A 259,489-nucleotide genomic window follows, 5' to 3' on the forward strand; every position below is an offset into this window, starting at 1 on the left:
GGAGAAATCAAAGCCATATATAGTTATATGAAAAAAGTGCTCCAAGTCACTAGTGATTAGAGAAATGCCAACTTCTGAGATATTATTTCATATCCATCAGATTGGCTAAACTGACCAAAGGGCAATTATTGGAGTGGATGTGGAAAAAAAAGAACACAAATACACTGTTGGTGGAGCTGTAAATCAGCCAATTCATCCATTGTGAAGTTATTTCTGACCAACAGATACAGAGTTATAAAATTGTATAGACTCAGGAATCCCATAATTGTGTCTGTTTTCCAAGAAGATCAGAGGAAAGGGAAAAGAATTCATATATTCTAAGAGATTTATAGTAGTTCACTTTGTGGTGTCAAAGAATTGGCAACTGAAGCGATGCCCATTAATTGGGAATTGGCTATACCAATTGTGGTAAATGAGTATGATTGAACACTTCTATGCTGTAAGTAGTGATGAACTGGCAAATTTCTAAGGAACTGGGAAAGAACTACACAGTGAAATGATTAGAACCAAGAGAACACTATACACAATGACAGAATTAATACTAGAGGAATAAATTGTGAATGTTACCTCCAGTGTGTAAACTGAAATGTGAAAACATTAAAGAATTTCTTTGTATGAACATACTGATTTCCCATATAATACTTTCTGTGATACAGATAGGGTAGGGAAGAGCAGGGATACTTGTGTTCAGAATTTATTAGTTTGATGTGAAGAAAAGTAAGTTAAACATAGCAGAGATTTGTAACTTCATTTACGTGCAATCTTGTTCTTTGTGTATAGATATGTTTGTTTCATTGAGTTTTTTAAACTATTGAAATAAAATTTAAAAAAGAAAAGCAATGGGCAAAATATTGCTTCTCCTACATCTTCCAAAGGAAGAGTCCAAATTCACAATCTCAAAGGAATAGAAATTGGAAAAGACATGTGATACCCAATGTGATACCCACAACGCGTGTGGGCTATGGGAGAGGTGGTGGGAGGGTGGGGAAGAAAAGAAAATGATCTTTGTTTCCAATGAATAGTGTTTGGAAATGACCGAATAAAAATTAAAAAAGAAAAAAAGAAATTAAAAAAAAAGAAATTGGAAAAGGTTTCAAATAGAGAAATCGAGGAAGATAGAATTAAATATTGCAAGAAATAAAATTTCCTAGGGCCCAAGAATTATCCATGAAATCGAGACCTTCCAAAGGAGGAAAGAGAAACCAAGCATTCGTGAAGATTTGTCCAGTACAAGGGGGACAGAAGAGACTTTTCCTAACTCAAAACCCTGACAGTAGTGGTAGGCACTAGGGCTGATTGGCTGTTAACTTGGTATCTTCAAGTAAGGTTAAGCCTGTAATGGGGGTGCCAGCACCCAAATGCTAATTGATGCTCACAAAAAGTGAATTGCTCATTCCTTCCATCAGTATATATTTTCTGAGTATTTACTGTATGCCAGGCAGGGAGTCCTCTCAGATATGAAGCAGCATAAAAAGACCTATGATCTCCCCAGGTTCATGCATAATCTCTGTGTCTTTGGTTATTTCATCCCTTCCTTAAAGAACCTCCAGAATTACACTCATTACACAGCCCAATTCTACATCACACCAAAGTATTTGACCAGAATGTAAAATTGCAATTTCTGCCCAAAGGCGAGGGTCATTTTAACCCCAAAGACCACAAGGCTACCCTCATGACCAGTGTGGGGAACTAGAGTGCTCAACAGAGGTCAGGGATCTTGAGTGGATGAAAATAGAGGGCCTGAGGGGGAACTATCCAGGAAGGACATGGTTTCCTGTTAAAGACACAGGGATTTTTCAAACCTCAAGACACAAATGAATCAACCTCCCACACCTCAAATCTGACCCTCCAGAAAGGAGGGGGGAGGTCACAAATACTCATGAATAAGACTGAAATGAAAGCATCAAGGCACAAAGCAGAGATGAGGGAGGGATGCCTGCTTCTGAATGTGGACCCTGAGGGGGAAGAGGCAGATGTCCACTGGGTCTCCTTGTCCATTGAGGATGATGTAAATGACTAATTTCCTTTGTTCTCCTATCTCCCTTTTTCTGCTTTCTTTCCTTTGTTCTGCTCTGAGCCAGTGTGGGTAAAAAATGTTGTTGGGCCCCAGAGAATGGGGTCATCCCAGGAGAAGAGGTGCTACTCTAGGATGTGGTGTAGTTGAACATAGGAGAAGAGTCTAAGGTGAGGTTGGACAGCAAATGCAGCTTGCCAGAGGTACCTGCCTCTAGGGAATGAACAAAGAAAAGGCTAGCTGCCTCAGTCAAGGTGGTGACCAGGATGAGAATGCTGTTGTCTGATGTCATTAGATACCTGAGCATAAATCTAGATAAACTTGTTCATGAGTCAGTATGTGTGCGGAAGAAAACTTGAGTCTCTTGTCAGGGGAGAACTGAAGGGCAGGCCAGTCCCTGATGGTTGTCCCCTAGCCTTGGGGCCTCTTCCCCAGTAGCTGAGCCAATGAAGTTTGGCAGACTGGTGGGCAGAGGGGCAGTTGACCTGGAATCAATTTCCCATTTGCTCTTCCCTGGGAAGGTGAACACAACACTGACCTGGTGGCGGGCCTAGATATTGAGACATCTGTCCTGAGATTCATGGGGCATAGAGATGTGGTGAGAAGATTCACTTTGTTTCTCAGATGTAAACATGGGGAAAATGAAAGAAGAGCTGACCCCCATGCCTGGGGAAAGAGTAGAATCTGACCTGGAATCTCCTATTCTGAGTGTAGGAATTAAATTTTAATGCTTTGACTAAAACATATGAAAATTATAAATAATTTGGTGGTCACCAATTTAAAGTAGTATTGCTCAAAGTTGAAATGACTTTTAATAGCTTTTATTTACAAAAGAGGTTGAGTGAAAGTAAAGAAATACAGAAAGGTAGAGAAGACATTTAGCCTATCTATCTGAATATTACTCCAGGGTTTGACTCAGCCAGGACTTGTTGATCTTTGGTTGGGATAAAACCCTCTCCAGAAGGCAGGAAAGATCAACCAGCCATTCACTCACCCAAATTCCCTCCAAGAAGAGGGTCAATACTAAGAACTGAACAAAATCTCCACTATTGTCCTAATCGTGTTTACTGCTGGTTCTAAGAAGACAGGAGACAGGGAGATCTTATTCTTCCTTCAGAGGATAGATGGTCACATTTTTCCAAAAGTAATGTCACTTCTGAGAGAGCCAAGACAATCCCAAGGCTCCATTAAGGGAGCTCTTATGCTACAAGGGCAGAACTCAAAAGGGAGAAAAGCTTTGGGGAGGCAGCAGAGGGATTCCTGCTCTTGGAGGAAGGTCAGGCTAGGCAGCATATGGACCTCCTTCTAATTCTTCCCATTCAGTTCCCATCTCAGAATGAGAGCCCAGATCTATATCCACAAGCAGAGAAGGTACTTAGTTTAGGTCAAGTTAGGTAGTGAGAGGTTCCATTCTTTCCTTTGCTCTAGTGGGAAATGAACTCTTTGGGTTTAGAGCTGGAAGGGGTGTTGTGGTTCATCTAGTTAAACTCTCTCATTTGATAGAATAAGAAACTAAGTATCTGAGTAAATAACATTCCCAAGTTCACTTAGGTAGTAACAGAGTCAAGATATGAGTCCATTTCCTCTGATTCTAAATCCAACATTCCTTACACACCCCTTGTAATTCCAGTTTCGCAACTCTCCTGTCACAGTGTTCAGAAGCAGTTTCATGAGGTCTTCCTTGAGTCCATCCCATAACAAGAGTCCTGTGCCCATCTTGGTTCGCTTATCACCATGCCCAGCTTCCTATGAGAGGGACTTTGTTGGAGATAATAACTAACTGGTTACTTTTCTCCTATTTCTGCTTTGTGCAAATTTGTAACTAAATAGAGTTCTTTAGTTCTACAAATATGGCTCTCTGTCTCATTCCATCTGTTAGACTATGGTCCAGCAGAACTGAAATTATATCTAAAATAAGGGTTTTTAACACAGTCCATTGGATTTAAGGGGTCTATCGACCCTTATATAGATTTTAGGGAGGCGAGATCATCAACTTGAATGGGAAAAAATAAAAAACATTTTTTTATTACTATGTAACCTCTTGGTTTTTGAGAATCCTTTTGGTAATGGTATATTTTTTTTCTTTTATGCACTTAAAAACATTATTCTGTTTCACCAGACTGCTAAAAGGGTCTATAACACAAAAAAGGTGAAGAGTAGAAATAGCCGCTCATATCCAGTATTGTGAATACAAGTATTTAACAAATGATTGTTGAGCAAATAAGTAGGTTAAATGAAGCTTCCTCCCCTCTCCAGCAACTAGGAAGTATTCTCCATTACTTAAAAGTTGGACTAGATGCCTTCTGAGTTCCCTTTCATTTTTATTATTCTTTGTGAACTGGGACTTGGAGTTAGAGACCCCATAATCTATTTCTGGCATTTGCTAGCTGAGTGATCTTGAAAGTAAGTCCTTCCCCTACTTGAATCTCAATTTGTTCTCTGAGAAATTTAATAGGTCCCTTCTGAAGGTCCCTACCAATTCAAATAACTATAGACTGCCACTTGGCCAGGAATTTCCAAAAGAGAGAACTTTCACTAAAGTTCCTAACAGTAGATCCTTTGCAGTCAGCTGATGCAGAGGATAAGACTACTAGACTGGTAGTCAGGGAAACCTGTGTTCAAATCCTCTTTCCCTGGGATAAATACTTAAATTTTCTCACTTTCCTCATCTGTAAAATATAGATAACAGCCCCTGCAGTGAACATGGTTATGGGAATTGAACAAACTAAATTAGAGATTTTTGATGAGTTGGAAAGTGGTCAAGAATGGATTCTGGGATACAGGGCTTATGCCTATGGGCATTCTGTCTTTAAAGAAGACAAGAGGTCAAGATGGCAGCCTAGAAGGAGCAGAAGTTCAGACCTCTGAATACCCTTCATGACCGATCACAAACTGAATGCTCCCAGAGGACTGAAAAACAAACCTAACAACAAGACAGAGCCACGGAACCCTCCTGCTGGACTTAATTCAAAGGGTATGCCCCCAAAAAAACCAGAATCTGAGAATACTCAGGTTTAAGGGGAAGACAAAAGGACCATTCCAGGACCCATCCACTCTCCCACCCAAAGCGCTGAGACTCCAGCATCAGGGGGAACTTCTGGGTGGGCAAAGGTGTTGGTCTGGAGGGCTTACCTTGCGAGCAGGGATGTACCAAGTTCAGAGCATCCAATACAGAAAAAGGAGAAGGAGCTAGAGAGGGAGCACAGACCTGGCAGCCTGGCCCGAGCTGTGGAGATCCTCCATATTTGCTCCAGCCTTCCAGGAAATTTTGGACTCAGAGCACACCCAGCCCAACTAAGCTGAACTTAATCCCATCAAAAGTCTCCAGAACTCAGGGAAGCCCAGGATCCACACCCATCCTCACTGACTGCTGTACTTTAATCTAATCAAAAGCCTCCAGAGGACAGGGAAGCTCAAATCCCAACAAATTTCCACCAGAGACTACACCGAGAGATCTCCAGTTAAAGCTCCAAGAGAGGAGACAGACAGAAGCCCCCAAAACCAAAAACAAACAAATAGGGGGGGCAAAGAAGGGATGAATTTTAGCAAAAAACAGAAAAGGAAGAAAGAAACTATGATAGACAGCTTCTACTCAGCAAACGGAACAGAGGAGGAGAAATCAGCAAACCATAAATCAGAAATCCCAGCAAATTGGATACAGGCTATGAAGAACTCAAAACACAATTAAGAGAGCCTGAATACAATTGGGAAAAGAACTTAAAAATTAAGATGTGTAATTGGGAAACAGAGGCACTTGAACTAAAACAAGAAAATAGTGTCTTGAAAGCCAAAATCAACAAGCTGGAAAATGAGGCAAAGGAGATGAAAGATGAGGTAAAGAGGATGAGAGACAACCTTCAAAGAAAATCAGACCAGAAGGAAAAGGATGACAAAAAAAAAACAGGGATGGCATCCAGTCTTTAAGAACCAGAATACAAAAACTGGAATTATGTGACCTCACAAGGCAGCAGGGCACTATAAAACAAAACGAAAAGAATTAAAAAATTGAGGAAAACATGAAGCATCTCATTCACAAAACAGATGATTTAGAAAATCATTCGAGAAGAGACAATTTAAGAATCATTGGTCTACCAGAAGACCATGACAAAAGAAAAAGCCTGGACATAATACTACAGGAAATTATTCAGGAAAACAGCCCCGATATCCTAGAACAAGAGGGGAAAGTGGAGATTGAAAGGATGCACAGATCACCTCCTGTATTTAATCCCCAACTGACAACACCCAGGAATATTATAGCCAAATTCAAAAACTATCAGACCAAAGAAAAAATATTACAAGCTGCCAAGGAGAATCCATTCAGATACCATGGAAACACAGTGAGGATAACACAGGATATGGCTGCATACACACAGAAGGACCGAAAGGCAAGAAATAGGATATTCTGGAAAGAAAGGGAACTAGGTCTACAACCAAGAATCAAATACCCATCAAAACTGACTATATTCTTATGGGGGAAAGTTCAACACAATAGAAGAATTCCAAGCATTTGTAAAGAAAAGACCAGACCTGAACAGAAAATTTGATGTCCAAGCACAGAACTCAAGAGAATCATCTTGAGTTAGGTAATTAAAAAAGGTAATAAAAAAGGGGAAAAAAAAACAAAACAACAACAAAAAATTTTAAGAGACTCAATGAGTAAAAATGACATGTATCCCTATAAGAAAAAATGTCATTGGTAACTCTTAAAAACTGTTGCTATCACCTGGGCAGCTAGAAGAATGACACTTAGAGGGAACAGTGACAAACTGTATAGGATGAAAGGACAAGACATAAATAGGTATAGAGATATATGCATGCATAAATACATATACATGTGTCTGTGAATATATATATATATATACTACCAGAGCTGAAAAAAAGAGGTTAATACTAACAGAAATGGGAAAAGAAATAATTGGAGGAAAATTTATATGTCACAAAGAAGCTCATGGCGGGAGGGGGAGAACATCTATACACTGGAAGGGTAAAGAGGTTGGAGATAGGAAATACTCAACTCTTACGTGCTTTGAAACTGACCCAAAGAGCAAAGAACAATCCAATCCATTGGGGCAGAGAATAGATTTGCACCCTATAGAGGAGTAGAAGGGTAAAAAATGGACTTATGGGGAGGGAAGCAGTACAAACGAGAGAGAAGTTTGGGGGGGGGATTGCCCCCTAACTGGATTTTTGTCAATTATTGGTTTGGGTGTTTTTTCCCCTTCATCCTCAAATTGTTCTAATCTTTAAATTGACTATGTTTTTATGATCCTTTGGGGAAGTCCTTCTTCCAAAGAGGATCAAAAGAGGGTATGTAAAAATAGACTTGAATCCAGGACTTCAATCCCCAGAAGTCCTTGATCCACTTCCCCAGAATGCTTTGTAATCTCACTGAATTCTCACCTGGGCAGACAGCAAAATCATTATTTAAAGGGTCTCTTCTCTTCCTGGCACCCACTGTCAAAGAGACACGTCTCATGACGTGAGTGAAATTTGGATGGGCCTCATGGCAAACCTAGCATGTGCTTCTCTTGCTTGTATTTTCTTTAACCCTTGACCTTTAATAAACCTCATAAAAATAATACTCCTTGCAGAGAGAAACTAATTTCTACCCTGCCTCAGATTCCCCAAATTTTTAATCTTTACATATATCAAATTAAAAAGGTTTTCTACAAACAAAACCAATGTAACTAAAATTAGAAGGGAAGCAACAAATTGGGATACAATCTTCATAACAGAAACCTCTAACAAAGGTCTAATTACTCAAATTTATAAAGACCTAAACCATTTGTACAAAAAATCAAGCCATTCCCCAATTGAAAAATAGGCAAGGGACATGAATAGGCAGTTTTCAGATAAAGAAATCAAAACTATTAATAAGCACATGAAAAAGTGCTCTACATCTCTTATAATCAGAGAGATGCAAATCAAAACAACTCTGAGGTATGACCTCACCCTAGCAGATTGGCCAACATGACAGCAAAGGAAAGTAATGAATGCTGGAGGGGATGTGGCAAAGTGGAGACACTAATTCATTGCTGGTGGAGTTGTGAATTGATCCAACCATTCTGGAGGGCAATCTGGAACTATACTCAAATGGCAATAAAAGACTGTCTGCCCTTTGATCCAGCCATAGCACTGCTGGATTTGTACCCCAAAGAGATAATAAGGAAAAAGACTTGAACAAGAATATTCATAACTGCGCTCTTTGTGGTGGTCAAAAATTGGAAAATGAAGGGATTCCCTTCAATTGGGGAATGGCTGAACAAATTATGGTAAATATTGGTGATGGAATACTATTGTGCTGAATGGAATAATAAAGTGGAGGAATTCCATGGAGACTAGAACAACCTCCAGGAAGTGATGCAGAATGAAAGGAGCAGACCAGGAGAACATTGTACACAGAGACTGAGGCACTGTGATACAATCGAACGTAATGGACTTCTCCATTAATGGCAAAGCAATGTCCCTGAATAATCTGCAGGGATCTATGAGAAAAAAAACACTATTCTCAAGCAGAGGACAAACTGTGGGAGTAAAAACACAGAGGAAAAGCAACTACTTGACTACAGGAGTGGAGGGAATATGATTGAGGAGAGACTCTAAATGAACACCCTAATGCAAATACCAACAACATGGAAATGGGTTCAGAGCAAGGACACATGATACCCAGTGGAATCGCGTTTCGGCTAGGGGAGAGGTGGTGGGGTTGGGGGACGAAAAGACAATTATTTCTGTTTCCTATGAATAATGTATGAAAATCACCAAATAAAATAATGTTTAACAGTTAACAAAATAAAAAAAATCTCTCCCAGGTTCGTGCTGGGTGAGTCTCTTAACCTAACTTAACTTCCTAGTGCAATAAGATTTTCGATGTGCCCTATATAAGCTAGACATCTCCAAACCACCTAGGAGAATGATCATAAAGAAGGCTCCTGCTTCTCCATAGTGCTTACTTGTAGATACCCAGAAGCTTCTAATGCCACCTGGTCTAGATTGTGGGTGATAGTCACCACACTAGCATCAATGCCTAAAAAGAAGGTTAAAAGATAGACCTGTGTCTCAGTCATATCAGAAGCAGAAAGAGGGCAACAAGTCAGAGGTACACCATACTCAATCTTTTGATTCAGAACAGTGACAGGGTATTGCCTTGGGAATCAGTATCAGTGGATTTCTGTCATATTTCTTTCCTCCTGAACCTCTATCCCTCCACAGAGTCATCTGTTCTCCCTCCTTGCCAGAGCTAGAAATGGTCAACAACCCTGACCACTCTCCAGAAGGATTGCTTCTACCTCATCCCTCTCCCATATCTCCTCATGGGTGGGCTTTGGGTGTCACTTGGGTAGAACATGTCCAAATTGCTTGTCCTTCATGATTAAACAGAAGGAATTACTTCCAAAGATACTGATATAAAAGAGGCTGCCAACTATCTTAGGAGGGGTCCTGGGATGCTCCCAAAGTCCAGTGCCCATACCTAATCAATAGACAAAGCACATCTTCACAGAGGGAAAAAAAATAGGCTATTGGTTAACATTTATTAAGTACTATGTAGCAGTACTATGTAGTGGGGTGTATGGGGTGCACAGGGAGGGGTAATATCTCTGGTATGGAGGGCTTGTTGTGTCCTCCTAGGGCAGTTCTCCAGCCTCTGACCCTCACCTGACAGCCAGCTCTCACTTGTGGCTCCTAGTAGGTGCTAGCATGTGGCAGAGGCCACACCCCGGACAATGGCTTCCACAGGCCAGCTAAAACTTGTGAGGGTAGCCATCGGGTCGTTGACCCCTGGTGAACTAAGGCTTTGCTCACCCAGCAAGTAAAGACTGCTTCAGCTGAACAGACGGAAGAAACCAATAAGAAGGTTCAACAGCTGAGATGGCAACGCAGCAAAGCACTGTAGAGTGTTTAGGGCTTGTTGGAGCACAAAGGACAACACGGCCATCCAATGCAGCTGAGGAAGTCTTCAGGTGTAATGATTTTTCATGCCAATGGACCCAGGCTTCTAATGCCGAGAGAGTGGGACTGTCTCTGTGCATCGACTTTTCCACTTAAATCTCCTTCACACACAAGTGTCTTTGTGCACACTCATCTATACACCATAGATGAAAACGCACAAAGACAATCGTCATCCTCGGTTACCGAGAGACTAATCCCATGTAGTAGTCACTATACCAGGCACTGGAGATATAAAGCCAAAAAGACAGTGCCTAACATCAAGGAGGCTACATTTAAGCAGGATAGAACACAAGTGAATAGAAACTATGGGCAAGAAGTAAAAAAGAACAGTCCAAGAAGTGAGAATTTAGGTGTTAGAAATTATGGTGTAAGAAATGTGTAACTGAAGAGACAATCTTCCAGAATTTTGAAAAATGGCTTTTGCCCTAGAAAAGAGGAAGAAAAGTTTCAGGCAGGCCGAATACCCATTCAGCTGAGAAAGGGGGAAAGGGAGTTTCTGCTTACCTCCATTACTGATGGTGGCCATCAACTCTCTGTGGGTGTTGGGGTTCCTACAGGTGATGCAGAAGCAAGAATATTTTAGGTGGGTACCAGAATGAAGGAGAGGGAGGGGTGTTGGGATCATTCTTGTCAGATGGCTAAAGGCAATGATGAAGAACCCACTGTAGTCAAAGGTTCCAACTGGGCAGCTAGCACTTTTGTCACTCAAAGTTCCCTGTCACAAACTATGAGCCAGAGTTCACCTCTGATGCTGAAAGACAGTGCTGTGAGAGAGGGGTTAGCCTGGGAGTCTATCAAGAGACTCCTACTGAGCCCTCCTCAATATGCTCTCAGTCACTTTTCAACCCTACAGACCATTTCCTCCCATTCGCTTCCTCTGGAGGACCCCCTGGTGGACCTGGAGATATCATCTGCTCAGAAGTGTGGATGGGCTTATAACAGACCCCCACACAACCAGTATACAAGTCCTGGTGGGCCTTACCCCATCCAAAAGAAATGAGCTTGTTTTTGATCATCTAGAAACTGAGGGAAAGACTTGCAAAGAGAAATCAATGAAGGCAAAGTGAAAATGTTGCCCACATGGGAAGCCCTGTGGGAAGTGTCCCAGACGCAAGGATCACACTGCAAATACCTAGGAGACGGAGAGCTCCGGAAAGTAGCACACAGAACCTGAGGAGGCATGAAGGTTGGTCCTGCAGAACAAGCTAAGATGACTCTTCCTGGCCTGAAGCATGTACATCTCAAGCACTGGCCTCTGTCAGCTCCAGCAGCAGCTTGGGGCCTCCAGCATCAGTGTCCTGCAGGAGCCTGGCGGGAAGGTAGCACGAGCGCCTGCTGCCCCGCTCACTCCAGCCATCTTGGCTGCTGGTGATTCGGGCTCGCGCTCTACAATTCGCTGCCGGTAAGAAGGCTTCCAGTGGGCTGAGCCGTTGAATCGGTTCAAAAGCATGCTGGGTATCCGGTCCCCTGCCGTCCCCTCTGCCTCGTCATTGTCGTCATTATCATCGCCATTGCTGTCCAGCTCTGGCCAGAGCATGAACAGCCCGGAAGGCTGGGACTCTTCAGCGCCTCAGATGTACAGGTGGTTCCCCAGCATGGCTGCAGCTGACCGCTGTTCTCTCCAATCCCTTCACTTCCCCTTTTTTTCTTTAATACTTAGAAATTTGCGTTCACTCAGCTCGCAGGGATACAGCAGATGCCTTCAGGATCTTTCAGCGGTGGGTAGACAAATGGCTTCTGCTGAGACTGTCCGAACTCTGCGGGACATGGTGACGCTGTCTTACTTGTTGCTTTCCTGGGATACAGCTTCTCCCCAGAGTGTCTGAGTCAAGCTGGCCAGAGTACCCCCACGATGCACCTCCTCTAGCATCACCTGGCCCCTCCTTTAGGCAAATGTTTCATTAAGAATCTTGTCATGTGGTGAAGAAAAAGCCCCAAGTCCTCATCCACAGGATGGAAGAGGGTTTCCTGGACAGCCTCTTCATTGGCACAGCTGTGGATAATCATGTCCCAGCAAGGCTGGCACCCTCCATTCTGGGACATGGTAGCCAGTAGTGCTCAAGAGGTAACTCTACCTGCAGGACTTCCCAGTACAGGAGCTCCACCTGAAAGAGCAGGGAGGAGTCTCTCAGGTACTTGTCCAAAACTAATCTCAGGTACTTTCAGCCTCCTGGGAAAACCCCAAATAGGACACAACTTTGCAAAGTTTCCTGTGCCCATGTCCTGGCTTAGCAATAGGGAATGGGTACTTTTCTCGACTAAATATGACCATCTTCTTGATGGAACCGTGACAGTCACACCTGAGGTGGTAGACAGAGTCATCCAGCCTGGGCTGAAGCAATAACATCATACTATTGGTCAGGGTGACTATTTCTGAACTTCTGCTTTTCCCCAGGTAGTGACCACATGGCTCTAGTTTTGTTGACAGCTGATAACTCACAGCCCTGGTCTGGCAACTAGAATCTGGAGGACTCCATGGGGGGGTGGAACAAGTCACCTGAAGTACTCACTTATGCCTGACTCTGTCAAGGTCCCAACCTGCTCTGTTGGCTACACTAAGGGTGGCTTTGGGGGGAAAGAAGGACACAAAACCCAAGAATAATACCACAAATATTCATGAGATGAAGAACTCCTAGAAAAAGTAAACAGGGAATGGGTGCACATGTAGGTTTGTCCAGGAGAGGAAGCAGAGGGGAGATTCTTACAGACCAGAAGCACTAACACTGGTAGAGGGCAGGAGGGGCTCCCTCCTGGAGATATAGTTCCATCATGCCAGGATAGGTGTACAGTGGTGGTGCTGAGACTCAGGTTCCTGCTGATGACTCTCAAAAAGGAAAGTCAGTCGATCTCTTATTTAGCATACATTTATTGAGTATTTATTGCACATCAGGCAGAGAGTCTTTTCACATAAAAAGCAACATGTAAAGGTGTAAGGTCTCCCAGAAGTTAATCTTTGGTATCCCCTTCCCTTTTTCAACTGCCTCAAAGGTTTCCACTTGCCACAGTCCAATTTTACTACATACCTAAAGCATCTGACCATGATAAGGAAACGAAGGGTCATTTCAGTCCCAAGGATGACAAGGCTACTCTCAAGAAGATTGTGGGAAACTAAAGTGACTATGAAAATCAGTCTCCCCAGAAGACAGAAACAGAGACCATGATGGGCAATTGCTAGAGAATGGAATGTCTTCATGTTAAATACATATAATTCCTTCCCATCTTAAAGCAGAAATGAATCAACCTCCCTGACTCAAACATGACTCTGATCTTCCAGAGAAGAAAAAGAGTTCATGAAGGACCATGGACTGAACTAAAAACAGTACCTGGTTTTTTTTTCCTTTTTTAGGAAGATGGGTATACTTTGCATCCATGTTGGGGGAACAAAGGAGAAGAAGAGGGCTATGGGAAAATGGGACCTTATTTCAAGATAGCCCAGCTGAGATAGGTTCATTCCTTTTATATGGGCTTTCATTGTATTGGCAGGATCCACTGTGTGTGTTGTCATGGAAATGGAATCTTTGCTAGTAGAGATGGAGTCAGATGAAGACAGCAAATGGTGAGCTGATGACTTCCTCTGAAGGAAATAACCCTAGTATGAAAAGACTTACTTGGACTTGTTTCAGAATGTCTAGTAGTGTTAGATTCCCACCTGGTTGTTGTGCCTTCTCTAATGGCTGCCATGTGGGAAAAGGGAAAAAGGTCCCTTTGGGGCTAGTGTCTAAGGAAGGATTAGAGTCTAGCATGCCCTTGGACTCAACTGTTGTGGATCCATGTGGGAGAGAGCTAGTGCCCATAGATACTCTTGAAGAAACGTTGGTTGGAGTAGGAGGGAGGGTTGTTCCAGAAAAGAAATAGTTGTCCGAGTTGTCTCTGGACATTGTTTCCCTGCAGCAGAATTCACAGGTAGGACTGATCAGAGCCTAGGCCATAAGAGGTCCCTCCTAGTGTCTTTAAACTGGGAGGTACCAAATCTGAGTATCCAACCTCAAAAAGACTGGTTGGCCATGTCCTCTGAGTTATCCAGGGATAGACCCCTGGGAACTGCTATCTTTGTGTACTTGCTGGACAATCCTGTGCCTAAAAGAGATGATTTGAGGTAGAGCTAAGATGGAATAGAAGCAGGGAAAGCTCCAATTGCTCTGAAAATCCTCTCCAACCACTCTAAAATAACATTTCAAAATGAATTTTGGAGTAATTGAACCAACACGGGCACAGAGTGCAGTAACTTTCCTGCAGAAAATAACTTGGAAGGTAGACAGGGGATCTCTTTCACGGTGGTGAGAGGAGAATGCAGCTGGCAGCAAAGCTGTACCAAAGAGTAAAGGCACAAGGCAATAGCAACCCTTGCCAACTGCCCACCTACTGCTTTAGGTCTAGTCATAGTCAATTTTGGTACCCTGAGTCCCTACCTAAGCCGATTAACAGTACACCCCTTGCCTAAACCACGAAATCCCAAGCCCTAGCTCAAGCCTGTAATGAGGCCCCATACCCTAATGCAAAGCAATCCATGGAGTTGCTGGCCAGTGCAACTCTAAGAGGAGGCTAGAACTCTTGGCAAAGACTGCAGTGAGGCACCAAACCCCAGTGTAAGGTAGACCACAAAGGACATGCCTTATATAGACCCAGAGTGTAATGAGGCCCCAAGCCCCAGTGCAAAAGAGTTCACAGTGCAACTAGCTCAGGTTAGCCCTTGAAACTTCTTCCTGTTTTAATAAATATTATAAAAATGACAATTGTATCTAAATTAATGTACTTATTCAGTGACACACAATTCAAACTATCAAAGATATATTTTCTAGAAGTAGAAAAAATATCAAAATTCTCCCGGAAGAACAATAGAGTAAGAATTTAATGAAGGGAATAAATGGCAAAATGAAGGAATATGGCCTAGCAGTACCAAATCTCAAACTGACCTATAAAGCTGAATCATCAAAACAATATAGTCCTGGCTAAAAAGTGACAAGATTCAAGCTTTGGGGATAAGAACTCAATGTTGAATAAAAACTGCTGTGTAAACTGTGTAAACTGTTAAAACAGTGTGGCACAAATGAGGTAGAGACCAATACCTCATACCTTATGCCAAGATAAAGTCAAAATGGGTATATGGTTTAGAACTAAAGAGTGATGCTATAATAAACAAGGGAGGGTGGAATGGTTTCTTGATGGGTCTGTGCAAAAGGAAATAATTTATGACCAAACAAGAGATAGAAAACATTACAAAATAGAAAATGAATAATTTTGATTTCATTAATTTTTGTGTATATGAATCCCATATAACCAAGACTAGAAGGGAAACAATAAAAAGGCGGGAGGGTATAAAATTTCTCTAATAAAGATCTTTTTCTCAAACTTGTAGATAACTAAGTCAACTTTGTAAGACTACAAGCCATTCGCCAATTGACAAATGGTCAAAGGATGTAAACTAGCAGTTTTCAGATGAAGGAATTAAAGGTATAAATAATTTTATTTAAAAATCTAAATTAATCTTCATTAGACTTATACAGATTTGGGGAAAGTGGGGTCAAAGAAAGGAAAAGGGAGGGGGGAACCATCGATAACACTAAGATTTACTTAAAGAAATGGGGGGGGGACTTAATAGAATAATCTTTCCCATATAAAGATACACATGGGAAGGGGAGCGCAAGAATTCTCATATGAGAAGGAGAGGAAGTGAGCGTGAAGTGGAATTACTTAAACCTTACTCTCAATGAAATCAAATCAGAGAGGGAAGAACATCTAGATGCAGTGGGATCCTGAATTCTATCTTATCCAACAGGGCAAGAAAGAAAGGAAAATTAAGGAGGGGAAGGGGGAAGGGAGTATAAAAAGGGAGGGAAGGAGAGGGGGGAGGGGAAGGGAGCATGAAAAGGGAGGGGCTAGAAAGGGAAGCATCTCAAGGGAGGGGACTAGGTGGACTGACCTAAAGTAAATCACTGGTTCAAAAGTATATAGCTAAAGAAGAAAGGTCAGAACTAGGGGAAGATATCAAAATGCCAGTGAATCCACAAATGACAATCATAACTTTGAACGTGAATGGGATGAACTCACTCATAAAATGTAGACAAATAGCAGATTGGATTAGAACCCAAAACCCTACCATTTGTTGTCTTCAAGAAACATATATGAGGCGGGTTGACACTCACAAGGTAAGAATTAAAGGTTGGAGTAAGACCTTTTGGGCCTCAACTGACAGAAAGAAGGCAGGAGTTGCAATCATGATATCTGAAAAAGCCAAAGCAAAAATAGACCTGATCAAAAGGGATAGGTAAGGAAAATATATTCTGATAAAAGGGAGCATAGACAATGAGGAAATATCACTAATCAACATGTAGGCACCAAATGGTATAGCATCTAAATTTTTAATAGAAAAACTAGGAGAATTGAAGGAGGAAATAGACAGTAAAACCATATTAGTGGGAGACTTGAACCAACCACTATCAAATTTAGATAAATCAAACCAAAAAATAAACAAGAAAGAGGTAAAAGATGTGAATTAAATCTTAGAAAAAATAGAGTTAATAGACATATGGAGAAAAATGAATAGGGACAAAAAGGAATACACCTTTTCAGCACCACATGGCACATTCACAAAAATAGATCATCACTAGGTCACAGAAACATGGCACTCAAATGCAGAAAAGGAAAAACAATAAATGCAGGCTTTTCAGATCACAAGGCAATAAAAATATTAATCAGTAAGGGTACATAGAGAGCCAAATCAAAAATTATTTGGAAATTAAATAATATGATACTCCAAAATCTGTTAATTAGAGAAGAAATCATAGAAAGAATTAATAATTTCATTGGGGAAAATAACAACGGTGAGACATCCTTTCAAACCTTATGGGATACAGCCAAGACAGTACTTAGAGGAAAATTCATATCACTAACTGCATATATTAACAAATTATGGAGGACAGAGATCAAGGAATTGGAAATGCAAATCAAAAAACTTGAGAATGAACAAATTAAAAACCTCCAGCAGAAAACCAAACTAGAGATCATAAAAATTAAGGGAGAAATTAATAAAATAGAAAGTGGCAAAACTATTGAGCTAATAAACAAGACTAGAAGCTGGTACTTTGAAAAAACAGACAAAATAGACAAAGTACTGGTCAATCTAATTTTAAAAAGGAAAGAATGGCAAATTAACAGCATCAAGGATGAAAAGGGTGATCTCACCTCCAATGAAGAGGAAATTAAGGCAATCATTAAAAACTACTTTGCCCAACTATATGGCAATAAATATACCAACCTAGGTGATATGGATGAATATTTACAAAAATATAAATTGCCTAGACTAACAGAAGAAGAAATAGATTTCTTAAATAATCCCATATCAGAAAAAGAAATCCAACAGGTGATCAAAGAACTTCCTAAGAAAAAATCCCCAGGGCCTGGCGGATTCACCAGTGAATTCTATCAAACATTCAAAGAACAGCTAACTCCAATACTATAGAAACTATTTGATATAATAAGCAAAGAGGGAGTTCTACCAAACTCCTTTCATGACACTAACATAGTACTAATTCCAAAGCCAGGCAGGCCAAAAACAGAGAAATAAAATTATAGACCAATCTCCCTAATAAATACAGATGCAAAAATCTTAAAAAGGATACTAGCAAAAAGTGTCCAGCAAGTGATCAGAAGGGTCATCCACCATGATCAAGTAGGATTTATACCAGGGATGCAGGGCTGGTTCAATATTAGGAAAACTATCCACATAATTGACCACATCAACAAGCAAATCAACAAGAACCACATGATTATCTCAATAGATGCAGAAAAAGCCTTTGATAAAATACAACATCTATTCCTACTAAAAACATTAGAAAGTATAGGAATAGAAGGGTCATTTCTAAAAATAATAAACAGTATATATCTAAAACCATCAACAAATATCATCTGCAATGGGGATAAACTAGATTCATTCCCATTAAGATCAGGAGTGAAACAAGGATAGCCATTATCACCTCTATTATTTGACATTGTATTAGAAACACTAGCAGTAGCAATTAGAGAAGAAAAAGAAATTGAAGGCATCAAAATAGGCAAGGAGGAGACCAAATTATCACTCTTTGCAGATGACATGATGGTCTAGTTAAAGAATCCTAGAGATTCAATCAAAAAGCTAATTGAAATAATCAACAACTTTAGCAAAGTTGCAGGATACAAAATAAACCCACATAAGTCATCAGCATTTCTATATAATTCCAACATAGCTCAGCAGCAAGAACTAAAAAGAGAAATCCCATTCAAAATTACCTTAGACAAAATAAAATACTTAGGAATGTATCTCCCAAGACAAACACAGGAACTTTATGAACACAACTACAAAACACTTTCCACACAACTAAAACTAGACTTGAACAATTGGAAGAACATTAACTGCTCATGGGTAGGATGAGCCAATATAATAAAAATGACCATCCTACCCAAACTCATCTATCTATTTAATGCCATACCCATAGAACTTAGAAAAAAAATTTTTAATGGTTTAGAAAAAGCCATAACAAAGTTCATTTGGAAGAACAAAAGATCAAGGATATCCAGGGAAATCATGAAAAAAATACAAAGGAAGGGGGCCTTGCAGTCCCAAATCTCACACTATATTATAAAGCAGGGGTCACCAAAACAATCTGGTACTGGCTAAGAGACAGAAAGGAGGATCAGTGGAATAGACCGGGGGCAAGCGACCTCAGCAAGACAGTATATGACAAACCCAAAGATCCCAGCTTTTGGGACAAAAATCCATTATGTCATAAAAACTGCTGGGGAAATTAGAGGACAGTGTGGGAAAGATTAGGTTTGGATCAACACCTCACACCCTACACCAAGATAAATTCAAAATGGGTGTATGACTTGAACATAAAGAAGGAAACTATAAGAAAATTAGGCGAAAACAGAATAGCATACATGTCAGACCTTTGGGAAGGGAAAGACTTCAAAACCAAGCAAGACTTAGAAAGAGTTACAAAATGCAAAATAAATAATCTGGAATACATCAAGTTAAAAAGTTTTTGTACAAACAAAACCAAAGTAACCAAAATCAGAAGCGTAACAACAAATTGGGAAACAATCTTCATAAAATCCTCTGACAAAGGTTTAATTACTCAAATTTACAAAGACCTAAACCAATTGTACAAAAACTCAAGCCATTCTCCACTTGATAAATGGGCAAGGGACATGAACAGGAAGTTGTCAGCCAAGAAAATCAAAACTATTAATAAGCACATGAAAAAGTGCTCTACATCTCTTATAATCGGAGAGATGCAAATCAAAACAACTCTGAGGTATCACCTCACACCTAGCAGATTGCCTACCATGACAGCTATGAAAAGTAATGAATACTGGAGGGGATGTGGCAAAGTGGGGACACTAATTCATTGCTGGTGGAGTTGTGAATTGATCCAGCCATTCTGGAGGGCAATTTGGAACTATACTCAAATTGCAGTAAAAGACTGTCTGCCCTTTGATCCAGCCATAGCACCCCAAAGAGATAATAAGGAAAAAGACTTGTACAAGAATATTCATAGATGCACTCTTTGTGGTGGCTAAATTGGAAAATGAGGGGATGCCCATCAATTGGGGAATGGCTGAACAAATTATGGTATATGTTGGTGATGGAATACTATTGTGCTAAAAGGAATAATAAAGTAGAGGAATTCCATGGAGACTGGAACAATCTCCAGGACGTGATGCAGAGCAAAAGGAGCAGAATCAGGAAAACATTGTACACAGAGACTGATACACTTTGGTACAATCGAAGGTGATGGACTTCTCCATTAGGGTCAATGCAATGTCCCTGAACAATCTGCAGGGATCTAAAAAATACTACCCACAAGCAGAGGATAAACTGTGGGAGTAAAAACACCAATGAACAGCAACTGCTTGACTACTGGGGTTGAGGGGATATGACAGAGGAGAGACTCTAAATGAACACTCTAATGCAAATACCAACAACAGGGAAATGGGTTCGAGTCAAGAACACATATGATAACCAGTGGAATCGTTTGCCGGCTATGGGAGAGTGAATGGTGGTGGGAGCGGGGGCGGGGAGGAAAAGAAAACGATCTTTGTTTCCAGTGAATAATGTTTGGAAATGACCAAATAAAATAATGTTTAAAATTTTTAAAAATCGTGGAAAAAGAGACACACAGAAACAGTCCCTTGGAGTTGGAGTGAAGGCAGACACTTGAGGAGAGACTGGAAGATAGGCAGTCAGACTTGGAGTGAAGGCACTTGGCTGTGGAACTGGACCCGTGGAGGAGCTTGTGCAGGAGGCTTCAGACTACTTTCCTTTTAGACAGTCACTGTGGTGAATGTCTAGGCTGACATCCTTCCTTGTCCTTCCTGGAGGTATGAACCTCCATGAAAGGCCCATTGTCTTAAGACTCCTTGCCCCTGACTGGTGCCTTAGAATTTCTAACTGGTTCAGAGGAAACTGGAGCTCTAGCTCTCTCTCTCTCCTTTGGTCTCTGTCTCTGTCTCTCACTCTCTTCTCTCTCTCTCTCTCTCTCTCTCTCTCTCTCTCTCTCTCTCTCTCTCTCTCTCTCTCTCTCTCTCTCTCTCTCTCTCTCCCTCTGTCTCTCTGTCTCTCTCTTTCTCTCTCCCCTTTTCTCTCCTCCTTAATATCTTACTTCTATTGTAAAACTATACTACCATAAATTACATTTTACTTTACTAATTCATTTTGGGATTTTGAAATTAAATCCCTGGTGACCACCAATTTAATATTCAGTTTAAATATAACACCCCTTTCTGTTCTTTTTCCTTTCCCTCTCACTTCACCGGAGTCTTGCTTTTTATCTCCCCCTTACTTTCCCCTCTCTCCTATTATCATCCCTCTTCCCTTATCAGAGTCCCCCCCCCCATACTTTTCTATACAGTAACATATGATTCTGTACCCTGACGAGTATGGTAGTTATTCCCTCTCTGAGCCAGTTATGATGAGAGGAAAGTTTAAGCATTGCAAATCATCACCCTTATCCTCCCTTCTAATGTACATTGGTTGGAAAGGATTCTCATGGTAGCTTTGAGCTTTCTTGCTTCTACTCTGCCATCTTGGCTCTGGACCCAGAAATTGCAAATTATTTTTAACAACATTGAATAGAGGCAGCTAAATGAATCAGTGGATAGAGAGCCAGGTCTTGAGATGGAAAAGTCTTGGGCTCAGGTCTGTCCTCAGAAACATCCTTGCTGTGACTCCCCATAAATCATATAATCCCAAATGATTAGCCTCTTCCTCCCCCCTTACAGCTCTTTTTCCTTGGAGGTGATACTTAGATTCAAGTTTAAGACAAAAGATAAGGGACTTTAAAAAATAAAAGCAAAAGCATTGAATAGAATAGGAAACTGAGATGTCTCTGTTTTTGCACCTAAAATACAATAACCCAGAAAATCCCAAATGAAAGAAAATACAGGAAAGTAGATAGGGGCAGGGTTTATTTTCTGTGTTTGGTGTAATAAAAGGGTATTGAGAAATAATGATTCTTTGAGAGAACATTAAGGTCAGAATCAGAATGGAAATTTAGCAGGAGGAGGGGAAAGTAGCATGGGGATAGAGGAAAAGGCTGGGGATTCTGTTGTACTCCTCATCATTGAGTAGACTGGCTCTTTCAAGGGAGGAGGAAAAGCCCAGCTTAGTGAAATGCTCTTTTGGCATCCCAGTAAACCTTCTCTTGGTCTCTGAATGAGCTTCTGAGGTTTCTCTTGTGTGTGTACAGGCAACTCACTCCAGTTTGTGAGCCATTCTTCATATAACATATAACAATCATAAATTTATGAGCAAGCATTTTCACATATGTGCCATTTTTAATACCCTACCCATTCTTTGGCTCTTGTTTGCCACATATATCCTTATACAGATCAAAAATGTAATTAAAATATCAACCAACAATCCCAGAACTCATATGAGGTAACTTTATCAATTAAATATTACACTACTCATTTAATCATTCTGGACCTGGAATGTTTGTAGTAAGATTCCACAGCTGCAAACAACCTTTTTTTGGTCAGACAGGGCTGGCAATATTTGCTTGCTTGAGCACCTTAAATCCTCCGTTCCTAGAATTAAGATATACTCATCTTTAAGTTCTATCACACAGCGGTTGTTAACTCTTTGAAGCCCCTATGTCAGTTCATAATTTTATAAGCACTTCTTTCTCCTTCCTGGGTGCAAGGAAGGGGTTAATAGCTTCTGAGCAATTTTATCGCAAGGCTGCTGGCCTTGACTTAGATTTTATTACTTAGCAACCCTGGCCCATCCGTCTTTAACCAGTGACTAGCTTACTGCAATTTAAAATTTTGAATTTATCAAACCTCTTTCATAATAATTTACTCTTAGCAAATTTTAGTTTGAACTCCACAACTTCCAAATAACTTTAAGTTCTTTAGCAATCTTTCAATGTGTAACCAAACTGAAGTACAAAGCATTTAGATCCTCCATTTTAGTTGTCTTTTAGCTCAAAATATTGCTACATACTTGATTAAATTCCAATTTATAATTTGTTGTATCATAATATCAACTAGTATCTCTATTCATTACTCTCATTGAAATGGAGCACTTCATAAAATGAATCCAGACACCCCAAAATCCAATTATTAACTTATATAGTTAGGTTATAAGAAATGAAGTTATTTCCTCTCACATGTACTTAATCACTTTTCCCTAGTTAGCGACGTTACCTGGCATTCCAGCCTGACCTCTCTGATATATCTGGAACTAGACTGTATTTAATCCTCATGACAAGCCCTCTCGATTACAGGGCTGGTTGAATTTGTCTTGTTAAAGGCATACAGGATGTATGTCATATACCCTTAACCTATTTAGGTGGAAAACTTAATCCTCTTCATATTATAATGCATACATATTTAGCATTCATTCAGCATTACTAATTTCCAGCATTTGGCATCTGAATGCATACATGAATTTCTAGATGACAAATTCCTTCCTATGCATTTTGCACGTTTAAAAACAATTCATACGACATTGATCATTTAAAAATTTCCCCTTTTGTAAGATATCAATTTTTAGCACTTATCTCATTAATCCCATGCAGATTAACTATTAAAAAAACAAAAAAACTCTTGTGTGTAATATAATTTCTTGATGCTATTTCTGACAACACATACATTAAAATAAATGTGATTTGAAGGATTCCCAAGTTCAAATTCTAGAATAAGTTCTTTTCAACAACATAAGTTTTTCTGAAAGACTTTTACATCTATAAAGTATTCAGTACAATTTCTGTCCATACAGAATAAACTTTCCTCTCTGCATCAGACTTGCTATCAATCACATTTACACAATTCTCAAATTCACTGAAATCATTATGCATTGCAAGGTTTAACAAAGAAAACATTAATCAGGAGTTTTGTTGTAATACATTACATTTGTACTATATCAAAATCATTAGCTATCCACTGAAGTTGAGAATTAATTTTAAGTGAAAAGTTCTAACTGTGGAGTAAGAATCTCCCTTTTCTGTTCAGAATTTTCTCTCTTCCTCTCCTTTGGGGGCCCATCCAAAGGAAGAAGGAGGGAAAAATCATTGAACAGGTAATTGTACTCTCTCTCCCACCCTGAAGCCTGCTGCAGGAACAAGCACAGTGTTACTTCATCATAGCCTGCCTGGTTGGAACGCAGGTAGAGGGAGCAGGGGTGCAAAATCTATTCTCCTTTGTGACCCTGCATCCAAAAATCCCCCCTGTTTTTTTTCCTGTTAATCCAGACACAACAAAGACTCACCGAATCCTATAGGACACCCTCTCCCATACATCCACATATCTGCATCCAAATACAGAAAGACACACGAGACAAACAGCAAAAGCCAGAAGACAAACAACAGAGACACGGACACATAAACTACCCCGATCCTAGGAACTTATCTTAAGATCTAATTTCTTGGCATGTACTTGTAAGGACCGTAAAACCTTAAGCAAGCAGCAACTGCCTTCGGCTTCCTTCGGCTGCATGTCAGGCCAGCCCCAGTAAAGAAGAAACCTGATACCAGCAATTACTCATCAGTGGCCAGGTCCCTTCAGCTGTCTCCCAACTGTCTCCGGTTACCTGTCAGGGGCCGGCAGCAAGTGGCTGGCCACCCGATCCCTCCACATGGCAAAAAAACCTCCGTGTGTCTAAAAATCACCTAGAGATCATGGGGCGTCCCCCAGTCTCTCTTAGGGGTGCAATATCTTCCCAAAAAGGTGCCTCAACAACAACCCCTTTCCCAAACTAGACAGAAACTTGAACTCTGTTCTGGGGGAACTGGAATTCCGAAAAGTGCCAGGGTACCTGACAGAGACGTGAAATCTCATGCTCAGGGCCCTGACAGCCAGATGGAGATTTGAACTCCATACTCAGGGGCCTCAAGCACCCTGAAAGTTCCGATTTAGGGACGTGCCCAGGACCGTATTCCCTGAACAGAGATGCTTTCTCCATTTTCTGACTGGCTTTCTCGAGAAAGACACAGAACTACAGAAATCGGGAGTCCACACTCAGAAACAGGTGAGAGGGTCGGACCAACGTGGCGAGGCTAAGCCTCTTGCCTTAGAAAAAGGCAGGCCCTGGGGCTTGGCATAGGAACCCTTGTACAAACCGCAAGGACGAATGTTCCACTAAGCCTTATGCCCATCAGGGGTCCTCATCTCCCCCATACACATTCGGTCACCATTCACACACACAGCCACAACACACTCAGCTCACCTGAAGATCTGGTCCAAGGCAGTGCCTTAGGCCCTCCTGTCTGGGGGGTTCCAAGGTGGAGGGGTACGGGCAAGCTCCCAAATGTTATGATGAGCTCCTAATGGGGTGTATGGGGTGCTCAGAGAGGGGTAGTATCTCTGGTATGGAGGGCTTGTTGTGCCCTTCTAGGGCAGCTCTCCAGCCTCTGACCCCCACCTGACACCCAGCTCTCACTTGTGGCTCCTAGTAGCTGCAAACATGCAGCAGTGGCCACACCCCAGGCAACAGCTTCAACAGGCCGGCTAAACCTTGTTGGTGTAGCCATCGGGTCATAGACCCCTGGTGAACCAGGGCCTTGCTCACCCAGCATGTGAAGAATGCTTCGGCTGAACAGACAGAAGAAACCAATAAGAAGTTTCAATGGCTGAGAGGGCGACGCAGCAAAGCACTGTGGAGTGCTTAGGGTGTGTTGGAGCACAAAGGACAACACGGCCATCCAATGCAGCTGAGGAAGTCTCTAGGTGTAACAACTTTTCGTGCCACTAGACCCAGGCTTCCAATGCCAAGAGAGTGGGACTGTCTCTGTGCATGGACTTTTCACACACAAGTGTCTTTGTGCACACTCATCTATCATAGATGAAAACACACAAAGACAATTGTCATCCTCGGTTACTGAGAGACCACTACTACCATAGCTCCTAATGATAGCTTTAATTTCCTCTTCATTGGTTATGATTTTACCCTTTTCAATTTTGATACTGATTATTTGATATTTTTCTTTCCTTTTTTTAAATCAAATTAACCAACACTGTTTTTTTTTCATAAAACCACCTACTTTTATTTATTGGTTCAATATTTCTCTTACTTTTGCTTTTATTCATTTCTCCTTTTTTTTAGAATTTACAATTTAGTCTTTAAATAAGGACTTTTAAATTTGTTCTCTTTCTAGTGTGTAGGATGAAATAAAATGACCAAAAACAAATTTTAATTACAAATCTGGAGTCAAAGAGTACATAGTAGAATTTGCAGTCTTTATTCTTTCCCATTGAGGAAGGGGACATCTCCCTAATGGCAATGTCCACTGCATGAGTACAGATAAAAGTATTTTATGGATTCCTAATGCAAAGACCCTCACCCAGCTCTGACCAAGACCTCATGCTCTGGGGCCTGAATTTACAATCTGGGCATGAAAGTCTACTTGCTGGGAGCCATCAGGCCCTAGGACCCCTTGACAGAGTCAGGAGTGGTAGCTAAGGAGGCCTCAGAGTAGCCCTTGGCAAGATGTGATTGCCCACTCTTTGCATAACCTCTCATCAATATCCCTTACCTATGGAATTCCCTGGTCTCGGAAGGAATAATGCAAGAGTAAAACACCTGTACCTTAATTCTCTAAAACATCACCAAAAGATCAGACCCTCAAATCCAACGCCAAAAGACTATCATGGGTTAGCTTTTATTTAGGTACATAATTCCAGGTAAAACTGCAGCTACAAATGAAGTCAAGAACTTTCCCACTCACAGAAACTTATTCTCATGAAGCCAACACACAAATCAATCATAAAGGCCCATACAAAACTTACCAATCAGTATATATATATATATATATATACACATATATATTTAGTATTGATATTACTTGATTGTTTATAGTACCTTTTAACAAGATGTAATCTCCTTCCTTGTCTCTTTTTATAAGATCTATGTTACTTTAGTTTTTGTCTAAAAAACCATGATTGCTACTTTTTTTTTTACTTTAGATATACAATAAATTCTGCTCCAGGCCCTTCCTTTAATCTATATGGGTTATCCTGTCTCTAATGCATTTCTTGTAAACAACATATAGTAGGATTCTGGTTTTTAATCCACTCTAAAATCCATTTCTGTTTTATGGGTAAAATCAAGGCAATTCACATTCACAGTTATGATTACCAACTGTATATTCCCTTCCATCTTGATTTCCCTTGTGAAGATTGGATTTGGCTCTCCCCAAATTGCAACAATGGAGGTACTTAGCTGTTCCTTGATAGTGAAGATTACATTGTAATCACCTGTTTATTTTTAGATTTTAATCCCCAAAGTGTAAACTAAGTTCTTAAATTAGATCTACCCATTTTTCATTTTAACCAAAAAAGGTGTGAACTAACCACGAAAGCTGTGAACACCCATTTCATACATTGAGTGGGAGGTCTGTGACCCACATGTGAAAGAGTGGGCAGTTCTGGTGTGGAGCATTGGCTGTGATTGGTAGACATAAAAATTAGGGGAAGCTACACAACAGAAAAATGTCTTTAAAATAGTGGAAAAAGAGACACACAGAGACAGTCCCTTGAAGTTGGAGTGAAGACAGTCACGTGGAGCTGGAGGGAAGACAGACACTTGAGGAGAGACTGGAAGATAGACAGTCAGACTTGGAGTGAAGACTTGGCTGTGGAACTGGACCCGTGGAGGAGCTTGTGCAGGAGGCTTCAGACTACTTTCCTTTTAGACAGTCACAGTGGTGAGTGTCTAGGCTGACATCTTCCTTGTCCTTCCTGGAGGTATGAACCTCCATGAAAGGCCTATTGTCTTGAGACACCTTTCCCCTGACTGTTGCCTTAGAATTTCTAACTGGTTCAGAGGAAACTGGAGCTCTAGCTCTCTCTCTCTCCCTCTGTCTCTGTCTCTGTCTATCACTCTCTCTCTCTCTCACTCTCTTTCTTTCTTTGTCTCTCCCCTTTTCTCTCTTCCTTAATATCTTCCCTCTATTGTAAAAATAAACTACCATAAATTATACTTTACTTTACTAATTCATTTTGAGATTTTGGAATTAAATCCCTGGTGACCACCTATTTAATATTATAACACCCCTTTCTGTTCTTTTTCCTTTCCCTCTCACTTCACCAGAGTCTTGCTTTTTATCTCCCCCTTATTTTCCCCTCTCTCCTATTACCATCCCTCTTCCCTTATCAGAGTCCCCCCCTCCTACTTTTCTGTACAGTAACATATGATTCTGTACCCTGATGAGTATGGTAATTATTCCCTCTCTGAGCCAGTTATTATGAGAGGATAGTTTAAGCATTGCAAATCATCACCCTTATCCTCCCTTCTAATGTACATTGGTTGGAGAGGATTCTCATGGTAGCTTTGAGCTTTCCTGCTTCTACTCTGCCATCTTGGCTCTGGACCCAGAAATTGCAAATTATTTTTAACAACATTGAATAGAGGCAGCTAAATGAATCAGTGGATAGAGAGCCAGGTCTTGAGATGGAAAAGTCTTGGGCTCAGGTCTGGCTTCAGACACATCCTTGCTGTGACTCCCCATAAATCATATAATCCCAAATGATTAGCCTCTTCCTCCCCCCCTTACAGCTCTTTTTCCTTGGAGGTGATACTTAGATTCAAGTTTAAGACAAAAGATAAGGGACTTTAAAAAATAAAAGCAAAAGCATTGAATAGAATAGGAAACTGATGTACAAAAAATCAAGCCATTCTCCAATTGATAAATGGGCAAGGGACATGGATAGGCAGTTCTCAGATAAAGAAATCAAAACTATTAATAAGCACATGAAGAAGTGTTCTAAATCTCTTATAATCAGAGAGATGCAAATCAAAACAACCCTGAGGTATCACCTCACACCTAGCAGATTGGCTAACATAACAGCAAAGGAAAGTAATGAATGCTAGAGGGGATGTGACAAAGTAGGGACATTAATCCATTGCTGGTGGAGTTGTGAACAAATCCAACCATTCTGGAGGGCAATTTGGAACTATGCCCAAAGGGCGACAAAAGAATATCTACCCTTTGATCCAGCCATAGCACTGCTGGGTCTGTACCCCAAAGAGATAATGGACAAAAACACTTGTACAAAAATATTCATAGCTGCACTCTTTGTGGTGGCCAAAAACGGGAAAACGAGGAGATGCCCATCAATTGGGGAATGGCTGAGCAAATTGTGGTATATGTTGGTAATGAAATACTATTGTGCTTAAAGGAATAATAAAGTGGAGGAGTTCCATGGAGACTGGAACAACTTCCAGGAAGTGATGCAGAGCAAGAGGAGCAAAACCAGGAGAACATTGTACACAGAGACTAATACACTGTGGTATAATCCAAAGTAATGGACTTCTCCATTAGTGGCGGTGTAATGTCCCTGAACAATTTGCATGGATCTAGGAGAAAAAAAAACACCATAAGCAGAGGATAAATTGTGGGAGTAGAAACACAGAGGAAAAGCAACTGCCTGAATACAGCAGTTGAGGGGACATGACAGAGGAGAGACTCTAAATGAACACTCTAATGCAAATATTATCAACATAGCAATGGGTTCAAATCAAGAAAACATGTAATGCCCAGTGGATTTACCCGTCGGCTATGGGGGTTGGGGGAGGAAAAGAAAATGATCTATGTCTTTAATCAATAATGCTTGGAAATGATCAAATAAAATATTTAAAAAAAAGAATAGGAAACTGAGATGTCTCTGTTTTTTCACCTAAAATACAATAACCCAGAAAATCCCAAATGAAAGAAAATACAGGAAAGTAGATAGGGGCCGGGTTTATTTTCTGTGTTTGGTGTAATAAAAGGGTATTGAGAAATAATGATTGAGAGAACATTAAGGTCAGAATCAGAATGGAAATTTAGCAGGAGGAGGGGAAAGTAGCATGGGGATAGAGGAAAAGGCTGGGGATTCTGTTGTGCTCCTCATCATTGAGTAGACTGGCTCTTTCAAGGGAGGAGGAAAAGCCCAGCTTAGTGAAATGCTCTTTTTGCATCCCAATAAACCTTCTCTTGGTCTCTGAATGAGCTTCTGTGGTTTCTTTTGTGTGTGCACAGGCAACTCACTCCACTTGCTGAGCCATTCTTCAAAGGTCTGGAAAAAAAAAACATGTTGATGGTGACACAGAAACATAGCAAGAATAATGACAGGAACCCCAGACAAGACATACAAACCCCAGACAAGACAAACCTCATACAAAGACAAAGAAACTGAATAGCCTTCAGGCTGTGGGAAAGGCCTTTGGTTTGCCTGAAGTATGCCTGAATTGCTTCCATTATGTCTATAAATGAGAGCTTAGTTTAAACCAAGATCCCCACTGGATTGAATATTTATCTTAGAAAATTTGTTCTAAACCATACCCCCAAAACAGGAATGAATTTCCTGAGAATACAAGGGTAAGGGGAGATTCACAACAAAGCAGACTTTTTGGGGTATGAGGAAGGGATTGGGCAGACTCACTGCTGCAGGGTTCTTTTGGTGAAGTTGAACTTGTCAGATCCAGAAAGATGCATATCTTCTGTGTACAGCACCTCGGGAATGGTGGTGAAAGACTGGAAGCTTAAACTAGCAGCTGTGGCCAAAAAGGGAGAGGAATACCAATACTTCAATCCTGGATATCCAGTCAGCACACCCACTAACACCCTGTGTTTGATTGTTCTTTCAGCATTCCATTCCCTCTCCACCTACCCCAGCCCTAGAATGAAAACCTCACATCCTAGACCTGCTGATGCATCCCATAAAGCAGCCTTGCCCAGTCTTCCAATTTCCCCCTTGCTCTATGTCTCTTGAGCTCTAATCCCAGAGTAAAGCATGGCACAATTTCCAGGATATAACCCAGAGATCCAGTGTCTTTGAACCTGTTGTGCTTGAGAAAGCTGTTGGTGCTGGGGATGGAGCTGGAGGGGATGTGACTAAAGGGGACGTGGTTAGCACAGAAGCTATTGGAAAAACAGTTGTAATGAAAGATAGTTAATAGCATCAGCTCTGAATGTTATAAGATGGAAAACTAGCTATGAGACAGGGAGACAAGATATCTCTTGGCTTGGATGTTATTAAAGTGGAAGGAATGTCAGAGGCCATCTTGTCTGTTCTCTATCTGAGGAACAAACCCCTCCACAATGATCTCAACAAATGAACATTCACCAATGCTTTATGGTCCTCAGTGAAGGAGCAGCCACTACTCCTCGAGGCAGCCTATTCCACTTTGGGACAGCACTTACTGTTAGGATGTTTTTCCTAATCTCAAGCCATAATGTACATATTTACAATTTAGATTTCTTGTCTGGGACATAATGAGAAGCCTAATCTCTGTTCCATGTGACACTCCTACAAAAGCTTGGAAGCAGTTATCATATCTTCCTTTTGTCTTTTCTATAAGTTAGACAACACTAGCTCCTTCACATCATATGACCATGAGGTTCCTCACCAGACTCCTTTGCCTTGGTGCTGAACATGATTTGGAAATCCTAAGTCAAAGGGGGCAGGATCAGTCCTGTGCTCCCCCACCCCTGACACTACAGGGACCTGGGGGTGAAGGATCCTTGTGGCAAAAACCCATCAGGGCAGGGAATTCCTACCTATATCAGCTATAGTTTCCTTATTGTTCAAATAGGAACAGAGGGATTTATTCCAAATTCCCACAGAGAACATCCTTCAATGGTAGAAACTAATTTTTCAAAACTTAAATCTCTGGTCTTTATGACTTAGGGCTTCTAGATGATATGCAACCTCAGCTCTGCCCTTTCCTTGTTTGGAAAGTGCCTATTTCTTAGAAAGACATCACCTCTGAAAGGCCTGGGGCCCATTCTTCTTTTAAACAGCATATATTTTGCCCACTTTCCATTTGGGACTAGGCCCCCAGAGGTGCCACATTCATAGCCTACATTGAGGCCCACAAAGCCCTCTGTGTGGCAGAATAAGAATAAAATACAATTGGGAAATATTTAACAAGATAAAGGGATTACAGTAGCTAACATAGGTAATGCTAATTTGTAGTTTTTTAGCCAATATGAAATGCACAGGAATCTGTATCTAGTTTGACACCACTGCCAGAACACAGAATCAACCTCTCTTCCTTACCTTGGGAGCCTCCAGGCTCTGTGGCCCACAGGGGACAACCAGGTGCTACTGCTGGGTCTGGTGCTAAAACCGGAAAAAAAGGAAAATGTTTCAAGATGGGCAGAAATTTCTTGTACCTAAAAGCAGAGAACTCAGAGCAGTTGTGGATGCTCTGTACAACCTCAGGGCCCTATAGGAGAGGAATTCAATATGCACTAGTTCACCAAATGATTTAATCCATGGGATCCAGTGCCTTTGCTGGATGCCCAAGCTCCTGTGAGGAAGGTTGGCATAAGAAAAGGAGCTGAGGTGCCTGGTCTATGACTGACAGAAATACTTCCAACCTGTGCATCCTCCTCCTTATCCTCCTCCTCCTCCTCTGTTCCATAGCGCTGAGGTGAGCTTGTGACTTGCCAGTATCCTTGCTCTCTATCATGCTCCCTTAAGTAAAGATCTAGCCATGTCATGCACTTATTCAGTTAGCTCCAGTGGTTCTCTATCACCTCTAGAATCAAATAGAAGACATTTGGAGCAAGATGGGCTCTCAAAGTCTATCAAGTCCAAAACCCTCATGTTATAGAAGAGGAAATGGAGACCTAGAGAGTTCCCATGACTAAGGCCACAGTGGTCATAAATGTCAGAGGCAGGATTTGATCCCAGATTTGCTGACTCCAGAATCATTTTTGCACCCTTAGCAACTTGGCCCTAAACGACCACCTTTTGCCTTGTGATGCCCTATTCTCCTTCCCACACCCTATGGTCTGGCCAAACAAGACTCTCTCTGTTCCTCACATAGGGTACTATATTTCTCATCTCCATTCTTTTTCATTGACCCAACTCATGCCTAGAATGCACTGCTCCTCACCTCTTCAATAGAATCACTCTTTCTTCCTTCAAGACCACCTTGCAAGGGATTCCTTTCTGATTATTACCAACTGCTAACACTCTTCCATCAAACTTGAATTGACTTTTGAATTTGGGCTACATAAGTGTGTGTATCATACACACCCATCAATGCTCATATGGATGTCATCCCTCACAATAAAATGTGAATGCTTTTAGAGAAAGGATTGCTTCCTTTCATTTTGACTCTACACCCCCATCACCTGACAGAGTAGCTGATACATAGTTGGAGCTTAACACATGTTTGTTGAGTAATTTACTGACTTTGAAGACAGTTTATCTTGTCATCTCCATCCAATTTATAGTAAAAGAAGAGGAAATATTAGAGCAAAAGGCCATGGCTCTGAGGCAAGAGGGTCTAGAAAGATCTGGAGTCCCCTTTCCTTAACTGGAGTCTTTTCTTCACAGAATCACCAAATTGTACAATTTCAAAGCTGTTAGGCTGCTCAAAACAAATGTGGCTGAAGAACATCCTAGAAAAGTGGTCATTTAACATCCATTAAAAGGCTTCCTGCTGTGTCCGAAGTCTTTCTCACTACTTCCCCAAAGCTGCGAAGGCCACTTCTTGGATTCCTTCCTCATCACTTCTGAAGGATGTCATTCAGGATCAGGGGCTTGGATAATAAGGTCTTTGACTAGCTCACACAGTCACATTGGGGCCTAACTCCAGTTGTCAAATAGTGGAATGAACCCAGGATTCAAATGAGTATGAACATACTTATTAACACTGCGTAGGACTGGACTTCATTCATTATAACCCGGAATCCAAAAAGTGGACAACATGGGAGAGTGAGCCCAACATGGCAAAAGAGAAAAATAAAGTTCGGGGTGAATGACCCAATGAAACAGAATCCCATTTGTTGGACCTGGTCACTTGGGAGACAGATCTGTTCCGTGAAGGAGAGACCTCTCTGAAATGCTATGAGAGAATAGGAAGCTTTCAGCATGGGAAAAAGAGAATGAGACAAAGAGACACTAAGTGTATGAAACAATCCACTCTTTTTCTGCTCTGATCTTTAGGAAACTGCATGCTCTCCTTATTCTCCTGGCTTTATAGGAAGGTTAGGGTCATAAATATAGAGCTGAAATAGACCTCAGTGGCTGTTTAATACAATTCCTTCCTTCTCCAGATGAGGAAAACTGGGGCTCAAAGAGAATGAGAGGCTTGAAATTAAGGAGAGCAGAGTAAATTGGGTGCTGGATTTGGGAGTTTGGAAGACCTGAGTTTGAACTTTGCCTCCTGTACTTGCTAGCTGAAATTAATGTCTCTCGGTCTCAGTTTCCTCATATGGAAAATTCAGAAATCAATAACACCCACCTCCCAGGGTTTTATTGAGGATCAAATGAAATAATATATTCGATAATATATGAATGGTATTATTGTCATTATCACCAGGAAATCCAATCAGTCTTGAAGATGAAGGGTAAAATGAAGGAACTATTCCCTTTCCAATAGAGACACTCACGCATTTTGGTGGGGGCCACGGCCAAATGATTGTAACCTACAGAGAAAGAGAAAGAGATGCACCATGTGAGGAAAGACAAAAATCTGAGGAGAGAAATCTGGGGCCATTAGGATTAGGCAATCAGGTAGTAAAACTATCAGGGCTGGTGCTAGAAGGAAGAAGAAAGGGTCCAGATCAGGAGTCTGTTGCACTTCAAGCAGAACATAAATTTCCACTCCAACAAAGGTCTCCTTGATTGCTTCATTTCCAGATATGGGATGACTCATTATATCTCAGGGAAAAGATAACTTCTTCCCAGGAAGAAGCATGGAAAATTTTGGGTCATAACATCATTGAAAACTAGGTAAGCAAAAGCAAAGAAATATGGGTCTAAGAACAGAGAGGGGATAGGGGAAAGATGGCTGAGCCAAATGAAATTAGGAAATAAAACAAAGAAGTTAATTTGTAGGCGTGGTCTACTTACCAGTGAAGGAACATTTATGGAACTATTACTATATGCAAAGGTGTTGGGCTAGGCCACTAAGTACTCCAATGGAAATTTATGCTTAAAATACTGAACTATGGGGTGGACAACAGGCCATCCCTTAGGTCAGTCTGTCCCTTCCCTTTTTCAGAGAATGATATGAATCATATTGGGAGAAATATAAACTATTTCCTCTGCCAGGGCAGAGGAAGATAGAGAAGTCAAGTTGCCGAGAGAGAGACAGAGAGAGACAGAGAGAGAGAGAGAGAGAGAGAGAGAGAGAGAGAGAGAGAGAGAGAGAGAGACAGAGAGAGAGAGAGAGAGAGAGAGAGAGAGAGAGAGAGAGAGAGAGAGAGAGAGAAGGAGGGAGAGAGGGAGGGAAGGAGGGAGGGAGGGGGAGGGAGAGAATACACTTGCTGAGTCAGGGTTGTTCATCTTATTTCATTAGGTACCCTGCTTCTGTAGTGGGTTTATATTATAGTGGGGAGAGGAAGAGACAGAGAAAATTTTGGGCAGGATGGCTATTTCCTGAAAATGAAGGAGATATCTCAAGGAGCATTTCCTGAATGGGGATACTCACCATTGAGGTAGAGGCTATGCTTGTCTAATGTGTACGGGCCCAGCCTGGTGATGCTCCAGGTCAGATAGCTCAACTCGCAGTAAATTTTTTCTCTATCTAGGACAGGGCTGGCAGGATCTCTCCGATGGATGCAAGTGAAATGAACTAGGGTTGCTCTTCCCTCCTTCATAGGCCTGGGAAAGGAGAAAAAGGGTCACTGGAAGCCTTTTGAAAGAGGGTCTGAGAAGCTTGGTAACAACTTCTGAAATATGGACAGCCACCCCATGAAGTCTGAAGCAAACACTGAAATGGTGATGATGGTGAAATGGGGCAACAGCCATAGGTCTCACTGGATCTACTTTAGAGAATTTGGGGGGAACTGCCAAAATTTCAAGTCTGAATTCACTATATCAATAAGGGGATGTGGATAAATTCATTTAAGGCCTGGAAAGTCTGCCTGTCCACTAAAGGCTGAGGTCATCTTTCTAGAGGCCACCAATGTATACATGCTTGAGGGCAAGGCCAGTGACTCCCAGAGCTCTCACCTCAGTAAGGTCAATTTGCTTGCAAAATCCTGAGAGCCAAGGCTGCTCTTTTCAAACAAGGAACTGAGCTAGAAAGGAGAGAAGGAAATGGGACTTGTAGATCAACTCCCAATACCCAGGCTAAAGAAGGCAGCTGAGTAAAAGGATGGGAGAGGATCATGTCTTACCAGGCGCTGCAGCACTCTCTCAGTGGAGATGAATATGCTGGAGTCCCTTTCCCCCATGTCTGCTGTGTACCTCATGTTGGTGATGGTGAACTTCAGTGTGAAAGGCTCAAAGTTGGGACCTCCAGCTGCAAAAAAAGAGGAGAGAGCTCTGTCTGAGACGTTGCCTGTGCATCATTCAACACATTCAGCAACCACCATTAGGTGTTGTCCTTCGGGAGAAAATGAAGTTTTCTGGCCCTCTTAACACATCCATGAGGGAACCACAAATCTCTAAGACTTTGCACACCCTTTCTAGTCTCCCAGCATCATGACCAAACACAGACTACTGTATAGGAAGGACAGATATCTCCCATGCCTGAGCTTCAGATGTGTAATCCAAAAGGATAATATCTGTAAAGTACTTTGAGAACCTTAAAATCCTAGATAAAAGATAGACAATGATGATGATCATCATCATCACCATCATTAAGGACACTTAGTTGAAACTCCAATTTCTTCTTCAAAGGAAAACTGAGCAGAATCTGTTCACTAATGAATCCTTCATGAAATCTCTAGCCATAAATCAGAGGAATATCTCTTGCAATGCAATGCAGAAGAAAGAATATTGGATTTGGAGAAAGGAGATCTGGGTTCCAAACCCAGCCATCCTGCTTCCTACCTATATGACCTTGAGCCTCTGTTCCTTTCTGGACATTAGTGTCCTCAACTGTCAAATGAGACCAGGAATTGGACTAGATGATCTGAAAGTCTCCTACCAGCTCTAAATCTGTGATCTGAACATCTCTTATCTCTGTCTCACAGTTAAGGGCAGCAAGTTTCCAAAGAATGAATGAAAACAGAGGCAGACCATACCTGTGGAAATTGGCAGTGGAGGGGGGCAGCTGGGTGGCTCAGTAAATTGAGAGCCCCGTCTAAAGACAAGAGGTCCTAGGTTCAAATCTGGTCTCAGACACTTCCTAGCATTGTGACCTTGGGCTAATCACTTAACCTCCATTGCCTAGCCTTTACTACTTAGTGGTAATACATAGTATTGGTTCTAAAACAGAAGCTAAAAGATAAAAAAAAAGGAAAAAGAAATTGACAGTGGAGTTGGAGTCAGAGTCGTTAGTGCCACAGCTCAAGAGAAATCGGATATTTAACAATTGTGGACCAAATACCCATGTGACATGGAAGGTTTGAGTGTATAAGACACAGGTAAAACTGACACCCCATTGGGGCTTGGCCACTGAGTCAACTGGGAAAGACTGAAGTATAGGAGTCAGAAGACATGATGTCTTCCTCTCTCTTTTACACTGCTGGTTCATCCTCTTCTTCCTAGAATGCTATCAGAACAGGGTCAGGACAGACAAGTGGTGTTCTTTGTTTGTTCCCAGAATGAAAATACTCACCACTTGTGGAGGAGGAAAGATTCATCTGATAGCTGTATCCTGCAGAGAGAGAGAGAGAGGGAAGGAGGGAGAGAACAGCCTTGAATGCAAGGAACTGAGATTTCAAGAAAGGATTAAAGAGAAAAAAAGAGAGAGCATCTGAAGCCCAATAATTTGGAAAAATATGGGACACTGGCTAAGAGAGATGATTCACAAAGTACCGATATTCCTTATTTTTCCAATTGTGGTTCTAATATATTATAGGATTGGCATAAGAAATTAAGAGGGGATTTGGGGGAGTATTGTGGAAGCTGCAGATAGCACAAGAAGGTAAGCAGATGACACAGAAAAAGTCAAGAAACTCATAAACACATAAAATATATTATATATGGTATAATATCAATATTTTATCTTTTAATGCTTTCAATATACACAATTTATATTTTAATGTTAAAATACATCAAAAGTTAAAATTTGTGAAAAGTATGAGGAAGGCAGTAGATGAAACACAAAGGCTGAAAATGTAGAGATATATTTTCACTACTTTTCATTTTCATTAATTAATTTTCCATGAATACAGAAAAGGCCACGTAAACACCATATAAAAGAAAAAGGGGAAATTGGTCATCTTCTCTGGTACAAACGGAGGACCAAAAAATTTTGCACAGATTTTTCAGATCGCAGCGTGTTGTGCCTCTAACCACTGCAATGTGAAAGGGATTCCCGGAGTTTCTAGGTCAGGAGGCTATCCACCCACCGAGGGTCCTATTTCTGGGATCTGATACCGGCTCCCCCTCACACTCTAAAAAACTCATAGGAAAACACCTTCTATCAGACCAGGTAAAACCATAGAGGCAAAGCTGCACCCTCAAAGGCATAGAAAGTTTTTTCAATAGGTGAGGGCTTAACAGGAATGGAAGGAAGCAAGCGAGGGAGGTCAAGGAGCTGCCTATGTCCTGGCTAGAGCTGGCTACTCACCATCGAGATAGAGGCTCTTATTGTCCAGGGTATAGGCACCCAGCCTGGTGATACCTTGGGTCTGATTGCTCAGCTCCCAGTAAATCTTCTTCCTGTCCAGGCTAGGGGTGGCGGGAGATTTCCAGTGGCCACATAGGAATTCGGTTGCTGTCCCATTCTGTATGGGCCTGGGAAAGGACACATTGGAGGTAACTGTGAAGGATCTAGCAAACGTAGGCATGCCAAAGACAGCTGCAGTGAGAAGGCACCATGAATGCTCTGCAATGTCATCCATTTCTTTGTAGAGTTCTAGCTTATTGTCAAAAAAGTGGGAGGCCAGACCTGCCATTTTCATGATTTCAGCAGCTGGAGCAGAGGAGGGGGCAGATTTGTCTTGACTAATACAGAGCAGCATCTTCTCTGAAACGTATAGCCTCACACTACCATTACTGGGGACTATGAAATGATTTGCCCAGGATCATATAACCAGTAGGTCACCCAGGTGGGAATCAAACCCTGCTCTTCATGTCTCTTTTTTCAAAAGCCCTTTTCTTCTCTCTTAGAATTGCTACTTAGAATTAGAAGTAGTACTTAAATAAAGTGCCACTTCCAAGGCAGAATAGAGACAAGGGCTAAGAAACTGGGGTGAAGTGACTTGCCCAGGGTCATACAGCTGGGAAGTTGAGGGCCAGATTTGAACCTCCCATCTCTGGACCTGGCTTTCCAAAGCCACCCATGGTCTCTTGACCCTTGAGGCCTGTTCTCTAACCCACTATACCATGCTGCCTCTGAAAGCTTAACAGTGAATGAGATCTACACTGCAACTATTTACCTTTAAATTATCTTTTCAACACATAATACAACTTTTCAATCACTTCTTCTAAAGAGTCCTACACCAGGATTCTGTGTCAGCTATGTGACCCTGGGCAAGTCACTTAACTCCAGTTGCAGAGTCCTTACCAAAATCTTCTGATTTGCAACCAATATTTAGTAGTCATTCCAAGACAGAAAGGAAAGGGGATTTTTGGTTGTTAGTAGCTTTCTCTCCTCTCTGGTAATAAATGAAAATTCCTTAGCCTGACCTTTAAAATCCATGACGAGCTGGCTTCCCTTGCCAAACTGGTGTTCATATTATACACTTGACATTCTAATCAAATTAGGCAATTAAATGTTCTTGCATCTCAGAATTCATTCCCCTTTCTTCAGGATTTTGCTTACAATGACCATTCCTCATGGGATATTTTTGCTGTTGTTCAGTTGTTTCAGTCATGTCTGACTCTTCATGATGCCATCTGAGGCCTTCTTGTAAAAGATGCTGGAATGGTTTGCCATTTCCTTTTCCAGCTCATTTTATATATTTAGATATGGGGAGATTGAGACACAGGAGTTAAGTGACTTGTCCAAGGTCACATACCTTGAAAGGTCTGAGGACATATTTGAACTTGTCATCTACCTGATGCCTGGTCTGGCATTCCATCCACCACTGTACCAACTAGCTGCCTCTTGAAATACTTTGTTTCCTTCAAGTAAGTGAGTTCAAATGCCACCAAGGGAAAACCTTTACCAGATCTCCCAGTCATCAGTGTTCTCTCCCTCCTCAGACTCCCATGTGTACACATTGTACCTCCTTTATCCCAACAGAACATAAACTCCTCGATGTCAGAGAGTGTTTTGTTTTTCTATTTCCAGTAGCTAGCAGTCTACTTAGCACCTGATGTGTAGCTGCTAAATGCTTCTTGAACTAAAGAGAGGTCAGATCGCCTCTGTAGCCTTCTTGGCTTTGTGGGGAAGAAGTGGCCCTGGGGCCAGTGCAGGGGAAAGGACTGCTCCACACATCTTCTGAGTCCCTGACCACCTGGCCCCATCTCACCTCAGCATGGTCAGCCTGCATCCAGAATAGTCAGAGCCAAGGCTACTGTTTTCAAGCAAGGGGCTGAGCTATAAAGGAAAAGAGAGAATGAGTGAGCACCTGGACAGACAGGGGTTTCAGTCCCAGGGAGTAGCAAGGTAGGAGAGGAAATGGGAAATCTCACCAGGTGCTCTAGGACTCTTTCAGTGGCGTTGAACTTTTGGGAACCTGGCTGTCCCATGTCTGCTGTGCAGAGCAAGTTGGTGATTGTGAAGTTCAGGGTAAAAGACTCCAGGCTAAACCTGCCAGATGCTGTATGGGAAGGAGAGAAACCTTCATGGTTGAGAGTTGGGTATAGAGGATCATGGGATTGTCAGTTTAGATCTGGAATGGCACATCTAACCCCTTGATCTTACAGGTGAGGAAACTGAAGTCCAGGGAGGATTCAGGGATGTGCCCAAGGTCCCATAGCTAGTGTCAAAGGAGAAATTTCAAACTAGATCTTACAGATGGTTATTTTTTCTTTTTGACTTTTAGATGGATGCCCTATTCACTGAAACATTCTGACATCCATCAGCTTACCCAGGGACACCCAATGAAGGTTGGCTTATTCTTTACTGGAAGGAAAACACCAAACTGACTCCCAATGATGCATCTATAAGAAGAGCTCTTTCACTTCCCCACTCCCACCTCCACCACAATTTTGCTCTACAACTCCCACCTCCTCATCTTAGAGTCAGCTTCCCAAGGGACCAATTAAATTAAGACTACCCAAGAAACAGGTCAGAAATATGTGATGGTACCTGAGGAATTGGTCAGTAGTGAAGGAGCTGAGGAAATTCTTGAAGGGATTGTGGTCTGGATAGGAGCTGAAGGGTAGAGAATCAAGAATGAAAACCTTGGAAAAGCTATTTGAATGTCACAGAAAAATTATGTTTGAATATGGAATATGGGGGAAAGGATTCTTGCTGGGCTTGGTAAATAAGTAGTCCATGGAATGTGAGGATTAAAATTCTGAGGGACCACAGGCCATCCCTTGGGTCCTTCTATCCCTTCCCTTTCAAAAAAAAACAGAGTAAATAGGATTGGTAGGAGTATCAATTGTTTCTTCTTCCAGGTCACAGGAAGATAGATAGAGACATGAAGTTGATGAATACTTACTAGAGGTGGAAGATTGTAAGTGATGGTTATAACCTAGAGAAAGCAAGAAATGAGAAGACAAACAGACAGTCAGAGACAGAGAGGGTTCTGATTTAATTGATTCACCTGGTTTCTTTGGGTCCCCTGCTTCTCTGCTGTGCTTACCTTACAGTGGGCAGAGGAAAATGGAGCAAGAATTTGGGCAGAATGTCTATTTTCCAAACAGGGACAAAATCAAGGAGAAGATTCAAGAGTCATGTCCTGAGTGGGCTTACTCACCATTGAGGTAGAGACTGTCCCTGTCGAGTGTATAGGGCCCCAGTCTAGTGATGCCCCCAGTCTGATTGCTGAATTCCCAGTAAACCCTCTCTCTATCCAGGAAGGGACCAGTGGAATCACTCTGATAGAGGCAGATGACACCTACTTCAGTCACTGTCAGATTCTTCAGAGGTCTGGAAAAAGATGCATTGATAGGATCCTTAAAATGATGGAGAATGATTCCATAGGAGACCACTGATGGCCCAGTGCATAAAGCTTTGGGATTAGAATCACAAAAACCTGAGTTCAAATTCAGCACACAGCACTTACTAATCAGGCAGATCTAGTGAGTCACTTAACATTTGATTAACTCAGTTTTCCCATCTGCAAAATGGGGATACTATTAGTACCTTTCTTACAGGGTGGTTGAAATTTGTTCAAATTTGATCAAATGAAAAACTCTTGATGAAAGTGTATAGCATTGTATGTGAATGTAGATGCTTATTCCCTCCCTCCTTTAGGCAATTCATATTTTTAGTTATTCATTGAGTGGGTGACTGGTGCTCTGTAAACTCAAGCTTGCAAATATGTGTTTCTGCTCATTTTGTACTAGCTGACATGTTCTAATTTTGGTTTTGGCTCACTAACCCTTTTTGTTAACCCTGCCCTATTTCTTTGGAATGAGGTCATCTAGCTGGATCTGCCTATCTACACTCAGAACTTCTGGTTCCCCTTAACCCATTCATTCATCAGTCCCTTGTAGTCATACTTCTGAAATGATCTGACATGGAAACACTGAAAACTGCTGTTTCCAAGACTAAAATCAATGGCATTTTCTTAGTCCTCTTCTCTCTGTCTCTGTCTCTGTCTCTCTGTCTTTCTCTCTGAATCTTAAAACTGCTCAGAGTCTACATTAGAACATTTGGTTAAGGCTATTCCCTTATTGAAACAAATGGAGGTACTTGATCAGGAATGTATTGGGAATTTTAACATTACTCCACCCATACTTAGGCATACTTTAGGGGAAAATAAAGTTGTAAAATTCCTTACTGAACAATGAAAAGTCCTCAACTCATACTTAGAGTGAAGCTAAAACCTTAAGCTAGGTCTATTTTTAGATCTAATACAAAAGGGTGCTAAGTACCTCTAAAGGTTAAATTAATCACTAAAAGGTCAAGCAACTCAAGAAAGGCAAGCTTAACAAAAGAGGTATGAAGTTTTAGTCTACCCAGAGAAGGTGATAATAAAAGAAGATATGAATTAAGTATGGTCAATCCTGGGGAAAATGTCTACTGTGATTGGTAGATGTGAAAATTTAGGGGAGGTGACACAAGAGAAAACGTTCTTTAAAAGGAAGAAGCTCAAGGTGGAGTCTTTTTAGTTGGAGTTCACAGTAGTTGGAGTTTGGAGTTAGTTGGAGGAGCTGGGTCTCTGGACTGTAGTTTTGCCTGGGACAAATCTTGTGGTGAGTGATTAAAGACTGACTCATCTCTGTTAAGGCTCAGACCTAGGCCCTTTGGCCTAGGCCCTTCCTACTATTTCCTCTTACTCTGTCTCTCTCCCTTCCCTTAACTCCATAAAACCCAGCTGACTTGGGTATTTTCAAATTTGGGAATTTTTCCCATGGTGACCACTTATTTTTGATTATAATCAAGACACCAAAATTATCTTTACTGATTTGGCAATTCACAGTCTTGAAACCCAACTTTTTCACGGTCGCATCTCTCTGTCTCTCTCTGTGTCTCTCTCTCAGATGAAATCCAATTTTTTTTCATGTTTTGCCTCCCCTATACTTCTAGAGCTTTGAGCATGCTCTGTTTGGCACATAGTAAGTACTTGGAAGCTTTTTTAAAAAAAAATTGTTCATTAATTCTTAACTTTGTGCCATCAAGATCCATGTTTTTTTAAAAAACTCTGATTTCCCCCTTCCCTTAGTCATCTCAACACCCTATGGTGACTTCAACATTTACAATCACTTTACCTATTTTCTCTGCAGGTAGCTCTTTGTTAGTTCAAACAATGAATCCCACAACAAACATTTGTATGATGTAAATTTTCATTTCATGTTTCTGCTGGGCTGACACCAATTACCCTATTTTATAAATAGCTAGCTATATATGAAATAGGATAATTGGTACACTAGCATATTCTTGAATGATACAACTGCTTCATAGCATCCATTATTCACTTTTTGGAACCTAGATGTATAAAGTTAATTCCTATAAAGATAAATCCAAACCTAGTGCCTTTCTAGAGCTTTGGTCTCTCATTGACACTTGCTTGCCTTTCCTCATTTCCTCACTCAGTTGTTACCTATGTTCTGACATCAGATTGTTTTTATTTATTTATCATAGAGCTAGAGCTGGAAGGAACTTTCAAGCTAACCTAATCCAATACATTGACTTTACAGAGGAGGAATCCCAAGCCCAGCAGAGATGAAGTGACTTGCCCATAGTCACGCAGGCATCAGATGACAAGGGTTGGAATTTGAACCCAGATCCACTGATCCTAAATGCAGCAATTTACCTAGTATAAATGTAGTATTCCTACCATAGAATATAAGCTTCTTGGGAGGGAAAGGGACTCTTTTTCATTTTACATAGTCAGAACCTACTAAAGCACTAAAAGAATGCCTCTTTTAGCACCAACATCCAAGAACTGTTCTGAGAAACCAAATGAGATATTAATTATAAAGAAACTAAGCATAGCCCTTAGCAAATAGCAAACTCGATGTAAATGTTAGATAATATAATTTTTTATTATCACTTCCACCTACTGATCTATGACTGAAATGAACACATGAAAGTGTCTCCTTTTGGTCTGTTAAAATTAAATTTGATATAAAAATTTAAAACTACAAATAAATAAATGACTGTTGGCTGAGTGAATTGAACAAGAAGATGAAAGAACAAGAATCAGATGTATGGCCTAAAATCTTACATGAGATTAAAAATCTGCCACGGAATCCCTTTGTGACCTTGATATAGTCCCAGCCTTTCTGGACCCAATTTTCTCATGTTGTGAGACAAGATTTTTTACTCAAGCTCACTCTGACTCTTAAATCCAATGGTCTGAGAATAGAAAATGAGATGAGTGTGACTGAATGGGTCAGCTATGAGTGGAACAGTGGATATCCTGACTTGGAAGAAGAATAAGAAGAGGCAGAAAGGGGTGGCTTTATTTAAGTAAGTCTACATAATTGGAGTCCATTAAGGATGCTGGGCCTCACCTTAGGAAAGTCAGTTTGCACCTGGAATAACTGGAACCAAGGCTGCTGTTCTCAAACAAAGGGCCAAGCTAGATAAGAGAAGAAAAGGGAAGTGAGCTAAGTATTGTCTAGAGGTAAAGGCATGAGGAGCAATGGAAGCTTCTTGAATAGAATAAACACTTTGCAAATCAAAGCAGTGGCAACCCTTACCATATTCTGAAGAATCTTTTCAGTGGACTTGAATTTGATGGAATCCTTCTGCCCCAAGTCTTCTGTGTACAGCAGGTTGGTGATGGTGAAGTTCAGGGTGAAAGCCTCTAGACTGGGTCTCCAGGCTGGAGGGAGGCAGGAGGGTTGAAGGTGGGGGTGGAACACAAAGCACAAAAACTCAAAAGCCTGGGTCATGTATCCATAGTTCAACAGAGGCTAGATAGAATGTATGCCTTCCTCATTTCTGCTTCCTAGAACTTTTGGCTTCCTTCATTTCAAATGCCAGGCCACTTCCCTTACTTTTTAGTGTCCTTACCCAATTGCTTTGAATGTATTTTCTATATATTAGCAAATGGATACTTTGTTCCTTTCCCTCAAGAGAATAGAAAAATTCAAGGGCAGAATCTAGGTGATTTTTGACTCTAGAGTTCCAGCACCGTGGACAGCTCCTGGCACAAACCTGGAGACAGATTCTGGCTGATTGATTTAATGCATACAAAGAACTTCAGAGGTTTGGGAAATACTTTCCTGGAAATGATCTGTGGAAGTAGGGGCAAACTGAGGCTCTGGGTGTTTGTGTGACACCTATGATCTAGGCCACACAGGAGGGAAATATCAGAACTAACAAAGGAACATTGGTTATCTAATGCTGATCTGACTCTGAGTCTCTCCTATATCTCAAACAATTACTAGCTGTTTGACCCTGGGGCAAGGCACTTCACCTCTGCCTCCATTTGCTCAATTGTAAAATGAGCATAATAATAGCACCTTCCTACCAGGGGGGAAAGCTCTTATTCTCCACTTCCAACCCCTTATTCCCCCAGTACCAACATTGCTTCTCAAGGTCAAGAAGAATAGATTACTCTAGACTTGGAAACTAGAAAAGTGGTCCCAAGATAGATACCAGATCAAATCAGAAGTTGAATGATAAGCACTTTTTTCATATCAATGAAGGTATCTAGCACTTTCATATTTACAAAGTACTTCACAAATTTTATCTCATTTTTAAATCAATCAACAAACATTTATTAAACGCCTACACTAAGCCAGGCATTGCTCTAGGTATTGAAGACAGGGAGACAAAAATAAAACATTCCTTGACCTCAAAGAGTTTACATTCTATCAGAAGACTTTATACATTGAGTCCTCATGGACTTAGAAATTTGCCTTAGAAAAGGAAAGAACATACTTCACATGTTTAAATTTTAAAACCTTCTCTTTAGTTTGTTTGATTTTTCTGAACCCCCTACCTTCTGACTTAGAATCAGTAGAAAATATTGGTCGCAGAAGAGTGGCAAAGGCTAGCCAACTGGGGTTAAGTAATTTGCCCAGTGAAGCCCAGAGTCACACAACTAGAAAGTATCTGCAGTCAAATTTGAACACAGGATCACCTATCTCCAATCTGGCCCTCTATTCATGGAGTCACATAGCTGTCCCCCTTCTCTAGCTTTTAAAGCCCTCCACAAGTACTATCCCACTCCAGAGAGAGGCCTGTTGAATTCTGAGTGCAGACTGAAGCAGATATTTTATGTTTCTTTTTTATGCTTGAATGCTGAATATAATAATATAATGTTGAAATATATTTTGCATGACTTCATATGGATAATGGGTATCACATTTTTTATCTTTTCAATGGGCAAATAGAGAATTTAGAATAGAATATAATTTTTTAAAAGAAACCTCTGCCTACTTTCCGTTCTTCAATTTCTTTTCTTCTCTTAATAAAAAGCTAACATTTCTAGTACTACGTTGAATAGTAATGATGATAATGGGCATCCTTGCTTCAGTCTTAATCTTCTTGGAAAGCCTTCTAACTTATCTCCATCATAGATGATCCTTGCTGATGGCTTTAGGTAAATATTACTTTTAATTTTGGGGAAATGCCCATTAATTCCTATCCTTTCCAGTGTTTTTTAATAGGATCGAGTTTTGCATTTTGTCTCATTATCTATTGAGATAATCCTGTGACTTTTGTTACTTTTGTTATTGATATAGTCAATTATACTGATAGTTTTCCTAATTTTTAAGCAACCTTGCATTCCTGGCATAAATTCTATCTGGCCATAGTGAATGATCCTTGTGTTACATTGGTGTAGTCTCTTTGCTAGTATATATTTGATTTAAAATTTTACCTCAATATTCATATTAAGGAAATTAATTTGTACTTTACATTCTCTATATTGCATCTTCCGGACTTCGGGATGAGCACCATATTTTTGTCATAAAAAGTATTCATTAAGATTCCTTCTTTGCCTAACTTGCCAAATACTTTACACAATATTGGGATTTATTACTCTTTAAATGTTTTAAGAGAATTCCCTTGTCAATTCATCTAACCCTGGGTTTTTTTTTTCCCTAAAAGACTTCTTTGATGGTTTGTTCAATTTTTTTTTTCCAAGATGGTGTCACTTAAATATTCTATTTCATTCATTTGTTAATCTCAGCAATTTACATTTTTGTAAATATTCATTAATCCAACTAGATTGTAACTTTTCTCATATAATTGGGTAAAACAACTCCTATAATTGCCTTAATTCCCTCTGTATTGGTGGTAGATTCACTCATTTTAGATTTGATACTGATCATTTAATTTAGTACTTTCGCTTTTTAAATAAAATTAGCCAATGCTCTATTTTATTCAGTTTCTCATAAAACCAGTATATCTATACTTGGAAAGCCCTCATTTCTCCCTTTCACTTCAGAGGACCCCCATTCTTCTCTCAAGATGCAGCTCCACCTACTACCCCCTACATTAAACCATTCCTGACTGCCCTCTCAGTATATAAACTCTTTGTCACTAACTACATGGTAGTTATATTTATTCTTTGTTTTTATTCTACCTAGATTTATCTCTGGAATAGCTGTCACTCCTGTTGGAATACAGGGTCCATGTGAGAAGAGATCATTACATTCATTGTTAGACCTAACACCTAGGAGTACATCTTTCCTGACCTCTCCCCATTTCCTGCTTTATCTTCTTGGGTCCTTTAGTCTTAATTAAACCTTGCCAGGAGAGGAAGTAAACCATCACTCATTTCCTACCTATAATGCCAGAGGATAATGATGCCCAAGCAAGAGATAGGTTTGGATAGAGTGCAATTATTGAAGGAGGGAAAAAGAAAAAATTTTTAATGAAAACCATTCACCAACATTGCTGAATGAAGGCTATAGAGGAGTGGGCACAAGTCTCCCTGTAATGTTGAGAGATCACTTCTGTGTACCAGGGTTACAAAGACCACAAGGTTTGACTCTAAATACAGATCAAGAAGGTGATATGGGTTTTCCAAGTCCCATTGGGTATTTTCCCCTTTTTGATCAATTTAGATACGCTTTTAATTAAAAAGAAAAAAACATAGGCAAATAAGTAAAGAAAATCTATACATTGACCATATCTTACAGAATACCTCATTCTGAACCCCCAACCCACTTTTTCTCCTCTGCCCTACCATACCCCCCCTTCTCCAAAAAGTAAAGAAAATTTTCATTGCAATCTCCCATAAAATAAAGCAATTAAGAAATTAAAAACTTACTGTTTGTGGTGGTGGTTGGTATCTGATGGGTATACCCTGTAGTTGGGAAAGGGAGAAGAAAAATAAGAGAAGGAAAAAAAGAAATTTAGAGGGAAGGAGAGAAGGAGAGATGAATGGGGAGGGAAGCAAAGAACTCAGGGAAACAGATGAAATGAGGTGAAAGGAGAATAGAGCATAATGGAAGAGAATAGGACAGAAGAAAAGTGATTATAAGAGAAGAGGGTAGATAGAGAAAAGAGAAGAGTGAGCAGAATGAGACAAAAGAGGAAGGAGAAATAAAAGTGATTGGTGTGGGGAGAGAGAGAAAGTGGGGTGAGGGAGAGACATAAATATTTGATATGGTAGCTCTATCTGGGAAAAAGCTGAAAGAAGGAATGGAGAGATGTTCTGGGACCCATAGGGTTGGTAAAATGAAATATGTTTCATCATTCAAGGCACTTCCTTATTCAATAGGAAGGGATACATGGAGTAAATTTAGTTTAAGGAGACTAAGAAAAACCAAGCCACTTCTAATCTTTAGAAGTAACCACCCCCCGCCACGTCTTTATAGTTTGCCATAACTTTGAGAGCCAGTGCTCCCAGGAGGGGTAGAAAAAAAAACCCATGGAGACAAAGGTGGTCTAAAAGGAAAGGAGAATTTGGGGCAGGCTGGTCAATTTCTAAAAATAGAACCACTCAGAGAAACAAAGGTGCATGTTCCAATTCACTCACCATCCACATAAAGGCTTTCCTTATGTAGAATGTAGGGTCCCAGCCTTGTTTTTCCATGGGTCTGTTCACTCAGCTCCCAGTAAATCTTCTCTCGGTCCAGGACAGGGGTGGAGGAATCTTCCTGATAAACACATTCGACATCCACTCCTGTTGCTATCCTATTCTTCATAGATCTGGAAATTGAGGATTTAGACAAGAAGTATTAAACATGGCCCTCCCTGATAGTCACTTGAACCAGACTAAAATGTAGTTCATAGTTCCTCTCTAATCTTAAACTGTTGATGATGAAATATATAAATTTGCATAGTTTTCTGAGTCAATATATGGGGCACAAGGACTTTGATGTACAATTTAGTGACCTCTGTTTCCTTTTGAGTTTGACACCAATAGTTTAGTTAGTGAAATTTAGTTATTCAGAGAATATTTCACGAGAGAAGTGGCCTACTTTGAAAAAAAAGGTTTGGAAAGAATTATAGATTTAGAGTTGAAAAGGACATGGAAGAGATCACAATTAACCTTCCCATTTTAAAGATGAAGAAATTGAGGCTAAAGGAAGTTATGTGACTTGCTGAGAATCATACCACTGGTAATTGTCTGAGAGAGAATTCTTAAATTAATTTTTATTTTAAAATATTTTTCACTGTTTCCATGCTTCATTTTCTTTCCCTCCCTTCTTCAATCTCCCCTCCCAGAGCCAACAAGCCATTCCACTGGTTTGTACAAATTGTTGTCACTTGATGTACAAATTGTTATCACTTGATACCGATTTCCATGTTTTTCTTTGGCATTTCTACTTCCATAGTTCTTTTTCTCAATGTGGTTAGCATTCTTTCCCATAAGTCCTTCAAGAGTTTCCTGGATTCTTGAATTGCTACTAGTAGCAAAATCTATTACACTGAATTGTTCCACAATGGTTTACTTTCTGTATACAATGTTCTCTTGGCTCTGCTCATTTCACTCCGCATCAGTTCATTGAGTTTGAGAGAGAATTTGCACTCAGGTCTTCCTATTTGCAAGCCTAGCACTCTCATCGGACACAGTGGAATTGGCAGGGATGTGTGAATTCACTCATATCTATGTTTACAAGTGTGTATGGGGTCTGATTATTTTCAGTAATTTCTTTAGAGTAGTGGAAAGATCATTGGATTTAAAGTTAAAGGGCCTGTGTTAAAATTCTGGATTTGACAGTATCTTTGACTCTAGAAAAGTCTCCTTGGGTCTTCACTTTTCATCTGTAAATGAAGAAAGTAATCCAGATGAACTTGAAAGTCCCTTCTAGCTTATAATCTACAATTCTCTAATTCTAGAGAAAGGTAATGTTTGTAATTTCTAAGCAGTCCTTTACTAAGCACCACTTGGTACTTCCTAAGTTATTCCTTGTATGTGGAACTATAAAGAAAAAGTAAAAACAGTTGCAACATTGTCTTTAGAAAAGTTGTGGGGAAAGGAGCTTTTCTCCACATGAAAAAGGCTAGAAGGAGCCCAGAATTTTTCTAATGCCTTGTTGGTTGGGATATTTTACCCACCTCAGCTTGGGAAAGAAGGAATTACAACAGGGAAGTGGAGGAAGAACCAATCTGGACACCATCTAAGTCAGATGGGAATGTGCTAGTTCCTACTATTTGAACCATCAGCTCCCATGACTCTCACCTTAACAAAGTCAGCCTGCATCCAAAATAGTGAGAGCCAAAGCTGCTTTTTCTAAACAAGTTGTTGATCTAGAAACAAAAGGAAAGGAAGGAACTGCTGAGTGCCTGGCTAAATCAATAGCAGGCCTGGATACCCAGGGCTGAGGAAGAAAGCTTGGGAGAGAGGAGGTAGAGGAGTGGAGGTAGAGTCTCACCAGAGGTTGCAGGACATCCTCAATGGAGTTGAATTTGCTGGAGCCCCTTTGACCCATGTCTGTTGTGTAGAACAGGTTGAGGATGGTGAATTTGAGGTTGAAAACCTTCAAGTAGGAGCTCTCTGATGCTGTACAGGAGAGAAAGAGAGTCCCATGTCTGAGCCTCAGAAATGTTAAATGAATGAGATAAAATGCTTTGTTAACCTTTAAATTTGATTCAAATGTTGATTGTTACAATCATTATCATTACTCTGGCACTATAAAGAACTTGTGAATTTGAAGTCAGAAAACCTGGCTTCAAATCCTTACCCTCCCATGTCCTACCTTTGGGCCTTAGTTTCCTCACATGTAAAATGAAGAGGTTTGTCCACCTTCAAGGGTAAGAACTCATTATTTAAAAAAAAATTTCAAAGAAATCTGAAAATTAATCTGACAAAAACTAGGGATGAACCAACATCTTGCCTGACTTAGAGAAATGAACTTCAAATTAGTAAGATATAAAGGGTGAAATGCTAAAAAAATGAGAGTTATGAGGAAAATTTTAACTTTCAAATTTATCAACAGGTGGACAGTTTATGATCACTTGAGGGATATAGTATAGATAGCAAGATAAAATGAACTATGTTTTTAAGATGAAATTTAAAAGTCCCCCCTCTCCCAAACAAAATAGCTTAGGTAAAAGAATTACAAGGAATGAGGTAATAGGGTGGACTTTTGCTTCCAATTCTTCTGAAAAGAGTCTCCTTTCCAGTTTCCACTAATTCAAATTTGTAAGAGTAAAAGCTGAGGGTGGAGACCTCCACCAAGGTGGTGGAGAAGGTACAAATCCTCATGTGATGTCTATCAAATTACCCTTCACAAAACTGATATAATACAAGTCATTTCCCAATTGATGAATGGTCAAAGGATATGTAAAGGGAATTATCAGGCAAAGTAATTGAAGCTCTCTTTAGACATGCAACTCTAGACATGCAAAAATACTCTAAATCATTATTATTTAGAGAAATGCAAAGTACAACAAATCTGAAGTACCACCTGACAACCTATGAGATTAGCTCTTATGATAGAAAAGTAAAATTACAAAACATGGAGGGGATATGGAAAAGTTGAGACATTGATGCCTCATTGAGGGAGCTGTGAACTGATTCGACCATTCCAGAGAGTAGCTTGGTCTATGTCCAAAGGCCTATAACAGTACATACTCTTTGAGCCAGTAATGTAATTATTTGGTTTCTATCTCAAGGAGATAAAAAATAAAAAGGGGAAGGATTTGCATATACAAAAATATTGAAAACAGATCTTTTGTGGGGGAAGGAAAAGAATTAGGAAGTGAGGGGATGGGGAAGAATAAAGATGGTGGCTTAGAAGCATCAAAAGTCAAATCCTCTATGAAAACCCATCCATAGCAATGAAAAAAAAGCTCTTTGAGGAGGTCAGAAAACTAAATACAACAACAGGACAGAGTTGGGGTACCCTCCTACTTGATTCAACATAAAAGGTACTCAGAGAAGGTTGAATACTCAGTTTAAGGAATAGAAAAAGGAAATTTCCAGGTCCCTTACCCCACCTATTCTGCTGAGAAGTAGGTGGTTGCTGGGATCTCAGAGCAAGGGCTCCAGCTACCACTGCTACCCAAGGTTCAGGGTTATTACCACAGCTGGTGGAGAGGCAGCACTAGAGGAGAAGGGCAGAGAGGAGGGAAGCCTGGTCATAGCCTTCAGTTTCCACTCCTCCATCTGGGGTCCCTGCTTGACCTCAGAGCTCATTGAGCTCTGTAGATCATCTAAACTGGATCAATCCAATCTATAGATAGTGAAGAAAAACTCCAGGGAGACAGAAAAGCTCAACCTCCAACACCACTCCTCCACCACTCAGCACCTATTATGTTAGACCAGCAGTAAGAATCCTGCTGCTGGGGATCCCAAGGAGAAGGCTGCAACTATGACAGAGTAACTTGGTACCACTACAGGAAGCTCAGGATTCTGACCAGGCAGCTGGCAGAAAGGAAGTGAGAAGGACAAGGATAACTATCTTCAGCCTCCACAGCTTCACTTTCACCTTCAGATTATGCTAGCAGCTGGGGAAGATCTGCTCTCTGGGAACATTAATACAACAGGTTAATTCCATCAGCCTCATCCAGTTAATCAGAAGATCAGAGAAGCCCAAATCACAGACCCAGGAAATGAACAGAGCAGCAAGAATATAGCCAATGAGGAGTCAGAAAGAAGGAAAAAATAGAAGTGAAAAAGAAAAAAGAAATTACAAACAACAGTTTCTATTCAGGTAAAGAAGAAAGAACAAACGGAACAGAGGAGGACAAAAGAACATCAAGCAAAACCTCAGGAACTCCAGCAAATTGGACTCACACTTTCAAAGAACTCAAAAAGTAATTAAGAGAGGCTGAAGAAAATTTGGGGAAAATTTTAAAAAGCAAAATAGATCATCTGGAAACAGGTACATGAACTGAAACAAGAAAATAATAATCTTAAAAGCCAGAATTAGTCAGCTTGAAAACAAGGCAAAGAAAGTGAAAGATGACCTATAAAGAAAAATAGATGAAAATGAAAAGTATGATAAAAAAAAAACTAGGGATTAAATTTAGTCTTTAAAAATAAGCATTGAAAAACTAGAAAAAAATACTTCACAAGGCAGCAAGAGTCTATAAAACAAAATCAAAAGAATGGAAAAAATTGAGGAAAATATGATACCATACCTCATTGATAAAACAACAGACAAGGAAACAGATCCAGGAGACCCAATTTAAGAAAAATCAAGACAAAAGGAAAATGATCCAAGAAACCTTCCCTGATATTCTTAAGCAAGAGGGTAAATTAGAGATTGAAAAAATCCACAGATCTTCGCCTGCATTAAATCCCCAAATGACAATACCCAGGAATGGTATAGTCAGGTTCAAGAACTTTCAGACCAGAAAATATACTGCCAACAAAAATATACTACCAACTACTAAAAATAAACAATCAGATTTCATGGATCTGCAGTCAGGAATACACAGGAGGTAGCAAAACTTTAGACCTCTGAAAACCCTTCCTCACAGAATAAAAACTAAATGCGCCTAGGGGACTGAAAACCAAACCTAACAAAAGGACAGGGCCAAGGAACCCTTCTGCTGGACTCAACTTAAAAGGTACACCCCCCAAAAGCCTGAATTCAAGAACACTTGTGTATAAGGGGAAGGAAAAAGGAAGATCCCAGGACCCCAGGAGAACACTGAGCCTCCAGCAGTTGCTGGAAGCTCTGGGTGGGCAAGGGTGCTAGTCTGGAGGGAATACCTTGCAGGCAAAGCTGTGCTAGGCTCAGAGAGTTGAACACAGGTGGTGGGGAAGCAGTTGGAAAAGAAGCGCAGAGCAGGTAACCAAGAAATTAGGGGGACTGATTAAAAACAAAATATTGGTATTAAAGGTAATAAAAGGCAGGACTAGGAGTGGAAATCAAAATGCTTTTAAATACACAGCTGGTAATCATAACTCTGAATGTGAATGGAATGAAATCACCCATGAAATGCAAGTGAATAGCACAGTGAATTAGAATCCCAAACCCTACCATATGCTGTCTACAAGAAACACAGATGACGAAGGTAGACACACATAGGATAAAAGTAAGAGGATGGAGCCAAATCTATTGGCCATCAACTGTTAAAAAGAAGGCAGGAATTACAAACATAATCTCTGACAAAGCCAAATAAAAAATATATCTAGTTAAAAGAGATAAGGAAGTTAATTACACCCTGATAAAAGGCAGTATAGATAATGAGGAAATATCAGTACTCAAAATGTATGTACCAAATGGCAGAGCATTCAAATTTCTAAAGGAAAAACTAGTGGAGCTCAAAGATAAAAAATAGAAAAACTATATTAGTGGGAGACCTGAAACTTCCTCTATCAGAACTAGATAAATCAAACCAAAAAATAATTAAGAAGAGGTAAGAGAACTGAATGAAATCTTAGAAAAATTAGAGTTAGTAGACATGTGGAGAAAAATAAATAGGGACAAAAAGGAATACACCTTCTTTTCAGCAGCACGTGGTACATTCCTAAAGATTGACCATGTACTAGGGCATAAAAATATTGCAAAGAAGTGTAAAAGAGCAGAAATAATGAATGCAACTTTCTCAGGCCACAATTCAATAAAAATAATAATTAGTAAAAGGTACATGGAGAGGCAAATCAAAAATTAAATGGAAATTAAACAATATAATTCTCAAAAAACTGTTAGTTAAAGAACAAATCATAGAAACAATTAATAAATTCACTGAAGAAAATGACAATGAAGACACGTCCTTTCAATATCTACGGGATGCTGCCGAAGAATTACTCAGGGGGAAATATATATCCTTGAGTTCATATATTAACAAATTCAGGAGGACAGAGGTCAATGAATTGGGCATACAAATTAAAAAACTAGAAAGGGAACAAATTAAAAATCCTCAGATGAAGACTAACTTAGAGAGCCTAAAAATCAAAGGAGAAATTAATAAAATTGAAAGTAAAAGAACTATTGATTTAATAAATAAAACTAGAAGCTGGTACTTTGAAAAAAGAAATAAAATAAACAAAGTACTGGTCAATCTAATTTTAAAAACGAAAGACTAAAACAAAATTGACAAGAGGAAAAGGGAGACATCACCTCTAATAAAAAGGATATTAAGGCAATCATTAAAATTTATTATGCCCAATTATATGGCAATCTAGGTGACATGGATTAATATTTACAAAAATATAAATTGCCTAGACTAACAGATGAATAGACTACCTAAAAAAAAACCCATATCAAAAAAAGCAATTGAACAAGCTATCAAAGAATTCCCTAAGAAAAAATCCCCAGGAGCAGATGGATTCCCAAACGAATTCTATCAAACATTCAAAGAACAACTAATCCCAATATTAGACAAACTATTTCACAGAATAAACAAAGAAGGAATTCTACCAAATTCTTTTTATGACAGAAATATGGTACTGATTCCAAAGCCAGGCAGATCAAAAACAGAGAAGGAAAACTACAGACTAAAATCTCCTTAATGAATATAGATGCAAAAATCTTAAATAGGATACAAGCAAAAAGACTCCAGCAATTGATCACGAGTTATTCACTATAACCAGTTAAGATTTATACCTGGAATGCAAGGATGGTTCAATATTAGGAAAACCATCCACATAATTGACCATATTAACAAGAAAACCAACAAAAATCACATGATTATTTCAATGGATGGAGAAAAAGGCTTTGTCAAAATACAACACTCATTCCTATTGAAAATACTAGAAAACATAGGAATAGAAGGGCCTTTCCTAAAATAATAAACAGTATATATCTTAAACCATCAACAAATAAACATAATCTGTAATGGGGATAAACCAAAAGCCTTCCCCAATAAGACCAGGAGTTAAACAAGGATGCCCTTTATCACCTCAATTATTTAACATTGTACTAGAAAAAATAACAGTAGCAATTAAAGTAAAAGAAACTGAAGGTATTAAAATAGGCAACGAGGAGACCAAGCTGTCACTATTTGCCGTTGATATGATGGTCTATTTAAAAAATCCTAAAGAATCAAATAAAAAGCTAGTTGAAATAATCAACAACTTTAGCAAAGTTACAGGACACAAAATAAACCCACATAAGTCATCAGCATTTCTATATATTTCCAACATGTCTCCACAGCAAGAATTAGAAAGAGAAATTCCATTTAAAATCATCCTAGTCAATATAAAATATTTAGGAATCTATCTTCCTAGACAAAAACAGGAACTATATGAACACAATTACAAAACACTCTCCACATAATTAAAACTAGATCTAAATGATTAAAAAACACGGATTGCTCATGGGTAGGATGAGCTAACATAATGAAAATGACCATCCTAACCAAATTAATTTACTTATTTAGTGCCATACCCATTGAACTAACAAAAAAAAACTTTTTTTTTACTTAATTATAAAAAACCATAACAAAGTTCATTTGGAAGAACAAAAGATTAAGGATATCCAGAAAAATCATGGGGTAAGTAACCTCAGAAAAAGAGTCTATGATAAACCCAAAGATCCCAGCTTTGGGGACTAAAACCCACTACTTGATAAAAACTACAGGAAAATTGGAAGACAGTATGGGAGAGATTATGTTTGGATCAACATCTCACACCCTCCACCAAGATAAACTCAGAATCGGTGAATAACTTGAATTTAAAGAAGGCAACTATAAGTAATTTAGGTGAATACAGAATAGCATACATTTCAGATCTATTGGAAAGGAAAGATATTAAAACCAAGCAAGAGTTAGAAAAAAATCACAAAATGTAAAATAAATAATTTTTATTACATCAAATTAAAAAGGTTTTGAACAAACAAAACCAATGCAACCAAAATTAGAAGAGAAGCAACAAATTGGGAAACAATCTTCCTAACAAAAACCTTTGGCAAAGGTCTAATTACTCAAATTTATAAAGAGTTAGCTAAATCAATTTTACAAAAAATCAATCCATTCTCCAATTGATAAATGGGCAAGGGACATGAATAGGTAATTTCCAGTTAAAGGAATCAAAACTATTAATAAACACATGAAAAAGTGCTCTAAATCTCTTATAATCATATTGATGCAAATCAAAACATCTCTGAGGTATCACCTCACAACTAGCATATTGGCTAACATGACAGCAATGGAAAGTAATGAATGCTTGAGAGGATATGACAAAGTCAGAACATAAATGAACTGCTGGTAGAGTTGCGAATTGATCCAACCATTTTGGAGGGCAATTTGGAACTATGCTCAAAGGGTGCTAAAAGACTGTCTGCCCTTTGAGCCAGCCATTGCACTGCTAGGTTGGTACTCCAAAGAGATGGTAAGGAAAAAGACCTCTACAGGAATATTCCTAGCTACATTCTTTGTGGTGGCAAATAATTGGAAAATGAGGTGTTTCCCTTCAGTTGGGGAATGGCTGAACAAATTCTGGTATATGTTGGTGATGGAGTAGCATAGTGCTCAAAGGTATAATAAACTGGAGGAATTCCAAGGGAACTGGAATGATCTCCAGGAATTGATGCAAAGTGAAAGTAGCAGAACCAGGAGAACATTGTACACAGAGACTGATACACTGTGGTATAATACAATCGAATGTAATGGACTTCTCCCTTAGTGGCAATGCAGTGATCCTAAACATCTTGGAGGGATTTACAAGAATGAACACTATCCACATTCAAAGGAATAACTGTGGGAGTAGAAATGCAGAAGTAAAACAACTGCTTGATTACATGGGTTGAGGGGATATGATTTGGGATATAGACTCTAAATGAAAATCCTAATGCAAACATCAACAACATGGAAATAAGTTTTGATCAAGGACAAATGTACTACCCATTGGAACTGTGTGTCAGTTACGGTAAGGGTGAGGGGAGGGAAGGGAAAGAAAGAATATGATTTTTGTAACCAAGGAATAATGTTCTAAATTGACTAAATAAATAAATACATAAATGGGAAAAAAGAAGTATACTTAGAAGGTACAGTGTATAGGATTATATATCAAAACATATTAAAAAACTAGTAAAAAAGAGGTTAATACTAAGAGTAATGGGAATGGAGAAAAAAATTGGTAAACACAAAGTTCATGAAGAAGCACACGGGGGAGGAGGGGAGAAGATCAATATAATGGAAGGGCTGAAGAGTTTGGTGACAGCTAATAGTTAAATTTACCCTCATTGGAATTGACTCAGAGAGGGAAGAACAATCAGATCCACTGGGGAAGAGAATGGTTTCCTTCCCTATAGAGAAGTAGAAGGGTAATAAATGCACTGGTGGGGAGGGGAGCAATACAAGAGAGAGAGAGGTTCTGGGGTCATTTAAAAGGCACTATAGAAAGAGGAGAATAACAAGAGGGAAGTGGGTGGGAAGGGAAGTAATAATAGGGAGGTTCCAATGGGGGGAAACTGACTAAAAGAGATATGTTGGAGGGGAGGGAAAGAAGGATAAGAGAAAAGGCACAATCGATGGAGGAAATGAAAATGGAGGGGAATATATAGACAGACAGTAATCATAACCATGAATGTGAATGGGATGAACTCACCAATAAAATGGAAGTAGAAAACACGATGGATTAAAAACCATAATCCTACCTTATGTTCTCTATAAGAAACACACTTGAAGCAGGTAGACATATACAGGTTAAAGGTAAGAGGGTACAGTAGAATTTACTTGGCTACAACTGAGACAAATAAGGCAAGAGTAACAATTATGATTTCAGACAAAGCTAAATCAAAAATAGATTGCATTAAAAGAGGAAAGGAAGGTAATTACATTCTGATGAAATGCAGAAGAAATAAAGAAATATCAGTTCTCAACATATATGCACCAAATGGTATAGCATTCAGATTTCTAAAGGAGATAAAGGAGGAAATAGAAGCAAAAACCATACAAGTGGGGGAATTTGACCTTCTCTTTTCAGAACTAGATAAATCAAACCAAAAAATAAATAAGAAGGAAGTAAGGAAAATCAATGAAATGCTTGAAAATTAGAGCTTATAGATATCTGGAGAAAATTAAATAGGGAAAAAGGAATATAGCAACATTTCAATAGCACATAGCACATATACAATCACTGACCATGTACACTAAGGCATAAAAACATTGCAAACAAATGTAGAAAACCAGAAGGAATGCAATTTTCAGACCCTATTTCAATAAAAAATAATAAGGGCTTATTGAAAGGCAGATTTAAAAATAATTGGAAACTAAATAATCTAATTCTTCAAAAGTGGTGGGTCAAAGAACAAATCAAAGAAACAAGTCCAGACTTCATTGAAGAGAATGACAATGGAGTAACAACATATCAAAATCAGTGGAATGCAACCAAAGGAGTGCTCAGAGGAACATTTATATCCCTGAGTGCATATAACAATATATCAGAGAGGGTAGAGCTCAAAAAAAAAAAAAAAAAAACTAGAAATAGAATGAATTAAAATCCCCAGATAAAACTAAATTGGAAATTCTAAAAATCAAAAAAGAAATTAATAATATTGAAAGTAAAAGAAGTATTGAACTAATAAAAAGACTAGGAGCTTTTACTTTGAAAAAACACATTAAATAGATAAAGTAATGAAAGTAATGATTAATCTAATAAAAAAGAAAGAAGAAAATCAAATTAATAATATCAAAGGTGAAAAGGGAGACCTCATCTCCAATGAAGAGGAAATTTAGGCAATTACTAAGAACAATTTTTCCCAATATATGACAATAAACATGACAATCTAGGTGAAAAGGGTGAATATCTACAAAAATATAAATTGCCTAGATGAACAAGAGGATATAGAATACTTAAACAATCCCATCTCAGAAAACAAAATTGAACAAGTCAGCAGGGAACTCCCTTAGTAAAAATCTCCAGGGCCAGATGGATTCACAAATGAATTCTATCAAACATTGAAAGAACAAGTAATCCCAATGCTATACAAAATAGTTGACAAAATAAGCAAAGAAGGAGTTTTACCAAAGTCCTTTAATGACACAAATATTGTACTGATTTTCCAAACCAGGAAGACTAAAACTGGAAATAGAAAACTACAGACCAATCTCCTTAATGAATATAGATTCAAAAATCTTCAATAAAATACTAGCAAAAAAAAAGTCAAACAAGTTATCACAAGGATTATTCACTATGATCAGTTAGGATTTATACCAGGACTACAAGGATGGTTTTTTTTAAAATTTCATAGTATTTTATTTGATCATTTCCATACATTATTCATTAAAGACAAAGATCATTTTCTTTTCCTCCCCCCCACCTCCCATAGCCGACACATGATTCCAATGGGTATCACATGTGTTCTTGATTCGAACCCATTGCCATGTTGTTAATATTTGCATTAGAGTGTTCCTTTAGAGTCTCTCCTCTGTCATGTCCCCTCAACCGCTGTAGTAAGGCAGTTGCTTTTCCTCGGTGTTTCTACTCCCACAGTTTGTCCTCTGCTTATGGATAGTGTTTTTTCTCCTAGATCCCTGCAGAGATTGTTCAGGGACATTACACCGCCACTAATGGAGAAGTCCATTACGTTCGATTATACCACAGTGTGTTTGTCTCTGTGTACAATGTTCTCCTGGTTCTGCTCCTCTTGCTCTGCATCACTTCCTTGAGGTTGTTCCAGTCTCCATGGAATTCCTCCACTTTATTATTCCTTTTTGCACAATAGTATTCCATCACCAACATATACCATAATTTGTTCAGCCATTCCCCAATTGATGGGCATCCCCTCGTTTTCCAATTTTTGGCCACCACAAAGAGCGCAGCTATGAATATTTTTGTACAAGTCTTTTTGTCCATTATCTCTTTGGGGGTACAGACAAACATTCATAAAATTGATCATATCAACAACCAAACCAACAGAAATCACACAATTATCTCAATAGATGCAGAAAAAGCCTTTGACAAAATGCAACATCCATTCCTATTAGAAACAACAGAGAGGACTTCCGGTTAAGATGGCGGCTTAGAGAAAGCTCAAGTTCAGATCTCCGGAAAAACCTTCCCGACCGATCTCAAACTATAAGCTCCTAAGGCGCCGAAATTCAAAACGATCAACAGCACAGACCCTGGGAACCCTCCTCCTGGACCTGGACCCGGTTCAAAAGGTACGGCTCCCCTCAAAAGCCAGAACCCGAGATCCCTCGGACCTCAGGGGTAGGAGCGCAGAGTCCAAGGCTCCCGGAAGCCGCAGCCCGGCTGGGCTCAGAGAGCAGAACCCTCAGGGCCTTCTACAGTCCCGGTGAAAGTTACTGCCTGGGGCTTCCGCTGCAGAGAGCTGGTCAAAACAACAGCAACCCTCAGGGCGGGCAAGACAGCCTCACGGGCTGGATCCTGCTATCCAAGTCTCAGTGAAAGTCCTTGCTCTCGGAGCTTGGGTTAGCTGCAGCCCATCCCCCTGCAGGCCGACGAAACAGCCTCACGGCCAGCGATTCTGAAGGCAACTTCCGGAAAGCAACGTGGTCCGACCCTTCCATTCCAGTTCCAGTGAGGCATATTCAGTTTAACCCAGGGAAAGTCATAGAACCATCTGCCCAGGACTAAAGCCTTTGAACACCAGAGACAGACAAGAAAAGCCAATCCTCCACATTCAGAGATGGAAAACTCCACAGAAGCACAGAAGCCCCAAAATACCAAGAAAAATAAGAAGAAAGGGGCGACTTTGGACACATTCTATGGAGCCAAAATACAAAATACAGAGCAGATAGAAGATAATATAAAAGAAAATGCTCCAAAACCTTCCAAAGGAAATGGAAACTCTCCACAAACCTATGAAGAATTTGAATCAGAAATGACCAAAAAGATGGAAGCCTTCTGGGAGGAAAAGTTGGAAATAATGCAAAAGAAATTCACGCATCTACAAAACCAGTTTGACCAAACTGTAAAAGAAAACCAGGCTTTAAAGGCCAGAATCAGGCAGCTGGAAGACAACGATCGAGTAAAAGAGCAAGAATCAATAAAGCAAAGCCAAAATACCAAGAAATTAGAAGAGAACATAAAATATCTCACCGACAAGGTGATAGATCTGGAAAATAGGGGGAGAAGGGACAATTTAAGAATAATTGGACTCCCAGAAAAGCCAGAAATAAACACCAAACTGGACATGGTGATACAAGATATAATCAAAGAAAATTGCCCAGAGATTCTAGAACAAGGGGGCAATACAGCCACTGACAGAGCTCACAGAACACCTTCTACACTAAACCCCCAAAAGACAACTCCCAGGAATGTAATTGCCAAATTCCAAAGCTATCAAACAAAAGAAAAAATCCTACAGGAAGCCAGAAAAAGACAATTTAGATATAAAGGAATGCCAATCAGGGTCACCCAAGACCTTGCAAGTTCTACTCTGAATGATCGTAAGGCATGGAACATGATCTTCAGAAAGGCAAGAGAGCTGGGTCTCCAACCAAGAATCAGCTACCCAGCAAAACTGACTATATACTTCCAAGGGAAAGTATGGGCATTCAACAAAATAGAAGACTTCCAACTTTTTGCAAAGAAAAGACCAGAGCTCTGTGGAAAATTTGATACCGAAAATCAAAGAGCAAGGAATACCTGAAAAGGTAAATATTAAGGAAAGGGGAAAATGTTATCTTCTTCTTTTACTCAAACTCTCTTCTATAAGGACTACATTTATATCAACCTATGCATACTAATATGTGGGGAAAATGTAATGTATAAATAGGGGGTAAAGAAAGACCAAATAGAATAATCATTCTCACACAAAGATTCATATGGGAAGGGGAGGGGAAGAAAACTCCTATAAGAAGGAGAGGAAGAGAGAGGGGGGGATTTACTTAAACCTCAATCTCAGGGAAATCAACTCTGAGAGGGAAAAACATCCAGATCCATTGGGATCTTGAATTCTATCTTACCCAACAAGGGTAAGGAGAAGGGAAAACCAAGGGGGGGAGGGGGAGAGGGAGAACAAAAAGGGAGGGAAAGAGAGGGGGGAAGGGGAGGGAACAAAAAGGGAGGGACTAAAAAGGGAAACATCAAGGGAGGGGACAAGGGGGACTGTTTCAAAGTAAATCACTGGACTAAAAGGTAGAGCCGAAGAAGAATAGGTTAGAATTAGGGAAGGCAATCAAAATGCCAGGGAGTCCACAAATGACAATCATAACTTTGAACGTGAATGGGATGAACTCACCCATAAAACGTAGACGAATAGCAGAATGGATTAGAATCCAAAACCCTACCATATGTTGTCTTCAAGAAACACACATGAGGCGGGTTGACACCCACAAGGTCAGAATTAAAGGATGGAGTAAGACCTTCTGGGCTTCAACTGATAGAAAGAAGGCAGGAGTGGTAATCATGATATCCGATAAAGCCAATGCAAAAATAGACCTGATCAAAAGGGATAGGGAAGGTAATTATATTTTGTTAAAAGGGACTATAGACAATGAGGAAATATCATTAATCAATATGTATGCACCAAATAATATAGCACCCAAATTTCTAATGGAGAAACTAGGAGAATTGAAGGAAGAAATAGACAATAAAACCATACTAGTGGGAGACTTAAACCAACCATTATCAAATTTAGATAAATCAAATCAAAAAATAAATAAGAAAGAGGTAAGAGAGGTGAATGAAATCTTAGAAAAATTAGAATTGATAGACATGTGGAGAAAAATAAATAGGGATAAAGAGGAATACACCTTCTTCTCAGCACCACATGGCACATTCACAAAAATTGACCATACATTAGGTCACAGAAACATAGCACACAAATGCAGAAAAGCAGAAATAATGAATGCAGCCTTCTCAGATCACAAGGCAATAAAAATAATGATTAGTAATGGTACATGGAAAACCAAATCTAAAACCAATTGGAAATTAAACAATATGATACTCCAAAACCGTTTAGTTAAAGAAGAAATCATAGAAACAATTAATAATTTCATCGAGGAAAATGACAATGGCGAAACATCCTTTCAAACCTTTTGGGATGCAGCCAAAGCAGTAATCAGAGGTAAATTCATATCCCTGAATGCTTATATTAACAAACAAGGGAGAGCAGAGATCAATCAATTGGAAATGCAAATGAAAAAACTGGAAAGCGATCAAATTAAAAACCCCCAGCAGAAAACCAAATTAGAAATCCTAAAAATTAAGGGAGAAATTAATAAAATCGAAAGTGATAGAACTATTGATTTAATAAATGAGACAAGAAGCTGGTACTTTGAAAAAACAAACAAAATAGACAAGGTACTGGTCAATCTAATTAAAAAAAGGAAGGAAGAAAATCAAATTCACAGCATTAAAGATGAAAAGGGGGACAGCACCTCTGATGAAGAGGAAATTAAGGCAATCATTAGAAATTACTTTGCCCAATTATATGGCAATAAATACACCAATTTAGGAGAAATGGATGAATATATACAAAAATACAAACTGCCTAGACTAACAGAAGAGGAAATAGAATTCCTAAATAATCCCATATCAGAAATTGAAATCCAACAAGCCATCAAAGAACTTCCTAAGAAAAAATCCCCAGGGCCTGATGGATTCACCTGTGAATTCTATCAAACATTCAGAGAACAGTTAATCCCAATACTACACAAACTATTTGACATAATAAGCAAAGAGGGAGTTCTACCAAACTCCTTTTACGACACAAACATGGTACTGATTCCAAAACCAGGCAGGTCAAAAACAGAGAAAGAAAACTATAGGCCAATCTCCCTAATGAATATAGATGCAAAAATCTTAAATAGGATACTAGCAAAAAGACTCCAGCAAGTGATCAGAAGGATCATTCACCATGATCAAGTAGGATTCATACCAGGGATGCAGGGCTGGTTCAACATTAGGAAAACCATCCACATAATTGACCACATCAACAAGCAAACTAGCAAGAACCACATGATTATCTCAATAGATGCAGAAAAAGCCTTTGATAAAATACAACACCCATTCCTATTAAAAACACTAGAAAGCATAGGAATAGAAGGGTCATTCCTAAAAATAATAAACAGTATATATCTAAAACCAACAGCTAATATCATCTGCAATGGGGATAAACTAGATGCATTCCCAATAAGATCAGGAGTGAAACAAGGATGCCCATTATCACCTCTACTATTTGACATTGTACTAGAAACACTAGCAGTAGCAATTAGAGAAGATAAAGGAATTGAAGGCATCAAAATAGGCAAGGAGGAGACCAAGTTATCACTCTTTGCGGATGACATGATGGTCTACTTAAAGAATCCTAGAGATTCAACCAAAAAGCTAATTGAAATAATCAACAACTTTAGCAAAGTTGCAGGATACAAAATAAACCCACATAAATCATCAGCTTTTCTATATATCTCCAACACAGCTCAGCAGCAAGAACTAGAAAGAGAAATCCCATTCAAAATCACCTTGGACAAAATAAAATACCTAGGAATCTATCTCCCAAGACAAACACAGGAACTATATGAACACAACTACAAAACACTCGCCACACAACTAAAACTAGACTTGAACAAATGGAAAAACATTAACTGCTCATGGATAGGACGAGCCAATATAATAAAAATGACCATCCTACCCAAACTTATTTATCTATTTAGTGCCATACCCATTGAACTACCAAAATACTTCTTCACTGATTTAGAAAAAACTATAACAAAGTTCATTTGGAAGAACAAAAGATCAAGGATATCCAGGGAAATAATGAAAAAAAACACACATGATGGGGGCCTTGCAGTCCCTGACCTAAAACTATATTACAAAGCAGCAGTCATCAAAACAATTTGGTACTGACTAAGAAACAGAAAGGAAGATCAGTGGAATAGACTGGGGGAAAGCGACCTCAGCAAGACAGTATACGATAAACCCAAAGATCCCAGCTTTTGGGACAAAAATCCACTACTCGATAAAAACTGCTGGGAAAATTGGAAGACAGTGTGGGAGAGACTAGGAATAGATCAACACCTCACACCCTACACCAAGATAAATTCAAAATGGGTGAGTGACTTTAACATAAAGAAGGAAACCATAAGTAAATTGGGTAAACATAGAATAGTATACATGTCAGACCTTTGGGAGGGGAAAGGCTTTAAAACCAAGCAAGATATAGAAAGAATCACAAAATGTAAAATAAATAATTTTGACTACATCAAACTAAAAAGCTTTTGTACAAACAAAACCAATATAACTAAAATCAGAAGGGAAACAACAAATTGGGAAAAAATCTTCATAGAAACCTCTGACAAAGGTTTAATTACTCATATTTATAATGAGCTAAATCAATTGTACAAAAAATCAAGCCATTCTCCAATTGATAAATGGGCAAGGGAAATGGATAGGCAGTTCTCAGATAAAGAAATCAAAACTATTAACAAGCACATGAAGAAGTGTTCTACATCTCTTATAATCAGAGAGATGCAAATCAAAACAACTCTGAGGTATCACCTCACACCTAGCAGATTGGCTAACATAACAGCAAAGGAAAGTAATGAATGCTGGAGGGGATGTGGCAAAATAGGGACATTAATTCATTGCTGGTGGAGCTGTGAAATGATCCAACCATTCTGGAGGGCAATTTGGAACTATGCCCAAAGAGCAACAAAAGAATATCTACCCTTTGACCCAGCCATAGCACTGCTGGGTCTGTACCCCAAAGAGATAATGGACACAAAGACTTGTACAAAAATATTCATAGCTGCGCTCTTTGTGGTGGCCCAAAACTGGAAAACGAGGGGATGCCCATCAATTGGGGAATGGCTGAACAAACTGTGGTATATGTTGGTGATGGAATACTACTGTGCTAAAAGGAATAATAAAGTGGAGAAGTTCCATGGAGACTGGAACAACCTCCAGGAAGTGATGCAGAGCGAGAGGAGCAGAACCAGGAGAACATTGTACACAGAGACTAATACACTGTGGTATAATCGAACGTAATGGACTTCTCCATTAGTGGCGGTGTAATGTCCCTGAACAACTTGCAGGGATCCAGGAGAAAAAAACACCATTCATAAGGAAAGGATAAACTATGGGAGTGGAAACGCCGAGAAAAAGCAACTGCCTGAATACAGAGGTTGAGGGGACATGACTGAGGATGGACTCTAAATGAACACTCGAATGCAAATACTATCAACAAAGCAATGGGTTCAAATCAAGAAAACATCTAATGCCCAGTGGACTTACGCGTTGGCTATGGGGGGTGGGGGGGGGAGGAAAAGAAAATTATCTATGTCTTTAACGAATAATGCTTGGAAATGATCAAATAAAATATATTAAAAAAAAAAAAAAGAAACAACAGAAAGTATAGGAATACAGGCGACTTTCCTCAATATAATAAAAAGTATGTATTTAAAAATATCAGCAAGCATCATCTGCAATGGGGATAAATCAGAAGTCTTCCCAATAAGATCAGGAAGGTAGCAAGTTTGCCCATTGTCACCTCCATTATTTAACATTGGAATTGGAGCTCCTGGACAGAACAATCAAGGGTGTGCCTGATTAAATCAAGAACACCTTGAGACCAAAACCCTGAGCCTAAGCCTGGCATTAGATCTGCACCTGACCTGATCAAGTTCAGACTGAGATCAAAAGCATGCTCATCTGATGTGGCCTGGCCTCTTAGCAGTGCTGAATGACATACTGATTTTCTCTAATAACACAGGAAGTTTTCTATTGTGAATAGATACCTGAATTCTCCTTGTTCAGACTGGCTTACTACCAGGCTCAATAAGTAAATGAAGAGAGGAAATTCAGTCAGAGCTGAATAAACAGACCTTTGGGAGATTTTATGTTACATGAGTCACTTCCCTTCCCTGAAGTTTTTTGTCCAGAAAATGGCTTGATGGTTTGATTCCATTCCTTCCCTAAGACCATGGAGAGGCATTTGTCCCCTCATCCTCATCACCAGCACACCAGAGCTCCAAATCTGATCTTATCTGCCAGGCCAATTGGCTGCCAGGAGACAAGTATGGACAATGATATCAGAGAGGGCCAGTTTTCTAATTCTGGCCTCTGACCAGTTCCAGGTTCTCTTGGCTATGGGAGTTTTTTGGAACCTCGAGGCCAGAGCATTGTAGGACCAGGTCACAGGAGTCACAGAACTACAATGTAGGAACCAGTGCATAAACTAGGGATGAACAGGCCTCCCTGGAAGGAGAACAGTACCTCAGAAAGGGCCAGACTTGGAGGTAAACCCCTGGATTTGGTACTCAGAGGGTAGGCCAAATGCAAGAAATCATCAAAGGTCCAAGTGAATTATTGTGCCAAGGAGAATACATAGGTCATGGAAACCTACCTTGAATGGAAAGTCCTACAACTATTATTATCCCCTTTTACAGATGAGAAAGTTGAGTCTCACAGAGACAAAGTGACTTACCCACATCTATGTCATTCACCTTACCTAAAGTTCTTTGTTCAAGAGTGGAGGCTTTGGGTCTATCTCCATTCCTTACCCTTGTCTCCCCTGACATGTGGTCCTCTAACCTTGGTGGCTCTAACCATAGAAGTAACTAAGTGGGAGAGTGGTCAGAGTGATGTGCCTGGAGACAGGAAGACTTGAGTTCAAATCAAACCTTATTAGCTGTGTGATCCTGGGTAAGTCACTTAGCTTTGCTTGCCTCTGTTTCCCCTTCTGCAAAATGGGGCTAAATATAGCACCAAACTCCTAGGGTTATTATGAGGAACAAATGAGATAATATTTCTAAGAAATGCTTTGTTATAGTGCCTGGCATATAGTGGGTGCTATATACATGCTTATTCCCGTCCCCTTCCCTTTTCCATAGGCAAGCAGTTGGTAGGTATAAGAGGTATTTGAGGACAAATTTTCCTAATAAACTGAACTCTATCAATGTACCCATTAGATCAAAGCAATCAATCAATCAATCACCATTAAATAAATGTTTTTATTATGTGCCCAGCCTTACCCTAAATAATGAGAATGTAAATAAAAATTTAAAAACATATTTCCTGCCCTTGGAGAAGTTTCCCAAAAGGAAAGTTTCTCGAAGTGGAAAGAGCCATAGCCATTTAATGTGAGGTGCTAAGTCTGAACTCTCTATTGGCCATTGAACATACAGCATAATAGAGTGGAAAGAACAATGACTCTAGAATCAGAGGTCCTGGGTTCAAATTCCACATCTGATGCTTTCTAATTTTGTGCATTGGGCATATGCCACTTAACTTCTCTGGGCCTCAGTTTTCCCATATGTAAAATGATGGGGTTCAGTTAGGTGACCATTGAGGGTCCCTTCCAGTCATATCCAATTACCCTGAGCTAATTACTTTACTTCTCTAAACCTCAGTATCCACATCTGTAATAAGAAAGGCTATCCATAATACCTGACACTTCAAAGTTTCCTTCCAACTTTGTGCCTATTATTGATTGTATAAAAGACCTTAGCAGTGGGAACCTCACTCCTACCTCTAAAACTCCTCATCTCCAGGCTGTACATAGAAAGCAATCAGAGGTTCAGAAGAGTTCTTGAGGATTGATCTCTAAAATAATTTCATGTTTCCTCTGTAAGACGGGGAAACAAGGCCCTAAAAAGGGTAAACCTCCAACACAGAGACAGAGAGGAGGTACCTAGTTACCTGCGGGCATAATAGTAGACACAGGGGTCAGGGGGCTCCTCATCAGTGCTCCTGTGCTTCCTGGCTCCATGGCCTTGGGCATGTGTGACTGGCACCACACCAGCATCACCACCCACAGGAAGACAGGAGGGGAGAACCCAGAGCTCAGTCAAGTCATTATTAGAGGACTCCCAAAGGAAAGTACATTGTTGCTACTATCTGCTGAGACCAAAAATACATGGCTTCTCTGACTTTTCTCCACAGGATAAATAACCAACTTTTCCCCTTCAAAGCATGGACTCACTGATGGACAACCTCCATATATGTTTGATTTAGTGGAATCAGAATCCCATCAATAAGAAGAGGAGAATCACTTTAGCACAGGGACTGTGAAACTATCCTTTGCATAGAGATGAGGAAGCCTGGAGAGATGACACTAATTCAACAGATATGGAGCCAAGAAAAAGTCCCTACAGTGGCCCATTGGAAGGCTATAGACAGGAAGGACCTGGGAGGAAGACCCTTCTCCTTAGAAAGACACAAACTGACCCTCCCTGGACAGACACTCCCCATTTCTTCCAAGGCCACACCCCAATTCCATCCCTGGGAAGCTTATTTAAAATATGCTTACTTGGGAAGAGGCTGGAAGAGGAAGGCACTTGATCAGAAACAGAGGCTGTCCCTGCCTTGACACTCCTGCCCTCTGTGGTTGTGTCAGGAGGACTGGGAGATGCTGTTGTGCAAACTTCTAGTGTGCTGGCTGGAGGCAGGGTGATAGCTGGAGTTGGTGTTGCCTGTGGGTTTCTCTCTGACTCTAGAGTCAGGCCGGCTGGCCCTGGGTCCTCTAATGAGGTAGCAGTTTCAAGGGAAGCTGTGCTTGTCCAGGCCTTGGGGGTACTTAAGGCAGGAAAGGAGCCTGGCCCTGGGCTCAGAGATTCATGGATGGGATTGTGAGGTTCTGTTCCCAGGGAGGGTCCATCTCCTGTGGTGACAACCAGATTGGGAGAACTGGCTTCTACTTGTGATGAGGATCTGGCTGTCCAGGGTGCTAATCTTGACACAGTTTCCACATCAACATCCATGCTGCTAGAAGCAGTGACGCTTGGTAGTGGAGAGTTAAAGGTCACAGCAAGGCCAGTGCCTACTGCTAGGGCATCATTGGCCTCCAGGGTAGACATGCTGTGACTTTCAAAGCCTTGGGCATTTGTCCTTGGTGCCAAAGCAGTGACTTAAGAAGGCATTTTGGAAACAAAAGTAAGTGTGCTGGTGACCATTTCAAGTAATTTCTCTGTTGGCACAGTGGACAGTGCTTGTTCAGAGCTCAATGCATACTCAGGTCTGGTGGCATGTGTCCTGGTGCTTTCTAAAGGAGAGAACAAGGTCGGAGAGTCTCTGATGGCCTCTGTTCCTGAAATGCTGCCTATGGAAGACTGGCTCTCCCCCAATCCTGAGATGAGAGTGGAAGATGTTATGGTCCTTGCTCTAGTTGCCTCAGTTGTAGTAAAAGTTAATGGGAATCCTGCATCACTCTCCTGTGGGATTTCAATGATGATTAGTGGACCTTGAATTTCAGACAGCTCAGCCTGGAAAACAGCATCCAGACCTATACCCAATCCAATATGAAAAGGACTCACTGTAGTCACTGTTAGCCACAAGTAAGAAGGACTTGTGTCTCTGGGAGTCACAACCTCAGAACTTTTTGGAATCTCTCCTAGATTTGTAGTAAAAGGAATAGATGATCTTCCTTCAACTCCTGTGTTAATCCTTGGAGGAGCTAAAGTGCTACCTTCTATCACTTTTGCTGTAACAGTATGTTCTCTGATCTTTGTGGTAAAAGTGTTCACAGAAAGTGTTGAGCCTTTTTCTAAGATTTCATGTGGCTCACCATGAGCTGTCGTCCCCAGGACAGCTGAGTCAGCAGAGGTGACCAATGAGCCTCCAGGATGAGTGTCTGAGACCACTGGGGATTTAGGAGTGGTCAGTGGGGCATCTGTGTTATTCTCTACCACTGAACTTGGAAACTTATGGCTAAGAGTGACCACAGGGGAAAAGGGAACAATGTCCGTGATTTTTGTGCTGGAAATTAGATGCTTGGAGTGAGTCCTGGGGGAAGCTGATCTCATGTTCTTGGTCATGGGGGTATCCTTAGATGATGTTATAGTAGTTGAAGAAGAGTGTGTGCTTTGCCATATAGGAGTGCTATCTGTCCCAGTGATAGTGAGAGCCCCAGCTTCAGCTATGGTTGACAAAATAGGAACTGTGCTTTGTCCAGGGAGAGCCACAGGGCTGCTGGTGGTGGTAAGAAGCAATGCTGAGCCCACTTGAGCATCTGGGCTCATGGAAGCCATGGAGGTATTTCCCATCATCTTGGCTGGGACAGTCTTAGTTGTATTTTCCATGGCCAGTGGGAAGTTTGAGGTCTTCTCTAAGTCTCTAGTTAAGATTTCATAAGCTAAAGTCACCTGTGGAGTTGAGCCAGTATTGGTACCTGACATGTTTGATACACTTCCCATATTAGCAGCTGAAGACCCAGGAGGTCCAGGCAAAGAAGGGGTCAGCAAAGCACCTGTGCTCTCTTCCATTGTGCCCAGTAGAGTTTGGTTAGGAGTGATCTCAGGATGGAGAGAGACCCTGTCTGTGACCTTGCTGCTGAAGATGATACTTATGCTGTCAGTCCCAGGAACATTGGAGCTCTTGTCTTCAGCCTTGTAAGTAACCCCTGAAAATGTTACAGGAGATGAAGTGGAGAATTTGGATGGCAACATGGATATAGGATCAAGGCGATTCATGGTAAGATCTGTAGCTTCAGCTGAATTCGAAGACCATGGAACCACTGTTCTTGTACCAAGGAGAGCCCCAGAGATGCTGCTGATAGAGACAGCAGGTGCTGGTGTAGTCAACACCAAGGATGAGTCTGTCTCTTCTCCAATCCTGGTCCCTGTAGTACCTGAGGTGTGGGGTAGAGAGGTATAGACAGATGCCTTTGGGCTGGAGCCCTCCACTGGGCTTGATATGAGGTTAGCAGTGCCCTCAGAAGGATGAAAATTGCCAGGGATGAGTGTACTGATATCTGATTCTGTAGTGCTGCCTGTGGCCAAACTATTCTGTAAATGTCCACTTTCCCTGCTGCTAAATTCAGTCACTGGTGAACCCTCAGGAGGGGTGGGCTTCTTGGGCTCCAGAGTGAGAGGTTCAGCTGGGCTTATCCAGATTCCAAACATGGCAGTGCTTTTCCTACTCTCTAAAGGGGATGAGGGTACAATTCTGGAGTAACTGATCCCTTCACTTAAATTGGCCAGAGAAGTAGAGGCCATGTCAGGTTGAAAAGTTATTCTAGGACCTGTGAAGTAGTGCTCCCTGTGAGTGATACCAGGAGTGTCTAAATTCTCTGGGAAGGTTCTGGACACTGTTTTATCTTCTGTTGGTCCTTCTATAGACAACAATGGGGTGTTTGCATCTTCTCCAGATAATGTTGGAATGGTGCTGGTAGCAGTGGAAGTTAGGGCAGCTGAGCCTGGCTCTAGTGTGGTATGTCTCATTGATGAATCATGATTTGGTATGGTTTCTGTGGCACCTGTGGCTCTTGGAAGTGAAGATAGAGGCACAATGGAGGTGATTTCAGTTCCTGGGGCTGAGTTAGCAGTATTGAAAGAATCAACTGGAGTGGGCCATGGAGAAAGGGGGGTACTGGAACTCTCTCAAGGAGCTATTTCTGCCATAGGTGTGTCTGCAAGGGGTGTACAAAAAATTATTCCAGATAGGGTGATGTTTAAGGGACCACTGGAGCCATGTGGGTTCTACTGGAGTCATGGAGAGTGAGGGCTTTGCAATTGCCATGGTGACTCTAAAGGATATCTCACTTGGAGCTGAGGGTGAGATGGGAGAGGACACAGTTCTCCTGTGACCTGTTCCAGTGGGTGCAGTGAGAAGTGGGTCTTGAGTGGCTGTGGCTCTTGGAGTTGTCTCCATGACATGTATGTCTGTTTCAGTGTCTGAAATAGAATCTCTCCCAGTAGAGCCAGTCACAGGGATACTGGTGGAATCTGTTGGTTCTCTTCCCTAGTCAGATCCACTCACTTTCTTCAGTGTCCCTGAAGTCTCAGTAGAGAATTCTATGACCAAAGTAGTTAGTTAAAGTGTGCCTAAGGGTTGATGGAAGAAGTTTGGGGTTATTTGGACAGATATCCCCAGAGCCTGTGAGGAGTTTGTCCTTCCTGAGAAGAGCACCTTCTCCCTAACAAGCACTTTCAAAATAAAAAGGTCTGTGACAGAGATTATGATCTACTTCTGCTCTAGGGTGCATGGCCACCATGAGAAAGTATTAAATAAGAAGAGACTGAAATCTACATATCATCATCTACATGGATCTCTCCGGTCATCTTGCCCTCAGATGAGATAGGGATCCTGGCTCAGACAAAATGCCTGTTAGATACCTGCTCAGGTTAAATGGAAAATGAAGCAGTAATCATTTGTTACTAATCAGGTACCCCATTCAGGGTTTTAGGTGCTGGGCATAGGAAAGCCTGTCCTTCAGTAGTGGACTTTTAGCATAGTAAATTATATGTATACACACTAACTAACACAAGAAATGGACAAAATCCTCCATGAGCTCTTCATCCAAAGGCTGGTATCATGGTATACATCTGGGCAGACAGTAATGGGACAGAGGAAGTTGCCAGGTCTTACAACCTAATCAACTCCCCCATCAGTGAGTATCCTGTACTCAGAATATGAAGATGAATCCATATCATATCTCCAAGCTGTAAAACAAGGGCCCAGAGCAAGGATGAATACCAGTATAATAGAAAGAAAATTAATAATTTCTTACCAATGGCACCTACTGTGGATTCATAGGTCAGGAGGCCACTAGTCACTGATGTCATATCTCCTGGTGCTCCATAGTCTGGGATAAGGGTGACGGGTCCTACAGCAATCTCACTCTCTAGAGGAATAAATGAGGGCATATATCTCAGCCCCAGGAGTAGGGGGTACAAAGGACAATATGTTGTCCCTTTATATTCTGAAGGAAACTCCAAAATATGTACCTTCTTTATTTCATCCTTCATCTAGCAGAGAATCTCTCTAGTATTCCCTTTCTCTCATTTTTTTTCAAACTCTCCAAATCTAATGACAGTTTTCCTACTTCCCCATCTGGGAAGGGGCCACTCTCAAGTAAAGCCCTACTCTATAAACATAACTACTGCAATTTTTATGAATATATCCAAATGTCATGTTGTAATTTTTGATCTTTGGAAGAAAAATCTGGTATTCTTTCCTCATTTCCATGACTTTCATAAAGTCCCTGCTAAGAGCTCCTCTGATTCTTACGTGATCCTTCTAAATTTTAGTGCCCTGATTCTCTTAATTATCTCCAACTAATCTTATTTTAGATTGTGTATACATTGTTGTTGGCTTATTGTCTCCCCAATTAGACTGTAAGCTTCTTAAGATTAAGGGTGCCTTTCTTCTTATCCCCTGTGCTCTTCAGAGTGTGGGGAATCAGAGCAGACACAATGAATGGTTATAAACTCACTGACTGACTGATATTGCCTAAGGAAATGTTCCCTATCTTGCTATAATTCTACAGGCTCCATATATGTTAGACTCAATACTAATCACCACAGAAGGGTCCTTGTAGCTCAGGGACCAGCAGAGTGTGCTACTATAGAGAGATGAAGGATCCTGAAAGGCATTCACTCACCCAACAGACCCAACAAGATCTTAAGTGTACCAAAAAAAGAAGCCCTAAGAGGGAAATGGGAGGGAAAGTGATTTCCCCTGAGATATTAAGGTATCCTCCATGGACACATCTGGCCCCCATCCTCCAGGGCTAAAGAGGAAGCCTGCTTCAAACATTCTTCCTTAGGAACAGGATAGAGCTAACAGGTACATGAGCAAAAAGAGAAGTTGTCTCTGCCCTAGCGCTGCTGCCTTCTGTACTGTGGGAGCTGGGCTCAGAGAAACTGATTTCCAACTTTCCTTTGTGCTAGCTGGAGTCAGGATGATAGCGAGAGTTGATGTTTCTCCTGAACTCCTCTGAGACTCTACAGTCAGACTGGCTAACCTGGAGTTCTCCAATGAGGAGGTAGCCCCAGGTGAGCCTGTGCTTGTGGAGGCTGCACAAAAGGTAAAGGGAGGAATGAGGCTTGGCCACATTGAGTTCATTTTACCAAGGAGTGTTTCACCAATAAGGTGGCTTGTTTCCCCCTGTGATGAGGGCCTGGCAGTCCAGGAAAGTGAGCTTGATTCAGTCTCCATATCCACGCTATAGAGATAATGATGTTTGACAGCAGAAGGATCCTGGTCACCACAGGACTGATCCTCACTATTGGAGCAATGCTGGCTGCCAGGGTAGCTGTGTTCTGATTTTCAGACTCCTGGCCATCTGTCCCTGGTGCTCAAATAGTGACTTCAGAAAACATTTTGGAAACAATGGTACCTGAGCTGGTCTGTACTCCCATTGAGTTCTCAAGTCACTTAAATTATGCCTCCATTTTCTCAATTATAAAATGAGGATAATAATAGCATCTCCCTCCAGAGCCTGGTACATAGTTGATGCTTAATTTATCATTTCTTCTCTACTCCTAACTCTTGTGAATCTTAAAGACTACTCATACTGTACCTTAGAAGATTTTATTGAAACTGTTGCCTTATTGTAACAATGGAGATATTTGGTCTAACAAGAATCAGGAATGTATTGGGTACTTTTAAATTTACTCCACCCTACTCAGACAGTGCCTTAGGGGAAGATAATGTAAACTCCTGATTGAACAATGAAATTCCTTAACTCATACCTTATAGTGAAGCTAAAACTTAAGCTAAGATTATTTTTAGATCTAATACAAAAAGGTTTTAAGTACCTATAACAGTTAAATTGGTACCTAAAAAGGTCAAGTACCTTACAAAGGACAATCTAAACAAAGATGTGTGAAGGACTCAGAAAATTTAATCTAACCAGAGAAGGTGAAAAACAAAGAAGGGGAAAACTAAGAATGGGCAATCCTGGGAAAAGACGTCTACTGTGATTCATAGACATGAAAATTTAGGGGAGGTGACAAAAGAGAAAATTTCTTTAAAAGGAAGGGATAAAAAGACAATTGAATTCAGTTAAAATTGAATTCAGTTTGGAGAATAATTTCTTTTTGGAGTGGAAGAACCCAGCCTGGAGATGGTCTTGTGGTGAGTAATAAAACTGACTTGCTCTCCCTTAGGCTCAGCCCTAGGCCTTTTTCTACTACTTGGCTCAGCCTAAGCCAATGCAGTATTCATTCTCTCTCTCTCCCTCCCTCTCTCTCCTGAGAGAGAGAGAGAGAGAGAGAGAGAGAGAGAGAGAGAGAGAGAGAGAGAGAGAGAGAGAGAGAGAGAGAGAGAGAGAGAGAGAGAGAGAGAGAGAGAGAGAGAGAGAGAGAGAGAGAGAGGGAGAGAGAGAGAGAGAGAGATCTCTATCTCTCGCTTTCTCCCCTTAATTCCTTCTCCCTTTATCAATTAAAAACTCAATAAATCCCAGCTGACTTGGGGGTTTTCACATTTGGGATTTTCCCATGGCGACCACTTATTTTAGATTTTAAGTCAAAACACTAAAAATTATCTTTATAACCTTCTCCCCCTACCCTTACCAGCAATACTTCTCAAATCTGAAAATTCAGTAACCAGAAAAGGAGACTCAGGATAGATAACACATTAAGTCATAAGTTGAAAGGTAAATATATTTTTCATATAATGATGATAAAATGGAACACTTTCAAATGTGCAAAGTACTTTACAAATTTTTTCTCTTGTAAAAAATCAATCAACAGACACTTATTAAGAAGCTATGCTAAGCTAGGCATGGTTCTTGGTATTGAAAACTTGGAGACAAAAATAAAACATACCCTGCCTTCAAGAAGCTTACAATCTACCAAGAGAGTTTATACAATGAGTCCTCATGGACTTAGAAATTTGTCTTAGGAAAGGACAAGAGCACAGACTTCACCTGTTTACATTATAAAATCGTCTCTTTAGATTATTATATCAAATCCCTTACCTTCAGCCTAAGCCTGGATACTAAATATAAGTTCTTAAGCAGAAGACTGGAAAGTGCTAGGCAATTGGTATTAAATGATTTGTCCAGTGTCACACAGCTTGCAAATGTCTGAGCTCAGATTTCAATCTAAGATCATCGATTCTCCAGGTCTGGATCTCTTCCACTGAACCAGGCAGCTGACCCAGTCTCTTTAGCTTTTAAGCTCTCCACTAATGCTATCTCCCTCGAGACAGAGAACTGATGAATTCTGAGTACAGACTAAAGCAGATATTTTAATTTTCTTTATTTTGGTTGTTTTTTCTCCCCACAACATGGTTAATGTTGAAATGTTTTCCATGACTTCATATGGATAATGGCTATTATATCCTTTGACTTCTCAATGGGGGAGGGAGGTAAAGGTTTTTTTTTAATGTTTGCCTAGGTTAATTCCTTCAATTTATTTTTCTTACCTTTATTTTTAAAGCTGTAATTTCTAATATAATATTTAAAAATAGTGATAAAGGGAGTCCTTGCTTCACCCCGAATTTTATTGGGAAGGCTTCTAAGTTATCCCCATTGCAGTTGACACTTGGCTAATGTTTTAAGATACTACTTGGCATTTTAAGGAATTATCATTCATTCCTATTGTTTCTCTTTTTTATTTAACAAGAATATGTGTTGAATCTTTTCAAGGTTTCTTTTTCATCATCTAATGAGATAATCATATATTTTATATTGATTTCATTATTGATCTAGTCAATTATGCTGATGGTTTTCCTTATATTAAACCAGGCTTGCATTCCTAGTATTAATCCCCCCTGGTCATGGTGAATGATCTTAGTGATATGTTACTGGAGTCTCTTTGTTAGTATTTTATTTAAGATTTTATATCAATATTCATTAAGGAAATGGATCTATAATTTTCTTTGATTTTCCCTTCCTGCATTGGGTATCAGGCACTAAATTTGTGTCATAAGAAGCATTTGGTAACACTCCTTCTTGGACAATTTTGCCAAAAACTTTATATACCATTGGGACTAATTGCCCTTCAAAGATCTGAGAGAATTCCCTTGTGAACCCATATGGCCTTGAGCAGTTCTCTTGGGGAATTCTTTGACAACATGGTCAATTTATTTTTTCTGAAATAGGATCACATAAATATACTATTTCTTCCTTTGTTAATCTGGGAAATTTATATTTTTGTAAATATTTAGACATTTCCACTAGATTATCAGTTTTTTTCTTATATAATTGAGTAAATCATCTGCTAATGATGCTTTAATTTCGACTTCATTGAGGATGGAAGTCATCCTTTATACTTTTGATACTGGTAATCTGATTTTCTTCTTACTTTTTCAATCAAACTAACCAATGCTCGATGATATATAGAACAGATAGATTTTTTTTTCATGAAAACAACTCTTTGTTCATTAGTTTAGTAGCACTCACACTTTCAATTTTGTCTCTTTTAGTTAGGATTTCCTATTTTGACTTTAGTTAGAGATTTCTGATTAGTTGTTCTTCTATTTTTTTTTGGTTCAATGCACAATTTTAGATCTGCCTTTTCTCTATCTTGTTAATGTAAGGCATTCACATTTAACACTCAACCCCGTTCTCCAGGGTCATTGGATGTTATTCTTCCTCCTACAGTATATAATTCTGCTAATATGGCCCTCTCCCTTTCCCTGGTATGGGAAACTTCCTCTCCCATGGCTATGTCTTTGCACTCTTTGCACTAGCTATCTTCTCTACCAGGAATGCCCTCCTTCCTCTCCTCCAACTCAGAGGACCTAGCCCCCACCCCAACCCCCTCTTTTGTCAACATTCAGCACTAGCACCTCCTTTCATGATTCCCTATACTCTTCCTCCCTAACTACCTTGTTAATTCTAATTTATTCTTAGTTTTTATTCAACATGTATTCATCTCTGTAGTTATTGACACCATTGATAAAATACCAGGACATTGTGAAGAGAAATCATTTCATTCTTTGTCATATATGACACCTGGGACTGGGTCTCTCCTGCCCTCTCCATTTCCTACTTCATGTCCTTGGATGAGAAATTAGGTGAAAAAACAGAAGAGAAGTTAGGCATTAGGCATTTCCTAACTGTACTGCCAGAGGTAAATGATGACTGAGTAAGAGACATGATTGGAAAGAGTGTAGTTAATGAAGGAGCAGAGGATAAAAACATTATTAATGAAAACCAGTGGCCAACATTCATGAATGAAGGATATGGGTGAGAAGCCCAAGACACTGGAATGCTGGGAGATACCCTCTATATACCAGGCTATAAAGGAGATAGACAGCCTGATTTTTAAATTCCATGGGCTGAATTTTTTTTTTCCACTGAAGAATTTAGATATGTTTTAATTGCAAATAAAAACATAGGCCAATGAGGAAATAATGTCTCAACATTAGCCATATTTAATAAGATATCAAATTCTGAAATCCTAAAACTAATTTTTATTCCTGTGCCCTGCACTGCTCCCATCGAAAAGGGTGAAAAATATCTTTCCTGATATTGTCCCCCAAAAAAACCCAGAAAATAAAGAAATTGAAAACTCACTCTTTGTGGATATGATGCCTGGTTGCTTATGGTGATACCCTGTAGTGGGGAATGGTAATAAAAAAAGAACAAAGAAATTCAGAGGGAACAAGTGTTGGAGAGAAGGTAAGGGCAGGGAAGAAAAATGCAAGGAACAGTAGTTGAAAGAAGGGAAGAAGAAAGAAGAACAGGATAGAAAAAAGATAATACGTCAGAAAAGTTATAAAGATAAGAGTGTGGGAAAGACAGAGAATAGAGAAAACAAAAAAGAAAGAGAATATAGAGGGAAAGAACAAAGAAGAAATATAGAAAGTGATAGGTGAGGAGAGACACAGAGTGGGACAGGGGAGAGAGAGAGAGAGACAGAGACAGAGACAGAGACAGAGACAGAGAGACACAGAGAGAAACAGAGACAGAAACAGAGACAGAGAGAGAACACATAAACCTTTGAGTACGGTATCTCTCTGTGGGAAAAAGGTTAATGGTGGAATGGAGAGGAGATGTTTGGGGGACCATAGGGATGGGGAAATGGTGCTTCAACATTCAAGAGGAAGGGATTTATGGCATACTTCTTGGTTCAAGGAGCATAAGAACAAACCAGCCTCTTCTGATCTTTAGAAGTGAGCTCCCTAGGTCTTCCTAGTTTGGCACCACTTTGTGGGCCAGTGCCCAGGAGTGACATAGTGAAACCAAGTAAAATAGGAGGCTCAAAAGGAGAGAAGAATTTGGGGCAGATGGGTTGTATTCTGGAACAGGCACCACCCAGAGAAAGAGAAGTACATTTCCCAAAACAAGATATTTACCATCCACAAAGAGGCTGTCCCTCTCTATAAGCACATGTTTTAGCCTTCTTCTTTGAATCTGTTCAGTTAGCTCCCAGTAAACCTTCTCTTTGTTCAGGACAGGGTTGGAGGAATCTCCCTGAAAAGTACACAGGACACCCACTCCTGTTGCTGTCCCATTCTTCAGAGACCTGGAAATTGATGTTTCAGACAGGAGGTGTCAAACATACAAGAGGTGTCAAACATAGCCCTTCCTGAGGGTCATATGAACCAGATTAAAGTGTCAGTCCTGATTAAAGTGTAATTCCAATCTGATTTTAATGTGTTAGTTTACTAATATAAAAGGTAATATATAAATATGTATGGTTTTCAGAGTCAAAATGCAGGCCTTAGGGACCCTGATGTATAATTTAATGGCCTCCTTTTGAGGTTGACACCATTGGTTTCGTTTCTGAAATTTAGTTATTCAGAGGACACTCTTGAGAGAAGTCAACAACTTTGAACAAATGTTTAAAGAGGATTGTAAATTTATAGTTGACAAGGACATTAGAAACCCCAAATTCAGCCCCTTTCTTTTATAGAGGAATGAAATTGAGGCTAAGGCAGGTTATGTGATTTGCACAAGGTCACAAAGTGGTATGTGTCTAAGAGAGAATTTGAACGGTGTTCTTCCTGAATCCATGCTTAGCACTTTATTCACCAAACTGGAGTTGGCAGTGCTCTGTATATTTACTTATTTTTATGTTTACAAGTATGTATGGGGTCTGATTATCTTCAGTAGTTTCCTTAGAGTAGTAGAAAGAACTTGGACTTAAAGTCAAAGGGCCTGTGTTCAAATTTGGAATTGGACAATTATCTTTGACATTATAAAAGTTATTGAACTATCCTTGGTTCTTCATTTTTCATCTGTAAATGAAGGGAATGGTCTAGATGACCTCTACTGCCCCTTCCAACTTTTAAAATATAATCCTCCGATTCTAGAGAAAAGCAATGCTGATATGTGTTTGAATCAATCAATTTCTACCCACTCACTTGGTGCCTGCCATGTTATTCCTTCTCACATGGAGTTTTAAATTTGGAAGACTTATGTGGAAAGAAGTTTTTCTTCACCACATAAAGGATAGGAGGATGCCTGGAATGTTTCTAATGGCTTGCTGGTTGGGGAATTTTATCCATTACATCGTGGGAAAGAAGGAATTGCTATTGGGAAGGAGAAGCAGCAGCAGCCTGGACAAAATCTAAGTCAAATGGGAAAGCGTGGTCTTTGCTATTTGAGTGGACATCTTGCAGGATTCTCACCTCAGCAAGTTCACACTGCATGCAGAATAGTGAGAGCCAAGGTTGCTCATTCCAAATAAGAACTTCAGCTGAAAACAAAAGGGGAGAAAGGAACTTCTGAGAACCTGACTAGACCAAGCCTGGATAATCAGGGCTAAGGAAGGCAGCATGGGGGAGAGAAGGTAGGGGAAGGGGAATGGAGTCTCACCAGAACTTGCAGGACATTCTCAGCAGCCTTAAATGTGTTGGAGCCCCTTTCACCCATGTCTGGTGTATAAAACATGTTGGTGATGGTAAAGTTGAGGGTGAATGTCTTGGAGTAGGAGCTCCCTGCTGCTGTACAGAAGGAAAGATATCACATTGTCTGAGCCTTACAAATGTTATTCAAATGAGAGGAAATGCTTTGTAAACCTTCAAGTTCTATCTAAATGTCAGTTATGATGACCATTATCATCATCATGACTCCAGGGGGCACTCTTCTAGTCCTTCCTCAGTTGGAAACTCAGCAGAATGAACCCACTAATGAAAACCTGAACACATCTCTAGCCATACACACCATTTCTGGAAGTATTAAAATTGTGCCTTTGTAGTCAGAATACCTGGGTTGAAATCATGGCCCTGCCACATCCTATGTTTTTGCCTTAGTTTTCTCACAAGTAAAATTAGGAGGTTGAATCCAGTTTCAAAGTTAAGAACTGATTACATGACAAAAATTGCTGGGAATAATGCAAATTAGTCTGGCAGAAATTAGGGATGGCCCAATGTCTTGTATGACATGACAAAGTAAACTCCAAATGAGTACATGAGTTAGATACAAAAGGTGATATAAAACAAACGAGAGTGATGAGGAAAATTGTATCTTTCATGGTAATGGACAAGGGGACAGTTTATGATCACATGAGGGAAAGATAGGAGAGCAAGATAAAAATGGACACTGTTGTTAACTTATGACAAAATAGTTTTTCCCCAAAAACAAAACCAATGTAGGCAAAATGAGGAGGGATTCGGGTAATTGGAGGGAAAAATCTTTGCTTCAAATTCTTTTGATGAGAGACTCATTTCCAATATCCAATGAATCAGATTTATGAGAGTAACGGTAAAGGACATAGCCAAAGTTGGTGGAGAAGATAGAGATTCCTCATCTAATCTCTACCAAATTCCTCTCCAAAACCCAACATAATGCCTTCAAAATGAATTCTGGAGAAGTATAACACAGAGAAAAGACAAAGAAGTCATTTTCTAGCAGAAACCCACTTTGAAGATCAGCAGGACAGATGATGTGTACAGGGGTCGAGGTGGAAGTAGACAACAATGCACCAGGGCATGTCCCATTAAGCTAGCAGCCTTCTCCATCATTAAGTGTTCATTTTCTGCCCAGTGTAATCCTAAATACTGAGGATACGGATAAAATTTTAAAAAACATTCACTGCCCTTGGAGAGGTCACAGAAGGCACCCGCTGAAGTGGAAAGAGCCTTAGCCATTTAATGTGAAGCATTGGGGCTGAACTCTCTTTTTGCCCTTGAAGTACAGCATAACAGATTAGAAAAGACAATGACTCTGGAATCAGAGGTCCTGGGTTCAAATATCACTTCTGATGCTTTCTACATTTGTGGCCTGGGACATCTTATTTAACTTCTCTGGTCAGGTACCCCATTCAGGGTTTTAGGTTCTGGGCATAGAAAAGCCTGTCCTTCAGTAGCTGACTTTTAGCATAGTAAATTATATGTATACACACAAACTAACGCAAGAAATGGACAAAATCCTCCATGAGCTCTTCATCCAAAGGCTGGTATCATGGCATACATCTGGGCAGACAGTAATGGAATAGAGGAAGTTGCCAGGTCTTACAACCTAATCACAAACTCCCCCATCAGTGAGTGTCCTGTACTCAGAATATGAAGATGAGTCCATATCATATCTCCAAGCTGTAAAACAAGGGCCCAGAGCAAGGATGAATACCAGTATAATAGAAAGAAAAAATAATTTCTTACCAATGGCACCTACTGTGGATTCATAGAGGCTGCTAGTCACTGATGTCATGTCTCCTGGTGCTCCATGGTCTGGGATATGGGTGACAGGTCCTACAGCAATCTCACTCTCTAGAGGAATAAATGAGAACATATATCTCATCTCAGCCTCAGCAGTAGGGGTAGAAAAAACAATATTGTTGTCCCCTTATATTCTGAAGGAAACTCCAAAATATGTACCTTCTTTACTTCATCCTTCATCTAAAGAGAATCTCTCTAGTATTCCCATTCTCTCATTTTTTTTCGAACTCCAAATCTAATGACAGCTTTTTTACTTCCCCATCTGGAAAAAACCTTTCTTTTATCCACCTGTCCCTGAGAGGTATAATCTCCTGTCTCTCTTCCCTTTTATGACTGAAATCCATGAGGAAGCTCTATATAAAAAGTGCTTCCACTTCCCTTCTTCCTATTCTCTTCTTAACTACAGTCTGGTTTTCAACCTCATCACTCAAGTGAAATTGCTCTCTCCAATGTTGTTAACAATCTCTTAATTGCAAAAATCTCTTAATGGCCCTTTCTTCATCCTCATTCTTCGTAATCTCTCTGCAGCTTTTGATACCATTATTTTATTCTCTTTCACTTTTATAACAAAAAACTCTCCTGGTTCTCTAACTTGTATGACCACTGTCTTTGGTCTCATTTGCTGGATTCTTATCTAGGTCATAAATGCTTAATGTAGGTGCCCAACAAGGCTTTGAGCTGGGCCCCTCTCTTCTTTTTCTATAAGATTTCCCTCAGCATTCTCAACCTCACAAGATTTAACCATCATCTCTATATCGATGATTCTCAAATCTGGTCATCCATCCCTTAACCTCTGCCGTGTCCTCCAGTCTTACAACTGCCAATGAACAACTGCGTGTTGGAAATTTTGAACTGGGTGTCTTGTAGATATCTGAGCCTCAACATGTCCAAAAATTAATTCATTGCCTTCCCCTCAAAACCTTCAACTCTTTCTAAGTTCCCTTTGGCTAACCAGGGTATCACTGTCCTCCCAAGTCACCCAGGCTCACAAGTCACGTCATCATTCTTTAAAAAAAAAAAAGCCTCATTTCATTCTCTAGTAGAAACTCTAAGACAGAAAGGCAAAGGTTAGGCAACCAGGTCATTCTTGACTGCTCACCCATCATATACAATGTGTTCACAAGATCTATAAATTTTGCTTTCATCACATCTCTCCCATATTCTCTGTCTCTCATATAACCCTGTAACTACTCTGGTATAGCCCTTCCTCACCTCATATCTTAACTATTGCAGTAGTTTTCTATTTGGTCTCCCTGTCCTAAGTCCCATCCAACCCCAGTCCATCTTCCATTCAACTGCAAAATTGCTTTTCCTAAAACCTAGGTCTGACCATGTCATTGTCCTAGTCAATAAAATTCAGTAACTACTTATTGCTTTAAGGATAAAATACAAAACCCCATTTAGCAATCAAAGCCTTCCATGATCTTCTCCTCCTTTTTTCCTATTCTTCTTATACATTATTCCTTCTCCCCCTGAGACATTTGCCTTCTTGCTCTTCCTTGCACTCACTTTGCTATCTCAATTCAACTTTGGCTATACCAAATAGAAAATATTCCTACTAGGTTGCACCCAGTTACATTATATTGATGCTGCAACTTCAAGTGGGAGTGGGATTTGGGGAAGGCTCAAGAATGTCTTTTCAAGACATTAGCTCTCTATGGGGAGCAGCCACTCTCAAGTAAAGCTCTGCTCTATAAACACAACTGCTGCAATTTTTATAAATACATCCAAATGTCTTGTTGTAATATTTGATCTTTGGAAGAAAAATCTGGAATACTTTCCTCATTTCCCTAACTTTCTTAAAGTTCCTGATAAGAGCTCCTCTGCTTCTTAGGTGATCCTTCTAAATTCTAATGCCAGCTTCTCTTGATTAGTTCGGATTTATTTTGTTTTTAGATTGTGTGTAAATTGTTGTTCCTGGCATATTGTCTCCCCAATTAGACTATAAGCTTCTTAAGATTAATGGTGTAAACCTTAAAATTTCTTGGACTTATAAATGTTGGAAATTTCACCATTGGGAAATTTCATACTTGGAAAATTTCTTAGTGATAGTCTATTGGAATGTGAACCCCATTGGCATGGGAGGTTCCTCCTCCTCCCTTCTTAAGATTACTTTAGGACAGAAACCTTTTGCTGAACAATGGAAAGGGCTTTGACCTATGCTTAAGCATAGAACAGGAATTTCTTTGAGTCATGATTGATTTTAGAATTGATACAATGGAGATACTTGGAATCAATCTCCACCCTACTCAGTCCTAACAGGATTTAGGAAGGGCTGCAGCAAAAGATCAAGATTTAATTATTTGAAAATATGACCTCCAACAGACATGTGCAAAGCCACAGACCTCTGGGCAGTCCTGGGTTAAGCTAGAGCCACCATTGGCACAGGGAAATTGATGGACAGTGATTGGTAGATGTGAGAACTGAGGGGAGGGAACTTGGATGGTTTCCTTAAAGATAGAGGGGTCTGAGGACTGGAGGGTGGTTGGAGAGTTTTGGCTCTGAGTGGTTGGAGAGGTGCTCTGAGAAGCTTGCTCTGAAGGAAGCTGCAGGTGGAGGCCCCGGAGCCTGTTTCTCCATTTTGGTCATGTGAGTAATAGGGACTGATCTCCTTTCTTTGCCCCAGCTATCTAAGGGCTTGGGCCTTTGGGCCCAGCCTAAACAGAAGGGGTATTTAAGCCCTCTTCCCTTCTCTACCCTTTCTTTCTCTCTCTCTCTCTCTCTCTCTCTCTCTCTCTCTCTCTCTCTCTCTCTCTCTCTCTCATACTTTTCTTCCTCCTGTTTGTAATTAAAAACTCCATAAAAGGCTGATGGCTGACTTGAGTTTTCATTTAGGAATTACATAGCTGAATTCCTTGGAGACCTTAAATTAATATATATCAGTCTTTTAAAGTGATTTCCTTGTCACAACGGTGCCTTCCTTCCTATACCCTGTGCTCTGCGGAGTGTGTGGAATCAGAGCAGACACAATGAATGGTTATCAACTCACTGACTGACTGATATTGCCTAAGGAAATGTTCCCTATCTACAAGCTCCATATATGTTAGACTCAATACTAATCACCACAGAAGGGTCCTTGTAGCTCAGGGACCAGCTGAGTGTGCTACTATAGAGAGATGAAGGATCCTGAAAGGCATTCACTCACCCAACAGACCCAACACGGTCTTAAGTGTACCAAAAAAAGAAGTTCTAATAGGGAAATGGGAGGAAAAGTGATTTCCCTTGAGATGTTAAGTTCTCCTCCGTGGACACATCTGACCTCCATTCTGATTCAAACATGCTTCCTTAGTAACAGGATAGAGCTAACAGGTACATGAGCAAAAAGTGAAGTTGTCCCCACCCTAGCACTGATGCCTTCTGTAGCTGTGGGAGCTGGGCTCAGAGAAACTGATGTCCAACTTTCCTTTGTGCTAGCTGAAGTCAGAATGATAGTGAGACTTGATGTTTTCCTGAATTCCTCTCAGACAACAGTCAGACTGGCTAACCTGGAGTTCTCCAATGAGGACGTAGCCCCAGGTGAGCCTGTGCTTGTGGAGGCTGCACAGAAGGTAAAGGCAGAAATGAGGCTTGGCCACATCGAGTTCCTTTTACCAAGGAGTCTTTCACCAATAGCAGTGGCTTGTTTCTGAGAGTCTGGCAGTCCAGGAAGGTGAACATGATTCAATATCCATATCCATGCTATAGAGGCAGTGATGTTTGACAGCAGAATGATCCTGGTCACCACAGGACTGATCCTCACTATTGGAGCAATGCTGGCTGCCAGGGTAGCTGTGTTCTGATTTTCAGACTCCTGGCCATCTGTCCCTGGTGCTCAAATAGTGACTTCAGAAAACATTTTGGAAACAATGGTACCTGAGCTGGTCTGTACTCCCATTGAGTTCTCAAGTCACTTAAATTATGCCTCCATTTTCTCCATTATAAAATGAGGATAATAATAGCACCTCCCTCCAGAGCCTGGTACCTAGTAGATGCTTAAATTTACCCTTTCTTCTCCTCTCCTCCTAACTCTTGTGAATCTTAAAGACTACTCATACTGTACCTTAGAAGATTTTATTGAAACTGTTGCCTTATTGTAACAATGGAGATATTTGGTCTAACAAGAATCAGGAATGTATTGGGAACTTTTAAAATTACTCCACCCTACTCAGACAGTGCCTTAGAGGAAGATAAAGCTGTAAACTCCTGATTGAACAATGAAAGTCCCTAACTCATTCCTTACAGAGAAGCTAAAACTTAAGCTAAGTTTACTTTTAGAAATAATACAAAAAGGTGTTAAGTACCTGTAACGGTTAAATTTGTACCTAAAAAGATCAAGTAACCTACAAAAGGCAAGCTAAACAAAGAGGTGTGAAGGACTCAGAACATTTAATCTAACCAGAGAAGGTGAAAACCAAAGAAGGTGAAAACTAAGAATGGGCAATCCTGGGAAAAAGTGTCTACTGTGATTAAAAATTTAGGGGAGGTGACATAAGAGAAAATTTCTTTAAAAGGAAGGGATAAAAAAACAATTTAATTCAGTTTCGAGAGTAATTTCAGTTTGGAGTGGAAGAACCCAGCTTGGAGATGGTCTTGTTGTGAGTGATAAAGACTGACTCGCTCTCCCTTAGGCTCAGGCCTAGGCCTTTGTCTACTACTTGGATCAGCCTGAGCTAGGACGGTATTAAATAATTCTCTCTCTCTCCCTCTCTCCCCTTAATTCCTTCTTTCTTCATTAATTAAAATCTTCATGAATCCCAGCTGACTTGAGTATTTTCATATTTGAGAATTTCCCATGGCGACCACTTATTTTGGATTTTAAGTCAAAACACTAAAAATTATCCTTACACCCTTCTTACTCCCCCTTGTACCACCATTGTGCTTCTCAAATCCCAAAATTCAGTAACCAGAAAAGGGGACACAGGATAGATACCACAACAAGTCATAAGTTGAAAGGTAAGCATATTTTTCATATAATGATGATAAAATGTAACACTTTCAGATTTGTGAAGTACCTTACAAATTTTATCTCTTGTAAAAAATCCATCAAAAAACACTTATTATCACCTATGCTAAGCCAGTCATGGTTCTTGGTATTGAAAACTTGGAGACAATAATAAAACATACCCTGCCGTCAAGAAGCTTACAATCTACCAGGTGACTTTATGCATTGAGTCCTCATTGACTTAGAAATCTGTCCTAGGTAACCTCCAGGAAGTGATGCAGATGGAGAGGAGCAGAACCAGGAAAACATTGTAAACAGAGACTGATACACTGTGGTACAATTGAACGTAATGGACTTCTCCATTAGTGGCAATACAATGTCCCTGAACAGTCTGCAGGGTTCTAGGAGAAAAACACTATCCACAAGCAGAGGACAAATTGTGGGAGTAAAAACATGGAGGAAAAGCAACTGCTTGACCACAGGGGTTGAGGGGACATGTCTGAGGAGAGACTCTAAATGAACACTCTAATGCAATTACCAACAACATGGAAATGGGTTCAAATCAAGAACACATGTGATACCCAGTGGAATCGCCCATCAGATATGGGAGAGGTGGGGAGGGTGGAGAAAAGAAAATGATCTTTGTCTCCAATGAATAATGTTTGGAAATGATCAAATAAAATATAGTTTAAAAAAAATTTGTCCTAGGAAAGGAAAAGAACACAGACTTCACCTGTTTACATTATAAAATCCTCTCTATAGATTTTTTACGTCAAATCCCTTACCTTCAGCCTGAATATGGATACTAAATAGTAGTTCTTAAGCAGAAGACTGGAAAGTGCTAGGCAATTGGGATTAAATGATTTTCCCAGTGTCACACAGCTTGCAAATGTCTGAGCTCAGATTTCACTCTAAGATCATCGATTCTCCAGGTCTGGATCTCTTCCACTGAACCAGCCAGCTGCCCCAGTCTCTTTAGCTTTTGAGCTCTCCACTAATGCTATCTCCCTCAAGACAGAGAACTGATGAATTCTGAGTACAGACTAAAGCAGATATTTTAATTTTCTTTATTTTGGTTGTTTTTTCTCCCCACAACATGGTTAATGTTGAAATGTTTTGCATGACTTCATATGGATAATGGCTATTATATCTTTTGACTTCTCAATGGGGGAGGGAGGTAAAGGTTTTTTTGTTTAATGTTTGCCTAGGTTAATTCCTTCAATTTATTTCTTACCTTTATTTTTAAAGCTGTAATTTCTAATATGATATTAAACAATAGTGATAAAGGGCGTCCTTCATTCACCCCTAATTTTATTGTAGAAGGCTTCTAAGTTATCCCCATGGCAGTTGACATTTGGCTAATGTTTTAAGATACAACTTGGCATTTTAAGGAATTATCCATTCATTCTTATTGTTTCTCTTTTTTATTTAACAAGAATATGTGTTGAATCTTTTCAAGGTTTCTTTTTCATCATCTAATGAGATAATCATATATTTTGTATTGATTTCATTATTGATCTAGTCAATTATGCTGATGGTTTTCCTTATATTAAACCAGGCTTGCATTCCTAGTATTAATCCCACCTGGTCATGGTGAATGATCTTAGTGATATGTTACTGGAGTCTCTTTGTTAGTATTTTATTTAAGATTTTTATATCAATATTCATTAAGGAAATGGATCTATAATTTTCTTTGATTTTCTCTTCCTGGATTAGGTATCAGGCACTAAATTTGTGTCATAAGAAGCATTTGGTAACACTCCTTCTTGGACAATTTTGCCAAAAACTTTATATACCATTGGGACTAATTGCCCTTCAAAGTTCTGAAAGAATTCCCTTGTGAACCCATATGACCTTGAATGGTTCTCTTGGGGAATTCTTTGACAACATGGTCAATTTATTTTTTCTGAAATGGGATCACATAAATATACTATTTCCTCCTTTGTTAATCTGGGAAAATTATATTTTTGTAAATATTTAGCCATTTCCACTAGATTATTACTTTTATTCTTATATAATTGGATAAATGATCTGCTAAAGATGCTTTAATTTCATCTTCATTGAGGATAGAAGTCATCCTTTATACTTTTGATACTGGTCATCTGATTTTCTTCTTACTTTTTCAATCAAATTAATCAAGGCTCTATGCTATATGGAACAGGTGGATTTTTTTTTCATGAAACCAACTTTTTGTTCATTAGTTTAGCAGCAATCTCACTTTCAATTTTATCTCTTTTGACTTTTAGTTAGGATTTCCTATTTTGACTTTAGTTAGAGATTTCTGATTAGTTCTTTTTCTAGTTTTTTTAGTTCAATGCATAAATTTAGATCTGCCTTTTCTCTATCTTATTAATGTAAAGCATTTACATTTAACACTGCAGCCTCAAACCCCTTCTCCAGGGTCATTGGATGTTATTCTTCCTCCTACAGTATATAATTCTGCTAATATGGCCCTCTCCCTTTCCCTGGTATGGGAAACTTCCTCTCCCATAGCTATGTCTTTGCACTAGCTGTCTTCTCAACCAGAAATGCCATCCTTCCTCACCTCCAACTCAGAGGACCTAACCCCCACCCCAACCCCCTCTTTTGTCAACATTCAGCACTAGCACCTCCTTTCATGATTCCCTATACTCTTCCTCCCTAACTACCTTGTTAATTCTAATTTCTTCTTAGTTTTTATTCAACATATATTCATCTCTGTAGTTATTGACACCATTGATAAAATACCAGGACATTGTGAGGAGAAATCATTTCATTCTTTGTCATATATGACACCTGGGACTGGGTCTCTCCTGCCCTCTCCATTTCCTACTTCATGTCCTTGGATGAGAAATTAGGTGAAAAAACAGAAGAGAAGTTAGGCATTAGGCATTTCCTAACTGTACTGCCAGAGGTAAATGATGACTGAGTAAGAGACATGATTGGAAAGAGTGTAGTTATTGAAGGAGCAGAGAATAAAAACATTATTAATGAAAACCAGTGGCCAACATTCATGAATGAAGGATATGGGTGAGAAGCCCAAGACACTGGAATGCTGGGAGATACCTTCTATATACCAGGCTACAAAGACAAGAAGGAGATAGACAGCCTGATTTCTAAATTCCATGGGCTGATTTTTTTTCCACTGAAGAATTTAGATATGTTTTAATTGCAATTAAAAACATAGGCCAATGAGGAAATAATGTCTCAACATCGGCCATATTTAATAAGATATCAAATTCGGAAATCCTAAATCTATTTTTTTATTCCTGTGCCCTACACTGCTCCCATCGAAAAGGGTGAAAAATATCTTTCCTGATATTGTCCCCAAAAAAACAGAAAATAAAGAAATTGAAAACTCACTCTTTGTGGATATGATGCCTGGTTGCTTATGATGATACCCTGTGGCGGCAAGGGGAAAAAAGAAGAATAAAGAAATTCAGAGGGAACAAGAGTTGGAGAGAAGGTAAGGGCAGGAAAGAAAAAGACAAGGAAAAGTAGGTGAAAGGAGGGAAGAGGAAAGGAGAAGAAGATAGAAAAAAAAGAGAATAGGTCAGAAAAGTTATAAAGATAAGAGTTTGGGAAAAATACAGAATAGAGAAAACAAAAAAAGAAAGAGAAAATAGAGGGAGAGAACAAAGAAGAAATATAGAAAGTGATAGGTGAGGAGAGAAACAGTGTAGGACGGGGAGAGAGAGAAAAAGATAGACACAGAGAGAGAGAGAGACAGAGACAGAGAGACAGAGACAGAGAGAGAACACATAAATCTTTGAGTACGGTATCTCTCTGTGGGAAACAGGTTAATGATGGAATGGAGAGGAGATGTTTGGGGGACCATAGGGATGGGGAAATGGTGCTTCAACTTTCAAGAAGAAGGGATTTATGGCATACTTCTTGGTTCAAGGAGCATAAGAACAAACCAGCCTCTTCTGATCTTTAGAAGTGAGCTCCCTAGGTCTTCCTAGTTTGGCACCACTTTGTGGGCCAGTGCCCAGGAGTGACATAGTGAAACCAAGTAAACAAAGGAGGCTCAAAAGGAGAGAATTTGGGGCAGATTAGCTTGTTTTCTGGAACAGGCACCACCCAGAGAAAGAGAAGTACATTTCCCAAATCAAGATATTTACCATCCACAAAGAGGCTGTCCCTCTCTATAAGCACATGTTTTAGCCTTCTTCTTTGAATCTGTTCAGTTAGCTCCCAGTAAACCTTCTCTTTGTTCAGGACAGGGTTGGAGGAATCTTCCTGAAAAGTACACAGGACATCCACTCCTGTTGCTGTCCCATTCTTCAGAGACCTGGAAATTGATGTTTCAGACAGGAGGTGTCAAACATACAAGAGGTGTCAAACATAGCCCTTCCTGAGGGTCATATGAACCAGATTAAAGTGTCAGTCCTGATTAAAGTGTAATTCCAATCTGATTTTAATGTGTTAGTTTACTAATATAAAAGGTAATATATAAATATGTATGGTTTTCAGAGTCAAAATGCAGGCCTTAGGGACCCTGATGTATAATTTAATGGCCTCCTTTTGAGGTTGACACCATTGGTTTCGTTTCTGAAATTTAGTTATTCAGAGGACACTCTTGAGAGAAGTCAACAACTTTGAACAAATGTTTAAAGAGGATTGTAAATTTATAGTTGACAAGGACATTAGAAACCCCAAATTCAGCCCCTTTCTTTTATAGAGGAATGAAATTGAGGCTAAGGCAGGTTATGTGATTTGCACAAGGTCACAAAGTGGTATGTGTCTAAGAGAGAATTTGAACGGTGTTCTTCCTGAATCCATGCTTAGCACTTTATTCACCAAACTGGAGTTGGCAGTGCTCTGTATATTTACTTATTTTTATGTTTACAAGTATGTATGGGGTCTGATTATCTTCAGTAGTTTCCTTAGAGTAGTAGAAAGAACTTGGACTTAAAGTCAAAGGGCCTGTGTTCAAATTTGGAATTGGACAATTATCTTTGACATTATAAAAGTTATTGAACTATCCTTGGTTCTTCATTTTTCATCTGTAAATGAAGGGAATGGTCTAGATGACCTCTACTGCCCCTTCCAACTTTTAAAATATAATCCTCCGATTCTAGAGAAAAGCAATGCTGATATGTGTTTGAATCAATCAATTTCTACCCACTCACTTGGTGCCTGCCATGTTATTCCTTCTCACATGGAGTTTTAAATTTGGAAGACTTATGTGGAAAGAAGTTTTTCTTCACCACATAAAGGATAGGAGGATGCCTGGAATGTTTCTAATGGCTTGCTGGTTGGGGAATTTTATCCATTACATCGTGGGAAAGAAGGAATTGCTATTGGGAAGGAGAAGCAGCAGCAGCCTGGACAAAATCTAAGTCAAATGGGAAAGCGTGGTCTTTGCTATTTGAGTGGACATCTTGCAGGATTCTCACCTCAGCAAGTTCACACTGCATGCAGAATAGTGAGAGCCAAGGTTGCTCATTCCAAATAAGAACTTCAGCTGAAAACAAAAGGGGAGAAAGGAACTTCTGAGAACCTGACTAGACCAAGCCTGGATAATCAGGGCTAAGGAAGGCAGCATGGGGGAGAGAAGGTAGGGGAAGGGGAATGGAGTCTCACCAGAACTTGCAGGACATTCTCAGCAGCCTTAAATGTGTTGGAGCCCCTTTCACCCATGTCTGGTGTATAAAACATGTTGGTGATGGTAAAGTTGAGGGTGAATGTCTTGGAGTAGGAGCTCCCTGCTGCTGTACAGAAGGAAAGATATCACATTGTCTGAGCCTTACAAATGTTATTCAAATGAGAGGAAATGCTTTGTAAACCTTCAAGTTCTATCTAAATGTCAGTTATGATGACCATTATCATCATCATGACTCCAGGGGGCACTCTTCTAGTCCTTCCTCAGTTGGAAACTCAGCAGAATGAACCCACTAATGAAAACCTGAACACATCTCTAGCCATACACACCATTTCTGGAAGTATTAAAATTGTGCCTTTGTAGTCAGAATACCTGGGTTGAAATCATGGCCCTGCCACATCCTATGTTTTTGCCTTAGTTTTCTCACAAGTAAAATTAGGAGGTTGAATCCAGTTTCAAAGTTAAGAACTGATTACATGACAAAAATTGCTGGGAATAATGCAAATTAGTCTGGCAGAAATTAGGGATGGCCCAATGTCTTGTATGACATGACAAAGTAAACTCCAAATGAGTACATGAGTTAGATACAAAAGGTGATATAAAACAAACGAGAGTGATGAGGAAAATTGTATCTTTCATGGTAATGGACAAGGGGACAGTTTATGATCACATGAGGGAAAGATAGGAGAGCAAGATAAAAATGGACACTGTTGTTAACTTATGACAAAATAGTTTTTCCCCAAAAACAAAACCAATGTAGGCAAAATGAGAAGGGATTCGGGTAATTGGAGGGAAAAATCTTTGCTTCAAATTCTTTTGATGAGAGACTCATTTCCAATATCCAATGAATCAGATTTATGAGAGTAACGGTAAAGGACATAGCCAAAGTTGGTGGAGAAGATAGAGATTCCTCATCTAATCTCTACCAAATTCCTCTCCAAAACCCAACATAATGCCTTCAAAATGAATTCTGGAGAAGTATAACACAGACAAAAGACAAAGAAGTCATTTTCTAGCAGAAACCCACTTTGAAGATCAGCAGGACAGATGATGTGTACAGGGGTCGAGGTGGAAGTAGACAACAATGCACCAGGGCATGTCCCATTAAGCTAGCAGCCTTCTCCATCATTAAGTGTTCATTTTCTGCCCAGTGTAATCCTAAATACTGAGGATATGGATAAAAGTTTTAAAAAACATTCACTGCCCTTGGAGAGGTCACAGAAGGCACCCGCTGAAGTGGAAAGAGCCTTAGCCATTTAATGTGAAGCACTAGGGCTGAACTGTCTTTTAGCCCCTGAAGTAGAGCATAACAGATTAGAAAAGACAATGACTCTGGAATCAGAGGTCCTGGGTTCAAATATCACTTCTGATGCTTTCTACATTTGTGGCCTGGGACATCTTATATAACTTCTCTGGGCCTCAGTTTTCCCAAATGCAAAATGAAGGGGTTCAGCTAAGTGGCCTTTTAGGGCCCCTTCCAGTCCTATCCAATCATGCTGACACAAACATTTTAAGTTTTCTGGGCCTCAGTTCCCACCTCTGTAAAACAAGAGGCTATACGTAATCCCAGACACTTCTAAGGTTCCTTCCAACTAATTATATGAAAGGTCATAGCATTGGGAAACTCACTCCGCATTCTGCAATTCCTATTCTCAAGGCTGGGCATAGAAAGGCATCAGAGGCACAGAGGAGTTCCTACCTGTAGTGCTAGAGGAAGGTGATGGAGTCAGAGATGGTGCTAAAAAAATGGGGGAACAGACAGAAAAACCACAGCAAACTATGAATGAAAACTCTTGACCACATGCATACAGGAATACTACAGGGAAGGGTACAGTCTATGGGATATAGAGGTGATGTGGTTGTCACATGATCTCTTCAGATCAGCCACTGAATCATCTGGTCAGAGGGGGAGGGAAATCCATCCTGACCTCTGGGGGGAGCTGTTCATTTTTGCATCGTCAGCCCCTCAGTCTTGCACTAGGCAGACTTATCATGAAAGCTTGGGTCGTCTAGCCATCTACTACTTTGCAACTCTGGGCCCATTATTGAGTCCACCATTCCACTGGCATAGAACTTCCTCTTCCCACACCATGTCTGCTTAAAGAGTATTCACTGTAGTCCAGTAGAAAGAATTTTAGACAAAAGTCAAAAGACCTACAACTTGAATCCTGGCTTGAACACCTTCTGAGTCTTTTTGGTAGGACCTCCAAATGGGTCTCTCTTAGTACTACCCTACTAATCTTGTAGGACTTATATGTGTTAGCTGTATACTAGGCATGCTAAATGTTAGCTATTATTCATCTGCCCAGGGCAGGTATGAATGAGTTGATAACTCTAGCCCTGGGCATGTTCTCAATCCTATCTACAAAGTACCAGGAGGTGTTTTGTCCACAACTGCCAAATGGGTGTGTAGTCACAATTCCAAACAAAGGCTTATCTTCTCCATCCTGCAAAAGCTCCATCCTTATTATCTGTCTTTCCTGATCAATCTTCCCCATATGGGTAGAAAATATCAGATCTAAGATTTGAACCCAGGTCCTCTGACATGAATGCCTGCTCTTACTACTGCATCACACACCCTTCATGAGTCATTAAGGGAAAAAGGACAAGGTTGACCTCCTCCTTGGACATGTCAGACTCAGAAACCATAACTGTGGTGACTGTTTTACTCTCTATTTTTCACTAAAATATAACCCCATGTTCCAGCAGGGAAGATAATGAAGGAACTATTCTTACCAGTGTGTGCAATAGTGGTCATGGTGGTCTGGGTGGATACTTTATCTGTGGGAATGAGTGGGACAGCTGAGCTGGTGGGCAAATCACTTGTGGACAGAACCACAGCCTCAGCTCCTCTGCTGATGTCCATTGTGGTTGGAGTCTTGGTCAGGGCCAGCCATACCCTTGCAGTAGCCATGGCTGTGGTCTCTGAAGCAGATGTGTCCAGAGAGGTCTTTGGCTTTCGTTCTTCTCTACTGACACGGCAAAGAGTTGTGGCTGATTGTAGGCTGATTGTAGAGCACATTGTAGACTGTGCTGGGGGCACATTGGTGCAGGGAAAGACTGTGGTTGATGTTGTCGTGTCAAGACTAGTGAGGTGTGAAGGGACACCTATGGGGCTCCCTCCTCCTGTCCCAGCCCCAAGTGGGGTACAGATTTCGGCAATGAGCGTAGTTTCAGATGGGCTGGTCGCCACTCCAGACCAGGCAAATGGTGCTACCATGAGCTCTGGCAAGGCAGAGGAAGCAGGCACAGTGATTTTTTCCAAGTCAATAGCACAGGCAGTGGTCGGGGCTGCTGTTGTTGCCAGAACAGAGTGTGTTCTTACTGCAGGGCTGGAAATTGTAATGATTATGGTCTGTGATTCTCCAGCTGTGGTCATCATTCTGCCCTCGCTTGCTCTACTGGGCCCTGTGATCAGAAGGGTGGATAAGTGAGTTACAGCATGTTTTGGACTATGGCCCATTTTCCATTAGCCTCGCAATGAAAGGTTTCATCCTTGCCTTCTGTACTTCAGGAATGAGGGCGGAATCAGTCCAATTTACTCTTAATTGATATATCCTTCTAAGGAAGAAGTCTTATTTTGCTTGTGACTTTCCTCCCCAACTAGACCCTCCCTTCTATCATTTTGAAGTCTCTCCATCTCTTTTGTCTATCTCCCCCCATTTCCCTGCTTTGTTGAATGCAAGTGCAAAATTCTGTGCAGGAGGAGCAAAAGAAGTTATATATGTGACTATGTATTTAACTGTCCTTTGTCCATTCATATAAGAATGACTTTCATGTGAGGTCTGCTCCTCCAGCTCCTTCCTCCATATTTGTATATTCTTCTTCAAGAGTACTCCAACTATTAGTTTTTTAAACCCTTACATTCCATCTAGGAGTCAATACTGCTTATTGCCTCCAAAGCAGAAGAGTGGTAAGGGCTAGGCAATGGGGGTTAAGTGACTTGCCCAGGGTCACACAGCTGGGAAGTGACTGAGGCCAGATTGGAAACTAGTACCTCCCTTCTCTAGGCCTGACTCTCTGAGCCACCCAGCTGCCCCCAAGAGTACTCCAATTATGAGAAATTCTAAGTTCTACCTACTTATTCCCTATTTAATCACCAACATATTCCTTTTCCCCCCTCCCTTTTCTCAAGCAACAGGAAAGTGGAAGGGTTTAAACAGTTATAAAGTTGTTAAATTTTCATGGGGGAGAAAAGAATCCTTCAAAACCCTAATTCTTTGAAGGCTCAATGAAGTTTAATGCATATTGTATGCAAAAGGAATACAAAGAAACTGGATTTAGCATTCAAGGCCCAATGTAATTCAATTTAGTTCAATACACATTAATTAAGACATTGTGCTAAACTTCAGAAAGTCTGAATCTAATCTACCTTATCTCATATAACTCTCTTCCATATACTTTCTGATAACTGGATTCCTATTCACACTTCATAACTATCCAGATTTTTCTTGTCTCTGTGTCTTTTCTCACACTATTTTCTATTCATGGAATGACTCATTTCCACCCTCCACTATGAAATGATTATGTTCAACCCATTTTTTAAAATCTCTGTTTTAATGCCATCTCCTCTGTGAAGTCATTCTTGCTGTTTTCTCAACAATTTGGAATTGATTCCAGAGATTAATTTAAATGCAAATTCTATCAGATACTCAAAGAAAAAACAATGCCAATATTACATGAGCAATATCAAAAATAAGTAATCCTATTAAAATTATTGCTATTACATAGTCTTCATACCTACACCAGGGAAAGACAAAGGAATGAAAAGAAAATTTAAGACTACCCTATCCCTAATGAATACAAATGCAACATTATTGAGTGAAACATTACCAAAAGAAAACAACATACATTCAAATGTTTCAAAGAGTTTCCAGGGGGCAGCTGGGTGGCTCAGTGAATTCAGAGACAGACCTAGAGATAGGAGGTCCTACATTCAAATCTGGCCTCAGACACTTCCCAGCTGTGTGACCCTAGGCAAGTCACTTGACCCCCATTGCCTAGCCCTTACCACTCTTCTGCCTTGGAGTCAACACAGTATTGACTCCAAGGCAGAAGGTGAGGGTTTTAAAAAAATAAAAAATTTAAAAAAAGAGTTTCCACTGATACTGGAATATATTAAGTCTAGGAATGGGAGGTTGGTTCAAGAAAACTATAAAACTATAAAAATAATACCACAGATTAACAACAAAAATAAAAATCTTATAACAATATATGCACTAAACACTTTCACAGAAAATGGCATATATTTAACAAACATGTAATATCCTAAGGAGGAATAGATGTTTCCTTGATATGGTAAAGAGTATTTAGCTAAGACCAAGAACCAACAATATAGAGAGAGAGGAGAAACTTTAAAGGTCTGTCCAATGAAATTAGGGGTAAAATAAGGACATCTATTACCACCATTAATGTTAGAAATAATTCCAGAAATGCTTGCAAGACACAGTTCACACCATGTCTGGCATATAGTAGGTACTTAATTAATGTTTGTTGATTTATTTTTTGATTGATGAAACCAAGGTCAGAGTGAAGAACCAGCTCCTATTCCCTTCCCTGACACCCTGGCCCCTAGACTCCCTTCAGGCAAGTCACCAAAACCTGTATTCCCCTTCCCTGACCCCCTAGAGCCCCTGTAGTCAAGTTACTGAAGAACCAGTGACTATACCCTGGAATGTGCTAGGAACTGATAAGGACCCCAGCCCCAGGAGTTCCTGTTCACTCCCCCTAGCCCAGGAATTCCTCTGCACTCTCTCTACTACAAAAGTGTATAATAAGCCTGCAAGTCCCAGACTCGGGGCCAGCCATTTTTAGTGTTGAGCCCCAAGCTGCAGTTTGGTTAATAAAACTGCCTTCTGTGTGTTATGTTGTTGGTTATCATTTAATGTAAACCTCAAAATTTCTCAGACTTATGAATGTTAGGGGTTTCCCCCATTGGGGAATCTTCTACTTTAAAAAATTCCCTAGCAGATAGTGAGAATTCTACTTGAATGTGAGGGCTCCTTGCTTTGGGAATATCCCTACTCCACCCTACTTAGGACTGCTTTAGGACAGAGAGCTCCTTGAGAACAATGAAAACTACTTTGATCCATGCTTATGGAAGGGACAGGAAGTTCTTTGAGTCATGACTGTTTTAGAATTGATACAATGGGATACTAAGTACCTATAAAGGTGGGGCAACTTGTAAACTACTTAAACCTAAAAGGGTGATAACTTATTCAGAGGTTTTTTCTAATGAAATTTGTCGACACAGCAGCATTTTTTTCCTGACTTACTAAAGAGATTAAAACTACTCAGCTGTGAATTCAAAATGGGCGGTCCTTTAGAAACATCTACAGTGATTGGTAGATGTAAGGACTTAGGGGAGGTGGCATAGGAGATTTTGCCCGTAAAAATAAGAGCTCAGAGAAGAGCTGGATCTGATTCTGAGGGAGCTCATTTTGAGAAGACTCATTCTGAGGACCTCGATTTCTGACTCTCATTCTGAAGGAGAGCTCCTTGAGGAGCTCCTCTGAGGGGCTCTGTCCCTCTGCGGTAGGAGCTCTGGAGGCTCTTGGGAGAGGCCCTTTGAAACAATCTCTGGCTGGAAGACTCTTTGAGGAAGGACGCTGGCCTGGTGTCATTAGAATTCCTTACTTAGACAGATCTTATGGTGAGTTATAAAAAACTGACTCATTTCTCTTTTAAGACTCAGGTCTAGGCCATATTGGCTTGAGGCTCTTCATACTTATTCCTTTCTTACTCTCTCTCTCTTTCTTTGATTACTCATTCTATTGTTAATTAAAATCTCTATAAAACCCAATTGACTTGGGTATTTGAATAATTGGGAATATTTCCGTGGCGACCACCTTATATTTGGTTTTAAACCCAAGACACTGTAGTGAAACATATTTCTGTGGTCAAATTTACTCACCCTCTCTTATATCTATCACAATTTATATCTTCCACTATTTTAATCACTATAGTTTAAGACCTCAACCATTTCAAATCTCACATTAATCTTTGGAATCATAACTGGGTACTTCAAGAGCAGCCCTGGATCAATCTGCTAATTTCATGGGTCTCCCAACAGAACATTTGGGGTACAGGAGTCATGACTGGGAATGTACGCTTGAGTTTCCAGGACACTTATAATCAAGAAACAGCAAATGAACACTAAGGTAATTATTAAATCTGCCATTTGTCCAGGCTGGGCTAACATGGGATACAGTCCTTCTGACAGACTTTGAAGAACTTGAAAAATTCTAATTTCAATTGACAAATATTTAGTAGCTTTTGGTTCTGTGCTAGACAGTGTACTGGGCCCTCAACATACAAAAAAAATAAAAGAAATGAAAATGAGGTCTTGCCCTCAAGGATCTTACATTCTATGAGAAGACAGAGCACCTAAGAGGAAAAATATATACATGGTTATTCTAACATCTAAGAAGGACCAGGGAAAGCTCACTGTAAGAGGTGCCACATGAACTGGGTCTTGAAGGAAGCTGAGGATTCTACAAGGCAGAGGAGGAGGGGAAGTGGGAATGTTTTTCAGGAATTTTGGAAATGCCATGCAAAGACACCAACTTAGAAGATAGAATGTCAAATTTAGGGAAAATAAGGAGGATGATGTATCTGTATTCTGGCTTTGTAGAAATATGCAAGAAAAAACAATTACCCCATGCAATGGTGGAAAAGGGAATACCCATAGGTGGTTTTTAGATACTCTAGCCCAAGAATTCACTCTCAGCAGCAGCCTGCCTGGCCTTCCTGCTCTGCCAGTCAGTAGACTACTACCCCTCCCTTTCCTCTCTCTACCTATCCAGTGCTCTTATCTAATGGAAATGAAATATTTGAGGAATAGAAGTAGAGATCCAGATGGTTCCTACTGTTGGTTTGGAGAATGATGATGGAACAAGAGAGGTGATTGGAGAAAATGTGGTTACTGAAGTAACTGAGAATAAAATCATCATGAATTAAAGTCATCCATCATGAAGGAAATTGAAGGGTAGGGAAAACTGCTAGGTTCTCTGAGGTACTGTAGAAATAAATCTCTTTTGCTTGTTAGCCTGAATTTTGTACTCAGTCCTGAGCCATGAATATAGAAGGAAGAGAGAAAGTTTCTTCCCTGACTAATTTCATTCCCTTGTGCTTTTTCCCTCCTTCCCAAAGTCCAAGGTGAAATGGGTGATCGTTTTCCTTCTATTTAGGGAGAAATAAAAAAATGAATACTTACTGCTTATGGTCCCAGAATGTTTATCATTATAACCTGTGGAGAAAAGAGACAGACAGACAGACAGACAGACAGACAGACAGACAGAGACAGAGAAAGAAATAGGAGAAGCAATTGATGAGGAGTTTGGGGGAGCACTGGGGCATCACTAGGAGTAGACGGTGCCTAGACTCAGCACCAGGTCTTACTTCATGATCTCTCTATTTTAGTTTAGTCTTATCCTACATTTCAAGTCATTAAAACTGACAGGAAGAGTAGAAACTACAGAAATCAAATTGGCTCTGTAGAGGGGTGATGGTCTTTACCCTATTTTGTGTCACATACTCCTTGGGAAGTCTGGCAAAGACTATGGATCCTTTCTCAGAATCACATTCCAAATATATAAAACAAAAATGATACAAAGGAAACCCATTCTATATTAAGATTATCTAATTGTTTTTAAATAACTTCATGGACTGGCAGGGATGAGGTGAATGGATAGAAAGCCAAGACTGGAGATGAGAGGTCTTAGGTTCAAACCTGGTTTGATACTTCCCAGTGGTGTGACTTTAGGCAAATCACATAACCCCAGTTGCCTAGCACTTACTGCTCTTCTGCTTTAAAATGAAATCCAAGACAGAAGGTAATTGTTTAAATGAGTCCCTGGAACCCAGGTTGTGAATTTCTACATCACAGAAAGTGTAAATTTGGCCAATTGACCATTTCTTGAGAAGGGAAGGAGTCAGGGAAATAGAAATGCATGTCTAAAATGAGGCTGCTCACCAATGAGGAAGAGGCTGTCGCTGTTCAGGGTGTAGGGGCCGAGCCTGATGATGCCATAGGTCTGGTTGCTCAGCTCCAAGTAAACCTTCACGTGGTACAGGACAGGCCTGCTGGGGTCTTTATAATGGGCACACACAACATCCACTCCAGTGGCTTCCCCATCCTTCACAGGCCTAGGGGAAGACATTGATAGGGAGCCTGAAAACTCCTGGGAAGGATGCTTTTAGACAAGATCGAGTTAGTTACTCCAAGAATGAGTTATCAGTGCTTCCAGTAAACTCTTTTCTTTCCATAACTGTATGTTCTATGTACTAATGCTGTTTCCTTGGGAGAGTCAGTATTGTAATGTTCCAACATTGTTTTGGAACAGAGTAAGAGGAAAAGAGATTCTTCATGTCTGGGAAAAGACCAAGTAGGTGTTGGGGAAGTGGAGAGAATTAGGCAGTGTTTTATAATACTTTAAAGATAATAAAGGAAATGGCACAGTAGATGGTATGCTGGAATCTGGAATACTGAGGTTCTTCTTGTATGGTTTAGTGGGCAGAGTTGGACTTGGAATCAAGAGGTTGGTGTTTAAATCCATCTCACTAGATTCATTAGTGATGGTTCCACAAATATTTAATCTCTAGTCTTTAAAACAGGGATAAAATTAGAATCTGCCTCACAGGGTGGTTATTTAGGAAGAAATGAGATCATATGTGCATGCTTTGCAGACTTTAAAGCATTTTATATGATCTCCCAAAAGCTTTAATACCTTCAAATCACACTAAGACTTTGGGGATGCCTTGCATGAATGCCTTATTAATTGATTTGGGACTTACCCGGTCACCTAATGAAGTAAGGAATCAAAGTGTCTATTTTTATAGATGAGGAAATAAGCTCAGAGAAGTAAATGGCCTGCCCAATAGAATTAATAGCTACTATTAGGGTGGGATTTCAACCCAAACTCCCCTGACTCCAAGTCAAGACCTTACTCCACTTTATAAGAATGTTTACCAAAAATACCAGAAGAGGAAATGAATTTGAATTTCTACAATCAGGGCTTTAATTCTTGTTTCTGTCATATCTTTGGGCCTTCAGTTTTGTTTCCCTTAAGATGAAGAAGTTGAACTTGAGTTTCTGTCCAGCTCTATTGTATCTTTCATCTATAAAAGAAAGTGGGGGAGGGGTTGGCCTTGTTGGGCTCTCGGTTCTCTTCCAATAATCATCTCCAGCTTAAGGTCAAGCAGGGGCATCTAATGCTCCTCAAGGATCTGATAGTGTAGTGGATAGAGCACCAAGCCTGGAGTCAAAAAGACCCAGGTTCAAATCTGGTCTTAGACATTTACAACTTTGTGACCCTGGACCAACCCCTTAAGTTCTGTTTGACTCATTTTCTTCAACTGTCAAATGAGCATGTTGATAAAAGGGTATGATCTGTTCCACAGGGTTGTCAGGATCAAATGAGATCATGTTTGTAAAGTGCTTAGCACAATTCCTGATACATGGTAAATGCTCATTCCTTTCCTCTTCCCTTCCAAGATATGTAGTAACATGCATGGATCAATTCCTTGGGAATCCAGCTTAGGAGGTGAGGAAGCAAAAAAGGGCAGAACCAAGCCAGCCCCAGTGGAGATAAGCAGGGACTCTGGACCTTTGGGGTCCAGTCTTTCCAGGGGCTCTCACCTCAGTGAGGTCAGCACTCACCTAGTATAGCTAGAAGCCAGGCTACTGTTCTTGAACAAGCCTCTGAGCTGGAAGACAGAAGAGGGAAAGGGGTGAGTAAATAAATGCATAGAACAGAACAGGATCCCCATCCCTAAGGGCTGAGAAAGGCAACCTCTGACTAGATAGAGGGAGAGACTCACTAGGTGATGGAGGATTCTCTCTGTAGAGCTGAATTTCTCTGAGTATGGCTGTTCCATATCTTCTGTGTACAGAGTGTTGTTTATGGTGAAATTCATAGTAAAAGTTTCCAGTCTTGGTCTCCCACTTGCTATAAGGGAAGGATGAAAAAATCCACACATCTGATCTCTGGGCACACACCTTAACAAAGTAAACACCACTATCCCGTCCATGTCCTGGACCCAAACTTTAACTACTGTCCTTGACTCTTCCCTTTCTCTCACCCCTCTCTGTCAATTGCTTGCCTTGACTCAGTGATTCTATACTCATATCATCTCTCTCATCTGTCCCCTTCTCCCCACTTTATGTGGCTACCACTCTAATCCAACAACCAATACCTACTGTTGCTTGGACTCTTGTTACAACCTAACTGATCTACCAGCTTCCACACTCACCACCATTTCCCATCCACCTTCCACCCAGCTACTGAGATTAAATTGGTGCTGGACCACATTTTATTAATCTTAACTATTTAGCTACCATGCTACCTAAGTACCCCACCCTAATCCTCTTTCCCAGATCAGTGTCTAATACAGTCAGAAGCTAATCATTTGAAATGGAAAACAAAAAAAAAAAAAACAAGGACTGCCAAACTGTGAATAAAGAGTTTGGAGAAAACATTCTAGGGCCACATTTTCTAAAAGGCATTTGGAGTCCTTGATGAAAAATGCTATGCACAACAAAAAAGAAATTACTGGAGTCTGGTTGCAGAGCAAATAATGCCAGCTTCATTTCCTTCAAGTGTTTTTTATTCTGACAAGTTTCTTCTGTCATAGCATGAGCAATATGGAAATACGTATTACATGAAAACAGTTGTAGAACCTCTATGAGACTATTTAGTGCCTCCTGGAGGTGGGGAAAAGGAAAGAGAAAGAAAGTCTGAATGCTAAAATATCAGAAAACAATTGTCAAAAATTGTTTCTATACGGGTGGGTCCAATAAAGCAGAGTAGAACAGAGAAGCTCCAATCCAACATGAGAATCATCTCCAACTGATATCAAAATATCACCACAAAATGAATACAGGAGCCAAAGAACCAATAAGGAGACAGGACCAAAAAACTTCCAAGAAAAGCAAAACCTCAAAGGTAGGCAGAGAATATCTGGGACACTGGGGTGAGAGGATACCTCATTTGGCAAGATTATAGCAAGGAGTGAAGAGCAATTCAGAGGCAAGCTACACATCTCCACCTCACATCTGCTGTCCCAGGTTCAGAACCTAAGATCAAGCCAACATTCAGACCCTGATATCCTGCGTGGGGCAAACAGTGGTCCTAGCCAACTCATGCCCTTGAAATTTCAAACCTAATTAGTCTGGAGTCTCATCCCAGGGAAATATGGGCTGAAATGGGCTCAAAATTGTGTTGACCCAGAATGAAGCCAGGAGTACAAGTATATGCTTCAGTTTAGGGCATAGTTCACAGTTTTGAGGTGGCTGATCTTTTTGCCTAAAACTCAGGGAAATGCTCCATGACAGGGCAATCAAGGGTGTGCCTGATTGGATCAAGTACAAAATGAGACCAAACACTTGAGACTAAACCTAGGGCTAGAATTTGATCAGACTGCAAAAGCTTACACCTAAGCCTAAGGCAACCTATCATCATCTCAAGGGTCAATTGGATCAGCAGGGTGGAGGGGGCTCTCAGAGCTCTCAGCACATGAGCTATCACACCATCCTCCAAGAAATGAAATTGTCCAAAACCCAGAAAATAAACTGAGAATATCATGAAGGAAGGACTGAAGTTTAAGAGGGCACCTCAACTTCCCAAAAAATAGAGCCTATTTATAGATAGGGAAAATGAGAAAATCAGCAAAAAAGCACCCAACTCTAAAGAGTTTTTATAGAGACAAAGAGCAAGGTACAGACACAGAAGGGGACAGTGAAAGTAAAGCAAACATACCTAACATCCAAAGGAAAACAATGGATTGAGCACATTCTGGAAGAGCTCAAAAAAGACTTCCCAAAAACTTTAAAAAGCAAAGGAAATGTGGTAAAGAGAAATGAAAGCAATGCAAGAAAATATTTAAAAAGGAGACCCAAAAGTTGCTGAAGGAAAATCAGGCCATAAAGTTAGAATTCAGAAACTAGAAATGAATGATTTCATGAGAAATCAAGAAAAAATAAAGCAGAATCAAAGGAATAAAAAAAAAAGAAACAGGAAAACATGAAGCTTCTTATTGAAAAATCAAATGATTTAGAAAATTTATGAGGAGCTAAATCAATTATACAAAAAGTCAAGCCATTCTTCAATTGACAAATGGTCAAGAGATATGAATAGACAGATTTCAGATAAATAAATCAAAACTATCAATAAGTATATTAAAAGTGTTCTAAAACCCTCACAATTAAAGAAATGCACAAAACAACACTGAAGTAACACATTTCACTGAACAGGCTGGCCAATATGACAGTAAAGGAAAATAATAAGTGTTGGAGGGGGTGTGGCAAGATTGGGATGGTAATGCACTGCTGATGGAGTTGTGAATTGATCCAACCATTCTGGAAGGTAATTTGAAACTATGCCCAAAGAGCTTTAAAAAAATGCATACCCTGTGATATAGAAATACCACTACTGGGTTGGTACCCTAAAGAGATAAAAATTAAAAATGTTTGTGCAAAAGTATTCATTGTTGTGTTCTTTGTGACAAAAATTGGAAAATGTAGGGGGTCATCCTTCAATTGGGGAATGGCTGAACAAACTGTGGTATATTATTGTGATAGAATACTACTTATGCTGTAAGGAATGATGAACTGGAGGATTTCTATATCAACTGGAAGAACCTCCAGGAACTTATGAAGAGTGAAATGAGCAGAACCAAGAGAACATTATACACAGAAAGTGAAACATTATGGAACAATCCAATGTAATGGATTTTGCTAATACAAGACAATCCCAATGCCCTCTGCATCAAGAGAAAGAAGTGTGGCAATAGAAACACAGAAGAAAAACAAATGACTAATTATTTGTTTATATGGATATGTGATTGGGGTTTGGGGTTTTATTCTATTACTCTATTGCAAAAATGAATAATATGGAAGTGTTTATCAATGATAACATCTATATAACCTAGTGGAAGTGCTTATTGGATCTGGGATGGGGAAGGAAGAGGGGAGGAAAGAAAATGAAATATCTAAACATGGGAAACATTGTTTAAATAAAATAAATTTGAAAATTGAAATTTTTTTCTACCTATAAGTAAAAAAGATAATTTTTTAAAAATTAAAGTTTATGGCAAGAGGTATTGACTAGTATCTCACACCCTATATCAAGATATAGTCAAAATGGGTATATAATTTAGATATGAGTGATACCATAACTAAATTAGGGAAATCAAATAGTTTACCTTCAAGATCTCCAAAGGAAAAGGGTAGAATTTATGACTAAACAATAAACAGAGAGCATAATCGGATATAAAATAAATAATTTTCAATTGAATTTTTAAAAGCTTTTGTACAAACAAAACTAATGGAACCAAGATTAAAGGGGAACTACAAACTGGGGGAAATTTTTTATAACACATTTCTGTGATAAAGGTCTCATTTCTCAAATTTATAAGAAAACAAGTAATTCCCCAATTTGGCAAATGGTCAAAGGATGTGAAAAAGCAATTTTCAGGTGTAGAAATCAAAGCGATCACTAATCATCTGGGAAAATGTTCTAAATTACTTTAGATTTCAGAAATGCAAGTTAAAACAATCCCAAGGTACCACGTCACACCTATCAAATTGGTCCAGGTGACATTAAAAGACAGTGATAAATTTTGGAGAGTATATGGCAAAATTAGGACACTAATGCATTGTTGTTGGGGTTTCTGAAGTGAGTCAACCATTCTGGAGAGCAATTTGGAAGGAGGCCCTAAGAGCTATAAAATTGGTGCATAGTCCTTAATCCCATAATACCACTACTGGGTCTGTATCTAAACAAGATAATAAAAAGTACAAAAAAAAATTTGTACAAAAAAAGATATTTATAGTTGCTCTTTGTATGGTGGTAAAGAATTGGAAATTGAGGAAATATCTTTCAATTGTGAAGTGGCTAAATGGGTATATGGTGGTAATGGCGTATTATTATGCTATAAGAAATGATATATAGCATAATTTCAGAAAAATAATGGAAGATCTTTATGAACTGATGCAGAGTGAAATCAGCAGAACAAGGAGAATATTGTACACAGTAACAGAAATATTCTAAGGTGATCAACTGTGAAAGACTAAGCTACTCTCAGAAAGACAGCAATCTGGGACAGGTTTGAAGGACTTTGGATAAGGATTATTTTCCACCTCTACAGAAAGCAATATGGGATTCAGTTGCAAATCAAAGCATACTCATTTTCACATTTGTTTATGAACAGTTTTATTTTACGGTTCTGGTTTTATATGAATGTTCTCTTAGTATAATGAACAATACAGACATATGTTTTATATGATAATACATGTATAATCTATTTCAAATTACTTACATCTCCTCCAAGAGGCAGGACAACAGAAGGGAAGGGGAGAGACAATTTTGAAATTATAATTTCAGAAATTGTATATTGAAAATTGTTACTAGATGTAATTGGGAAAATATAATATCTTTGACTTAAATTAGTATTTTATTAAAGTCAAAGTTTTAAAAGACAAAAAGCAACAATCAGAGGCTATTAAGCTACATGACCTGATTTCTTAGCAATGCTGAATGACATACAGCTTCTCTAATAGCATAGGTGATTTTCTATTGGAAATAGATACCTGAACACGCCTTGTTCAGATTGGCTTACTACCAATAAGTTAATTCAAAGAGGAAAAGCAGTCACAGATGAATAAAAGGATGCTCATGGGATGTTATGGTACATGGGACACATTTCCCTTCCTTGAAGTTTCTTGTCCAGAAAATGGCTTGATGGTCTGCCCTCATTCCTCACATAAGATCATCTAGAGGTATTTGTCTCCTCATCCTCATCTCTAAACACACCTACAGCTCCAAACTTGACCTCCTCCACCAAGTTGATGGGCTTCCAGGAGCTATGTGGAGACAATGACATCAGAAAGGTCCAGTTTTCCAGTTCTGACCACTGAATAATTCCAGGATCTCCTGGCTACAGGAGTTCTTGGAAAAACTCAGAGGACATAGCATAGCAGGACCATGTCAAAGGAATCACAGAGCTAATGTGTAGGAACCAATCCATAATCTAGGGACCATGAAGCATCCCTGGATGGAAAACAATGCCTCAGAAAGGATAAGACTTAGAGGTAAATCCCTGGGATTTGGCACTAAAAGAGTGGGCCCAAGTGTGATTCATCATCAAAGGTCCAAGTGAATTATTATGCAAAGGTAAGGAAGAAGGTCATGGAAACTTATGAGAAAGGGAAGTTCCTACAACTATTATCCTCTTTTGCAGATGAGGAAGTCAAGGCTCACAGAGATGTGAGAAGTGACTTGCCCATATCTGCATCATTCACCATACCCAAAGTTCATTGCTCTAGAGCAGAGCCTTTGGGTCTGTCTCCATTCCTGTCAATTGACACTAGGACCTCTGTGGCTTGGACCATAGAAGTAACTAAATGACAAAGTGGAGAGAGTGCTGAGTCTGGAGTCAGGAAGACCCCAGTTCAAGTCTAATCTAAGACCTTATTAGCCGTATGATCCTGGGAAGGTCAATCAGTCAGTCATTGCTTGCCACTGTTTTCCTCATCTGAAAAATGGGGCTAACTATAACACCAAACTCTTAGGTTTGTTATATGATTTAAATGAAATATTTCTAAAAAATGCTTAGTCATGATGCCTGTCATATAGTAGGTGCTACATTATGCTTAATCCCTTCCCCTTCTCTTTTCCATAGGAAAACAAAACACTTGGTAGGTCTAAGAGATAAGTTTTGAAGACAATTTTTTCTAATAAACTAGATTTCACCAATGTACCCATTAGATCAAAGCAATCAATCAATCACCATTGATTAAGTGATTATTGTGTTTTCAGCCCTGTCCTAAATACTGAGGATATAAATATAAAAATTTAAAAACAGATTCTCTACCCTTGGAGAGTTCATAGAAGGAACCTTCCCTGAAGTGGAAAGAGCCTTAGCCATTCAGTGGGAGGTGCTAGGCCTGAACTCTCTTCTTGACCTTGAAGTACTACATAATAGAGTGGAAAGAACAATGACTCTGGAAGAAGACATCCTAGATTCAAATCTCACCTCTGATTCTTTCTACTTTTGTGTCCTGGAGCATGCCACTTAACCTATCTGGGCCTCAGTTTTCCCCTATATAAGAGGATGGGTACAGCTAGATGGCCATTGAGCATCCCTTCCAGTCATATCCAATTACCCTGAGCTAATTACTTTACTTCTCTAGGCCTCAGTCTCCATATCTGTAAAATGAGAGGCTATACACAATACCTGATACTTCTTAAGGTTCTTTCCAACTTCATGCCTAAGATTTATTATTTAAAGACCTTAGCAGTGGGAACCTCACTCCTACCTCTAAAACTCCTCTTCTCCAGGCTGTACATAGAAAAGAATCAGAGGTTCAGAAGAGTTCTTGAGGATTGATCTCTAAAATAATTTCATGTTTCCTCTGTAAGACTGGGAAACAAGGCCCTAAAAAGGGTAAACTTCCAACACAGAGACAGAGAGGAGGTACCTTACCTGTGGGAATAATAGTAGACACAGGAGTCAGGGGACTCCTTATCAGTGCTACTGTGAGTCTTGGTGCTCCATGACCTTGGGCTGGTGTGACTGGCCCCACCACAGCATCACCAGCTACAGGAAGAGAGGAGGGGAGAACACAGAGCTCAGTCAAATCCTTATTAGTGGACTCCCAAAGGAAAGTACATTGTTGCTACTAACTGCTGAGACCAAAAATACATGGCTTCTCTGACTTTCTGTCATAGAATGAATAAAAAAAAATTTCCCCTTCAAAGCACTGACTCAGTGATGGACAATCCCTACATAAGTTAGACTGAGTGGAATCAGAATACCCATCAATAAGAAGAGGAGAACCACTTTAGCACAAGGATTGTGAATCTGCCCTTGCAGGGAGATAAAGGAGCCTGGAGAGATGACACTAATTCAACAGATATAGAGCCAAGAAAAAGTCCCTACAGTGGCCCATTGGAAGGCTAAAAAGAGGAAGGACCTAGGAGGAAGACCCTTCTCCTTAGAAAGGCACAAACTGACTCTCCCTGGACAGACACTCCCCATTTCCTCCTAGCCACACCCCAATTCCCTCCCTGGGAAGTTTATTTAGTTGTGCAAACTTCCAGTGTGCTGGCTGGAGGCAGGGTGATAGCTGGAGTTGGTGTTGCCTGTGGGTTTCTCTCAGTCTCTGGAGTCAGGCGGGTTGGCCCTGGGTCCTCCAATGAAGTAGCAGTGTCAAGGGAAGCTGTGCTTGTCCAGGTCATGGGGGGTCTTAAAGCAGGAAAGGAGCCTGGCCCTGGGCTCAGAGATTCATGGATGCAATTGTGAGGTTCTCTTCCCAAGGAGGGTCCATCTCCTGTGGTCGAAACCAAATTTGGAAAACTGGCTTCTACTTGTGATGAGGAGCTGACTGACCATGGAGCTAATCTTGACACAGTTTCCACATCTACATCCATACTGTTAAAAGCTGTGCCCCTTGACATTGGAGAATGAAAGGTCACAGCAGGGCCAGTGCCTACTGCTAGGGCATCATTCGCCTCCAGGATAGACATGCTTTGACTGCCAAACACTTGAAGACTCATCCTTGCTGCTGAAGCAGTGACTTCAGAAGTCATTTTGGAAACAAAAGTAAGTGAGCTGGTGCCCATTTCAAATAATGTCTCTGTTGGCAGAGTGGACAGTGCTTGTCCATTGATCAATGGAATCTCAGGACTAGTGGCATGTGTTCCAGTGCCTTCCAAATGAGAGAACAAGGTGGGAGAGTCTCTGATGGCCTCTGTTCCTGAAATGGTGCCTATGGAAGACTGGCTCTCACCCAATCCTGAGCTCAGAGTGGAAGCTGTTATGGTCATTGCTCTAGTCACCTCAATTGCAGTAGAAGAAAATGGGAATCCTGCATCATTCTTCTGGGAGACTTCAGTGATGATTAGTGGACTTTGTACTTCAGACAGCTCAGGCTGGTTAACAGCATCCAGACCTAAACCCAATCCAGTAATGAAAAGAAGTCTCTGTGATCACTGTTGGCCACAGAGAGGAAGGGCTTGTTCCTCTGGGAGTCATAGCCTCAGAAGCATTTGGAATATCTTCTCGATTTGTAGGAAAGGGAATGGATGAGCTTTTTTCAGCTCCTTTATTGATCCTTGAAGTAGCTACAGTGCCACCTTCTACCTCACACCTAGCAGATTGGCTAAGCAAAGGAAAGTAATGAATGCAGGAGGGGGTGTTGCAAAATTGGGACATTAATGCATTGCTGGTGGAGTTGTGAATTGATCCAAACATTCCAGAGGGCAATTTGGAACTATGCCCAAAGGGTGCTAAAAGACTGTCTATCCTTTGATCTAGCCATAGCACTGCTGGGGTTGTACCCCAAAGAGATAATAAGGAAAAAGACATGTACAAAAATATTTATAGCTGCGCTTTATGTGGTAGCCAACAATTAGAAAATGAGGGGAAGCCCTTCAATTGGGGAACGGCTGAACAAATTGTGGTATATGTTGGTGATGGAATACTATTGTGCTCAAAGGAATAATAATAACGTGGAAGAATTCCATGGGAACTGGAACAACCTCCAGGAATTGATGCAGAGCGAAGGGAGCAGAACCAGGAGAACTCTATCTCTTTTTTCTGTCTCTCCCTCTTTCCCTGCTGAGTTGAATGCAAAGGCACAATTCTGTGTTGGGGTTTCAGGAGATGGGAATAAGTATTCAACCCTCCTTTGTCTATTCAGAGGAGAGTGAAGTTCAAGTGATGCCTGCTCCCCCAACTCCTTCCATATTTGTATATTCTTCTTCTAGAATACTCCAATGATGAGAAATGGGTTCTACCTACTTATTACTTATTTAATAACCAATATTTTTCCTTCCCTTTTCTCACCCAACAGGAAATTGAAAGGGGTTAAATGGTTATAAAGTTGTTAAATTCTTATGGTGCCAAAAAGAATCCTCACACTTTTTTTCTACGAGTGGAATGAGCCATTCATGTACTCCACTATGAAATGATTAAATTTATCCAATTTTGTTAAAATTGGAGTTTTAATGTCATCTTTCTGTGAAGCCATTCCTGCTATTCTCTCAATAATTTTCTTTAATTTCTAGTGATAAAATTGCAAGTAAATTCTATCAAACCTTCAAAGAAAAAATAAATCCCAATATTACATAAACTATTATCAGAAATATGCAATTCTATTGAAACTATTATTATTACAAAGTCTTGATACCTACAAAAGGGAAAGACAAAGGAAAGGAAAGAAAATTCAAGCCTATGCATACTATCCCTTCTGATACAAAAAAATGCTAAATAAAGAATTAGCAAAATAATTACAGTCACATGTTTAAAAGATGTTCCACTCAGGGGCAGCTGGGTAGCTCAGTGAACTGAAGGTCAAGCATAAAGATGGGAGGTAAATAGCATTTAGCTAAGATGAAGAGTCAGCAATATATATAGCAGAGAAATTTTAAGGGTCTGTCCAATGAAATTCTGAGGAGTAAAATTAGGAAATCTATTAACACCATTAATGTTAGAAATAATTCTAGAAATGGAAGCTACAGTAATACTTTGAAGAAATATGTATTTGGGGGGGGGGTGATCAGTATTTGCAGATGATATGATGGCCTGCTTAAAGAACCCTACAGAATCAACTAAAATTAATTTAAACAATTAAAATATTCAACTAAGTCTTGAGATATTTTAAAAAACAGAATAATCCACAATTGTTTGTGTTTTACCAACAAATATCAAGCAGGAAGATATAGAAAAACAAAACCCATTCAAAATAACTATAGAATTATAAAATAGTGTGAATCCATACATTACAAAGTAGAATTATGTGAATAAGCTGGAGGCAAGATGGTAGATTAGCAACAGCTACCCAGCTGAAGCCTCCTAATGTTTCCATCCTAACAATATAAAATAACACCTCAGATCAAATTTGGCAGTGGCAGAGCCAGCAAAAGGTCAAAGTGAAGCATCTTTCTTTCCTTAGAAAATTTAAGAATTTAGCAGAAGAAAAATGTGACTCAGTGGGAGTGGGACAGATCTGTCTGTAACACAAAGACAGTGTCAGCTATTGCTAAAGGGGTCAGACATTCTTTGTTTTTATTCTACCTAGATTTCTCTCTGGAGTTGTTGTCACCCTTGTTAGAATACAGGGTCCCTGTGAGAAAGGATTATTACATTCTTTGTCATACCAGACACCTACATGTGCATTTCTCCCATCCTCTCCCATTTTCTGCTTTATATTTTTTTATATTTACATTTATATTTATACTTATGTCCTATCTTCAGCCCCAGAGGATAATAATGATTGAACAAGAGACAGGGTTCAAGAGTGTAATTATTGAAGTAGGGAAGAATGAAAACATTTTTATTGAAAACATTGGCCATTTCTGGGGGCAGAGTCAAGATGGTGGCTTAGAAGCAGCAAAAGGTCAGACCTCTGAAAACCCTTCCTTTACAGATCACAAATTGATTGCTCCTAAGGGACCGAAAATCAAACCTAAAAACAAGACAGAGCCAAGAAATCCTCAAGCTGGATTCAATACAAAAAGTATGCCCCCCAAAAGCCAGAATTCAAGAACACTTGGGTTTAAGGGGAAGGCAGAAGGAAGGTCCCAGGACACCTCCCCACAACCTAGAGCACTAAGCCTCCAGCAGCAGCAGGAACCTCTGGGCGGGCAAAGGCACTTGTCTGGAGAGTGGACTTTGCGGGCAGGGCTATGCCAGGTTCAGAGCATGGAACACAGGCAGTGGAGAAGGAGCTGGAGAGGGATTTCAGAGCTGGCAGCCTGGTCACAGAGGTGGAGACCCTCCATATTGCTCCAAACTTCCAGGAAGTTTTGGCCTCAGAGCACATCCAGGCCAACCCAGCTAAACTTAATCCCATCAAAATTCTTCAGTCGTCAGAGAAGCCCAAGCTCCAACACCCTTCCCCCACAGACTGCATGGAGAGATCATCTATCAAAGTTCCAAGAGGGGAGACTGACAGAAAACCCCAAAACCAAAAAATCAGAGGATCAAGAGCACAGACAAATACTGGGAGTAAAGAAGGGGTAAATATGAGCAAACAGAAAAGGAAGAAATAAATTACAATAGACAGCTTCTATATAGGCAACAAACAAAGAGCAAATGGGAACAGAGGAGGAGCGATCAGAAAATGATAAATCAGAAATCCAAGTGAATTAGATATAGGCTTTGGAAAAACTCAAAATGAAATTCAAAACACAATTAAGAGAGGCTGAAGACAATTAGGAAAAGAACTTAAAAACTAAGATAAGTCATCTGGAAACAGAAAATAGTGTCCTGAAAGCCAAAATCAACCAGCTTGAAAATGAGGCAAAAGAGATGAAATATGAGGCAAAGAAGATGAGAGATGAGGCAAAGAAGATGAGAGATGAGGCACAGAGGATGGAAGATGACCTCCAAAGAAAATCAGACCAGAAGGAGAAGGATGAGTAAAAAGCCAGGGATGAATTTCAGTCTTTAAGAACAAATACAACAACTAGAATTAAGTGACCTCACAAGGCAGCAGGACACTATAAAACCAAACCAAAAGTATGAAAAAATTGAGGAAAATGTGAAGCATCTCATTCACAAAACAGAAGATTGAGAAAATCCTTCAGGGAGAGAAAATTTATGAATCATTATCCTTCAGGGAGAGAAAATTTATGAATCATTGGTCTACCAGAAGACCATGACAAAAGAAAAAGACTGAACGTAATACTACAGGAAATTATTGAAGAACAAGAGGGAAAAGTAGAGATTGAAAGAATACACAGATCACCTCCTCTACTTAATCCCCAACTGACAACACCCAAGAATGTTATAGCCAAATTCAAGAACTATCAGACCAAAGAAAAGATATTACAAGTTGCCAAGAAGAAGTCATTCAGATACCATGGAACCACAGTGAGGATAACACAGGATATGGCTGCATCTACACTGAAGGACTGAAAGGCATGGAATATGATATTCTGGACAGCAAGAGAACTAGGTCTACAACCAAGAATCAACTACCCAGCAAAATTGACTATATTCTTACAGGGGAAAGTATGGTTATACAACAAAGTAGAAGAATTCCAAGAATTTGTAAAGAAAAGATCAGACCTCATCAGAAAATTTGGTGTCCAAGCACAGAACTCAAGAGAATCATCAAAATGTAATTAAAAAAGAGGGAAAAAGAACAACAACAACAAACCTTTTTTTAAGAGACTCAATAAGTTAAAATGATATATCCCTATAAGAAAAGAGGTCATTGGTAAATCTTAAAAAACTGTTGTTATCTCCCTGGAAGCTAGAAGAACGACACTTAGAGGGAACAGTGACAAACTGTATAGGATGAAACAGCAAGACATAAATAGGTATATAGATACATGTATGCATAAATACATACACATGTGTGTATATATATACAAATACAGCTAAAAAGAGGTTAATATTTAAAAAATGGGAAAAGAAACAAAAGGGAATAATAAACTTACATGTCACAAAGAAGCTCATGGTGGGAGGAGGGAAAACATCAATACACTGGAAGGGTAAAAAGGTTGGAGATAGGAAATACTCTAATCTTACGTGCATTGAAATTGACCTAAAGAGGGATTGTTGTTATCCAATGCATTGGGCCAGAGAATAGATTCGTGCCCTATAGGGGAGTAGAAGGGCAACAAACAGACTGGTGGTGAGGGAAGCAGTATAAAGGAGAGAGATGGTGAGGGGTATTTTTTAAAAGACAGTAAAAAATAAGGGGGGAATAAAGAGGGAGAGGGTAGAAAGGGAACTAAAATGAGGGTGGGAACTAGTGGGACTGATTAAAAAAATCATTGGTGTAGAAGGAAATAGTGAAAGAAGAAAAGGCAGGACTAGGAGTAGAAATCAAAATGCTGCGAAATACACAGCTGGTACTCATAATTCTGAATAAGAATGGAATGAACTCACCCATAAAATGCTGAAAGGAATAGCATGTCCATGGGGACTGGATAAACCTCCAGGAATTGATGCAAAGTGAGAGGAGTAGAACCAGGAAAACATTATACATAGAGACACCGTGTACAATGTACACTGTGGTACAATCAAATGTAATGGACTTCTCCATTAGTGGCAATGCAATGACCCTGAACAACTCAGAGGAACCTTTGAGGAAAACCAGTATCCACATTCAGAGGAAACACTGTGGGTGTAAAAACACCAAAGAAAAACAATTGCTTGAATACATGGGTCAAAGGGATATGGTTGGGGATATAGAATCTAAATGAACATCCTAGTGCAAACAAAAACATGGAAATAGGTTCTGCAAACACCTGCAAATCCTAGTGCAAACAACAACATGGAAATAGGTTCTGATCAAGGACACAAGTAATACTGAATGAAATTGCAAGTTGCCTGCAGGAAAAGGGTGAGTGGAGGGGAGGAAGGGAAATAAAGTGAGTATTGTAACAAAAAAAAATTTTAATTGAATTTAAAAAAAAAGAAAAACATTGGCCAACATTACTGAATGAAGATCATGGAGGATGGGCACAAGTATCCCTGAAATGCTTGGAGATGCCTTCTGTGTACCAAGGTTATAAAGACCACAAGGTTTGACTCTAAATATTGAATAAGAAGGGGATAGAGGTAACCTGCTTTCCAAGTCCTGTTGGGTTAATTTTTTAATTTTTTGAACAATTTAGATATGTTTAGAGTAGCAAAATAACCCACATGCCTAGATGAGTAAAGAAGGTCTCTTTATGTTGGCCATTTCTAAAAGTATACCTCATTCTGAACTCCCAAACCCATTTTTCCCCTCTGTCCTATTCCCCTCCTTCCAAAAAAAGTTCAAAATATACTTTTCATTGTAATCTCCCAGAAAATAGAGAAATTAAGAAATGGAAAACTCACTGTTTGTGGAGGGAGTTGGCATCTGGGGGTTATACCCTATAGTTGGGGAGGAGAGAAGAAAAAGAGAAGGAAGAAAGAAATTCAGAGGGAAGGAGAGGAGAGATTAAGGGGAGGGAAGAGAAAAAGAAGGGAAGGAAGAAGTCAGTGAAACAGATATGAAAGGAGGGGAGAGGAGAGGAGAAGAGAACAGAATGGAAGAGAATTGGACAGAAGAGAAGTGAAGACAAGGGGAGAGGGGAAATAGAGAAAAGAGAAGAATAAAAAAGAGAGAAAATATGAAGGAGAAATGAAATGAGAAGGAAAAGTAATGGTTGAGGGAAGAGGAGAGAGATGAGCAGGGAGGGAGGAAGAGAGAGAGAATACACATAAATCTTTCAGTAGGGTATCTGGGCAAACATTGAAGGAAGCATTGGAGAGATGTTCTGGGGCCCACAGGGTTGGTAAAATGGCACTTTATCATTCAAGGAACTTCCTCAATCAAGAGGGAGATTGATGGCATACATCTTTGTTTAAGGAGCCTAAGAAAAATCCAGCCACTTATGATCTTTAGAAGTAAACCCCCATATCTCTATATTTTGTCGCCACTTTGAAGGCCAGCCTACCAGGAGGGATAGAAAAAAATCATGAAGATGAAGGTGGTCTAAAAGGTAAGAATATTTTGGGGCAGGTGGGTTGTTTTCTGGAAATGGAACCACCTAGAGAAATAAAGATATATGTCCCAATTTAGGCTACTCACCATCCACATACAGGCTTTCCTCATCTAGAATATAACCTCCGAGCCTTGTTATTCCATTAGTCTGTTGACTCAGCTCTTGGTAAATCTTCTTCTTGTCCAAGACAGGGATGGAGAAAAATTCCTGATAAGAACATATAACCTCCACTCCTGTTGCTTTCCCATTATTCATAGACCTAGAAATTGATGATTTAGACAAGAGATATCAAACATGTCCCTTCCTGAAAAATCACCTGAACAAGACTAAAGTGTAGTAGTTCCTCTCTAATTTTAAAGTGTTGATGATGAAATATATAAATATGGATAGTTTTATGAGTCAATATGCAGGAGCCAGGGATGTTGATGTACAATTTAGTGGCCTCTGTTTCCTTTTGAGTTTGACACCAGTGGTTTAATTAATGAAATTTAGTTATTCAGAAAACACACTTGAAAGAAGTGACCCACTTTGAACAATGGTTTGGAGAGAATTGTAGTTTGAGAGTTGAAAAGGGCACTGGGAGACATCAAAACCAACCTTCTCATTTTAAAGATGAAGAAATTGAGACTAAGACAAGTTATGTGACTTGCTGAGGGTCACACAGCTGCTAAGAGTCTCAGAGAGAATTTGAACTAAGGTCTTCCTGATCGAAAGCTCAGCACTCTGATCTGCTGCAATGAAATTGGCAGTGCTGTGTAAATTCACTCACATCTATGTTTACAAGTGTGTATGGGATCATATTACTTTCAGTAATTTCTTTAGAGTAGTAGAAAGACCACTGGATTTAAAATCAAAGGGACTGTGTGTTCAAATTCTGGATCTGACAGTATCTATGATCTTGGAACAGTCACTGGAATCTCCTTGGGTCTTCGTTATTTCATCTGTAAATGAAGAGAGTGGTCCTTATGGCCTTACTATCTCTTTAAGCTTCCATTCTATAATCCTATGATTATAGAGACAGTGAATGTTGATATGATCTAATCAATTATTTTCTAAGCACTCTGTTTGTGCCTCCTTTGTTATTTCTTTCACGTGGAGTTATAAAGTTAAAGCGATTAAATTTACAACCTTGTCTTTGGAAGACTTATGGGAAAAGAAGTTTTTCTCCACCAGGGAAAGGGTAGAAGGTGCCCACAATATTTCTAATGGCTTGTTGGTTGGGGGAGGGGTTAATCCTTTACAGCTTGGAAAAGAAGGAATTGTTATTGGGAAGAAGAAGCAGCCTGTGTGTGATCTTTGTCAAATAGGAATGTTATGGTCCCTGCTATTTGAGCTTTCAAGATTCTCACCTCAGCAAGGTCACACTGCATCCAGAAAACTGAGAGCCAAGGCTGCTTCTTTCAAACAATACCTTGAACTGGAAACAAAAAGAGAGAAGGGAACTTCTGAGTACTTGTCTAGAGGAAGTCTGTATACCCAGGGATGAGGAAGGCAGCATGGAAGCAAGGAGGAAGAGGGGGAGGGGAGGGCGGGTCTCACCAGGTGCTGCAGGACAAATTCAGCAACACGGAATGTGCTGGAACCCCTTTGACCCATCTTGGTTTTGTAAAACATGTTGGTGATGGTGAAGTTGATGGTGAAGGTCTTCGAGTTGAAGCTCCCTGCTGCTGTACAGAAGGGAAAGATACCCAATTGTCTGAGCCTTACAAATGTTATTCAAATGAGAAAAATGTTTTGTAAACCTTAAAGATCTATCTAAATGCTAGTTATTGTGGTGAAAATTATCATGATCATGACCATTATTCCAGGTGTCACTGTTCTAGTCCTTCCTCAGAGGAAAACTGAGGATACCTCTACTGTCCTTTTTTCTGGCAGTATTAAAAATTGTGGACTTGGGAGTCAGAAGACTTGTATTCAAATCATGGCCCTGCCATATCCTATGTTTTTGCCTTAGTTTCTTCACATGTAAAATGAGGAGGTTAAATCCAGTTTCAAGAGTAAGAACTCATTACTTGACAAAAATTGCTTGTAATACTGAAAATTAGTCCGGGAGAAACTAGGGATAGACTGATATCTTGCTTGACATAACAAAGTAAACTCCAAATTGGGTATATGAGTTAGCTACCTAAAAGGTGATATAAAGAAATGAGAGTTATCAGGAAAATTGATTCGTTCATTTTAATGGACAGAGGGACAGTTCATGTTCACATGAGGGATAGATAGGACAGCAAGTTTAAATGGACCACGTGTTGCCAACTTAAATTTAGTTTTTCCTCCAAAACAAAACCAATGTAGGTAAAATGAGAAGGGAAATGAGTAACTGGAGAGAAAAAATCTTTGCTTCATATTCTTCTGATAAGGGTCTCATTTCCTATTTCCAATAATTGAAATTTATAAGAATAGAAGCCAAGGGCAGAGCCAAGATGGTGGAGAAGATACACATCCCTCATCTGATCTCTATCAAATTGCACCCAAAAACCTGATACAATGTCCTAAAATGAATTCCGGAAGAGTATGTCACACAAAAAAAGACAAACAAATGATTTTCCAGCACAAAACGACTTTAAAGACCAGCAGGACAGATGATGTGTACAGAGGTGGAGGTGGAAGTAGAGCACAGTGCACCAGGGCAGACCCCATCAAGCCAAAAGGATTTACCCACAACTGAAGCAACAGGAAAGGCTTCTGGAGCATTCATCCCCAGTCAATAAGGGGGTGAGAGATCAGACAGTTGCTCAGAAGGAGATTACAGGAATCCCTTTGCTTACAATGCAGGTGATTTTCTTGTTGCATTGCTCATATTCAGAAACAGATCCCAGTCTGTGGGGGAGATCTCAAGGTGGAGGAGTGCTAGCAGACAGGAGTGCTTGTAGCCACAGGGGAGCAGCAGACTCTCCCTGGTCACATTTCAAAGTGGAGGAAAATGACTGGGGTTGCTCAGAAGCCAGAATTTAGATCAGAAGGCTATTAAAAACACCTTTGTTTGCAAGATACCACATCTGAAGAACTAAAAGAAGATAGATCCCCAGAGAGTATACTCTGAAGGCAGCTGTACAAAGAACCTGAAACTGAGAACAGTGCTCCATTCACCACAGGTACAGATTCCAAGTTTAACAGTCTCTTTTTATTTTTTTAAATTTTATTTAATTAGTTAATTTAGAATATTTTTCCCTGGTTACATGAATCACGTTCTTTCCCTCACATCCCTCACACCCTCCCTCCTGTAGTCAGCGTGAAATTCCACTGGGTTTTACAGGTGTCCTTGATCAAAACCTATTTCCATATTATTGATGTTTACACTAGGGTGATAATTTAGAGTCTACATCACCAATCATATCCCCATTGACCCATATGGTCAAGCAATTGTTTTTCTTCTGTGCTTCTGCTCCCACAGTTTTTCCTCTGAATGTAGATAATGGTTTTTTTTTTCATAAATCCTACCGAATTGTTTTCAATCATTGCATTGCTGGTAATAGAGAAGTCCATAATATTTGATCGTACCACAGTGTATCAGTCTCTGTGTACAATGTTCTCCTGGTTCTGTTCTCCTCACTCTTACATCAATCCTGGAGGTCATACCAGTTCACAGGGAATTCCTCCAGTTCACTATTCCTTTGAGCACAATAGCATTCCATCTCCAACATATACCACAATTTGTTCAACTATTCCCAAATGGAGGGCATCCCTTCATTTTCCAATTTTTTTGCCACCACAAAGAGCTCAGCTATGAATATTCTTGTTCAAGTCTTTTTCCTTATCTCTTTGGGGTATAAACCCAGCAGTGCTATAGCTGGATCAAAGGGCTAACTACCTCTTTTGAAATGAAAAGGAAAGGGGTGGAAATGAGCAAATAACAGAAAAAAAAGAAACACAATAGAGAAATCTACTTTGGTAACAGAAAAAACAAAACCAATGCTGGTGAACCCAAAATTCGCAATAAAAACAGGGATTGCTCTCAATCCCAAAAAATGAATTAATGGAGGAAGCTCAATAAGAGGTTTAGAAATCAAATAAGAGAAGCTCCAAGAAAATTTGGGAGAAGTAATGAGAGTGATACAGGAAACCATGAAAAATAAAGTCAACACATCCTAGAGAATCAATCAAAAAGCTAAACGAAATAATCAACAACTTTAGCAAAGTTGCAGGATACAAAATAAACCCGCATAAGTCATCAGCATTTCTATACATCTTCAACACAGCTCAGCAGCAAAAACTAGAAAGAGAAATCCCATTCAAAATCACCTTAGACAAAATAAAATACCTAGAAATCTATCTCCTGAGACAAATACAGGAACTATATGAACACAACTACAAAACACTCTCCACACAAATAAAACTAGACTTGAGCAATTGGAAAAGCATTAACTGCTCATGGGTAGGACGAGCCAATATAGTAAAAATGACCATCTTACTCAAACTTATCTATCTATTTAGTGCCATACCCATAGAACTTCCAAAAAATGTCTTTACTGATTTAGAAAAAAACATAACAAAGTTCATTTGGAATAACAGAGGATCAACGATATCCAGGGAAATAATGAAAAAAAATACAAAGGAAGGGGGCCTTGCAGTCCCAGATCTCAAACTATATTACAAAGCAGCAGTCATCAAAACAATTTGGTACTGGCTAAGAGACAGAAAGGAGGATCAGTGGAATAGACTTGGGGTAAGTGACCTCAGCAAGACAATATATGATAAACCCAAAGATCCTGGCTTTGGGGTCAAAAATCCACAATTCGATAAAAACTGCTGGGAAAATTGGAAGACATTATGGGAAAGATTAGATTTGGATCAACACCTCAGACCCTACACCATGATGAATGCAAAATGGGTGAATGACTTGAACATAAAAAGGAAACTATAAGTAAATTAGGCGAACACAGAATAGTATATATGTCAGACCTTTAGGAAGGAAAATACTTTAAAACCACGCAAGACATAGAAAGAGCCACAAAATGTAAAATAAATAATTTTGACTACATCAAATTAAAAAGCTTTTGTACAAACAAAACCAATATAACTAAAATCAGAAGGAAAGCAACAAATTGGGAAGCAATCTACATAAAAACCTCTGACAAAGGTTTAATTACTCAAATTTACAAAGAGCTAAATCAATTGTACAAAAAATCAAGCCATTCTCCAATTGATAAATGGGCAAGGGACATGGATAGGCAGTTCTCAGATAAAGAAATCAAAACTATTAATAAGCACATGAAAAAGTGCTCTACATCTCTTATAATCAGAGAGATGCAAATCAAAACAACTCTGAGGTATCACCTCACACCTAGCAGATTGGCTAACATGACAGCTATGGAAAGTAATGAATGCTGGAGGAGAAGCGGCAAAGTAGGGACACTAATTCATTGCTGGTGGAGTTGTGAGTTGATCCAACCATTCTGGAGGGCAATGTGGAACTATGTCCAAAGGGAGATTGAAGACTGTCTGCCCTCTGATCTAGCCATAGCACTACTGGGTTTGTACCCCAAAGAGATAATGAGGAAAAAGACTTGTACAAGAATATTCATAGCTGCACTCTTTGTGGTGGCCAAAAATTGGAAAATGAGGGGATGCCCATCAATTGGGGAATGGCTGAACAAATTGTGGTATATATTGGTGATGGAATACTATTGTGCTAAAAGGAATAATAAAGTGGAGGAATTCCATGGAGACTGGAACAACCTCCAGGAAGTGATGCAGAGCAAAAGGAGCAGACCAAGAGAACATTGTACACAGAGACTAATACACTGTGGTACAATCGAAGGTAATGGACTTCTCCATTAGAGTCAATGCAATGTCCCAGAACAACTTTCAGGAATCTAGAAAACACTATCCACAAGCAGAGAATAAATTGTGGGAGTAAAAACACCGATGAAAAGCAACTGCTTGACTACAGGGGCTGAGTGGAAATGACTGAGGAGAGACTCTAAATGAACACCCTAGTGCAAATACCAACAACATGGAAATGGGTTCGAATCAAGAACACATGTGAAACCCAGTGGAATCACGCTTCGGCTATGGGGTGTTGTGGAGGAAAAGAAAATGATCTTATCTCTAATGAATAATGCTTGGAAATGATCAAATAAAATTATTTTTAAAAAAGTCAACACATTGGCAAAGGAGGCAAAAAAATATTGAAGAAATTAATACCTTTAAATCACAATAGGGACTTCCAGTTAAGCATGGCTGCAGAGTAGATGCAGCTTGCTTCCTCTCCTCAGACCCAATGACAAACACAACTGCAAAAAACCCTCCCAAAATAAAAAACAACCATCCTCATAAGAATGGAAAGACCCCACAACAAGGCGAACCTCTGAAGGTAGGAGGGATTCTGTCACCTCCACAATATAAGGGAACAAAAAGCTCACACACTCTCCCCTCACCCACCAAATAGCTGGAGACAGAGTTAAAGTCAGCAGTGTCCAGAATCAACAAGAGAGGGAGGGGTACCCCAGGAATGAACGGGCAGTCCCAGGTGTGGGGACCTGAAAAAGATAAGGTCCTTCTCCTGAGAGTACTAACACCTGAAACCCCGGCAGGCAGGCAAGGGGAGTACAGATCTCAGGCACCCAGAACTAGCGTACTGTAGTCACCAAGTCCACGAAGGGATCCCCTGAGGTGAGCAAGAGGCACCTACAGGTCTTGGGAATTAGCTAAGACCACCAAAGCCTTTCACCTGAGAGCACTAACTCCCAAAACACTGGAAGGCTGGAAAGGGGAGTCCTTGGGCTTGAGGCCTCACATAGCAGGATAGAACAAACTGAAAAGGAAAACCAGGCTTTAAAGATCAGAATCAGGCAACTGGAAGACAATGATCTTGCAAAAGAGCAAGAATTAATAAATCAAAACCAAAAGACTAAAAAATTAGAAGAGAACATAAAATATCTCACTGACATGGTGACAGACCTGGAATATAGAGGAAAGAGACAATCTGAGAATAATTGGCCTACCAGAAAAGCCAGAAATAAATAGTAATCTTGACATCATCATACAAGATATCATCAAAGAAAACTGCCCAGAGATTCTAGAATAAGGGGGCAATACAGGCATTGAAAGAGTTCATAGAACACCCTCTACACTAAATCCCCAAAAGACAACTCCTAGAAAGTTAGCCAAATTCCAAAGCTTTCAATCAAAAGAAAAAATCTTACAAGAAGCCAGAAAAAGACAACTTAGATATAAAGGAATGCCAATCAGGGACACACAAGACCTTGCAATTTCCACTCTGAATGACCGTAAAGCATGGAACATGATTTCAGAAAGGGAAGAAAGCTGGGTCTTCAACCAAAAATCAGCTATCCATAAAAACTGACTATATACTTCCAGGGAAAAGTATGGGCATTCAACAAAATAGAAGACTTCCAAGTTTTTGTAAAGAAAAGACCAGAGCTCTGTGGAAAGTTCAACATTCAAACACAAAGAGCAAGGAAAACTTGAGAAGGTAAATATGAAGGAAAGGAAAAAGGAGAAAAATGTTATCTTTTTCTTTTATTCAAACTCTCTTCTATAAGAACTACATTTATATCAAATTATATATATTAATATGTGGGGAAAATGTAATGTGTAACTCAAAAGTTGTATGCATCATTAGAGTAGTTAGAAGAATCACACATAGGGAATGATTGGGGCATTAAGACAATATGGAGAAAAGGGGGTGAAAGAAAAAAAAGGGAGGGTGTGAATCATTGATGGTACTAAGATATACTTCAAGAAATAGAAAAAAACTAAATAGAATAATCTTTCTCACACAAAGATACACATGGAAAGGGGAGGGGAAGGGATTTCCTATAGGGAGGAGAGGAAGAAAGTGCTAACTGGTATTACTTACACCTTACTCTCAGTGAAATCATCTCTGAGAGCTTAGAATATTTAGATCCATTGGCATCTTGAACTTTATCTTATCCAACAAGGTAAGATAGAAGGGGAAATTAAGTAAGGGTGGGGGGAATGAGAATAAAAAGGTAGGGAAGGAGAGGTGGGAGGGGAAGGGAAGAAAAAGGGAGGGGCTAGAAAGGGAAGCATATCAAGGGAAGCGACTAGGGGGACTAATCTAAAGTAAATCATTGGTATAAAAGGTTATAGCTAAAGAACAAAGGTCAGAATTAAGGGAGGATATCAAAATGCCAGGGAATCCACAAGTGACAATCATAACTTTGAATGTGAATGGGATGAACTGACCCATAAAACATAGACAAATAGCAGAATGGATTAGAATCCAAAACCCTATCATATGTTGACTTTAGGAAACACATATGAAGCAGGTTGATACTTGCAAGGTTAGAATTGAAGGATGGAGTAAGACCTTCTGGGCCTCAACTGATAGAAAGAAGACAGGAGTTGCAATCATGATATATGATAAAGCCAAAGCAAAAATAGACCTGATCAAAAGGGATAGGGAAAGTAAATATATTCTGTTAAAAGGGAGTCTACACAATGGGGAATTATCACTAATCAACATGTATGCACCAAATAGCAAAGCACCCAAATTTTTAATGGAAAAACTAGAAGAATTGAAGGAGGAAATAGACAGTAAAACCATATTAGTGGGAGACTTGAAACAACCACTATCAAATGTAGTAAATCAAACCAAAAAATAAATAAGAAAGAGGTAAAAGATGTGAATAAAATATTAGAAAAATTAGAGTTAATAGACATATGGAGAAAAATAAATAGGGACAAAAAGGAATACACCTTCTGCTCAGCACCACATGGCACATTCACAAAGATAGATCATACACTAGGTCACAGAAACATGACATACAAATCAACCTTTTCAGATCATAAGGCAATAACAATAATGATCAGTTAGGGTACATGGAGACCCAAATCAAAAATTAATTGGAAATTAAATAATATGATACTCCGAAATTGGTTAGTTAGAGAAGAAATCATAGAAACAATACTTTCATTGAGGAAAATGACAATGGTGAGACATCCTTTCAAACCTTATGGGATGCAGCCAAAGCAGTACTCAGAGGAAAATTCATATCCTTGAGTGCATATATTAACAAATTAGGGAGAGCAGAGATCAATCAATTGGAAATGCAAATAAAAAAACTTGAAAGCGAACTAATTAAAAACCCCCAGAAGAAAACCAAACTAGAGATGCTAAAAATTAAGGGTGTAGCAGCCCAGCCCATAGACATTATGGGGAAACAAGGAATGTGAGTGAGCACATGGCCATTCTGTGCAAGGCAATGAATTTTATTGCCAGCATGGCTGAAGTTTAGGCGCGAAACCTTGCTTTCCTTTGTCCCACTCACCTGAGGAGTATAACCCCACCTTCACCTTGTCATAGGTTGTATTATCCAATAGGGATACCCCAGGTAACTCATCCATATGTATTGAGGTATCATATAACTGTTCAATATGTATTGAGCTGGCAAGACTATAAATAAACAAGCTCCAGTAAGCTCCCCCCACTTGATCAGCATCCCCAGGTTTGGCAAGTAGCATCTTCTCCCCTGTCTCTCTCTCTCTTCTCTATCTTTCTCACTAAGGCCTGGTCTTTAGGCCAGGCCTGCCTTACTTCCTCTCTTTCTCCTAATGCTACCTAGCATTATCTACCTCTTGTAGTTTCTGATCTCCTTTCCATCTGAGCTAGCTTTATCCTCTGACCAGTGCGGTGTTAAATTGAGACCATTGGGTGGTTTCAGCCTGAATAATTACACTCAGTGGTCGGAGCTTAGCTGTGGCTCATATAAATAATATTTGTCTACTGACTCGGTTATTCACATCTCTAAAGTCGGCTCGTTCACGCCCTTTGTGGGATAAAAACTTCTACCCTATCTCTATCCTCTCTTTCTCCCCTTGCAGCCTCTCGCAGGCCAAGAGCGGTACTGGCGCCCACGTGCCTAGGACCTACACCTGGCACTTTCTCGTGGCGTTCTACCTTTATTTCTCACAGCAATAGGGAGGGCGCGCCCCAGGACGCGAAGGATTTTTTCAGGCTTGGCTGAATGGTGCCAAAAGACGATTCCCTTCGGGTCTGGCCAACAGAAGGTGAGTTGTTCTCAGAGATGGGTTTGACTATTTCCTCCCATGCAGGTTATATACGACTCCTCATGTCGTTAATTGAACAGGGAGGTAGGAAGGTCTCCAAAGCGCAGATCAAAGCCTTGCTACGAGTAATTCAAAAGGCTTTCCCAGCCTTCCCAGCCGCAGGGACGCTAGAAGTTGCGCAATGGGACCGAATTAGACAATCTTTAAAGGACTATCAAAAGGAAGGTAACAGAGTCAGGAAAACGGTATTTAACACCTGGTCAATTATCAGAACTATTCTAGAGGATTTAGCTATTTGAACCTCTAATGCAGGGGAGAAGGAATTGCCACAGACTCAGGAATTAAAAAAGCAGGATTTCACACCCACTGCTCCTGAGGCGACTGATGGGGGAAGGGAAGGAGAGTGTTCAGGATGGTCTAGGGATCCTCCAGAGGCCCCCGGCTATAATTCGAAGGGGAGTAAAACAAAAGAGTCATTTGCAACTCCAAAGCTGTATCCTTCCTTAGACACTCTGACCCCTCCCCCTCCCACTCCTCCCTCAGACTATGGGTTGGCTTCACGAGCCTCCCTCGTGGCCACCCCACCCCCACCTTGCTCGCCTGAAGTTTCTAAGCCTTATTCACCCAGGAATGAGCTGATCTCGCCTACTCAAAAAGGCAAGGAGGACATTTCTGCTTTCCCAGTCAGGTATATAGAGGACCCTGAGGATGCCAACAGACGCATTGCTCAGCATAAGCCCATAGACTGTAAGGTCTTGAAAATGCTCAGAAGCAGTGTATTGAAAAACGGGGCAATCGCGCCATTCACATTAGCGCTCCTCAGTAATCTGGCTCAACAGACACTCACACCGGCTGACTGGTACCTGGCAGCCGAGTCCGCCCTCAGCGGAGGTGACTATTTGACCTGGAAACTGAAATTCCATGATCTATGTTCCCTGCAGGCCTCCGAGAACAGGCAGGCAGGAATCAATGTGCCCTTTGAACAATTGGTAGGGCAAGGAGAATTCGAACCTATTGCTAGGCAAATTACAGCGACAGAGCAGGTTTTTAACCAGATAGCCAGCGCTGCCACTAGGGCATGGAGAGCCCTACCCGGGAAGGATTCAGAGAGCCTGTACACAGAGATTATCCAAAAGCAAAACGAATCTTTTGCTGACTTTGTGGATAGGCTCAGTACAGAAGTCCGCAGACATATCCCTCACGAAGATGCAGCTAAGGTTCTCATTAGGGACCTTGCTTTTTTAAATGCTAATGAACAGGCCAGGAGAGCTTTAGCTCCCATTAAAGCTACAGGGACCCTGACAGATTTTTAAGAGCTTGCCAAGACATAGGCATGGGTGAGACACGAACTATTTTAACAGTACATGAGCAGCCAAGAATGCCTAAAGGACAATGCCATGCGTGCGGCAGGAGAGGTCACTATCGTAGAGCATGTCCAAATAAAAGATCAGGAAAGACTCCAGATATCTGCCCCAAATGCGAAAAGGGCAGGCACTGGGCTTCTGCGTGCAGAGCTAGCAATAAGCGACGTCTCCCCAAAACAGGGTCTAACACCCAGTTAAACTAGACTTCGGGCTAGCCTTGAGCCCGGGAGTAAATCAGGGCAGAACCGTGAGATATTCTTTTCGATTCCCTATAATTGCAGCCAAAAGCATAGTACTAAAAGAGAAGTCAGAACCTACTCGCATTCCAGCTAGCTTTCGTTTTCCAGTACCTCGCGGTGTTAAAGGGTTAATACTAGGCGACCCTGACCTCATTGCAAAAGGTTTAGAAATCTTTCCTACATTGTTTCAGGATAAGGAGACCAATGGGCTCCACATCCTGGCTGCTGCAAAGCCAGCATTTTGCATTTCAAAGGACACTAATCTAGCCTACCTGACCATATTCCCTGAAGCTGATTTCCCTCTAAAGAGCAAGCTTCAAAAAAGCAGCCTTGACTCCACAGCCCATGGATTGTTTTGGTCTCAAAAAGTGACTCAGGATAGGATGGTAATGTCTTTGTTTGTAGAAGGCAGGATTATATCAGGTATCCTGGATTCTGGAGCAGACATCTCGGTGATCTCTGCTACGGATTGGCCAGAATCATGGGAAGTCATTGAACCTCACCAGAAGTTAATAGGCATAGGCACTCCTGAGCACATTCTCCAATCAGCGAATACTTTATCGTGGTCTGATAGTGAGGGACATAGAGGTGTATTTAAACCTTATGTACTAGATATTGCCCAATCTCTTTGGGGCAGAGAGGTGATGTCCGCTATGAACATGACATTGACCACATCGGACAAACTGCACGCGGAATTTGTGGGTGCGGCAAGCGTCACCCCGCTATTTGCTGACCCTATCACATGGTTAAGTTCCAAACCCATTTGGATTAACCAATGGCCGATATCTAAGGAGAAATTAGTACATTTAGAGGCCATAATACAGGAACAATTAAGCTTAGGTCACATACGAGAATCAAACAGTCCCTGGAACACCCCGATTTTTCTGGTGCCAAAGAAGGCAGGGAAGTGGAGGCTAGTCCATGATCTTAGGAAGATCAATGAACAGCTAGTGGACATGGGGACAAGGCAACCGGGATTACCTTCCCCGGGTCCGATTCCCATAAACTGGAAGCTGATAGTTATAGATTTGAAGGATTGTTTTTTCAATATCCACCTGTCCCCACAAGATTGTCACAGATTTGCATTCTCTGTACCCTCAATAAATTATGGTACTCCTTTCAAAAGATTCGAATGGCTCTGCCTTCCACAAGGCTTGCGTGTAAGCAGCTGTTTATGTCAGAAATATGTAGCTCATGCACTAGAAAAGGTTAGACATAAACACGCAAAATATCACATAATCCAATATATGGATGACATTCTGTTAGCAGCGCCATCTAGTGGCGAGGTGGAGATATTGCTCGCAGATGCCACCAAAGCTTTAATGGTGGCAAATCTGGTGATCTCTAAGGAAAAGATTCAAACCACGCCCCCTTACAAGTACCTAGGAACGCTAGTGTATGATCAAGAGATCCGACCACAGAAAATTGAGATTCGTAGAGATTCCCTGAATACGTTGAATGATTTCCAGAAGTTGTTAGGTGATATTAATTGGCTCAGACCTTTTCTAAAAATCTCTACAGGACAGTTGGAAAACCTGTATGCCACTTTAAAGGGAGATGCTGCGTTATCATCCCCTAGAACACTTTCTCCCAAAGCGGAGGAGGAGTTAAAGGTAGTGGAAGAAGCGGTGTCAAAAGCCAGATTGTATAGAATTGATCCATCATTACCTTTAATAACATCTGTTCTACAGACAAGGTATACTCCCACAGGTGCTTTGCATCAGGGTCAACACATCATAGAATGGATTCACTTAGCCAATCAACAAACTAAATCCCTCACTAGCTATATAGAACTTATCATTTTACTGATAACTCAGATCAGAAAAAGGGCAAGACAGTTAACTGGCGTAGATCCTAGTACAATTCATGTGCCAATAACAAGAGAGCAAGTTCAGAATTTATTTGCACAGTCTTTGCCATGGCAAATTGCTTTTGCAGATTATACAGGACAGATAGATAATCACATTCCTGCTAATAAGATACTGCAGTTTGTAAAATTGACTCCTATTATTTTTCCAAGAATGACATCCATGCATCCCCTTGTAGATGCTGTGAACGTTTTTACAGATGCATCAAAACAGGGGAGAGCAGGAGCTGTAGTCCAGGATAGCACAATGTTGTTAGACACTACTTATGGCTCTCCACAAAAAGCTGAATTAGCTGCAGTTCGCAGTGTACTAAGGGATGTAGTACAACCTTGTAATATAATCTGTGATTCATTATATGTGGTTAATTTGGTTAATTCGCTGGAAACAGCAAAGATTAAACCTGTACCTGATGAGGAGTTATATCTCTTGTTCCGTACCACCCAGATGGTGATATGGCAGAGGCAGAACAAATTTTTTATAACGCATATTCGTTCGCATACTAACCTCCCTGGTCCTCTCTCGGAGGGAAACGCTAAGGTGGATACCTTAGTGGCATCTGCTTTTCAAGATGCAGTTAGATCACATTCTTTATTGCACCAAAATGTGAAATCTCTCAAATGCCAATTTGACATTACTAAAAGACAGGCACAGGAGATAATCCAGCAATGCAGCTCGTGTGCCCAGTTCTCCTCTACACCTCTTCCCCCAGGAGCTAATCCCCGAGGACTCAAAGCTAACCAGCTTTGGCAGATGGATGTGACTCAATATGCTCCTTTTGGAAGGTGGAAGTATGTGCATGTGACAATTGACACATACTCAAGGGTCATATGGGCCACGGCACAAACGGGACAAAAAGTTTCTCATGTCATTGCACACTTGCTGGAAGCATTTGCGCATTTGGGCATTCCAAGTCAGATAAAAACTGACAATGTTACTGCATACACCAGCAAAAGGTTTGCAGAATTTTGCAAACTGTGGAATATAAACCACAAAACTGGAATTCCAGGTAACTCCACTGGTCAAGCAATAGTGGAGAGAGCTAACAGGACTCTCAAGAACCAGATACAAAAACAAAAAGGAGAGTACCTGACAATTTATGAGGGTGATATCTCTAAACCCAAACCTATTATCCCTAACAATCTGTTAAGGATGGTGCTTTTAACTCTCAATCATTTCTCCATCCCAGAAGGGCTGAATGCTACACCTATGCAGACGCATTTTGAGTGTCATGATACAATGGACACGGTGCAGCAGCCCTGGGTTTTTTGGAGATTGCCAGGAGACAAAGATTACAGAGGTCCGAACAGACTAATAATAATGGGTCGAGGCTATGCTTGTGTTTCCACAGATGATGGAGAAATCTGGACTCCCAGTAAGCACCTCAAACCGTGGAAGGGACCGCTTCCAGATGCAAGGGGAGCAGAGGAACAGGCTCACCAGTCTAGCACCACACCGGCTGCCCGAGACCAGGACGAGAAGCAGATGAGCATCGCTGCTGTCTCCAGTCAGCTACCTGATGGTCAAGCGCAGGGCACCGGGATCGAAGGCAACACTGGTGAATGCACACACTCCGAACACTGACATTACATTTACTCTGATGACATTCACTATTTTGACTTTGCTGAACATCTGTCATGCTGAAGTCTACTGGTCCATCGTGCCCAAACCTCCTATTTTGAGAATGTTAACTTGGATGGACAAGCCCCCTCTGGTATATGTTAACAACACGGACTGGCTACCACACCCTATTCTAGCCAAACGTGTTCCTCTAGAGTCTGAAGGGGCTCTGTACAATTATTCAGGATCTACTGTGTATCCTCCATTTTGTATGTCTTTTAGAAATTCGTTTATTGGTAATTCCTTCTGTGTACCACGCAGGCATCAAGCGTGGATTGTCAAAAATGCCACTGACAACAGTTATGTAGGGGTTGGCATGGGTGTGATAGGAATGGGAGATGAGTTAGCACGTAAGACGTTCCAATCTAAACACCCTGCTAACAAGTACCTATGTCCAAATCAGATAGGTACGGTACAAAAGGAGTTGCCATGGACAGAGTGTTCTGTCCGAGTTCCCAGAAAGGTTAAGATGCCGGCAACCACAGACTTTAACATCTACAATTGGGCACCCAGGTTACGTTGTGGTCGCTCTGAACAGCTGACACGATTAGACAAATACACTGACTATGAGAAATGGCACATGCCATGTCAGAATTTTCAGAAAATTGAGGACTTACTAGAAGTGGATATGGCTGGTTCTAGACTTGCTATTGAGGCAGGTCCGATACAGAACACACAGTGGAAGATAGTGGCTGCCACGCAGCCAATATACAAGTTTAAGGTCAAGGTGAAAAACTCAGGACTTGATCTTGAGTATGACAGTCACATCAATGTCACTGCATGTGTTTTTGCTCCTTATGTAATGCTAGTGGGTAACAGCCTTCGAATTTTTAAAAATGACCACGGTCTATATGAGATCAACTGCACAAAATGTCGACTACATCAATGCCTTAGTCCTAAAAACCAAGATTCATATGTTGCTATCATGTATCATCCACCTTTAATGTGGGTACCTGTCAACTTGACAGAGACGTGGGCATCTACGCCTACTGTGCACATTGTTCAAAAGGCATTTAACATGGTTATACATAGGTCCAAGAGAATGGTCTTGGAGATAATAGGAGCCGTAGTCTCAGTAATTGCCATGATCACATCACTAACCACGGCAACATTGGCATTAACTTCCTCTATCCAGAACCATGAGTTCATACAGGAAGTGGTGTCTTACTCTTCCAAATTATGGCTCACTCAGCAGAGTATTGACTTAGCTTACAGAGATGAGCTGGACAGTTTAAAAGATGCTGTGTTTTGGTTAGGTAAAGAGGTTGAAGCTTTACACACAAGAATTACTTATCCCTGACATTACAATCAAACGGGTTATTGTATTACTCCGTTGCCATATGATAATGTGTCATATGAATGGCAACTGGTCGTTCAGCACATCAAGGGTGCTTGGGGAAGTCATAACAGCACCTTGGACATTATTAAGTTGCAACAGCAGATCAATAAATTAGACCAAATTGTATATGAGAATGAAGCTGCAAATATAGCTGCAAATTGGGAAGCAACTTTATCTTCCCTAGATCCCCAAAATTGGTTTGGTAGAGCTAACTTAACCAGCATTGGTACTATCATTTTATTCATATTATTGGCTATTGGTTTGATTATACTTTGCAGCAGAAGCTGTAAAAACAGAGCCTACATTCGAGGCATACTGCCAGAATTGGCACGGTCTTATCACACTAGGCAATTGGTGCCTGAAAATGTTGATTTGAACACAACCGTTTTATGAAAGACCAGAGTATCATGATATTTTACATTCCAATCTTTGCTATATACTGAGAATGTGAAGGCATGTCTGCTAGGTCACATGTCTGTCCCTCCTGAATTGTTCAGAGAGGATGTTTTTCTTTAAAGGGATCTCTCCCATCACACAATCAAAAAGAAAAGGGAGAGGAATCTTATAGAGATCAGTATTTCTAAGAAATCTTACAGAGATCAGTATTTTGCTCTAAGATCAGTATTTATATTTTAGAGGACACTTTTTAAGGTCACTCTTGATTGATCAACCTTGATTTTTTCTTTTACACTATTAAGGACAGAACTTTGAGTATAAAGAAGGTACTGTTAATGCTCTGATCCAAATTATGAAGGTGCAAAGATTTCTAGAATTACAGTCACCTTACGGTCAGTAAACATGAGAACATGACAGAAATTGTTAATTTTCAGTTGACCATTCTGGAGAGTGATGTCTGATTGCATGCAACGGGAATCATGATGAATCTTTCATTATGGACCAGACAGCCTAAGCCACGGTGGTGCATTTTCCATGTGAAATGGATGCTTGAGGTTGGGGAATGCAGAGACATAGTGCACTGACGCCCTCAGTCACTGGAGGTCCTGGCATCGTCCTTCCAACCAGTTTCTTAGGTGGCAGGCATCTGGCAGTGAGAGCGAATAGATCCCAAAGATGCAGAATCAGTTCGAGAGAAGGAAAGCATTTATCCTTCGGGTCCAGAGGAGGTCAGTTTTGCTAATCATGATGAGATCTGACAGCTTCTCATGGCTCTGACTGGTGAAGAGTGACGTGGTTAACTGAAGCACCTATCTTGTCAGACAGAGAACTTCTACCTCATGAAACCAGGATCAGTGTTATGGAAATTATTTTTCTTTTTGACATTTTTATATCTTATATAATTATTTTGTTAAGCACATAGATAGAAAGAAGGTTCACACTTGATTTTTATATTTGAGTTTTATAATCTGGTTTGATTTTCTCACTTTGAATTGTTATGATTGTGCACCAGTGTGTTTATATTTAGCGTGTGTTGAGTTACATTTTGATATTACTCTATTCATTTGTGTGTCAAACAAAAAGGGGGAGATGTAGCAGCCCAGCCCATAGACATTATGGGGAAACAAGGAATGTGAGTGAGCACATGGCCATTCTGTGCATGGCAATGCATTTTATTGCCATCATGGCTGAAGTTTAGGCGCGAAACCTTGCTTTCCTTTGTCCCACTCACCTGAGGAGTATAACCCCACCTTCACCTTGTCATAGGTTGTATTATCCAATAGGGATACCCCAGGTAACTCATCCATATGTATTGAGGTATCATATAACTGTTCAATATGTATTGAGCTGGCAAGACTATAAATAAACAAGCTCCAGTAAGCTCCCCCCACTTGATCAGCATCCCCAGGTTTGGCAAGTAGCATCTTCTCCCCTGTCTCTCTCTCTCTTCTCTATCTTTATCACTAAGGCCTGGTCTTTAGGCCAGGTCTGCCTTACTTCCTCTCTTTCTCCTAATGCTACCTAGCATTATCTACCTCTTGTAGTTTCTGATCTCCTTTCCATCTGAGCTAGCTTTATCCTCTGACCAGTGCGGTGTTAAATTGAGATCATTGGGTGGTTTCAGCCTGAATAATTACACTCAGTGGTCGGAGCTTAGCTGTGGCTCATATAAATAATATTTGTCTACTGACTCGGTTATTCACATCTCTAAAGTCGGCTCGTTCATGCCCTTCGCGGGATAAAAACTTCTACCCTATCTCTATCCTCTCTTTCTCCCCTTGCAGCCTCTCGCAGGCCGAGAGTGGCACCGGGAGAAATTAATAAAACCAAAAGTGATAGGACTATTAAACTAATAAACAAGACTAGAAGCTGGTACTATAAAAAAATAGACAAATTTGACAAAGTGCTGGTCAATCTAATTTAAAAAAGGATAGAAGAAAGGCAAATTAACAGCATCAAAGATGAAAACGGGGACCTCACCTTCAATGAAGAGGAAATTAAGGCAATCATTAAAAATTACTTTGCCCAACTATATGGCAATAAATAAACCAACCTAGGTGGTATGGATGAATATTTACAAAAATATAAATTGCCTAGACTAACAGAAGAACAAATAGAATTCTTAAATAATCCCGTATCAGAAAAAGATATATGTTCTACTGGTTCTGCTCCTCTCACTCTGCATCACTTCCTGGAGGTTGTTCCAGTCTCCATGGAATTCCTCCACTTTATTATTCCTTTTTGCACAATAGTATTCCATCACCAACATATACCACAATTTCCTCAGCCATTCCCCAATTGAAGGGAGTCCCCTCATTTCCCAATTTTTTCTACCACAAAGAGAGCAGCTATAAATATTTTTGTACATGTCTTTTCCCTTATCATCTCTTTGGTTTACAAACCCAGCAGTGCTTTGACTGGATCAAAGGGCAGAAAGCCTTTTAGCACCCTTTGGGCATAGTTCCAAATTGCCCTCCAGAATGGTTGGATCAATTCACAACTCCATCAGCAATGAATTAATGTCCTGAATTTGCCACAACCCCTCCAGCATTCATTACTTTCCTTCACTGTCATCTTAGCCAATCTAATAGATGTGAGGTGATACCTCAGAGTTGTTTTGATTTGCATTTCTCTGATTATAAGAGATTTAGAACACTTTTTCATTTGTTTATTAATAGTTTTGATTTCTTTAACTGAAAATTGCCTATTCATGTCCCTTGCCTGTTTATCGATTGGAAAATGGCTTGATTTTTTGTACAATTGGTTTAGCTCTTTATAAATTTGGGTAATTCAACCTTTGTCAGAGGTTTTTGTAATGGAGATTGTTTCCCAATTTATTGCTTCCCTTCATGTGCCAATCAAGCACAAGGTCAAAGAGACCAACCAATCCTGGTGGGATTGATGTAATTTTCAGCCTAGACAAAGAGGACTTGAACGTGTGTGGGGTTTGAGGTTGCGGCTGTTTAACATGTGCTAAAGGCTGGTCTTCCTTGTTCCCCATTCTACCAAGTATCTCATCCTTGGCTCCTATAATCTGGTCCCTTTTCTGTCTTTCATAGTGTGGTAACTTTCTGTAGTCCTGGCTACTGACTGGGTAAATGTATCATTGCTTAGATCATTTTAATTGCGCCCTTATTCAAGGATCTGTTATAGATATATTTTTCTTTTTACTTGGAATTTTACACATATAAGATACTTTGATAGTCTATATTTTCATACAGTATTTTCTTTTATTTGGATTTTTCTGATATATTTTTTAATTTCTCTTGCCAATTGATTCATATACGTCATACCTCAGCCATGCATCCCTAAGTGATCATGTATTTTTCAATCACCCTCTTAAAGGGGGAATGTAAAAAATATGATTATTTAATTTACAAAGTTTAAATTCGTCTTGAGAAAAAGTTTAGGTAAAGGAAGATGCTACCTCTCTGAATCCAGAAACTGAACTATTGGAGAACACACCATGAAGAAGCCTCCAACTTCCGGTTAAGATGGTGGCTTAGAGAAAGCTAAAGTTCAGATCTCCGGAAAACCCTTCCCAACCGATCTCAAACTATAAGCTCCTAAGGCGCCGAAATTCAAAACGATCAACAGCATAGACCCTGGGAACCCTCCTGGACCTGGACCCGGATCAAAAGGTACGGCCCCCCTCAAAAGCCAGAACCCGAGATCACTCGGACCTAAGGGGTAGGAGCACAGAGTCCAAGGCTCCCGGAAGCCCCAGCCCTGCTGGGCTCAGAGAGCAGGGTCCTCGGAACAACAACCCTCAGGGCCTTCTATCCGAGTCCCAGTGAAAGTCACTGCCCTCGGAGCTCCCCCGGCAGAGAGCAGGGTCGAAACAACAGCAACCCTCAGGGCGGGCAAGACAGCCTCACGGGCTGGATCCTGCTATCCAAGTCTCAGTGAAAGTCCCTGCCCTCGGAGCTCCCCCGGCAGAGAGCAGGGTTGAAACAACAGCAACCCTCAGGGCGGGCAAGACAGCCTCACGGGCTGGATCCTGCTATCCAAGTCTCAGTGAAAGTCACTGCCCTCGGAGCTCCCGCTGCAGAGAGCAGGCTTGTCTGAAACAATAGCAACCCTCAGGGCGGGCAAGACAGCCTCACGGGCTGGATCCTGCTATCCAAGTCTCAGCGAAAGTCCCTGCCCTCGGAGCTCTGGGAAGCCGAAGCCAATCCCCCCCAGGCCGACGAAACAGCCTCACGGCCAGCTATTCTGAAGGCAACTTCCGGAAAGCAACCAGACCCAGAGAGCCGGGGGAGAGTGTGGCCTCCTGGTCCGACCCTTCCACTCCAGTTCCAGTGAGGCATACTCAATTTAACCCAGGGAAACCTCATAGAACCGACAATCTGCCCAGGACTAAAGCCTCTGAACACCAGACAGAGATAAGAAAAGCTAATCCTCCACATTCAGAGATGGCAAACTCCACAGAAGCACAGAAGCCCCAAAATACAAAGAAAAATAAGAAGAAAGGGGCGACTTTGGACACATTCTATGGAGCCAAAATACAAAATACAGAGCAGATAGAAGAAGACCTACAAGAAAATGCTCCAAAATCTTCCAAAGGAAATGGAAACTCTCCACAAACCCATGAAGAATTTGAATCAGAAATGACCAAAAAGATGGAAGCCTTCTGGGAGGAAAAGTGGGAAATAATGCAAAAGAAATTCACGCATCTACAAAACCAGTTTGACCAAACTGTAAAAGAAAACCAGGCTTTAAAACAAGAACTAATAAAGCAAAGCCAAAACACCAAGAAATTAGAAGAGAACATAAAATATCTCACCGACAAGGTGATAGATCTGGAAAATAGAGGGAGAAGAGATAATTTAAGAATAATTGGACTCCCAGAAAAGCCAGAAATAAACACCAAACTCGATATGGTGATACAAGATATAATCAAAGAAAATTGCCCAGAGATTCTAGAACAAGGGGGCAATACAGCCACTGACAGAGCTCACAGAACACCTTCTACACTAAACCCCCAAAAGACAACTCCCAGGAATGTAATTGCCAAATTCCAAAGCTATCAAACAAAAGAAAAAATCCTACAGGAAGCCAGAAAAAGACAATTTAGATATAAAGGAATGCCAATCAGGGTTACACAAGACCTTGCAAGTTCTACTCTGAATGATCGTAAGGCATGGAACATGATCTTCAGAAAGGCAAGAGAGCTGGGTCTCCAACCAAGAATCAACTACCCAGCAAAACTGACTATATACTTCCAAGGGAAAGTATGGGCATTCAACAAAATAGAAGATTTGCAACTTTTTGCAAAGAAAAGACCAGAGCTCTGTGGAAAGTTTGATACCGAAAATCAAAGAGCAAGGAATACCTGAAAAGGTAAATATTAAGGAAAGGGGAAAAATGTTATCTTCTTCTTTTACTCAAACTCTCTTCTATATTTATATCAATCTATGTATACCAACATGTGGGGAAAATGTAATATATAAATAGGGGGTAAAGAAAGACCAAATAGAATAATCATTCTCACACAAAGATTCACGTGGGAAGGGGAGGGGAAGAAAACTACTATAAGAAGGAGAGGAAGGGGGGGGTTACTTAAACCTCAATCTCAGGGATATCAACTCTGAGAGGGAAAAACATCCAGATCCATTGGGATCTTGAATTCTATCTTACCCAACAAGGGTAGGGAGAAGGGAAAACCAAAGGGGGGAGGGAGGGAGGGAGAACAAAAAGGGAGGGAAAGAAAGGGGGAGGAGGGAAAAGGGAGGGACTAAAACGGGAAACATCAAGGGAGGGGACAAGGGGGACTGATTCAAAGTAAATCACTGGACTAAAAGGTAGAGCCAAAGAAGAAAAGGTTAGAATTAGGGAAGGCTATCAAAATGCCAGGGAGTCCACAAATGACAATCATAATTTTGAATGTGAATGGGATGAACTCACCCATAAAACGTTGACGAATAGCAGAATGGATTAGAATCCAAAACCCTACCATATGTTGTCTTCAAGAAACACACATGAGGTGGGTTGACACCCACAAGGTCAGAATTAAAGGAAGGAGTAAGACCTTCTGGGCCTCAACTGATAGAAAGAAGGCAGGAGTGGTAATCATGATATCTGATAAAGCCAATGCAAAAATAGACCTGATCAAAAGGGATAGGGAAGGTAATTATATTTTGTTAAAAGGGACTCTAGACAATGAGGAAATATCATTAATCAACATGTATGCACCAAATAATATAGCACCCAAATTTCTAATGGAGAAACTAGGAGAATTGAAGGAAGAAATAGACAATAAAACCATACTAGTGGGAGACTTAAACCAACCATTATCAAATTTAGATAAATCAAATCAAAAAATAAATAAGAAAGAGGTAAAAGAAGTGAATGAAATCTTAGAAAAATTAGAATTAATAGACATATGGAGAAAAATAAATAGGGATAAAAAGGAATACACCTTCTTCTCAGCACCACATGGCACATTCACAAAAATTGACCATACATTAGGTCACAGAAACATAGCACACAAATGCAGAAAAGCAGAAATAATGAATGCAGCCTTCTCAGATCACAAGGCAATAAAAATAATGATTAGTAATGGTACATGGAAAACCAAATCTAAAACCAATTGGAAATTAAACAATATGATACTCCAAAACCGTTTAGTTAAAGAAGAAATCATAGAAACAATAATTTCATCGAGGAAAATGACAATGGCGAAACATCCTTTCAAACCTTTTGGGATGCAGCCAAAGCGGTAATCAGAGGTAAATTCATATCCCTGAATGCTTATATTAACAAACAAGGGAGAGCAGAGATCAATCAATTGGAAATGCAAATGAAAAAACTCGAAAGCAATCAAATTAAACCCCCCCAGCAGAAAACCAAACTAGAAATCCTAAAAATTAAGGGAGAAATTAATAAAATCGAAAGTGATAGAACTATTGATTTAATAAGTAAGACAAGAAGCTGGTACTTTGAAAAAAAAATAGACAAAGTACTGGTCAATCTAATTAAAAAAAGGAAGGAAGAAAAGCAAATTCACAGCATTAAAGATGAAAAGGGGGACAGCACCTCTGATGAAGATGAAATGAAGGCAATCATTAGAAATTACTTTGCCCAATTAGATGGCAATAAATACACCAATTTAGGAGAAATGGATGAATATATACAAAAGTACAAACTGCCTAGACTAACAGAAGAGGAAATAGAATTCTTAAATAATCCCATATCAGAAATTGAAATCCAACAAGCCATCAAAGAACTTCCTAAGAAAAAATCCCCAGGGCCTGATGGATTCACCTGTGAATTCTATCAAACATTCAGAGAACAGTTAATCCCAATACTATACAAACTATTTGACATAATAAGCACAGAGGGAGTTCTACCAAACTCCTTTTACGACACAAACATGGTACTGAATCCAAAACCAGGCAGGTCAAAAACAGAGAAAACTATAGGCCAATCACCCTAATGAATATAGATGCAAAAATCTTAAATAGGATACTAGCAAAAAGACTCCAGCAAGTGATCAGAAGGATCATTCACCATGATCAAGTAGGATTCATACCAGGGATGCAGGGCTGGTTCAACATTAGGAAAACCATCCACATAATTGACCACATCAACAAGCAAACTAGCAAGAACCACATGATTATCTCAATAGATGCAGAAAAAGCCTTTGATAAAATACAACACCCATTCCTATTAAAAACACTAGAAAGCATAGGAATAGAAGGGTCATTCCTAAAAATAACAAACAGTATATATCTAAAACCAACAGCTAATATCATCTGCAATGGGGATAAACTAGATGCATTCCCAATAAGATCAGGAGTGAAACAAGGATGCCCATTATCACCTCTACTATTTGACATTGTACTAGAAACACTAGCAGTAGCAATTAGAGAAGATAAAGGAATTGAAGGCATCAAAATAGGCAAAGAGGAGACCAAGTTATCACTCTTTGCAGATGACATGATGGTCTACTTAAAGAATCCTAGAGATTCAACCAAAAAGCTAATTGAAATAATCAACAACTTTAGCAAAGTTGCAGGATACAAAATAAACCCACACAAATCATCAGCTTTTCTATATATCTCCAACACAGCTCAGCAGCAAGAACTAGAAAGAGAAATCCCATTCAAAATCACCTTAGACAAAATAAAATACCTAGGAATCTACCTCCCAAGACAAACACAGGAACTATATGAACACAACTACAAAACACTCACCACACAACTAAAACTAGACTTGAGCAAATGGAAAAACATTAACTGCTCATGAATAGGACGAGCCAATATAATAAAAATGACCATCCTACCCAAACTTATTTATCTATTTAGTGCCATACCCATTGAACTACCAAAATACTTCTTCACTGATTTAGAAAAAACCATAACAAAGTTCATTTGGAAGAACCAAAGATCAAGGATATCCAAGGATATAATGAAAAAAAAAAAACACATATGATGGGGGCCTTGCAGTCCCTGACCTAAAACTATATTACAAAGCAGCAGTCATCAAAACAATTTGGTACTGGCTAAGAAACAGAAAGATCAGTGGAATAGACTGGGGGAAAGCGACCTCAGCAAGACAGTATACGATAAACCCAAAGATCCCAGCTTTTGGGACAAAAATCCACTATTCGATAAAAACTGCTGGGAAAATTGGAAGACAGTGTGGGAGAGACTAGGAATAGATCAACACCTCACACCCTACACCAAGATAAATTCAAAATGGGTGAGTGACTTAAACATAAAGAAGGAAACCATAAGTAAATTGGGTAAACACAGAATAGTATACATGTCAGACCTTTGGGAGGGGAAAGGCCTTAAAAGCAAGCAAGATATAGAAAGAATCACAAAATGTAAAATAAATAATTTTGACTACATCAAACTAAAAAGCTTTTGTACAAACAAAACCAATGTAACTAAAATCAGAAGGGAAACAACAAATTGGGGAAAAATCTTCATAGAAACCTCTGACAAAGGTTTAATTACTCATATTTATAATGAGCTAAATCAATTGTACAAAAAATCAAGCCATTCTCCAATTGATAAATGGGCAAGGGAAATGGATAGGCAGTTCTCAGATAAAGAATTCAAAACTATTAACAAGCACATGAAGAAGCGTTCTACATCTCTTATAATCAGAGAGATGCAAATCAAAACAACTCTGAGGTATCACCTCACACCTAGCAGATTGGCTAACATAACAGCAAAGGAAAGTAATGAATGCTGGAGGGGATGTGGCAAAGTAGGGACATTAATTCATTGCTGGTGGAGTTGTGAACTGATCCAACCATTCTGGAGGGCAATTTGGAACTATGCCCAAAGGGTGACAAAAGATTATCTACCCTTTGACCCAGCCATAGCACTGCTGGGTCTGTACCCCAAAGAGATAATGGACACAAAGACTTGTACAAAAATATTCATAGCTGCGCTCTTTGTGGTGGCCAAAAACTGGAAAACTAGGGGATGCCCATCAATTGGGGAATGGCTGAACAAACTGTGGAATATGTTGGTGATGGAATACTATTGTGCTAAAAGGAATAATAAAGTGGAGAAGTTCCATGGAGACTGGAACAACCTCCAGGAAGTGATGCAGAGCGAGAGGAGCAGAACCAGGAGAACATTGTACACAGAGACTAATACACTGTGGTATAATCGAACGTAATGGACTTCTCCATTAGTGGCGGTGTAATGTCCCTGAACAACTTGCAGGGATCCAGGAGAAAAAACACCATTCATAAGCAAAGGATAAACTATGGGAGTGGAACCACCGAGGAAAAGCAACTGCCTGAATACAGAGGTTGAGGGGACATGACAGAGGAGAGACTCTAAATGAACACTCTAATGCAAATACTATCAACAAAGCAATGGGTTCAAATCAAGAAAACATCTAATGCCCAGTGGACGTACGCGTCGGCTATGGGGGGTGGGGGAGAGGAAAAGAAAATGATCTATGTCTTTAACAAATAATGCTTGGAAATGATCAAATAAAATATATTAAAAAAAAAGAAGAAGCCTCCAGATCACAAGCTGCACAAAAATGAACTTTGGGTGTAGTTGATTGAACATTTATTTGTATGTATACTTTCATGCCAGAAAGGGGACTGCCCCCTAACTGGCTCTTTGTCAATGTGTCCAGCAGTTATTGGTTTTGTTCCTCTCCTCATTCTCAAATTATTGTAATCTTTAAGTTGATTATGTTTTCATGATCCTTTTTGGGGAAACCTTTCCCAATTAGAATCAAATGGTGAAATGTAAAAATGGACTTGAATACAGAACTTCAATCCAAAGAATTGGTACTTGGTCCACTTCCCCAGGATGCTTTGTAATGTCACTGAATTCTCACCTGGGCAGAGATGGAGAAGGAGTATTTAACCTGATTGGAAAAGCTTTTGTGGCCCTTTCCTGTTTCTGCTTGCAAGCAGACACAGCTCTTTTCATAATGTAGGTGAGGGTGTCTAGGCCGGGCCTAGACACGTGCTTTCTTATCCTGTATTTTCTTTAATCCTTAATCTTCAATAAAACTCTAAAAATATAATAGTCCTTGCAGAGAGAAACTAATTTCTACCTGCCTCAGCTTCCCCAAATTTTAATCTTTACACTTCTAATTTTGGATGCATTAGTTTTGTTTGTAGAAAAGCTTTTTAATTTGATGTAATCAAAATGATTGATTTTACATTTTGTGATTTTTTTCTAGCTTTTGCTTGGTTTTAACATCTTTCCTTTCCCAAAGATCTGACAAGTATACTATTCTGTGTTTGCCTAATTTGCTTATAGTTTCCTTCTTTATATTCAGTTCATTCATCCATTCTGAGTTTATTTTGGTGTAGGGGGTCACACTACCAGAAATTACCAAAGAAAACTCATGAGATATCCTCAGACACAAAAATAAAATTGAAATTGAAAAAATTCACAGATCACTTCTAGAAAGAAATGCTCAAATGACAATTTCCAAGAATGTAATAAATTCAAGAGCCACCAAGCTAAAAAGAAAATACTGTAAGCAGCCATAAAAAAAATTCAAATACCATGAAACTGAAATCGGGATTACACAGGATCTAGCAGTTTCTACACTGAAGGATAGAGTGTTATGGAATAGGATATTCAGGAAGGCAAAAGATCTGTGTTTATAACCCAGAGTCACCTATACAGCAAAACTGAGTATATTCTTTCAGGGGGAGAATGGAAATTCAATAATATAGCAGATTTCCAAGCATTCCTGAGGAATAAGTCAGACCAAAATAAAAAAATTTATGCCCAAACATGAGGCAGAAGAGAAGCCCAAAATGGTAAATAAAAAAGAGAAAATTGAATGGACTCATTAAGGTTAAAATGTTTATATGTCTAAATGGAAAGAGGATATCTGTAATTGTCAAAAAGTATTCTTTGTAGTAGAGAATATGGAAGAAACTAAGTTAGAAAGAGGGTGAGGGATTGTCCAGGGGCCCGTTGGGCATCGCGGCCTGGGCCAAGAGCAGGCCTACTGCAGTGCTCTGGAGGGAAGCCATGCCAGGGGTTGGGGACCCTTCAAGGCCGCCTCCACCTCTGCCTGGGCCACGGCCCGGCCAGCCTTGCCGCCTCCGCAGCCACCGCCGCTGTTACCGCTGCTCCCACCGCCCGGCTTGTTCTTCCTGCGCTTGGCTCAGCTCTTGGCATCAGCTGGACTCATCCTCTGCGAGGCTGGGCTAATAGGAGCTGTGGCTGCTGAAGAGGCAAAGTCTACAGGCTGGCAGAGACAGTGTTCAGGTTCTGCCTCCATTGGGATTGCTCCCTCAAGAGGACTGAGTGGGCCTGAGCCAGTGGTCTGGGCAGCTTTGCCGCTATACCTAGGGCTTTTGGACTACCCAGACCCAGCTATTGGTCAGTTATTACTTCGGCCATCAGTGTTCATAGTGGTCAGGATGTCCCGTTCCTTCTCCTCGGAGAGGCTTACCCTCAGGGATGTCCACACAGATCAGCATGAAGCAGGGGAGCTTGCAGAGGAGTGCTCCTCTTCTCAGGGTTCTTGGGAGGAAGGTCTAGCCCAGGTGGAAGAGATGCAGTGACCAAAGCAGAGCAATGGTTCAGCCTACTAGCTCCCTACTGCTCTGTCTCTCATACTAGATAGATGGCAAGGATGGATTTATATCATAACAGAAATAAAAAAGATGGAACAACTCTCCTGTAAGAATTCCACTGAGCAATCAAGACAGACAGTACACAGGGAGGATTCTGTTGTGTTTGATTGGTTTTAAGAGGAAAGAAAAAGCAGAATGAAGGATTGCCATAGAGAAGAAATGGGGAAGAAACTGCTGTTTCTCATAGCTAGGATACAGGAGAAGAAGAGATACAAAAAGCATAAAAAAGTGGGGAAAGCCTCTGGTCTGACCCAGAAAAAGAAGTGTCAAGCACACACATACATCCAGAGCTTTGTATAGAAGTAAATTAAACTCAAGCAGGAAACAGGTGGGGACAAGAAAAAAGAGAGAAGGATTAAAGAAGGAGCTAAAGCTGAAGGGGAGCAGGGGCCCTATTCTAGGGCAAAAAGAATTCTAATGCTTGTGGCTACAGGAGAATAGAGCTATTCCTAGGTAAAAACCATAGCATATACCAAGTGAGCGATGACTGATGAAAGACCACCCCACCTGGGAAGCTCCCAAAACTTATGGACCACAAGACTGCTTCTGAAAATAGTAGCACAAAAAACCCTGAAGTTTGGGATGCTGCCTCCCCCACCTACAGGTGAGAAGAACCCAACTTTACCATAAAATTTAAAGTCGAAAAATAGGCTGCAAAAATGAATTAACAACAAAAGAACTTGGTCATAAAAAGCTACTCCGATAACAGGGAAGATCAAGCTATAAACTGAAGAATTCAGCAATGTGAAAATAGATACAAGCAAAGTCTCAAAGAAAAATGTAAACTAGTCAAACCCCCCCCCAAAAAAAGAGAAAGATAAATGTAGAAGAAAATTTTGGGCAAAAAAAAAAGAGTGACACAGGTAAAGTAAGAAAAGAAAATTAACAATTTGGTAAGAGAGGCACAAAAAATATTGAAGAGAAGAATATATTAAAAACCAGAATCTGCCAAATAGTAAAAAAAAAAAGTCATCAGAATTTATTGAAGAAAAAACTACTTAAAACACAGTATTGACAAACTGGAATAGGATATGCAAAACCTCACTGAAGAAAATAATTTCTTAAAAATTAGAATTGAGCAAATGGAAGCTGATGATTCTATGAGATATCAATAAAAAATAAAACAAAATTGAAAGGGGAAAAATAAAATTTGGAATATGTCAGTGGAAAAACAACTGATCCTGAAAAAAGATCTGAGGAGACATAATCTTGGAATTTTTGGATGAACTGAAATGAAAGCCATGACATAAAAAGAGCCTAAATATCATATTTCAAATTTTTTTTCAAAGACAACTACCCTGAGATGTTAGAATCAAAAGGGTAAAATAGAAATTGAAAAAAATCTACCCATCATGTTTTAAAGTAGATCCTGAAATGAAAATTCCTGAGGATATTAAACCAAATTCCAGAATTCCCAGGGATCAAGGAAAAATTTAGTAAGCAGCCAGAAAGAAACTAATTCAATATTCTGGAGCCATAGCCAAGATCACACAAGATTTAGCAGCTGCCATATAATAAAAGATGAGAGCTTGAAATGACATTCTGGAAGGCAAATGAGCTAGGATTACAATCAAGAGTGACTTATACAGAAAAATTGAGTACCACCTTTTTGGGGGAAAAAGGAGGCTTAAAAGACTATTTAATGAAATAGAGACGTTTCAAGGCATGAAAAGGTAAGCATGACAGAAATCATAAGGGACTGAATATGGTTAAACTGTTTATATTCCTATATGGAAAGATGACACATGTTACTCCTAAGAATTTTATCTTTATTAGGACACTTAGAAGGATTCTACATAGACGAGCCACAAGTATGATTATTTTTGTTGGAATGATATAAAAAAAAGTGAGAGAAAGAAAGATGCACCGACTTTCTATAAGAATACTATCCACCTCCCTGGGGGCAGCTGGGGAACTCAGTGGATTGAGAGCCAAGCCTAGAGATGGGAGGTCCTAGGTTCAAATCTGGCCTCAAAACACTTGCCAGCTATGTAACCCTGGGCAAGTCACTTGACCCCCATTGCCTACCCCCCTTACCACTCTTCTGCCTTCGAGCAGCCAATACACAGTATTGACCTTCCTAAAAATATAAAAGTTGAAGCAAGAATGTCCATTATCATCACTATTATTCAATATTGTGTTAGAAATATTATATCAGTGATTTTTTAAATTAAATGAATAAGAATAGGCAACGAGGAAACAAAACTATCACACCATGCAGACAACATGATGGTATACTTCGAGAGCCCTAAAGATTCCAATACACTGTATTGACTCCAAGATGGAAGGTAAGGGTTTAAAAAAAAAAAGAATACTAGCCACTTTGAGAGAATCCACTGGAGTCTGAATGCAGATCAATTGTACTCTTCATCACTGTATTTTATTTGTGTTTTAATTTTATATAGTATCTTCTCACAAGAGTGACTAATGTGGAGATCAGATTGCTTTACCATCTCAGGAATGGGGTAGCTAGGGAGGGAGGGAGACAATTTGGATCTTGTAATTTTGGAGAACTTATGTTCTTATGCTAGAGACCTTATGCTATGGAGAACTTATGCTAGAAAACTTCTAAAAATATAAAAGGTGAAGCAAGAATGTACATTATCATCACTATTATTCAATATTGTGTTAGAAATATTATATCAGTAAGATTTTTTAAAATTAAAATAATAAGAATAGGCAACAAGGAAAGAAAACTATCATACCATGCAGACAATATGATGGTATACTTTGAGAGCCCTAAAGATTCCATTAAAAAACTAGTTAAAATAAAAGCTTTATCAAAGTTGCAAGATATTAAAAACCCTAAGTTATCAGCATTTCTATATTTTATTGACAAAATCCTACAGGTAGAGATAGAGCACTTCCATTTAAAATAACTGCAGACAAAATTGGGATATTAATGCACTGCTGGTGGAGTTGTGAATTGATCCAACCATTCTGGAGGGCAATCTGGAACTATGCCCAAAGGGTGCTAAAAGACTGTCTGCCCTTTGATCCAGCCATAGCACTGCTGGGTTTGTACCCCAAAGAGATAATGAGGAAAAAGACTTGTACAAAAATATTCATAGCTGCGCTCTTTCTGGTGGCAAAAAATTGGGAAATGAGGGGATGCCCTTCAATTGGGGAATGGCTGAACAAATTGTGGTATATGTTGGTGATGGAATACTATTGTGCTAAAAGGAATAATAAACTGGAGGGATTCCATGTGAACTGGAACAACTTCCAGGAATTGAAGCAGAGTAAGAGGAGCAAAACCAGGAGAACATTGTACACAGAGACTGATCCACTGTGTGAATGTAATGGACTTCTCCATTAGTGGCAAGGCAGTGATCCTGAACAACTTAGAGGGATCTATGAGAAAGAACACTATCCACATTCAGAGGGAAAACTGTGGGAGTAGAAACACAGAAGAAAAACAACTCCTTGATACATGGGTCAAGGGGATATGACTGGGGATGTAGACTCTGAGTGAACATTCTAGTGCAAACATCAACAACATGGAAATAGGTTTTGATCAAGGACACATGTAATAACCAGTGTAATTGCACGTCGGCTAAGGGAAGGGTGGGGAGGAAGGAGATCGAGGGAAAGAATATGATTCTTGTAACCAAGGAATAATTTCTAAATTGACTAAATAAAAAGAGAAAGAAAACAAAAAGAGGATGAGGAAGCAAACTGATTATGATGATATCATGATATGTAAATGTGATATGAAATGATATGTATGTATGATAGGAAATGTACAAAAAATTAGGGGGTGAAAGAGATGATTACACTGAGAGGAAAGGGAAGGGATTGAGAATGTGAAAACTATATAACATAAAGCAGAGGATCAGAGTGAAAGGGAATAGAGCAGCATCTAAAGGGAATAATAAGATGGTGGGAAATACAGTAATTAGGATGCTGAATGTGAATGGGATGAACTAATTAATAAAAATATACTAAGGAAAACAGAATATTGATGAACATGTTGATTAAATAAGATATTTGATAAAGAGATCTCTGAGGGGACAAGCAGTTTGTGAGACCAGAATTTACAAGAAAGAACACAAGAAAAGTTCTGTCAGTTGGTGATGTCCTCTCACTGGGTCTCTGACTGGGTCACTCACTCACTGGGTTTCAGTTACTGAGCTTGCTTTCTTTGACTGCTGTTGGAGACAGGCCTCTCTGACTTTACTCTCGGCTGGTGAAAGGGAAGAGACTTCTTTTTTTTTTTGGCTTTTTTAGGAGAAATCTTTTATTGGCACAAGGGTCCTGGATTCCATTTAGTCACTAAAATGAACACTGAGATTAAATTGCATGATAGGGTAAAGCAGTGATTTCCCAAGAACAACAAAATCTTGTTTCTCCTGTGGTCAGAACCATAATCCTGCTCCTTCTCGACTGTCCCCCAAGAACATCAGAAGAGGGATTACTGCTTTTCTTTTAAAACCACAGGCACAGGTTTCTATTGAGTAAAAGGGATCCTGGCTACTCTTTTGTATGATCAACCAAGGTACATTAAACAAAAATAGAGAAATCTATTTTTTTTTTATCACCACAGAAAAGACCCAAGGGCATGTGCAATACTGCAAAGCTTTAATAGCTTCAGGCTAACTGGCACTAAAAGTGGAGTGGCACTAAGGAGAAGTAAGCATAGTATAGGATTTTTACCAGTGAGAACTGGGACAAAATAGGATTCTAACATTTTGTGGCCCATCCCACAACTCTACCTCCCTCTACCCCTAACAAGTGGGAGCCAAGTCAATTTCTGAGAATTTCTTTGCCTCCTTCCTAAGTCAAAATATTAAAAAAACAAAACAAAAAACCCATCCCTATTCCTGTGGGAGAAAACACTCCTCCCCCCACTCCTTCAATCATTGTTGGTTCCTGGACTTCAGGTTCCTAAAAGATGAATGTTGAGGGGAATTGTAGGAGTCAAGATAACAGGAATTGGGAGACACCCCTGGAAAAAAAGGCCTTTTTAAAAGAAAGCATCCTGGGTCTCAAGTGTATTACACAGCCTGTTTACCAGCAGTGCTATGTGCTATTCACAGAGTTACTTAAACTGAAATGGCATGCATTATTAGTTGGAGTCAGATCAAGAAATATTCATCTATGTTATTATCAATGGAGCTGGCTGACCCCACAAGAATTTAGCTCAACCAAATTTTCAAAGCCCAATGATTTATCTAAATCCTCTCCTTAAACTTCCCTTTTAAACAAAAGATAAATAAAAGAGCATCTCTCCAAACTTGTCTTTTAAAAGTATTCATTTGCCCACATTCACCTTCTTCCCATTCCCAAGATTTTTTTCTTTCTTGAAAGATTAAAAGTCACAAAGGGCTATTGATAGTTAGACAAATAGCAGCAGGTTACATCTTCTTTCAATATTGATCCGTTCTGGGAATTCCAGCCACAATTTCAGATTCTATCCCACAGTGATTCTTTCCACGGAGGAATTTAAAGAAGCCATTATCACCCCAGTCAATATTCCAGGAATTGGCAGCCAGCCAGTAACGGATTCCATTTTCCACACCCCAGCCAGGATTTGAATGGCGTGACCTCCAAGCATCTCTCCAGCAACGTGCTGGTATACTCCAGACTTGTAGTGTAGGAAGTCTTCATACACACTAAAAGCTCCCTCCACAGGGCCATTCTTGTAGATCTCAGCCATGATCTCCTGCTCACTTGAAGGTACCCTATAGGGGGTTGATCTGTAGTTTTTGTCATCCTTGTACTGAGTAGAATAGCCCTCTTCACACTTCTTCCTGCACGTGGGGGTGTCGCCCTCTTCTCCAGTACAGGCAGAATGGGAGCCATTCACATGGTGCTCACATGGAGGGATGGAATAAGGTCAGCAGCCCACATGGGAATCATAGAGACCACCAGATACAAGGCCTTTCTTAGTCCAGAAATTCCAAGCTCCAGCAGGAAAACCTCCATTACAGCCATCCCCACATTCAGATCTACAGCAGCTAAGCAGATCCTCAGCAGACACTTCTACATTAGCATTTCCATTACTGTGTACACAGATCCTGTCAGAAATAGCTTCCACAGCTCCAAATGCCCAGCAAGATCCACAGGAACCCTGGTCTCTTATTTCCTTGATAGTAGGGCAGTTTGGCCATTGTTCCCAGGCATCAAAGTTTTCTGGTAGCTTCATATTATCAGCCATTATCATTCTCTAAGGTAGTAGCTTGGCTCCACCCATGAAGGTACCACAGAGTTTCTTTATGTAGCTCATGTCTGCATTAAGGAAGTTGTGCGCAGCCTGCCATGCAGTGTTGAGCTTGTTGATGTGGTTGACCATTTCATCTGATAGAGGAGGAAAGGATAATCTGCTCTTGGCACTGGTCAGTACGACCAGGCAACACAGGGTGGCCAAGAACCGCCACATTTTGAGGAACGGACTCCTAATTTACCCTTCCTTCCAATGCCGCTCAGAAGCTCTCAGAAAACAACTAGACCACACCACCGCACCTCACTGGAAGAGACCTCTGAAACCCATTTGAAGAGGGTTTCTACTTTCCTCATAAAGAGGAGTCCTATCTAAGAAGAAGCTTGTAGATCTGCTTTGCTGGATAACAGTTTTGGAGAAGGAGAAAGATTGAAGCTGTTTGTCTGGTACCTGCAGTTTCAGTGAACTGAACCTTAGGTGGCACCAAAAGGCAAAAGTCAGCCAGCCAGCAACTGTGTTAAATGAAGCAGTTTGCAGGGCAGCCTCATTAAGCAACACATGGCTGAATTGTTTTAACATTGGATTTATTCCTGGACTCTTCTTAAGTCTACCATCCCTCTATATATCCAAGGGATGTTGGCATATGGATTTTTGATGACAGTTTTGACTCTTATGGTCCTTTAGGTTATATCCTATCTACCCTTCGGAATATTAATGCTAGTATCCATGGTTATGATGCTGAAAGTTCTCTTATCCATCTGTAACTATTGAAAAGTCATGAATGAGACAAAATTAGAAAACAGTGGGCTTAAACCGAGGGTTAATTATGTGGAGACCAAGAGGAAAAGAATTAAAATGTAATATAACTAGTTGGCTAAGACACAGGGGCAATGGAATTAGACAGAAATTGAGGTAACCAAGTGGGACAAGAAACTCAAGCATTAGAAAACAATCCTGCCCTTATGTTTCCACTCAGGGAGGTGCCAATGATAACCGCAGAGATTGGGATCTTCAATATAAGAGTTCACAAGAGATTTACCCAAGCATATTTAGAGTCTTTTAAATCATCATATCATCAATAACCCTAACCCAAGCTATGATGAAAAACCAATGGCCATGGTAAAACAATTTAAGAAGAAAGTAAAGATCCAACCTATCTGGACTTTGACATGTTAATGGATGAATTGTTATCAAAAAGGGAAAAACAGAAAATCATTGGGGATATACATAGGAATCCTAGTTTAGCTGACTGGTTTTCCCAGGACCCCCATTGGGAAGATAATTCTTTTGTGGGTTACAAAAATTTAATTACTGCCAGAGAGGCCATTATCCAGACGATGAAGGATAATTCAAAGAGACCAGAGTTGTGGTCAAAGTTTGAAAGATTGAGACAAGACATATGAAAGACCCCATCTACTTTCCTGAACAGGGTGATAGATTCTGCTGAGAAATGAATTGGATAAAGATGTAAACCATATAAGCAACTGTCCAAATTGGGATGAGATGGGACTGGATAAACTTAGGTGTGTAGCTTCTGACATTTTTCAGGATAACAAAGATAGACAAGCTGAGATAAAGAATAATATCCTAGATAATTTAGCAAAAGAAATCAAAGATCTGATACTTAAATTAAAAACTAATGAAGTGCAAGATTGAGCAGTGGCTGCACTTAAGAGTATTACAGAGCACCTAGAATAGCATATTATAAATTCTAGAGAATGTAGACAAACCCCTCACTGCTATTTTGTAATAAACCTGGTCACTTAATGAAACTCAGTCATTTTAGGGGATAGGTTTTTAGACAATTCAAGAAATTATAATGTGAGAAAGCAAGGCAACAGATTTGATGGGTTCAATGGTTATGGAGACTTTGATTTTTAAAATGGGTTTAACACTGGGTATTATAGTGGGTACCAGTATGCAAAACCTAATTACTCTGTGTATGAACATAAGGGTAGCTTCAGGTGTTTTGACACAGTGTTTGGGACAACATCACTGACCTGTAGTTTATTATTCTGGCCAAGTAGATCCCATAGCTGCAGGTGCTCAGCCATGAGTTGGGGTGTGGAAGAGACAGCAATGCTAATTACCAAAGATACAGACCTGGTGCTAGGATGCCTACTCAGAATTTTTTGTCCACATGAACTCAAAGCACTTATGTTAAAACACAGCACACAAAATCACATCAGTATCCCAATCCATTCAGAAAAGTCTTTGACAAAATACAATACCTATTACTACTTAAAAAGCCAGTAGGACATAAAGGAAGAGAAGGGGCTTTCCCCTAAATAATAAACAGTATTTGTTTCTAACCACCAACAGGTATCATCTGAAATTGGGATAAGTTATGAGCCTTCCCAATAAATTTAGGAGTGAAGCAAGGATGCCCATCATTACTACCATTATTTAATACCATACTAGAAAGTGCTAACTGCATCAATTAGAGGAGAAAAAAAGAAATCAAAAGTTGTAGGCTGTGATAAAACTAAACTATCACTCTTTGCAAATGATATGATGGTATACTTAGAGAACCCAAGAAAATCAATTAAAAACCTGGTGGAAATGATAATTTTAGCAAAGTTTCAGGAAACAAAATAAAGCACATGAATCATCATCATTTCTTTTTATATCCAAAAAAATTCATCAGCAAGAATTAGAAAGAGAAATTCTATTAAAAATCACTCTAGATAATGTAAAATATTTGGGAATCTATATGCCAAGACAAACTCAAGAATTAAACAAAAACAACTAAAAGACACTTTATATACAATTAAAACTAGATCTAAACAATTGCAAAAATATTAATTGTTCAAGGGTAGGATAAGATAATATAATAAAACGACTATTCCATCAAAACTAATTTACTTATTCAGTGCCATAGCTATCAATCTATCAAAAAATATATAATATTAGAAAAAATGATAACGAAGTTCATTTGTAAAAACAAAAGATCAACAATATTAAGGGAATGAATGAAAAAAATGTGAAGGATGGAGTCCTAGCAGTATCAGATCTTAAACTGTATTATAAAGTGGTGATCATCAAGTATAGTACTTGTGAACCTTAAAAATTCTCAGACCCTACTTCATAAGGTTTGGTTAAGACCATTCCTCATTTTAAATAATGAAGGAACTTAGATCAGGAATGTGAAACCTCTACTCCACCCCTACTTAAGCCTGCTTTAGGAGAAGAAACTCCTTGCTGAAAAATGAAAAATACTTAAACCCATACTTATAGTAAAGCAAAAGTTCTTAATCTGTGCCTATTTTTAGATCTAATACAAAAGGGTGCTAAGTACCTATAAAGGTCAGGCAACTTGTGAATTTACAAGGAGCAAAGAGGTGAGAAACTTACTCGGAGGTTTTTCAGGGGTGAACTTAATCAAAAGTTCAAACCTTCTTAGGTGTGAATTAAGAATTGTCTATCCTTTGGAAAATGTCTACTGTGATTGGTAGATGTGAGAACTTAGGGGAGGTGACATAAGAGAAAATTCTCTTAGTCTTGGGTGAGTCTCAGAGTCTCAGAGATTCTCTCTCTGGAGATGGCAGCTGGCCAAAACTGAACTGGTGTCTCTCTGAACACTAGAATCTTTGGATGGACAAATCTTGTGGTGAGTGGATAAAAGACTGACTGATCTCTCTCTTAGGGCTTGGGCCTGGGCTGGCCTGGGCTGACCTATCTTTTCCCATTATTTCCTTTTTCTCTCTCTCCCCCTTTCTTTAATTCCTCATTTGTATGAATTAAAATCTCTATAGAACCCAGCTGACTTGGGTATATTTAATAATTGGGAATTTTTCCCTGGCGACCACCTTATATTTGATTTAAAAACAAGACACTCTTGAAACCATAATTTCTGTGGTCACAATTTAAGCCAAACACTTTTTTATCTGCCACAATTTAAGTCTTCCACTATTTTAATTATTACATACTGCTTAAGAGATAGAAGGGGGATCAATGGCATAGTCTTGGGGTAAATGGCCTCAGGAAGATAGTTTTTGATGAACCCAATGATCCCAGCTTTTGAGACAATAATACACTATTTGTTAAAAGTGCTGGGGAAATTGGAAAACAGTATGAGACAGATTAGTGTGAGATGAATATCTCATACCCTATACCAGGATAATTTCCATAAAGAAGGAAATTATAAGTAAATTAGGTGAACACAGAATAGTATATCTGTTAGATCTGTGGGAAATTGAATTTAAGACCAAGCAAAAGATAGAGAACATGGCAAAATATAGAATGAATAACCTTGATTACTTTAAATTTAAAAGATTTTGTACAAATAAAATCAATCCAACCAAAATTGGAAGGGAAGCTATAAATTTGGGGGAAATTTTACAACAAAATTCTCTGACAAAGGCCTAATTTCTTAACGTTATGAGGAGCTAAGTCAATTGTAAAAAAAGAAAAAAAAAACAAGTCATTCCCCAATTGACAAATGGTCAAGTGACACAGATAGATTTAAGATAAAAAAAAAAGTCAAAACTATCAATAAATACACGGAATAGTGTTTAAAATCCCACATAATTAGAGAAATGCAAATCAAAAATGAGGTACCACATCATACCTAACAGATTGGCAAATATAACAGTAAAGGAAAATAATAAATGTTGGAGGGGATGTGGCAAAATTGGGAAATTAATGCACTACTGGTAGAGTTGTGAATTGATCAAATCATTCTAGAAGGCAATTTGGAACTATGCCCAAAGACCTTTAAAAAAATGCATACCCTGTGATCCAGCAATACCACTACTAGAATCGTACCCTAAAGAGATAATAATGAAAAATATTTGTACAAAAGTATTCATAGTTGTGCTCTTTGTGGTGGCAAATAATTGTAAAATGGGGGGGTAACGTGACCTTCAATTGGGGAATCGCTGAACAAATTGTGGTTTATGATGGTGATAGAATACTACACTGGACTGTAAGGAATGATGAACCAAAGGAATTTTATATCAAAGAAGAACTCCAGGAACTGTAGAAGAACTCCAGGAACTGATGCAGAGTGAAGTGAACAGAACCAAAAGAACATTATACACAGAAAATGAAACATTGTGAAACAATCCAATATAATGGACTTTGCTATTACAAGACAATCCCAATTCCCCTCTACATCGAGAGAAAGAACTGTGGGAGTAGAAACCCAGAAGAAAAACAAATGACAATCATTTGTTTATATAGATATACAATTGGAGGTTTGTATTTTAAAAGAGTATTCTATTCCAAAAATGAATAATATGGAAGTGGTATCAGTGATAACATCTATATAACCCAGTGGAAGTGTTTATTAGATTTGGGATGGGGGAAGGAAGAGGGGAAGGAAAGAAAATGAAATACGTAAACAGAGAAATATTTTTAAAATAAAATTAATATGAAAAATTGAAAAAAATTTTCTACTTATAACTAAAAATGATTTTTATAAATTAAAGTTTATGGCAGGAACTAGGTATTGACCAATATCTTATACCCTATAGCAAGATAAGATCAAAATGAGTATGTGATTTATATATAATGAGTGATACCATAACTAAATTTGGGGAACATAGAATAGTTTATCTTCCAGATCTATGAAGAAGGGAAGAATTTAAGACTGTAAGAGTAATGTGCAAAGAGGATGAGAAATGGAATGTTGAAGAGGACATGATTGATGGGTAAAGACTGTTGGAAGCAGAGTAACATGGCTGTAGAACAGGGATGGGGAAGAATGCCAGTGAAAAAAGGTGGGTTTTGAGACTTGATCTTGAGGTGAGAAGAGGTTTTCTTGCCTTGCTGGTGATCAGCCAACAGCCAGCTAAAAGATAGCCAGGAGTATCAGCTTTGGGACTTCTCAAGAAGAAATTTATACCTGCCTGACAGCTGAAGAGAGATTCAGATCCCATTGGACCTGTAGAGGCCTCAGACTCAACAGTACCCCACAGTCTAATAGCACCTGCCTTATCTTGCCTTCATCCCAAGATGAAGTTTATCTTAAGGAGACACTGGGAAGGGGAGGTGAATTTCTGGTTTGCCCAAGGTATCCAGAAAGAAGGAACACTTAGGCTTTAGATATAGGGACACCACTAATCTCCACCTGAACTGCCCACTTCCAGATATCTTGTATTTATTAAACCAATTTAAGCCACAGTCAAATTGGAAGAAAGGGATTTATTCAAGGATCTTTGAGGAAGCTAATTCACAGAGGTTAGTGAACAGCCATTGCAAAAAAAAATTCTGATCAGGACTACCCACTGAGTCATGAACTGAGGAGAGGCTTACAATTCTAAAAGACTGTGTTTATTAATTCTGGGGTAACCCTCTTATCACTCAATATGGGAAACCTTCCCCTAACTTACTTATACCATGTGAGATTTAAAATAAGTTGTAGCCTTAAACTGTGGCATTTAAAATGTGGAGAGACAAGGAAAAACATTATGACTGCTCAAAATATGTTTTCCTACAGTGTCCTGTTTTAAATCAACTATAAGGTGGTCACCAGGGAATATATTCCCAATTATTCAAATACCCGAGTCAACTGGGTTTACAGAGATTTTAATTAATAATACAATGAGTAATCAAAGAAAGATAGAAAAAGGAAATAAGTATGAAGGGCCTTAAGCCAACATGGCCTAGACCTGAGTCTTAAGAGAGAAAGATCAGTCAGTCAGTCCTTTAACACTCACCACAAGGTCTGTCTAAGCAAGGATTCTAGTGACACCAGGCAAGCTCCATCTCAGCTGACTTCACCAGAAAGAATTCCAAAGGGCCTCTCTCCAGAGCCTCCAGAGGGACAGAGTCCCCTAAGAGGAGCTCCAGCCAGATCTCCTTAGAGATGGTCCTCCAAGAGCTTCCCTTCTCCAGAGCCTCTCTCAAGAGATTCTTCCCAAGCGATCCTCATCAGAGATCCTCCAAAAGGATTTCTCCAAAATGATATATCCTCAAGAGATTCTGCTTTTTCTTATATAGGGGTTTTTCTCCCATGTCACCTCCCCTAAGTCCCTACATCTACCAATCACTGTAGATGCTTTCCAAAGGACTGCCCATCTAAATTCCTGCTAAGTTGACCAATCTCCTCAGTAAGTCTGAATCAGAACAAAATGCTGCTGTGTCGACTAATCTCCTCAGTAAGTCTGAACCAGAGAAAACACAGCTGAGTCAACTAATCTCATCAAGAGAAAACTTGCCCAACCCTTTTAGGTACCTAGCATCCCATTGTATCAATTCTAAAAACAGGCCTGGCTCAAAGAACTCCTTGCATTATTATAAGCATGGGTCCAAGTACTTTCATTGTTTAGCAAGGAGTTTTCTCTCCTAAAGCAGTCTTAAGTATGGGTAGAATAGGGGTCCTCCCATAGCAAGGAGTTTTCTCCCCTAAAGCAGCCTTAAGTACGGTTGGAGTAGAAGTCCTCCCATTTCTGATCCTGGCGAGTTCTCACATCAAAATGGAGAATGTTTCTCAGTAGGGAATTTGTTCCAATTAAGAATTCCCTGATGGGGAAATTTTTAACATTCACAAGTCTGAGAGATTTCAAGATTTACAACCAGCACATCACCCAGGGTCACCATTTCCAAGAGATATTCCTCAGCTATCATAGACCAGGAGAAGAGTGTGAGAGAGTACAACAAGAGCCATTCCACCTTGACTACTACCTTTCCTCACTCATCTCTCTTTAACAGCTCTCTTCAGATCAATAATTACTAGGCAAACAATAACCATGACAAGTGTAACAATCCACACCTGTGTATACACAAGGGAAATAATTAATCTGTAAGGATTGTCTTAGGAAAGAGCATGCTCAGACCTGCCCATGGCAAGAAAGGCATTGACCTTTGATCCCAGCATTCCTAAGGTTTAGGCACAAACTCAGGATTCTTTGTGCTCACCTGACTGAGACAATCCATGCCTCTGCCTTGTGGTAATTTACAACTGAACCAATGGCAATCCACTGTGTCTTCATTAATATGTATTAAGTCCCTTTGCATCACAATGGTAATAAATACAAGCATCTGACAGAGAAAGAGCCCTTATTATCTTCTTCACCTGTCCCTCTCCTTCCTGGAGCTTAGCCTCTGGCTAAGAACAGCTTTCTCATGGAATTTCCTCTATCTCTGTGAAACACCTTTCCTTCTTAATCTCCTATCCTCTAGCCAGAGTGGTCCCTACTTAGAGCATGGGCTCTAAGGGATCAGTGGCTTTTCTCTCAGCTGATCTCAATACTCATTCCTAATTCCCGTGTTGTTGATTTAAGGTTATCTAACTGCCTCATGTCCTTTGAAGTTAGGTAGCTGGAGCTTGATCTGTGCAGCTTGCTCATTGGTAATATTGCATTGGTGTCTGCCTCCATTCTTATCCATCCCCTGGGCTTCAGCCCTTCCCCCAAGGGTCAATCTTCTATCTTTCCTTTCTTGTAAGGGCTGCTGGACAGCACCTTACAACAAGAAGAAACAAGAAACAGAAACTATTATAAGATATAACATGAATAATTTTGAATGGAATTTAAAGGGGAGATGCTTTGATCTGCATTTGATCAACTGTGAAAGTTGTAGCTACTCTCAGAAAGAGAGCAATCTGGGACAGCTCTGAAGGACTTTTGACCAAGAATGTTTTACACCTCTAGAGAAAGAAATGTGGGAGTCAGTTGCAGATCAAAGCATATTCCCTTTCACATTATTTTATGTACAGTTTATGTGGCTCTGGTTTTATATGAGTGTTCTCTTATAAAAATGACGAATATGGAATTATGTTTTACATGATAATACATGTATAATCCATTTCAAATTACTTACCATCTCTCCAAGAGGGGGACAGAAGGGAAGGGGGGAGAAAATTTGGACCTAATAATTTCAGAAAACATATATTGAAAATGGTTACTAGGTTTAATTAGGAAAATATCATATCTTTAAATTAAATTATTTTAAAGTTAATTTTTAAAAGATGAAAAGCATCATAGACTATTAAGCAACATGCCAATCAGATATGGCTTGATTTCTCATCAGCAATGCTGAATGACATACAGCTTCTCTAATAACATAGGTGATTTTCTAGTGGAAATAGGTGTCTGAACAAGGATTATTAAACAAGAGCAATATAAATTAAGAGGGGAATATCAGTCACAATTTAATAAAAGGATGCTTTAGGGATTTTATGGTACATGGGACACACTTCCCCTTCCTTGAAGTTTCTTATCCAGGAAATGGCTTGATGGTCTCCCTCCAATCCTCACCTAAGATTATCTAAAGCAGTGGTTCTCAACCTTTCTAATGCCATGACTCCGTAATACAATTCCTCATGTTGCAGTCATCCAAAAATTATTTTGGTGGCTACTTCAAAACTATAATTTTGCTACAGTTATGATTCAGAATGCAAATACCTGATATGCATTATGTATTCTCATTGCTACATATTGAGAGGTTGAGAACTGCTGATCTAGAGACACTTGTCTCCTCATCTTCATCTCCATCATATCTAGAACTCCAAACATGACCTTGTCCACCAGGCTGATGGGCTGCCAGGAGCCATGTGGAGACAATAACATCAGAGAGGTCCAGTTTTTCAGTTCTGACCTCTGACCAATTCTAGGATCTCCTGGCTACAGAAGCTCGTGGAAACACTCAGAGGCCATACTAGAGTAGGACCAGTTCACAGGAATCACAGAGCTAATGTGTAGGAATCAATCCATAAACTCGTGACCAAGAAGCATCCCTGGTTGAAGACCAATGTCTCAGAAAGGACAAAAGTTAGAGGTAAATGACTGGATTCAGCATTTAATGGGTGGGCCAAGTGCAATCAATCACCAAAGGTCCAAGTGAATTATTAAGCTAAGATTAGGGAGGTGGTCATGAAATCATGCCTCAAAGGGAAGGTCCTAGAACCATTCTTTTCCTCTTGGCAAGTCAAGGCTGATAGAAATAAAGTGTTCTGCCCATATCTGCATCATCCACCTTCCCCAAGTTCACTGCTAAAGAGCAGAGCCTTTGGATCTGTCTCCATTCCTGACTCTTGACACCGGAAACTCTGTGGCTCGGACCATAAAAGTAATTAGGTGGCATAGTGGAGATAGTGCTTAGCCTGGAGTCAGGAAGACCTGAGTTCAAATTTGACCTAAGAACTCATTAGCTGTATGACCCTGGGAAAATCAAGCAGTCATTGCTTGCCTCTGTTTTTCTCATCTGAAAAATGGGGCTAACTATAAAACCCAACACTTAGGGTTGTTATGTGAATCAAATGAGATACTATTTCTATAAAAATAGTCACAGTGCCTGGCACATAGTAGGCATTACATAATTGCTCATTCCATTCCCCTTCACTTCTCCATAGGCAAGTTCAGTTGGTAGGTGTATAAGATACATTTTGAAGACAAATTTTTTTAATAAAATGAATCTCACAAATCTACTGATAAATTAGATCAAAGCAATCAATTAGTTGCCATCGACTAAGTGTTTATTATTTGTTCAGCCCTATCCTAAATACTGGAGATGTAAATAAAAATTTAAAAACACATCTCTACCCTTGGAGAGTTCATAGAAGGAACCTTCCCCAAAGTGGAAGCCATTCAATGTGAGGTGTCAGGGCTGACTTTTCCTGTTGACCTTGAATTACAGCATAATAGAGTCCTGGGTTCAAATCTCACCTCTGATGCTTTCTACTTTTGTGTCATGAGGCATGTCACTTAACTTCTCTGCACCTCACTTTTCCCATATGTAAAATGATGGGGTCCAGCTAGATGGCTATTGAGGGTCCCTTCCAGGCATATCCGGTCACCCTGAGATAATTACTTTACTTCTCCAGGCCTCAGTATCCACATCTGTAATAAGAGAGGCTATCCATAATACCTGATACTTCAAAGTTTCCTTCCAACTTTATACCTATGGTTGATTATATAAAAGACCTTAGCAGTGGGAACCTCACTCCTACCTCTAAAACTCCTCTTCTCCAGGCTGTACAAAGAAAGCAATCAGAGGTTCAGAAGAGTTCTTGAGGATTGATCTCTAAAATAATTTCATGTTTCCTCTGTAAGACTGGGAAACAAGGCCCTAAAAAGGATAAACCTACAACACAAAGACAGAGAGGAGGTACCTACTTACCTGTGGGAATAACAGTAGACACAGAGGTCAGGGGGCTCCTCATCAGTGCTCCTGTGCTTCCTGGTCCTTCATGGCCTTGGGCATGTGTGGCTGGCACCACACCAGCATCACCTCCTACAGGAAGAGAGAATGGGAGACCAGAGCTCAGTCAAGTCATTATTAGAGGACTCCCAAAGGAAAGTACATTGTTGCTACTATCTGCTGAGACCAAAAATACATGGCTTCTCTGACTTTTCTCCACAGGATGAATAACCAAGTTTCCCCCTTCAAAGCACGGACTCACTGATGGACAACCTCCATATATGTTTGATTTAGTGGAATCAGAATCCATCAATAAGAAGAGGAGAATCACTTTAGCACAGGGATTGTGAAACTATCCTTGCATGGAGTTGAGGAAGCCTGGAGAGATGACACTAATTCATCAGATATGGAGCCAAGAAAAAGTCCCTACAGTGGCCCATTGGAAGGCTATAGACAGGAAGGACCTGGGAGGAAGACCCTTCTCCTTAGAAAGGCACAAACTGACCCTCCCTGGACTGACACTCCCCATTTCCTCCAAGGCCACACCCCAATTCCCTCCCTGGGAAGCTTATTTAAAATATGCTTATTTGGGAAGAGGCAGGAAGTGGAAGGCACTTGATCAGAAACAGAGGCTGTGCCTGCCTTGACACTGCTGCCCTCTGTGGTTGTGTCAGGAGGACTGGGAGATGCTGTTGTGCAAACTTCCTGTGTGCTGGCTGGAGGCAGGGTAATAGCTGGAGTTGGTGTTGCCTGTGGGTTTCTCTCAGTCTATGGAGTCAGGCCGGCTGGCCCTGGGTCCTCCAATGAAGTAGCAGCCTCAAGGGAAGCTGTGCTTGTGCAGGCTGTGGGAGTACTTAAGGCAGGAAAGGAGCCTGGCCCTGGGCTCAGAGATTCGTGGATAGGAGTGTGAGGTTCTGTTCCCAGGGAGGGTCCATCTCCTGTGGTGACATTATGGGGGGGGGAGTTTGGAGCCATTTGGACAGAGTTCCCCAGAGCCTGTGAGGATTTTGAACGTCCCGAGTCCCCAACCCCTCACGTTAGCACCTTGTCCTTGACAAGCACTTGCAAAACAAAAAGACTGACAGAAATTAGGATCTACTTTTGCTCCAGGGTGCATGGCCACCATGAGAAAGTATTAAATAAGAAGAGACTGATATGTAGATGGATCTGTCCTGTCATCTTGCCCTCAGATGAGATAGGGATCCAGGCTCCGACAAACTGCCTGACGGATACCTGCTCAGGTTAAATGGAAAATGAAGCAGTAATCATTTGTTAAGAATCAGCTACTCCATTCAGGGTTTTAGGTGCTGGGCATAGAAAAGCCTGTCCTCCAGTAGCTGACTTTTATCATAGTAAATTATATGTATACACACAAACTAACACAAGAAATGGACAAAATCCTCCATGAGCTCTTCATCCAAAGGCTGACATCTGGGCAGACAATAATGGGACAGAGGAAGTTGCCGGGTCTTACCACCTAATCACAAACTTTCCTGTTCTCGAACTATGAAGATGAGTCCATATCATATTTGAAAGCTGGAAAACAAGGGCCCAGAGCAAGGATGAATACCAGTATAATAGAAAGAAAAGAAATATTTTCTTACCCATGGCACCTGCAGTAGATTCACTGGTCACTGATGTCATGTCTCTTGCTGATCCGTGGTCTCGGATATGGGTGAAGGGCCCTACACCAATCTCACTCGCTAGAAGAATAAATGAGAACATAAATCTCAGACACAGGACTGGGGGTAGAAAGGACAAGATTATATTTTATATATATATATATTATATTTATATATATTTTATATTTTATATATTATATCCCTTATATTTTGAAGGAAACTCCAAAATATCTGCTCTCTTTTCTTCATCGTTCATCGAACAGAGAATCTCTCTAGTATTCCCATTCTCTCATTTTTTTTAAAAACTCTTCTAATCTAATGACAGATTTCCTACTTCCCCATCTGGAAAAAACCTTCCTTTTATCCACCTGTCCCTGAGAGCTATCATCTCCTGTCTCTCTTCCCTTTAGTGACTGAAATCCTTGAGGAAGCTCTCTATAAAAGGTGCTTCCACTTTCCTTCTTTCTACTCTCGTTTTAACTACAGTCTGGTTTTCAACCTCATCGCTCAAGTGAAATTGCTCTCTCCAATGTTGTTAACAATCTCTTAATTGCAAAAATCTCTTAATGGCCCTTTCTTCATCCTCATTCTTCTGAAGCTTTCTGCAGTCTTTGATATCATCAACCCATTCTCTTTCATTTTCATAACACAACTCTCGTGGTTCTCCTTTAACTTGTATGACTACTCTCTTTGGTCTCATTTGCTGGATTCTTATCTAGTTCATAAATGCTTAATGTAGGTGACCTACAAGACTTTGAGCTGGGTCCCTCTCTTCTTCTATGAGATTTCACTCAATATTCTACTAAACTCAGAAGATATAACCATCATCTATATATTGATGATTCTCAAATCTGGTCATCCATCCCTTAATCTCTGTCATGACCTCCAGTCTTATGACTCCTATTGAACAAACTGCATTTTGGAAATTTTGAACTGGGTTTCTTGTAGACATCTGAGCCTCACCATGTCCAAATCTTAACTCATTGCCTTCCCCTCAAAACCTTCAACTCTTTCTAAGAGACCAAGGCTCCCGGAAGCCGCAGCCCTGCTGGGCTCAGAGAGCAGGGTCCTCGGAACAACAACCCTCAGGGCCTTCTATCCGAGTCCCAGTGAAAGTCACTGCCCTCGGAGCTCCCCCGGCAGAGAGCAGGGTCAAAACAACAGCAACCCTCAGGGCCTTCTATCCGAGTCCCAGTGAACGTCACTGCCCTCGGAGCTCCCCACCGCAGAGAGCAGGCTTGTCTGAAACAACAGCAACCCTCAGGGCGGGCAAGACAGCCTCACGGGCTGGATCCTGCTATCCAAATCTCAGTGAAAGTCACTGCCCTCGGAGCTCCCACTGCAGAGAGCAGGCTTGTCTGAAACAATAGCAACCCTCAGGGTGGGCAAGACAGCTTCATGGGCTGGATCCTGCTATCCAAGTCTCAGCGAAAGTCCCTGCCCTCGGAGCTCTGGGAAGCCGAAGCCAATCCCCCCCAGGCCGACGAAACAGCCTCACGGCCAGCTATTCTGAAGGCAACTTCCGGAAAGCAACCCGACCCAGAGAGCCGGGGGAGAGTGTGGCCTCCTGGTCCGACCCTTCCACTCCAGTTCCAGTGAGGCATACTCAATTTAACCCAGGGAAACCTCATAGAACCGACAATCTGCCCAGGACTAAAGCCTCTGAACACCAGACAGAGATAAGAAAAGCTAATCCTCCACATTCAGAGATGGCAAACTCCACAGAAGCACAGAAGCCCCAAAATACAAAGAAAAATAAGAAGAAAGGGGCAACTTTGGACACATTCTATGGAGCCATAATACAAAATAAAGAGCAGATAGAAGAAGACCTACAAGAAAATGCTCCAAAATCTTCCAAAGGAAATGGAAAGTCTCCACAAACCCATGAAGAATTTGAATCAGAAATGACCAAAAAGATGGAAGCCTTCTGGGAGGAAAAGTGGGAAATAATGCAAAAGAAATTCACGCATCTACAAAACCAGTTTGACCAAACTGTAAAAGAAAACCAGGCTTTAAAGCAAGAACTAATAAAGCAAAGCCAAAACACCAAGAAATTAGAAGAGAACATAAAATATCTCACCGACAAGGTGATAGATCTGGAAAATAGAGGGAGAAGAGATAATTTAAGAATAATTGGACTCACAGAAAAGCCAGAAATAAACACCAAACTCGATATGGTGATACAAGATATAATCAAAGAAAATTGCCCAGAGATTCTAGAACAAGGGGGCAATACAGCCACTGACAGAGCTCACAGAACACCTTCTACACTAAACCCCCAAAAGACAACTCCCAGGAATGTAATTGCCAAATTCCAAAGCTATCAAACAAAAGAAAAAATCCTACAGGAAGCCAGAAAAAGACAATTTAGATATAAAGGAATGCCAAATAGGGTCACACAAGACCTTGCAAGTTCTACTCTGAATGATCGTAAGGCATGGAACATGATCTTCAGAAAGGTAAGAGAGCTGGGTCTCCAACCAAGAATCAACTACCCAGCAAAACTGACTATATACTTCCAAGGGAAAGTATGGGCATTCAACAAAATAGAAGATTTCCAACTTTTTGCAAAGAAAAGACCAGAGCTCTGTGGAAAGTTTGATACCGAAAATCAAAGAGCAAGGAATACCTGAAAAGGTAAATATTAAGGAAAGGGGAAAAATGTTATCTTCTTCTTTTACTCAAACACTCTTCTATAAGGACTACATTTATATCAATCTATGTATACCAACATGTGGGGAAAATGTAATATATAAATAGGGGGTAAAGAAAGACCAAATAGAATAATCATTCTCACACAAAGATTCACATGGGAAGGGGAGGGGAAGAAAACTCCTATAAGAAGGAGAGGAAGAGGGGGGGGGGGTTACTTAAACCTCAATCTCAGGGAAATCAACTCTGAGAGGGAAAAACATCCAGATCCATTGGGATCTTGAATTCTATCTTACCCAACAAGGGTAGGGAGAAGGGAAAACCAAAGGGGGGAGGGAGGGAGGGAGAACAAAAAGGGAGGGAAAGAAAGGGGGAGGGGGGAAAAGGGAGGGACTAAAACGGGAAACATCAAGGGAGGGGACAAGGGGGACTGATTCAAAGTAAATCACTGGACTAAAAGGTAGAGCCAAAGAAGAAAAGGTTAGAATTAGGGAAGGCTATCAAAATGCCAGGGAGTCCACAAATGACAATCATAATTTTGAATGTGAATGGGATTAACTCACCCATAAAACGTTGACGAATAGCAGAATGGATTAGAATCCAAAACCCTACCATATGTTGTCTTCAAGAAACACACATGAGGCGGGTTGACACCCACAAGGTCAGAATTAAAGGAAGGAGTAAGACCTTCTGGGCCTCAACTGATAGAAAGAAGGCAGGAGTGGTAATCATGATATCTGATAAAGCCAATGCAAAAATAGACCTGATCAAAAGGGATAGGGAAGGTAATTATATTTTGTTAAAAGGGACTCTAGACAATGAGGAAATATCATTAATCAACATGTATGCACCAAATAATATAGCACCCAAATTTCTAATGGAGAAACTAGGAGAATTGAAGGAAGAAATAGACAATAAAACCATACTAGTGGGAGACTTAAACCAACCATTATCAAATTTAGATAAATCAAATCAAAAAATAAATAAGAAAGAGGTAAAAGAAGTGAATGAAATCTTAGAAAAATTAGAATTAATAGACATATGGAGAAAAATAAATAGGGATAAAAAGGAATACACCTTCTTCTCAGCACCACATGGCACATTCACAAAAATTGACCATACATTAGGTCACAGAAACATAGCACACAAATGCAGAAAAGCAGAAATAATGAATGCAGCCTTCTCAGATCACAAGGCAATAAAAATAATGATTAGTAATGGTACATGGAAAACCAAATCTAAAACCAATTGGAAATTAAACAATATGATACTCCAAAACCGTTTAGTTAAAGAAGAAATCATAGAAACAATAATTTCATCGAGGAAAATGACAATGGTGAAACATCCTTTCAAACCTTTTGGGATGCAGCCAAAGCGGTAATCAGAGGTAAATTCATATCCCTGAGTGCTTATATTAACAAACAAGGGAGAGCAGAGATCAATCAATTGGAAATGCAAATGAAAAAACTCGAAAGCAATCAAATTAAAACCCCCCAGCAGAAAACCAAACTAGAAATCCTAAAATTTAAGGGAGAAATTAATAAAATCGAAAGTGATAGAACTATTGATTTAATAAATAAGACAAGAAGCTGGTACTTTGAAAAAACAAACAAAATAGACAAAGTACTGGTCAATCTAATTAAAAAAAGGAAGGAAGAAAAGCAAATTCACAGCATTAAAGATGAAAAGGGGGACAGCACCTCTGATGAAGATGAAATGAAGGCAATCATTAGAAATTACTTTGCCCAATTAGATGGCAATAAATACACCAATTTAGGAGAAATGGATGAATATATACAAAAGTACAAACTGCCTAGACTAACAGAAGAGGAAATAGAATTCTTAAATAATCCCATATCAGAAATTGAAATCCAACAAGCCATCAAAGAACTTCCTAAGAAAAAATCCCCAGGGCCTGATGGATTCACCTGTGAATTCTATCAAACATTCAGAGAACAGTTAATCCCAATACTATACAAACTATTTGACATAATAAGCACAGAGGGAGTTCTACCAAACTCCTTTTACGACACAAACATGGTACTGAATCCAAAACCAGGCAGGTCAAAATCAGAGAGAGAAAACTATAGGCCAATCACCCTAATGAATATAGATGCAAAAATCTTAAATAGGATACTAGCAAAAAGAGTCCAGCAAGTGATCAGAAGGATCATTCACCATGATCAAGTAGGATTCATACCAGGGATGCAGGGCTGGTTCAACATTAGGAAAACCATCCACATAATTGACCACATCAACAAGCAAACTAGCAAGAACCACATGATTATCTCAATAGATGCAGAAAAAGCCTTTGATAAAATACAACACCCATTCCTATTAAAAACACTAGAAAGCATAGGAATAGAAGGGTCATTCCTAAAAATAACAAACAGTATATATCTAAAACCAACAGCTAATATCATCTGCAATGGGGATAAACTAGATGCATTCCCAATAAGATCAGGAGTGAAACAAGGATGCCCATTATCACCTCTACTATTTGACATTGTACTAGAAACACTAGCAGTAGCAATTAGAGAAGATAAAGGAATTGAAGGCATAAAAATAGGCAAAGAGGAGACCAAGTTATCACTCTTTGCGGATGACATGATGGTCTACTTAAAGAATCCTAGAGATTCAACCAAAAAGCTAATTGAAATAATCAACAACTTTAGCAAAGTTGCAGGATACAAAATAAACCCACACAAATCATCAGCTTTTCTATATATCTCCAACACAGCTCAGCAGCAAGAACTAGAAAGAGAAATCCCATTCAAAATCACCTTAGACAAAATAAAATACCTAGGAATCTACCTCCCAAGACAAACACAGGAACTATATGAACACAACTACAAAACACTCACCACACAACTAAAACTAGACTTGAGCAAATGGAAAAACATTAACTGCTCATGAATAGGACGAGCCAATATAATAAAAATGACCATCCTACCCAAACTTATTTATCTATTTAGTGCCATACCCATTGAACTACCAAAATACTTCTTCACTGATTTAGAAAAAACCATAACAAAGTTCATTTGGAAGAATAAAAGATCAAGGATATCCAGGGAAATAATGAAAAAAAACACATATGATTGGGGCCTTGCAGTCCCAGACCTCAAACTATATTACAAAGCAGCAGTCATCAAAACAATTTGGTACTGGCTAAGAAACAGAAAGGAAGATCAGTGGAATAGACTGGGGGAAAGCGACCTCAGCAAGACAGTATACGATAAACCCAAAGATCCCAGCTTTTGGGACAAAAATCCACTATTCGATAAAAACTGCTGGGAAAATTGGAAGACAGTGTGGGAGAGACTAGGAATAGATCAACACCTCACACCCTACACCAAGATAAATTCAAAATGGGTGAGTGACTTAAACATAAAGAAGGAAACCATAAGTAAATTGGGTAAACACAGAATAGTATACATGTCAGACCTTTGGGAGGGGAAAGGCCTTAAAAGCAAGCAAGATATAGAAAGAATCACAAAATGTAAAATAAATAATTTTGACTACATCAAACTAAAAAGCTTTTGTACAAACAAAACCAATATAACTAAAATCAGAAGGGAAACAACAAATTGGGAAAAAATCTTCATAGAAACCTCTGACAAAGGTTTAATTACTCATATTTATAATGAGCTAAATCAATTGTACAAAAAATCAAGCCATTCTCCAATTGATAAATGGGCAAGGGAAATGGATAGGCAGTTCTCAGATAAAGAAATCAAAACTATTAACAAGCACATGAAGAAGTGTTCTACATCTCTTATAATCAGAGAGATGCAAATCAAAACAACTCTGAGGTATCACCTCACACCTAGCAGATTGGCTAACATAACAGCAAAGGAAAGTAATGAATGCTGGAGGGGGTGTGGCAAAATAGGGACATTAATTCATTGCTGGTGGAGCTGTGAACTGATCCAACCATTCTGGAGGGCAATTTGGAACTATGCCCAAAGGGCGACAAAAGAATATCTACCCTTTGACCCAGCCATAGCACTGCTGGGTCTGTACCCCAAAGAGATAATGGACACAAAGACTTGTACAAAAATATTCATAGCTGCGCTCTTTGTGGTGGCCAAAAACTGGAAAACTAGGGGATGCCCATCAATTGGGGAATGGCTGAACAAACTGTGGTATATGTTGGTGATGGAGTACTATTGTGCTAAAAGGAATAATAAAGTGGAGAAGTTCCATGGAGACTGGAACAACCTCCAGGAAGTGATGCAGAGCGAGAGGAGCAGAACCAGGAGAACATTGTACACAGAGACTAATACACTGTGGTATAATCGAACGTAATGGATTTCTCCATAAATGGTGGTGTAATGTCCCTGAACAACTTGCAGGGATCCAGGAGAAAAAACACCATTCATAAGCAAAGGATAAACTATGGGAGTGGAAACACCGAGGAAAAGCAACTGCCTGAATACAGAGGTTGAGGGGACATGACAGAGGAGAGACTCTAAATGAACACTCTAATGCAAATACTATCAACAAAGCAATGGGTTCAAATCAAGAAAACATCTAATGCCCAGTGGACTTACGCGTCGGCTATGGGGGGTGGGGGAGAGGAAAAGAAAATGATCTATGTCTTTAACAAATAATGCTTGGAAATGATCAAATAAAATATATTAAAAAAAAAGAAGAAGCCTCCAGATCACAAGCTGCACAAAAATGAACTTTGGGTGTAGTTGATTGAACATTTATTTGTATGTATACTTTCATGCCAGAAAGGGGACTGCCCCCTAACTGGCTCTTTGTCAATGTGTCCAGCAGTTATTGGTTTTGTTCCTCTCCTCATTCTCAAATTATTGTAATCTTTAAGTTGATTATGTTTTCATGATCCTTTTTGGGGAAACCTTTCCCAATTAGAATCAAATGGTGAAATGTAAAAATGGACTTGAATACAGAACTTCAATCCAAAGAATTGGTCCTTGGTCCACTTCCCCACGATGCTTTGTAATGTCACTGAATTCTCACCTGGGCAGAGATGGAGAAGGAGTATTTAACCTGATTGGAAAGGCTTTTGTGGCCCTTTCCTGTTTCCGCTTGCAAGCAGACACAGCTCTTTTCATAATGTAGGTGAGGGTGTCTAGGCCGGGCCTAGACACGTGCTTTCTTATCCTGTATTTTCTTTAATCCTTAATCTTCAATAAAACTCTAAAAATATAATACTCCTTGCAGAGAGAAACTAATTTCTACCTGCCTCAGCTTCCCCAAATTTTAATCTTTACACTTCTAATTTTGGATGCATTAGTTTTGTTTGTAGAAAAGCTTTTTAATTTGATGTAATCAAAATGATTGATTTTACATTTTGTGATTTTTTTCTAGCTTTTGCTTGGTTTTAACATCTTTCCTTTCCCAAAGATCTGACAAGTATACTATTCTGTGTTTGCCTAATTTGCTTATAGTTTCCTTCTTTATATTCAGTTCATTCATCCATTCTGAGTTTATTTTGGTGTAGGGTGTCACACTACCAGAAATTACCAAAGAAAACTCATGAGATATCCTCAGACACAAAAATAAAATTGAAATTGAAAAAATTCACAGATCACTTCTAGAAAGAAATGCTCAAATGACAATTTCCAAGAATGTAATAAATTCAAGAGCCACCAAGCTAAAAAGAAAATACTGTAAGCAGCCATAAAAAAAATTCAAATATCATGAAACTGAAATCGGGATTACACAGGATCTAGCAGCTTCTACACTGAAGGATAGAGTGTTATGGAATAGGATATTCAGGAAGGCAAAAGATCTGTGTTTATAACCCAGAGTCACCTATACAGCAAAACTGAGTATATTCTTTCAGGGGGAGAATGGAAATTCAATAATATAGCAGATTTCCAAGCATTCCTGAGGAATAAGTCAGACCAAAATAAAAAAATTTATGCCCAAACATGAGGCAGAAGAGAAGCCCAAAATGGTAAATAAAAAAGAGAAAATTGAATGGACTCATTAAGGTCAAAATGTTTATATGTCTAAATGGAAAGAGGATATCTGTAATTGTCAAAAAGTATTCTTTGTAGTAGAGAATATGGAAGAAACTAAGTTAGAAAGATTGTGAGGAATTGTCCAGGGGCCCGTTGGGCATCGTGGCCTGGGCCAAGAGCAGGCCTACTGCAGTGCTCTGGAGGGAAGCCATGCCAGGGGTTGGGGACCCTTCAAGGACGCCTCCACCTCTGCCTGGGCCACGGCCCGGCCAGCCTTGCCGCCTCCGCAGCCACCGCCGCTGTTACCGCTGCTCCCACCGCCCGGCTTGTTCTTCCTGCGCTTGGCTCAGCTCTTGGCGTCAGCTGGACTCATCCTCTGCGAGGCCGGGCTATAAGGAGCTGTGGCTGCTGAGGAGGCAAAGTCTACAGGCTGGCAGAGACAGTGTTCAGGTTCTGCCTCCATTGGGATTGCTCCCTCAAGAGGACTGAGTGGGCCTGAGCCAGTGGTCTGGGCAGCTTTGCCGCTATACCTAGGGCTTTTGGACTACCCAGACCCAGCTATTGGTCAGTTATTACGTCGGCCATCAGTGTCCATAGTGGTCAGGATGTCCCGTTCCTTCTCCTCGGAGAGGCTTACCCTCAGGGATGTCCACACAGATCAGCATGAAGCAGGGGAGCTTGCAGAGGAGTGCTCCTCTTCTCAGGGTTCTTGGGAGGAAGGTCTAGCCCAGGTGGGAGAGATGCAGTGACCAAAGCAGAGCAATGGTTCAGCCTACTAGCTCCCTACTGCTCTGTCTCTCATACTAGATAGATGGCAAGGATGGATTTATATCATAACAGAAATAAAAAAGATGGAACAACTCTCCTGTAAGAATTCCACTGAGCAATCAAGACAGACAGTACACAGGGAGGATTCTGTTGTGTTTGATTGGTTTTAAGAGGAAAGAAAAAGCAGAATGAAGGATTGCCATAGAGAAGAAATGGGGAAGAACCTGCTGTTTCTCATAGCTAGGATACAGGAGAAGAAGAGATACAAAAAGCATAAAAAAGTGGGGAAAGCCTCTGGTCTGACCCAGAAAAAGAAGTGTCAAGCACACACACACATCCAGAGCTTTGTATAGAAGTAAATTAAACTCAAGCAGGAAACAGGTGGGGACAAGAAAAAAGAGAGAAGGATTAAAGAAGGAGCTAAAGCTGAAGGGGAGCAGGGGCCCTATTCTAGGGCAAAAAGAATTCTAAAGCTTGTGGCTACAGGAGAATAGAGCTATTCCTAGGTAAAAACCATAGCATATACCAAGTGAGCGATGACTGATGAAAGACCACCCCACCTGGGAAGCTCCCAAAACTTATGGACCACAAGACTGCTTCTGAAAATAGTAGCACAAAAAACCCTGAAGTTTGGGATGCCGCCTCCCCCACCTACAGGTGAGAAGAACCCAATTTTACCATAAAATTTAAAGTCGAAAAATAGGCTGCAAAAATGAATTAACAACAAAAGAACTTGGTCATAAAAAGCTACTCCGATAACAGGGAAGATCAAGCTATAAACTGAAGAATTCAGCAATGTGAAAATAGATACAAGCAAAGTCTCAAAGAAAAATGTAAACTAGTCAAACCCCCCCCCAAAAAAGAGAAAGATAAATGTAGAAGAAAATTTTGGGCAAAAAAAAAAGAGTGACACAGGTAAAGTAAGAAAAGAAAATTAACAATTTGGTAAGAGAGGCACAAAAAATATTGAAGAGAAGAATATATTAAAAACCAGAATCTGCCAAATAGTAAAAAAAAAAGTCATCAGAATTTATTGAAGAAAAAACTACTTAAAACACAGTATTGACAAACTGGAATAGGATATGCAAAACCTCACTGAAGAAAATAATTTCTTAAAAATTAGAATTGAGCAAATGGAAGCTGATGATTCTATGAGATATCAATAAAAAATAAAACAAAATTGAAAGGGGAAAAATAAAATTTGGAATATGTCAGTGGAAAAACAACTGATCCTGAAAAAAGATCTGAGGAGACATAATCTTGGAATTTTTGGATGAACTGAAATGAAAGCCATGACATAAAAAGAGCCTAAATATCATATTTCAAATTTTTTTTCAAAGACAACTACCCTGAGATCTTAGAATCAAAAGGGTAAAATAGAAATTGAAAAAATCTACCCATCATGTCTTAAAGTAGATCCTGAAATGAAAATTCCTGAGGATATTAAACCAAATTCCAGAATTCCCAGGGATCAAGGAAAAATTTAGTAAGCAGCCAGAAAGAAACTAATTCAATATTCTGGAGCCATAGCCAAGATCACACAAGATTTAGCAGCTGCCATATAATAAAAGAAGAGAGCTTGAAATGACATTCTGGAAGGCAAAGGAGCTAGGATTACAATCAAAAGTGACTTATACAGAAAAATTGAGTACCACCTTTTTGGGGGAAAAAGGAGGCTTAAAAGACTATTTAATGAAATAGAGACGTTTCAAGGCATGAAAAGGTAAGCATGACAGAAATCATAAGGGACTGAATATGGTTAAACTGTTTATATTCCTATATGGAAAGATGATACATGTTACTCCTAAGAATTTTATCTTTATTAGGACACTTAGAAGGATTCTACATAGACGAGCCACAAGTATGATTATTTTTGTTGGAATGATATAAAAAAAAGTGAGAGAAAGAAAGATGCACCGACTTTCTCTAAGAATACTATCCACCTCCCTGGGGGCAGCTGGGGAACTCAGTGGATTGAGAGCCAAGCCTAGAGATGGGAGGTCCTAGGTTCAAATCTGGCCTCAAAACACTTGCCAGCTATGTAACCCTGGGCAAGTCACTTGACCCCCATTGCCTACCCCCCTTACCACTCTTCTGCCTTCGAGCAGCCAATACACAGTATTGACCTTCCTAAAAATATAAAAGTTGAAGCAAGAATGTCCATTATCATCACTATTATTCAATATTGTGTTAGAAATATTATATCAGTGATTTTTTAAATTAAATGAATAAGAATAGGCAACGAGGAAACAAAACTATCACACCATGCAGACAACATGATGGTATACTTCGAGAGCCCTAAAGATTCCAATACACTGTATTGACTCCAAGATGGAAGGTAAGGGTTTAAAAAAAAAAAAGAATACTAGCCACTTTGAGAGAATCCACTGGAGTCTGAATGCAGATCAATTGTACTCTTCATCACTGTATTTTATTTGTGTTTTAATTTTATATAGTATCTTCTCACAAGAGTGACTAATGTGGAGATCAGATTGCTTTACCATCTCAGGAATGGGGTAGCTAGGGAGGGAGGGAGACAATTTGGATCTTGTAATTTTGGAGAACTTATGTTCTTATGCTAGAGACCTTATGCTATGGAGAACTTATGCTAGAAAACTTCTAAAAATATAAAAGGTGAAGCAAGAATGTACATTATCATCACTATTATTCAATATTGTGTTAGAAATATTATATCAGTAAGATTTTTTAAAATTAAAATAATAAGAATAGGCAACAAGGAAAGAAAACTATCATACCATGCAGACAATATGATGGTATACTTTGAGAGCCCTAAAGATTCCATTAAAAAACTAGTTAAAATAAAAGCTTTATCAAAGTTGCAAGATATTAAAAACCCTAAGTTATCAGCATTTCTATATTTTATTGACAAAATCCTACAGGTAGAGATAGAGCACTTCCATTTAAAATAACTGCAGACAAAATTGGGATATTAATGCACTGCTGGTGGAGTTGTGAATTGATCCAACCATTCTGGAGGGCAATCTGGAACTATGCCCAAAGGGTGCTAAAAGACTGTCTGCCCTTTGATCCAGCCATAGCACTGCTGGGTTTGTACCCCAAAGAGATAATGAGGAAAAAGACTTGTACAAAAATATTCATAGCTGCGCTCTTTCTGGTGGCAAAAAATTGGGAAATGAGGGGATGCCCTTCAATTGGGGAATGGCTGAACAAATTGTGGTATATGTTGGTGATGGAATACTATTGTGCTAAAAGGAATAATAAACTGGAGGGATTCCATGTGAACTGGAACAACTTCCAGGAATTGAAGCAGAGTAAGAGGAGCAAAACCAGGAGAACATTGTACACAGAGACTGATCCACTGTGTGAATGTAATGGACTTCTCCATTAGTGGCAAGGCAGTGATCCTGAACAACTTAGAGGGATCTATGAGAAAGAACACTATCCACATTCAGAGGGAAAACTGTGGGAGTAGAAACAGAAGAAAAACAACTCCTTGATACATGGGTCAAGGGGATATGACTGGGGATGTAGACTCTGAGTGAACATTCTAGTGCAAACATCAACAACATGGAAATAGGTTTTGATCAAGGACACATGTAATAACCAGTGTAATTGCACGTCGGCTAAGGGAAGGGTGGGGAGGAAGGAGATCGAGGGAAAGAATATGATTCTTGTAACCAAGGAATAATTTCTAAATTGACTAAATAAAAAGAGAAAGAAAACAAAAAGAGGATGAGGAAGCAAACTGATTATGATGATATCATGATATGTAAATGTGATATGAAATGATATGTATGTATGATAGGAAATGTACAAAAAATTAGGGGGTGAAAGAGATGATTACACTGAGAGGAAAGGGAAGGGATTGAGAATGTGAAAACTATATAACATAAAGCAGAGGATCAGAGTGAAAGGGAATAGAGCAGCATCTAAAGGGAATAATAAGATGGTGGGAAATACAGTAATTAGGATGCTGAATGTGAATGGGATGAACTAATTAATAAAAATATACTAAGGAAAACAGAATATTGATGAACATGTTGATTAAATAAGATATTTGATAAAGAGATCTCTGAGGGGACAAGCAGTTTGTGAGACCAGAATTTACAAGAAAGAACACAAGAAAAGTTCTGTCAGTTGGTGATGTCCTCTCACTGGGTCTCTGACTGGGTCACTCACTCACTGGGTTTCAGTTACTGAGCTTGCTTTCTTTGACTGCTGTTGGAGACAGGCCTCTCTGACTTTACTCTCTGCTGGTGAAAGGGAAGAGACTTCTTTTTTTTTTTTTTGGCTTTTTTAGGAGAAATCTTTTATTGGCACAAGGGTCCTGGATTCCATTTAGTCACTAAAATGAACACTGAGATTAAATTGCATGATAGGGTAAAGCAGTGATTTCCCAAGAACAACAAAATCTTGTTTCTCCTGTGGACAGAACCATAATCCTGCTCCTTCTCGACTGTCCCCCAAGAACATCAGAAGAGGGATTACTGCTTTTCTTTTAAAACCACAGGCACAGGTTTCTATTGAGTAAAAGGGATCCTGGCTACTCTTTTGTATGATCAATCAAGGTACATTAAACAAAAATAGAGAAATCTATTTTTTTTTTATCACCACAGAAAAGACCCAAGGGCATGTGCAATACTGCAAAGCTTTAATAGCTTCAGGCTAACTGGCACTAAAAGTGGAGTGGCACTAAGGAGAAGTAAGCATAGTATAGGATTTTTACCAGTGAGAACTGGGACAAAATAGGATTCTAACATTTTGTGGCCCATCCCACAACTCTACCTCCCTCTACCCCTAACAAGTGGGAGCCAAGTCAATTTCTGAGAATTTCTTTGCCTCCTTCCTAAGTCAAAATATTAAAAAAACAAAACAAAAAACCCATCCCTATTCCTGTGGGAGAAAACACTCCTCCCCCCACTCCTTCAATCATTGTTGGTTCCTGGACTTCAGGTTCCTAAAAGATGAATGTTGAGGGGAATTGTAGGAGTCAAGATAACAGGAATTGGGAGACACCCCTGGAAAAAAAGGCCTTTTTAAAAGAAAGCATCCTGGGTCTCAAGTGTATTACACAGCCTGTTTACCAGCAGTGCTATGTGCTATTCACAGAGTTACTTAAACTGAAATGGCATGCATTATTAGTTGGAGTCAGATCAAGAAATATTCATCTATGTTATTATCAATGGAGCTGGCTGACCCCACAAGAATTTAGCTCAACCAAATTTTCAAAGCCCAATGATTTATCTAAATCCTCTCCTTAAACTTCCCTTTTAAACAAAAGATAAATAAAAGAGCATCTCTCCAAACTTGTCTTTTAAAAGTATTCATTTGCCCACATTCACCTTCTTCCCATTCCCAAGATTTTTTTCTTTCTTGAAAGATTAAAAGTCACAAAGGGCTATTGATAGTTAGACAAATAGCAGCAGGTTACATCTTCTTTCAATATTGATCCGTTCTGGGAATTCCAGCCACAATTTCAGATTCTATCCCACAGTGATTCTTTCCACGGAGGAATTTAAAGAAGCCATTATCACCCCAGTCAATATTCCAGGAATTGGCAGCCAGCCAGTAACGGATTCCATTTTCCACACCCCAGCCAGGATTTGAATGGCGTGACCTCCAAGCATCTCTCCAGCAACGTGCTGGTATACTCCAGACTTGTAGTGTAGGAAGTCTTCATACACACTAAAAGCTCCCTCCACAGGGCCATTCTTGTAGATCTCAGCCATGATCTCCTGCTCACTTGAAGGTACCCTATAGGAGGTTGATCTGTAGTTTTTGTCATCCTTGTACTGAGTAGAATAGCCCTCTTCACACTTCTTCCTGCACGTGGGGGTGTCGCCCTCTTCTCCAGTACAGGCAGAATGGGAGCCATTCACATGGTGCTCACATGGAGCGATGGAATAAGGTCAGCAGCCCACATGGGAATCATAGAGACCACCAGATACAAGGCCTTTCTTAGTCCAGAAATTCCAAGCTCCAGCAGGAAAACCGCCATTACCGCCATCCCCACATTCAGATCCACAGCAGCTAAGCAGATCCTCAGCAGACACTTCTACATTAGCATTTCCATTACTGTGTACACAGATCCTGACAGAAATAGCTTCCACAGCTCCAAATGCCCAGCAAGATCCACAGGAACCCTGGTCTCTTATTTCCTTGATAGTAGGGCAGTTTGGCCATTGTTCCCAGGCATCAAAGTTTTCTGGTAGCTTCATATTATCAACCATTATCATTCTCTAAGGTAGTAGCTTGGCTCCACCCATGAAGGTACCACAGAGTTTCTTTATGTAGCTCATGTCTGCATTAAGGAAGTTGTGCGCAGCCTGCCATGCAGTGTTGAGCTTGTTGATGTGGTTGACCATTTGATCTGATAGAGGAGGAAAGGATAATCTGCTCTTGGCACTGGTCAGTACGACCAGGCAACACAGGGTGGCCAAGAACCGCCACATTTTGAGGAACGGACTCCTAATTTACCCTTCCTTCCAATGCCGCTCAGAAGCTCTCAGAAAACAACTAGACCACACCACCGCACCTCACTGGAAGAGACCTCTGAAACCCATTTGAAGAGGGTTTCTACTTTCCTCATAAAGAGGAGTCCTATCTAAGAAGAAGCTTGTAGATCTGCTTTGCTGGATAACAGTTTTGGAGAAGGAGAAAGATTGAAGCTGTTTGTCTGGTACCTGCAGTTTCAGTGAACTGAACCTTAGGTGGCACCAAAAGGCAAAAGTCAGCCAGCCAGCAACTGTGTTAAATGAAGCAGTTTGCAGGGCAGCCTCATTAAGCAACACGTGGCTGAATTGTTTTAACATTGGATTTATTCCTGGACTCTTCTTAAGTCTACCATCCCTCTCTATATCTAGACTTCCGGTTAAGATGGCGGCTTAGAGAAAGCTGAAGTTCAGATCTCCGGAAAACCCTTCCCGACCGATCTCAAACTAGAAGCTCCTAAGGCGCCGAAATTCAAAACGATCAACAGCACAGACCCTGGGAACCCTCCTCCTGGACCTGGACCCGGTTCAAAAGGTACGGCTCCCCTTAAAAGCCAGAACCCGAGATCCCTCGGACCTCAGGGGAAGGAGCGCAGAGTCCAAGGCTCCCGGAAGCGGCAGCCGCGCCGGGCTCAGAGAGCAGGGTCTGAGGAACAACAACCCTCAGGGTCTTCTACCCAAGTCCCAGTCCAGGTGAAAGTTACTGCCTGGGGCTTCTGCTGCAAAGAGCCTGTCGGTCAAAGAGCCGGTCGGTCCGGGTGAAAGTTACTGCCTGGGGCCTCCGCTGCAAAGAGCCTGTCGGTCTGGGTGAAAGTTACTGCCTGGGGCCTCCGCTGCAGAGAGCTGGTCAAAACAACAGCAACCCTCAGGGCGGGCAAGACAGCCTCACGGGCTGGATCCTGCTATCCAAGTCTCAGTGAAAGTCTGTGCTCTCGGAGCTTGGGGAAGCGGCAGCCCATCCCCCCGCAGGCCGACGAAACAGCCTCACGGCCAGGGATTCTGAAGGCAACTTCCGGAAATCGAGCCAGGGGGAGAGTGTGGCCTCGTGGTCCGACCCTTCCATTCCAGTTCCAGTGAGGCATATTCAGTTTAACCCAGGGAAAGCTCATAGAACCATCTGCCCAGGACTGCCTCTGAACACCAGACAGAGGCAAGAAAAACTAATCCTCCACATTCAGAAATGGCAAACTCCACAGAACCACAGAAGCCCCAAAATACCAAGAAAAATAAGAAGAAAGGGGCGACTCTGGACACATTCTATGGAGCCAAAATACAAAATACAGAGCAGATAGAAGAAGATATACAAGAAAATTCTCCAAAATCTTCCAAAGGAAATAGAAACTCTCCACAAACCCATGAAGAATTTGAATCAGAAAGGACCAAAAAGATGGAAGCCCTCTGGGAGGAAAAGTGGGAAATGATGCAAAAGAAATTCACGCATCTACAAAACCAGTTTGACCAAACTGTAAAAGAAAACCAGGCTTTAAAGCAAGAACTAATAAAGCAAAGCCAAAACACCAAGAAATTAGAAGAGAACATAAAATATCTCACCGACAAGGTGATAGATCTGGAAAACAGGGGGAGAAGAGAAAATTTAAGAATAATTGGACTCCCAGAAAAGCCAGAAATAAACACCAAACTGGACATGGTGATACAAGATATAATCAAAGAAAATTGCCCAGAGATTCTAGAACAAGGGGGCAATACAGCCACTGACAGAGCTCACAGAACACCTTCTACACTAAACCCCCAAAAGACAACTCCCAGGAATGTAATTGCCAAATTCCAAAGCTATCAAACAAAAGAAAAAATCCTACAGGAAGCCAGAAAAAGACAATTTAGATATAAAGGAATACCAATCAGGGTCACACAAGACCTTGCAAGTTCTACTCTGAATGATCGTAAGGCATGGAACATGATCTTCAGAAAGGCAAGAGAGCTGGGTCTCCAACCAAGAATCAGCTACCCAGCAAAACTGACTATATACTTCCAAGGGAAAGTATGGGCATTCAACAAAATAGAAGACTTCCAACTTTTTGCAAAGAAAAGACCAGAGCTCTGTGGAAAGTTTGATACCGAAAATCAAAGAGCAAGGAATACCTGAAAAGGTAAATATTAAGGAAAGGGGAAAAATGTTATCTTCTTTTACTCAAACTCTCTTCTATAAGGACTACATTTATATCAATCTATGTATACCAATATGTGGGGAAAATGTAATGTATAAATAGGGGGCAAAGAAAGACCATATAGAATAATGGTTCTCACACAAAGATTCACAGGGGAAGGGGAGGGGAAGAAAACTCCTATAAGAAGGAGAGGAAGAGAGGGGGGGGGTTTACTTAAACCTCAATCTCAGGGAAATCAACTCTGAGAGGGAAAAACATCCAGATCCATTGGGATCTTGAATTCTATCTTACCCAACAAGGGTAAGGAGAAGGGAAAACCAAGGGGGGGAGGGGGAGAGGGAGAACAAAAAGGGAGGGAAAGAGAGGGGGGAGGGGGAGGGAACAAAAAGGGAGGGACTAAAAAGGGAAACATCAAGGGAGGGGACAAGGGGGACTGATTCAAAGTAAATCACTGGACTAAAAGGTAGAGCCGAAGAAGAAAAGGTTAGAATTAGGGAAGGCAATCAAAATGCCAGGGAGTCCACAAATGACAATCATAACTTTGAACGTGAATGGGATGAACTCACCCATAAAACGTAGACGAATAGCTGAATGGATTAGAATCCAAAACCCTACCATATGTTGTCTTCAAGAAACACACATGAGGCGGGTTGACACCCACAAGGTCAGAATTAAAGGATGGAGTAAGACCTTCTGGGCCTCAACTGATAGAAAGAAGGCAGGAGTGGTAATCATGATATCTGATAAAGCCAATGCAAAAATAGACCTGATCAAAAGGGATAGGGAAGGTAATTATATTTTGTTAAAAGGGACTCTAGACAATGAGGAAATATCATTAATCAACATGTATGCACCAAATAATATAGCACCCAAATTTCTAATGGAGAAACTAGGAGAATTGAAGGAAGAAATAGACAATAAAACCATACTAGTGGGAGACTTAAACCAACCATTATCAAATTTAGATAAATCAAATCAAAAAATAAATAAGAAAGAGGTAAAAGAAGTGAATGAAATCTTAGAAAAATTAGAATTAATAGACATATGGAGAAAAATAAATAGGGATAAAAAGGAATACACCTTCTTCTCAGCACCACATGGCACATTCACAAAAATTGACCATACATTAGGTCACAGAAACATAGCACACAAATGCAAAAAAGCAGAAATAATGAATGCAGCCTTCTCAGATCACAAGGCAATAAAAATAATGATTAGTAATGGTACATGGAAAACCAAATCTAAAACCAATTGGAAATTAAACAATATGATACTCCAAAACCGTTTAGCTAAAGAAGAAATCATAGAAACAATTAATAATTTCATCAAGGAAAATGACAATGGCGAAACATCCTTTCAAACCTTTTGGGATGCAGCCAAAGCGGTAATCAGAGGCAAATTCATATCCCTGAAAGCTCATATTAACAAACAAGGGAGAGCAGAGATCAATCAATTGGAAATGCAATTGAAAAAACTCGAAAGCGATCAAATTAAAAACCCCCAGCAGAAAACCAAATTAGAAATCCTAAAAATTAAGGGAGAAATTAATAAAATCGAAAGTGATAGAACTATTGATTTAATAAATAAGACAAGAAGCTGGTACTTTGAAAAAACAAACAAAATAGACAAAGTACTGGTCAATCTAATTAAAAAAAGGAAGGAAGAAAAGCAAATTCACAGCATTAAAGATGAAAAGGGGGACAGCACCTCCAATGAGGAGGAAATTAAGGCAATCATTAGAAATTACTTTGCCCAATTATATGGCAATAAATACACCAATTTAGGAGAAATGGATGAATATATACAAAAATACAAACTGCCTAGACTAACAGAAGAGGAAATAGAATTCTTAAATAATCCCATATCAGAAATTGAAATCCATCAAGCCATCAAAGAACTTCCTAAGAAAAAATCCCCAGGGCCTGATGGATTCACCTGTGAATTCTATCAAACATTCAGAGAACAGTTAACCCCAATACTATACAAACTATTTGACATAATAAGCAAAGAGGGAGTTCTACCAAACTCCTTTTACGACACAAACATGGTACTGATTCCAAAACCAGGCAGGTCAAAAACAGAGAAAGAAAACTATAGACCAATCTCCCTAATGAATATAGATGCAAAAATTTTAAATAGGATACTAGCAAAAAGACTCCAGCAAGTGATCAGAAGGATCATTCACCATGATCAAGTAGGATTCATACCAGGGATGCAGGGCTGGTTCAACATTAGGAAAACCATCCACATAATCGACCACATCAACAAGCAAACTAGCAAGAACCACATGATTATCTCAATAGATGCAGAAAAAGCCTTTGATAAAATACAACACCCATTCCTATTAAAAACACTAGAAAGCATAGGAATAGAAGGGTCATTCCTAAAAATAATAAACAGTATATATCTAAAACCAACAGCTAATATCATCTGCAATGGGGATAAACTAGATGCATTCCCAATAAGATCAGGAGTGAAACAAGGATGCCCATTATCACCTCTACTATTTGACATTGTACTAGAAACACTAGCAGTAGCAATTAGAGAAGATAAAGAAATTGAAGGCATCAGAATAGGCAAGGAGGAGACCAAGTTATCACTCTTTGCGGATGACATGATGGTCTACTTAAAGAATCCTAGAGATTCAACCAAAAAGCTAATTGAAATAATCAACAACTTTAGCAAAGTTGCAGGATACAAAATAAACCCACATAAATCATCAGCTTTTCTATATATCTCCAACACAGCTCAGCAGCAAGAACTAGAAAGAGAAATCCCATTCAAAATCACCTTAGACAAAATAAAATACCTAGGAATCTATCTCCCAAGACAAACACAGGAACTATATGAACACAACTACAAAACACTCGCCACACAACTAAAACTAGACTTGAACAATTGGAAAAACATTAACTGCTCATGGATAGGACGAGCCAATATAATAAAAATGACCATCCTACCCAAACTTATTTATCTATTTAGTGCCATACCCATTGAACTACCAAAATACTTCTTCACTGATTTAGAAAAAACCATAACAAAGTTCATTTGGAAGAACAAAAGATCAAGGATATCCAGGGAAATAATGAAAAAAAACACATATGATGGGGGCCTTGCAGTCCCAGACCTCAAACTATATTACAAAGCAGCAGTCATCAAAACAATTTGGTACTGGCTAAGAAACAGAAAGGAAGATCAGTGGAATAGACTGGGGGAAAACGACCTCAGCAAGACAGTATACGATAAACCCAAAGATCCCAGCTTTTGGGACAAAAATCCACTATTCGATAAAAACTGCTGGGAAAATTGGAAGACAGTGTGGGAGAGACTAGGAATAGATCAACACCTCACACCCTACACCAAGATAAATTCAAAATGGGTGAGTGACTTAAACATAAAGAAGGAAACCATAAGTAAATTGGTTAAACACAGAATAGTATACATGTCAGACCTTTGGGAGGGGAAAGGCTTTAAAACCAAGCAAGATATAGAAAGAATCACAAAATGTAAAATAAATAATTTTGACTACATCAAACTAAAAAGCTTTTGTACAAACAAAACCAATATAACTAAAATCAGAAGGGAAACAACAAATTGGGAAAAAATCTTCATAGAAACCTCTGACAAAGGTTTAATTACTCATATTTATAATGAGCTAAATCAATTGTACAAAAAATCAAGCCATTCTCCAATTGATAAATGGGCAAGGGAAATGGATAGGCAGTTCTCAGATAAAGAAATCAAAACTATTAACAAGCACATGAAGAAGTGTTCTACATCTCTTATAATCAGAGAGATGCAAATCAAAACAACTCTGAGGTATCACCTCACACCTAGCAGATTGGCTAACATAACAGCAAAGGAAAGTAATGAATGCTGGAGGGGATGTGGCAAAGTAGGGACATTAATTCATTGCTGGTGGAGTTGTGAACTGATCCAACCATTCTGGAGGGCAATTTGGAACTATGCCCAAAGGGCGACAAAAGAATATCTACCCTTTGACCCAGCCATAGCACTGCTGGGTCTGTACCCCAAAGAGATAATGGACACAAAGACTTGTACAAAAATATTTATAGCTGCACTCTTTGTGGTGGCCCAAAACTGGAAAACGAGGGGATGCCCATCAATTGGGGAATGGCTGAACAAACTGTGGTATATGTTGGTGATGGAATACTATTGTGCTCAAAGGAATAATAAAGTGGAGAAGTTCCATGGAGACTGGAACAACCTCCAGGAAGTGATGCAGAGCGAGAGGAGCAGAACCAGGAGAACATTGTACACAGAGACTAATACACTGTGGTATAATCGAACGTAATGGACTTCTCCATTAGGGGCGGTGTAATGTCCCTGAACAACTTTCAGGGATCCAGGAGAAAAAAAGCACCATTCATAAGCAAAGGATAAATTATGGGAGTGGAAACACCGAGAAAAAGCAACTGCCTGAATACAGAGGTTGAGGGGACATGACAGAGGATAGACTTTAAATGAACACTCTAATGCAAATACTATCAACAAAGCAATGGGTTCAAATCAAGAAAACATCTAATGCCCAGTGGACTTACGCGTCGGCTATGGGGGGTGGGGGGGAGGAAAAGAAAATGATCTATGTCTTTAACGAATAATGCTTGGAAATGATCAAATAAAATATATTTAAAAAAAAAAAAAAAGTCTACCATCCCTCTCTATATCCAAGGGATGTTGGCATATGGATTTTTGATGACAGTTTTGACTCTTATGGTCCTTTAGGTTATATCCTATCTACCCTTCAGAATATTAATGCTAGTATCCATGGTTATGATGCTGAAAGTTCTCTTATCCATCTGTAACTATTGAAAAGTCATGAATGAGACAAAATTAGAAAACAGTGGGCTTAAACCGAGGGTTAATTATCTGGAGACCAAGACGAAAAGAATTAAAATGTAATATAACTAGTTGGCTAAGACACAGGGGCAATGGAATTAGACAGAAATTGAGGTAACCAAGTGGGACAAGAAACTCAAGCATTAGAAAACAATCCTGCCCTTATGTTTCCACTCAGGGAGGTGCCAATGATAACCGCAGAGATTGGGATCCTCAATATAAGAGTTCACAAGAGATTTACCCAAGCATATTTAGAATCTTTTAAATCATCATATCATCAATAACCTTAACCCAAGCTATGATGAAAAACCAATGGCCATGGTAAAACAATTTAAGAAGAAAGTAAAGATCCAACCTATCTGGACTTGACATGTTAATGGATGAATTGTTATCAAAAAGGGAAAAACAGAAAATCATTGGGGATATACATAGGAATCCTAGTTTAGCTGACTGGTTTTCCCAGGACCCCCATTGGGAAGATAATTCTTTTGTGGGTTACAAAAATTTAATTACTGCCAGAGAGGCCATTATCCAGACGATGAAGGATAATTCAAAGAGACCAGAGTTGTGGTCAAAGTTTGAAAGATTGAGACAAGACATATGAAAGACCCCATCTACTTTCCTGAACAGGGTGATAGATTCTGCTGAGAAATGAATTGGATAAAGATGTAAACCATATAAGCAACTGTCCAAATTGGGATGAGATGGGACTGGATAAACTTAGGTGTGTAGCTTCTGACATTTTTCAGGATAACAAAGATAGACAAGCTGAGATAAAGAATAATATCCTAGATAATTTAGCAAAAGAAATCAAAGATCTGATACTTAAATTAAAAACTAATGAAGTGCAAGATTGAGCAGTGGCTGCACTTAAGAGTATTACAGAGCACCTAGAATAGCATATTATAAATTCTAGAGAATGTAGACAAACCCCTCACTGCTATTTTGTAATAAACCTGGTCACTTAATGAAACTCAGTCATTTTAGGGGATAGGTTTTTAGACAATTCAAGAAATTATAATGTGAGAAAGCAAGGCAACAGATTTGATGGGTTCAATGGTTATGGAGACTTTGATTTTTAAAATGGGTTTAACACTGGGTATTATAGTGGGTATCAGTATGCAAAACCGAATTACTCTGTGTATGAACATAAGGGTAGCTTCAGGTGTTTTGACACAGTGTTTGGGACAACATCACTGACCTGTAGCTTATTATTCTGGCCAAGTAGATCCCATAGCTGCAGGTGCTCAGCCATGAGTTGGGGTGTGGAAGAGACAGCAATGCTAATTACCAAAGATACAGACCTGGTGCTAGGATGCCTACTCAGAATTTTTTGTCCACATGAACTCAAAGCACTTATGTTAAAACACAGCACACAAAATCACATCAGTATCCCAATCCATTCAGAAAAGTCTTTGACAAAATACAATACCTATTACTACTTAAAAAGCCAGTAGGACATAAAGGAAGAGAAGGGGCTTTCCTCAAAATAATAAACAGTATTTGTTTCTAACCACCAACAGGTATCATCTGAAATTGGGATAAGTTATGAGCCTTCCCAAAAAATTTAGGAGTGAAGCAAGGATGCCCATCATTACTACCATTATTTAATACCATACTAGAAAGTGCTAACTGCATCAATTAGAGGAGGAAAAAAGAAATCAAAAGTTGTAGGCTGTGATAAAACTAAACTATCACTCTTTGCAAATGATATGATCGTATACTTAGAGAACCCAAGAAAATCAATTAAAAACCTGGTGGAAATGATAATTTTAGCAAAGTTTCAGGAAACAAAATAAAGCACATGAATCATCATCATTTGTTTTTATATCCAAAAAAATTCATCAGCAAGAATTAGAAAGAGAAATTCTATTAAAAATCACTCTAGATAATGTAAAATATTTGGGAATCTATATGCCAAGACAAACTCAAGAATTAAACAAAAACAACTAAAAAACACTTTATATACAATTAAAACTAGATCTAAACAATTGCAAAAATATTAATTGTTCAAGGGTAGGATAAGATAATATAATAAAACGACTATTCCATCAAAATAATTTACTTATTCAGTGCCATAGCTATCAATCTATCAAAAAATATATAATATTAGAAAAAATGATAACGAAGTTCATTTGTAAAAACAAAAGATCAACAATATTAAGGGAATGAATGAAAAAAATGTGAAGGATGGAGTCCTAGCAGTATCAGATCTTAAACTGTATTATAAAGTGGTGATCATCAAGTATAGTACTTGTGAACCTTAAAAATTCTCAGACCCTACTTCATAAGGTTTGGTTAAGACCATTCCTCATTTTAAATAATGAAGGAACTTAGATCAGGAATGTGAAACCTCTACTCCACCCCTACTTAAGCCTGCTTTAGGGGAAGAAACTCCTTGCTGAAAAATGAAAAATACTTAAACCCATACTTATAGTAAAGCAAAAGTTCTTAATCTGTGCCTATTTTTAGATCTAATACAAAAGGGTGCTAAGTACCTATAAAGGTCAGGCAACTTGTGAATTTACAAGGAGCAAAGAGGTGAGAAACTTACTCGGAGGTTTTTCAGGTGTGAACTTAATCAAAAGTTCAAACCTTCTTAGGTGTGAATTAAGAATTGTCTATCCTTTGGAAAATGTCTACTGTGATTGGTAGATGTGAGAACTTAGGGGAGGTGACATAAGAGAAAATTCTCTTAGTCTTGGGTGAGTCTCAGAGTCTCAGAGATTCTCTCTCTGGAGATGGCAGCTGGCCAAAACTGAACTGGTGTCTCTCTGAACACTAGAATCTTTGGATGGACAAATCTTGTGGTGAGTGGATAAAAGACTGACTGATCTCTCTCTTAGGGCTTGGGCCTGGGCTGGCCTGGGCTGACCTATCTTTTCCCATTATTTCCTTTTTCTCTCTCTCCCCCTTTCTTTAATTCCTCATTTGTATGAATTAAAATCTCTATAGAACCCAGCTGACTTGGGTATATTTAATAATTGGGAATTTTTCCCTGGCAACCACCTTATATTTGATTTAAAAACAAGACACTCTTGAAACCATAATTTCTGTGGTCACAATTTAAGCCAAACACTTTTTTATCTGCCACAATTTAAGTCTTCCACTATTTTAATTATTACATACTGCTTAAGAGATAGAAGGGGGATCAATGGCATAGTCTTGGGGTAAATGGCCTCAGGAAGATAGTTTTTGATGAACCCAATGATCCCAGCTTTTGAGACAATAATACACTATTTGTTAAAAGTGCTGGGGAAATTGGAAAACAGTATGAGACAGATTAGTGTGAGATGAATATCTCATACCCTATACCAGGATAATTTCCATAAAGAAGGAAATTATAAGTAAATTAGGTGAACACAGAATAGTATATCTGTTAGATCTGTGGGAAATTGAATTTAAGACCAAGCAAAAGATAGAGAACATGGCAAAATATAGAATGAATAATCTTGATTACTTTAAATTTAAAAGATTTTGTACAAATAAAATCAATCCAACCAAAATTGGAAGGGAAGCTATAAATTTGGGGGAAATTTTACAACAAAATTCTCTGACAAAGGCCTAATTTCTTAACGTTATGAGGAGCTAAGTCAATTGTAAAAAAAGAAAAAAAAAACAAGTCATTCCCCAATTGACAAATGGTCAAGTGACACAGATAGATTTAAGATAAAAAAAAAAGTCAAAACTATCAATAAATACACGGAATAGTGTTTAAAATCCCACATAATTAGAGAAATGCAAATCAAAAATGAGGTACCACATCATACCTAACAGATTGGCAAATATAACAGTAAAGGAAGATAATAAATGTTGGAGGGGATGTGGCAAAATTGGGAAATTAATGCACTACTGGTAGAGTTGTGAATTGATCAAATCATTCTAGAAGGCAATTTGGAACTATGCCCAAAGACCTTTAAAAAAATGCATACCCTGTGATCCAGCAATACCACTACTAGAATCGTACCCTAAAGAGATAATAATGAAAAATATTTGTGCAAAAGTATTCATAGTTGTGCTCTTTGTGGTGGCAAATAATTGTAAAATGGGGGGGGTAACGTGACCTTCCATTGGGGAATCGCTGAACAAATTGTGGTTTATGATGGTGATAGAATACTACACTGGACTGTAAGGAATGATGAACCAAAGGAATTCTATATCAAAGAAGAACTCCAGGAACTGTAGAAGAACTCCAGGAACTGATGCAGAGTGAAGTGAACAGAACCAAAAGAACATTATACACAGAAAATGAAACATTGTGAAACAATCCAATATAATGGACTTTGCTATTACAAGACAATCCCAATTCCCCTCTACATCGAGAGAAAGAACTGTGGGAGTAGAAACCCAGAAGAAAAACAAATGACAATCATTTGTTTATATAGATATACAATTGGAGGTTTGTATTTTAAAAGAGTATTCTATTCCAAAAATGAATAATATGGAAGTGGTATCAGTGATAACATCTATATAACCCAGTGGAAGTGCTTATTAGATTTGGGATGGGGGAAGGAAGAGGGGAAGGAAAGAAAATGAAATACGTAAACAGAGAAATATTTTTAAAATAAAATTAATATGAAAAATTGAAAAAAATTTTCTACTTATAACTAAAAATGATTTTTATAAATTAAAGTTTATGGCAGGAACTAGGTATTGACCAATATCTTACACCCTATAGCAAGATAAGATCAAAATGAGTATGTGATTTATATATAATGAGTGATACCATAACTAAATTTGGGGAACATAGAATAGTTTATCTTCCAGATCTATGAAGAAGGGAAGAATTTAAGACTGTAAGAGTAATGTGCAAAGAGGATGAGAAATGGAATGTTGAAGAGGACATGATTGATGGGTAAAGACTGTTGGAAGCAGAGTAATAAATAATTTTGACTACATCAAACTAAAAAGCTTTTGTACAAACAAAACCAATATAACTAAAATCAGAAGGGAAACAACAAATTGGGAAAAAATCTTCATAGAAACCTCTGACAAAGGTTTAATTACTCATATTTATAATGAGCTAAATCAATTGTACGAAAAATCAAGCCATTCTCCAATTGATAAATGGGCAAGGGAAATGGATAGGCAGTTCTCAGATAAAGAAATCAAAACTATTAACAAGCACATGAAGAAGTGTTCTACATCTCTTATAATCAGAGAGATGCAAATCAAAACAACTCTGAGGTATCACCTCACACCTAGCAGATTGGCTAACATAACAGCAAAGGAAAGTAATGAATGCTGGAGTGGATGTGGCAAAGTAGGGACATTAATTCATTGCTGGTGGAGTTGTGAACTGATCCAACCATTCTGGAGGGCAATTTGGAACTATGCCCAAAGGGCGACAAAAGAATATCTACCCTTTGACCCAGCCACAGCACTGCTGGGTCTGTACCCCAAAGAGATAATGGACACAAAGACTTGTACAAAAATATTCATAGCTGCACTCTTTGTGGTGGCCCAAAACTGGAAAACGAGGGGATGCCCATCAATTGGGGAATGGCTGAACAAACTGTGGTATATGTTGGTGATGGAATACTATTGTGCTCAAAGGAATAATAAAGTGGAGAAGTTCCATGGAGACTGGAACAACCTCCAGGAAGTGATGCAGAGCGAGAGGAGCAGAACCAGGAGAACATTGTACACAGAGACTAATACACTGTGGTATAATCGAACGTAATGGACTTCTCCATTAGGGGCGGTGTAATGTCCCTGAACAACTTTCAGGGATCCAGGAGAAAAAAAACACCATTCATAAGCAAAGGATAAACTATGGGAGTGGAAACACCGAGAAAAAGCAACTGCCTGAATACAGAGGTTGAGGGGACATGACAGAGGATAGACTTTAAATGAACACTCTAATGCAAATACTATCAACAAAGCAATGGGTTCAAATCAAGAAAACATCTAATGCCCAGTGGACTTACGCGTCGGCTATGGGGGGTGGGGGGGAGGAAAAGAAAATGATCTATGTCTTTAACGAATAATGCTTGGAAATGATCAAATAAAATATATTTAAAAAAAAAAGAAGAAACAAGAAACAGAAACTATTATAAGATATAACATGAATAATTTTGAATGGAATTTAAAGGGGAGATGCTTTGATCTGCATTTGATCAACTGTGAAAGTTGTAGCTACTCTCAGAAAGAGAGCAATCTGGGACAGCTCTGAAGGACTTTTGACCAAGAATGTTTTACACCTCTAGAGAAAGAAATGTGGGAGTCAGTTGCAGATCAAAGCATATTCCCTTTCACATTATTTTATGTACAGTTTATGTGGCTCTGGTTTTATATGAGTGTTCTCTTATAAAAATGACCAATATGGAATTATGTTTTACATGATAATACATGTATAATCCATTTCAAATTACTTACCATCTCTCCAAGAGGGGGACAGAAGGGAAGGGGGGAGAAAATTTGGACCTAATAATTTCAGAAAACATATATTGAAAATGGTTACTAGGTTTAATTAGGAAAATATCATATCTTTAAATTAAATTATTTTAAAGTTAATTTTTAAAAGATGAAAAGCATCATAGACTATTAAGCAACATGCCAATCAGATATGGCTTGATTTCTCATCAGCAATGCTGAATGACATACAGCTTCTCTAATAACATAGGTGATTTTCTAGTGGAAATAGGTGTCTGAACAAGGATTATTAAACAAGAGCAATATAAATTAAGAGGGGAATATCAGTCACAATTTAATAAAAGGATGCTTTAGGGATTTTATGGTACATGGGACACACTTCCCCTTCCTTGAAGTTTCTTATCCAGGAAATGGCTTGATGGTCTCCCTCCAATCCTCACCTAAGATTATCTAAAGCAGTGGTTCTCAACCTTTCTAATGCCATGACTCCGTAATACAATTCCTCATGTTGCAGTCATCCAAAAATTATTTTGGTGGCTACTTCAAAACTATAATTTTGCTACAGTTATGATTCAGAATGCAAATACCTGATATGCATTATGTATTCTCATTGCTACATATTGAGAAGTTGAGAACTGCTGATCTAGAGACACTTGTCTCCTCATCTTCATCTCCATCATATCTAGAACTCCAAACATGACCTTGTCCACCAGGCTGATGGGCTGCCAGGAGCCATGTGGAGACAATAACATCAGAGAGGTCCAGTTTTTCAGTTCTGACCTCTGACCAATTCTAGGATCTCCTGGCTACAGAAGCTCGTGGAAACACTCAGAGGCCATACTAGAGTAGGACCAGTTCACAGGAATCACAGAGCTAATGTGTAGGAATCAATCCATAAACTCGTGACCAAGAAGCATCCCTGGTTGAAGACCAATGTCTCAGAAAGGACAAAAGTTAGAGGTAAATGACTGGATTCAGCATTTAATGGGTGGGCCAAGTGCAATCAATCACCAAAGGTCCAAGTGAATTATTAAGCTAAGATTAGGGAGGTGGTCATGAAATCATGCCTCAAAGGGAAGGTCCTAGAACCATTCTTTTCCTCTTGGCAAGTCAAGGCTGATAGAAATAAAGTGTTCTGCCCATATCTGCATCATCCACCTTCCCCAAGTTCACTGCTAAAGAGCAGAGCCTTTGGATCTGTCTCCATTCCTGACTCTTGACACCGGAAACTCTGTGGCTCGGACCATAAAAGTAATTAGGTGGCATAGTGGAGATAGTGCTTAGCCTGGAGTCAGGAAGACCTGAGTTCAAGCACTTGCAAAACAAAAAGACTGACAGAAATTAGGATCTACTTTTGCTCCAGGGTGCATGGCCACCATGAGAAAGTATTAAATAAGAAGAGACTGATATGTAGATGGATCTGTCCTGTCATCTTGCCCTCAGATGAGATAGGGATCCAGGCTCAGACAAACTGCCTGATGGATACCTGCTCAGGTTAAATGGAAAATGAAGCAGTAATCATTTGTTAAGAATCAGCTACTCCATTCAGGGTTTTAGGTGCTGGGCATAGAAAAGCCTGTCCTCCAGTAGCTGACTTTTATCATAGTAAATTATATGTATACACACAAACTAACACAAGAAATGGACAAAATCCTCCATGAGCTCTTCATCCAAAGGCTGACATCTGGGCAGACAATAATGGGACAGAGGAAGTTGCCTGGTCTTACCACCTAATCACAAACTTTCCTGTTCTCGAACTATGAAGATGAGTCCATATCATATTTGAAAGCTGGAAAACAAGGGCCCAGAGCAAGGATGAATACCAGTATAATAGAAAGAAAAGAAATATTTTCTTACCCATGGCACCTGCAGTAGATTCACTGGTCACTGATGTCATGTCTCTTGCTGATCCGTGGTCTCGGATATGGGTGAAGGGCCCTACACCAATCTCACTCGCTAGAAGAATAAATGAGAACATAAATCTCAGACACAGGACTGGGGGTAGAAAGGACAAGATTATATTTTATATATATATATATTATATTTATATATATTTTATATTTTATATATTATATCCCTTATATTTTGAAGGAAACTCCAAAATATCTGCTCTCTTTTCTTCATCGTTCATCGAACAGAGAATCTCTCTAGTATTCCCATTCTCTCATTTTTTTTAAAAACTCTTCTAATCTAATGACAGATTTCCTACTTCCCCATCTGGAAAAAACCTTCCTTTTATCCACCTGTCCCTGAGAGCTATCATCTCCTGTCTCTCTTCCCTTTAGTGACTGAAATCCTTGAGGAAGCTCTCTATAAAAGGTGCTTCCACTTTCCTTCTTTCTACTCTCGTTTTAACTACAGTCTGGTTTTCAACCTCATCGCTCAAGTGAAATTGCTCTCTCCAATGTTGTTAACAATCTCTTAATTGCAAAAATCTCTTAATGGCCCTTTCTTCATCCTCATTCTTCTGAAGCTTTCTGCAGTCTTTGATATCATCAACCCATTCTCTTTCATTTTCATAACACAACTCTCGTGGTTCTCCTTTAACTTGTATGACTACTCTCTTTGGTCTCATTTGCTGGATTCTTATCTAGGTCATAAATGCTTAATGTAGGTGACCTACAAGACTTTGAGCTGGGCCCCTCTCTTCTTCTATGAGATTTCACTCAATATTCTACTAAACTCAGAAGATTTAACCATCATCTATATATTGATGATTCTCAAATCTGGTCATCCATCCCTTAATCTCTGTCATGACCTCCAGTCTTATGACTCCTATTGAACAAACTGCCTTTTGGAAATTTTGAACTGGGTTTCTTGTAGACATCTGAGCCTCAACATGTCCAAATCTTAACTCATTGCCTTCCCCTCAAAACCTTCAACTCTTTCTAAGTTCCCTTTGGCTGTCTAGGGTATCACGGTCCTCCCAAGCCATCCAAGCTCACAAGCCAAGTAATCATTATTTTTAAAAAGTCTTACTTTCTTCTTTAGTAGAAACTCTAAGTCAGAAAGGCAAAGGCTAGGCAACCAGGTCATTCATGACTGTTCAACCTCTCACCCACCATATCCAATGTGTTGACAAGATCTAGAGGTTATGCTTTCATCACATCTCTCCCATATTCTCTGTCTCTCATATAACCCTGTAAGTACACTGGTATAGGCCTCCCTTACCTCATGCCTTAACTATTGTAGTAGTTTTCTATTTGGTCTCCCTATCCTAAGTGCCATCCAACTCCAGTCCATCTTCCATTCAACTGCGAAAGTGCTTTTCCTAAAACCTAGGTCTGACCATGTCATCGTCCTACTCAGTAAACTTCAAAAACTCCCTATTGCTTTAAAGATAAAATAAAAACCCCATTTAGCAATCAATGTGCTTCTTAACCTTCCCCTTTTTTACTATTCTCCTTAGATTTTATTACTCCTCCTCCTATAACATTCACCTTTCCTTGCACTGACTTTGCTATCTCAATTCAACTTTGGCCATACCAAATTGAAAATATGGCCACTAGGTTGCACCCAGTTACTTGGGAGTGGGGTTTGGGGGAGGATAGAGAATGTCTTTTCAATACATTAGCTCACTATACAGAGGGGCCACTCTCAAGTAATGCTCTGCTCTGTAAACACAACTGCTGCAATTTTTATGAATATATATATATATATATATATATATATATATATATATCCAAATGTCATGTTGTAATATTTGATCTTTGGAAGAAAAATCTGGAATACTTTCCTCATTTCCCTGAGTTTCTTCAAGTCCCTGCTAAGAGCTCCTCTGCTTCTTAGGTGATCCTTCTAAATTCTAGTGCCCTACTTCTCTTGATTATTTCCAATTGATCTTGTTTTTAGATTGTGTGCACATTGTTGTTGTTGGCACATTGTCTCTCCAATTAGACTGTAAGCTTCTTAAGACTAAGGGTGCCTTTCTTCCTATCCCCTATGCTTTGCAGAGTGTGGGGAAACAGAGCAGAAACAATGAATGGTTATCAACTCACTGACACTGACATTGCCTAAGGAAATTTTCCCTGTGTAGCTATTATTCTACAGGCTCCATATATGTTAGACTCAATACTAATCACCACAGAAGGGTCCTTGTAGCTCAAGGACCAGCAGAGTGTGCAACTATAGAGAGATGAGGGATCCTGAAATGCATTTACTCACCCAACTGACACAACAAGGTCTTAAGTGTACCAAAAAAAAAAGAAGAAGAAGAAGAAGAAGAAGCTCTAAGAGGGAAATGGAAGGGAAAGTGATTTCCCCTGAGATGTTAAGCTCTCCTCCCTGGACACATCTGACCCCCATCCTCCAGGGCTAAAGAGGAAGCCTGCTTCAAACATTCTTCCTTAGGAACAGGATAGAGCTAACAGGCACATGAGCAAAAAGAGAAGTTGTCTCTGCCCTAGCGCTGCTGCCTTCTGTACTGTGGGAGCTGGCTCAGAGAAGCTGATGTCCAGCTTTCCTTTGTGCTAGCTGGAGTCAGGATGATAGCGATAGTTGATGTTTCTCCTGAACTCCTCTCAGACTCTACAGTCAGGCTGGCTAACCTGGAGTTCTCCAATGAGGAGGTAGCCCCAGGTGATCCTGTGCTTGTGGAGGCTGCACAATAGGTAAAGGCAGAATGAGGCTTGGCCACATCGAGTTCCTTTCACCAAGGACTCTTTCACCAATAGGGTGGCTTGTTTCCCCCTTTGATGAGTGCCTGGCAGTCCAGGAAGGTGAACTTGATTCAGTCTCCATATCCATGCTATAGAAGCAGTGATGTTTGACAGCAGAAGATCCTGGTCACCACAGCACTGATCTTCACTACTGAAGCAATGCTGGCCTCCAGGGTAGCTGTGTTCTGATTTTCAGAATCCTGGCCAGCTGTCCCTGGTGCTCAAACAGTGACTTCAGAAAACATTTTGGAAACAAAGGTACCTAAGCTAGTCTGTACTTCCATTGAGTTCTCAAGTCACTTCAATTCTGCCTCATTTTCTCAATTATAAAATGAGGATAATAATAGCACCTCCCTCCAGAACTTGGTACTTAGTTGATGCTTAATTTATCCTTTCTTCTCTACTCCTAGCTCCTCTTACTCCCCACTCCCCCTGTACCACCATTGCTTCTCAGATCTCAAAACTCAGTAACCAATAAAGGGGGCCCAGGATAGACACCACATCAAGGCATAAGATGAAAGGTAAGCATGAATATAATGATGATAATACAATGTAACACTTTCAGATTTGCAAAGTACTTTTTTATCTTTTTACTTATTTTATTTTATTTTATATATATAACATATATAAATATATATATTTATAAAAAAATTTTATTTTATTTATTTTTTATCAAAGTACAAATTTTATCGTATTTGTATAAAGTCAATCAACAAACACTTATTAAGCACCTGTGCTAAGCCAGGCATGGTTCTTAGTATTGAAAACTTGGAGTCAAAAATAAAACATCCCCTGCCCTGGAGAAGCTTACAGTCTACCAGGATCGTTTGTTTAAACAATGAGTCCTCATGGACTTAGAAATTTGTCCTAGGAAAGGAAAAGAACACAGACTTTACCTGTATACATTTTAAAATCCTCTCTTTAGATTTTTACATCAACTCCCTTGCCTTCTCCTTATTCGAGCCGATTCAGGCAATTGGGATTAAATGATTTTCCCAGTCTCACACAGCTTGCAAATATCTGAGGTCAGATTTCACTCTAAGATCATCGATTCTCCAGGTCTGGATCTCTTCCACTGAACCAGCCAGCTGCCCCAGTCTCTTTAGCTTTTAAGCTCTCCACTAATGCTATCCCCCCCTCCAGACAGAGAACTGATGAATTCTGAGTGCAGACTAAAGTAGATATTTTAATTTCTTTATTTTAGTTGGGTTTTTCCCCACAACATAGTTAATGTTGAAATGTTTTGCATGACTTCACATGGATAATGAATATCATATCTCCCACCTTCTCAATGGGGGAGGGAGGTAAAAGTTGTTTTATTTTAAACCTTTGCCTAGTTTAATTCCTTCAATTTCTTTTTCTCCCCTCATTCCCAAACCTATAATTCCTAAAATAATATTAAACAATAGTGATGATAGAGAACATCCTTGCTTCAACCCTAATTTTATTGGGAAAGCTTCTAAGTTATCCCCATTACAGATGACCTTTGCTGATGGTTTTAGGTACTATTTGTCACTTATTTTTTTATTTGTTTATTACATTGGAGGGGACAGGTATAAAATTTATGTATCATATATAATATGTGATACATATTATGAATTTATATGTTTTATAAATTAACAAAATTATTTTTAGACGAGCTATTCCCCAGTTGAGAAATAATAAAAGAAAATGAATAGGCTATTATATGTATACACCCAAACAAACAAAAGGCAAAATCCCCCATGAGATCTTCATCCAAAGGCTGCTATCACAGCCTATGTTAGGGCAGAAAGTAATAGGCCAGAGGAAATTGTCAAATCTTACAACCTAATGACAAACTTCCCCCATCAGTGATTGTCCTGTTCTCAGACTATGAAGATGACTCCATATCTCAAAATTGAAAACAAGTACCCAAAGCAAGGATAAATACCAGTATAATGGAAAGAAAATACATTTTCTTACCTATAGCATATACAGTGGATTCCCGGATCAGGAGGCCACTAGTCAGTGATGTCATGATTTTTCCTGGTTCTCCATGGTCGGGGATATGGGTGACATCTCCTACACCAGCCTCACTTCCTAGAAGAATAAATCACAACATATATCTCAGCCACAGGAGTGGGCGTAGAAAGAAAAATATGTTATCCCTATATATTCTGAAGGAAATGCCAAAATATGTGCTCTCTTTCCTTCATCCTTCACCCAGCAGAGAATCTCTCTAGTATTCCCATTGTTTCATTTTGTTTTCAAACTCTCCTCATCTACTGGCAGCTTTCCTTCAACCCCAAATGAAAAACAGCCTTCATTTTATCCATCTGTCCCTGATAGCTATAATTTCCCATCTCTCTTCCCGTTTGTGACTGAAATTTTTGAAAATGCTACCTATAAAAGGTGCTTCTACTTCCCTTCATCTTACTCTCTTTTTTTAACTACAGTCTGGTTTTCAACTTCATCATTCAAATGAAATTGCAAAAATCTCTTAATGGCCTTCTTCTTAATCGTCATTCTTCTTAAGCTCTCTGCACTCCTTGATACCTAATTATCTAATTTTGATAACAAAACTCTCCTGGTTGTCCTAGGACTTCTCTAATTATCCTGTTTTAGTCTCATTTGCTGGATTCTTACTTAATTAAGTCCTTAGTGTAGGTGCCCTATAAAGTTTTGAACTGGGCCCTTCTTCTCTTCTTCTATGGGGTTTCACTCAGTGCTCATAAACTCACATAAATTTATCTATCATCTCTTTTCTGATGAGTCTCAAATCAGGTCATCCATCCTTAATCTTTGTGGTGACCTCCAGATTTACAACTCCTATGGGACAAATGCCTGTTGGAAATTTTGAATGGGGCATCTTGAAGAAATCTTAAACTCAACATGTCCAAAACTCCCTCAAAACTTTCTGACTCTTTCTAAACTTCCCAGTGGCTATCCAGGGTATCACTCTCCTCCCAAATCACCCAGGCTCACAAGCCTGGTCATCATTCTTTTCAAATAAAACCCTTACTTTCTGCTTTATTAGCAAATCTAAGACAGAAGGGCAAGGACTAGACAGCTAGGTCATTCCTGACTGCTCACCCTCCAACCCACCATATCCAATCTGTTGACAAGATCTATAGATTTTGCTTTCATCACATTTCTCCTAAATTCCCTGTCTCTTATACTTCCTTCATCACCTTATGCCTCAACTACTACAGGAGTTTTCTGGTCCCTGTCCCAAGTCCCATCCCATTCCACTTGCTCCTGCATTCAATGGCCAAAGTGATTTTCCTAAAACCCATATCTAATCATGTCATTGTCCTATTCAAGAAACTCTAATAAGTCCCAATTGCTTCAAGGATAAAATACAAAATCCCATTTGCATTTCTGTAAATATTCATCCATTTCCACTAGATAGTCCACTAGAATACTCTTATTTTCATATACTTGTGTAAAATAGCTACTATTGAATACTTTAATTTCCTCTTCATGTATGGTGAAGCCATGTTTCATAAACTTTTCATACTGGTAATTTGATTTTCTTCTTTACCTTTTGAATCAAATTAACCAAAGTTCTATGCTATATGGAGCAGGTGTTTTGTTTCTTTGTTTCATAAAACCAAATCCTAGTTTATTAGTTCAGTAGCTCTCTTATTTTCAATTTCATCAATTTCTCCTTTGATTTTTAGGATTTCCAATTTGAACTTTATTAAGAGATTTCTGATTTGTTCTTTTTATACTTGTTTTAGTTGCATGAACAAAGATCTGATTTTCTCTATCTTATTAATATAAGGCATTTACATTTTATATCACAGCCTCAACCCATCTCTCTCTTCAAGGTAATTGGATGTTGTTCCTCCTCTTACATTGTATAATTTTAATATGTCCTCCATTTGTTGGCTATGGGAGACTTCATCTCCCATAGCTATGACATTGCACCAGCTATCTTCTATACCTGTAATGCTCTCCCCTTCCTCCCCTCCAACTCAGAGACACCCCCCCCTTTAAAGGTCAAGATTCAGCTCCAGCACCACCTTCTACATGAAACCTTTCATGATTTCCCACATTCTTCCTCCCTACCTGCCTTGTTAATTGTATTTGTTCTCAGTTTATAATCAACATAGATTCATCTCTGTAGTTGTTAGCCTTGTTAGAATACATGGACCTTGGAAGAAGGTATTATTTCATTCTTTGTCATACCTGACACCTGAGAATGTGTCTCTCCTGCCCTCTCCAATTCCTGTTTCATGTCTTTATGGGTTTTAGATTTAATTGAACCTTTCCAGGGAAGAAAAACCAGAAGATAAGTTAAGAATAGTTTATTCCTACCTGTAATGCCAGAGGATCATGACAACTGAGCAAGACACTAAGGTTTGAGAGAGTGTAATAATTGAAGAAGCAAAGGATAAAAACATTATTAATGAAAACTATTGGGCAACTTTGGTGAATGAAGAATATAAGGAAGAGCCACAAGACTCTCTGGAATGTTGGGAGATCCCCTCATTGTATCAGATTAGAAAAACCACAAGGTCTGACTCTTAATTTTGAACAAGAAAGAGATAGGGACAGCCTGCTTTCCCAGGCCCCTGGGATAATTTTCCCTTTTGAACTATTTATATATATTTTGAGTAGCAAAAAGAAAATAGACAAATGAGTAAATGGAGTCTAAACTTTAGCCATATCTAATAGTGTATCTAATTCTGAATCCCTACAACACTTTTAATCCTCTGCCTTATATTACTCCCTTACAAAAAGATAAAAAATCTTTCATTGTAGTGTCCCATTAAAGAGAGAGAGATATATAGATATAAATAGACAATAAAGAAATCTAAAACTTACTCTTTGTGGATCTGATTCCTGGGAGCTTATGTTGATACCCTGTAGTTTGAGAATGGAAAAGAAAAGAAGAAAGAAAAATTCAGAGGGAACAAGTGTTGGAGATAAGGTGAGGGCAGGGAAGGACAAGGCAAGGAACAGCAGATGAAAGGAGGGAAGACAAGAAGAGAATAGCAGAGGAAAAAAAGAGATTAGGACAGAAGAGACATAAACACAAGATTTTGGGAAAGATACAGAAAAGAAAGGCCAAAAAAGAAAGAGAAAAGAAAGGGAGAAAAGATAGAAGAAATATATAAAGTTGACAGAGAGAGAGAGAGAGAGAGAGAGAGAGAGAGAGAGAGAGAGAGAGAGAGGGAGAGAGAGAGAAGGAGAGAGAGGGAAGGAAAGATAGAGGTGGGAGAGGGAGGAAGAGAGTTTGAGTAGGGTATCTCTTTGTGGGCAAAGGGTTAAAGGAGTAATGGAGAGGAGTTGGTTTGGGGCCCATAGGCGGGAAATGGTGATTCAGCATTTCAGAAGGGATTCATGGCATACTTCATTGTTGAAGGAGTCTAAAAACAATCAAGTCTCTTCTGATCTTGAGAAGTGAGCTCCCCATGTCTTCATAGTTTGTCACCACTTTGAGGGCCAGGGCTCCCAGGAGTGAGAGAGAAACCATGAAAACAAAGGAGACCCAAAAGGAAAGAAGAATTTGGGGCAGGTGAGTTGTTTTCTGGAAAGGGAACCACCCAGAGAAAGAGAGGCATATATCCCAAAAGTCAAGCTATTTACCATTCACAATGAGGCTATCATTGTCTATAACCAGGTGTTTTAGCTTTCTTGTACAGAGCTGTTCAGTCAGCTCCCAGTAAACCACCTTTTTGTCCAGGACATGGTTGGAGGAGTCCTTCTTGAAACTGCAGACTATATCCACTCCGGTTGCTATCCTGTTCCTCAGAGACCTGGAAATTAATGGTTCAGACAAGTGGTTTCAAACAGTACTTCCTAGGAGTCACATGAGCTATATTAAGGGTAGTTCCAAACTGATTTTAATGTGCTAGCTTATTAATTTAAAAAGTTATATATGTATGTATGTATGCATGTATGTATATGTTTTTCTGAGCCAAAATGCAGGCAATAGGGACCGTGATGATGTATAATTTAGTGGCTTCAGAAATTTCCTTTTGAGTTGGACACCACTGGTTTAGTTTCTGAAATTTAGTTATTCAGAGAACACTCTTGAGAGAAGTGGCTGACTTGGAATAAAGGTTTAGAGATGATTGTAGATTTAAAGTTGAAAAGGACATGGGAAGCCATCAAATATAGCCCTCTCAGTTTATAGAGGAAAGAAATGGAGGCTAAGGCAGATTATGTGACTTGCATAGCATCACACATCTGGTAAGTGAGAGAAAATTTGAACTTGTTCTTTCTGATTCCACACTTAGCACTTTATCCACAACAAGGAAATTGGCAGCGCTCTGTAACATCACTCATTTGTATGTTTACAAGTGTCTGTGGGGTCCAATTATTTTCAGTATTTCTTTAGAGTAGTGGAAAGAACAATGAATTTAAAATCAAAGATCAAGTGTTCAAATTCTGACTATTTTTGACCTGGGGAAAGTTATTGGGATCTCCTTGGGTCTTCATTTTTTCATCTGTAAATGAAGAGAATGGTCCAGATAACCTCTACTGTCCCTTCCAGCTTGGTGTCTATATGATTCTAGAGAAAGGTAATGTTGATATGTATTAATCAATCATTTTCTAAGCACTCATTTGGTGCCTCCTATGTTATTCCTTTCATGTGGCGTTATAAAGTGAAAACAGTTGCAAACTTATCTATGGAAAGAGTAATGGGGAAAGGATATTTTTCTACCTGAGAAAGAGTATAAGGAGTGTAAAATATTTTAAAGGCTTCTTGGTTGGAAGATTTTATCCATTACAGCTTGGGAAAGAAGGAATTTCTATTAAGAAGCAGAAGAAGAAACCAGCCTGGGCATCATCTGAGTGAAATGGAAATTGCTGGTCCCTAATATCTGAGCTGATGATGTCTTGAAGGATTCTCACCTCAGTGAAAGGTCACTGCATCCAGAATACTGAGAGCCAATCCTGCTGCTTCCAAACAATACCTTGAGCTGGAAACAAAAGAAGAGAAGGGAACTTCTGTGTGCCTGGCTAGGGCAAGCCTAAATACACAGGGCTAAGGAAGGTAGCATGGGACAGAGGACAGAGGAGGTAGAAGGGAATGGCAGTAGAATCTCACCAAGATTTGCAGGATATGCTCAGCAGCCTTGAATGTTCTGGAGTCCTTTTGATTCATCTTTGTTGTGTAAAACATGTTGGTAATAGTGAAGCTGAGTGTGAAGTTCTTGTAGTAAGAGCTCCATGATACTGTACAAAAGGAAAGGTATCCCATTGGCTGAGACTTGCAAATGTTATTCAAATGAGAGAAAATGCTTTGTAAATCTTCAAGTTCTATCTAAAAGCTAGTTATTGTGAAGATCATTACAATGATCATCATCATTATTCCAGGTGACACTGTTCAAGTCCTTCCTCAGAGGAAAACTCAGCAAAATGAACCCACTAATGAAATTTTGAGGATGCTTCCAGCCATACACAATTTTTCTAGCAGTGTTAAAATTGTGGACTTGGAGTTAGAAGACTGAGGGAAGCTGACAAATCCTCACTGTCTGACAAAGTCACAGTTTGGGAGATGGGGGCTGGCAAGGCAGCTCCCTGAAAATGAGGCCCCCACTGATCCCTCTCAGTGACTTCACTCTCTCTCCAACTTCCCTCACTACAATGGTCTTGTTAAGATTACTGTCTCCTCCCTAATACAGGAGAAATAATATGAGAGCAAATACCTATAGGATTAACACACATATATCCCATACATAATCCCCCAGATTATTACCCTAAAAGTTTACATTCACAGAATTAAAACCTAAAGATCATTACCCCCCTTCCTTTTCCTCTCCACAGAGTTACATTCACTTCTATTACAAGCCAGGCAATCCAAGAACATCAATAGCCTTCAAGACACACTCCACTGCAGATAGAAACCAAGCAACATTGCCAGGTGCTTTAAAGTAACACAAAAAATTGAACATGTAAATTGAAGGAAACCCCAAATGTGGTCTGTCTCAAATTAACCTTCTAATCATGTACCTAGCTACAAAATGTTTTGTTATCCATCTCCTAAGTAATTGTGATTGATTGTGGAAGCTGAACAAAAGTAACAATGATTATCCTTAGGTCAGGGAGAACTAACATCTAGGATCACCCTGTTCTGATGTCATTCATCTATAGCAACAATGTTTCATTGAGTATTTACTTAAGCTTGGCATTTGCTGTTAAGTTCCATGGAAAAATATGTATAAAATGGATTGTGTGCCAAAGAAGTATGTAATCACTAACCTATATAATAAACAAGCCTCCATGCTATAGCAGAATGCTATGTGACTCCTGGGCATGTGCGACTGAGCACATAGCGTGTCTCATCTCTATTACTCAACTGATTCATTACACAAAGAAGGAGTAACACCTCACCCTCTGAAAGACCGCTGGACGTATCTCAAAATAAGACCTAGATTCAAATTGTGGCCCTGCCATGTGCTATGTTTTTGCCTTAGTTTCCTCACAAGTAAAATGAGGAGGTTAATCCATTTTCAAGGTTAAGAACTGATTACTTAAAAAAATTGCTGAAAATACTGAAAATTAGTTTTGCAGAAACTAGGGATGAACCAATATTCTTGCATCACATAACAAAATACCTTCCAAATGGGTACATGACTTAGATACAAAAGGTGATATAAAACAAATGAGAGTAATGGGGAAAATTTCAACTTGCATATTAATGGACGGGGAGAGTTCATGATCACATGAGGGATAAATAGGACAGAAAGATAAAATGGACAATGTTGCTTACATGAAATTAAGTTGCTTTCCCCTCAAAACAAAACCAATGTAGTAAAATTAGAAGGGAATCAGGTATTTGAGGAGAAAAAGTCTTTGCACTTGGCTTTTATTTTTATAAATTTGGATTAGAAATGAGACCCTGATCAGAAGAATTTGAAGCAAATCCAAGTTGATTGAAGATATAGAGATCTCTCGTCTGATCTCTATCAAATTACCCTTTAAAATCCTGATAAAATGCTTTACAATGAATTCTGGAGCAGTATTATAACACACACAAAAAAGATGACTGATTTTCCAGCACAAAACAACTTAGAAAAGCTAGCAGGACAGATGGAATGGACTGTGGTAGAGGTGGAAGTGGAACACATTTTGCACCAGGGCAGGCCCACCAAGCCAGCAGGCCTTGACCACAACTGAAGTAACAGGAAAGACTTCTGGAGCATTAAGTCCCAGATAATAAATGGGGGGGGGGGTCAGAAAATTGCTTAGAAGATTACATGCGTCCCTTTACTCACTCTTACGGCAATTCTTGTTACATTGCTCATATTCAGATCCCAGTCTGTGGGAGAGATTCTCTGGGTGGAGAAGGGCTAGCAGAGACCAGTGCTTGTAGCCACAGGAGAGCAGCAGACTCTCCCTGGTCACAGTTCCAAGGGAGGAAAGAGTGCTTAGGGTACTCACAAAGCAGAATATAGACCAGAAGGGTACTAAACAAACCATTGCTTTCATGATACTGTAAACCTCAAATTTCCTTAGACTTATAAATGTTGGAAATTTCACCATTGGGATATTTCATACTTGGAAAATTTCTTACTGATAGTCTATTGGAATGGGAACCCCATTGGCATGGGAGGTTCCTCCTCTTCCCTTCTTAAGATTACTTTAGGACAGAAACCCTTTGCTGAACAATGGAAAGGACTTTGACCTATGCTTAAGCATAGAACAGGAATTTCTTTGAGTCTTGATTGATTTTAGAATTGATACAATGGAGATACTTGGAATAAATCTCCACCCTATTCATTCCTAATAGGATTGAGTAAGGGCTGCAGCCTAGATCAAAATTTAATTATTCCAATCTCTACCATACTCAAGTTAACAGGATTTAGAAAGGGCTGTAGCAAAAGAGTAAAGATTTAATCATTTGAAAATATGACCTTCAACAGACATGTGCAAAAGCCAGAAACCTCTGGGCGGTCCTGGGTTAAGCTAGAGCCTCAATTGGCACAGGGAAATTGATGAACAGTGATTGGTAGATGGGAGAACTGAGGGGAGGAACTTGGATGGTTTCCTTAAAGATAGGGGGGCTGAAGACTCCAGGGAGGTTGAGGTTTGGTCGGTGTGGTTCCTGGGCTCTGAGAAGGCTTGCTCTGAAGGAAGCTGAAGGTGGGGGCCTCTGAGACTGTTTCTCCATTTTGGACACGTGAGTAATAGGGACTGATCTCTTTTCTTTGCCCCAGCTATCTAAGGGCTTGGGCCTTTTGGCCCAGCCTAAACAGAAGGGGTATTTAAGTCCTATTCCCTTCTCTCCCTTTTTCTCTCTCTCTATCTCTAATTCCTTTCTTACTCCTATTGTAATTAAACTCCAAATAAGGCTGACGGCTGACTTGAGTTTTTTATTTAGGAATTACATAGCTGATTCCTTGGCGACCTTAAATTAATATATATCAGTCTTTTAAAGTGATTCCCTTGTCACAATACCAAATGTGAAGGGCTGAAAGCAGATTGATCCCCAGAGTTAACTCTGAGGGCAGCTGTACAAAGAACCTAAAACTTGGAGCAGTACTCAACTCTACCACAGGTACAGATTCAATTTTAACTGTCATTTTAAAAATGGAAAGGAAAGAGCTGGAATTGAGCAACAAGATGAAAAAGAAATTCAACACAGAGAGCTATTTTGGTGACAAAGAAAACCAAAACAGAAAAGTAGAAGACTACAAAAATCAATGCCACTGCATGCAAACTTTCCAATAAAAATAAGGATTTCCAATAAAAATAAGGATCAAGCCAAAAAACAAATTAATGGAAGAAGCTCAAAAAGAGCTTTAATGATCCATTAGGAGAGGTAGAAGAAAATTCAGGAGAAGTGATGACAGTGATACAGGAAATTCATGTAAAAAGTCAACACCTTATAAAAGGAGGCACAAACAATATTGAAGAAATGAACATCTTTCAAGTCAGAATATATGAAGTGGTAAAAGACATTTTATAAAAATTCAATGAAGAGATGAACTCTTTCAAAAAGTAGAATTGGCCATATGGAACAAGATACACAAAAATACACTGAAGAAGAATTTCTTGAAAGGCAAAATTAGCACTAGGGGAAAAAAGAGGTATGAAAATTTGCTGAGGAAAACAACTTTAGATAGTAAAATGGGCCAAAGGGAATATGAACTACAAAACCTCACTCAAGAAAATTATCTTTTGTTGTCCATCAATGGGAAAATTGCTGAACAAATTGTGGCATTTGATGGTGATGGTATTGTGTTGAAACAAATTGTTGAACTGAAGGAATTCCATGTGAATCAGAAAGACACCTTCAGAAATTGATGCAGAGAGAAATGAGCAGAAGCAGGAGAACATGGTACACAGAGACTGATTCATTGTGCCATAATCAAATGTAATGGACTTCTCTACTAGTAGCAATGCAATGTTCTAGGACAATCTATAGGAACTTATAAGAGAATGCTACCTACATCCAGAGAAAGAGGAGTGATTACAGAAATGCTTAAGAAAAACTTATGATTGATCAAATGGTCTGATTGACAAAATGATTGAGGATTTTGACTTTTGCACTTTATTTTTTTTTCGTTGAAATGAAAAAAAATTCATTTAATTAATTAATTTAGAAGATTTTCCCATGGTTACATGGTTCATGTTCTTTCCCTCCCCTCCTCCTCCCCCATAGCCAACACACAATACCATTGGGTTTTACTTGTGTCATTGATTTATCAAGGAAAGATAAGGACTGCAAAATGATTCTAAGTCACACGTATCAAGGAAAGATATATTGATGAAGACCTGTTTCCGAATTTTAATTGCACTATGGTGATTGTTTGGAGTCTACATCCCCAGTCATATTCCCAATGACCCATGTGATCAAGCAGATGTTTTTCTTCTGTGTTTCTATTCCCACAGTTCCTCCTCTGAATGTCTATAGCTATCTTTCCCAAAAGTTCCTCAGAATTGTCTTGGATCATTGCATTATTGCAAATAGAGAAGTCCATTGCATTCAATTGTACCACAGTGTATCAGTCTCTCTGTATAATGTTCTCCTGGTTCTGCTCCTTTCACTCTGCATTAGTTCCTGGAGGTTGTTCAGGTCACATGGAATCCTTCCAGTTCATAATTCTTTATAGCACAATAGTATTCCATCAACAACAGATACCACAATTTCTTAAACCATTCCCCATTTGAAGGGCACACCTTTCATTTTCCAGTTTTTTGCCACCACAATGAGCACAGCTATAATTATTTTTGTACAAGTTTTTTCCCTTTGATATCTTTGGGGTAGTATAAACGCAAGGGTGATATGGCTGGATCAAAGGGAAGACAGTCTTTTAAAACCCTTTGGGCATAGTTCCAAATTGCCATCCAAAATGGTTGGATCAATTCACAACTCTACCAGTAATGTATTAATGTCCCAATTTTACCACATCCCCTCCAACATTTGTTATTTTCCTTTGCTAATGTTAGCTAATCTGCTAGGTGTGAGGTGATACCTCAGACTTGTTTTGATTTGCATTTCTCTTATTATGAGAGATTTAGAACATTTGTTCATGTGCTTATTGACAGTTTTGATTTCTTTATCTGAAAATTGTCTATTCATGTCCCTTCCCTTGCCCATTTATCAATTGCAGAATGGCTTGATTTTTTGTACAATTGATTTAGCTCTTTATATATTTGAGTAATTAGACTTTTGTCAGTGGTTTCTTATAAAAAATTTTCCCACTTTTTGCTTCCCATCTAATTTTGGTTGCATTGGTTTGTTTGAACAAACCCTTTTTAATTTAATGTAATCAAAGTTATTTATTTTACATTTTGTGATTTTTGATTGGTCTTAAATTATTTCCTTTCCCAAAGACTGGCAAGTATACTATTCTGTGTTCAACTAATTTATTTATAGTTTCCTTCTTTATATTCAAGTCATTCACCCATTCTGTGTTTATCTTGGTGTGGGGTGTGAGACACTGATCTAAACCTAATCTCTCCCATACTGTTTTCCCATTTTCCCAGCAGGTTTTGTCAAATAGTGCATTTTTGTTCCAAAAGCTGGGACCTTTGAGTTCATCATAGACTGTCTTCCTGAGGTCACTTACCCCAAGCCTATTCCACTGATCCTCTCCTTCTGTCTGTTAGCCAGTACCATATTGTTTTCATGACCATTGCTTTATAGTATAAGTTTAAGATCTGGTACTGCTAGGCAACCTTCCTTCACATTTTTTTTTCATTATTTCCCTTGATATTCTTGATCTTTTTTTCTTCCAAATGAACTTTGTCATAGTTTTTTCCTAATTCAGTAAAAAAGTTTCTTGGTAGTGTGATAGGTATGGCACTAAATAAGTAAATTAATTTGGGTAGAATGATAATTTTTATTGTTTGCTAATCCTACCCATAAGCAATTAATATTTTTCCAATTTTTTAGATCTAGTTTTAGTTTGGTGGAAAGTATTTTGTAGTTGTGTTTGTATAATTCCTCTCTTTATCTTTGCAAATAGATTCCTAAGTATTTTATATTGTCTAGGGTGATTTTAAATGGAATTTCTCTTTCTATCATCTGCTGCCTGGGTGTGTTGGAAATATGTAGATATGCTGATGATTTATGTGGGTTCCTTTTGTATCCTGCAACTTTTCTAAAATTCTTGATTTTTCCATCAGCTTTTTAGTGGATTCTCTAGGATGCTTTAAGTAGACAATCATATCACCTGCAAAGAGTGATAGCTTGTTCTCCCCACTGCCTATTTTAATAAATTTCTTTTTCTTCTTTAATTTCTATAGCTAGTGTTTCTAGTACAATGTTAAATAATAGAGGTTATAAAGGGCACATCCTTGTTTCACTATTTTTATTATTGGGAATGATTCTAATTTGTCCTCATTGCAAATGATGCTTACTAATGGTTTTGGATATATATATATATGTATATATATATATATACTGTTTATTATTTTTAGGAAAAGTCCTTCTATTCCTATACTTTCTAGTGTTTTCAATAGGAAAAACTGTTGTATTTTGTCAAAAGCTTTTTCTGCATCTATTGAGATAATCATGTTACTTTTGTTGCTTTGCTTGTTGATATGGTCAATTATATGAATAGTTTTCCTAATACTGAAACATCCTTGCATTCCTGGTATAAATCCCACCTGATCATAATGAATAACCCTCATGACTTGCTAGATTCTTTTTCCCAATATTCTATTTAAGATTTTTGCATCTATACTCATTAGGGCGACTGGTCTGTAGATTTCTTTCTCTGGTTGTAATCTACCTGACTTTGGAAATCAGTCCCATATTTTTGTCATGAAAGGAATTTGGTAGAACTCCTTTTACTTGCTTATTATGTTAAATATTTTCAATAGTACTGGGATTGGTTGTTCTCTGAATGTTTGATAGGATTCATCTGTGAATCCATCTGGTCCTGTGGATTTTTTCTCAGGGAGTTCTTTGATTGCTTGCTTATTCAATTTCTTTTTCTGATATGGGATTATTTAAGCATTCTATGCTTTCTTCTGTTAATCAAGGCAATTTATATTTTTGTAAATATTCATCCATATCACCTAGATTTCCATATCTATATTGCCATACATTTGAGCAAAATAGATTTTAGTGATTGCCTTAATTGCCTCTTCATTAGAGGTGTTATCTCCCTGCTCTATCTCTGCACCCAAGGTTCACAAACTTCAGTCTTCTAGAGTCCTAAATGTCTAGCTGCTCTCTGGGGTTAGAAGTCCCTGGTGGTCATAATTAGCTACCAAGGAGCTAGAGTTGTCTCTGATTATGGCTTGCTGGCTGTGACTCTGGCATTTCAATACTAAGTTCTACTGTGGTGTCCCTTCTTTCATCTGAACTTGTTTTTTTGAGGTATTCTATATTGGTTGGTGGTTTGGAGAGTAAAAGTCCTGTTTAGACACAGCCGCCATCTTAACCCAGAAGTCCTGTTTTTGACTTTAAAAAATCACTTTATTAGTAATTGGGAAATAGGTTTTGAACAACAATAAATGTATAATGCAGTGAAATTGCTCTTCAGCTCTGGGAGGTGGGAAGTAGAAGGAGAGGGGAAGAACATGAATCATGCAACAGTGAAAAAATAGTCTTAATTAATTAATTAAAAATAAAAATGGAAAAAATCCGACATTAAAAATGAGAATTACGAAAGTGGAAGATAATGTCTCCATGAGATATCAAGAAATAATCAAAGAAAATCAAAAAATGAAAAAAAAAGCATATTTAAAATGTTTCCTTCATTTGAAAAACTCTTATATGGGAAATAAATCTAGAAGAGATAATCTAAGGATTATGGAGTTATGTTAATTTCATGTTAAAAAAAGAGGTTAGCCATTATCTTTAAAGAAATTATCAAGGAAAACTGCTCCAATATTGCAGAATCAGAGGGCAAAAGAGAAATCAAAACATTTCATCAATTACCTCCTGAATGCAAGTCCAAAAGGACCATAGGATAGTATAGCCACATTCCAGAAATCCCAGGTCAAAGAGAAAATACCATCAAACAAGAAGAAACAATTCAAATACCATAGAACCATGATCAGGATAATAAACATTTTTTCCAGCGTCTACATTAAAGGATCATAATGGATGGAATGTGAAATTCCAAAGGGCAAAGAGCTAGGACTTCAATCAAGGATCATTTAACCAGTAAAAATTAGCATAATGCTTCAGAGGGGGGAAATCGATAGTCCATGAAATAGAGGTCTTTCAAAAATTCTTGATGAAAAGATCAGAAACTAAATGGTAAATGACTCTCAAACACAACATTCAAGAGAAGCCTAAAAGGCTAAACAGGAAAAAGAAATCAAAAGACTTTCAATAAGATTAAACTGCATACAACCATGCATGAGAAGATGATTCTTATAAAATATCTGGTCATTATTAGGGAACTTAGAAGGAACATACATAGACAGATGGCAAGGGTATGGGTTGAATATGATGGGATGTTACAAAATAAAATAGTATAAAATAGAAATATGAGACAAGGGTAATGCATTGGGAGGAAGAAGAAGAGTAAAATAAAAAGGGCTCAATTATTTCACATAAAAGAGACAAGAAAGAGCTTTTTGCAGTGGAGGGGAAGAGAGCAGAGATTGGGAGGGAGGTCTCATTTCATTGGCTCAATGAGAGAAGAATACCCACAATCACTTGTGTATTAAAAATCTATTTACCCTGAATTAAAGAAGGACGTGAAGGGAGTAAGAGAAGGGGTTAAGAGAACTGATAGAAAAAGAGGGCAAATTGGGGAAAGTGGAGGCCAGAACCTAAACAGGAGTAAATAAGATGGAGAGTGTTATATTCACTAATCATAATGAAGCAAAAAAAAAAAAGTTTACACAGCTCTCTAATAAGAGACTCATTTCTCAAATACGTAGAGAAATGAGTAGAATATACAAGAATACAAATCTTTCCCAAAATGATAAATGGTCAAAGGAGATGAAGAGGGAATTCTTAAAGTAATTAATGTTCTCTTTAGATATGCAAAATATGCTCTAAACCACTATAATATAGAGTATTGCATATTAAAACAACTCTAAGTTGTCACTCTACAGCTCATCAGAGATTGGCTATTATGAAAGAAAAGGAAAATGACAAAACTTGGAAGGGATATGGAAAAATTGAGACACTAATGCCCTGTAGTGGAACTTATGAACTTATTCATCCATTCTGAATGCTAGAGGGGATGTGGCAAAGTTGGGACACTAATACATTGCTGGTGGAGTTATGAATTGATCCAACCATTCTGGAGGGCAATTTGGAACTATGACCAAGGGGCACTAAAAGACTGTCTGCCCTTTGATCACTGCTGGAGTGTGTACCCCAAAGAGATAAAAGGGAAAAATACTTGTACAAGAATATTCATAGCTGGGCTTTTTATTGTGGCAAAAAAAATTGGAAAATGAGGAAATACCCTTCACTTGAGGGAATGACTGAACCAATTGTGGTATCTGTTGCTGATGGAATACTATTGTGTTCAAAGGAATAATGAACTGGAGGAGTTCCATGGGAACTGGAATGACCTCCAGGAATTGATGTAGAGTGAAAAGAGCAGAACCAGGAGAACATTGTACACAGAGACCCATACACTGTGCTACAATCGAATGTAATGGACTTCTCCATTAGTGGCAAAGTAGTGATCCTGAACAGCTTGGAGGGATCTACGAGAAAGAACACTATCCACATTCAGAGTAAAATCTGTGGGAATAGAAATACAGAAGAAAAACAACTACTTGATTACATGGGTCGAAGGGATATGATTGGGCATGAAGATTCTAAATGAACATCCTAATGCAAACACCAACAACATGGAAATAGATTTTTATCAAGGACACAGGTAATACTCAGTGGAATTGCATGTCGACTATGGGAAGGTTGGGTTGAGGGAAAGCAGGGAAAGAATATGATTCTTGTAACCAAGGAATAATGTTCTAAATTGACTAAATAAATAATTTACAAAAAAAAAAGATATTGGCTATTATGGAAGAAAAGGAAAATGTAAAACTTGGAGGGCAAATGGAAAAGTTGAGACACTAATGCCCTTTTGTGGAATTTGTGAAGTTATTTATCCATTCTGGAGAGCAATTTGGACTTATGCCCAAAGGCATAGGCCTAACAGTACATACTCTTTGAGCCAGTAATACCATTATTAGGTTTGTTTACCAAAGAGATTAAAAGGGGGGGAAGCAAGGGGTTATATGTGCAAAAATATTTAAAGCAGCTCTTTAGGGGGATGTGGGGGGGGTATATAATTGGCAAGTGAAAGGATATCCATCAATTGGGGAATGACAAAGTTGTAATATATGATTATTATGGAATACTATTGTGATATAAGAAATGAAAAGGAGGAACTCAGAAAAACCTGGAAAGATTTACAGGAATTAAAGCATAGTGTAATAAACAGAACCAGGAGGACATTGAACACAGGGACAGGAATGCAGTACAATGAACAGACCTATGAATAACAGTTTTTTCTCAGGAATATAATGATCCAAAACTATGCCTCAGGACTCGTGATTTTTTTAAATGCCATCTGCTTCCAGGGAAAAAGAATTGATGAATTCTAAGTCCAGAAGAAAGCAAGATTGTTTTCACCTTCTAATTTTTTTATTTCAGTTTCATTTCATAAAAGGTCTAATATGGGAAACTTTTATATGTTTACATATGTTAGATCTACATAATATTTGCTTACCATTTCAAAATGGGTGAGTGGGTGGGGGAATTTGTGACTCAATGATCCTTAAAAATTTTGGAAACTGTTGTCACATATAATAGAAAAATTTAATGTTGAAAAAATCAAAATGATTCTCCAATAATATTCAAAGTTTATGAATAGGGAGGTCTCAATGAAGAAACTCAAGTAAACAATATCTATGTGAACAAATTACCCAAATCACTGATAATTATAGAAATAAAAATTAAAACAATTTTGGTGTTTCACATAAGCCCATACAATTGGAAAAGCTGGAAAAAAGGAAAAGGACCAATATGGGTAATGGAGAAAATGGGCTACTGATACACTGTTGGTAGAGCAGATCTGCACATTGGACTCAAATTTTAAGAAAGTAAACTAGAACTATGCCATGAAACTATGCATATAGCCTTTGGTTGAAAAATATCATTACTAGGTTTACATCCCAAAGAGTACAAAAAAAAAAAAGAACCAGATATCCTAAGGAAAAAATACCAAACCTTTTTAATGTGGCAAAGAATGGAAATGAGGGGATACTAAAGAATGGAAGTTGAGGAGATACTCTCATCAGTAAGGGAATGACTGGACAAGTTCTCATGTTCATGAGTGTGATGAAATATTATTTTGCTATAATAAATTATTGAAGAGAAGCAGAGAGCTCCACTTCTAGAGTTATGAGGTCTTGGGTTCAAATCTGGCATGAAATTCTTCCTGGCTGTGTGACTCTTGATAAGTCACTTGACCCCAGTTGCCTAGCTTGTAACATTCTTTCTGCCTTGGAATGGATACTTAGTACCAGTTTTCAGACAGAAAAGCATGGCTTTCTTGAAAATAAATTTTGAGATATTTTCAGAAAAACCTGGGGAGACTTGTGAGCAGCACCAGAAGAACAATGTATACAATAACAACATCGTAAAAATAAATAACTTTAAAAGATTTAAGAATTCTGATCACTACCATGACTAATCAGAATACCAGAGAATCTATGATGAAGTATATGTTTGAACAGATTGGTGTTGGATTCAGGGGGAAGAATAGGATATATATTTTGGAAACAGCTAATGAAATAAATTTTTATAGATTATAGGTATTTCTTATAGTAATAATTTAAGGGGAGGTAGAAAAGACAGCTTTTTACATTGGAAATTTATTATTTAATTTTATCATGAGGAGTAGATTGAACTAGATAGCCTGGAAGTTCACTTCAAGATCTAAGTCTGTGATGTTATGAGTCTAGGACCAGTAGTTAGCTTTCAACTTCATAATTAAATGCAGCAAAATTTACCAGCATTCATCAAAAATGCAAATGGATGCTACCTGCAGTGAGAGGAACTGAGGATGAAGTCAGAGAGAATGCTAAAGTGATGGTTTTTCTCTGAGGCACTGAGGAAGAAAGATCGTGAATGAAAACTATGGACCAGGTAAGCATGGTATGATTATAGGGAGGGGCTATAAAATACAAGGGAAACTATCTCTGTTTCACATGGTCACAGGCTGACATGTGGGGATTGAAATATGAGAAAGGAACCAGGATTTTCTGGTGTCTTTCTCTCTCTTTGGCCCTCCTATCCCAGCTTCTCTTTCCTAAGATGCTATTGGAACAAGATCAGAATGTACAAATTGTATCTTGTATCCTCTGTTTAGTGCCAGGATAAGAATACTCACTGTTTCTGAAGCAAGGGAAGCTCATTTGATGTTTATAACCTGTAGGGAGAGAAAACAGCCATGAGTGGAGAGACTATGGTTAGGAGAGAACAGAAGAAAATAAATCTACCTATGATCCAATAGTTAGGTAGTGCAGTGGACAGAGAACTTAACTTAGTCAGAAAGACCTGAGTTCAAAATTAGCCTCAGACATTTTAGTTCTGGTACTCTGGGCAAGTCACTTGACCCTGACTGCCTCAGGTTCTTCATCATAAAAACGGGGGTTATAAGAGCACCTACCTCTCCAAAGGTTGCTGCGGGGATTGAATGAGATGTTTGTCAAGCACTTGGCAGAGAGACTGATTCAAAGTAAGCATTATATAGACGTTAGTTATTATTATTAGAGCTGCAAGAGACCTCCTAGATGATTAAATCCAAGTCCAAGAGCTTAGAAAGCTAGGTGTCAGGTTCAAAGAGAGATCACTTCATGGGACACATATCTAAGGTCCAACCTCTGTTTCATTGGCCTGTTTTCCTGAGCCTCGTGTCTCCTTATCAAACAAATCCACAAGTATTCAGTGCTTTAATCTATAGATGCAAAGAGGAAAATGACACTATCCTTGGCCTCAAAGACTGCTTTCCATTGAGGGTGACAGTGTGCACAATACACTAATATGTTTGTGCTGCATAAAAACGAGGGTATGAGATTGCACAGTTAATGGCTGGCCTCTGTGCCTATGTTACCCATAGAATATTGGCTGTCCCATAGTCCTGGCATCAGAGTGGAAGCAGACCTTGAACTAGTTCCCCTGCACTCAAGTACAGGATGAGAAAAGAATAGGGATTCTATGTCCCTCCCCTGTGAGTTTTGGTGACTAATGGAATTTGAGTTATAGATAGCTCCACCCTGGTTAACAGCAGCTGGATTTGAACCTGATTCAGCATAGGCAGGGGTCACTGTGTTTAGCATAGTCCACCTGGACAAAGGGCCTGTATCTCCAGAGTTGTGGCCTTAAACTCTTTGGGATATCCCCTGGAATTGTACTAGGAGGCAGGACTGAATTCACTTCAGGTGTTGAGCTGAGCAATGAAATTGCTGAGGATAGGTACTGTTTGTCACCTTGACAGTAAAAGTTCTGGCTGTGGCCTCTGTGGGTAAGGGGATTAGAGAGATTTTCTCTGATTCTGTATGTTGGCCACCATCAGTTGTGGTTGTCAAGGGATGCTATTTAACAGAGGTGACTAATAGGGATTTTTCTGCAGAAACAGTGGTTAAGGACACCTTGGGGTCTTCAGAAAAAGAATTGGTTAAGGGGTGACTTGTGCTGCTTTCTGACTCAGTGCTTGGAGCTCGAGTGACAGGGCTCATAGGAGAAAGGATTATGTCTGACTTTGCTGCTAAGAGACAGAGTTGTCTGTTTGTTACTAGTGGCAGTTTCAGCAGATCTCATGTTCTTTTGCCATGGGAATAACTGGAAGAGGCTACAGGAGTTGGAGGGAAAAGAGTGTCATGTGCCAAGTAGGACTGAAGTTGTGAGTGACTTGTGACTTCTGAGCCTTAGGGACAGAGCACCCATTCTTCCTTCAGAAAAAGATGGGGAGCTGCTCCTGGTGGAGAGAGCTGGTATTTCACTGGTTAATGTCAAGTTTGAGACAGACTCTGCTATGATCCTATTTCTTGTATAGTAACTGAGATTTAGACTAAAGCGGGGTAAACATCCAGCTCTGGGTTGGACCCTTTCACGGGACTTGCCATGAAGATGGCCAGTCAAGCTCCTCTGAGGGAGACTGTCCAGATGTGAGTGTGCTGAGCTGTGAAACAGTTAAACTACCAGCTCTATGGCCTCCCATCCTGGGGTACTGGGGGAGAAGGAGGAAACACCAGTGAGCTGTCCATTGTCCCTGGTTCTGAATTCAGTCACTGGTGCAACAGAGGGAGTACCCCTCTTAGGAAGTGTGGACTCAGGGGGTTCCATTGAAAAAGGTCCAATTGGGCTTATCTGAGCTCCAATCATGGCAGTGTTCATCATACTCCTAACAAAGGGTGAAGGGACAGTCCTGGACTAGTTGATTCCTTTGCTTAGGCTAGGCAAAAAGTGGATCCCCTTTCTGACTGTGGGGCTGTGGACTACATGCATTCTGAGTGATTCCAGGAGCATCTGTGATCTCTGAAAAAAATGCTGAACAATGTTTCTACCATCACTTGGTCCTTCTCTAGACAGAAAAGGGCTTGTTTCTCCACCAGCAGATTTTGAGATAAGCCTGACTCTGTTACTGTCTGGGCATCCTGCTTCTCTGGAGTGGTTTACCTTGCAAGGGCCATCCTCAGACTCAGTTTCCTTTACTTTGAAATAAGGCATTAGCACTAGATAAATCCGAGGGGCCCCTTCAAGTTCTAGATATCATATCCCATCAGGGTAACCAGAATGAAGAAACATCTCAACACCATATCCACTAAGTATCTGTTGAAGGAACTGAATTCAGAGAAGTAATGGCTCAGAGGGAACATGAGGGTTGTTTTCTAAGTATTTGAATGATTTTCCTTTGGAAGTGTTTTCTTGGAAACCCTTTTTTGGTTTGTTTCCCAGGGGAAGAACAAAAGCAATAGATGCAAAAGAACAAAGAGAAATTAAGGTTGAGTGTCAGGAAATCACTTTCTACCACTGAGCACTGCCCCCAAATGAGAGGATGCCCCAGAAAGTAGTGGGTTCTCCCATATGTAAAATCTTACTGAAAAAGTTAGAAATGCTGCACTGGGAATGCTTGTTGGCTAGTCTGGAGGGGGGATTCTGCAGTTATGGGTGGGACTCACTCCAGTCACTTCCAAGTACCTGCTTTTCATTCCATAATCCTTGGGGACTTGAAAGCTATGGCCAAACCAATTCTCAAGAAGCCCATTCCTCTGAGATTCTAAAGATGAACCAGTGAATTACTGCCACAGAGCAGAAAATGAAACCTCAAGAATGGTAAACCCCCGGCAGAGGAGGGATAGAGGAGTCCTCTAATGCAACATGGACAGTAGACTCAGGAGCTAGAAGTCCATTTGTCTAGGCTGGGACAGACTCTACCCAAAACTCCTGATGGTGGCTTGCTAGGTCCCATAGAAAAACAGGCCATTATCTTTGGCAGTTGGCTACCAGCCTCCAATTCTCATTAGAAATTTACCAATCATAGAAAAGATTCTGAAGGGATATGGTTTATTTTTACCAATATCCTTGTTTCATCCCAAATGAAGTCTAAAGAAGACACAGGTGAGAATAGGGAATGCAATAGATGATCAGGCTTAATTAAGGGCTCCTATCCTGGCCTATTTTGGTTGGTCAAACCCAAAATATTTCTCCCAGGGGAAAGAGGAAGCCCTATATAATTTGCTCGGGAAGAGAGATCAAAAGAACAATTATTGCCACAAAGGCTTGAAGCCAAATGCCCTTCCCAAAGGTATCTTCACTGCAGTCTCTGGAGGTGATTTCACTGGGTTTTCTCCAAAGAGTAGGAAGGAATCACTCTCCAGGAGAGGAAGCAAAGAGGAGGCATCTACTAACCTGTATGGTTAAGGGCATGTTTTTAACCCTTACATTCCTCTGCCTTGGAAACAATACATACTATATAAACAAAAGAGGGGTAAGGACTAGGCAATGAGGATTAAATGCCTTGTACAGGGTCACACAGTCAGGAAACATCTGAGGCCAGATTAGAACTGAGGTTCTCTGAGTGCTAGAAAGCTGTTTCTAGGTTGCTACAGGACCTCCTGCTGCTCTTTGATTTAGCATTTGTGTGGTGCACATCACATCAGCTACTCTGTCTGCAGGAAGGAATGAGGGAGGGGTCCAGGGATCTGTCATGATTAACTCATAGTGTGCAAGGTAGCAAAAGCATGGTACTCACTTCACAGCCTAAGATTGTATGCATTCTGTTATTAATATGTACTCTGACTCCAGGGAAAGTTACAAAACTGTATCTCAGATTTGGATATCCCAGGACCAATAGGACTATTCAGTTTTCACCAACAAGCAGTGGAACCACACAGACCACTTAAGCAGGCTACCCTCCTGGAGAGTGATCTGAGGGAGACAAGACTGATTTAAGAGACATAACTTGGAAATCCAAGCCCCAAAGTAGCCCAAAATAGGCACCCAGAGAGGAAAAAGCCAGGGGAGAGATTTCACCCAGGAGACAGCAGAGTAAAATCGAAGGAGCTCAAGAAATAGAAGGTAGTATATTATACCTGGGCTAAATTCCTAACCGAGATACTTACTCCTGCTGTGACTTTCGGCAAAACTGATCTGTAAAAGGGGGCCTTTGAACTAAATAATCTTGATGTTCCCCACAAGACTGATATATTTTCTAACCCTCTGATCTTCTGCAATGTATTATCTACTGAAGGACATTACAGAGCTAATAATGATGTTTCAATAACACAATATGACAACCACTGTGCTAAAGACTACTATTATTTGATTATTTCATCATATTTGTTCAGAAATTAACCCTGGGAGGTATGTGCTATCCCCATATCATAGATGAGGAAACTGAGGCAGGCAGCAATTAAGGACCACTGATTTGATCAGGGTCATGCAGCTGTAATAAGAGTTTGAGGCTGAATGGAATAGTTTTCCTAACTCCAAGCTCACCATTGCCTAGTATAAGTAAATTTGTTTGTGCTCAAACTGATGCCAATAAACAGGTGGTATTCTGGTTGAAGACTCAAGTTATTATCCAAGGGGAAAATATAGAAAAGATATTCAACTTTGATGTAATGGAAAAGAAATGGACATTCAAGGAATAGCAGGTAGATCCAACAGACCAGTTGGAGAAGTAATCATCTATTCCGATGATCAAAAAACCCTTAGTGATGGATGAGCTACGATGTTCAATTCAAATATTAGGAGTCTTACTACAAAGCCTATACAGAGCATATACTGAAGAAGGCTTCTGAGAAAAACAAACTGTAATCTTTTTCCAGTGTACTCTGGTCCCTGTGGTTAAAACTTTTAACAACATTCTTCTTCTATCTATTTCATTCTAACATTTTGAAAAATAAAGAGACTTCAGATCACATATTTTTCCTCCTACTATCTTCAGATATTCAACTGTATCAACCATGTAAGTAATACGAGATGAAGGAAAAGCAGTACAAATAATGGCGAAATGGAAAGCCCTTAAAAGAAGAAGGATGACCTGGGAGGAAAGAATTTCTGTCAAACAGAGAAAGCAAAAAGGAGGCTTTTACTCACCTGAAGGATTGTTGGCAGTTATTGTGGACACCGAGGAGTCATCTGATGGGGCGATGGTACCATCAGGCAAAGAGGTGTCAAATTTTTTTCTTCCAGAAGCCTGTCTTCTGTTTAAATCTGTGGGAATAGGAAGTCAGTCATAAAGTCAATCAAATAACACTTATTAACATTTATTGACTTGAGTACCCTCATGAGGAAGGCAAAGTACAAAAATTGTTTAGAAAGCTTCAAAATTCAAAATATACTGCCTGTCTCTTCTCTCTCTCCTTTACTTCCTTATCTTTCCTCCACAGTTCCCTTTTTTCTCAAAGTCAGTCGGATGACTTAAATACATTGCCCAAAATAATGACAGTCAATTTGAGTCAATAGGAAGGGAGGAGTGGAGAAGGAGAAAAGATAAGATAAAAAAAAGTAAGGAGGGAAAGAAGCTATTTTGAGTGCCAAATGACTCCCTTCCAGACAGTCTGAAAGGGAACTGGAGTGAGCATGACAGAATATCCTAAAAACCCTGAAGTCAGGCCCACCAATACAGATTATGAAAGAAGACAGTCAGGAGTGATTCCCATGGACTAACAAGATCCCCAGCAGGAGTTGAGGCTTCCTTGTGAATCCACTGGAGGTGGTGGAAACAAGACCTGTCTATAATATGTTCTTACTCCCTCCTGGGCTCCACAGTCCACCTCCTCAAATCCTCTTCCTCTGGATGACTCCCCTTGGCAGACTAGTACATGTCAACTACTGACAAATGTTCACTCTCCTCAAATAGCCTCCTAGACAAGCAGCGGGCAAACTGTTGCTTCTCCTACATCTTCCAAAGGATAAAAAAGGCCATCTATTTTCAATCAAGAAAAAATAGATACTTAGGAGAAAGCTCCAAAGAGAGAAACTGAGGAAGAAAGAACAAAAATGTTCCCAGAAATGGAAATTCAAGTGCAAATCACCAAGACCCAAGAAGAGCACTGTAAATATCCATGAGATGGAGAACTCTCAGAAAGAAGAAACCAAAACTGGGTCCCATGTACATTTGTCCAGCAGAGGAAGCAGAGATTGACTCTTACAAACCTGAAGTACTAGCACTGGTAATGGGCACCATGGACTCACTGGCTGGAGATATGGCATCTTCATGTCAGATTAGGTCTGCCAGTGGCAGTGTTGAGACCTAGGCTGTTGCTCATACATTTAAAGAAGGGAAGTCAGTCAATCCCTCATCCAGCACACACTTATTGAGAATTACTGCACACCAGGCAGAGCCCATTTAGATAAGGATGAAAGAAGCCCATACAAAAAAATCTGAGTATCTTTGATCAGTCTATCCCTTTTCTCAACTGCCCCAAGGCACTTACCACAGCCCAATTTTAACTCCTATGTAAAGCCTTTCACCAAAATGAGGAAAAGAAGGGTCATTTGAGGCCCAAGGAAGACAAGACTCCACTGAAGAAGAGTGTGAGAAACTAAATTGACTATTAGAATCCAAAATTCCCCAGAGGAAGCTCTATCAGAAAATGGAATGTCTTCATGTTAAATATATATGGTTTCTTCCTACCTTAAAGCAGAAAGTAATCAACCTCCCCGACTCAAACATGACCCTGACCTTCCCAAGAAGAAAAAGGGTTCATGAAGGACCATGGACTGAACCAAAGACTTTACCTGTTTTTCTCTGTTTCCTATAATGGTGCGTACAATTTGCACCCATCATTCAGGGGAGAAAATGAATAGAGGTAAGGGTTGATGGGGACCTTAGTCCAAGGTAACCCAACTGAGCTCAGTTAATTCCTTTTATAGGGGCCTTTATTGTGATGTCAGTTTCAACTGTATATTGATTCCATGTTACCATGGAAATGGGAACTTTGTTGATAGAGACTGAGTCAGATGAAAATAGTAAATGTTGGGCTGATGCCTTCCCCTGAAGAAGAGATCCTTTTGTGGAAGGAGTTGAATGGACTAGTTTCAGGATATCTGGTAGTGTTAGGTTCCCACCCTGTGGTTGTGGCTTCACTAGGGGTGCCCATGGGGGGAAAGGATAAAGAGATCCCTTTTGGGTGGATGTCTGAGGAAGGATCAGAGTCTAGCATACCTTTAGACTCGACTGATGTGGAATGATGTGGGAGAAAGTTAGTGTCCACAGACTCTCTTGAAGAAGCTTCAGTAGTTCTGGGGATAGGGTGGTCCTTAAAGAAAAGAAATGATTGTTTGGGGAGCCTCTGGACATTATTTCCCTGTAGCACAATTCATAGTGGGAGTTGGTGGATTGAGCAGAGAGCATTGTGAAATATGAGATGGGTAATTTTGAGTACATTAATTTGAAAAGATTTTGTAGAAATAAAATAAATTCTGTCAAGATTAGAAGGAAATCAGAAAATTGGGTAGACATTTTTATACACTCAAATGTCAAACATATAGAGATCTTTGCTGTGTGTTTATAAGAAACACAGCCATCCCCAAATTGGTAAATGGCCCAAAGTTATAAATACACAAGTTTTGGATGGAGAAATCAAAGCCATATATAGTTATATGAAAAAAGTGCTCCAAGTCACTAGTGATTAGAGAAATGCCAACTTCTGAGATATTATTTCATATCCATCAGATTGGCTAAACTGACCAAAGGGCAATTATTGGAGGGGATGTGGAAAAAAAGAACACAAATACACTGTTGGTGGAGCTTGAAATCAGCCAATTCATCCATTGTGAAATTATTCCTGACCAACACATACAGAGTTATAAAATTGTATAGACTCAGGAATCCCATAATTGTGTCTGTTTTCCAAGAAGATCAGAGGAAAGGGAAAAGAATTCATATATTCTAAGAGATTTATAGTGGTTCACTTTGTGGTGTCAAAGAATTGGCAACTGAAGCGATGCCCATTAATTGGGAATTGGCTATACCAATTGTGGTAAATGAGTATGATTGAACACTTCTATGCTGCAAGTAGTGATGAACTGGCAAATTTCTAAGGAACTGGGAAAGAACTACACAGGCTAATGAACAGTGAAATGATTAGAACCAAGAGAACACTATACACAATGACAGAATTAATACTAGAGGAATAAATTGTGAATGTTACCTTCAGTGTGTAAACTGAAATGTGAAAACATTAAAGAATTTCTTTGTATGAACATACTGATTTCCCATATAATACTTTCTGTGATACAGATAGGGTAGGGAAGAGCAGGGATACTTGTGTTCAGAATTTATTAGTTTGATGTGAAGAAAAGTAAGTTAAACATAGCAGAGATTTGTAACTTCATTTACGTGCAATCTTGTTCTTTGTGTATAGATATGTTTGTTTCATTGAGTTTTTTAAACTATTGAAATAAAATTTAAAAAAGAAAAGCAATGGGCAAAATATTGCTTCCCCTACATCTTCCAAAGGAAGAGTCCAAATTCACAATCTCAAAGGAATAGAAATTGGAAAAGACATGTGATACCCAATGGAATCGCGTGTGGGCTATGGGAGAGGTGGTGGGAGGGTGGGGAAGAAAAGAAAATGATCTTTGTTTCCAATGAATAGTGTTTGGAAATGACCGAATAAAAATTAAAAAAGAAAAAAAGTAATTAAAAAAAAGAAATTGGAAAAGGTTTCAAATAGAGAAATCGAGGAAGATAGAATTAAATATTGCGAGAAATAAAATTTCCTAGGGCCCAAGAATTATCCATGAAATCGAGACCTTCCAAAGGAGGAAAGAGAAACCAAGCATTCGTGAAGATTTGTCCAGTACAAGGGGGACAGAAGAGACTTTTCCTAACTCAAAACCCTGACAGTAGTGGTAGGCACTAGGGCTGATTGGCTGTTAACTTGGTATCTTCAAGTAAGGTTAAGCCTGTAATGGGGGTGCCAGCACCCAAATGCTAATTGATGCTCACAAAAATGGGAATTGCTCATTCCTTCCATCAGTATATATTTTCTGAGTATTTACTGTATGCCAGGCAGGGAGTCCTCTCAGATATGAAGCAGCATAAAAAGACCTATGATCTCCCCAGGTTCATGCATAATCTCTGTGTCTTTGGTTATTTCATCCCTTCCTTAAAGAACCTCCAGAATTACACTCATTACACAGCCCAATTCTGCATCACACCAAAGTATTTGACCAGAATGTAAAATTGCAATATCTGCCCAAAGGCGAGGGTCATTTTAACCCCAAAGACCACAAGGCTACCCTCATGACCAGTGTGGGGAACTAGAGTGCTCAACAGAGGTCAGGGATCTTGAGTGGATGGAAATAGAGGGCCTGAGGGGGAACTATCCAGGAAGGACATGCTTTCCTGTTAAAGACACAGGGATTTTTCAAACCTCAAGACACAAATGAATCAACCTCCCACACCTCAAATCTGACCCTCCAGAAAGGAGGGGGTGGGGGGTCACAAATACTCATGAATAAGACTGAAATGAAAGCATCAAGGCCTGAAGCAGAGATGAGGGAGGGATGCCTGCTTCTGAATGTGGACCCTGAGGGGGAAGAGGCAGATGTCCACTGGGTCTCCTTGTCCATTGAGGATGATGTAAATAACTAATTTCCTTTGTTCTCCTATCTCCCTTGTTCTGCTTTCTTTCCTTTGTTCTGCTCTGAGCCAGTGTGGGTAAAAAATGTTGTTGGGGCCCCAGAGAATGGGGTCATCCCAGGAGAAGAGGTGCTACTCTAGGATGTGGTGTAGTTGAACATAGGAGAAGAGTCTAAGGTGAGGTAGGACAGCAAATGCAGCTTGCCAGAGGTACCTGCCTCTAGGGAATGAACAAAGAAAAGGCTAGCTGCCTCAGTCAAGGTGGTGACCAGGATGAGAATGCTGTTGTCTGATGTCATTAGATACCTGAGCATAAATCTAGATAAACTTGTTCATGAGTCAGTATGTGTGCGGAAGAAAACTTGAGTCTCTTGTCAGGGGAGAACTGAAGGGCAGGCCAGTCCCTGATGGTTGTCCCCTAGCCTTGGGGCCTCTTCCCCAGTAGCTGAGCCAATGAAGTTTGGCAGTCTGGTGGGCAGAGGGGCAGTTGACCTGGAATCAATTTCCCATTTGCTCTTCCCTGGGAAGGTGAACACAACACTGACCTGGTGGCGGGCCTAGATATTGAGACATCTGTCCTGAGATTCATGGGGCATAGAGATGTAGTCTTGTGAGAAGATCCACTTTGCTTCTCAGATGTAAACATGGGGAAAATGAAAGAAGAGCTGACCCCCATGCCTGGGGAAAGAGTAGAATCTGACCTGGAATCTCCTATTCTGAGTGTAGGAATTAAATTTTAATGCTTTGACTAAAACATATGAAAATTATAAATAATTTGGTGGTCACCAATTTAAAGTAGCATTGCTCAAAGTTGAAATGACTTTTAATAGCTTTTATTTACAAAAGAGGTTGAGTGAAAGTAAAGAAATACAGAAAGGTAGAGAAGACATTTAGCCTATCTATCTGAATATTACTCCAGGGTTTGACTCAGCCAGGACTTGTTGACCTTTGGTTGGGATAAAACCCTCTCCAGAAGGCAGGAAAGGACAACCAGCCATTCCCTCCAAGAAGAGGGTCAATACTAAGAACTGAACAAAATCTCCACTATTGTCCTAATCGTGTTTACTGCTGGTTCTAAGAAGACAGGAGACAGGGAGATCTTATTCTTCCTTCAGAGGATAGATGGTTACATTTTTCCAAAAGTAATGTCACTTCTGAGAGAGCCAAGACAATCCCAAGGCTCCATTAAGGGAGCTCTTATGCTACAAGGGCAGAACTCAAAAGGGAGAAAAGCTTTGGGGAGGCAGCAGAGGGATTCCTGCTCTTGGAGGAAGGTCAGGCTAGGCAGCATATGGACCTCCTTCTAATTCTTCCCATTCAGTTCCCATCTCAGAATGAGAGCCCAGATCTATATCCACAAGCAGAGAAGGTAGTTAGGTTAGATCAAGTTAGGTGGTGAGAGGTTCCATTCTTTCCTTTGCTCTAGTGGGAAATGAACTCTTTGGGTTTAGAGCTGGAAGGGGTGTTGTGGTTCATCTAGTTAAACTCTCTCATTTGATAGAATAAGAAACTAAGGATCTGAGTAAATAACATTCCCAAGTTCACTTAGGTAGTAACAGAGTCAAGATATGAGTCCATTTCCTCTGATTCTAAATCCAACATTCCTTACACACCCCTTGTAATTCCAGTTTCTCAACTCTCCTGTCACAGTGTTCAGAAGCAGTTTCATGAGGTCTTCCTTGAGTCCATCCCATAACAAGAGTCCTGTGCCCATCTTGGTTCGCTTATCACCATGCTCAGCTTCCTATGAGAGGGACCTTGTTGGAGATAATATCTAACTGGTTACTTTTCTCCTATTTCTGCTTTGTGCAAATTTGTAACTAAATACAGTTCTTTAGTTCTACAAATATGGCTCTCTGTCTCATTCCATCTGTTAGACTATGGTCCAGCAGAACTGAAATTATATCTAAAATAAGGGTTTTTAACACAGTCCATTGGATTTAAGGGGTCTATCGACCCTTATATAGATTTCAGGGAGGCGAGATCATCAACTTGAATGGGAAAAAATAAAAAAACATTTTTTTATTACTATGTAACCTCTTGGTTTTTGAGAATCCTTTTGGTAATGGTATATTTTTTCTTTTATGCACTTAAAAACATTATTCTGTTTCACCAGACTGCTAAAAGGGTCTATAACACAAAAAAGGTGAAGAGTAGAAATAGCCGCTCATATCCAGTATTGTGAATACAAGTATTTAACAAATGATTGTTGAGCAAATAAGTAGGTTAAATGAAGCTTCCTCCCCTCTCCAGCAACTAGGAAGTATTCTCCATTACTTAAAAGTTGGACTAGATGCCTTCTGAGTTCCCTTTCATTTTTATTATTCTTTGTGAACTGGGACTTGGAGTTAGAGACCCCATAATCTATTTCTGGCATTTGCTAGCTGAGTGATCTTGAAAGTAAGTCCTTCCCCTACTTGAATCTCAATTTGTTCTCTGAGAAATTTAATAGGTCCCTTCTGAAGGTCCCTACCAATTCAAATAACTATAGACTGCCACTTGGCCAGGAATTTCCAAAAGAGAGAACTTTCACTAAAGTTCCTAACAGTAGATCCTTTGCAGTCAGCTGATGCAGAGGATAAGACTACTAAACTGGTAGTCAGGGAAACCTGTGTTCAAATCCTCTTTCCCTGGGATAAATACTTAAATTTTCTCACTTTCCTCATCTGTAAAATATAGATAATAGCCCCTGCAGTGAACATGGTTATGGGAATTGAACAAACTAAATTAGAGATTTTTGATGAGTTGGAAAGTGGTCAAGAATGGATTCTGGGATACAGGGCTTATGCCTATGGGCATTCTGTCTTTAAAGAAGACAAGAGGTCAAGATGGCGGCCTAGAAGGAGCAGAAGTTCAGACCTCTGAATACCCCTCCTAACCGATCACAAACTGAATGCTCCCAGAGGACTGAAAAACAAACCTAACCACAAGACATAGCCACGGAACCCTCCTGCTGGACTTAATTCAAAGGGTATGCCCCCAAAAAAACCAGAATCTGAGAATACTCAGGTTTAACGGGAAGACAAAAGGACCATTCCAGGACCCATCCACTCTCCCACCCAAAGCGCTGAGACTCCAGCATCAGCAGGAACTTCTGGGTGGGCAAAGGTGTTGGTCTGGAGGGCTTACCTTGCGAGCAGGGATGTACCAAGTACAGAGCATCCAATACAGAAAAAGGAGAAGGAGCTAGGGAGGGAGCACAGACCTGGCCGCCTGGCCCGAGCTGTGGAGATCCTCCATATTTGCTCCAGCCTTCCAGGAAATTTTGGACTCAGAGCACACCCAGCCCAACTAAGCTGAACTTAATCCCATCAAAAGTCTCCAGAACTCAGGGAAGCCCAGGATCCACACCCATCCTCACTGACTGCTGTACTTTAATCTAATCAAAAGCCTCCAGAGGACAGGGAAGCTCAAATACCAACAAATTTCCACCAGAGACTACACCGAGAGATCTCCTGTTAAAGCTCCAAGAGAGGAGACAGACAGAAGCCCCCAAAACCAAAAATATTAAAGGAACAAGTGCACAAACAAATAGGGGGGGCAAAGAAGGGATGAATTTTAGCAAAAAACAGAAAAGGAAGAAAGAAACTATGATAGACAGCTTCTACTCAGCAAACGGAACAGAGGAGGAGAAATCAGCAAACCATAAATCAGAAATCCCAGCAAATTGGATACAGGCTATGAAGAACTCAAAACACAATTAAGAGAGCCTGAATACAATTGGGAAAAGAACTTAAAAATTAAGATGTGTAATTGGGAAACAGAGGCACTTGAACTAAAACAAGAAAATAGTGTCTTGAAAGCCAAAATCAACAAGCTGGAAAATGAGGCAAAGTTGATGAAAGATGAGGTAAAGAGGATGAGAGACAACCTTCAAAGAAAATCAGACCAGAAGGAAAAGGATGACAAAAAAAAACAGGGATGGCATCCAGTCTTTAAGAACCAGAATACAAAAACAGGAATTATGTGACCTCACAAGGCAGCAGGGCACTATAAAACAAAACGAAAAGAATTAAAAAATTGAGGAAAACATGAAGCATCTCATTCACAAAACAGATGATTTAGAAAATCATTTGAGAAGAGACAATTTAAGAATCATTGGTCTACCAGAAGACCATGACAAAAGAAAAAGCCTGGACATAATACTACAGGAAATTATTCAGGAAAACAGCCCCGATATCCTAGAACAAGAGGCGAAAGTGGAGATTGAAAGGATGCACAGATCACCTCCTGTCTGACAACACCCAGGAATATTATAGCCAAATTCAAAAACTATCAGACCAAAGAAAAAATATTACAAGCTGCCAAGAAGAACCCATTCAGATACCATGGAAACACAGTGAGGATAACACAGGATATGGCTGCATACACACAGAAGGACCAAAAGGCAAGAAATAGGATATTCTGGAAAGAAAGGGAATTAGGTCTACAACCAAGAATCAAATACCCATCAAAACTCACTATATTCTTACAGGGGAAAGTTCAACACAATAGAAGAATTCCAAGCATTTGTAAAGAAAAGACCAGACCTGAACAGAAAATTTGATGTCCAAGCACAGAACTCAAGAGAATCATCTTGAGTTAGGTAATTAAAAAAGGTAATAAAAAAGGGGAAAAAAACAAAACAACAACAAAAAATGTTTAAGAGACTCAATGAGTAAAAATGACATGTATCCCTATAAGAAAAAAGGTCATTGGTAACTCTTAAAAACTGTTGCTATCACCTGGGCAGCTAGAAGAATGACACTTAGAGGGAACAGTGACAAACTGTATAGGATGAAAGGACAAGACATAAATAGGTATAGAGATATATGCATGCATAAATACATATACATGTGTCTGTGAATATATATATATATGTATATATATATATATATATATATATATATATATATATATATATATATATATATATATATATACTACCAGAGCTGAAAAAAAGAGGTTAATACTAACAGAAATGGGAAAAGAAATAATTGGAGGAAAATTTATATGTCACAAAGAAGCTCATGGCGGGAGGGGGAGAACATCTATACACTGGAAGGGTAAAGAGGTTGGAGATAGGAAATACTCAACTCTTACGTGCTTTGAAACTGATCCAAAGAGCAAAGAACAATCCAATCCATTGGGGCAGAGAATAGATTTGCACCCTATAGAGGAGTAGAAGGGTAAAAAATGGACTTGTGGGGAGGGAAGCAGTACAAACGAGAGAGAAGTTTGGGGGGGGGGATTGCCCCCTAACTGGATTTTTGTCAATTATTGGTTTGGGTGTTTTTTCCCTTCATCCTCAAATTGTTCTAATCTTTAAATTGACTATGTTTTTATGATCCTTTGGGGAAGTCCTTCTTCCAAAGAGGATCAAAAGAGGGTATGTAAAAATAGACTTGAATCCAGGACTTCAATCCCCAGAAGTCCTTGATCCACTTCCCCAGAATGCTTTGTAATCTCACTGAATTCTCACCTGGGCAGACAGCAAAATCATTATTTAAAGGGTCTCTTCTCTTCCTGGCACCCACTGTCAAAGAGACACGTCTCATGACGTGAGTGAAATTTGGATGGGCCTCATGGCAAACCTATCATGTGCTTCTCTTGCTTGTATTTTCTTTAACCCTTGACCTTTAATAAACCTCATAAAAATAATACTCCTTGCAGAGAGAAACTAATTTCTACCCTGCCTCAGATTCCCCAAATTTTTAATCTTTACATATATCAAATTAAAAAGGTTTTCTACAAACAAAACCAATGTAACTAAAATTAGAAGGGAAGCAACAAATTGGGATACAATCTTCATAACAGAAACCTCTAACAAAGGTCTAATTACTCAAATTTATAAAGAGCTAAACATTTGTACAAAAAATCAAGCCATTCCCCAATTGAAAAATAGGCAAGGGACATGAATAGGCAGTTTTCAGATAAAGAAATCAAAACTATTAATAAGCACATGAAAAAGTCTTCTAAATCTCGTATAATCAGAGAGATGCAAATCAAAAAAACTCTGAGGTATGACCTCACCCTAGCAGATTGGCCAACATGACAGCAAAGGAAAGTAATGAATGCTGGAGGGGATGTGGCAAAGTGGAGACACTAATTCATTGCTGGTGGAGTTGTGAATTGATCCAACCATTCTGGAGGGCAATCTGGAACTATACTCAAATGGCAATAAAAGACTGTCTGCCCTTTGATCCAGCCATAGCACTGCTGGATTTGTACCCCAAAGAGATAATAAGGAAAAAGACTTGTACAAGAATATTCATAACTGCGCTCTTTGTGGTGGTCAAAAATTGGAAAATGAGGGGATTCCCTTCAATTGGGGAATGGCTGAACAAATTATGGTAAATATTGGTGATGGAATACTATTGTGCTGAATGGAATAATAAAGTGGAGGAATTCCATGGAGACTAGAACAACCTCCAGGAAGTGATGCAGAATGAAAGGAGCAGACCAGGAGAACATTGTACACAGAGACTGAGGCACTGTGATACAATCGAACGTAATGGACTTCTCCATTAATGGCAATGCAATGTCCCTGAACAATCTGCAGGGATCTATGAGAAAAAAAAACACTATTCTCAAGCAGAGGACAAACTGTGGGAGTAAAAACACAGAGGAAAAGCAACTACTTGACTACAGGAGTGGAGGGAATATGATTGAGGAGAGACTCTAAATGAACACCCTAATGCAAATACCAACAACATGGAAATGGGTTCAGAGCAAGGACACATGATACCCAGTGGAATCGCGTTTCGGCTAGGGGAGAGGTGGTGGGGTTGGGGGACGAAAAGACAATTATTTCTGTTTCCTATGAATAATGTATGAAAATCACCAAATAAAATAATGTTTAACAGTTAACAAAATAAAAAAAAAATCTCTCCCAGGTTCGTGCTGGGTGAGTCTCTTAACCCAATTTAACTTCCTAGTGCAATAAGATTTTCAATGTGCCCTATATAAGCTAGACATCTCCAAACCACCTAGGAGAATGATCATAAAGAAGGCTCCTGCTTCTCCATAGTGCTTACTTGTGGATACCCAGAAGCTTCTAATGCCACCTGGTCTAGATTGTGGGTGATAGTCACCACACTAGCATCAATGCCTAAAAAGAAGGTTAAAAGATAGACCTGTGTCTCAGTCATATCAGAAGCAGAAAGAGGGCAACAAGTCAGAGGTACACCATACTCAATCTTTTGATTCAGAACAGTGACAGGGTATTGCCTTGGGAATCAGTATCAGTGGATTTCTGTCATATTTCTTTCCTCCTGAACCTCTATCCCTCCACAGAGTCATCTGTTCTCCCTCCTTGCCAGAGCTAGAAATGGTCAACAACCCTGACCACTCTCCAGAAGGATTGCTTCTACCTCATCCCTCTCCCATATCTCCTCATGGGTGGACTTTGGGTGTCAGTTGGGTAGAACATGTCCAAATTGCTTGTCCTTCATGATTAAACAGAAGGAATTACTTCCAAAGATACTGATATAAAAGAGGCTGCCAACTATCTTAGGAGGGGTCCTGGGATGCTCCCAAAGTCCAGTGCCCATACCTAATCAATAGACAAAGCACATCTTCACAGAGGGAAAAAAAATAGGCTATTGGTTAACATTTATTAATTACTATGTAGCAGTACTATGTAGTGGGGTGTATGGGGTGCTCAGGGAGGGGTAATATCTCTGGTATGGAGGGCTTGTTGTGTCCTCCTAGGGCAGCTCTCCAGCCTCTGACCCTCACCTGACAGCCAGCTCTCACTTGTGGCTCCTAGTAGGTGCTAGCATGTGGCAGAGGCCACACCCCGGACAATGGCTTCCACAGGCCAGCTAAAACTTGTGAGGGTAGCCATCTGGTCGTTGACCCCTGGTGAACTAAGGCTTTGCTCACCCAGCAAGTAAAGACTGCTTCAGCTGAACAGACGGAAGAAACCAATAAGAAGGTTCAACAGCTGAGATGGCAACGCAGCAAAGCGCTGTAGAGTGTTTAGGGCTTGTTGGAGCACAAAGGACAACACGGCCATCCAATGCAGCTGAGGAAGTCTTCAGGTGTAATGATTTTTCATGCCAATGGACCTAGGCTTCCAATGCCGAGAGAGTGGGACTGTCTCTGTGCATCGACTTTTCCACTTAAATCTCCTTCACACACAACTGTCTTTGTGCACACTCATCTATACACCATAGATGAAAACGCACAAAGACAATCGTCATCCTCTGTTACCAAGAGACTACTCCCATGTAGTAGTCACTATACCAGGCACTGGAGTTATAAAGCCAAAAAGACAGTGCCTAACATCAAGGAGGCTGAGGCTACATTTAAGCAGGATAGAACACAAGTGAATAGAAACTATGGGCAAGAAGTAAAAAAGAACAGTCCAAGAAGTGAGAATTTAGGTGTTAGAAATTATGGTGTAAGAAATGTGTAACTGAAGAGACAATCTTCCAGAATTTTGAAAAATGGCTTTTGCCCTAGAAAAGAGGAAGAAAAGTTTCAGGCAGGCCGAATACCCATTCAGCTGAGAAAGGGGAAAGGGAGTTTCTGCTTACCTCCAGTACTGATGGTGGCCATCAACTCTCTGTGGGTGTTGGGGTTCCTACAGGTGATGCAGAAGCAGGAATATTCTTGGTGGGTACCAGAATGAAGGAGAGGGAGGGACTTTGGGATCATTCTTGTCAGATGGCTAAAGGCAATGATGAAGAACCCACTGTAGTCAAAGGTTCCAACTGGGCAGCTAGCACTTTTGTCACTCAAAGTTCCCTGTCACAAACTATGAGCCAGAGTTCACCTCTGATGCTGAAAGACAGTGCTGTGAGAGAGGGGTTAGCCTGGGAGTCTATCAAGAGACTCCTACTGAGCCTTCCTCAATATGCTCTCAGTCACTTTTCAACCCCACAGACCAGCTTCCTCTGGAGGACCCCCTGGTGGACCTGGAGATGTCATCTGCTCAGAAGTGTGGATGGGCTTATAACAGACCCCCACACAACCAGTATACAAGTCCTGGTGGGCCTTACCCCATCCAAAAGAAATGAGCTTGTTTTTGATCATCTAGAAACTGAGGGAAAGACTTGCAAAGAGAAATCAATGAAGGCAAAGTGAAAATGTTGCCCACATGGGAAGCCCTGTGGGAAGTGTCCCAGATGTAAGGATCACACTGCAAATACCTAGGAGACAGAGAGCTCCGGAAAGCAGCACACAGAACCCGAGGAGGCATGAAGGTTGGTCCTGCAGAACAAGCAAAGATGACTCTTACTGGCCTAAAGCACGTACATCTCAAGCACTGGCCTCTGTCAGCTCCCGCAGCAGCTTGGCACCTCCAGCATCAGTGTCCTGCACGAGCCTGGCGGGAAGGTAGCAGGAGCACCTGCTGCCGCGCTCACTCCAGCCATCTTGGCTGCTGGTGATTCGGGCTCGAGCTCTACAATTCGCTGCCGGTAAGAAGGCTTCCAGTGGGCTGAGCCGTTGAATCGGTTCAAAAGCATGCTGGGTATCCGGTCCCCTGCCGTCCCCTCTGCCTCATCATTGTCGTCCTTATCATCGCCATTGCTGTCCAGCTCTGGCCAGAGCATGAACAGCCCGGAAGGCTGGGACTCTTCAGCGCCTCAGATGTGCAGGTGGTTCCCCAGCATGGCTGCAGCTGACCGCTGTTCTCTCCAATCCCTTCACTTCCCCTTTTTTTTCTTTAATACTTAGAAATTTGCGTTCACTCAGCTCGCAGGGATACAGCAGATGCCTTCAGGATCTTTCAGAGGTGGGTAGGCAAATGGCTTCTGCTGAGACTGTCCGAACACTGCGGGACATGGTGACGCTGTCTTACTTGTTGCTTTCCTGGGATACAGCTTCTCCCCAGAGTGTCTGAGTCAAGCTGTCCAGGGTACCACCACGATGCACCTCCTCTAGCATCACCTGGCCCCTCCTTTAGGCAAATGTTTCATTAAGAATCTTGTCAAGTGGTGAAGAAAAAGCCAGAAGTCCTCATCCACAGGATGGAAGAGGGTTTCCTGGACAGCCTCTTCATTGGCACAGCTGTGGATAATCATGTTCCAGCAAGGCTGGCACCCTCCATTCTGGGACATGGTAGCCAGTAGTGCTCAAGAGGTAGCTCTACCTGCAGGACTTCCCAGTACAGGAGCTCCACCTGAAAGAGCAGGGAGGAGTCTCTCAGGTACTTGTCGAAAACTAATCTCAGGTACTTTCAGCCTCCTGGGAGAACCCCAAATAGGACACAACTTTGGAAAGCTTCCTTTGCCCATTACCTGGCTTAGCACTAGGGAATGGGTACTTTTCTCGACTAAATATGACCATCTTCTTGATGGAACCATGACAGTCACACCTGAGGTCGTAGACAGAGTCATCCAACCTGGGCTGAAGCAATAACATCATACTACTGGTCAGGGTGACTATTTCTGAACTTCTGGTTTTCCCCAGGTAGTGACCACATGGCTCTAGTTTTGTTGACAGCTGATAACCCACAGTCCTGGTCTGGCAACAGGGATCTGGAGGACTCCAGGGGGGTGGAAAAAGTCACCTGAAGTACTCACTTATGCCTGACTATGTCAAGGTCCCAACCTGCTCTGTTGGCTACACTAAGGGTGGCTTTGGGGGGAAAGAAGGACACAAAACCCAAGAATAATACCACAAATATTCATGAGATGAAGAACTCCTAGAAAAAGTAAACAGGGAATGGGTGCACATGTAGGTTTGTCCAGGAGAGGAAGCAGAGGGGAGATTCTTACAGACCAGAAGCACTAACACTGGTAGAGGGCAGGAGGGGCTCCCTCCTGGAGATATAGTTCCATCATGCCAGGATAGGTGTACAGTGGTGGTGCTGAGACTCAGGTTCCTGCTGATGCCTCTCAAAAAGGAAAGTCAGTCGATCTCTTATTTAGCATACATTTATTGAGCATTTATTGCACATCAGGCAGAGAGTCTTTTCACATAAAAAGCAACATGTAAAGGTGTAAGGTCTCCCAGAAGTTAATCTTTGGTATCCCCTTCCCTTTTTCAACTGCCTCAAAGGTTTCCACTTGCCACAGTCCAATTTTACTACATACCTAAAGCATCTGACCATGATAAGGAAAGGAAGGGTCATTTCAGTCCCAAGGATGACAAGGCTACTCTCAAGAAGATTGTGGGAAACTAAAGTGACTATGAAAATCAGACTCTCCAGAAGATAGAAACAGCGACCATGATGGGCAATTGCTAGAGAATGGAATGTCTTCATGTTAAATACATATAATTCCTTCCCATATTAAAGCAGAAATGAATCAACCTCCCTGACTCAAACATGACTCTGATCTTCCAGAGAAGAAAAAGAGTTCATGAAGGACCATGGACTGAACTAAAAACAGTACCTGTTTTTTTTTTCCTTTTTTAGGAAGATGGGTATACTTTGCATCCATGTTGGGGGAACAAAGGAGAAAAAGAGGGCTATGGGAAAATGGGACCTTATTTCAAGATAGCCCAGCTGAGATAGGTTCATTCCTTTTATATGGGCTTTCATTGTATTGGCAGGATCCACTGTGTGTGTTGTCATGGAAATGGAATCTTTGCTAGTAGAGATGGAGTCAGATGAAGACAGCAAATGGTGAGCTGATGACTTCCTCTGAAGGAAATAACCCTAGTATGAAAAGACTTACTTGGACTTGTTTCAGAATGTCTAGTAGTGTTAGATTCCCACCCTGTTGTTGTGCCTTCTCTAATGGCTGCCATGTGGGAAAAGGGAAAAAGGTACCTTTGGGGCTAGTGTCTAAGGAAGGATTAGAGTCTAGCATGCCCTTGGACTCAACTGTTGTGGATCCATGTGGGAGAGAGCTAGTGCCCATAGATACTCTAGAAGAAACGTTGGTTGGAGTAGGAGGGAGGGTTGTGCCAGAAAAGAAATAGTTGTCTGAGTTGTCTCTGGACATTGTTTCCCTGCAGCAGAATTCACAGTTAGGACTGATCAGAGCCTAGGCCATAAGAGGTCCCTCCTAGTGTCTTTAAACTGGGAGGTACCAAATCTGAGTATCCAACCTCAAAAAGACTGGTTGGCCATGTCCTCTGAGTTATCCAGGGATAGATCCCTGGGAACTGCTATCTTTGTGTACTTGCTGGACAATCCTGTGCCTAAAAGAGATGATTTGAGGTAGAGCTAAGATGGAATACAAGCAGAGAAAGCTCCAATTGCTCTGAAAGTCCTCTCCAACCACTCTAAAATAACATTTCAAAATGAATTTTGGAGTAATTGAACCAACACGGGCACAGAGTACAGTAACTTTCCTGCAGAAAATAACTTGGAAGGTAGACAGGGGATCTCTTTCATGGTGGTGAGAGGAGAATGCAGCTGGCAGCAAAGCTGTACCAAAGAGTAAAGGCACAAGGCAATAGCAACCCTTGCCAACTGCCTACCTACTGCTTTAGGTCTAGTCATAGTCAATTTTGGTACCCTGAGTCCCTGCCTAAGCCAATTAACAGTACACCCCTTGCCTAAACCACGAAATCCCAAGACCTAGCTCAAGCCTGTAATGAGGCCCCATACCCTAATGCAAAGCAATCCATGGAGTTGCTGGCCAGTGCAACTCTAAGAGGAGGCTAGAACTCTTGGCAAAGACTGCAGTGAGGCACCAAACCCCAGTGTAAGGTAGTCCACAAAGAATATGCCTTATATAGATGCAGAGTGCAATGAAGCCCCAAGCCCCAGTGCAAAAGAGTTCACAGTGCAACTAGCTCATGTTAGCCCTTGAAACTTCTTCCTGTTTTAATAAATATTATAAAAATGACAATTGTATCTAAATTAATGTACTTATTCAGTGACACACAATTCAAACTATTAAAGATATATTTTCTAGAAGTAGAAAAAATATCAAAATTCTCCTGGAAGAACAATAGAGTAAGAATTTAATGAAGGGAATAAATGGCAAAATGAAGAAATATGGCCTAGCAGTTCCAAATCTCAAACTGACCTATAAAGCTGAAACATCAAAACAATATAGTCCTGGCTAAAAAGTGACAAGATTCAAGCTTTGGGGATAAGAACTCAATGTTGAATAAAAACTGCTGTGTAAACTGTGTAAACTGTTAAAACAGTGTGGCACAAATGAGGTAGAAACCAATATCTCATACCTTATGCAAAGATAAAGTCAAAATGGGTATATGATTTAGAACTAAAGAGTGATGCTATAATAAACAAGGGAGGGTGGAATGGTTTCTTGATGGGTCTGTGCAAAAGGAAATAATTTATGACCAAACAAGAGATAGAAAACATTACAAAATAGAAAATGAATAATTTTGATTTCATTAATTTTTGTGTACATGAATCCCATATAACCAAGACTAGAAGGGAAACAATAAAAAGGCGGGAGGGTATAAAATTTCTCTAATAAAGATCTTTTTCTCAAACTTGTAGATAACTAAGTCAACTTTATAAGAGTACAAGCCATTCCCCAATTGACAAATGGTCAAAGGATGTAAACTAGCAGTTTTCAGATGAAGGAAGTAAAGGTATAAATAATTTTATTTAAAAATCTAAATTAATCTTCATTAGACTTATACAGATTTGGGGAAAGTGGGGTCAAAGAAAGGAAAAGGGAGGGGGGAACCGTCGATAACACTAAGATTTACTTAAAGAAATGGGGGGGGGACTTAATAGAATAATCTTTCCCATATAAAGATACACATGGGAAGGGGAGGGCAAGAATTCTCATATGAGAAGGAGAGGAAGAGAGCGTGAAGTGGAATTACTTAAACCTTACTCTCAATGAAATCAAATCAGAGAGGGAAGAACATCTAGATCCAGTGGGATCCTGAATTCTATCTTATCCAACAGGGCAAGAAAGAAAGGAAAATTAAGGAGGGGAAGGGGGAAGGGAGTATAAAAAGGGAGGGAAGGAGAAGGGGGAGGGGAAGGGAGCATGAAAAGGGAGGGGCTAGAAAGGGAAGCATCTCAAGGGAGGGGACTAGGTGGACTGACCTAAAGTAAATCACTGGTTCAAAAGTATATAGCTAAAGAAGAAAGGTCAGAACTAGGGGAAGATATCAAAATGCCAGTGAATCCACAAATGACAATCATAACTTTGAATGTGAATGGGATGAACTCACTCATAAAATGTAGACAAATAGAAGATTGGATTAGAACCCAAAACCCTACCATTTGTTGTCTTCAAGAAACACATATGAGGCGGGTTGACACTCACAAGGTAAGAATTAAAGGTTGGAGTAAGACCTTTTGGGCCTCAACTGACAGAAAGAAGGCAGGAGTTGCAATCATGATATCTGAAAAAGCCAAAGCAAAAATAGACCTGATCAAAAGGGATAGGTAAGGTAAATATATTCTGTTAAAAGGGAGCATAGACAATGAGGAAATATCACTAATCAACATGTAGGCACCAAATGGTATAGCATCTAAATTTTTAATAGAAAAACTAGGAGAATTGAAGGAGGAAATAGACAGTAAAACCATATTAGTGGGAGGCTTGTACCAACCACTATCAAATTTAGATAAATCAAACCAAAAAATAAACAAGAAAGAGGTAAAAGATGTGAATTAAATCTTAGAAAAAATAGAGTTAATAGACATATGGAGAAAAATAAATAGGGACAAAAAGGAATACACCTTTTCAGCACCACATGGCACATTCACAAAAATAGATCATACACTAGGTCACAGAAACATGGCACTCAAATGCAGAAAAGGAAAAACAATAAATGCAGGCTTTTCAGATCACAAGGCAATAAAAATATTGATTAGTAAGGGTACATGGAGAGCCAAATCAAAAATTATTTGTAAATTAAATAATATGATACTCCAAAATCTGTTAGTTAGAGAAGAAATCATAGAAACAATAATTTCATTGGGGAAAATGACAACGGTGAGACATCCTTTCAAACCTTATGGGATACAGCCAAGACAGTACTTAGAGGAAAATTCATATCACTAACTGCATATATTAACAAATTATGGAGGACAGAGATCAAGGAATTGGAAATGCAAATCAAAAAACTTGAGAATGAACAAATTAAAAACCTCCAGCAGAAAACCAAACTAGAGATCATAAAAATTAAGGGAGAAATTAATAAAATAGAAAGTGGCAAAACTATTGAGCTAATAACAAGACTAGAAGCTGGTACTTTGAAAAAACAGACAAAATAGACAAAATACAGGTCAATCTAATTTTAAAAAGGAAAGAAAGGCAAATTAACAGCATCAAGGATGAAAAAGGGGATCTCACCTCCAATGAAGAGGAAATTAAGGCAATCATTAAAAACTACTTTGCCCAACTATATGGCAATAAATATACCAACCTAGGTGATATGGATGAATATTTACAAAAATATAAATTGCCTAGACTAACAGAAGAAGAAATAGATTTCTTAAATAATCCCATATCAGAAAAAGAAATCCAACAGGTCATCAAAGAACTTCCTAAGAAAAAATCCCCAGGGCCTGGCGGATTCACCAGTGAATTCTATCAAACATTCAAAGAACAGCTAACTCCAATACTATACAAACTATTTGACATAATAAGCAAAGAGGGAGTTCTACCAAACTCCTTTCATGACACTAACATAGTACTAATTCCAAAGCCAGGCAGGCCAAAAACAGAGAAATAAAATTATAGACCAATCTCCCTAATAAATACAGATGCAAAAATCTTAAAAAGGATACTAGCAAAAAGTGTCCAGCAAGTGATCAGAAGGGTCATCCACCATGATCAAATAGGATTTATACCAGGGATGCAGGGCTGGTTCAATATTAGGAAAACTATCCACATAATTGACCACATCAACAAGCAAACCAACAAGAACCACATGATTATCTCAATAGATGCAGAAAAAGCCTTTGATAAAATACAACATCTATTCCTACTAAAAACATTAGAAAGCATAGGAATAGAGGGGTCATTTCTAAAAATAATAAACAGAATATATCTAAAACCATCAACAAATATCATCTGCAATGGGGATAAACTAGATTCATTCCCATTAAGATCAGGAGTGAAACAAGGATAGCCATTATCACCTCTCTTATTTGACATTGTATTAGAAACACTAGCAGTAGCAATTAGAGAAGAAAAAGAAATTGAAGGCATCAAAATAGGCAAGGAGGAGACCAAATTATCACTCTTTGCAGATGACATGATGGTCTAGTTAAAGAATCCTAGAGATTCAACCAAAAAGCTAATCGAAATAATCAACAACTTTAGCAAAGTTGCAGGATACAAAATAAACCCACATAACTCATCAGCATTTCTATATAATTCCAACATAGCTCAGCAGCAAGAACTAGAATAAGAAATCCCATTCAAAATTACCTTAGATAAAATAAAATACTTAGGAATGTATCTCCGGAGACAAACATAGGAACTATATGAACACAACTACAAAACACTTTCCACACAACTAAAACTAGACTTGAACAATTGGAAGAACATTAACTGCTCATGGGTAGGATGAGCCAATATAATAAAAATGACCATCCTACCCAAACTCATCTATCTATTTAATGCCATACCCATAGAACTTAGAAAAAAAAAATTTTAATGGTTTAGAAAAAGCCATAACAAAGTTCATTTGGAAGAACAAAAGATCAAGGATATCCAGGGAAATCATGAAAAAAATACAAAGGAAGGGGGCCTTGCAGTCCCAAATCTCACACTATATTATAAAGCAGGGGTCACCAAAACAATCTGGTACTGGCTAAGAGACAGAAAGGAGGATCACTGGAATAGACCGGGGGCAAGCGACCTCAGCAAGACAGTATATGACAAACCCAAAGATCCCAGCTTTTGGGACAAAAATCCACTATGTCATAAAAACTGCTGGGGAAATTGGAGGACAGTGTGGGAAAGATTAGGTTTAGGTCAACCCCTCACACCCTACACCAAGATAAATTCAAAATGGGTGAATGACTTGAACATAAAGAAGGAAACTATAAGAAAATTAGGCGAAAACAGAAAAGCATACATGTCAGACCTTTGGGAAGGGAAAGACTTCAAAACCAAGCAAGACTTAGAAAGAGTTACAAAATGCAAAATAAATAATCTGGAATACATCAAGTTAAAAAGTTTTTGTACAAACAAAACCAATGTAACCAAAATCAGAAGGGTAACAACAAATTGGGAAACAATCTTCATAAAATCCTCTGACAAAGGTTTAATTACTCAAATTTACAAAGACCTAAAACAATTGTACAAAAAATCAAGCCATTCTCCACTTGATAAATGGGTAAGGGACATGAACAGGAAGTTGTCAGCCAAGAAAATCAAAACTATTAATAAGCACATGAAAAAGTGCTCTACATCTCTTATAATCGGAGAGATGCAAATCAAAACAACTCTGAGGTATCACCTCACACCTAGCAGATTGCCTAACATGACAGCTATGAAAAGTAATGAATACTGGAGGGGATGTGGCAAAGTGGGGACACTAATTCATTGCTGGTGGAGTTGTGAATTGATCCAGCCATTCTGGAGGGCAATTTGGATCTATACTCAAATTGCAGTAAAAGACTGTCTGCCCTTTGATCCAGCCATAGCACCACAAAGAGATAATAAGGAAAAAGACTTGTACAAGAATATTCATAGCTGCACTCTTTGTGGTGGCTAAATTGGAAAATGAGGGGAAGCCCATCAATTGGGGAATGGCTGAAATTGTGGTATATGTTGGTGATGGAATACTATTGTGCTAAAAGGAATAATAAAGTAGAGGAATTCCATGGAGACTGGAACAACCTCCACGAAGTGATGCAGAGCGAAAGGAGCAGAATCAGGAAAACATTGTACACAGAGACTGATACACTTTGGTACAATCGAAGGTGATGGACTTCTCCATTAGGGTCAATGCAATGTCCCTGAACAATCTGCAGGGATCTAAAAAATATTACCCACAAGCAGAGGATAAACTGTGGGAGTAAAAACACCAATGAACAGCAACTGCTTGACTACTGGGGTTGAGGGGATATGACTGAGGAGAGACTCTAAATGAACACTCTAATGCAAATACCAACAACAGGGAAATGGGTTCGATGCAAGAACACATATGATAACCAGTGGAATCGTTTGTCGGCTATGGGAGAGTGAATGGTGGTGGGAGCGGGGGCGGGGAGGAAAAGAAAATGATCTTTGTTTCCAGTGAATAATGTTTGGAAATGACCAAATAAAATAATGTTTAAAATTTTTAAAAATCGTGGAAAAAGAGACACACAGAAACAGTCCCTTGGAGTTGGAGTGAAGGCAGACACTTGAGGAGAGACTGGAAGATAGGCAGTCAGACTTGGAGTGAAGGCACTTGGCTGTGGAACTGGACCCGTGGAGGAGCTTGTGCAGGAGGCTTCAGACTACTTTCCTTTTAGACAGTCACTGTGGTGAATGTCTAGGCTGACATCCTTCCTTGTCCTTCCTGGAGGTATGAACCTCCATGAAAGGCCCATTGTCTTAAGACTCCTTGCCCCTGACTGGTGCCTTAGAATTTCTAACTGGTTCAGAGGAAACTGGAGCTCTAGCTCTCTCTCTCTCCTTTGGTCTCTGTCTCTGTCTCTCACTCTCTCCTCTCTCTCTCTCTCTCTCTCTCTCTCTCTCTCTCTCTCTCTCTCTCTCTCTCTCTCTCTCTCTCCTCTGTCTCTCTCCCTCTGTCTCTCTGTCTCTCACTCTCTTTCTCTCTCCCCTTTTCTCTCCTCCTTAATATCTTACTTCTATTGTAAAAATATACTACCATAAATTACATTTTACTTTACTAATTCACTTTGGGATTTTGAAATTAAATCCCTGGTGACCACCAATTTAATATTCAGTTTAAATATAACACCCCTTTCTGTTCTTTTTCCTTTCCCTCTCACTTCACCGGAGTCTTGCTTTTTATCTCCCCCTTACTTTCCCCTCTCTCCTATTATCATCCCTCTTCCCTTATCAGAGTCCACCCCCCCTCATACTTTTCTATACAGTAACATATGATTCTGTACCCTGATGATTATGGTAATTATTCCCTCTCTGAGCCAGTTATGATGAGAGGAAAGTTTAAGCATTGCAAATCATCACCCTTATCCTCCCTTCTAATGTACATTGGTTGGAGAGGATTCTCATGGTAGCTTTGAGCTTTCTTGCTTCTACTCTGCCATCTTGGCTCTGGACCCAGAAATTGCAAATTATTTTTAACAACATTGAATAGAGGCAGCTAAATGAATCAGTGGATAGAGAGCCAGGTCTTGAGATGGAAAAGTCTTGGGCTCAGGTCTAGCTTCAGACACATCCTTGCTGTGACTCCCCATAAATCATATAATCCCAAATGATTAGCTTCTTCCTCCCCCCCCTTACAGCTCTTTTTCCTTGGAGGTGATACTTAGATTCAAGATTAAGACAAAAGATAAGGGACTTTAAAAAATAAAAGCAAAAGCATTGAATAGAATAGGAAACTGAGATGTCTCTGTTTTTGCACCTAAAATACAATAACCCAGAAAATCCCAAATGAAAGAAAATACAGGAAAGTAGATAGGGGCAGGGTTTATTTTCTGTGTTTGGTGTAATAAAAGGGTATTGAGAAGTAATGATTCTTTGAGAGAATATTAAGGTCAGAATCAGAATGGAAATTTAGCAGGAGGAGGGGAAAGTAGCATGGGGATAGAGGAAAAGGCTAGGGATTCTGTTGTGCTCCTCATCATTGAGTAGACTGGCTCTTTCAAGGGAGGAGGAAAAGCCCAGCTGAGTGAAATGCTCTTTTGGCATCCCAGTAAACCTTCTCTTGGTCTCTGAATGAGCTTCTGAGGTTTCTCTTGTGTGTGTACAGGCAACTCACTCCAGTTTCTGAGCCATTCTTCATATAACATATAACAATCATAAATTTATGAGCAAGCATTTTCACATATGTGCCATTTTTAATACCCTACCCATTTGTTGGCTCTTGTTTGCCACATATATCCTTATACAGATCAAAAATGTAATTAAAATATCAACCAATAATCCCAGAACTCATATGAGGTAACTTTATCAATTAAATATTACACTACTCATTTTATCATTCTGGACCTGGAATGTTTGTAGTAAGATTCCACAGCTTGCAAACAACCTTTTTTTGGTCAGACAGGGCTGGCAATATTTGCTTGCTTGAGCACCTTAAATCCTCCGTTCCTACAATTAAGATATACTCATCTTTAAGTTCTATCACACAGCGGTTGTTAACTCTTTGAAGCCCCTATGTCAGTTCATAATTTTATAAGCACTTCTTTCTCCTTCCTGGGTGCAAGGAAGGGGTTAATAGCTTCTGAGCAATTTTATTGCAAGGCTGCTGGCCTTGACTTAGATTTTATTACTTAGCAACCCTGGCCCATCCATCTTTAACCAGTGACTAGCTTACTGCAATTTAAAATTTTGAATTTATCAAACCTCTTTCATAATAATTTACTCTTAGCAAATTTTAGTTTGAACTCCACAACTTCCAAATAACTTTGATTAATTTCTTTAGCAATCTTTCAATGTGTAACCAAACTGAAGTACAAAGCATTTAGATCCTCCATTTTAGTTGTCTTTTAGCTCAAAATATTGCTACATACTTGATTAAATTCCAATTTATAATTTGTTGTATCATAATATCAACTAGTATCTCTATTCATTACTCTCATTGAAATGGAGCACTTCATAAAATGAATCCAGACACCCCAAAATCCAATTATTAACTTATATAGTTAGGTTATAAGAAATGAAGTTATTTCCTCTCACATGTACTTAATCACCTTTCCCTAGTTAGCGACATGTTACCTGGCATTCCAGCCTGACCTCTCTGATATATCTGGAACTAGACTGTATTTAATCCTCATGACAAGCCCTCTCGATTACAGGGCTGGTTGAATTTGTCTTGTTAAAGGCATACAGGATGTATGTCATATACCCTTAACCTATTTAGGTGGAAAACTTAATCCTCTTCATATTATAATGCATACATATTTAGCATTCATTCAGCATTACTAATTTCCTGCATTTGGCATCTGAATACATACATGAATTTCTAGATGACAAATTCCTTCCTATGCATTTTGCACGTTTAAAAACAATTCATATGACATTGATCATTTAAAAATTTCCCCTTTTGAAAGATATCAATTTTAGCACTTATCTCATTAATCCCATGCAGATTAACTATTAAAAAAACAAAAAAACTCTTGTGTGTAATATAATTTCTTGATGCTATTTCTGACAACACATACATTAAAATAAATGTGATTTGAAGGATTCCCAAGTTCAAATTCTAGAATAAGTTCTTTTCAACAACATAAGTTTTTCTGAAAGACTTTTACATCTATAAAGTATTCAGTACAATTTCTGTCCATACAGAATAAACTTTCCTCTCTGCATCAGACTTGCTATCAATCACATTTACACAATTCTCAAATTCACTGAAATCATTATGCATTGCAAGGTTTAACAAAGAAAACATTAATCAGGATTTTGTTGTAATACATTACATTTGTACTATATCAAAATCATTAGCTATCCACTGAAGTTGAGAATTAATTTTAAGTGAAAAGTTCTAACTGTGGAGTAAGAATCTCCCTTTTCTGTTCAGAATTTTCTCTCTTCCTCTCCTTTGGGGGCCCATCCAAAGGAAGAAGGAGGGAAAAATCATTGAACAGGTAATTGTACTCTCTCTCCCACCCTGAAGCCTGCTGCAGGAGCAAGCACAGTGTTACTTCATCATAGCCTGCCTGGTTGGAACGCAGGCAGAGGGAGCAGGGGTGCAAAATCTATTCTCCTTTGTGTCCCTGCATCCAAAAATCCCCCCTGTTTTTTTCCCGTTAATCCAGACACAACAAAGACTCAACGAATCCTATAGGACACCCTCTCCCATACATCCACATATCTGCATCCAAATACAGAAAGACACACGAGACAAACAGCAAAAGCCAGAAGACAAACAACAGAGACACGGACACGTAAACTACCCCGATCCTAGGAACTTATCTTAAGATCTAATTTCTTGGCATGTACTTGTAAGGACCGTAAAACCTTAAGCAAGCTGTTTGACAAACAGGCTGATTTTCTATTGTTGAGACCAAGAAGTTGCAAGGAAAGGGTTAACAACTGTCCAAAGCAGCTAGATTTTAATCAGGAAAAAACCTGACACCAGCAACTGCCTTCGGCTTCCTTCCTCTGCCTGTCAGGCCAGCCCCAGTAAAGAAGAAACCTGATACCAGCAATTACTCATCAGTGGCCAGGTCCCTTCGGCTGTCTCCAACTGTCTCCAGTTACCTGTCAGGGGCCGGCAGCAAGTGGCTGGCCACCCGATCCCTCCACATGGCAAAAAAACCTCAGTGTGTCTAAAAATCACCTAGAGATCATGGGGCGTCCCCCAGTCTCTCTTTGGTGTGCAATATCTTCCCAAAAAGGTGCCTCAACAACAACCCCTTTCCCAAACTAGACAGAAACTTGAACTCTGTTCTGGGGGAACTGGAATTCCGAAAAGTGCCAGGGTACCTGACAGAGACGTGAAATCTCATGCTCAGGGCCCTGACAGCCAGATGGAGATTTGAACTCCATACTGAGGGGCCTCAAACACCCTGAAAGTTCCGATTTAGGGACGTGCCCAGGACCGTATTCCCTGAACACAGATGCTTTCTCCATTTTCTGACTGGCTTTCTCGAGAAAGACACAGAACTGCAGAAATCGGGAGTCCACACTCAGAAACAGGTGAGAGGGTCTGACCAACGTGGCGAGGCTAAGCCTCTTGCCTTAGAAAAAGGCAGGCCCTGGGGCTTGGCATAGGAACCCTTGTACAAACCGCAAGGACGAATGTTCCACTAAGCCTTATGCCCATCAGGGGTCCTCATCTCCCCCATACACATTCGGTCACCATTCGCACACACAGCCACAACACACTCAGCTCACCTGAAGATCTGGTCCAAGGCAGTGCCTTAGGCCCTCCTGTCTGGGGGGTTCCAAGGTGGAGGGGTACGGGCAAGCTCCCAAATGTTAAGGTCTAGGATTTCACCCACCACCAAGGAAGACCGCGGACAATGCAATCAGGCAAGGAAAAAGGCCATTTATTATAGAACTAGTACGCACCAGTGGGAACCTCTGCCATCAGAGTTACAAGTTGCTTCTGAGAAGCTGGGCTTTAAATACTTTTCAGCATGTATGGCCCCCCCCCCCCCATTCCAGCACCTTATCTGCGACATACCATCCTTGGAACTTTGACAATTTTATGTTATTGGGGTCTCCTTGGCCTTTATCTGGTACCCACTGCAGCTGGGGTTTGGTATGTTTATGGTTCTTATGTTTTTGGGGTCTTCTTGGCCTTTATCTGGTACCCCTTGCAGCTGGGGTTTGGCATATTTATGGTTTGACTAACTTCCAAGGCTAGCCAGCTTGTTAAGTTCTTCCTGTATTTTCAAGGTTGGTCATTTTGGCCTCCCTCACAAGCAGCCCCCTTCTCTTACATCCTAGCCTCTAGCTATGATTCCTTTCCCAGGCTTGATTGTATCCTATCCATGTAGTTTGAACAGTCCCATTTTCTTGTAGCTATTGTATTGTCAATCACCTTTCCTTGACCCTGGTTTCCCCCCAAATGGCATATGGGTTCCCCCAAGTCTTTTGTTCCTTGGAGTGGTCATCTAGTGTGGTGCCACATCCCCAGAGTCCAGGGTTTATACCCTGTAAAAATTGTGGCACCAATAAAGAATTAAATACTGGACTTATCCCTATCCTGATTAAAGACTTGGTTTTTCTGACTATTTGATAGTTCTATGTTATTTCCAAATTAACACTCCATTTCCCCTATTCCCTATCATTGTTTAAGGATTTTACTTCCTCTTTTGCTAATCTGGGTAAGTTCTCTTTTTGTAAATATTCATCCATTACACTTTTTCAGATTTCTTGGCATATAATTGGGCATTATAGCTCCTAATGGGGTGTATGGGGTGCTCAGAGAGGGGTAGTATCTCTGGTATGGAGGGCTTGTTGTGCCCTTCTAGGGCAGCTCTCCAGCCTCTGACCCCCACCTGACACCCAGCTCTCACTTGTGGCTCCTAGTAGCTGCTAACATGCGGCAGTGGCCACACCCCGGGCAAAGGCTTCGACAGGCCAACTAAACCTTGTTGGTGTAGCCATCGGGTCATAGACCCCTGGTGAACCAGGGCCTTGCTCACCCAGCATGTGAAGAATGCTTCGGCTGAACAGACGGAAGAAACCAATAAGAAGTTTCAATGGCTGAGAGGGCGACGCAGCAAAGCACTGTGGAGTGCTTAGGGTGTGTTGGAGCACAAAAGACAACACGGCCATCCAATGCAGCTGAGGAAGTCTCTAGGTGTAACAACTTTTCTTGCCACTAGACCCAGGCTTCCAATGCCAAGAGAGTGGGACTGTCTCTGTGCATGGACTTTTCACGCACAAGTGTCTTTGTGCACACTCATCTATCATAGATGAAAACACACAAAGACAATCGTCATCCTCGGTTACCGAGAGACTACTACTACTATTGCTCCTAATGATAGCTTTAATTTCCTCTTCATTGGTTATGATTTTACCCTTTTCAATTTTGATACTGATTATTTGATATTCTTCTTTCCTTTTTTTAAATCAAATTAACCAACACTGTTTTTTGTTCATAAAACCACCTTCTACTTTTATTTATTGGTTCAATATTTCTCTTACTTTTGCTTTTATTCATTTCTCCTTTTTTTAGAATTTCCAATTTAGTCTTTAAATAAGGACTTTTAAATTTGTTCTCTTTCTAGTGTGTAGGATGAAATAAAATGACCACACACAAATTTTAATTACAAATCTGGAGTCAAAGAGTACATAGTAGAATTTGCAGTCTTTATTCTTTCCCATTGAGGAAGGGGACATCTCCCTAATGGCAATGTCCACTGCATGAGTACAGATAAAAGTATTTTACGGATTCCTAATGCAAAGACCCTCACCCAGCTCTGACCAAGACCTCATGCTCTGGGGGCTGAATTTACAATCTGGGCATGAAAGTCTACTTGCTGGGAGCCATCAGGCCCTAGGACCCCTTGACAGAGTCAGGAGTGGTAGCTAAGGAGGCCTCAGAGTAGCCCTTGGCAAGATGTGATTGCCCACTCTTTGCATAACCTCTCATCAATATCCCTTACCTATGGAATTCCCTGGTCTCAGAAGGAATAATGCAAGAGTAAAACACCTGTACCTTAATTCTCTAAAACATCACCAAAAGATCAGACCCTCAAATCCAACGCCAAAAGACTATCATGGGTTAGCTTTTATTTAGGTACATAATTCCAGGCAAAACTGCAGCTACAAACGAAGTCAAGAACTTTCCCACTCACAGAAACTTATTCTCATGAAGCCAACACACAAATCAATCATAAAGGCCCATACAAAACTTGCCAATCAGTATATATATATATATATATATATATATATATATATATACACATATATATTTAGTATTGATATTACTTGATTGTTTATAGTACCTTTTAACAAGATGTAATCTCCTTCCTTGTCTCTTTTTATAAGATCTATTTTACTTATTTTTTGTCTAAAAAACCATGATTGCTACTTTTTTTTTTACTTTAGATATACAATAAATTCTGCTCCAGGCCCTTCCTTTAATCCATATGGGTTATCCTGTCTCTAATGCATTTCTTGTAAACAACATATAGTAGGATTCTGGTTTTTAATCCACTCTAAAATCCATTTCTGTTTTATGGGTAAAATCAAGGCAATTCACATTCACAGTTATGATTACTAACTGTATATTCCCTTCCATCTTGATTTCCCTTGTGAAGATTGGATTTGGCTCTCCCCAAATTGCAACAATGGAGGTACTTAGCTGTTCCTTGATAGTGAAGATTACATTGTAATCCCCTGTTTATTTTTAGATTTTAATCCCCAAAGTGTAAACTAAGTTCTTAAATTAGATCTACCCATTTTTCATTTTAACCAAAACAGGTGTGAACTAACCACGAAAGCTGTGAACACCCATTTCATACATTGAGTGGGAGGTCTGTGACCCACATGTGAAAGAGTAGGCAGTTCTGGTGTGGAGCATTGGCTGTGATTGGTAGACATAAAAATTAGGGGAAGCTACACAACAGAAAAATGTCTTTAAAATAGTGGAAAAAGAGACACACAGAGACAGTCCCTTGAAGTTGGAGTGAAGACAGTCACGTGGAGCTGGAGGGAAGACAGACACTTGAGGAGAGACTGGAAGATAGACAGTCAGACTTGGAGTGAAGACACTTGGCTGTGGAACTGGACCCGTGGAGGAGCTTGTGCAGGAGATTTCAGACTACTTTCCTTTTAGACAGTCACAGTGGTGAGTGTCTAGGCTGACATCTTCCTTGTCCTTCCTGGAGGTATGAACCTCCATGAAAGGCCTATTGTCTTGAGACACCTTTCCCCTGACTGTTGCCTTAGAATTTCTAACTGGTTCAGAGGAAACTGGAGCTCCAGCTCTCTCTCTCTCCCACTGTCTCTGTCTGTCTATCACTCTCTCTCTCTCTCACTCTTTCTTTCTTTGTCTCTCCCCTTTTCTCTCTTCCTTAATATCTTCCCTCTATTGTAAAAATAAACTACCATAAATTACACTTTACTTTACTAATTCATTTTGAGATTTTGGAATTAAATCCCTGGTGACCACCTATTTAATATTATAACACCCCTTTCTGTTCTTTTTCCTTTCCCTCTCACTTCACCAGAATCTTGCTTTTTATCTCCCCCTTACTTTCCCCTCTCTCCTATTACCATCCCTCTTCCCTTATCAGAGTCCCCCCTTCCTACTTTTCTGTACAGTAACATATGATTCTGTACCCTGACGAGTATGGTAATTATTCCCTCTCTGAGCCAGTTATTATGAGAGGAAAGTTTAAGCATTGCAAATCATCACCCTTATCCTCCCTTCTAATGTACATTGGTTGGAGAGGATTCTCATGGTAGCTTTGAGCTTTCCTGCTTCTACTCTGCCATCTTGGCTCTGGACCCAGAAATTGCAAATTATTTTTAACAACATTGAATAGAGGCAGCTAAATGAATCAGTGGATAGAGAGCCAGGTCTTGAGATGTAAAAGTCTTGGGCTCAGGTCTAGCCTCAGACACATCCTTGCTGTGACTCCCCATAAATCATATAATCCCAAATGATTAGCCTCTTCCTCCCCCCCCTTACAGCTCTTTTTCCTTGGAGGTGATACTTAGATTCAAGTTTAAGACAAAAGATAAGGGACTTTAAAAAATAAAAGCAAAAGCATTGAATAGAATAGGAAACTGATGTACAAAAAATCAAGCCATTCTCCAATTGATAAATGGGCAAGGGACATGGATAGGCAGTTCTCAGATAAAGAAATCAAAACTATTAATAAGCACATGAAGAAGTGTTCTAAATCTCTTATAATCAGAGAGATGCAAATCAAAACAACCCTGAGGTATCACCTCACACCTAGCAGATTGGCTAACATAACAGCAAAGGAAAGTAATGAATGCTAGAGGGATGTGACAAAGTAGGGACATTAATCCATTGCTGGTGGAGTTGTGAACAAATCCAACTATTCTGGAGGGCAATTTGGAACTATGCCCAAAGGGCGACAAAAGAATATCTACCCTTTGATCCAGCCATAGCACTGCTGGGTCTGTACCCCAAAGAGATAATGGACAAAAACACTTGTACAAAAATATTCATAGCTGCGCTCTTTGTGGTGGCCAAAAACGGGAAAACGAGGAGATGCCCATCAATTGGGGAATGGCTGAGCAAATTGTGGTATATGTTGGTGATGAAATACTATTGTGCTTAAAGGAATAATAAAGTGGAGGAGTTCCATGGAGACTGGAACAACCTCCAGGAAGTGATGCAGAGCGAGAGGAGCAAAACCAGGAGAACATTGTACACAGAGACTAATACACTGTGGTATAATCGAACGTAATGGACTTCTCCATTAGTGGCGGTGTAATGTCCCTGAACAATTTGCATGGATCTAGGAGAAAAAAAAACACCATAAGCAGAGGATAAATTGTGGGAGTAGAAACACAGAGGAAAAGCAACTGCCTGAATACAGCAGTTGAGGGGACATGACAGAGGAGAGACTCTAAATGAACACTCTAATGCAAATATTATCAACAT

The 259,489-nt window shown here is 39.7% G+C and overlaps 3 protein-coding genes and 2 pseudogenes across 5 annotated transcripts; all 5 read right to left on the reverse strand.

The window, feature by feature from the left end:
• Positions 1-29,169: 29,169 nt before the first annotated feature.
• On the reverse strand, positions 29,170-41,154 carry LOC130457902 (mucin-16-like). Of its 2 annotated transcripts, XM_056820648.1 has the most exons (13): positions 40,903-41,154; positions 40,545-40,610; positions 39,926-40,053; positions 39,763-39,830; positions 37,914-38,080; positions 36,957-36,995; positions 35,569-35,693; positions 35,402-35,469; positions 34,878-35,050; positions 33,835-33,870; positions 31,487-31,549; positions 29,867-29,978; positions 29,170-29,500 (listed from the first exon to the last, which is right to left on the reverse strand). In XM_056820648.1, the coding sequence occupies exons 3-13, from the start codon at positions 39,980-39,982 to the stop codon at positions 29,380-29,382; spliced, it is 1,029 nt and encodes a 342-aa protein (XP_056676626.1). In that variant the 5' UTR covers positions 39,983-40,053; positions 40,545-40,610; positions 40,903-41,154; the 3' UTR covers positions 29,170-29,379. The 2 variants fall into 2 exon arrangements, with proteins under 2 accessions (XP_056676626.1, XP_056676625.1); XM_056820647.1 differs by lacking the exon at positions 40,903-41,154 and having other exon boundaries at positions 40,545-40,894.
• A 105-nt stretch (positions 41,155-41,259) lies between these two features.
• On the reverse strand, positions 41,260-167,494 carry LOC130458061 (mucin-16-like). Its single transcript, XM_056820970.1, has 23 exons — positions 167,374-167,494; positions 166,499-166,612; positions 121,895-122,022; positions 121,705-121,772; positions 120,442-120,614; positions 119,706-119,741; positions 112,347-112,460; positions 105,684-105,811; positions 105,523-105,569; positions 103,837-104,009; positions 103,078-103,110; positions 97,599-98,270; positions 94,844-94,971; positions 94,657-94,724; positions 93,379-93,548; positions 92,618-92,656; positions 84,298-84,405; positions 82,514-82,641; positions 82,327-82,394; positions 81,049-81,218; positions 80,267-80,305; positions 74,525-74,638; positions 41,260-41,333 (listed from the first exon to the last, which is right to left on the reverse strand). Exons 1-23 carry the CDS (start codon positions 167,492-167,494, stop codon positions 41,326-41,328), a joined length of 2,847 nt encoding a protein of 948 aa, XP_056676948.1. The 3' UTR covers positions 41,260-41,325.
• On the reverse strand, positions 44,038-49,134 carry LOC103104170 (mucin-16-like). 2 transcript variants are annotated; one of them, XM_007505476.3, is made up of 4 exons: positions 48,799-49,132; positions 48,088-48,123; positions 44,558-44,682; positions 44,041-44,436 (listed from the first exon to the last, which is right to left on the reverse strand). In XM_007505476.3, the coding sequence occupies exons 1-4, from the start codon at positions 48,965-48,967 to the stop codon at positions 44,365-44,367; spliced, it is 402 nt and encodes a 133-aa protein (XP_007505538.2). In that variant the 5' UTR covers positions 48,968-49,132; the 3' UTR covers positions 44,041-44,364. The 2 variants fall into 2 exon arrangements, with proteins under 2 accessions (XP_056676651.1, XP_007505538.2); XM_056820673.1 differs by having other exon boundaries at positions 44,038-44,682; positions 48,799-49,134.
• Positions 154,629-155,997, reverse strand: LOC107650440 (cathepsin B-like; annotated as a pseudogene).
• Positions 167,495-182,909: 15,415 nt separating the features above from the next.
• LOC130457920 (cathepsin B-like) lies at positions 182,910-184,321 on the reverse strand (annotated as a pseudogene).
• Between the last annotated feature and the right edge of the window lie 75,168 nt (positions 184,322-259,489).

The sequence above is a fragment of the Monodelphis domestica genome, chromosome 3, assembly GCF_027887165.1.
Source record: "Monodelphis domestica isolate mMonDom1 chromosome 3, mMonDom1.pri, whole genome shotgun sequence".
NCBI lineage: Eukaryota > Metazoa > Chordata > Mammalia > Didelphimorphia > Didelphidae > Monodelphis > Monodelphis domestica.

Coding starts and splice junctions, on each gene's coding strand:
- LOC130457902 (XM_056820648.1), bottom strand. CDS start 39,982: ATGGGACAGCCAGGTTCCCAAAAGTTCAACGCCACTGAAAGAGTCCTA. Junction 35,694..36,956: donor TCTTTCCTCCTCCACAAGTG/GTGAGTATTTTC, acceptor CTTTTTTTGCAG/CTGGAGGTCCCAACTTTGAG. Junction 29,501..29,866: donor ACCAAAAGAACCCTGCAGCA/GTGAGTCTGCCC, acceptor TTTTTTTTCCAG/ACCTTTGAAGAATGGCTCAG.
- LOC103104170 (XM_056820673.1), bottom strand. CDS start 48,967: ATGAAGAATAGGATAGCAACAGGAGTGGATGTCGAATGTGTTTATCAG. Junction 48,124..48,798: donor GGAAAGCCTTTATGTGGATG/GTGAGTGAATTG, acceptor TCCCAACTACAG/GGTATACCCATCAGATACCA. Junction 44,683..48,087: donor ACCAACCACCACCACAAACA/GTAAGTTTTTAA, acceptor GCCTCCCTCCAG/CCTGGAGACCCAGTCTAGAG.
- LOC130458061 (XM_056820970.1), bottom strand. CDS start 167,494: ATGGCTCCAAACTCCCCCCCCCATAATGTCACCACAGGAGATGGACCC. Junction 166,613..167,373: donor AGGCTCCTTTCCTGCCTTAA/GTACTCCCACAG, acceptor CTCTTCCTGTAG/GAGGTGATGCTGGTGTGGTG. Junction 104,010..105,522: donor CTGGCTTCTAGCTATACTAG/GTGAGTGCTGAC, acceptor GTCTTCCCCTAG/GCCTGTGAAGGATGGGGAAG.